The sequence below is a fragment of the Phodopus roborovskii genome, unplaced genomic scaffold (genome assembly GCF_943737965.1).
Source record: "Phodopus roborovskii unplaced genomic scaffold, PHOROB, whole genome shotgun sequence".
NCBI classification, from domain to species: Eukaryota; Metazoa; Chordata; class Mammalia; order Rodentia; family Cricetidae; genus Phodopus; species Phodopus roborovskii.
In genome coordinates, this window is record NW_026126482.1 from 20,849,115 (window position 1) to 21,137,472 (window position 288,358).

Genomic DNA, 288,358 nt, shown 5'->3' on the forward strand with positions numbered 1-288,358 from the left:
ATTGAGGAGGTATTTTGTTTTGTTTTATTGATGATCTCATGGAGCCCAGGCTGGCCTTGAAATTCCTTATGTAGCTGAGGCTTGAACTCTTAACCTTCCCACCTCCACCTCCCCAACACTGGTATTATAGTCACACATCATCATGCCCGGTGTAAGACACTGTATAGCCCAGGCTAGCTTAGAACTCTCAATCTTCTTGCCTTGATCTCCTGAGTGCCCGGATTACAGGTATGTGCCATCACCCCTGCCCAACAAGCCTTTTCCTTCAACTGCCTGCACCGCCATCAGCATGACAAGATCTGTGCTATCTACCTTGACACCATTCCTAGGGGCAAGGACACAGTCTGGTACCTAACCTGTTATCTCCAAATGAGCCCAGCACCTCCTTCTACTCCACTTCTGACTCACTGTGTTTTTGTTTTGTTTTGTAGTGACACGAGTGTCCCCTCCTCTCACTGTACACTAGTCGCTATTTGTTCATTATGTCACACTTTCGTATGCTTGGTTATACCATACCCACTTCTAATCCTCTGCTACTGTATGTGTTCTCTCTGTCTGTCTCTCATTTTTTTTTTTTTTTGTTTAGTTTTTGAGACAGGGGTTCTCTCTGTAGCCATGGCTGTCCTGGAACTTGATTTGTTGACCAGGCTGGTCTTGAACTCACAGAGATCTGCCTGAGTCTGCCTCCTCAGTTCTGGGATCAAAAGTCTGTGCCATCAAAGCCCAGCAATGTTCTCTCTTACTGAATAGTTAAAAACAGACTTAGAAACCATATGGGAGTAAAATAGACCCAAGAAATTGAGCAATATAAAGACCTAAGATGCAAGAGCATTTACTGTCACCGGCACGGGCTCAGGCACGGGCTCAGGCTCAGGCACAGGCACCTGGCAAGCACGAGGCCTCTCCCCTGCTATGCAGCCTGAGGACCAGCTTTAATGAATCAAGACTTTACAGAATGAATCTGAGGAAAACCAAAGTAACGGGCAAGCCAACCAAAGTCTGAATACATGACTGAAAAAGGTGATCAAGACTCTCCTTTCTAGATCAGCCTGGGCTACATGGTGAGTTCCAGGCAAGTCCTCACCCCTTACCAAGGAAACATCTCTTTTCAACAGATGGAGACCATTACAGAAAAGCAGAACCAATCAAAGGCAGAGGTGTGGGGCGCAGTTCCAATGGATGTGTCTCCAGAACCACCCCAGTTCCCTGAGGCTCAAGGAACACTGCAGGGGGGTGGAAATCTTATAAAAGCCAGAGGATCAGGGAATATGCTGAGATTGTGTGTCTAGTGATGTCAGAAGCTCCACCCGTAAAGTCTCACCAGCGTGACTGAAAAAGGCTCTGTAACAGGCCTGAGTATGGCAACCATGGCTCCAACAGGTTTTGCCCTTACACTTCTGTAGTTGGTTGGTTTTTATTCTTTTGACTCTTTACTCTTTTGGGCGGTCTGCCACCCAGTTCCCAAATAAATACTCAGTCTTATTCTTTCTTATGAATGCTCAGCCTTAGCTTGGCTAGTTTCTAACCAGCTTTTTAAAAACTTGTTCCATCTATCTTTTGCCTCCAAGGTTTTCTCTTTCTCTCTTTCTGCATACCTTTCCTTCCTTCTTTCTCCAGGGCTTGCTGTGCAGCTGGGTGCCTGACCCCTGATACCCTCCTCCTTTCCTTGCTCCTCCATCTCTCCTCCCAGACTTCTCCATCTATTTATCCTCTCTTCCTGCCAACCCCACCTATCTTTTCTCCTGCCTTGCTATTGGCCATTCAGCTCCTCATTAGACCAATCAGGTGTTTTAGACAGACAAGTAACACAGCCTTCCAGAATTAAACAAATGCAACATAAAAAAATGCAACAGGTCTTTGCATCACTAAAATAAATGTTCCACAGTATAAACAAATGTAACATGTCTTAAAATAATATGCCATAACACCCTCCTCTCTCACTTTCTAAACTGTTAGATTACATTCCTAAAGCTGTCCACTAACATCTATCCCCTTATTTATCCACTGACTCATTCCTGGGACTGGTTGCCAAGGTCCAACTATCAAAACATCAAGGTCCAGTAATTAAATTGACTAACCTAATTAAAATACCCAATCAGGACTTACAATACATCCTGACTCTTTCTAACACAGACTTCCCTCTTTCCCCCTCCTAAAATAGACACTTGCAAAGCTATTTGCTGCTGTTTCCACACAATTCAGATTCAGCCGCCTTTCTCTGCCTTGCTTAGTAAAGGGTCTCTTTATGTTTGGTTTGTCCCTGGAATTGGTGTTTGAGTGTGGTCTGTGCCTAATCCAGGGTCCAGAAGGGAGTACTGGAGTCCCTCCAATGACTGTTTAAATGTGAGCTGAACAAGGACAACAACAACAGACTTACCAAAGTGTACTGGGTCAGGGGTTGGGTGGGAGGATGAGGAGGGGACCACAAGGCCTCAACACTACACAGAAGAACTACAGGCAACTAAGAAGTGCTGAGCATGGGAGACGTAGTCTTCCCCAAGGAAGAAGACATCTATTGTTACCTGATACCAAATAGCCAGCCCTGAAAACACACACACGGCTAACTTTATACAGACTGAGCCAGTTATATCTAGACATATTCATGTATATACACATATGCATGTGACAGCAATTAATGAAAAAAGAGGCCATGAATTTGAAAGATCAAGAATGCTTATTTGGGGCCACCTGGAATGAGGAAAGAGAAGGGGGAAGGATATAATTATATTATAATCTCAAAAATACAAAAATAAAAAATAAAAAGAAATTGATTTTCAAGGGTCAACTTTCTCTTTGTGAACACTGCCTATTTTTCTTCAGATCGCCTCCATAATGGTAATGTCCAGCAAGCCCACACACTGTACAGTCTGGGATCTCTCCACTCTTGTTCCCGCTTCTGTCTTCAGTGTGTTCATTTTGCTGTTCCTGTCCTAGCTTATAATCAACACTTCATATACAGAAGTCAACGCCTTATTCATTAAAGCCATATGACATTCAAGCTGTGCAAATCACTTCACATAAGCTATGCAAATGACTTCATAGAAGCTATGTAAATTATTTCATAGAAGCTATGCGAATTACCTCACATAGGATTAAACACTTCCCTTTAAAGATAGACTTAGCATTCCCCTACATATGGTATTGTGGTGGGGGGTTGGGAGGGGAGGGTGTTTAGAGTGCATGGGAGAGGGTAGAGAGGGCAAAAGGGAGGGAAGGAGGGAGGGAGGGCTGGAGGGGAGGGAGGGAGGGAGAGGGAACTGGGACCGACATGTAAAATAATAAATTAAAAAAAAAAAAAAAACGCTTTGACTCCAAAATTTAAGTTGAAGAACAAGTTACTGGGGAAAAGTATTTCTATTTTTGTTTCCACAGAAAATGAAAAGATGTGGATTCCTTCCAGACTAATGTGGTTTGATCACACCAGACCGCCTGAAACAGAGTACAAGCTGATCCTACATTCCAACAGCTGGACAAAACAGCCCTACAGACTACAGCTAGGATATCTGAATCTTCTTCGAATCCCCCAAGACAGCGCCCCTTACCAGCAGGAAGTAGTTTGGAAAGAACGACGCCCAAATTCCCAAATATTGTGTATAAATGTTTGTTTTCATTTAATTGGACTTTGTTATATAAAATTAAATTTAAAAAAGATAGACTTAGCTTATCCTGCAGTATTTGATGTGTAATCGATTCATTTTAAAGTGTCTAACATTTATGTGTCAATTCCTCCTTCTATTTACATATTAATATAATGTCTAGTTCTTACCCTGTAGCCATGTAGTGTTAGTCCCTGGTGGGTGAAGTATTCCTCCTTTGTGTCAATGGAACATGTACAGGGACCTAGCACAGTTCCAGCACGCTAAGTCGTATGTATCCAAGTTTCTATGCGATGCTCTAGCTTATCAGTTTCAATATATTTCCTAACAAGATCCGAATCACCTTACTTATTGTGAAAGCCAACATCTAGAAAGTCCCTATTATAGAGGTGAATTACATAAATCATAAATACGCATATTTTCAAGGTGACAATTGTATAATAAAATGTTTTAAGAATAAATAAACACTATTAATCATTTAAATAGACTAGACTGCTCGGGCAATCCCTTTGCGGAGGCGGGGCTTACTTGGTGGGCGGGGCGTGTCGCGCTCGACCCCGCCCTCCGTGGGCGTGGTGTGAGCGGGCTAGCCTCTTGGGCTGGCGCGCCCTGGCCGTTTCCTAGGATACGAAACACACACTGCGCTGGAGCTTCACAAGGGAGCGAACGAGGTAAGCTGCCGGCGCCGGCGGGTAATCCCGAGCAGGCTGCGGGACCCAGCCCGACCCGAGCATCGAAGCCGCCCGGCATGTCGCCTCGGCGCCCTGTCCAGCCAGGGCCACTCTCCACCGGGAGGCGGGACCTGGACGCCGGTACGGGCGGGCGGGAGGGAGGAGGGTCCCAGGGCGGAGCGGTGGGCTGGGGGTCGGGAGGACTCGGGCAAGGACCTGGCTCTCCGAACTCCCTAAGCTTCCCAGCGTCCCTCAGGCTCTCCAGGACTCCCCCCACCCCACCCTCAGAGTTCTCCAGGCTCCCTAGGGCTTCCCAGGACTCGGCGCTGTCCTCCCTTAACACCTCTGCAGAGAGATCCCAAGGCTGAGCTAGTGCCTCGGGATGTTCAGGATGAGTGGAAACTACTTTTAGGAATGAGGCACTGGACTGGATCTGGGGGAAAGCGGAACTGAGTTCAGATCTCATAGAGTGTAAATGGAGGGAGGAGAAAGAAAGGGTCCAACCCCAGACTTCCTTGGTGCATTCCAGGTTGCAAGCAGGTGAGAAAGCATGCACTGCACTGAGTCCCTGAGTTGTCCTCTCCAAGCCTGGGAGACCCACCCTCCAGGGTCAGAACCCCTTCCACGATCCCCGTGACATCTGCTGCTAGAGACAGCTCCCAAGGATCAGAGTGCTCCAAAGACTGGCTCTTTACTGCAGCTGGGCCTTTTAATTCTGGCACAGCTGTAAGCACAGGAACTTAGGTCACTGCATAATGTCATTTGTTGTAATGGTAAAGGATTCTCATAGAGGTCACCTATTTTAATCAAAAAAAAAAAAAAAAAACTAATGGTGTAAAAGTAATAGTGGGAACAGAAGTTACTTTCAGCCTAGGAGCAGTGATGGACCTAGAAGACCCGGAGGACGTCTTTGGGGAAGGCCACTACCCACTCTACAGCTCTCTCCATGCTGTGGGTCCATTCATCAATTAACTTTTTAATCTGTGAATGTTAGCACAGAGCTATCTTTGTAGTTTTTACAATCTGAGGCAGAATCTTTTTCTGCCTGGTATGGTGGCTAGGTCTGTCCTAACACTTAGAAGGTGAAGGCAAGAAGACCAAGAATTCAAAGCTATCATGAGCTACTAGTCCAATTCAATGCCAACCTGGGCTACATGGGGTCCAGCTGGGGGTGGGGATCTCTTCTTTTCCTGTTACAATAATCCCTCTTTTGATTTCTGTAAATATGTCTGCCACTTGAATGGTGAGGAATCTTTTTTATTCCCCCTATTTTGTTTTTACCTGGTACAGCGATTTTTAAAACACTACAGTTTTGTTTAAATAGTTAATAATGGCCTTGGAATGTTACGATAGTGTGTTCTCCTAAGACAAATCCAAACCTTATCTGTTGGGTGATTGGCAGGCACATTTCACCCTCCATCTGCTCTCCACACTAATCCTTTTTAATCTTATTGCAATCCCTTATTAGCTTGTAGAGAGTTGACAATAACTCTCTAGTAGTTGAGCACTTTGATAAAAGGAAATAAAGGAGGATGAATATGTGTTGAAGTTCTATAGTTGGAACTCTAATGAATGTCCTTTTAAAAGTCAGCATGGAATATTTGTTTAGCGTGTAGGAGAGTCAATGAACATTGTTGCGGAACTGTTGAAAATTCTGGGTCCTTAACAGCTGTGTTACATTCGTAGATTTACAGCATTGTTGTTGAATGTGAGGCAAAGACAATGGCCAGGGGCTGTGCTTTTTCTTAAGTTAGATATACCGTAGTAACCAGTTCAGGGCCTTGCTGTGTAAAAAGGTAGTTATTGATACGCAATCAGTGAGGAGGAGCATGGGATACTGGTTTCTGCCCTCTGTGATGGATGTGCTTGAGCATGAGGTCCTGAGTTCAGTCTACAGATTTCATATGAAAAAACCAGACAGACATGTGGCACACATACTTTCGTTTCAAGGGCAAAGACAGATGAATCTTACTGGTCATCTAGCATCACTAAATTGGCAAACCCGTGACCAATAAGAGTCTCTGTTTCAGAACAACAAGGTGGGCAGCATCCAGAAGTGCACAGAGGCTGATCTCTGACCTACACACACACACACACACACACACACACACACACACACACACACACACACACACACGCTACCTTCCCATCTATGCTACCTTTTATTGCGTCATTATTCCTATATCTTCAGGGGAAGGAAGGGTCGGGAGATGCATTCCAGCCCTGAAGAGCTGTTTACTTTATAATTCACATGGCTCGGGAGATGCTTTCTAAAGCTTTTTTTTTTTTTCTTTTTTCTTTTTTTAAGGGATCATAGCACACAAGCATGCCTTACCTAAAGAGTAGGTACGGTTTGAACCTGATGGGTTCTCACAGATCAGACCTTTTAAATATCTAGTGGCATCCACATTATCTTCACTTCATTCCAAACACACCACCAGGAAATGACTACAATCCCTGTTGACTATTCTGTTACTGTCCTCAAAATACAGTTTCCATTTCCATTGTTTATTCAGAGGTCGGTTAGTCTGGCTTAAAAAATGAAGTTTCTAGAATAGCCTTGTCAAAAAACGGTTCAGCTTCCAGAGCAATGCAGAGTCTTCATTGACTGAATGGTCCATTTGCTGTGAGTGCTGGACACAGGGAGGCAGGGTGGTCCTCCACCTCTAGGCTGCGGTGATGGTGGTTGATGGTCTCAACAGCGGAAGGGTGAGGAGCAGTCAGTGCAGCTTCCAGGTTGGGAAATGGATGCAAATTGGGTTTTGCTGCTTATTTGGGTACCTTCTTACCTTCTGTTCCTACTTCCTGGATACCAGCCCTAAGCCCATGCTCTCCCTGTCTTTGTTCATCATTATTCCCTCTTCTGTTCCCTTGTAAAGCAGTGTGTTCCTTTTCAGGTCCACCCCTATGACTCTCGCCTTCCATGCTCTCAATACTTTGCACTCTGTTAGCTATTATCAGGAAAAAAACATTTGAGTTAAAGGATGTAGTTATCACACTGTTATATCTGGAGAGGGGGTGTGCAGACGCCAGAGAAGAATGCCAGGTGTCCTGCTTTATCACTTTCCACATGTGTAAGTAAAAGTTTCTGTCCCGCCAGCAAGTCCCAAATATCCCAAATACCCAGCAGCTGCTTCCCAAATTACCACACGGAGCATTTAATTATAAATGCTTTGCCAGTAGCTCAGGCTTATTACCAACTCGCTCTTACATTTAAATTAACCCATAATCCTTGGCTGTGTTTAGTCATGAGGCATTCTCATTTTGCTTCCTCTGCATCTGGCTGGCAACTCCTGACTCTACCCATCCTCCTCTTAGCATTCTTTGCTTGGTCCCTCTCCTATACTTTTTTACCTGGCTACTGGCCGATCGGGGTGTTATTAAACCAATTCAAGTAGCAAATCTTTACAACGTGCAAGAGAATTATTCCACAGCACACAGGAGACAAGGTTTCTCAACTGAATCTTGGCTAGGCTGGTAGCCAGCAGGCACCAGGGATCCTCTGGTCTCTGATCCCCAAAGCCATGTGGTCACAGGCACCTGTGACCACACCCAGGTTTTCCCGTAGGTGATGGGTATCCAAACTCAGGTGGTCAGGGTTCCACAGGGTTGTTCTTACTCACTGAGCCATTTCTCCAGTTCCCACAACAGTGTGTTCCAGAATTCTATTTTAAAACTTAAATTATTAAGGTTTACTTCTTTTATGTGTGTGAGTGATTTGCTTGCATGTATGTCTGTGTCCTGTGTGTTCTGTTAAAATTTGTGGGGTGCTGAGAATCAAACTGGGGCCCCCTGAAGGACCAGCAAGTGCCATCTCAGCTACCTCGCCAGCCTCAGAAGTACATTATTTTTATGACGATGCTTCACATAGACCTTCCAGGTCCTAGTGTCTCAAACTTTCTTTCTCTGCACTGCTTCAAAGGCCTTCTTAGTATCTCTCCAGAAATCAGAAGATTTCAGGGTAGAGAGTGGCTGGTGTCACTGACAGTCACAGGCCCCTTCCCATTGACAGCTGTATGTTGATGCCTCAAGGAGAGGAGTCTTAGGGTTGTGCTATGGTATGGAGACTGTATAGCTTTGGAACAAAGGGATGGTACCTTTATGGACTGCAGCAACTGCAAAGCCAAAGAGCGAAAGTTATAAATTGGACATCACTCAGAAAGCAAAGAGCTTCAAACCTAACCTGAGTATCAGATGAACTCCATCCTTGCGTCTCAGGTTGATCATGAACAGTTCGTTTAATTCCCTGTGGGTTTGTTTTACATTCTTACTAACAGGGGAATGCTATGATACAGCTTTCTGCCTAAATAAATTCTCTATGTTGTTATTCAACCAGAAAGGATCAGCAAACCTCTCTCTAGAGAGCTCATTTCCTGGAGACAGGCATGCACCCCTGAGCAGGGGTAGCTGGGAGACAGGGCAGCAATCGGATGTACTGTGATCAACTGCAGGGGCAACTTGAATGGAAACAAGTGTATTGTAGTCCAGGGCTGGCTAAATTAGCACAGGGCACAAAAAAGAACAAGCATCCCAAACACCTTTCCGAGTTGTGTTTGCTCATGCAGGAAAAGGAAAAATACATTCCAATTAAGAACCATCTACAGTAATTTTTCCACATTAATACCTTGATATTTTGATTGGTATCTGTGTATTTCACATAAAGACTGTTTAGGAAAACTTCCCCCCCCCCCAAACAAACCAGAAGCCATTTGCTGGGCTTCCTTAAAACATTTTACCTAGGCATATGCTGAGGAAGTTGAAGAAACCCTAAATATAAACGACATTGTCTTAGTTGGGGTTTCTATTGCTGTGAAGAGACACTATGACCACAACTCTTGTAAAGAAACTTCATTGGGGCTAGCTTACAGTTTTAGAGGTTTAGTCCATTATCATCTTGACGGCAAATGGGGCAGCAATGCAGACAGGCATGGTGCTAGAGAAGGAACTGAGAGAATTCTACATCTTGATCCACAGGCTGCAGGAGAGGCTGCAAACTAGGCCTGGCTTAAGCACACTTGAGACCTCAAAGCTGGCCTCCACCGTGACACACAGCCTCCAACAAGGTCACACCTCCTAACGATGCCACTCCCTATGGGCCAAGCATATGATTCTATGGGGGGCATTCCTATTCAAACCACCACAGGGGTCTTACAATGGCAAGGTCTCGCCATGGAGTTCCACAGCCTAACCGTTTCCATGTGTCTCTGAAGGAAATGTTTCCTATCTGAAGAAGGGGGGAAGTGCTAAATCCATACCTACTCCCGTGATCTCACAGCACTCCAAGCGCATCCCTGAAAGCAGCATGTGTGGGTTCGCTGATGCTTCATTCTCAGACAGCCTGCTTTGGGAAGCCTTGGGGCCTGGCAGCTGTGACACCGCCGCCTCGTTGGGCTGCAGTTACTGCCTGTCAGAGAGCAGCATCTCCGAGTTTTGCCTCGTGAAAGTGCTAGAGTGGGAGGGAAATAACCCTAGAGCGAAGGGCCAAACGACGACGAGAGGTATTTCTATGCTATTTGGGGACCAAGCATAGAGTCTCTAGCACAGTGAGAGATTTCTAAAAACCAAGAAGGATGGAGACATGTGTTAAGAGCAGTTCCTTTGAGGATGCAGGATGAAAGGAGAACAATGGAGGAAATTGATGAACACTCCTGCTACTCGGAGTAGTTAGGTTGTATCTCGTTTTATTCAATTACAGTAATAAAATCCAGACCTACTGGAGCCTCACGGTCCAACAGAACCATCCTAATATATTCACACTTGTGGTTTTAAAGCTCTGGAAAATGAAATTTTAAAAATATAGTTATGCAAATTCGTTTGTAGCGGTAGAAACTGAATGGCATGAGGCCCTTTCACTCCTCATCTGTTTTGCTCTTTATTCTTTCCATATATTTGCCTACAGGTGTTTGAAGATGCTACTTGAAGGTATCGGTGACATAGATGTGATTACCATGTTGCTTTTTTAAAATAAGAAAACGTCTGTATTCCATTCTCTCCCAAGAGTTTCACATAAGTATTGATGGACTTTCGTTAGGTTTATGTATGTCAGTACTGTTCTCATTTGACTGCTTAATAAATATAAATTAGCAAATAATCCAGAAATAGGAAGTCCATCATTTTGCAAAAAAAAAAAAAAAAATCAACATTTTTTGCATTATGATGTAACTCCAAAAATAGAGAATTGCACAACTTACCATCATGTGACAGGTCACATTCAAACCTCTAGCTCACCAAAACGTTATATAAATTATGTATCTGAATTTTCTAATTTATTTATTGGTTTTTTGAGACATGGTTTCTCTGTGTAGTCCTGGCTGTCTTGGAATTTGATTTGTAGACTACCCTGGTCTTGAACTCACAAAAGATCCACATGCCTCTGCCTCCCAAGTGCTGAGATCAAAGGTGTGCCCTACCACCACACGGCATGAATTTTTTTTTATTTTTAAATAATATTTATTGAATCATAGGTATGTAAACCTTTTTCTTTTTCTTTGTTTTCACATTGTTAAGTAAATTTTATTTTTATTTAAATTAGAAACAATTTTATTTTACATATCAATACCAGTTCTCTCTCCCTCCCATCCTCCCATGCCCTCCACAGACTCCCCCCCCATCATCCCACCCCTGTCTATTCCCCAGGGAGAGTGAGGCCTTTCATGGGGAGGGTCATCAACGTCTTTCATATCATTTGTGGCAAGGCCTAGATCCTCCCCTGTGTATCTAGGCTGACAGAGTATCCCTCTATAAAGAAACAGGCTCCTAAAGTCCATTCGTGCACTAGGGATAAATGCTGGTTCTATCGCCAGAGGCCCCATAGACTGTCCAGGCCTCCTAACTGACATCCATGTTCAGTGGACCTGGTTCATCCTATGCTGGTTCCCAGGGGCTGTGAGCTCCCACTTGCTCAGGTCAGCTGTTTTTGTGAGTTTCCCCAACCTGGTCTTGACCCTTTTGCTCTTTACTCCTCCCTCTCTACACCTGGATATTATTTTTTAAATAATAGCTTTAAAACAAACTTCAGTTATTCAAGTAATAATGAAAACTCAAATGCAGTCACCAGATCTGAGATTAATTACTTTGTGAACTACAGAGTATGGGACTAGGACTTGCTGAAATATGGTGCTCATCTTCAGTATGGGTATGGAGCTGTAATATATGTATGTTAACCTTAGGTCTGTGTGTGCACTCTGCGTGTGTGTTTGGAGAGAGCCCTGGGGTTGTAAGGTAGGGTTAAAAGCTCGGCACAGGTGAATCTGTGGTCTTAGCTTTCTGTGAGTGAGTTTGGTGCAGAGACTCAATCATTCAGAGTTTTGTACATTAGTGGGGGGACCTGTGGTTCTAGGGTCAGCCTTCCCTGTGATATGGGACAAGGTATTCAAGCTTGCCCTGTCTGCATTTCAGAACTGTTGGGGGATGTAGCATGAATAATAAAAATGCAGAGACAGATATTGGGGTTGAAGCTGAAGCTCAGAAAAACAAAGTGGCCAGCCACTAGAGAGTTCTCACCTCTACCAATGCTCAAATGGAAGGGGTGATCTTGTCCTCTGATTGCCTCTCCAGAATACACTACTCTCCACCAAACCTCAGACTGCCTTCACTGCCTGTGTCTCCCGATGCCTTCTATTCCTCTCTAGTGCTGGGATTAAAGGCCATCACAGGGGGGCCTGTGTGACAGTGCCCTGAAAAGCTAGCCTGTGCTGCACACTCACTGTTGTTACCAGAAAAGTCAAAATGGCTGGACTTGGCAGTACACACCTGTAATCCCAGTACTCGGAAGGCACAGGCAAGAGGATTGCCTATAAGTTGGAGGCTAGCCTGATCTACCTAGTAAGTTTCAGAGATAAAAAGCAGAAATAACTGAGCACTGGTCATGCTGGGCTTCCCTGCTTCCAGGATACTTGGCCTGACTCTGCTTCCAGAGGGTTCCACAGTCACTCTGTTGTTGATGTATGCGATCTTCTTGTGTTTAACACCAATTACGTTATTTTCCCTGGGAGGAGAGTGCTTTCATACTAGTGTATCTATTAATTACATGACCATTTTAGTCAATGGAGTGAGTAAAAGGCAGTCGTGATTCTGGATTATTTGTTGGTCACCGTTGCTCTAGTGACAAATGATGCAATACAAAGCTCTTGTTTCTCCCTCCCATCCCTGACAAGCTGTACTTGGCCTACCACTGTCCCTGCTCATCTTCTGCATCCCAAGACCCAGGCTGAACAACAGCCTGCTGGGACGCCACACATTCCTGACCACAGTGCTTCTGTTTATACTTTATTGGCCAGAACAAGTCACATGACCAAGTGGAGTCCGGAGTGTGTGTCATCTTCTGCCACGTGGGCCATGGCCAGCCAAAGGAGAGCTGTCAGATTCTGTGCAGGAAGTGTAAAACTGGGTTCTCCTACCCTGTGTTAATCCTATTTCTCGGCTAAGGTACAGGCTTTACTAGTTTCAGTGCAAATTAGCAATCATTTAGCGGAAAGCACTTGCCGCCGATGAAGGATATGGTGACTTTCGGGGGCTTCCGGGCTTTATTTCTGTGACTTTGGTACCTGGGAAGTCTCAGGTAACTGAGTTCCTTCCATTTGCAAAGGGTTTCCTGGGGTTTTTGTTGCACAGAGAAGTGAGCAGGGATTCCTGCTGACAGGTTCTACTTTGGCACATGGTGTTGGTCATTCAATAGAGCTGATCTCCCCAGGAAGTTCACTTTACCCATGACAGTTTAATGCCAGTCACATGTGCCATTAAGACACAGAGTAATTGTGATTATGAAGAAATTGTGGTAAAAAGAACAATTTATCCAATTTTTTTTGTTATTGTTTTGCCCAGCTTTCAGTTGTAAGAGAGTATGTGTCTATAAGTGACCAATGATCTCCATTTCTTCCTTTCCTTTTTTTCTTTCATTGTGTAATAATTACAAAGCTGATCTGTTAGTGGGGGAGGTTCAAAGTGTTTGAAAATACACATTAAGGGTTAAGGGTATAGATCAGTTGTAGAGTGTTTGCCTAGCACATGCAAGGCCATAATTTCAAGGTCCTGTACCACAGATAGTTTTATTACATTTACCTGTCTGTGCGTGTGTGTATATGTGTGCGCGCGCACGCACGTGTGAATTACATGTGTGCGTGCACGCACATAGGGTTCAGTTCTATGGATCCCAGAGATTGACTCTGTGTTAATGGGCTTGGTAGCAATCACCTGTACCTAATGTCATCTCACAAGTCCATAATAAATAATTTTAAATTCATAGCCTCCTGGTATTTTAGAGCTGGACTGAGTTAAACAGACTGAGTTCCTGTCCATTGAAAGTTTTTCAAACCATTATTTAGGAATTGGGATGCAGATGAAGATTCAAGCTTTAGTCCTGTTTGTTTGTTTGTTTGTTTGGAGATGGGGGCCCCCTGTGTTGCAGGCTGTCCTCAAACTCACTGTATAGTGGAGGATGCCCTTGAACTTCTGATCCTCTTGTTTCCACTTCCTGTGTGCTGGGATTCCAAGTATCAACCCCCAGCTGGTCCTGGGGATGCAGCCCAGAGCTCTGTAGTGGTAGGCAGGCGCTCTGACAACTGAGCTGCATCCCAGCCCCCATCCTCAGTCCTTTTCTCTAATTCCGACTCAATAATTCAGTGAAAGGCAGTTTTGCGCAGGTGTGTCTCATGTAAAATCAAACGTCATTTGTCTCCATCAGATCTGATGACATATATTCCCAAGTGAAGACACGTACTTGCTCGTATCTGCACATATACATGCTATTGGTGGTAGGGGTCTAGGTTGGGTGTTTCCTGGTTCTGTGCTTCTTATCCAAAGAGTGGAAAGGAAGGACTCACACAGATTTGCAAGCATAGCAAGGTCCCTTTGCTGAGAGCAAGTAGAGAGTACAGAGTAGAGAGTAGAGGGTTCCACCATCAAGGTTGACAGAGAGCCAGATGAGTGGAAGTGCTCAAGGGCTCAAATTCCTCAAATTGCTTAGCTTAGAGGAGCAGGAGCTGGTTACTAACGGGCAACATCCACATGGGTCTCGATTTTGATTGGATTGGATAATGTATTCATTTTTACTGCTGTGTCTGCCTCTCGCCATAGTGTTTCTTCTTTTAATCACATGCTGTCTTACTTAGGGTTTCTATTGCTGTGAAGAAAGCATTTAATTGGGGTGGCTTGCTTACAGTTTCAGAGGTTCAGTCCATTATCACCTTGGTGGGGAGCGTGGCGGCAGGCAGGCAGACAAGGTGCAGGAGAAGTAACTGAGAGTCCTACATCTCAGTCGATTCTTTGTCAACTGAGATACTGGAGGTACCCTGAGCATAGGAAACCTCAAAGCCCACCCCCACAGTGGCACACGTCCTCCAACAAGGCCACACCCACTCCAACAAAGCCACACTTCCTATGAGATTATGGGGGCCGATTACATTCAACTACCACATCCCATTCCCTGGCCCCCAAAAGCTTGCAACACGATCATAATGTAAAATGCATATAATCCAGCTTCAAAAGTTTCCATAGTCTATCAGAGTTTCAACAACCTCAAAGTCCAAAGTTCAGTCTCTTCTGAGAGTCGTGCAATCTCTTAATTGTAATTCCCTATAAAACAAAAATCACAGAACAGATCCAACATATTGCACAGAATATACATTAGCATTTCAAAACCCAAGGAAAGGGGCATAGGAAGGAAAACTGGACCAAAGCAAGACCAAAAGCCAGCTGGGAAACTCCAAAGTCTGCATCTCCATGTCTGGTGTCAAAAAGCTCTTCAGATCTCCAACTCCTTTCATCTTTGTTGACTGTAACAGACTTCTGTCTCTTGGGCTGGCTCCACTTCCTGTTAGCAGCTCTCCTAGACAGGCATCCCATGGCTCTGGCATCTCCAACATCTTGGGGTCTCCAAGGCAATCGAGCCTTCAGCTTCACAGCTCCACAAAATGGCCTCTCTGGGCCGCCTCCATTCAGGGGCACCCCTGGCATATCCTTGGTCTCAGCGGCTTTCCTTAGTCTTAGAGGCAAATTCCTCAGGCCCTTTCTTCTGTCCTTAACTCTAAAGCCAGAACCACTTGGCTGAAGCTGCCAAGTTCTGTTGCTTACTGGTGCCGGAACATGACCCCCTCATTCAATTATACCTTCACCAGCTTTCTGTCTTCACTGCCTAAGCTTGGCTGTCCTGAAACTGGATCTCTAGACCAGGCTGGCTTCAAACTCAGAGATCCTCCAGCCTCCTTCTGAGTGCAGTAGCCCAGGCTAGATTGTCGTCATGGCTGTAGGTGGTCATGCAGGCCACCCAGATTGCCGTGGCCCCCATGGCAGTGCAGCACTCAGTCTGGTGTGACCACACCATAGGCCCCTCCATGTCCCCCAGTGTCACAGGAGCTACAGACATCAACTCAGGCCCCCTGGGTGGCTCCAGGGATCAAGACCTAGCCATTGGTCATAGTCCAGGCCCAGACGTCATCTCCCTGGACCCGGGTGGCCAGTCTCATCTGCCAGTTCCTCACACCATCACCTCTCAGGATCCTCCTCTCTCCCAGCCCACCTCTCCCTCTTTTCCAACTCCCTACCATGTACTCTCTCACCACAGTGGTGCCCAACTGCCCAGTGCCAGGGCTGGTCACATGTGACACTCGGTTGAGTACTGTCTGCCCCAGTCATAAGGGATGGCATGAAGCTGTTGCGTTCCTCTCTCTTGTGCCTGGGCCCAAGACCACAGGCAGTTTTTGGTACGATGGTACCTAATTGCCTGGTGCCTCTGGTTGCTTGTGGCCACCGCAGACCCAAAAGTCTGCAGGGTTGCCATCTGTGTCCATCACTGATTCAGGCTCAGGTAGATGGAGTGGCTTCTGGGTGGTTGTGGGCCCCAGAGACCCAAAAGTCCAGGGGTGGGGGAGGCATCCGTGTCCATTGCAGATTCAAGCCAGCGTGGAGCTGGCAGATGGGGTGAAAGTCCTACATCTTGCAGGCAACAGGAAATTGAATAAGACCCTGGGTGGTAATCCTGAGCATAGGAAACCTCAAAGTCTATCCCCACAGTGACACACTTCCTCTAGCAAGACCATGCCCACTCTAACAAAGCCACACCTCCTAACAGTGCCAATTATGTGGGCCAATTACAGTCAAATTATCACACAGACATGCCTAATTATGCATAGGCATAAGATGGTAGATAGTGGGTTCGCCCTAAAAGTTCACTTGAGGCCACGGTTTTGCCTCACTGTCCACGCACACCACTTCAGGCGTCTAATCTTTGTACCTGATATATGTTGGGAATACAGTTAAACTGAAGCCGTTCAATTTGATCCTTACTAGGGGTGGAGAAATCTATACTGTTGTTCAGAAATGGGATACATGTAGCCTGCCTGGTACAGGTGGGAGCCCAGGGGGGCTTGAGTGTGCTAGGTTCATTATTGAGAGAGGGGTGTGTGTGCACAGAACATGCACATAAGGAACTAGGCTGCCCAGTACATTATTAAAAGAGGAGGTGGGTGTGCATAACCCAACACTAAAGCCAAATAGAGTCCCAGGCTGAGTTGTCTATGCCTGCCTGCCTCACATACATGTATGCAAAGAAGTGTGCATTTCTTTTTTCTTTCTTTCTTTTTTTTTTTTTTTTTTTTGCTTTTTGTTTTGGATTTTTGTTTGTCTGTTTGTTTTTTTGTTTTTGAGACAGGGTTTCTCTGTGCAGCCCTGACTATCCTGAAACTCACTCTGTAGAGCAGGCTGTCCTCAGACTCACAGAGATGCACCTACCTGCTCTGCCTCCAGAGTTTCAGGATTAAAGATGTGTGCCACGATCACCTGGCTCTTATTTCTTTGTGTGAATGCTTTTCTTGGTTTAATATAAAAGAAAGTGGCATTATTTAAATAGAGTAACAAGTTCCTTTACATTATTATTCTCTTCATATAAAACTCACTTGTTTCATGTGTACCTTACCTAATTTAGACAGTTGTAGTCTACTGGAAATTTTTAAGTAAATAATATAATTTAAATTGAACAAGCTAAATTAAATGATACAAAAATTGAATCAAAGGATGGATGTGGCTTCTGTTTTCCCAGCCTCCTTTGGAACAACATAGATTATAGCCAGTAAAAAGAGAGTCATGCAAGCATAAACACTCATGGATAGACAGGGGATCATCAAGCTGCCTGTGAGTCTCTTGTGTGAAGACTTCCTTCCACACAGCACAAATGGCCTCTAAGAATGGTCTTCTTATCATCTCTAATTTTTCTGTGTCTCAGGAGTCAGTAAATGTGCAGTCGGGGCTCTAATGAAAACATTTCTGGTGTGGTTTTTCACAGGGTGTCCATAAGAATGGAAACAGTGTCTCTTTGCCAGATTCCTCATCACTGTATCTCATGAGCCTGCCTGATCTCAAGGAAGAGCTGTACTTAATGATGACAAGCCTGTCACCAGTGTAGCAACAAGGAGGAAAAGGACCACAAATAAAGAAGTATTTAGATTTCTATCCCACAAGAAGATATCTCCGTGAACAACCCCTGCTGCATTACCTTTTCCCAAGATGAACCGATACACAACGATGAGGCAGTTGGGGGACGGCACATATGGGAGTGTGCTTATGGGCAAGAGTAACGAATCTGGGGAGCTGGTGGCAATCAAGAGGTGTGTGTGCAGCACTGCCGGCCTTCCGTGGAAATGTTGGTTGTTTTCCTTTGCTTGCTTGAGAGCCTGCAGCTTCAGGGAGAGAGCTTCAGTTCAAACTGCAAAGCAGTGTAGCCGATGAGGAACAATAGAGGAACAATAGTCTAGGAAACAAAATTACTAAGGAGTATACTTACATGGAGGAAAAGCCAGTGTTACTTTAACGGTCTGCTTTATTTGGGTACATTAATAAACCACATAAGTCTGAGTGTTCTAATTTTATGCCTGATACACCTGGGATAAAACTGAAAATAGGGAATGTTTCTCAAGTTTAAACACAGGAAACAAACTAAAACTTAACTACTTCTCTAAAAACAGTTGGATTCAAGATAAGGCTGGGCTTACAATGTCAAATTGAATTCTGAAATTAAAATTCTCAAATCATTTTTTTAAGAATCAGCATCTCACATGTACACTTTGGAATGAGTGCTTTTCTTATATGGCTTTATTTGAATGGACTTTTACTTTGAAGTCATCTTATATAGCTTTATTTGAATGGACTTTTATTTTAAAGCCATTATGTTAGGTTTATCTTTTGGAAAGTCACAACTTTCTAGAAACCCATCACACTGAAAAGTTCCTTTGGGTAAGACCAGAACCTCACCAAGCTACTTCGTAAGCCTCCTTATAGTCAGAATGACTCTAAGTGAAATTCTGATTCCATAAGAATACTTTTAAAATAATAGCAGTGACACCCTTGATGTCTCATGGATAACTCATAAAAACAAGAATATCCACTAGGTTTTCAATATGACTTGTAGTAGAGTAGTGTATATTTCATGGAAAGGCATTTGAGCCACAGAGAGGCCGTCCACAGCCATACATCCACAAGCAGCTGAGCAAGACTGCACCCAGGCTGTGCAGTTCCATAGCCCACATTCTGACCTCCCTCTAGCGGTCAGTTCCTTACCCCATTCATCACGTGTGCACTGTAACGTTATGAGGCCCTGCATTATAGAAATTAGCCTACTTAACTGAGTAACTCTGAGCTTCCTGGTGAGCTATAAATCACCAATAGGAGCTTGTATCATTTCCTCTTTTCTGTGATAAAATGCTAGACAAAGGCAACTAAGGGAAGAAAGGCTTATTTGTGCCTCGTGATTGGGGAAGGGATGCAATCCATCATAGCAGGGGAGGCATGGAGACAGGCTGCTCATGTTACCTCAGCTATTATGAGGTACAGGGAGATGGATTCTGGCGCTCAGCTCACCGAGTTTCCTTTTCTCATCCCAGGATCCCAGCCTGTAGGTTGGGGCCACCCACATCCAGGATGCCTTTTCCCCTCTCTAGTTAAACTCTCCTAGAAACATCCTCATATACACACACCCAGAGGTGTGTTTCCTTGGTGGTTCTAAAGGCAGTCAAATTGACAATAAAGATTAGTTATTGCAGAAGTCATAGGGCTAAGTCATAAACATAATTAGGTGGGTTTTTTTTTTTTTTTTTTTTTTTTTTTTTTTTTTTTTTTTGGTTTGGTTTGGTTTGGTTTGGTTTGGGGGAGGATTGTTTGGTTTTGAGACAAGATCTCACTATGTAGCCCTGGCTTTCCAGAACTCACTATGTAGACCAGTCTGGCCTCAAAGTCACAGAGTCTGCCTGCCTCTGTCCCCCAAGAGCTGGTGAAAACCTCCACACCTGGTACATGGTTGTTCTTGTCTCCTGTTCCTTCCAGTGACTAAAAATCCATTCACATAAAAATGTACTCTATTTGTTGTATGAGTAGTACAATTTCTTTATTGTACTAAACAGAGTTCTGCAGTGTCTAGGTAAGTAAAGGGGAGAATATGAGAAAGGCTCCAGGGTCAGTCCCCACCCACCCCAAAAGGAAAAAAAGAAAAGAAAGGACTAAGTCTAGGTTGGGCTTTGGGTTTTTCATTTGTTTGTTTTCCTTTCTTTCCTGACTTAGATTATTTCATGGCCTCTTACCCAAAGATGAAGTAGTAATGCAAAAGTTGTTATCTTAAGCCCTTCACTGAATTTGCTACCAAACTTTGCAGCTCTTGCCCTATCCCACTTCTGAAGTATAATGTTAGTGTTTATCTTTAAGTCACAGAGAAGAAATTTGTATGGGGGGGCTTCAGGGCGGCCATGCTTGTGTTGAAGCAGAATGGTGGGTCACACACCAAACCCCCGAGCCCAGAGCTGGCCCCATGAGATGTGAGCAGAAAGGGGGGGATTTCCTCCTGGGGAGGAAGAGTGGTCCCCAAATTGAAGCCATCATCGGGAACACCAGGGGCACTAGAATTTGTTTCTGGGAGCCTTCCGTCCTGAACACTAAACATCCCATCATTTATTTCAGGATGAAGAGAAAGTTCTATTCTTGGGATGAGTGTATGAACTTGCGAGAAGTTAAGGTAAACAAGTCAAGGCCCCAACAGTACACCACATCCAAAGACAGCAGCTAAGATTATTCTAGAACAGTGGCTCTCAACCTTCCTAATGCTGCGACCCTTTAATACAGTTCCTCATGTGGTGACCCCAACCCTAAGATTATTTTTGTTGCTACTTCATACCTTTAATTTTGCTACTGTTATGGATCATAATGTAAGTTATCTGATATGCAGGATCTCTGATATGTGACCCATGGGCTGAGAATCACTGTTTCCGACTCTTCCAAATGGCTCCTAAAGATAACTGCATCTACCCCCCTTCCCTTCCACTCTTAAAGTCCTTCCCATTCCTCCTTGATCCTGGGTCGTGGGGAACAGAAAATAGCCAGGCCTTCCTTAAAACGCACTCTCAAAGGAAAGTTTAAGTTATGATGCACCGTGTTCTCTTGTCTCCTGCTGTGAGTTTTTAGATACTTTGCATGGAGTCTGACATGGCTGAGTCAGAAAGAAAGAGTCGGGCCTGCTTTGGAAAAGGGAGCCAGAAAGTGGCCGGTTAACACTCCAGGCAGCTACTGTCGAGTCAGCTGCCCCTTTCACTTAATACTCGTTGCTTAAATCCCTTATTGTTTGCTTTAAATTAATGCTCCGAGATCTTTTAAAATCATGTAGGAATTAGCATGTAATTTATTACTGGGTCCAAGAGAAATGGGCAATTATCTGTGGGCACTAACCAGCACAGATGAGGTCCTGCAGACTTGTACAAATTTAAGAATGGTGCTTCTCTGCCGTTTCACAGTCCCTGAAGAAACTCAATCATGCCAATGTGATTAAACTAAAAGAAGTTATCAGAGAAAATGACCATCTTTATTTTATATTCGAATATATGAAAGAAAACCTCTATCAGCTAATGAAAGACAGGTACGTTTTTATTTTATGAAAACTATATTTTCCCTGTCATTTTTTTTCCATAAGTTCCTTGGATCCTCTCCATGGGTCATTCTTGATGATGTGCCAGTTTATAACTCTAAGAGGCAGGTTGAAATGGATTGATAGTTATTTCATCAAATGGTAGCACTTAACACTGAAGAACCAGCGATGATATCTTCACCACTTTTCCACTGTAATTCCCTAGCAGCCAATGTATGCATCCTTTTGTTTTTATTTTTATGTATTTAGTGTGTGTGTGTGTGTGTGTGTGTGTGTGTGTGTGTGTGTGTGTGTGTGTGTGTTGGGGAGTGGAGGTTGCCAGTATAGATGTCTGTATACCATGTGCATGCAATGCCCAAAGAGACCAGAAGAGGGTGTCAGATTCCCTGATACTAGAGTTCTGAGCTGCCATGTGGGCACTGGGACTTGAACCTGGGTCCTTTGGAAGAACAACCAGTGCTCTTAATCATTGAGCCATTCCAGCCACCATCGTATCCATCCTTTTGAAGGAAGGGAATCAGAAGTCTTATGTTCCAAAGTAACAAAATAGGCAAAAATGAAGACATTGTCTTCATTGTCCTTTTAATCATCTTATGAAAGAGATGTGAATAAATGAAGAATAAAGTGGCTTTCAAAAGAATGATGGGACAAGAGTTGGGGACATGGCTCGGTCAGTGAACTGCCCTCTGGACAAGCATGAGGACCCGGGTTCTGATCCTCAGGAACAGAATAGAAAAGCCAGGTGGATGGCTGTAACCCCAACATGGGAGAAGGGGGGACAGGTGCAGCCCTGCACCTCATCTGTCAGACAGTCTGGCCAATGGGTGAGTCCTGATTCGATGGGAGACCCTGTTTCAAAGGAACAGGGAGGAGAGTAATGGTTCATTGTCCATCGCTGACCTAAGCCTCTACAAGGAAATGCGTACATTCACAGTCCATCCTGCCCCCACCCTGAGGATCTGATGAACTCATTCCTTAAAGGTGCATGAGTGAGATAAAACTTAGTTACCAGCCTGAAGGAAGTTCTCACTTTAATTTTCAGTTGTTGACAATTTTAGTTGGTAGTCTGACAGAAATTAATTTTTGCACCCTTAATTTAATTCTCATTGGGAGCCTTATCATGGATATAGTCTAAATACCACATCCAAGGTAATAGCCACTTGTCTCGTGTGACTTTCAAGCCCTTAACATGATTAAATTGGACTGTGCTATAATGCAAAATAAATTACACACCAAGTTTGGAAACTTAGTATAAAACTTTACTAATTTTTATACTAGCCAGGCATGGCGGCTTCACACCTGTAATCCCATCACTTGAGAGGTGGGGGAAGGAAGACCAGAGGGTACAGAGTCATCTTCAGCTAAGTAGTATCTTCAAGGATAGCCAGGTCTCTCGATTCTAAGAATGATAGCAGTAACAACAGCTTTGTATTGTATGTTTAAATAGATGCACTTTATAACTAAGTGGAAATATAGAGGGGATGCTAAGGAGTAAAAGTTCTGGAATTTCCATGGAGTAATAATAGATGGCTGTAGGTAAAAATTACAAATTGCACAGTTCGAAAGGAAGAAGAACGAATTTTGAAGTTTTTACCATAAAGAAATGATAAGTATTTGAAACATAATATTTACCCCAATTTAAACATTATGTAGTAGATATACATGCATGAAAATATATGATATCACATTATATGCATATTTTATATTATATAAATATACATTTTTATACGTATGTATCAAAGTAAACTTAAAAATAAAATTTTAAATTAAGTTTAATATTTCCTTTTTGTTCAATTCAGCTGCTAGAAAAATTAAACAGGGCTCATATTTAGCTCTTTACTGTATTTTTATTGGATGGTACCAATATGGAACATAAAACTGAAGCATGGTGGGACATAGTAGTACAAACTTATAATCCCAACACCGGGGAGGTTGAGGCACGACAATGATAAGTTCAAGGCCAGCCTCAGCCATATAACAAGACCCTATCTCAAAACAACAACAAAGACCTAAAACATGCAGGCCCTACTTCTCAAAGACTATGTAATTGTTTTTTGATACTGATAGTTTTCCAGGGTATTTTGTTCTTACTGGAAGAGTTTAAATTTTAACCCTTGCATATTTGTATAGGACGTCAAACATCAAAATAAAAAAATTTTAAACCTACAGCATTTAGCACAATTCTATTAATTTTACCTTTAGCCAGCAGAGGCTACAAGGCAACAGGAGCATCAGCCTTCTTCATTTTTGGTCAGTTAACAGACTATTCATTTCTTCCAGAAACAAACTGTTCCCCGAATCAGTCATCAGAAATATTATGTATCAAATACTGCAGGGGCTGGCCTTTATCCACAAACATGGTAAGTTTCTTTGTAGTCACATTTCCCTGTCACTGAGGGCTATTGTCAAGACCACACATAGGAATATGTCATCTGCTAAGTTATGCCTGAACACATTGACATTGTCATCTAAACATTATAATTTTTATAGTTGTATATTGATATCTATTATCTATACCAGACTTTTAAGAAGTTCAAACATCAGTCTCCTGCCTTACATGCCTCCCCCCCTAGCAGAGAAACTTAAAAAAGAAAAGTCTCTTGTAGGGTTTGGGAAGGCTAGGGAAAGAATTCTCTTTTTAGAAGTGGAAAGTAAACAAGTTTTATTTGATGCACTGCACAGAGAACAGCAAGCATGGCCCTAACCTGTGCAGTGCTAGGCAGCAGCATGACAGTAACCTGTGCAGTGCTAGGCAGCAGGGGACCATCCTGGAGAAGCCCTGGATGGTGTGCTGGCAGTTCCTGCTGTGTAAAGAAAGCACCAGTATGATTTTGGGTTGTGGCTGATTTTTCATCATCATCCTGCTGTTCTCTTTGAACAGGATGCAGTTGTGGGTTTTTGCTTTTTGTGTGTTTTTGTTTAGTTGGCTGCCTTTGGTTTTGGTTGTTGTTGTTATTTTTCTTCTGCGTGGGGAACCTGCTTGCTCCCTCTCTGTTCCCTCAATGATGGTCTTCACTCCAAACTTATTTTGGACAAGATTGGAAGCCTTTTATCAAGAATGGCTGCCCATGGGGATTTTAAATAATGCATAGTGCCTGTGTGTGGCATTTCATAGTGGCCCTTGGCAGTCACACTTAGTTACTTCTGTTCTCTGAGTGGAATGAAAGCTGGTATTTATTTTCTATGAATCTCTTACTCATTTACTTTTACTTTATGTGATTTTGTTTGTTTGCCCGTCAAACCAAGGTAATTATTGGCTCAGAAAGCTAGCATGTTTTCTGTTAATGAGATTCTGTTTAGAATCACTGGCAAGCTGGGAGTTGGTGGTGCACATCTTTAGTCCCAGCACTCAGGAGGCAGAGGCAGGTGGATCTCTGTGAGTTCAAGGCCAGCCTGGTCCACAGAGCTAGTTCCAGGACAGGCTCCAAAGCAATACAGAGAAACCCTGTCTGGAAGAAAAAAAGGTAGAAAGAAAGAAAGAAAGGAAGGAAGGAAGGAAGAAAGAAAGAAAGAAAGAAAGAAAGAAAGAAAGAAAGAAAAAAAGGGGAGGGAGGAAGGGAGGGAGGGAGGGGGGGAGGAAGGATAACTGGCCATTAGGTAGAAGATTGTGTAGGTTTGTGTCATAGTATTACTACACTTGGAATGTAGGCAGTGGCTTAATATGTTGACGCTTAGAGAGCTAGGCCTCATACCTCCACAGAATGCCTTTGGTCCTAACCACAGTTCTCCCTAGTGGGCTCTTCAGAATCCAACACTAAGCCCACCTTAGGGAAGAATCCCCTTAAAGCTGACTTTCAAGGACAGTCCTCACAGTTCTCACAGTTTCTTTTGTCCTGCCCATTTCCTCAGGGTTGCCCATTCGCCTCTGTAACTGACCATTATTTCATAGATTGAGTTGGTAGTTTCATTACTGGGTTGGTTTTTTTTTTTTTTTTTTTTTTTTTTAAGACTTAACCACCAGGGAAAAATGAACTGTTAAATAAATGAGGAGATTAGTTAAAATGTGTGGGGCTTTCTTGTCCAATGAACTTTTCAAATATGTGATTAAACTTAGGAAATCTTGTGTTAAGCCACAGTGTAGTAGCAGGAATGAGACCAGCTGGATCAATCTGTGCCTCTTCCTTCTTGTCTGTTACACAGCAATGATAACAATACGTCCAAATTCCATGCGGTTGTGGAAATGATAGGAGATCATCCCAATGTGTCAGTATCTATCCCTCATAAACTGAAGTCACAGATTTAAAATACATGTCAAATGGGCAGTTATTTTTAATGATCATGTATGTTGTGTGCAAGATCCTACACCCTGTTTCTTCTTCCACAGAAAGCATCTTCTCTCTTCACCCTATGTTGCTGGTAGGAGGACTGGGTTCTATTAGAGAAACCCAAAGGTCATGTGATGGTAATAAACAAGATGACTTACTGCATTTTTCCTCTCTTGCTCGTACAGGCTTTTTTCACAGGGACATGAAACCTGAAAACTTGCTTTGTATGGGTCCTGAGCTGGTGAAAATTGCTGATTTTGGACTTGCAAGAGAATTAAGATCACAGCCACCATATACTGACTATGTGTCAACCAGATGGTAACATTTATGTCTACATTTTCCTATGTTGAAGAGTTAATTATCTTTCCAGGAGTTCCATATTTGGTTTTTAAAGCAAAACATAGAGATTCTGTATTCTTTATACAGAGGGAAGAATTGGCTCATGGTATTCCAATAATGAAACAAGAGAAGGAAATAAGATTTCACTCAGTCACTCAACAAAAGCACTGAACACCTACTGTGTACTAAATGTTAATGTAGGCTCTGGGAACACAAAGCCATGAACAAAACAGAAGTCTCTGCCTCGTGCAGCTTATGTGACAGCCAACACACAAATAAGCTAAGCAGTATGAGTTACCAAATCCCATCAATATAAGGCATTCTACTCAATGGAAGGCTATTCAGCAGGAGAAAGAGATAGTCTACAGTGACAATAACCCCAGAAGCCACATAGAAAAAGAGTTTCTATTGAATGCCATCATCTGTATAAAGTACAAGACTAAGGAAAGCTGTGGGTTTAAGTTAGAATAGTGTTTTTGAGGATACCAGTTGCATGCCTTTCTTGATCTGGTTGTTGAGCCCATGAGTGTGTTGTATTTGCAGAAAATTCATCAAGCTGTACTTCTGTGTTTAAGTGCATTTCCCTGTATATGTATTTGTAAAATCAAGTGTGTATGTATATCACATGGCAATACGTTGCAATAAAGTGGTATATGGAGAGGAGGTGGGAAGTTGAGTCAGTGAAGAGGGAAAGAATGTTGCTATTATAATAGAATCTGGCTGACAACATTCCTGAAGGAGATACCAGAAACAGAAGGTGATAGTAAAGGCCTTGGGGGCAGGAGTGTGTTTAAATAAGTTCTGCAGAGAGCAAAAAATTAAGAAAGGCAATTGTGGAAAGTGAGATCAGAACAGCTGAGAGGTAGCTGGTCACATGGGGCCTTTTGGAGACCTATGAGGACTGGCTTTTTAAAAATTGTTTGTTTATTCTATTGGTGTTTTGCTTGCATTTATGTTTGTATGAGAGTGTCAGATCCCCTGGAACTGGAGTTGCAGACAGTTATGAGCTGCCATAAGGGTGCTGGGAATTGAACCCAGATCCTCTAGAAGACCAGCTGGTGCTCTTAACAGCTGAGCCATCTCTCCAGCCCCTCACACACACACCCCTCCCGGGGACTGACTTTTGAACCTTCACAAAATAGGGGACCATGGAACATCTGTGTGGAGCGGTGTGCTTTCTTTGACTGGGGTTTACAGCTGTTCCTCTGGCCACAACAGGGAAAGATTTTAAGAAATCAAAGATAGGGAGACCATCAATCAGGAAGCAGATGCTATTGAGTTGGACCTTGTAGCCATGGAGGGGATGGAGAGTGTGGAATTTTGTGTTCTGAGAAATCAGATGGGGTTTGTAGGAGCTGATAGAAAGCAAAGGGTTTTGGCCCAAGGACCTAAAGCGGTGACTCACCACTGAAAACTGAAGTGATGATCTGGGAGTTTACAGCTGGGCTGGAGACATACGCTTCTGAGAGTCCTCAGTGCTGAGGAAATGGTACAGATGGACAAGAGAGACAGTCTGAGGACTGAGTCTAGATAGCTCAACTGAGTGTCTTGGTTTGTCCAGATCACTCTTAGCCAATGCCATTACCAACTGCTTCACTGAGGTAAGCTGGGGTGGATCTGGAGGACCTCTGCTCTGTGTGTGTGTGTGTGTGTGTGTGTGTGTGTGTGTGTGTGTGTGTGTGACCTCCCTGAAGACTTTACCTGGTGATGTTAGAGACACCTGTGACATGAACTGAGCCTACACCTTGACATGTGGCTAAATATGAAAGATGACTGCAATTTCCCATCTCTCCTTATCCAACATTTTCTCAAAATCATGTGACAAAATTCCTAAGACAGGCATGGTCCTCCTCCAGCTTCTCTGGTCAGGGTGTTGGCAGAAGTGCTTGATACCGCTATCCTCTGGCAGGCACATGGAATATTGATCACCATGCCAGAGCCTTTAAATTGTCAGTTGCAGATGTGTTTAAGTTAAACCAAAGTCAGACAGGAATATGTCATCTTCATCACAGCCTGGATTGGCCTTGCCCTAGACCCTTCCAAGATCATAGCATGCCACATCTGGACATCGGAATTGTCACTCCGGAGCTGTTCAGAGAATAAACCTGTGTTTTCAGTCATTTGAATTGTGGTACTTTGTGACTGTAGCCTTGCAGTGAGGAATACATGCTTTCTGAAGATATTATTTTGAAGGAATTCTCCCATCAACAACAGTTGCAAAAACACTGTTCTTTTACTGAAAAACTGGTACTTTCTGTTTATCAAGAGAAGCAAATGATGAACACACATAAACTACTCTTTGGCATTTGGTTCCTATCACAAGGGGCTATTCATTGGTGACATAATACAGGCCAGAACACATCAGTGTCCCAGATAGTGTCAGTCCACATTTGAAAATTTAGTGAATGGAGAGAGAAACTCTATATACACAGTGGAGTTGTAGGCATCTGTTAAAAAAAGAATGAAATTATGTTGGATTTAGGGAAATGGGTTGAGCTGGAGATCATCCCATTAAGTGATAGAAGCCAGACTCAGGAAGACAACCCCTCCCTAGGAGGAGATCATGAGGATTGGGGAGGATGTTGCAGGCCTCAACATTTGCCTTTGCTCTTGTAAATTAAAAACACTATTGTCTACATAAGGAAGTATAATGATAGCATGGACATTTTCAATCAGATTTTTAGAAAAGGAAAGAAATCCACTACTCAAGGACAATCCTTCCTCTTTCCTTTCCTAACCTGCATGTGGGTACATGAACACCTGATGGTTTTGGCCACTGTTCTTTCTGAATTATTCAGAGTGCTTACCTCCCAGATTATCCATATGAAGATCTACCTCAAGCCATGTGGACATTTCCTCCACATTTGTAGCCAGCCCTGCTAACTGTGGTCAGGAAGTAGGTGGCATGCCAGTCCCTGGCATGCAGAAGGCACTTTGTCCTTGGGTCTTGATGGAAGAAGCTCTGAGCAAGCAGATGACTTCGCCTGTCCATCCACCTGTGACACTATCCGGGAAACACGTTTCCCACATTGTTTTCTGTTTTCACAGGTATCGCGCTCCTGAAGTTTTACTAAGATCTTCAGTGTACAGCTCTCCCATTGATGTGTGGGCCGTGGGAAGTATAATGGCCGAGCTCTATACATTTAGACCACTTTTCCCAGGGACAAGTGAAGTGGATGAAATCTTTAAAATTTGCCAAGTCTTGGGGACTCCCAAGAAAGTAAGTATGCTAGTCTCCGAGCTGTTGTGACCTTTGAGGACCCCTCACGTGCTATCCTGCCTTTTCTTTTTCTGACTCTTTTCTCACTTTAGCAGAAGGATGTAATATTTTCCGTTTCAAATAGCTTTATACGTTAATGGCTTTCTCACAAACGTTTTTAAATGAGGAGCAGTAAGGATTGCAAGAAGTCAGAATCCCCCCAGATTTGAAGGGAGAAAACGTGTTCACTTTTCCTTAAGAAATGTAAGGAAAGAGTCTGCCTACAGCTTAAGTTTGGACTGATGTTTGTGACTCCAAGATAGCCCACTAAGACTGTCCTGTTTGTTCTATAAATGCCCACCCATTTATTAACCCCTAGGACCCTAGACCTTATTTTCTCTTAGTATTTTTCTGGTTTCAATTTCTATCTCTGCTATAATACCAGGTCTACTGAATTCTGAGTACCTCTCCATGGCTATTGCCTTTGGGGTAGACCTTACCATCTGAGATGCAATTAATAGATATAGCACATAATTATAGCCTAATGCAGCCAGCACTGGCCTCTTGGTTGATGGGTAAATGTGGATACTAAGGCATGAAGCTGATGGTCATTCGCCAGCTAAGGTGCTTGGATGTTGAGCTTGCTCTGATGTGTAGGGATCTCCACAGGATGCAGCCTCTTCATAAAGCTCTGTCCTTATTTGTCACTGAGTTGTCACTGAGGCTAAAAACCAGAAAGAGTTTGGTATTTTGAAATCAGTAGATGTGTGCTGGCATCTCAGTTCCATAAAATGTAGTCTGGCATATCATCTGCACATTTATGTATCTGACTCAGAATTGAAGTTGCTCCATGTGAATGGTTTCTATGTCACTCCTGTGTTTTTATATCAATTACAAAAAATCATTTCCTCCTTGTGTATATCCTTAAACAGAGTGATTGGCCAGAAGGATACCAGCTTGCGTCCTCCATGAATTTCCGCTTTCCCCAGTGCATTCCTATAAACCTAAAGACTCTCATTCCCAATGCCAGTAGTGAGGCTATTCAGCTTATGACGGAAATGTTGAGCTGGGATCCAAAGAAACGACCAACCGCAAGCCAGGTGAGACAATTCTCCCAGAACAGCTTTATACATTTGTGAGGGTCTTTAAAGCTTATGTGTGTCTCAGTATATGGATGCACACCACATGTGTACAGTGGCCACAGAGGCCAGAAGAGGGCATGGGGTCCCCTGGAATTGGAGATATAGATCGTTGTGAGCTACCATATAGGGATTGTAGCAGGCTTTTTCTTGAACCACCAACCAGCTCCCAAACCATGACACGGAGACATTATTAGTTCTGAATGCTCAGCCTGATCTTATGCTTGTCCCCTTAGTTCTTATCATTTATTTTAACCTATTTTTCATCATCTACATTTTGCCTCGAGGCTTTTTTTTAAACCTTTCTTCCATGCTCTATGTCCTACTTGTCCTGTTTCTTCTGTGTCTGTCTGTCTGTCTGTCTGTCTGGTGGAGGCTGGCCTGCTGCATCTCCTTTCTTTCTCCTCCATTCTCTCTCTCTCTCTCTCTCTCTCTCTCTCTCTCTCTCTCTCTCTCTCTCTCTCTTCCTGGGATTCTTCCTCCTATTTATTCTCTCTGCCTGCCAGGTCCACCTCTACCTCTACTGCCTAGCAACTGGCTCTTCAGCTTTTTGCTAGAGCAATTGGGTGCCTTAGGCAGGCAAAGTAAAACAGCAACACACCTTTACATAATTAAACAAATGCAGCATAAACAAAAGTAACATCTCCACATAAAGTAATATTCCACAACACAAACAAATGTAACACATTTTCCATAAAGAAATATTCCACAACATAAACAAATGTAACACATCTTTACATAATTAAAGTAATATCCTACTCCACAACAAACAACAGAGGCCTGGAACTAAACCCAGGGCTTCAAAACAAAACAAAAAGGCACTAAGTGCTCTTAACCTCCAACCTCTAAAATGAGTGAAGCTTTTCGATTTTACATTGCAATTACAATTGCAGTTTTACAAAGGCATCAATTCTCAATCCATGTTTTACCAAGACTAATAAGCACTGAAGCCTGAGACACCCTCTATACACAGCAAAGCAATCTGAGGGTGGGCGAGTTTGAAGAGCATCGCAGATGGAGCCAATTCCTGATGGTGTCAGGTGGTCCCAATGAGCCAGAAAGGAGGCCACCACTAAAGATAATCCCAGTGTTAACTGAAATTGGGCAGGTGCCTGTTCTGAGCAGTCACAGTGGGTGGACTTCTTTAGTTGAAGGGCTGGATTCTTGTTCATGGTTAACACCAAGAAATCGGAGAAGCATTAATGGGTTTTAGCCTCAGACTCCCACAAGAGGGCAGCATTGTGACACTTTGTGCCACAGATCTCATGGTGGTTAAAATGTCATCCCTGTATTTGCCAAAGGCTTAGTAACAACCCCCAAAAAGATGATGAATTTTATTATATCCTTTAAATTTAGTATAAATTCCGTGTGAATTTACATCTCCCCCATTTAAAAAAAAATTAACTTAGGTGTTTTCTAAAGACTAGCACCAAAAACAAAAGAGAAAGATTGGCTCAGGCATATCTGATGCCACAGATTAGAGAGAAGTGGCTGGAATGCAGTTGCCCCATGACATAGTAAAATGACCTGTGATGTAATCACCACAGCAACGGTCCTGACATGGGAAGACATCACAAGAGTTTGTGCACATCTACCTAGAAACTAAGCCATTATAACCAACAAAAAAAAAACATTTGTAAACGCTCGATAATCATGATAAGAAAAAAGGTGGCTTTGAAAGCAGAGGCGCCAGTAAGATGGGTTAGCAGGTTAGGGCACTTCTCGGTGGACCTCTAGGAGCCACATGGAGTTATTTATAACTTGGCAAAAAACAGAATCTCAGTGTTTTCAGCTTGCCTATAGTTTATTCTAAAAGATGAGACAAACTCCAAAGGATATGCATGAACCTATGGATTTATCAGTGTGCTTCAGGTATGGAAGGCAGACCTTCTCCTGGGAAGCTTGTCTTCTGGCTTCAGCGTTCTCAGAATTGCCCGATCTTGTATTTCCCACAGGGATCCTGCTCGCTTGGCTTCTCATTTAATGCAGCATTCATGGTTAGCGTGTATGAGGCCACAGGTTCAATACTCAAAACCCCCACCAAGAAAGTCAGTGTTAATTATGAGCAGTATGCCCTATATAAAGGACGCACATGAGTTAAACTTGGAAACAATCTGATCAGATAAACCTTGATGTGATGTGACATTTGGCATGATATTTTCTTGCTTCCCCAGGCATTGAAGCACCCGTATTTTCAAGTCGGTCAGGTATTGGGTCCTTCTGCACACCATCAGGATGCAAAGCAGACTTTAAACAAGCAGCAGCAGCCACTGGAACCAAAGCCATGTTTCTCTGACCGGGATCCTAAGTCTTTGCCAAACATACTTGATCAGCCTGCCGGGCAGCCCCAGCCAAAACTGGGCCACCAACCACTACAGACCATTCAGCCACCACAAAACCCAGCAACCCAGCCCCCTCCAAAGCAGCAGGGCCACCAGAAACCACCACAGACAATGTTCCCAAGTATCATCAAAACCATGCCAACGGTGAGTAGCCAGGAAGGGTGCCTGAGACGGCATGGCCTGGTGCAATCTGGGTTGAAAGTGAACAAAAACCACACACTAAATTGTTGCTGCAGTTCTAACTATGGACTATGTATGGAGCTTGTCTTGAGTGGAAGCCCCTGATTTCCTTGGTTGAGATTTAGCAAGAGATAATTTCCAAAACTAAGAGAATGACATTTGCATGTTGCTGGCTTCTTTTAAGAATTCACAGAAGGAATTGAGCACTCAAAAGCACTGATCCTAAATATTAAAAATTTCCAAAGACTTTCATACCGTTTTTCACTGGTAACATGAGCTGACTGGAAGGTTTTTAAAAAAATATTATCTTAATATATTTTTTTAATTTTTGAGTTTATCATGATTACATTCTTTTCTCTTTCCCTTCCCTCCTTCCAAACCTTGCACATGCTCTTCTTGGTCTCTTTTAAAATCATGGCTTCGAAAAGAAAATAAGTAAGATCATAGCCTCTTTTTCATTATGTGTGTGTGTGTGTGTGTGTTCCCAAATATATAAATATAATCTGTGCAGTCTATACCTGTATGTTTATCTTTTCAAACATTGTACCTAATTCCTGGTCCATCGCCAACACTCACCATCTTTGTAAAAGCCCTCCCATCTCTCACTAATACCAAACCCATCCTAACATACTGCTATTTTCTGTTTCTAGTATTGTATGGAATTTTCCCCTTCCACCAGAGTGCAAGCTCTGTGACATCAGAAATATGTCTGACTTGTTTATCAGAGGCTGGAAGGTGCCCACTATGCAGAGGATTGCTAGTAAATATTTGCTGAATAGGTAAACATCCTCCAGGGTCCAGAAGAGTCTCCATCCATCTCTGAATATTAGAGAGAGACTTCTCTGTGGCGTGTAAGAGAAGGGAGAACATGGTATAGAAGGGAGAATGTGGTTCTCTGTGGCATGTAAGAGAAGAACGTGATATAGATGGGACAACGTGGTCACTCTGTGGTCACTGCCATGACTCAGCTGACAGTGTTCAGCTCCATGTGAAAAGGCAGTCTAGCTGAGGAAGGTCCACACTCAGCTGTGTTGACTCTGTACATCCAGAGCTTTAGATCTTTTAATTCTGTTTGGTTTGGAAAGTGTTCCTCCTGGCAAAATAAATGGTGGTGCAGAGGTTGGCAGGCACCCTCACCTGCCATCACCCATCCAGATGTCACCAGCTCTGTGCACGTGTGAGCCTTTCTTTCAGCATCTTCATGCCCACGGCACGGCCAGCTTTTCTTCCATGCTCCATCCCTTATTCTGAACTGCTTTTGTGGTTTGTTTTGGTTCACATGCCACTTTATCAGCTTATAGGAAACCAGTCTACTGTCTGTCCTAAGCCACAACTTCTTCCGCCTTGCTTTTGTCTGTTAATAGGAACACTGGTCAAAGACAATTAGACTTAAATTTAAAAATTTTAAGACATGCATTTATTTCTTTGGGAAGGGCACTCGTGTGTAGTTTCCAAGGCATCTCACAGGAATCTGTCCTTTCTTTCTATCCTGCAGTCCCTGGAATGGAACTCAGGTTGTCAGAATTTTCAACAAGTGACTTTACATGTAAAGTCATTGCTGTAAGACACGGGGACATGACAGCCTCGAGGTACTCCACGAGGCTATTTCCACTTACTGAGAAGGGCAGGAAGGCTCACAGCTGAGTCTCCGTTTTCTAGACTCTTTCCATCTATGAAAGGTCAACCCAGAATCTGACTTCTGGTACTCAGTGGCAGTTAGTTTTCTGTGTCAGTGTGACACAATCTAAAGTCACCTGGGATGAGAGTCTCAGTTGAGGGACTGCCTAGATCAGGTTGGCCTGTGTGTATGTCTAGGGAGAATTATCTTCGTTGTATTCATCAATGCAGGAAAAGCCATCCTGAAACTGGGTGGCACTATTGCTTGGTTTGGGGTCCTGTACTGCATTGAAAAAGAGGAAGCAAGCCCATGGGTGTACATGTATTTCTTCTCTTTCTGTTTCTGACTGGATGCAGCTAGCTGCTTCAAGTGCCTGTTGCCTTTTTCTCTATTGGAGGTAGGGCGGGGAGTACCAGGTAGCTGGATTGGATCTGGGCCCCTGTGCATGCTACAAATGTGCCAACCTTTATCCCCATCCTCTTTACAGTACCTTGTCTACGTTTACATATGCTTAGATACACATGTAGTAACCATCCCCCTACAGTTAGCAACAGTATTCAATACTAGCACTGATGGGCTAGAGCATCTAAGTTCTTGTAAGTACATTCTACGATGTCTCATGATACCAGTTACCTGTGGATGCATTTCTCAGAACATGCCCCGTCATTAAGTAACACCTAATTGTAAAGGGAAGGATAGTTGAGGATTGAGACACTTGCTGTCTAATTGCTTGTGAAAATCTTAGATAATTTAGGACTCTGGTGGCTGATCCTTTTTCACCACAGAAGCCCGTCAGCACACTGGGCCATAAAGGAGCTCGAAGACGCTGGGGCCAGACAGTCTTCAAGTCTGGAGACAGCTGTGACAACTCTGAGGACTGTGACTTTGGAGCCTCCCATTCCAAGAAGCCAAGCATGGGTGCCTTCAAGGAAAAGAAGAAGAAGGAGTCTCCGTTTCGGTAAGATTGCACATCCAACAGGGAAATGTATTTTACCATGTGACAATTTTACTTCACCCGTTAAATACGACCACAAAGATTTGACCACAAAGATTTATTCGTACCTCCAGCAAGGTGACTTTTCACAGTAATGAATTAGCGGTGTGTGTTGTGTACATGTGTGTGTAGGGCAAAGTTCTTGCTCAGCCTTTATGTTGTGCTTGTGATTGTTTTGTTTGTTTGGTTTTTGTTGTTTTGTTTTTGAGACAGAGTCTAGCTATGTTGCCCAGTCGGGACTCAAATACGTAGACTGGAATAGTCCTCCCACCCTATCTCCTGAGTAGCTCGGACCATGGGTGCAAGCCAGCCACACCCAGCTCACGCCAGTGACATGTGAACATCTTTATTCCCACCTAAAGTTCCCATCTCTGTGTGCAGAATGCAGAGCATCGCATGCAGAGTTAATGGTTTTCTCTGACGATGTTAAGGGTTAATAGATTTCTTCCTGATAAAACATTGGAAAATCATTTTCTGGGCCTTTCCTGGAAGTTCTGTATCCAGCAGGTCCTTGTCTTCAGGAATTAGGGCGTCATCCATGCATTACTTGGCTCTGATTAGAGTAGGCTAAATTTTGATGCTGAATATCTTGGGAACATACTTTCATTTTCTTTTCTCCTTGGAACAGAAACAGTAAGGACAGCCATGTCACAAGTCAGAGAAATGCTGGTATTGCGTAGTGCAGACTTCTTCACTTTGCAGCTTGTCTACCTCTGATCTCACACACACACACACACACACACACACACACACACACACACACACACACGGTTGGGTCATTCCTCTGAAGACACACAAAAACTGTTGAGGGTGCACATGCATGGCTCCTAGTCTAGACTCCACAATTTTTTCCTGCAGCACTTGAACTTGAGGAGAGCCCCATTCAATCCCACTAGTCAGGAGCCACACTACTCTGCCACCTTGGGTTTTGTGTGGTCCTCGGATACAATTCTGAGGTGCTAAACCAAGGCAGAAGTGAGAAGCCCAGCATAGGCAGCTCCAGAGGCTCTGCTGGGAGCCGTACACACCGGTGTGTACCCTTCTTCTAAGGAGAAACCTATAGGGCATTTTGCTGACTCCTGTAGTCCCAGCTCCTCTGGAGTCTGAGGAAGAAAGATACAAAAGTTCAAGGCCAGCCTGGATTGTACAGTTGATACATGGTCTCAACAAAGAAACAAAACAACAAAAACACCCATAAAAAGCAGGCCAAAATAATAACAACAAAACCAACAAAAATAAGCATGATGACACATACCTATAACTCCAGCATTTGGGAAGTGGGACAAGGGGATCAGGGATCAGAACTTCAAGGCCACTTACCTACATCGTGAGTTCAAAAAGCCACATCTTAAAATAACAACATACAGAGGCAGGCAGAGGAGAGAGAGAGACAGAGGTAGAAGAGAGAGAGAGAGAAAGAGACAGAGGAGAAAGAGACAGAGACAGAGAGACAGAGACAGAGGTAGAGGAGAGAGAAAGAGACAGAGGAGAGAGAGACAGTGACAGAGACAGAGAGAACAAGTCTCCATGTAGCACATGCTGTAATTCCAGCTACTCCAGAGAATAAGGACCACAAGTTCAGGGCCAACCTGGGGCATCTTGCTTCCAAATGAGAAAGGATCTGTAGCTCAGTGTACAGTGTTTGCCTTGTGTGTACAAGAGCCTGAGTTCAGTCCCCTGGGAGAGGTGGGTGGAGGACAAAGCATGAGTAGAACTTCCATAAGTAGGAAAACTATAGTGGAATAAGAGGGAAAGAACCCAGAAATGGTGATCCATCCCCTATAAAAACAGTGCTACCTGTGTGTAGAGCTCCCCCAGAGTGGGCAGCCAGGGTCCTGCCAGAAGCAACCTTCTTAGACAGAAATGACTTTAGTAGCAGGCAGAGATGGCCATGGCTGCCATGTGGCCTTCCAACACTATGAATCCATGACTGCAGCAATTCCTGAAGAGGCAAACTGGATTGCAAACCTGCTATAAAGGTTCTGCCACATCTTGTCCAATGTCAGAAATGGCCCTGTGCTGGAAGAGATGGAGGGGGTTATCACTTAGCAATCCTGACAGCAAAAGGAGATGGGGGAGGACCACGGCTTCCAAGCTGTGACTGGTGTGTTGTGCTGATTCTCAAGGTTTCCAGAGTCCGGACCCCCAGGCTCCACCCACTCCAAGGGGGAAAACAGAAGTTTACATGCTGCTGTTTCCTTAAAGTCCGATACAAACTTGTCAACTGCATCCACAGCTAAGCAGTACTATTTGAAACAATCAAGATACCTTCCAGGTAAGTAGAGAAAATCTACCACATAACAACGAGTGTTGTTGGCACACACCTTTAATCCCAGCACTCGGGAGGCAGAGGCAGGTGGATCTCTTGACTTCTAGGCCAGCCTGGTCTACAAAGCTATACAGAGAAACCCTGTCTCAAAATATCATATACATAATTCCAGTACTTAGAAGGTGGAAGTAGGAGGATTAGGAGTTCCAGGCTAACCTAAACTATCTGTTACCCTGGTTCAAAACAACAAAAATGTTTAATGTTAATCAGAGTCTCGATAGGGCAAAGTGCCTTGGTGTCTCTGAAGAGAGGGCCCCAGAGAAGGAGAAAGCAGAGCCCCAGGACTCTGAGGCAGCTGTGCCTGTTGCCGTGAGCTTCCTGTGTCAGCAACTAATGAAGTAAGTCTGTTCAAGAAATACAGAGCAGGGAGCTGGGAAATAGCTCAGCGGCAGTACACTCACCTAACATGCACAGGCCCAGCTCCCATCCCCGGCACCATTAGGAAGAAAGGAATAAAGGAAGGAAGGAAGGAAGGAAGGAAGGGAGGGAGGGAGGGGGGAAGGGAGGGAGGGAGGAAGGAAGGAAGGAAGGCAGGGCTTCCCCAAAGCCTCTCCGACCAAATCTGCCCATTTATTTAGTATTTGTTCAATTTTATTAGAGCAGTTGGACACCCTCAGTCACAAATTTTTACAAAACACACACACACACACACACACACACACACACACACACAAACCCACTGTTTCCTAAACTATGTGCTGTGTGTGTTTGCAAGCTTCTTCTGGCTGCTGGGAAGAACAGGCTAGAGGCTTCCATAGATGGGGACTATGGAGATGGTTTTGCTTGTGTGCACAGCAGAGGCTGTTGTCATTTAAAAAGCTGTGCCGGAGAGAAAGAGACCATGTGACTGAGTTCATGCTGAAGGGGTTTTATTGGGGGAAAGGGAATGGGAAAAGGAGGGAGTGGAGGGGGAGAGCAGCCTCTGGGGACAGGGGCCGCAGAGAAGAAAAGAGAGGCGTGGGGCGGGCAGAGAAGCAGAGAGAGAGAGAGAGAGAGAGAGAGAGAGAGAGAGAGAGAGAGAGAGAGATGGGAGGTGGGCGGGGCCCTTTTAAAAGGGAACGTAGTGAATGTGTACAGGAGGTGCTCTTAGTGGCTGCAGCTAAGGACAGATCCTGTCAGAACCCAAAGGGCAGGCCAGTACACATACATGAATACTAACCTTCGTCCCTTTCTATTTATTATAAACAGGTAAGGAGTTAGAGTGGGGTAGCATGTGAGACAGGGATGAGGATGCTGTGTTCTCAAGGCTACTTGCTGCTGGCCTGGGGGGGGGCATTGTTTATCTTTGGGAGGGAGACACAGGAAAGCTGGGGTGCTGGCCATGTCCTGGAATGGCTGGCTGTTTCACTTCACTGCCCAGGCTCTGTGGGACCGTCAGGCACTGCCTGGACCTGGCAAAATGCAGTTCTTGGTGAATCCGAATCAACTCCCTAGGGCTTAAAGCACCTGGTCCTTTCCCATCACCACAGCATCACCTGGGCATGTTTGGCAGGCTTGTGTCTCCAGCTCTATGGCCAACAGCTGGTAGTCCTGCTACGGTAGCTGATTAAGAATGGTCAGTGGGTCTCCAAAAAACAGCCCAGTGGGAGCAAGGGGGTACAGACGATGACACAGCTCCCATGAGTGATGCAGAGAAGAAAGGCCCAAGGGTCTGCAGTTCCTATCATACGAGGGATTCAGAGAGGATCAATTTTGAGACGACACAGGCCACTCAGTGAATCGTCATGCAAAGGGTGGGGGCCAAGGGCTCTGAGCCCAAGAGAAACATAGTCACCTGGTACCAGAACTTCAAGAAAAGCCAGAAGGTGAGAAGACCATGCTGGAGAAATGAACCCTCACATCCAGGGGAATGGGCCAGAGACCCAATTGCCAATATGGAACAGAAGGCAAAGCCATTAGCAAGTGAGAAGGCAGATTTGTTGCAGGTGGAAGAGAGGATCTACTGAGGTTGGAGCAGGTGGGTAGAGTCCCAGCGTGAAGTGATTAGAAAGCGCTGGAAAGCAGAGTTTTGGTAGGCATAGTCCCCATGAGTGAGGCAGAACAAGACCCAATTGCCCTAGGAGCCTATTAGTTCTGTGCCCTTTGCAGTTCCTGTGTTAGCCCCTCTTGATCCATTTTAACACATGGTACAGAACGGGCTCCCTATTCCCCTCTCCACCACTCTGTCCTTGCTGTCTCAGAACTGGGCATCCCTTAGCTCTCTCCCTGGTTAGACGTTGGATCACCCAGGAGCACACCACCAAACCTGGGTGGGATCGTGGTTTAGCTTAAAATTGCTGTTCTCAATATTAGTGTGATTTTTAGAGTGTGTGCGCACACACACAGGTCAGGGGATGCCTTGTGGGTTCTCTCCTACCATGAGGACTAGGCTAGATCAACATTAGCTCTCCCGGCTTTACCTTCAGCAGCTTTCTTTACCCACTGAGCCAATCTTGATGGACAAAAATTGCTTTTTTTTTTTTCTAAAGGAGAGACTTTATTGCCTCAGTTATCGACCTTCTGGAGACCATATTCTTCTAAACAGTTTGGCACTACTAATTATCCAATGAATTATAAGTGTCATCCTCCATATTAGACTGTAAAAGCCAAGGAAACTGGTCTGTCATAGTCACCACGTTCACCTTGTCCACCGCTTGGCACATGGCATGTATTCAACCAACATTTGCTAACTGACTTTTTTTTAAAAGATATGTATTTTGTTTATTATATATATATATACACATATATATATACATATATATAATGTTCTGCCTGCATGTGTGCATACAGGCCAGAAGAGGGCGCCATGTCTCATTACAGATGATTGTGAGCCACCATGTGGTTGCTGGGAATTGAACTCAGAACCTCTAGAAAAGCAGCCACTGCTCTTAACCTCTGAGCCATCTCTCCAGCCCTCTTAACTGACTTCATAAAATATCACTGAGGCAAGAAATCATTATGAAATGATGTATTGTATCATTAGCATATCAAACTATATTTCTGCCTCTTCCTAGTCGATGCATAGATAACCAGGCAAGGCTCATCCACTCATAATTTACAATTCTAGCCTGTATCTATCTTAAGAACTTGAATTAAAACAGCTAACTTCATTAGTGGATGTGTTCACTTTAAGAAAAGTACCTGCCTAGGGCTACTGAAGTCAAGGAGGAGAACACAAAAATCACCACTTCCTTAAACCAGCATGATCTCTAATTACACTCTACATATTTGCCTTTATACCTACAGATAAGTGTAGCCCTCACCCCTCATCAAGGAAACCTGTTGGCAACAGACAGAGACCACTACAGAAAACCACAACCAGTCAAAATGCAGAGATGTGGAGTTCCATCCCAATGGATACACCTACAACACAACTCCCACACTACAGCTCAGGGAACACTGTGGAAATTCGGGTGGAAAGACTCTAAGAGCCAGAGAATCAGGGAGCTTGTTTTGAGATTGTCAGAAGCTATGCCCACAAAGTCTCACCAACCTGACAGCCTAACCATGTACTGAACAAGGACAATTGACTTGCCAAAAGTGGGTAGGAGGCAAGTAAAACACCACGAGGCCTCAACCAAAGAGGTACTAGAATGCTGAGAGTAGGAGAAATCGTCCTCTCCAGGGAATAGCACACCAATTGGTTACACAATACCAAATGGTCAGCCCTGAAAACACACAAGTAACATTATAGGAACTGAGCCGGTTATATTTAGGAACACACACATACATGTACATAAATGCATGTAACAATTAATGAAAAAAAGAGGCCTTGAATTTGGAAGAGTACTGAATGGAATATTAGGGAGTGGGGAAATGATGTAATTATAATACCAAAAATAAAAGGAAAAGAAAAACAAACCTGTTGGCTCTTTTTTCTGAAGCCTAGAGTAAAATTCTAGATGGTTCAAGGCATCCTACAGGCTGTAAAATGCAGTTTAGTCAGAGTGCCATTTGTTTCTTGTTTAAATTATTTTAATATTGGAATACACAAAAAATTTAAATATATAAATAGAAAGGTTTTTCTTTGTTTTGGTATTGAGTTTTGTTTTGTTTGGGGTTTGGTTTGGTTTTCAAGATAAAGTTCCTCTGTGTAACAGCCATAGCTGTCCCAGAATTCTTAGAAGACCAGGCTAGTCTGGAACTCACTGAGATCCACCAACCTCTGCCTCCCAAGTGCTGGGATTAAAGGCGTGAGCCACCATCTCGACTGGCTGAGTAAACTTTTCAATGGAAGAAATTGTATACGATTGCACTTGCCTTTTTAGTTTCAGTTTTTAAGTTAGTATAAAAACGTAATGGGTTTAGCTATGACATCGTCATACATGTCCAAAGCTGACCTCGCTCAGACTTGCTCTTTCCTACCCTTTCCTTGCTACTGACCCCTCCTGCCAGCCCTGTCCTTTCCATCAAATGCCCCTCCCCCTTTCATGTACTAACTGCATCATCTTTGTCAACTATCTGCCCATTGTCACTCCACTTGTAAATGCTCCTTCAGAAGCTGGATCCACAGGGCTTACTCCTATAAGGCAGGGAAGCTATTTACTCAACTGGTGCTTCCTCAGAGAACCAGCAATGGGATCATCCAGCTCTGTAGTTCTGGTTTCAAAAGAAACACTATTTATGTCTCATATGCATGAAGTCTTCCTAAGGAAGTCAGCATGGGATTAGGGAAGCTCAGCCTACCAGGGAACAGTTCTAACTGCATCAGTGATGGTATTGGTATTAGCTGATTACATCTCCAGCATGTAACCCACAGGCTCAGAGCATTACAGCTGCCAGCATCCCAGTTCAGCTGAGGAATCATCTCTCAAAAGCAAGCAAACTAGGACATGTTCAGACTTTTTATAAACAAGTTGCAAAGGCTCCCTTTGACCACTAGTGCAAAGCCCAAGACAGAACTGACATGTCAGACTTCAGAGAAACAGAATAAAACCATCCTCCTTGGTTGGTTGGTTGGTGATGGAGCACACCTTTAATCCTAGCACTTGGAAGGCAGAGGCAGGTGGATCTCTGTAAATTCAAGGCCAGCCTGGTCTATAGATCGAGTCCTGGGACAGCCAGTGCCAAAAAACAAAACTCCTCTTCCTCCCAAGTGCACCTTCAGCACCTCTTCAGCCCCAGGTAATGAGCTGTAGGCATCAGCTATCTCCTGTACTAAGAACTTCTTAGGTTTCACTGAGTGCCAGCCAGGTCACGTCTTTCTTCCCCGTTATGCTCACTGTTCACTGAGGGTCTGGCCCAAGTATGCATTTGAAGCAAGTGAGGGACATGGAACCATCATGGTTTTGCAGGAAAACGTTCCTCCTTGTTTTTTATGAGGTGTTTCATGGGAATGTCAAGTGTTTATTGCTATTTATATTACAGGTGGTGAAGTGTGTGTTGTCAGTATTCCAGGTCTGTGCAGAGGGCTCAGAGTCAAGATAGAGTTCACTAAAAAATGCAAACATTGGCTGTGCCTCAACCCACCTTTATCCCTGGCCTCCTGTCCCCAGGATGTCTAGGCTGTGATTAAACATACATATGCCTTCAAGTTCACATTCACCCTCTAACCTTGAAAATGACTGCTTTCTTCTTCTTAGGTGTGAATCCCAAGAACGTGTCTTTGGTAGCCGGTGGCAAGGATATAAACTCACACGCTTGGAGTAATCAACTATTTCCTAAGTCGTTGGGATCCATGGGGGCAGAACTTGCTTTCAAGAGGAATAATGCAGGTAACAGATACATGCCACCTAGCAATGTCCAGTGTTTGGTTGTAAATATACCATGGGCATCATTGTCCAGTGGAGATCTGTGTGATCCTGGAGGAGAAGCCAGTATGCAAAATTATCCAAATAATCCTTGAGCATAGATAATTTTCAGTTCACCAGCCCTCATCCAGGGTCCTTCCTAAGTGACTCTGCTTTATTACCAGACATCCTTTAGTTCTAATACTTCATAAACAGAAAAGGCCTCTCACTGACTAACTTGAATAAAATTGTCCAAGGTGCCTGTCAAAGGGACAGTTAGGTATGTTGGAAAAGGAGGTGACCCTCATGAACAGGGAGCCAATCCTTGTGAAAGTTGGTGGCTGCTGGGAAGACCCAGAGTTTGAGGTCATCCTGGGCTACACAGAGGTAGCCAGAGACTACATTACTTCATCCCCCAAAGTCAAGGGGTTTCTGGTTTTTAACATTTAGAAAATGAAAAGAGGACCACATTGAACTGTTTGCTGACAATGAATTAAAAGCCATTGTCATAGATCATTACATAGTTATGGAGTGTGGAGAATAGTAACAAAATGATTCTCAGCAAAGTAGTCACATCAACAAGGTTTCCCCAGGCTTCTGTCTGCAAGAGTGAAAATTAAGACAAGAGAAGAGAGCTACGGCTGAGCCCCCACCTGCTCCTCTAACAAACACTCACTTGCAGGAACATGACCACTTGAAAGAGCACACTTCATTCAACTGTGCTCCCAACAATACTTACCATCCTTCCAAGCCTAGTAATCAAAACGTGTAGTATTACCTTTTTAATTAGTTATATGCAATGAATCATTATAATTTAACAATATGGGGAAACAAATTTACTATGATTACAGAACTCTATACATTCTTTCTCACATACATAATTTTTGAGTGATGGGTTTATACTTTTAAGCTAAAAGTTCTATTTGGATAAATCCAGAAGCTAAAGTATGAATTAGAGATAAGGGATGAATGTGAAATTTTCACCCATGAAAACGTACTAGCTCTCCGTGTGCTTTTCCATCAGTGCTGACAAATTTTTACTCATTATGACATTTAGATTCCATTTAAAAGGGAGATAAAATTGGATTCATAATGTCCATGATGATTTAGATATCAACTGAAAAGTGTGTGGAGTACTGAGTTCTTAAAAATGTGAGTACTAGCTGGGCATTGGTGGTGCACGCCTTTAGTCCCAGCACTCAGGAGGCAGAGAGAGGCAGAGCTCTGTGAATTTGAGGCCAGCTTGGTCTACAAAGCTAGTTCCAAGAGAGTCTCTAAAGCAACACAGAGAAACCCTGTCTCAAAAAACAAACAAATGTGAGTAGTACTGGTGTCTCAGTTTGGGTTCCTATTGCTGTAAGAGACACCATGACCACAACAGCTCTTATAAAGGAAAACATGTAATTGGGTGGCTTACATCTTCAGAAGTTCAGTCTATTATTTTCATGGCAAGGAGCATGGCAGTGTGCAAGCAGACGTGGTGCTGGCTGCATCATGATATGCAGGCATCAGGAAGTGCACTGAGACACTGGGAGCAGCTTGAGCATTGGAGACCTCAAAGCCAGCCTCCACAGCCACACACTTCCAAAAAGGCCACACCTACTCCAACAAAGCCACACCTCCTAATAGTGCCTCTCTTTTGGGAGATTTTCTCTGTCCAGTCTCAGCCCCATCAGACTGGTTTCTCTCCACCCAATCAATCCCCACAGCCACTATGAAATAGCCATCCTGAGACTTAATATCTATTTATAATTGTTTGGTCATTGGTTTAGGCTCCTTACTAGCTCTTTCTTAATTGTTAACTACAACTATTAATCTGTGTATCTTCACATGGCCTGGCCACCCTACCTTCCTGGCAGCTACATGACATCTCCCTGACTTTGCCTACTACCTTTCTCTGTCCCTGTTCAGATTTCCCATCTGCCTAAATCTGGCCTGTCCATTGGCTGAAACAGCTTTATTCATCAGCCAATAAGAAAAACATATATTCACAAAATACAAAAGGGCATCCTCTGTAACCACTCGATATGAGCCAATGGGGGCCAATTACATTCAAACCACCACAGCTGGTCAGAAGAGTTTGATGGTGGTTACAGCATGTCACAGTCTTATCAACTGATGTCGTATCAACACCCCACACTTGTTTACATGAAACCCAGCTGTCAACCATGGCTGGGAAAACAAATTCAGGTTGCCCTGGGTAACATGTTCCAATTTAAAAGTGGTTACAGAAGAAATTCACAATTCAAGACATTTGCCAAATACATTGGTGGGATGTTGTGTGTGTGTGTTTGTGTTTGCAATAGGTCTCACATGTTATTGATGACAACTTAGCTTTTGGGTTGGTAGACATTCATGACGGTAAGAATGTGTTTTATGGGTTTTGTTATGTTCAAAGGATTAGGTCAGACACAGGATGGGCAATAAATGGCTTGTAAATGGACTAAAAAGAGACAAAAGATTATGTGCTCTGGATTGTAATGTTCTAACTCTCCATAATCTAGACATTCTAGCCAATCATCCTTCATTGACATGGGTGTGGTTTGGGCTTCAAGTTTGGGGGTAACTTTAGTTTACAGACTTGTCACAAGTTCTTTAGCCCCTCTAAGAACTCAGCTTGCCCATTTAACAAGGCTGGAGCACCAGACTACACCTCTGCAGTCCATGTCTCTCATCTCAGCTATTTCAAACTAATATTTCCAGAGTCTATGAGTTCTACAGATCGGTTCACATGATGATGCCATATTTGAGTGTTGTAAGTTACAGTCGGCACCCCAGGGAAGCTGTGACAGCACGCGGAAACATTTCTCATTGCAGAGTTCTTTTCTGGATCTCTCCACTAACATCTAACCAATTTTCCCTCTGCTCTCTTAACACTTTCCTTGCGGCTTTCTCTCACCCACCTTCTTTTAGAAGAAAGCATAATTAAACCGATTGAAAAACTGTCATGCACTGAAAAGTCTGCTGAGAAGCTAGAGGACCCACAAGGTAATTAATTCCTGGGCACTGTACGTAGATGAGCCGATTGCTTTCACCGGACACTTCTCTTCTCAGCCTCAGCCCCAATCCTCCCTCAGAAGGCCAGGGTGACCTGCTCCAGGGTCAGGTCAGGGCTGAAAGGAAGAACAGCTTTTGTGAGCCGTCCAGAGCGCCTTCCTTCCTTCCTTCCTTCCTTCCTTCCTTCCTTCCTTCCTTCCTTCCTTTCAAAATGCTCTATGCTTGCTTTTCTAATTATGCCATCAATTAGTTATGGCAACTTCTGAAAATCACACAAGCCACTCCATTGAAAGTAAAGAGTAGTTTGTTTTGTCATCGATATTCCAAGGATTTTGAAAACCGTTCTGACGTTTTCTTTTTTACACATTCACAATCATTGCAAAGAAAGCGGATGTTAATGGCAATGGTGGATTTGGGGGGGGGGTTGACCATAGTGATTTTCACAACAATGCCAGTGACTAGCTTCTGGCCTAAAATGTCCCAGTCTAACACACACAAAACCGTGCAGCAAACACAAAGCTCACATAAATAGGCCAAAATACTTTTAAGGATTGTTTGCCAGGTCCTTTTTATTCTTAGTAAAGTCTTCTGGCAATAAGACAGCAGTGGATTGCTGCCTAGTGCATGCTTCTAGTATCTGCCTTGTTCCCAGATAGCTACTGCTTTTATTTTCAGTTAGTTATTTAAGCCAGTCTCTCCATCTATAGGATGGAAGGGATACTGTTTACTTAGCTATCATTTCATAGCTATGCCTGGTGGTTGTGTCATCCAGTGGTTACTGCATTTGCCCTGGTGAAGAGGGGGTGAGCAAGGGATACACCCAGAAGTGACTACTGGATACGAGCATGACTTTGAACTTTTTTCCAAGTCTTTCGAGGCTTTGGGGGATATAGTTCAACTTGCCTAACATACTCGAAAGCTGCAGGTTCAAGCCCCAGTGTCTCATAAGCCAGGTGTAGTGACACACACCTGTATGTAATGCCTGCACTCAGGAGAGTAGAAGCAGGGGGATCAGAAGTTCAAGGTCATGCTCAGCGACAGAGGATCAGGGAAGCCTTTTGAAGAAACAGGATGGGTGAATGAGTCACAGTGAGTACTGGAGGTAAGAAAGCTGATCAGTACAGGATGCTGTACTTGCATAAATGCGTTAGTGTTAAAAAGTTGTACAGATGTAACAGACACAGGATGACACATCCTTTGGACATCACTCATCTCCAAGCCAACTCCCTCTTCCTGACCCGAGTACCCATCCTCCTCTACACCTCCTTCCCCGAACCCTGATTCTCCTCGATATTGCTCTCTAATGCATGCCATCCAGTCACCTAGGTAACAAACACAGAGGCTCTATCTCCCTCTCCTGCCTCCCCTTATCCCATCCTCCTAGCTCCCCCCCACACACACACACACTATAAACCCACCTGGTTCTCTTCTCCAGCCCAATATGACTGCTTGCTTCCTACCTACTCTCTCATTTCCAAAATAGCAGTGGCATCATGCCTGGGCTCTGCCTTTAGATCCCCCAATCAACCTGTCCTTCAGACTGATCTTTGCTAACAGTGATGACGGTGAGATTGAATGTGAAGTATTTACTGGCTGCCTGCTTCTATGAAAGAGCTTTCCTATATATTCAGAACCTAAAACACTATAAAATATGTTCACAAAGAAAAGGTAGTGTGGACTCCTGGGGCACACACACACACACACACACACACACACACACACACACACACACAAAGAACTGGTGTCATACAAAGCCTAGTGTGTTCAGGTTTTTTACTAAATGTAGGAGTTCAACCAAGTCATTCACTGCCAGAACCACAGGGTTATCAAAATAGTGCTCCCACGACGTTCCAGAGACTGAGTGAGAGTTTCTGTGATGGGCATAACATGGTCCCTAGAATACAGCCGCTCATAAAACAGCACTTTCAAATAAGAAGGGTAGTAGTCAAAGTCACTCTTCAGCACCTTAAAAGCCTCCTTCTGACCCAACCCCCCTGATGCATCGGCAGGAAACCTTGGAGGCTACACCACTTACAGCCAGACAGGATACATGCCTTCCTTTCTCAAGAAAGAAGTGGGGTCAGCTGGCCAGAGGATCCACTTGGCACCTCTTGGTGCGACGGCTTCGGGTAAGAGCGATCTCCTGCTACAGTCTGAGATTTCGTACTGGAAGAGGCTTGCCCTTCTGAGATTATGAGGTCCATTTTCTCGAGTGAAGACGCTTAAATTAGTCTCACATTATTAACACTTCTAAGTGGTTCCCCTCCCACGGTGGTGTCTGCCAAGTGCTTGGCCCCAGAATAGACCCCAAGGAGCATCAGCATTGAGAAAGGAAGGCACAGAGCCCTGTGAGGAGAGGTAGAGAGGGAAAGGGGGATGGGGGCTCAGCCAGTGAGGCAGAGGAGCCGGAAGTGCCCAGCGCTGCCCTGGGAATATGGCTACCTAGTGGACAGCAGCAGTACACAGCCGCAGCTGCTTCAGTGACTCGAGACAGGCTGTGACACAAATACAGTTTGTTCACATAGTGATACCAAGGCCATTCTAGAGTGAGCGGCACAGTTACCGTCTGACCCACGCTCATGCTCCCCGATGAAGGGAGAACCTCCTCCTGGGCCTGAGGGAAGACACACACTAGCTGCTCCCTTCCTAAGAGATGTGTGAGGATGCGTTCCTCAGACCTTTCTGCCTGGTGCTCGGCATAAAGTAAAATCTTAACAAGTGTGGTTTATTTGTGAGTTACCGGGCAGTTGCGGGCGGGGGGGGGGGGCTGTTTAAGAGCCAGGATTCAAGACACAGTTTCTCCCCACCCCACCCCACCTTTGTTAAAATAAGCAATATCAGATGGAAGGTAGTTGTTCCCTCCACCTCTGAGGTCATGGTTAATTGGGATCTAACAGCACAGGGCATGAAAAGCATATGCTGAAATAAAGGGTGACAAGTGGTTATTTGCCTCAAATTCTAGTACGTGGGAGTAGAGTCAGAATCCCTGGCCGTCCCCGGGCTGAATAGTAAGGCAGAAGAGAGAGATAGGACATGTTGTTCTGAGCTTCCTGGATTTGGTGATGAAAAGCATTCTCTAAATTATTTTAATTTAAAATAGACCCTCAGTGACGCTCCTAAAATAAACAGTAAGGCAAATTATCAAGAGTTTGGCTTGGGGTTCCTTGTTATTTACAAGTCCAAAATGCTCTCCCCACTGTCCCACCAGGGCCTTACACTGAGATGACTGCTTGGATGTGCCCACCTTTTACAGGACAAACATCTGAGGCAGCTGGAAAGGGAGAAAGCAGGGGCAATGGGCCGCTTTTACCTGTTCCCACAGTAGGCTGCTTAACGGTACTCATGTGCTGTATCGGTCCTAAAAAATGGTTGTGCCAATGCCTTTCTTCTAAAAAATATACACCCATGTAGGCAAGCACACTCATTGTATACAACGCGGATTCTAGGAAGCCTCGAAAGCTTTAGGCCAGTTTTACAATGAGGCCATTTACCATGACTAAACATTCCTTTTTAGGATAGAAAGCAAAACATGATGCACTTTTCTATCTGGGTACTCACTTTTGGTCTTTTTATTAAAAATAAATAAATAAAAATAAAACTAATTAAGGCTTTTCTGTATCAAACCTGTGAGATTACCATGCATATTTCTGCTTTCACTTTTAAAGACAATTGCTCTCTTAACTCTTCCTTTACTCTGCTTATCAGATTTCCCTCCAGGCGGTGATAGGAGGAGAGGCAAAAAAAAAGAAGTAAACATTGCTCCCTCCCAAGTGGTGCATGCTACCCATTAGGAAAACATTGCCTTCTGGGGCACCAGAAACACAAACAGGTCATTACCATATTTACTCGACTATTCCCTCCCCTCTCATAGTCCGCCCTCTGCCATCCTTCCTCACCCTCAAGTTTTGAAAGAAAAAAAAAAATCAAATTAATGCCTTCATAGCCTCCCATTTAACCTCTCCTTTCAAAGCCCCTAATATTTGCTCATCCCCTGCCTTGACAGTCACAAAACCAGGGGGCGTGGCCTATGTATATCGCCAACCACAGAAACCACAGGGCTGGATGATTTTCCTGAGGAATCTGTTTCATTCCTCCCAGATAGAGGGCAGCAACAGATCCAGGAAATGATTCCATCCAAGTTGAGCTTGGGGAGTTTATTGAGGGTAACCCCGACATCTGGACTGTTGAGAAGCCCCCCTCCCCCAAGCATAGGGAACAAGTCACAAAAGCTGAATCACTGGGTTTCCGGCATAACAAGCAGGCAGCTACATGACCAGTCCCACCGCCACCCCACCCCACAACTGTTTATTACTTACATGGCCTCTGGGAAGGGCCTGTGAGTCAGTTCCCCCAGTGCCCAGAGCCTTATACAATTAATGTGTTTCCTCAGCCTTTCTGAGCCTCCTCTCCCATGATCCCTTCACAGGCTCTGTACTCCACACACGGCTCCATTTGGACCCGAGACCACCATTGTGAGCTCCCTACATTGTGAGATTTCAGTTACAGCTATTTCTGGAAAGCACAGTCGCCTTCACTGACCCTTCTAGGTACATAGCCCTGACTTTTGTTTAGGCAGCTTATTCACTTTGAGCCCAGTAAAAGCAGTATGAAGAGATCTGGCAGACCACTAACAGCATGCCCCAACCTCAACCCCAACCACTGTGTATAGCAGTCAGGATGCCAGTATGACCCAGGGCTTTGCTCATGTAAGTGGAGGTCCATACCTGTAGACCACAGGCTCGTGTGACTAAGAAAGGCTGGGTAAAAAAAAAAAAAAAAAAAAAAAAAAAGGCTGAAAAACCAAATCAGCAAATACATCATAGCTGTGGAAGGTGTGGAATAGCCAGGTGCATCTCAGCATTGGTGCTGAGTTTATTCTAAGAGCATTGCAGCTGCACAGTGAAAAGATAAAGCCCGGTGCAAATACTGGTACCCTCCTCACGTAGACTGCCTGGGAAACCTGACTCTCAGTGTGGGATGAGGAGGAACTGAAGATGACATTCTAGGTCCTTGGATAATAGCTTATGCCTTGGTCACTGGAGACCTTTCAGCAATTTCCACTTGTTCAGATTAACAAATGTTTAACACATTTTAAATCTCTCTCAGATCAAGGGTGATAACCTGCTGACACTGGCCCAGCCTCTCTCACAAATCAGTACACAGTTAAATATACAAGTAAAACAAACCTTGTGGTTAAAGATTTGGGCTCCTCTAAAAGTTACTGATTGGAGCTGAAGAGATGGCTCATTGGCTAAGAGCACTGGTTGCCCTTGAATATGGCCCAAGTTCGATTCCCATCACCCCCATGGCTGTTCACAACTGCCTATAACTCAGGTTCCACGGATTCTCACGCCCTCTTCTGACCTCTTTGGGCACTGCACACACATGGTACACATACATAGATACAGGCAAAATACTCATCCACATTAAAACAACAACAACAACAACAAGTCTTTTAAAGATTTCTCTTTGAGGGTTTGTGTTATCACCCATGGTTTTACCAGTGTGTGTAGGGGGGGGGGGTGGGGAATGAAGCGCATGAACCTGGGTTATGGGTCACTGGTAGAGTTCCTGTCTATCTAGGTACATAATACCTGGCTTCTGTTTCTAGTACTTAAAATAGAGCAAAAGAAAGGAAGGGGGCACCAGAAGGAAGGAGAGAGAAGGAGGGAGGAGGAGGGAGAGGGAAAGAAAAAAAGAAAAGGATGGATGTAGCTCAGAGGTTACAAGCACTGATTCTCTTCTAGAGGTCCTGAGTTCAGTTCCCAGGAACCCGACAGATGCTCACAACCATCTATTATGAGATCTAATGCCCTCTTCTGGGATGCAGGCAGACATTCGGACAGAACACTGCATACATAATAAGTAATCATTAAAAAGGAAAGAAAGGAAAGGCAGAGCCAGATGTCATAGCAAACACCTTTGATCCCAGGACTCAGGAGGCAGAGGCAGGCAGATCTCTGGTAGCTCTAGGGCATCCTAGTCTACCTAGCAAATTCCAGGTCGGCCAGAGCTGTATAGTAGTATCTTTAAGAGAAATCTAAAATCTAAATAGCACATTTTCACTCAAACATAAAAGAGACTATAAAACTTCTTATGTACAGCTTCCACGAAGCCTGGATTCTGCACAGTTCCAAGTAATGTCTTTGGTATTGATGCTGTGTTTGTTACTTAGACTATACCCAGTGTGAAATTAGTCACCACACTGAGTCCAGCTCACTAAGGAACCATGGATGTTTCCTGGTCTTTTCACTCCCATTTAGCTAACTAAGAGTGGCAGTATCTAAATGACAAATCAGAAATGCTGGCTCTTAACACTACGGAAAATTCTGGGTAATGTTTGTGTAATACCCCACTAGAGTTTCTGCTTTAGCCAGCTTGATGGTGAACACCTGTAATCAGTACCAGGTGAGTAAAGATGAGCTGACCCTGACTGAGGCTAGCCTGGGCTACAACAGGAGTTCCAGACCAGTGTGAGCTACATAGCAAGAACTTGCCTCAAAGTGAAGAAAGACAGAAAAAGACACCGAACCTAACTAAATGCAAACCTTCACATTTGCTCTTAATAGCTTTCAAAGATAAACCCGCGCTTCCCTACAAAATGAAGACCAATTGCTTTATTTTGAACTTGATAATCAAATGAATGAAATTCTGATTTCTTTCAGAATATGCCTGGAACACAAAACCTAGCCGAGGCCAGTTTTCAGGACGAACTTACAATCCCACAGCAAAAAATCTCAACATTGTGAACCGCACACAGCCGGTCCCCTCGGTGCACGGGAGGACGGACTGGGTGGCTAAGTATGGAGGCCACCGGTAGGAGAGATGGAAACCCTGAAACATGGCTCCACAGAGGACTACCAAGCCCCCAACCCTGGGAGATGTCTACAGAGTCTATTTCTACTGAGTTCTGCAAGAAACACACCATTGTGGGTACCTCAAGGAGCAGCAGTCAGCTCCAGTTTGCTTCCTTTCCTGGAAATGCAATGTGTTGTCTTTACTCATGGCCACAGCGCTGACAAAGTACCTTGCTGAGGTTTTCGAGCGGGACTTTACAGAGTATTGAATAAACTATTTGCCAAAGTACTAAGTATTTGACCTACACATTACTAGATAAGTGCATAAGCTTTTAAAATTATGACTCTGGGCAGCAAGGGCACCATTTCCCTCTTACTTGCTGACTAATTAGCCTAAGCTATTGAGGTTCTGGTCACTGCAGAGACCTGAGCGGTTTGTCTCTGCTAACGTTTCTTACTGTGAGGCAGGCCCCTGGGCAGACTCGGCCTAGGCTCTGCTCTCACACCTTGGTAATGTCAGAAAGGTGGTAACTACCTTTTGGTTTTCGACATTTGGAAGTATGGGTTGAGTGATGGGGCACACCTTAGCAGCGTATCTTAGCAGGAAATAAACTTCTCTCTAGCCTCTAGGGATTAGCAGTGTGCCGGTCTGATTTTAGCACTGTTGTTGGTCTTTGACTAAACTGAACTCACGATGACCATCAGACTCTGTAGCTGGGTAAGTTCTACATTTATCGCACCAGGGTTCTTGTCATCTCATCATTAAGAACGTTCCGGAAACCATATCTATCTGATGCTTGTTCCTCTGACTCTCCAACTCCTGTTTCTGTGTTCCTACCAGAGACAAAGGTGCCAGCTGGTCCTGGGCAAACTCTCGCTGCTGCAGGTCACTAACTAGGTTCTGACCTCACCTTCCAGCCACCGGGCAAACATGCTCAGCTGCCATGGCAGGGTTCATGTAGTTCATTGTTCTTAGTTTTATTACTAAAGTTTTCTTCATAGATATTTTGAAGGTAGGACTACATTAAACCTGCCAGTTGCTGGGCTGGACATGATTAGTACTGTATATTCTTTTGAAAGAATAATGTTATTGCCTGTTTTTATGTATTTATGGCTTTGTAATAGATGCTCATATAACTGACATCATTTTGTGAGCGTTGCCCAGAGGCACATTATCAAATCATATATTTTTGTATAGAAGACATAGCTGTTCATATTTTACATGTTTAAAATGTTAAACTTGAAATAGTAATTTATCCTAGTCCTGATGGTTACATGTATTTGTACAATTTTATTGTCTCAAAGCTAATAAACATTCCTTGGTGTTTCTGAGAAACATGAACTCTGAATGCATATAGGGTTAACTAGTATGTTTTTCTATTATTAAACTTTATATTCTGTGGTCCATTTTGTTGTGCCTATTTTTTATGTTTTTAATTTATAAACAGCATAGAATATGCTTAGTATCATTATGATCTTTTTGAACGATGTTCCTGTGGCTCTCATTTTCCCATCTTGGCTGCCCTTCCTACCCATTCCTTGTCAGGCCCCATGTGTCCTTCTGCCAACCCTTCCTTATCACCTAACTACCTTCCTGTAGCGCCCGTACTACAATCTGTTCCACTAATCGGGCAAAGGCCTAGAGATTGAAATACGAGACAAGACAGCGCATCATCCGTGCAACAGGAATGCTGAATGCCGAATGCAGTTTATTGAGGGGGAAGGAACGAGCTTATATATTGACTCACAGCACAGTGGAAAACAATCAAGGATCAAGCGTGCAAGCTCTCAAGCTTAGTTCCTCAAATCAAGAAGAGTACCAAGAACTACTCTGGTGCAAGATGGTGGAGATGGTGGTGTGGTAGAATGCTTGCCTAACATGTATGAGCCTCTGGGTTGGATGCTCAGCCGGGCTAAACAAGATCAAAGCAGCACAATGAAATGAAGCAAACAAACAGCATAGGTGTAGAGCTAAGATCTGCCTAGTATGTGCATGGCCCTACATTTTACCTCAGCACCACAAACAATATTTAAGCTGGGAACAGTGCCATACACCTGTAATCCCAGGTACTTGGGAGGCTGAGGCAGGATTACTTGAGCTTAACTGAACACGGCCAGCTTGGGCAAGATTGCATAACCACAATCAAAACAAGTAAATTACTTAAATCTGAATCTCCAGAGAATTGACCCACACTATATACCACTCAACTGTGAATTTTTTATTATTATCTATCTATCTATTTATTATTATTATTATTATACCATGGATTTGGTACAACTATATGTGGAAGGCAAGCACTACAAGAAACTATAAAATCATTTCAGATCTAATTAAAGTCTTTGCACCACAGCAGTCGCTCTACAGTAGGACGAACCAAGTACTGGTGTCTCAGCTGTCATGCTGTCCACAATATAGTACCAAGATCAGTTGCACAAAATTCTGGCCATTATGCTAAATCCTGTAATACCAGTACTCTGAAAATGAAGAATTGTGAGTTCAAGGCCACCCTGGGGTATATATAAAGATCCTGCCTTAAAAAAAAAAAAAAAAAAAAAAAAAAAAGACATATACTGTCCAGGTGGTGGTGGCCCACACCTTTAATTCCAGCACTCAGGAGGCAAAGGCAGGTGGATCTCTGTGAGTTAGAGGCCAGCCTGGTGAACAGATCAAGTTTCAAGGCAGGCTCCAAAGCTACAGAGAAACCTGACTTGGAAAACCAAACCAAAATAATAATAATAATAATAATGAAACAAAAGACAAATTTTATCTGTTATCAACATGGTGCAGATATTAGAAACCATATTTAAGGATGAAATGGATAGGAGACACATCTGTAATCCTAGCACTTGGAAGGTAGAGGCACAGTAGTGAACAGAGGTGGGTACCTCAGGGTACAAGGGGTCTAAGCCTGCTTTCAAGACACTTAAGCACAGATGTGACATTAAGTCCTTGTTTCCAGTAGTTTTGTATGTTTTGGTTATTTGTTTTGGTTTTTTTTTTTTTTTTTTTTTTTTTTTGAGACAGGGTTTCATGTAGCACAGGTTAGCTTCAAACTTACAAAACTATGACCCTGAACTGATGACCCTGCTTCTGTATCCAAGGTACTAGGATTACAGCCACGCCCCACTACATCCAGGTAGTGGGGTTCCACACAGGGTCTCTGTGTAACAGCTCTGGCTGTCCTGGAACTCGATCTGTAGATCAGGCTGGCCTTGAACTCCCCTGACTCTGCCTCCCTAGCACTGGGATTAAAGGTGTGCAACACCACCACCACCACCACCACCACCAGCAGCAGCTCACAAATCATTTTTAAAACAAGCTTCCAGGCAATGTACAGCCAAACAATAACCTTCCTTAGTCATTCCAACGTGAAATCCCTAAGTATGATGTTTACGGGATCCCCTAACAGCGCCACACATCCTGCTATCCACATCTCAGTCTACATCCCAGACACTCCGACAAAGGAAACATCAGAGAAATGATTTTAATAGTAAACTTTATTTCCACTGGTTTTTCATTGTAACATAATTTCATAGCAGACCTATGCAAAAGATCCCATATCGCAAATGTCACCAAGAGATTTCACATACTTCTGAGCAGAATGTGTGGCTCTGGGGGCCCCAGTGTTGACAGCCTACATTTTACCCCTAGTACAGAAAGGAGAGATGTCATACCACAAGAGTGAAATCTGCTCTCGGGTTAGACACTCACCACCCCTAAACAGTTACAACAGTAAAAGCTCATTGTCACCTCATCGTGCTCAGTGTACATTTTCGAAATGTCAGAGTATGTAAATGCACTGCACTTTTTCCTTCAGACATTGTAAATGTGGAAGTTTGGAGAGTTTCAGTTCTTCATGAGCCCAAGCAGGGGTATGGTTACTACTGATGGGGAGAACTCAACACGCTAATTCCAAGCTTGGCAACCATCAGCAAACTGTTCAAAGAAAAAAAAAAAAAAAAAAAAAAAAAACAAGTGATTAGGCAAAGGCCACATCAGGTGGCTGCTTTCTTAAAAGATCAAAACCTGCAGGTCCCTCACAACTGTGTATGAAAAGAAGTGAGAAAGCAGAAGTTGGAAGACAACATCCTCCCCCAAGGAGGCCCAGAAAAACCACGCCCAGTCTTACAGTGGCACAGGGCACTCCTGGTCCAATGCCAATAATTGGAAAGGGCTGAGGAAATGAAGGCAAGAGAGACCAAGCAAGGCCTTAAAAGTTACAGAGCCAATTAATGGCAGGTTTCCTGCCTCCCAGATTAGTGGTCATGACCTTGGCCCACTATTTTGTTTCCAGAGTAAAAGGCCTCTGGGCAGTCATGGTTCCACTTTAATCCCAGCACTCGAGAGGCAGAGCCAGGTGGATCTCTGTGAGTTCAAAGCCAGCCTGATCTACAGAGCGAGTTCCAGGACAGCAAGAGTTCAACCCCCAGCCCACGAAAAAAAGACTTCAACCAATAGCATAATCAGAGTCAAAGAGAAACATGTATCTATTTTCCTGAGACAGGTTTTGTTGTTGTTGCTTTACTTTTGTTCTTTCTTTCTTTCTTTCTTTCTTTCTTTCTTTCTTTCTTTGTTTCTTCCTTTCTTTCTCTTTCTTTCCTTCCTTCCTTCCTTCCTTCCTTCCTTCCTTCCTTCCTTCCTTCCTTCTTTCTTTCTTTCTTTCTTTCTTTCTTTCTTTCTTTCTTTCTTTCTTTCTTTCTTTTTTTATTCTCCTGCTTCCAGAATGTGTTTCTTATACTTAAGATCTTGTCAATTTGCTAGGCTTAGTCCCAGCCCTGGGGAGGCAGAGGCAGGTGGATCTCTGTAGGTTCAAGACCAGCCTGGAACAAGAGCTAGTTCCAGAAAAGCCTCCAAAGCCACAGAGAAAACCCTGTCTCAGGAAAAAAAAAAAAAAAGTTTGGTTTATGTTGTTTCAAAATTAAAATTAGAAAAATGGGATTCAGTAAAAAAAATTCCCTTCTAGCAAAACTTTCAATAAAGGACACTCAAGTAACTAAGAAATAGGGAACCAACATGGACAGTCTCAGTCACACCCAAGGGTTTGGCCAGAGGCTTGTGACAGCGTAATGTAGGGGAGTCTAGGACAGTCCACAAAGCAAATTCAAGATCATGTCTATGACGAATGAATATACTTAAGTGCTAAGTATTTGATTTGTAGCCTTTCCTACCTGTGTACAACCTTTTATGGGAGCTGAAGTCTAGGATCAGACACATGGAAAGGAGCGTATTTCTGACTGTATGAAGTGTCTTGAGCACAAAACTAACCACTGTCAGGGTAAAGAGAAATGGAATGAAAGTACCTGGCACCTGCGATTAAACCTGCAGGCATAAATTTCCCAGAGTTGTAGAATCTCATCCCCATGATGCCAGCCAAGGTCCCGGATGTAGCTGAGAAAGATAGTCAAAAAGTGAGCACATCCTACATGCAAGGGAGGAGGGCAGGGAGGACCCACCCACCTTTTGAGGCCCAGACTCCATCCTACACTGGAGCTTAGAGAGTAGACAGATCACTGAAATGGGTCTTGGAAGGCTATGTCCACCCCAGGTCCCCAACCTCTCTGTTTCCTGGTCCCTCGTGGTGTAAACACACCCTTTCACAAAGGGTTGGCCCAGTCTCATCACCATGCCTTCCATCACGACAGCTCTCTGAAACCAGGAGCAACTGTCGACTGGTATTCTGGCCTCAATTCCCCTACCTTCTGTAAAACCAAGGCCTCAGCCATAAATGTTTTTACTTTCTCAAAAACACCATGCAGTTTCTTTACCCTACATGCTCTGACGGCTGGCTACCAAGTGTTTACAGAAAAACATTGACTGTATATGTACGCTGACTATACTCAATGATACTCTACGCCCTTGTAGTATTTCCAGCCTCAAGATGCAAGCTGGCTTAAAGAATCACACACACAAGTCTAATTTGTGCTACAGTGATTGCTCCACATATGACCTAGCAGTGAGCACACAGCTGATTCAGAAATATTACAAAAGGGCTAACTAGGGAAGCAAAGACAGCCAGTATCTGCAGACATAGCTTAGCAGCGGAGAGCTAGGCTCGGAAGGTGGTGGCCATGGAGATGGAGAGGAAAAGAGCGCTGCTGGGGGCTGAGTGACAGGGCTGAGGGCAAGAACAACCCAAAACTGAATGCATAGAGAAGACTGGGTGCTCAAGAAAGTGAGTGGATCCGACAGATGTGCTAAAACATCTACATGCATGAGGAGCTTCGCACAGAGGTTCTCAACCTGCATATCAGGTATTTATATTAAGATTCATAACAGTATCAAAATTACCGTTAGGAAGTAGCAAGGAAATAATTGTATGGTTGGGGACTACCACAATGTAAAGAATTGTATTAAAGGGCTGCAGCATTAAGAAGGTTGGGACGGTGGCAGACACCTTTAATCCCAGCACTCAAGAGGCAGAGGTAGACAGATCTCTGTGAGTTCAAGGTCAGCCTGGTCTACAGAGTGAGTTCTAGGACACAGAGAAACTCTGTCTGGGAAAAAAAAAAAAAAAAAAAAAAAAAAAAAAAACCAAAGGTAAGGGACCAATGATTTAACAGATAAGCTTGTGAGTCACTTGTGTACTGAAAACAAGGCACGACCTTCAATGGCACTGTCAAGGGAGAGACAAGCCAGGCCTTAATCAGAGTGCTTACTAGTCAGAAAGGAAGAGAGAAAACAAAGGGGGAAAAACAGACAGAAAATCTGGTCACCTATCTTGAGGAGAGGCCCCAGTCATATAAAATAAAGGCTGTACCTCAAACAGCAAGATCTGTACAGACACAGTGAGACTTGGGGAGGTAAGCATCCAATGGTCAAGGGAATAAAAATGAAGACTGGCATGGATCCACGATGTCTGAGAGAGGAAGAAATGAGGGAAAAAAAAAAAAAAACTTTTGGAAGGGAAGAGGAAAGCCAGTGACAAGAGGAAGTGGGCTAAGAGGTTTCTTTCCTAAAGGAATCAAAGTTGGCTGCAATATGAACTTTATGTGTAGACTCCCACAACAGAAGGGATCTTACACGGGAATACAAGTAAGTGACGGACCCTAGGCAGTTCACAGTTCGGGAGCCAAAGCCCTGATGGAAGAGGAGGGAAATGGAAATGGACAGCTGGAAGCTGAAGGCTATATGGGTGACCCTGGTTAGTGGCTGCAGGTTTTTTCAATCGAGTACTCATTCGGTCATTTGAAGAATGCAAAATGCTGGGATTAGAGGCAGAAGTGGTCTACCAGCCACTCCAAACCATGATGAGGAAACTGTTCACAAGAACTGAGAGCCCAGTGCAGCCTCTCTTCAGGCTGCCCACAGCTGGTGTGCAGAACCCATCTTTGGGAGGGATTCAAGTGTTCTTACACAGTGGTTATGAGAGGCACAGAGGTACCAAGTCCCTGACAAAAGGTGGAGACCAAGAAAAATGTGTCAAACATCACTGTAAGAAGCCATCATCTCCCACCCCATCCCCCTCCAGCCCCCACCCTGGGCTGCACCAGGACACTCATCTACCTGATTTCCCAGTGAGCTTGAATGCTCCCCAAAGGCAAGGTCTGTGTCTTACACAATTAATTGATGATAAAGGGGGGATAAGTCCAACTGGGGAAAAGGTTACGTGGACTCAGGCCTCATGTGGTGTGTGAAATTTCTCTAAGCTTCAAGCAGGCTGTCTTCAATATGGAACCTCGGGAGTTAACACACACTGCCTAGTCCAGTTTAAAACACATCTCACTGGGAAAATTAAATCCGTGCTCTATGAAAGCCTTCAGCATTCTGTATACAAAAGGAAAACAACCCAGGCTTTTCCACTATGAAAGCGACCTCTACCTTGGCAGAAGCAAGTGACTTGGAAAGAACCTGCCACACCTGCCCACCAGTCTCACAACCAAGCAGAACACAGAGCCCGGGACAAACCTACCTAGGAAAACCCACACATTCCTGGGATCCTGAGATAGCTGGTAAGCGCCAAGGCCTGCTAGGCTCCCGAAGAAGAGTCCAGCAGCCAGGGATGGCACACTACCTGTGGAGAAGCAAATGGACACACATCTGGGTTGTAATGTCAGACATTCCATATGGGATCTGCAAGACTCCCCTCCCCTGCAGAGGAAAACTCTAGAGAGTTCACGAGGCCTAGAGCTACAGCGCTCCCAGCGTGAGGGAGCCCGGGTAATCTACCAGAGAGGTTGGGGTCTTACATCCCAGCCCTGCCTCCTTTAGGAGGTGTGACTCAATATGGTGCGTGTCTGGCCACACAAGGCCTCGGCTTGAGCCTGGTGTTAAACAGATAATACAGAGTAGAGACAAGAGGTTTCCTACTTGAGGAGCTAACAGATAGCACACTGAAATGTGGCGTATGGCAATGGAGGATAACAACCATGCACTACCACCTCAGCCTATCTGCATGTAAACAGGCAAAAAAAAAAAAAAAAAAAAAAAAAAAAATGTCTGGCTCAGCTTAGCCAGATAATGTAAGGCCAGGAGCCTATGAAGGCTGCACTCAGGGACCTAAAGCAAACCTGAGTCAAGCAAAATTGGGCTTCAAGGACCCTGGGAACCCACATTTCACTGGACTAGGGTGACAATGGGCCAAGAGTACAGGAAAGGCTTACCTGCTTTTGCATAGCCAATAATCCCACCAGTAGCAACGAGGGCTGCATAGCCAAAGCCAAGATAATGTAAAGGCACCCTGGAATGGCAAAGGGGAGAAGCCAAGTTTAAAACACAACACACAAAATCCCTGGATGCAGCAAGTGTGATGCTCAGGATTGGTAAAGATGTGCCTCCCAGGAGTTTGATTACATTGCAGGGCAGAGAAAACCAACTCCGATGACAAATTTTCCTCTGACCCCTACACAAACAACATGGCCCAAAGTGCATCCACACAAATAAACAAACACAAAGGTTGTCATTTCCAGCTAATCCTGTCACTGTACAGAGAGAATAAAGAGAGGCTGGGTGACACGCCTACTCAACAGAACTAGACAGTGGCCGACCCGATTAAACCCAGGTCCCAGGCCACTAGTCCAGGGATCATGGCACACAACCTATGCTGCCCCTAGGCTGTGCCAGGCTGAATGCTCGTGTTACATGCTCTGGTTTAGAAGCTCCAGGTGATTCTATTCCTAAGCACTGGGCACTTACAGTGGGCCACTGTCCTTCTGCATTGTTCAGTCACTTTGGAGACCACACCAGGCCTGCACCTGTGGAGGAGGGAGGGGTCAGAGAAGTTAGGACACTCAGGCCTCTGGCTGTCAGAAAGAAATGAGTTCAAAGTACAGCTCTTGGTATGGGTGCAACGGGTCCTTGGAAACCCAGCCTCTGGTCACCTTAGACCTGCTACCTGGTGAAGGTAATTGGGTAACAAGTAAAGTCTTTCTTCCGTGTGTAGGGAAGTGCTGGAGAGGCACCAAGCATTTGTACTACAACCTCCGCTCCAGCAAGAGCCCACAGAAGTCAGCAGGAGTCATTGACCAGCTTTGGACAGGGACCAACCTGACTGCTTCATCAGTTAACTGAGTGACTGCAAAATCCGAAGCCAAACGGCCTATGCTTCAACTCAGCTCTTATCCTCTCCGAAGGCCAGGATGAGTGCTGCTTCCTCGCAAACGTCAATACTCAGCATACAAACTTTCAGAAACCCTTGGGTCCGACCTTCAGCTCCTGTTAGGCTGGAGCCAGGGACTAGAAAATGCCCAGGAACCCGAGTCACAATTGCACTAGACGCTACCTACACTCCTACAAAGCAACTAACTCCTGCTCCCTTATAGAACAGCCCTCCGCGGCACCGAAGCAGCGCAAGCGCGTTTGGGCTTCCACTCCCGGAAGGCGGGAGTCCCCGGGTCAGGAGAGTCAGAACCGCAGTTACAGAACGTTTTAGAGCAGCGGCGAGCGGGCCCGTGAAGCGAGCTCGGCAGAGAGTGCACCGGAGAGCCCCGGCGCCTGCGCACCGAGCGGCCGCGTGCGGAACAATTCCCGAGTGGCAAAATCCGCAAAGTAAGAACACACCCAAGACCGGAGTCGGAGGCCGGAGGCCTGCGCGGGAGGACGAAGGCGAGGACGGGCACACAGCGAGGAAGCCGGGTCAGAAGTCGGGTCTGCAGACGTCACGGCGCGCGCGGCGTCCCAGCGGGAAGGGCGGAGCCAAGGGGAGAGGCTGGGCGTCGTCTGGGGCGGGGCTTTAGGGGAGGGGCGGGGCTTGCTGTTATCCAAGGGAGGGGGCGAGGTTTGGTTCCCAGCAGGTTGAGTTTGGGGTTCCTTGTAGAGGTGGGGCTTGGGTGTAGTACCTGGCACATAAGTGCTCTTGGGAGAATGAGATGGAGAGGTGGTTAGCAAAAGGAAATATCAAGACAACACTCAAAAATCAGTGGCCATTGTCTCTTATTATCAAACCACTGAAGGAAGAAAATCCTTCACACTGTCCCCACAATTATTATCAAACCACTGAAGGAAGAAAATCCTGCACACTGTCCCCACAATTGCTGATATAAGAGGAAGGGCAATAGGAAGCAGGCAAAATCCTAGGCTTGAACATCGTAAACAACAGCTCTCTATTCCTTGGCTAGATGGTTTCAAAAGCCGTGCAGGGCTCTACATGTCCTTCACCACACAGGGATGGGGTGGGGGTGTTGTTTGCTTTGTTTTCTCTTTATTAAGGTAGCTTGCAGCTATGGGTTAGAGTGGCCTTGTCTTATCTATTATCTTTCACTTTCCTATGCTATCCAAATTCTCTTCTGGATAACCTTGGCCTTAATCAGACAGTCTTGTTTCTTTGTATAATTACACACACACACACACACACACACACACACACACACACACTTTCTTGAGTTCAAGGCTAGCCAGTTGGTCTTACTCCTCACTGCCCTCTCTGCTGGAAATACCTTTCTTATATTCTAAAATCTTAATCTCATTTCTTAGATGGGTAGAGCTGCCCCCCCAAAAAAAGATCATTACATTGAAAACCAATTTACCTCAAAGCGCTTACCTTTTGGGCAGTGATATTTTTCTTTTCAGCTCCAGAATCTGGGCAGATGGCCGACACACCTGGTAAACAATGTATGACTATTGAACGGGGGGGGGGGGGCATATAGTAGGAAACACACTAGTGCCAAGAGATGGAATTGTGTGTGAAAATCTGCTTCTATGCAAATATCCACATAGGTATTCCAACATATTACATCCCTAGCATGAAAAACAAAATCCACCCAGCTCCCTAAAACTTTTGTTCCTTATTTTGACTCACACTACTGTCTTATAGCAAACTGTGATATCCAAGGAAAGTTCCCTTAGCCACACTGGCACAGACTAAATCACAATGCTGGAAAGGTGGGGTTGAAGGGTTAGCTTGGTGGTAGGGTATAAGGCTCTGGATTAGGTCCCCAGAACAAGGGGGTAGGGATGTTGAGAACTGATTTGCCTGGTTTAAAATCCGTTTCAAACAGGGAAAATGGGATAAATAAGAACCACTGGGAGAAGGCACCAGCCTGGTAGAAGAGGCGCATTAGCCTCTCAGTGTTTATATATTGTTACCTACCTACCCCCATCTGTCATCAGCCGTGATGAGGATAGATCTTAAGTGGAGACATTTAAATAGTGAGCCAATCTATTTCAAAAATGTTTGCCCTGGGGGCACTAGGCAACATTTACTCCTCATAAGGTCTCAATACAAACCAAAGCTCACCCTGAGGAACCAATGAGTTTATTAAGGTTACTTACAGAGAATGGCTGAGGGGTTACAGGCCCCTCAGAATGACAGGAAAGCAGTCACTCTGTAAGGTCTGCACCTAGCATGAATTATGGCTGCATAGAGCCCTGTTGCAGAATATTTATTTACACTGTAAATAAAGATGTATCTCTGCCTCTAAGGTACCTTCTGATTGGCTTAATAAAGAGCTGAATGGCCAATAGCTAGGCAGGCAGGGTTTCTGGGGAGAGAGAGGAAGAGGAGGAAACTGAGCACATGAATTTCACCACCAGACACAGCTGGATCAGAAGATGGCCACCTGGATCAGATAGTATTGTACAATAGAATCACACACTCCATCAGAGATGCACTGTGCCTGTTGGCCAGTGGAGCACAGGGCTATTACTGTGGATGTATGGAGTTAAAATGGATGACCTAATTAGGGGCTTGTGATGCCTTCAGTTCTTATGTATTTTGTCTCCTGTCCAGTGTATCATACTGGATGCCTCACATAAATTTGAAAGCTATGAATACTTGGGTATCTTGAACTATTTATTCCTATTTATGCTTTACACACTTCCTATTCATTACTTCTATTATTTTTTTCCCTAGGGTGGGGCCTGCATTGTTCTGGCTGGCCTGGAACTCCTGGGCTCATTACCCCCTTGCCTCAGCCTCCTGAGTTACTGAGACTCCAAGAGTATGGCAGCTGAATTACTATTTATACCAGGTTTATAAACTCCCCCTACCTATCCATTTCTTAGTAGGCCACAACTCTTTGCCACTATGGATACAACAGTGGCTGACAGCACCAAGGTTCTCAGATGCTGGGAACAAAAGGATCACCTAACTAAAGTAGGGCCAACTGGAAGGCATAACTCGCTTCTGTAGGCACTAGGGGAACACCAAAGCTCCAAGTTGCAATCAAATCACAGAATTCCTGAAAAAGCTTGGACAAAGCTGAGATTAAACTTACAATCCTGTGATTGAATCCCATGCTTTTGTTTTTTAGCTTTTTGGTTTCTTTAGATGGGGGTCTCAAATAGTCCCAAATACCTTGAGTTCCTGGACTTCCTTCTATGTCCAAAATGCCAAGATTACAAGAATGCCCCACCATGCTCACCAAAAATGTTTGCATACACTCCTTTCAAAGCAAGACTATCTTTTATAGGAAAACCAAACTCAGGCTGGAGAGTGGCTCAGTGTTTGAGTAATGGCTGCTCTTCCAGAGGACCTGAGTTCAATTCCTAGCACCCACATGGCAACTCAAGGCTCTAACTCCCAGAGGACCCAATACCCTCACACAAATATACAGGCAAAATACCAATTCACATAAAATTAAAAAAAAAAAAAAAGAAAGAAAGAAAGAAAAGAAACCTCTATCATAGATTTTACTGTGTTGAGGGTGAGAGGGAGTTCATGTGTTACAAGTATGGAGGTCAGAAGACAACTTGTAGGAATCAGTTTTTTCCTTTCACACCTGGGCTTCAGGAGTTGAGCTCAGGTCTTTGGGCATGGTAGCATGTACCCTCATCTACCACCAAGCCATCCTGCTGGCCCATATTTTTACCTTTTTTTTTATTTCTACTTACACTATGACACTGGGTCTTCTCATCCTTTAATATCAAGACATTCAGGCATCTATTGAGCTGTTCTTTTTTATTTATGTATGTGCGTAGCTCTTGCTCTCCAGAAACTTGCTATGTAGACCAGGCTGGCCTTGAACTCAGAGATACGCCTGCTTCTGCCTCCTAAGTGCTGACTTTATATGATGAGGGTGGCAGGAACAGGTCACTGTCATTCAACACCTACAGTGTGCTAAGCTTGTTCTAAGACCTACATACACAGATACATCTTAACCTTATACCAATCCTGCAACACACAAAGGTATTATGTCTCTTATAGTCAGTCACACTGTGCCATCATGGCAACAAGAAAGTGAGCTAAGATTGGTTTAGACTAGCTTAAGTAGGTGAATATTTTTGATGCTCTGAAAGATGAAAAATTATGAGAAGTGTTTTCTTGCCCTTAAATTTGCTTGTCATTCACCACTTAGAAGCAGAATTGTCTGGAAAAAAAAAAAACTCCTTCATTCTGTGCAAGGAAGGGGGGCTGGGTACCGCCATGTTGTAAAGGCAAAGGTTGCTAACATGCAAGGCCCTGAGCTTGATCCCGAGCATCACAAAATAAATATTAAAAGCTCTATTATTTTAAATATAGTATTTTCAGATCTTTACTTATTTTGCATAGTAAAAAGTGTAATTACAATTACTATATACCACAATATATAATAAGATGCCGTTTGCCAAAAATAACTTTACTATTTAACAAAACAAAGCACCACCTAAAAGTGGTTCTCTTTTTAAGCTACACACTTTCTCCAGAGGGAGAAAATCCTTTTGTTTCTCACATGGGAAAGTTAGGTATAATGTTTGAAAAGGTCAAGAAGACATTCTCTTGGGGGAGATGTCTGGGATTTGCTATGTGAGTTTTATCTTCTTTTTTCTCCTTTTCAACACGTTTGTCACTTCCCTCTTCTTGGCTGACACTGGGCTATTTCCTTTTGTTGGCTCCTTGCCGTCACCAGTTAAACTAGAGTTCGAGTTAGGTCCTGGTGTTTCTTCTTTCTGAACCACGTCACAAGTTTCCTTTTTGATCTTTTTGGGCTGTTCTTTATTTACTGAAACACAAGAGAAGGAGTATTAAGGGTTGTTTCTCACTCTCAAGTGAAGCTTAACAACTCAGGAGGAACAGACTGCTCAGTCTTTTAAATGATGGACTCCATTTACCAGGGGAAGGCTCTGCTGCTGAAGGAAGGCTTGCTTTTTCATCCGTCGCTCTGTCTAACCACACTCCAAGACACGTCAGCCTGGCACCAGTATTCACCTCACACAGCAAAGATGGGGGGTCTCTCTGAAACAGAGAGGAAAAGCCCTTATACTTAACCCAGGGGAATTTTGGATAACAGCTTTTCCTTTTCCATAATGTAATAATCTTAAGTGAAGTTTTAGTAAACATTATATACTACAAAAGAATGTTCCAGTCAGTGCTAGGATGAGTATACCACACTATGTGTCACAGTATCCATGCACACTAAGATGTTCCACCACGGTTTGTGTGAGCGAGCTCACTGATGAAAAACCACCCAGCAATTCAGCTTTCATAACATGGCCATCTGTCAGATGATGCAAGCCTGTATTTTCCTGAGCATACGACAACCATACTTAGAGGTAGCTGACTAGTATGGTTTATAATTGATCTGACTAGGCTGCTCACAGAGCCAATTTCTTGAAATTATAGAATTCTAAGGACACAAACTATGTCTTACATAGACAAACCACACCTGCAGAGTTGAGAATAAACAATACTAACATGAGACTGTAAGGAGACTAAAGAAGGGAATTCAAGGTTTGATTATCTGGTTCAAAATTATTAGTAGTTCTGCTGGGCACTGGTGGCACACACCTTTTACTCCCAGCACTCAGGAGGCAGAGGCAGGTGGATCTCTGTAAGTCTGAGGCCAGCCTGATCTACAGAGCGAGTTCCAGGACAGCCTCCAAAGCCACAGAGAAACCCTGTCTCGAATTCACAGAGATCCGCCTGCCTCTGCCTCCCGAGTACTGGGACTAAAGGCATGCACCACCAATGCCCAGCTTCACTACAGAAAATTTAAAAGCTTAAGGATCAGTTTTATGACCCTCATTATACAAACACCATTAACTTAAGTAATACTTTAATATAGTGTGTTGACACTGAGGGAAGACACTGACCTTATCCTGCTTAAGTGTCCACATTTTGATGAAACCATCATTTGATGCTGTGACAAGAACATGGTGGTCTGGAATTTCAAAACTGAACATGTCTTTCACCCTAGGGTACAAACATTAATGCCAGAGATCAATTCTCCCAAAGGGTGTGATGTCATAAAACTACTACAAACTCCTGTTTTTTTCAATGTTTCAAGTGTTTTCAAAATGTCCAGTAAACAATAAGCTATGTAACAGATGCTGCATATTCCCCTTGAACAATTTTCAGGCCAAATTATGGGATAAAATGTCCATATTATAAAGACAGGTGCAAATGACAGGTATAAACACTCACGGTACCTTCTAAATCCTAGAGTCTAAGAGATAGGGATATGTAAGATGAAGCCTGTTAACTTAAGCAACTGCACATCCAGAAAGGAAAGATGCAGACTTCCATGAAGAGGAAGAGAAAAAATTTTCTCCCAACTCTGGGGCAACCACTACTTTTCATCTAAGAAGCTGCCTTTTTGTTTCTGGATTGTGGCTACTGCCCAATAGACCACTCACCTTCCATTGCTGCTAGATAAATGTTTCAAACAGAAGTAAAATTGTGCTATCACCAGGCCTAAAACTATAACTTACTTTAAAATAACATGGCCAGAACTGGCACCATGGCTCCATGGGTAACAACACCGGCAGGATAAGCCTAGTGGCCTAAGTTCAAGCTCTAGAACCCACAGTTGATGTGCAAGGAAAGAATCAACTCCACAGGGCTGTCTTCTGATCTTCAAGCACACACTGGGTACCACACCCTGATCACAGATGCACAGCACACAAGTCAACAATTAAAACACGAGGGAGAAGTGCCTGGGGCTAAAAATGGAGCATAGGCTCGTTCTGAGGTGATAAATGCTGAACTAGTGGTGACTCTACAAACAGGCTCCTTAACTGACCTGTAGGCCTGTCAAGCTTTCTGCAAGTAAACCAAATGGGCTGGGAAGGAAGCTCAGCTGGAGCATCTTCCCAAGTGCCCACCACCTTACGACAGTGTGAGCCACAGGAGAACATGCTGTCAGGTGTTCTGCTCATCACTGAGAAAGAACGGTGAAGTAGCATCATCAGGAATACGTTTGAAATGGCTTCCCTGAAACCAGCTTTCCTCACACTGGGAAACAGCACTGTGTACACACCAACTGCAGGACTGAATGCTTACAAAGACAGGTGTCTCACAACAACCACTCACGGAAAGCAAGATTCAAGACTCACTTGAGTCATGGAACAACATGCTGAACTACACTGGAGTAAAATGCTGCACGCTATTGCCTTTCTCAAAATTATACTAAAACAAACAAACACAGGCACATTAAGTATTAGCTGGCCTGGGTTTGGGAGCACTCCCTTACTTAAGTGTAGAATGATCTTGGGTAAGTTAATGATCTACTTGCTCTGAGACTCATTAGCTAACACTTCTACACACACAGCCAATACTTGGAGATGGAGCTCGATAATGTTATTTCATTTTTCCTATGGAGGAAAATAGCAGGAAGAAGGGAAGTGGGCAAAGCGAGTAGTAAGAAAAAGGGTAAAGTAGTCAGGGACAGGATGGGTGGTGGTGGTGGCTCACACCTTTAATCCCAGCACTCGGGAGGCAGAGGCAGGTAGATCTTTGTAAGTTCGAGGCCAGCCTTGTCTACACAGCGAGTTACAGGACAGGCATAAAGCTAAACAGAAAAACCCTGTCGTGAAACTTCCCCTTACCACCCCCCCCCCCCAAAAGAGTAGCCAGGAACAAAGCTCAATATTGTTTAGTTTTTGCTTTGCTCAAAATATGTTTGATATTCAACTCCAAGTCTAAGAGTTATATAAGACTACATACACAGAGATTGCTTTAAAAGAAAAAAAAAAAAAAAAGTACCTGTTTTCATGAGCTTTAAATTCACAGAGACATACCAGTGAATCACAGTCAAAAAACCTTACGACTTCTTCATCTCCAGCCACTGCAAGGACAGAGTCCTAGGAGAAAGAAGAACAATGCTCAGAATGTCCCCAGGAATTATGGCACCTCAAACTCCAGCCCTGCTCTGTGGTACTCACTGAAAGGAATGTAACTGACGAGATCCTCTTTCCATTAGTGATGGTGCCGCTCACGGAGGCCGTGTCTAGCTGATAGACATCCACTTTATTCAGCACAACAACTATGTACTTCTCTCCACTCGGGGACCATTCCACTATGTGGGCATCTGTAAGGCAAGACCATTTTCAGCTTCCTGGGCATGGAAGCCCATGTCTGCAAGCTCCAGCACTTGGGAGGTAGAGAAAGACCAGCCCCAGCTACATAGCAATTTTGAAATCACACTAATCTACACTAGAGCCTTTGTCAACAGCCCTACCCCATTGTATAAAGACTTTTTAAAAAAAGATAATCATTTCCCAGCACCCACATGCTGGCTCTCCATAACCTTCTCCAGATCCAGTTCCGGAGATCAGATACCCTCTTGTGGCCTCTAACAGCACCAGGGAAATAGTGTAACCACATGTATGTTTTAATTTTTTGTGTTCTTGGAGAAAAGATGGTAAATAAACATAGTACAACACTGCCAGCAGGCATGTGTGTGTGTGGTGAGGGTATAGGTATTTTTGCTTGCTTTCCAAGTTCTGTATTTCACATGTTTTTTATAAGCTCAGCTGATATGGGGGGTCAGGTAGGAAGTATTTAGACATGGAAAAGCAAATGACTGCCCACATAAAACTCCATGGCGGTGCCGGTAAAGGTGTCTGGTCGAGACAGGATCACCAAGGACCCACACAGTACAGACATACACGCAGGCAAAACAGCCATACACATAAATAATCAATATATACAAAATGTTATCTGCATACATTCATCATCTAGCTAGTTATTACAAAATGTACAAAATACTCACTTTGTTTTATATTTTTTATGAAAGCTGACCTTCCCTCTACAAGATTCCATGTTCTGCAAAAAAAGAGGTTTTATTTACAGCATGATCATCATGTCACCAAGTGAGGGGGGGGGGTATGCACGCCTCCACACAGGACAATTTCACTACATGCTATATATTTAAAGCATCTGCCATTTACTTTGTAGCTATGTCAATACATGTTTTTCTTCAAGTATGATTAAAGCTCAGCCCTTTCCAGAACTTGAAACATGTTATCCATTACATTTTCATCTATTCAAACGTTTCTCTCCAGGATCACTCTCCTCCTTGATTCGTTCTTCTGTAATTCAATCATATCCCTCCCCACCCCCCAATCCACCACCACCCCAGGGTCTCAGCCTGGAACTTGCTATGTAGACAAGGCTGGCCTCAGATTCACAGAGAGCAGTCTGCATCTGTCTCTGAAGTGCTGGTGTTAAAGGTGTGCACCACCTTGCCTGACCAATATAGATCATTTTTACAGCAGCATCATGAAATAGTTTCTACTGACTTTCTGCTTTGCTGTTATCCTTGTTACCATAATACGTTAAAATGGTTGAAAACTTTAAAACGATATGGAAACAGTATTTGTTACTGCTAAGTAAAAGACACATTAGTAAAGATGCCCCTGGGAATTTATAACTTACCTCAATGTCTTATCAGTACCAACAGACAGAGCCAACTTGCCAGACGGGTGGATAGAAAGGAAAGTCACATGTCCTCTAAAAGGAAAGGGACAGTTAGCCCTCAGCCTGACTTGCACAGTAAGAATGGCAATAGGACCAAGGGGACTTACTTGTGAGCTTTAATGGACTTCAGGCATTCCCATTTTTTTGCATCCCATACACAGATGAGTCCGTCCTCTGAGCCACTGATTAAGTGCCTGTTGCCATAGAATTTCAGGCAAGTGACAGTTCCTTTGAAAAAACAAGACAGGCAAAATTATATCTACTCTGAACACAAATTCTGTCTCTGGTTGGAAGTGCAGGAGAATGAATGCAGTCTGGAAGTAGCTCTGTCTAGCACAGACAAGATCCATGTTCGATTCCTGGCACCACGAAAGCAGAGACAGCCAGTGCTTTTGCTGAGCTGATTATAACACGGGCCATACACATGGTCCACAACAACATTGACTATTTGGTCCTTTATAGAATAAAACTGAAAATCCCTGGGTCACTATTTCCATCTATTCACCTTGTATTCATCAATAATATCCTCTCTTGTGGACAGAAGTTTCTGTCCCACCTGGTCCCACAACTGTTTAGCCCCAAATAAACACAGAGAATTATACTATTAGAAAATGTTTGGTTGAGCCGGGCATTGGTGGTGCACGCCTTTAGTCCCAGCACTGGGGAGGCAGAGGCAGGCCGATCTTTGTGAGTTCAAGACCAGCCTGGTCTACAAGCGCTAGTTCCAGGACAGCCTCCAAAGCCACAGAGAAACCCTGTCTCCAAAACAAAACAAAAAACCAGAAAATGTTTGGTATGGCTCAGACTTCTCACTGGCTAGGTCCCTCTTAATTATTAAACTATAACTACTAAACTATGTATTGCTGTGAAGCTGTGGCTTACTCATAATCTGGCATGTTACTCCGCTACATGGCGTCTCCCTCCCAGCTTCTCTCTGCATCCTTTCCCAGAATTCTCCTCCTCTGGTAACCCCGCCTATACTTCCCGTGGCTACAGGCCAATCAGGGTTCTATTCGTCAGCCAATAAGAGAAACATACATACAGAAGACATCCCCGTCACTCTCTAGCAATGCTGCTTCCTCACATCTGGCCCCTCTGTCCAGGGTTCTATCAACTCCTTAGAAAAGATCTTATCTATTACCAACTATCTGAAAAAAAAAACCAACCAACCAAATAAACAAACAAAAACAAACCCCCCCCAAAAAAAAACAAAAACAGGACTTACACAAAAAGGAGGCGAGCAGGAATCCTACCTCATTCATCTCATCTAAGCTTTAAGACCTTTTTAACTGCTGAATGTATAACATCTTGTATATGCAGATTGCTCAAAGCCCGGCTTTAGCTAAAGAGCAAGACATTGGGAGCAAGTGCCTACCATTCTAACTTAAATCTCAGACACCAATCCTCAGTGTATAACCGCTCAAACATGGAAGGCGGAAGAAAGGGCCCTATTTTAATCTACCTTTCTTTATGGAAAAAAGTCTGGCTAAGTTCTCAAGCCAAGTACATACCGATTAATTCTGAGTTCTCCTCTGCCTTTACCTTCATCTTTGTTGAAAAAAGAAAAATCATTTAGTCTGCACACTGCCATGATTCTCACCATGATAATGAACAGACCTCTGAACTCTAAGCTAGCCCCAACTGAATCTTCTTTTTTTTTTTAAGAGTTGCCTTGGTCAATGTGTCTCTTCTCAGCAACAGAACAGTGACTAAGACAAACTTACCACTGTGATGTACCAGAGCCCCATGATCGATCTTCTTTTTCATGTCATAAATGTGAATCGTTTCATCTTTGCTGCCAGTGACTACAAAGCGACTGTTCGCTGCCACCGCTGACAAGGAGGCAGTGTGGGCATGGTGAGTGAAGTCAGCCACAGGAGCCCATGCCTAAGAAAGAATGAAACAGATGGTGAGCCCCACAGTCACATCCTACAACCCAAAAAGCAACCAGGGGAGCCTGCAAATGGAGAAGAACTAGGTAATAATACGCAGGTAAAACAAAAAAGGACTAGAGACCTGAATAAGGAGTGTAAGGAGGGGAAGTTAGGCTTGGTACCTATCTCCAGATCCCAGTAATGGAGACTTATATAGAGGCTTCCATATCAGTAATTCATTCAAATGTTCAACTTCTCATGTGAATTAATTCCAGTAACATTGCCTCCTCTCTCTCATCTATATTACTGTTCTATTAAATATGCCTGACCCCACTATGGGTAGTAGAAATAACAATGAACAGAGAGGAGTCAAATGCAACTTTCACTCCAAGGAACTACAAAACGAATTAAGGTGATGCTACACAGAGTTTGTAAAGATATGATAAGCCCTATAAAGAAAAGTAAGACCGTGTGGGCTCATTAGTACTAACATGAGCCCTGAGAACTGCTAATAATGAGTCTCAGGGACCAGATGCTCATTACTATGTGGTTTTTGGTTTGCGAAACATGACTGGATGAGTACAAAGTACAGAACACATGCACACATATACAGCACTCTTCAAATTGAAAGAGCTATGTGGAAAGGTGTTATTAGCCAACGGAGAAAGAAAACAAAACAAGAAACCCCAGCAAATTTCTCTGCATCATGCCTAAGGTGAGTCACCACACATGGAGTCCTAAAGACGACAGCAGGGGTCAGTCCTCCCATCAGTCAGGGGCAACAGACCTCCTTTGATCAAGACACAATGTACCTGGGACATGTGACTTTATTTCTTCTCCTCCCCTCCCCCTGCTTCTTTTAAAATTCTCCCTATGTAGCCCAGGCTGGTCTTGAAGTCACTATGAAACCCAGGCAAATTTTATACCTTTTCCCCCTTCATTCATTCATTCATTTATTTATTTGCGACAGGGTCTCGCTGTGTAGTTATGGCTCTCCTGGAACTTAATATGCAGACCAGAGATCTGCCAGCCTCTGCCTCCAGAGTACTGGGATTAAAGGCATGCACCACCATTGCTGGCTTAAACTTTTAAATTCTTAATTCTCCTGCCTCAGCCTTTTGAGTAGACATGAGTCATCTGATTCAACCATGCTACAACTTTATGTCAAGTATTACATGTTTACTCAAATTACATAAATAATTATTACCATGGCTACTGGCTAGATTTAGAAGCAGCACTTAGAAATGTTAAAAAACGTAAGCCTGGTGGGCCCTGACATATTGTATTTGTAAACTGTGTGGCCTTGAACAGTCTCTTGGCCTGTGAGAAATCTCCCAGTTAATTGTCTGTAAAATGAGAATGGCTGTATCTATCTCAGGGTTGCTGGGCATCTGGAACAATCCTACCACAAAGAAAACACACTAAGGAAGTACCCAACAAAACAGATTTGTAGGTGATAAATGGAACTGTTCCAGAAGTAATCATTTGTAGTATTAGATCACATCTCTAGTCCTGCATATGCCCTGTTATCATTTGGCATATTAGATCAAAATTTTAGTCTGTATATAACCCTGTTTACTGTCTGACTACCTTGTTGGCAATTACCTTCTTATTTTCATACCTAATAAAAATAAATGTCACACTGTGCTACACTCTATGTATTCCTCTCTCTTGTTCACCAGCCCTTCAATCAGGACAGTTACCAGAGCAGGAACCACACCTCTGGCACCTTTTCATCCTGCCTCCCTACCACAGTAAATTCACAAGACATAGTGAATGTGTATCACTTTCTTGATCCAAAACCAGCTGCAATATTTTGTTAATCAGGATAAAAACTCAGTAAAAGATAAAGTCACTTTTACATTAGACCTTGAACAGCTTTTAATTGTCAGCTTAAATGCCCATCTCCTTTTTGTATGTGTGTTTAAAATGCCAGCTTTTTCATGCCCTGAGAATGCTTTAAGGTTTTTTTTTTCCTTTTAGTTAACATATGACTGCATGTATTTATGGGGCACAATGTGACATTTCAATACATACATAGATCTGGAAAGAAAAAAACCGACCTATCTATCCCTCAGTCAAGTGCCATGTCTTTTGAGTTGACAACATTCAAAATATTCTCTAGTAACTACTTTAAAATATCCAACTGACTGTTATGTGACTAGGTAGCAAGTATAGTTACCTTACTAGGCAAAAAAAAAAAAAAAGGTAATTCCTCCCATCCAATTGCATTTCTGCAAGCATTAGCCATCCTCTCTCCGTCACCTCCCTACCCTGGCCCCCTGCTTCCAAACCCTGACAACCATTCATCTACTTTCCATACTGCGATCAACGTTTTCGTTTCTGTCTATGGACATTTTTTTAAAACTACTATAACAAGTAGCTATTATTTCATTCTGAAAAGCCTTTCCTCTGTAAAGAGCAGTGTCTTTCTACACAAGCTTTAAGCTCGCTATCCTCCTGCTTCGGTCTCTCGAGAGCCGGGCTTACGGCACAAGCTTGTCCATCAATTATCTATGGAGACCCAGCAATAACAGCAGGCGCCGCAGTGTCGGCCCGGGTGGGAACCAGCACCCCTCCCCGCCCGTCCTCCGCAGCCCCGGGCTCGCGGCCTCTCACCTCCCGGTCGTCACTCGCCGCGGGCTTGCGGTGCACTGCGAACCCGAACAGGACCTGCTCGTAGCTACCAGCGACCAGCTCCATTCAGCAGCACACGTGCCGTGCAGGACAAGCCGGCGTGGAAACCCAATGCAAGAGGAGGCAGGCTCTTTTAGCTTCGGCGCGCAGATTTCACGTCATCACTCAGGGGCGCCTTTTAGGTGCCTGCAACAGCAAGGGAGTACGCGCTCGAAGGTCACGAGGTCCTTCTACGTGACGCTTGGGGAATGAAACTGCAAAGAGAAAAATGTTGTGGCAAACAGAAAAATGTTGTGGCAAACAGGCAAATCCTGCGAAGCTGTGAGCAGGGCGGGGCCTTGGGCAGTGGGCCGGAAGTACTCCGCGCAAGCCCCAACTTCCGGTGCATCTATGGAAGGGGCGTGCCCACTTCCGGGTCTGTGCGCGTTAGTAGTTGAGGCTCCAGCTTGCTGCGGGCATTTCGGGTTTGGGAGTTAGGATCCTGCGTTTGCGGTTTTCTCGTTGTTTGGACGCAGGCTCTCGCCACGTCGCCCAGGCCGGCCGCCTCCTTGCCTCTGCTTTCTTCCTGCGGCTCCCCGTCGCTCGGACTACAAAGCGAAGGGGTTCGCTCCTGTGCAGAAAGCAATGGAGGGGCCTTTCTGTCGGGCCGGCAGGGTGGCGGGCCGGGCTCCGAGCCGGAGCTGGCGGTGTCCGCTCGCAGGCCTGAGTGCCCGGTCCGCAGGCCAGACCATGGCGTGCTCAGTGCAGTACTCGGATCTAAACGCTAGTGGGGCTGCGGGCCATGCTGGTACGAGAAGAGATTGTCTTAAGGGAGGACGGTAACGTTCGAACCTCCAACAGTGTTCAGGCAAGGAGCAGGGTTTTTTTTTTTTTTTAAGACATTAAGGTTTCCATAAGTTTTAGGCAGGGTCAGGGATGTTTTACAAATGAGTCTTTTGAGAACCTCAAAGGTTTAGTGCTTATGTCATTGCGTGCATTGCAGCGGATGGGTTAGTTGGTGCGTGTGTCTACTAATGAAGTTCTTAAGTGCCTAGACTTTATTTCTTTGAGACACTTGTTCTCTAAGGCTATCAGTTGTCTACATAGCTAACAGTAACGTTTTGCTTTAGTATGGGGAAATGATCTTTCAGTGGAGGAAAGAAGCTCTGTGTGTTCTTCCAGTTTGGACTACTCTACTGACAAATGCACACACAGTCCAGTCGAAACCCTTGTGTTAACTTATTTATGTATCTTCAGTTACTGCTAATTTTCCTGGTGTTTGTTTTGTTCTTTTTGAAACCGAGTCTCAGTGTAGCTCCTGGCTGCCCTGGAAACATCCCTGTAAACAAGGCTGGCCTCGAACTCAGAGATCCACCTGCCTCTGCCTCCCAAATGCTGGGATTAAAAGGTGTGGGCCACCACCACCTGTCTTGCTTTTCTAGTTTTAACTCTGTCATGGATTTTTCACTTTTTGTGGTGTGTAAATGCATAAAAATGTATTTTAAAATGTAAAATCCATTTCTTCCACCTTTTTGTTTGTTTTTTCCTTCATTTCTTTAAGGGATTTTCTCACATCTTCTTTGAGGGCCTCTATCATTTTTATGACGATAATTTTTAAGTCGTTCCTTTCTGCTTCATCTGCTTTGTTGTTTTCCGGTCTAGTTGGTGTACCTCAGACAGTGGAACCGGGATATTCCTGGTGCACAAAAGGACCTTGCAGACACATCCCCCATGGAGGGATAACTGCTTTAACCTAGAGATAGGAGAGAAGTCCTAGTCCCTACTTCAAATGACTTGACAGATCTACATGACCCCACCTGGATGGCATTGCTCTACATGTGGAATTGGGGTGGGGGAATGGGAGGAGGCAGAGAGGGAAAGAGGGAGGGAAGGAGGGAGGGAGGAACTGAGATCCACATGTAAAATAATAAAGTGTAAAATCCAGTATGAAATTCCTCTTGAGATGTATAGACCTGGTTAATTTGACTTACTATTTTGTAACTTCTTTATATTAAAGTTTTAATAAAAAAATAAGCTATTATTGGCATTAGTGCAGTGAAGCAGAGTTTATGTGAATAAAGCAAAACATGACTTATCACCCAGTACAAAGGAGGCATGCGTGGGAAGGACACAGTTCAAGGCAAGCCCAGGCTCCAGGAGATCCTGTCTCAGCCTTCACTCCCTTTGGGAAAAAAACAAAAACACCTGAGATCTCAGCTTTTGGGAGGTGGAGACAGGAGAATCAGGAGTTCAAAGCCAACTTGGAGATGAGAATGTCTCTGCTCCCAACACACACACAACAACAATAACTTTAAAAAATGAAACTATGACTTGCAAATTGAGCTGCTTCCAAAAACAAAGCAGGTTCTGGGAACTCCAGAATACTGTAATGGAAGAATGATGTAATTACCTACAGCTTAGTCCTTTAAATAATCTGTTGTCGTTTAATTGGCTACAAGGCATCTAGTAAGCACCAGAGGCTGGGTTACTGTGAATAAGTCTACAATGCTTTGATCTGATGGGCTCAGTGTGGGCTAGTCCAGATGCATGGCTCCTACAATGTAGCCCTGTATGGAGTCTGTTAGTACCAGAGCATCACACACTTTCACCTGCATACATTTGGTAGGTTTTAGAGGAGAGTCATCTGCTCCAGAACCATAGAATGTGGTTAGTTCTAAGGTGAAAATCCTTAAGTGTAGGTGTCATAGTGATTTTACAAAAGAAAACAAAAAAAAAAAAAAAAAAAAAAACCACTGTAGAAAGTAGTCCAGCCAATCATAAAGCTTAGAAGACGTAGGATGTCAGCCAAAACTTAATAGGGTGGATGAGGCACATTGATAAATATCGTGGCTAATTCATTCCTCAAAAGTATATGGGGGTTCTAGAGAGATGGCTCAGTGGTTAAGAGCACTGGCTGATCTTCCAGAGGACCTAGGTTCAGTTCCCAGCACCCACATAGTAGCTCACAACTGTCTGTAACTCCAGTTCCAGGGATCCTATACCCTTATGCAAGCAAAACACCAATGAGCATAAGTGGTTTTTTTTGTTTTTTGTTTTTTTAAAGTATATGAAAACCTGTGGATCTAAATTTTTGGAGAAAGTTGATAAAAAATTTACCTTTATGACGGGATTATTGCTCCAATGAAGTAAAATTGGATTTATTTTACACTTTTAGATATATTTTTATGTATTTACATGTCATCAAAAAAAATGAAAAATTCACAATAGAGATACAACTAGAAAAAAACAATGAAGCCCAGAGTAAAATATCCTAATTTGGTCTTAGATTATAAATGCTGAAACACACTCAGGAAAGTGACATTCCAAGGCCACACAGCTAAGTGGCAGCCAATTACTACTCCTGTGTTTTATACACTCTTGACTTTGAACTTTCTGGTTCATGGAGAACAAAACTGCAGCTTTTCATTTCACACAGATTCACAGCGTCTTAACTAGCTCAGGTTGTAGGACTCATTGAAGCCAACCACTGCAGAATTATACCTGTTCTAGATTCAAACAGGGCATACTTCTGAGGTCTCCTGTTCTCTCAAAACAGGCTGTAAAAGGCCACTTAATCTCAGTATGAAACGTAAGTCGGCAAGGAGCAAACCGACGGTTGAGAGATCAATAGCACACTAACAGGATTATTATTGTGCCTTAGAATGATTGATTGCAAAGCTCTTTGCACTTGAGCCATGCCTTCATTCATTCATCCAGTTTAAAAAAAAAAAAAAAACAAACCTGCAGTACCGTAGTTGACTATATTCCTTTTTGAATAGCAGTGGTAAGAGTGGAAGAAAATTAGCCTCATTCAGAAAAATTCCAAGAGTGTAATATTACCACTCATTCACTTTGCTTCTTCATGTGAAAAGGAGCACCTCTGTTAGATTTTAGGACTGTGGGGGTGTGTATAGCTGTATTGACAGAGGTGTTTGTTAACTTTGCATTTCTGAGCTAAAGCCAGCCAAGATTTCGGTCAGCTTCCCAGGCACTAGCATGCATAGACAGCTTGCTTTGTGTGCTCAATCCAGCTGAACTAGGTTTGTCACGCATTTGGGAAAATCACAAAGCATATTTTTGAGCCCTCCCTTGTCATTTTCACCTACAAGTCCTCAGAAGGCCCAGCTTCACCCAGAGTCGTTGCTTAAATCATTAAAGGGGCTGGAGAGATGGCTCAGTGGTGGATAGCATTTGCTGTTCTTGCAGAGGACCTAGGTTTGGTTTCTCAGCCCCAACATGGCGGCTCACCACCACCGCCTATGACTCCAGTTCCAGAGTCCATTGCCCTCTTCTTGACTTCACTGAATTCCGGATGCACATGGAGTATAAAAACACATAGGCTGTTGTAATTTTAAAAAGTGGCATGCAAACAAAAGACGCCATGTGACAGAGCTTAGGTGGAGGAGTTTTTAATTGGCAAAAAGTGAATGGGAAAGGGGGGGAGGGAAGGAGGAAAACCAACCTCTGCGGACAGGAGCAGCAGAAGACAAGAAAGAGGCGGAAAGTGGATGGGGGGGGCAGAGGGAGGGAGGGAGGGGGGAGGGAAGAAAGGAGAGAGAGAGGAGGGAGGGAGGGAAGGGGGAGGAAAGTGGGCAGTCACCTTTTAAAAGGGAATGAAGTGAATGTGCACAGATGGTGCTCTTAGTGGCTGCAGCTGAGGGCATATCCTGTCAGAACCCCAAGGGCAGGACAGTACAGATGCCTGAATACTAACACAGGTTCACTCATATACCGTAAAGGAAATAGATTTTTAAAAAAACCACTAAGGAAACATAAGAGAATTTCTTTGCAAAAAGCTTGCATACTGTTTGTTTTATTATGCTTTTCGTTCTAAAGTAAAAATATTGATACAGGCTGGGTGGTGGTGGCGCATGCCTTTAATCCCAGCACTCGGGAGGCAGAGGCAAGCCGATCTCTGTAAATTCAAGGCTAGCCTGGTCTACAGAGCTAGTTCCAGGACAGTCTCTGTTGGGGATGACTGTCACTCCTTGTTCTCTTCCATGTGTCATTAGGGAGCAGTTGAGGTCCCATTACAACCTAGGTTGCCACTGTGATAACAGTGATTAACAGATGCACAGCTTTACCCATCTTTCCTGCCACCTCAATGGCTTCACGTTGAATGGAAATGGGCCCAGCCCTCTGGCTGTGTATGAGAACCCTGAACCCCTAACTGGACCTTGGGCCATTCCAGAGGTAACCCCTGTTGAAATAAATCTTAGTCATCTATGTGCGTAGTAATGTAACCATCATTTCCTTGCCTTCCTCCCTCTCCCTCTCCCTCTCCCTCCCTCCCTCCCTCTCTCTCTCTCTCTCTCTCTCTCTCTCTCTCTCTCTCTCTCTCTCTCTCTCCTTCCTTCCCTCCATCCCTCCCTCTCTCCTTTCTCTTTTTTTTCTGACAGGGAAATTATTTCAATTCTTCCTGACTCCTCTAGAAAGTAAAGCAATAAACTGATTAAATCGTGACCTAAAATTTCTTGCTACTAAATTTTAGATGATCATTGGATATAGATTTTGCTGACTCTGAAACTAGGATTGGAAAGAACTTTTAATTAGACAATGGAGACATGAAAACCATTTAGAAAGATATTTTAACACCAATTAGTGATGTGTTTCTAAGTCCCCCGAAGATGTACCTGCATCTCTCTTCTCATTCCTTCTCCGCTTGGAGGAAAGTATCCCTGGAATGAATTTGTCTTCTACATCCTTCCTCCAAATGCCTGCTAGCTGAGGTGGTTGAGCTTTCTTTCTGCTGTGGATAGGGATGGGGCTTCATTGTTTTGAATTGCTTGTACTTCCCACTTCTTTAAAGGGAGCCTTCTTTTAAAACCTCCCTCCTCTAGGGTCTGGGGGTTAGCTCAGTGATAGAGCTGATACAAAGCATCCAAAAGCCTAGTACCCAAGCCAAACTAATCAAGCAAGCAAAGCCAATATTCTTTAAGCCTTGTAAGGCAGAGGCAGTAGAATCTGATTTGAAGGCCAGCTAGAGCTCCCAAGTGAGACCCTGTCTCAAATAGCTCAATCAACCCTATTTAGAAGATTGTGATTTTTATTCCATCCTCGCTTTACAAACTTCTTTTTATCTATCTTCAGGTGTTTGCGTGGGTGTTTTTCGTGGTGTATTTTTCTTTGTTGTGTTTTTTGAGACAGGGTTTCTCTATGTAGCAGCCTTGACTATCCTGGAACTAGTTCTGTTGACCAGGCTGGCCTCCTTCCTGCCTCTGCCTCCTGAGTGCTGGGATTAAAAGCATTTGCCACTACCGACCAGTTGGTTGCTTTTGTTTTGTTTTGTTTTTGAGACTATGTTTCTGGAAGTGGAGGGGCTGGATTAAAATGTTAAGCAACATTTAGAATGTAGTTAGGGAGTATGCTGGTTTAGTAAAGTGGCAGTTGAAGGTTCTTTTCCAAGATCATGACTTCACTAGTCCTGGGTAGTTGGCTAGGTTTCCAGTACCAGGCGTGACTTCTGTCTTGTTGAGTGAGTCTTAAGTCCAATTAGAGAGATGTTGGTTCCCACAAAGGTGTTTGTACTGCTATTGCCCCCTTAGGGCTATTGTGCCATGCCGTCATAGTTGTGGTTCATAGGCATCAGAGCTGGGTAGGACTGGTGGTTGCCTCCCTCCTTTGGAAGCCTGCATGTCACCTTCTGGTACCCTGAAAGCCTGTGCTCAGAGAGAAGGCATTCAGGCCTGTTCCAGCTCGGGCCTCTGGGTCCTCTGTCTGAAGTACATGATTCTTCAGCAATAGGATGCTCTGTGTGTGTGTGTGTGTGTGTGTGTGTACACATTACATACATACACACACGTTTGTAACGACAATTAATGAAAAGGGAAGGGAGAAATTATATAATTATATCATAGCGTCAAAAATACAAAAGAAAATGTAATGCTAAGCAACAGAGTCTTCACTAAAACCCTTGTTCGCTCTTCATTACTGCCTGTGTCGGGAGCACTAGCTTTTTTGGGTTCTTGCCTGTGTGAGTAACCATCAAATAGGCATGGATCTATTAATTATCAAGTGTAAACAACTTCTAAAAAATTCATTGAGAACCAGGAGTGATAGTCCTAGGTATGTGTGGGGGGCTGGGGGTGCACAAGGGGAGTCTAGACTTCTAGAGAGAGAGAGAGAAAAAAAAAGATCAGTGTTAAGGTAGAGAATAGACCACCTGATACAGGAATCAGAAATCTGTTCAGCATGGTGGCAAACACTAGGGAGGATTTGAAGCAGGAAGATTAAGAGTTCAAGGCTAGCCTGAGCTACACAATGAAATCCTGTGTTGGACAACACAACATAGACTCTGATGCCAAGAGTCTCTGCTGTGTGGTTCCTGGGTCCTAGGAGTCCAACAGTACCCAGGAGCTCAAAGAGGCCAGAAGCCTTTGTCCATCTCATGCTCCTTCCTGATATTTCTTCTGTAATCCAGCTCACCCACCTCTTCATTCAGGGAGGTTTAGTGGTTTTGATATTTTCGGAGCAAGATTTTCTATTCCAAGAAAGCACATATGATGTTAAATCTTAGCATCTTTTCTCTTAAGATACTCATTTTCTTTGTAGGAAACCACAGCCCCAGCTGGAAACCAAGATGAAGAACTTCTAGAAGGTAAATATGAACCTTAAGAAAAACAAAAAGAACAATTTCCAGGTATCTCATTCTCTCAAGTCGCTAGAACTGAGAAATCTGACTGGAAAATTCCATTGTAGGTTGCTTAAAAATTCTCTTTGGAAATTTGTCCTATCTGGGGTCTAATAGGTTTTCTGTGCCCCCACTCAAATACCTAATAAATAATAAGTTTCTCTGCTGCCAGCATAAGCCAGATCAAGCCGAATAGGAAAAGTGTAACAGAGAAAGTGTAACAGTATATTGAGCAAAGCAACTGCTGGGTGGGTTCTCTGGCCCATGAGATCTAGGCCAGAGAAGTTGAGGGCCCAGGCCAGGGCAGGTAGGTTTTATAGATTGTAAGTAAGGGGTGGTAACCTGTCTGCCACAAGCTGGGTTTGTACCCAAAATATGGTTGAAAGCTGAGAGTGCTTAGGCAGTGACTTGGGCAGCTGGAGCAATTGGAAGAAGTTGTAATAGTCACCAAGAATGTAGAACCCAGGCTTTAGCTCCTTTCCTTTGTTTAGAGACTCTCTGAGCATCAGGTTTGAAGAGAGGGAGAAAAGAACAGAGGGAGAGAGACAGAGACAGAGAGGAGGAATGGGCCATGCAGGGATGAGCTGGAGGCTCCAACCAAACAGGGTCAACGTCAGCAGATGCACCTCTCTGGGCCTTTCCAAAGCTTGGGAAATGGGAGCTTCCCAAATGGAAGAAGCTGTGATGCTGTTTTCAGGACTTGTTTCCTCCATAAGCTTAGACTTTGAGATTTGCTACAGCCTGAGTGTGACCCCTGAAATTCAAGTGTTGGAAAGTTAACCTCCAGCGCCAGTGTTGAGAGGCCGGACCTTTAAGAGAGGAGGAGATCCTCAAGGACAGATTAGTGCAGTCGTTGTGCAAGTGGACTCCTGCTACAGGGCTGGAGCTAGCCTTGTATCCCTTCCCACTTCTTCCTCTCTGTCCCCTTGTATTCCCGCACTTTTTCCATCTATAAGGGGTCAAAACACCTCTGAATCTGGGCTTCTAGGACTTAAGTCAAATACATTTTACCCATTATATGAATGTCAGTGCTGATGGATTAAGGATTAATCATGTTTCAATTTGTGTGTGAGAGCTGAGATGGAACACCCATATTTTATTTTTTAAAGAGAAAGAGCAGGAGGTAGTTTCTGTAGCTATGGCTTCCTGCTCTTATCTAGGCCATTGATTGATTGCTGGGGAACCAACAGGTGTCTCTGGAGTGCTAAGTTGGAGATGTTTTCTAAGGTTTTCATTTGTTCTGAAAAGAACAAAGTTGGGCCCCCAGATCGTTTTTGAATGTGTTATATTTGAGGAAGTGGAGAAAATACTTTATCACAGACAAGAGAAAAGGAGATACCAAGAAATGGGCACCCTGTCCCTGTGAGCCCTGGCTGGGCAGACTCACCCTTGCCTTTGCTATCCTAATGAAGAGAGCAGGTGGTTGTGTTTTGGGGGCCCTTGTGGCCATCAAGGAATTTTCATAAAATATTTGTATTAGTTTTTCTAGATGTTCGTCTTTCAATTTACATAGGAACAAAAGTCGCTATTTCTGCTCTCGAGATTTCTTTGTTGTTGTCGTTGTATTTTGGTGGGTTTTTTGTTTTGTTTTGTTATTTTTGAGACAGGGTTTCTCTGTATTACATTGGGGCCTATCCAGGAACTTGCTCTGTAGACCAGACTGGCCTTGAACTCACAGAAATCCTCCTGCCTCTGTCTCCCGAGTGCTGGGACTAAAGGCATGCACCACCAACACCCGGCATTCAGGATTGCTTTTGGGTTAAACTGTGAACCTGCCCTTCCTGACTTCATGAGCTACACAACACACAATGAGGACATGCAGCAAGCTAGGTGTGGTGGTGGGAAAATCAATCCCAACACTTGTAAGATGGAAAAATTATGTGTTTGAGGCCAGCCTGGGGTACCTAAAAACACTGTCTCCAAATAATCTGCTTTCCCAACACAGTCTGTCAGAGTTCAAATCCTACCTACTAGCTCTACTATCCTGGACAGATTAATGTCTAGTTGGTTTCCTATCTGTAAAGTGGATTGTCATAGCTAGCTCAGAGGATATGGGAGTGTGACATCTAAAGAGCTCTTGTGTGTCCTAACAGCAGCTGACACACAGTAACCACACGAGAGGATAGCTCGGTCATAGAGCTAGAGAAGCATAGCTAACTAGAAATCAGCACAGAACACAAAACACCAGCTGCCCAAGAAGATGAGTTTAAATTTCTAGTAGGCAATCTGAAGGGAAAGCCGAAGAGACTGGGCACTTGGGTATTCATTGTCTCCCATGTGACATTCCGAGTGTGCACAGATAAACAGCTGTCTACCTTGGCTCCTGTGAATCTCCCTGCTTTGCATTTAATAGGCTTACTCATCACAGTCCTGACCACAGGTTACAGGAGAGAGAGGGCATGCTCACACCTAAGTGTGTCATGTCATTCCAATGCCTCTTCCACAACCATATGTAAAGAAAATGAAACAATCTCACCCCCCCACACACACACACACTCACAACTGTGCTTAACTTACTAGGAAAGATACCAGAAACTGAATTTAAGAGGAAACCTTTCAGAAAGTTCAGGAGAAAAGATAGAAAGAGGTAGTCATAGACAAGGGTCTTTTTACATAGTTCTGTTTGGCCTGGAATTCACTATGTAGACCTGACTAACTTCAGACTTACAGATTCCCTCTGCCTCTACCTCCTGAATTCTGTCTGGGATTAAAGGCATTTGCTACCTCACCCAGACTGGAGTTTCCCAGCCCTGGCCATACAGCTCTAGTGGGTGGAAGTCCCAGGCTCAGGTTTCTCAATATATATAAATATATATATATTTGGCTCAAAAGACTAAGACTCAGTCAACACACCACCAGATCACCACTAATGGCTGATGCATTTGATTTCTAAGTAACTAGTACAAAAGGAGACTTCATTAGTCTACTAGGAGCTGCAGTAACAAAGTGCCACAGGCTGGGCAGTTTAAAACAACTGATGATCCTCCCACCAATTTCCCAGCCCTGGCCACACAGCTCTATAGGCTACAAGTTCCAAGCTCAGGTTCCAGAAAGAGGTTTCTGGCATGTAGATGGTGTTCCTCGGCATGCCCTCATACATCCTCTTCTTGGTGTTGATATGAAATTGAGGAAGGAAGCTCTGCTGCCTTCTCACTTAAGAGCACTAACCTTCTCACACCAGGATCCTACCCCATGACCCTCTCCAACACCCTTTATCCACCCCCAGCCCCAGCTCCAAAGACTACCAAAGCAAGTGCTAAGACTTCAGTATATGAAACACAGCATTTGGTCCCTGACAGCCTTGCCAAGGAATATGAACCTACCAGAGGCAAATTATGGTCCTGGATGATGCATTTAGACTTGCAAAAATTACAAAGTAGCTTGAAGAGCTTATTCAATTACATTCGGTGCAAGGAGGAAGAAAATGGATGTTTGAAAAAAAGAAAAAGTGACCTTGGAACTTCTGGAGCCTCAGAAAGCCTGACCACTTGAATGGAAAACCCGGCTATAATTACGTACAGCCACGGTATCACCTCTTAATCACAGGCTCCAGGCTTTAGAAGTACTTGATCCATGAAGCTCCTTCACTTGTCTATATCTGCTTGGTAAGCGGACAGGGCAATATGCTGCTGTTTTGGAGCTGTGTCTCTGGAGCCCCAGCCTGGCTCACTGTTTATAAAACATCCTCCTGGGTTCTCAGGCCCGCAGCCCCTCTCTCATCCTGGACTTTTCCTTGTTCCTAAATGGAACCCCCACCCCCACATCTTTGCATTTCTGCTTCCCTCCATCTCCTCCAACTCCTGCTCAGCCCGATGATACCACCTTTACAGTTGGAACTGCTAGTTTCAAGTTTTGGTGGGAGGAAACAGAATTAATTTCCCCCCAAATAGCTTTTATTCTATGTATATCCATTGTGCATGGTACTGTGCTATGTAAGGAGTATTATTATACAGCACACTGAGCATGTTTCCCCAAAATTAGAATTTTTACCTTTAATGTCTATAATACATACCACGGATGCTTTTTTTTTTTAAACAAAGTCTCCAGTTTTCAGCCATTAATTAGCAGTATGAATTATGTGAAACTGTTTTCTCATATCTGTGATTGGATTCTGCAGATCCCAATCTTCATTTGGATATTAAAGAATCAAACAAGGGGTTCATGGCAGAAAGTAAAGAACTATACGATTCCCTCATGAGCTGTCACTGGCATCCTCTGGATACCACCCTGTTCAATATCCCCGATGAGCCCCACCCCACCCCCCCAATGTGAACAAGTATTCATTATGCCCTCCAACTGACCTATTAACTGTATCTTGCTTTGGGTTTGGAGAAAAAAAAATCCAGGAATGTATTAGATTCTGAATATATTACTTACTTTTTTTTTTTCTTTTTTTCTGGTACTGGGATTGAGTCCAGGGTCTTGTGTGTGTTAGGAAAGCATTCCACCAGGCCTCAAACACTTTATGTAAATATGAACTTCTGGGATTTCAGAGAGACTGACATGATGGAATATGGTGTAAATAAAGTTTACCAGCACAGCCATTCCAGGAAGTGTGCTATCTTAAATCTGTTCCGGAAGGATTCTCATGACTGACAAGGCAGAAGTTACAAGATGACATTGGATGATAGATTTTATAGAGATGGGTTTGAGCTCAAGGGTTGGTGGCCTTCGATGCTGTGTTTTGCTGACTTCCTGTAGCAGTACACTCAGGGGAGAAATCAGATGCACAGGGCATATAAAATTTCTCTTGGCATCCTGTCTGGAAAATGTCAGTTAGAATTAGATTCTCAATCTTCACTGGCCCTCAGGCTCTGTTTAAGGAAGTTGATTCCACAGTAGAAGGCAGTGGAGAATCACTCAACTGAACAGAAAGATTCCTAAGCATGGACAAAGTTCACCTCATCCACACAGCCAGATGGTTTTTCTAAGATCACTGCATTGGGACTTTTTTCAAGGCAGTTGTGAAGCTTCTGTGTGCATTGTGACTGCGTTCATGAAGTGGGAGTGGGGTAGGTGGAGAGATGGTTCAGTGCTTAAGAGCACTAGTTGCTCTTCCAGAGGCCCTGGGTTCAATTCCCAGCACGCTCATGACAACTCACATCCATCTGTAACTCCAGTTCCAGGGGATCTGGATGCCCTCCTCTGCCCTCTATAGGAACAGGCATATATATGGTGCATAAGAAAAGCACATACTCACAAAATAAGTTATAAAATCTTAAATAGGTTTTATTGCTCTCTGGTTTATTGCTTTGCCTCAAATAGACACTCAAGGGAGATCACCAGGCTGAGGTCATGGACTTGAAAGCTAAAAGCACATGTTTAAGAAGGTAGCTCAGGCCACACAAAGGGATGGGGCTTCACCTCTCCAAAGGTACTTAGTTCATGCTAAAACACACTGCACAGGCCTTCCAAAGATCCACAGAAGCCTGATGCAGTAGCTGCTGCAAACTAAGGGGGGGGGGGCAGGCTTCCAAGCCCCACCCTGTCACCATTTGCCATTTGAGCCCAGACTTTCTTTCCTGTAAGGCTTACCTTGAGCATTTTTCCTGACCTCTGCCACATGATGCCCATGGTACTCCTGCACTGTAATTTGACTAAAGTGTCCCAACACATAGCCAAATGCCCCCAAGGGTGAAACTGTGGCCTCACCTAGAAGAGAATGGTGGTCACCGGGCTTCAGGAAGGCGTGTTTAGACTGAATCAGAAAGATCACCCTAGGATTTGACAGTGAAATGAAAAAGACAGACACAAATCAGCAGGGCAAAAATTTAAATTTAGTCAAGCAGTTCTTTGTTAGAGAAATGACCACAAATCCATACTGTTTGCATGTTTGTTTTAAAGGAACAACCAATTTAACCTCATTTACATCCATCTCATATATAAATAAAATGGAGGGCTAAGGATGGGACTCTGCAAAGCGCTTGAGCAGCAGGCATGACACGGACTTGATCCCTGGCTCTCCGTAACCTGGGAATGATGGTGTATTCTTACATCCCAGCGCTAGAGGTGAAGGGGAAAACCAAGCAGACAGGCTCTTTTGGCTGCTGCTGTTTTGGTCGGGTTGAGTTTTTGAGACATGGGCTCACTATACAGTCCTGGGCTCCAGCTTTTTGCCTTTGCCTCCTAAGTGCTTGGAAAACAGAATTTTTAAAAATGTGGCTAAATGAAGCTAGAACAAGAGATGCTTTTGTTCTCTCTTGGCCTTTTGAGTTTGGCATTATACGTAGCTCAAGCTGGCCCAGAGCTAGAATCCATCCTTATCTCTCAACCTCCCCAGCGCTGGGATCATGGGTGTGAAGCCCTACACCTGAGTCCAGATAAGGACCGTTTACTATGTAAGCCTTCCTGTCTTTCTAGCAGGGATTCAGCTTTAAGCTTGAAAAACAAGTATTTAAGGAGACCAAGAGACAACCAAGGCATGCTGTGTCTTAGTAAAACTTACTTACACAAGCAGGTCAGATTTAGCTCCCAAAACACAAAGCCCCAAGTGGGTAGAAAGGCTCCCTCAGAAGGCAGGGGCCACATGGTAGCAACAGACTGTGAGAAGGGACCATTAAAGCCAATGGAGACAGACATGGTTCTAGGAGGGGAAAAAAAAAAAAAAAAGATTAACCAGGTGCTATGTGCTGTTTATATTGTGAATGCCTCTGGTGTGGAGAGAGAGGGAGGATTCTTGAGATCTGACTGACTACATTTTGAGTCACTGACTGTCAGGTCTACCAAGTCCTTGGGCCTGCAGGGAGTCCTCCTGTAGCAAGCTAACAGGCACCTACTTAATTGGTGCTGACAAACTCCTCCTACCTTGGAAGCAGGGTAGGTCATAGGTTACCAGCTGTGGATGCCATTGCTCTGCCTGTGACATCCAGGGCAGGCAGTGCTTCTGTGTGAGTGGAGAGGGAAAGCAGAGCTGTCTTACCCAACAACACTGATGACCGAGACCTGGAAAACTGCTCTTTACTGGTGCTGATACATTTTTGCTTTACTGAGAGAGAGGAAATCATTAAAACAGTAGGCTAGGATGGAATCCCGATTATCTGATGAGGCAAAGTTAGGAAGGTATGGACCAGCAGCCAATAGGTCCTTGCTCCCTGTGGGGAACTGGAGTCGATGTTTATGTGGCTGTGACCGAAATGCCTGAGAAAACAACCTTAGGACAGATGGCTTGTCTTGGCTCACAGTTTCAGAGGGTTCAGGCAGACCACACTTAGTTAGCTCCACACGCTTGAGCACGGTGGTCAAACCGAGTGACAGAGGGAATTCATCACCTCAAGCCAGACAGACAGAAATCGGAGAATGAGGAAGGAACTGAGGACCACAGATGACCTTTAAAGTCATGTCCCCAGTGGCATACTTCCTCCACTTCTGGCTTCTTAAAGTTCCCAGAACCATGTCAAACAGTACTGCTCTCTGGGAACCAAGCCACACACACACACACACACACACACACACACACACACACGCACGCACGCACGCACACACGCACAAATAAGTAAATGCATGAAAAAAGTTATTTTGTCTTTTGAGTTACTGTGTTCCAGGTTGGCCTTAAACTCTTAATATTTCTGCCTCAACCTCCTTTGAGCGGGGATTACAGGATTATGTGTCGCTATGCCTAGCAAAAGTTTTGTGGCAATAAAATATACATAAGGTAAAATTTACTGCATTAACTATTTTGATACATTTCAATAGTTTTTGTTTGTTTGGTTGGTTGGTTGGTTTTTGGTTTTTCAAGACAGGGTTTCTCTGTGTCACAGCTCTGGCTGTCTTGGAACTAACTCAATAGACCAGGCTGGTCTTGAACTCACCTGCCTCTGCTGGGATTATGCACCACCACTGCCCAGCTCAATAGTTTTAATACACATTTTATTGTATAATTATCACTACCATATATATCCTGACTTCTTTTTCCCATGATGAAACTCTATATCCATTAGACAATAGTTCCTTATGCTCTCTTTGTCTCTCCCCCACACCCCAGCCAGAATTTTCTTTCTGTAGTAATATACTTGCTTATTTTGGACTTTTCATGCAAATAGTATCATACAAACTGCTATTTGTGAGCTTTTGTGTTTGATGCAGTTTCAATTGGCATATTTTCAAAGTTCATCTATATTACAGCATATGGGGATTTATTTTTTCAGGCTGGGTAGTATTCTATTGAATAGACTTACCATATTGTATTCATTTATCCATGAGTGGGTATTTGGATTGTTTCTAACCGTTGGAATGATTATTATGATAATTATGAAATGGTAATTATGAATAATGTTGCTATAAATGCTTAGACATGATGTTCAAGCCAGGCTTCTTAAAGTCTGAGATGTGTGGGTGAGCAATATACACACATTCCAGAGTGACCCACTCTTTTGGGGGGGTTGAGACAGGGTTTCCCTGTGTACCTTTGGAGCCTGTTCTGGAACTAGCTCTTGTAGACCAGGCTGCTCTCAAACTCACAGAGATCTGCCTGCCTCTGCCTCCCGAGTGCTGGGATTAAAGGTGTGCACCACCACTGACCGGCCCAGTGTGGCCCACTCTTGATGTCTGATAGAAACAATATGGAGGAAGAAGACATGAACTGTTTCCAGGGACCAGGCAGATGTGTTTTAGGCCATGATTTCCCAAACCATGGTATATGGAACATGTGAGTTCTATAAAGAGATGGACTGCTTAAAACAGAGGCAGGATGCTACATTTAAATTCATCCGAGAAAGGTTGTGTTTTTTCTCTGCTTGTTTTCAGGTGAAAGGCTCTGACAATGTGCCATTTCTAAGCATTTCCCCAATGGACCAGGTAAGCTCCTTTACCTGACACACCTAGTTGGTACTGGAGTCTACTAAATTCATGTACTGAAGGTGTGCTCTGCAGATGGGATGGGCTGTTGACTATGACGACACTTGACCTTAAGTTGAATGTAGACATGAGGCCATAAGTAGAAAGTTCTCTGGCAATGTGGCAGGACCACAGAGTCCAAGCAGCATTGCACTTTCTAATAATTTACTTCCTTCTGTTTTAAAACAGCACAATTCCAAAACTGTATTAAATAAAATACCAATTCTCCATCCTCTCTATTCAGAGAGGAAAGTAGCCTAGAGGCATGTGCAGACATTTGAATTTCATGAGTTGGAAACCATAAAAGAAGACAACCATTAATATATAGCAGCCAACTGCTTTCCCCTTTAATTAAGACTTGCACTCTGTTCCTTCCATTTTACATTTAAATATGACATTTTTTAAAGGTTATTTTTAGAAACAGGGTTTCTCTGTGTAGCCCTAGCTGTCCTGGAACTCACTCTGTAGACCAGGCTAGCCTCAAACTCAGAGATCGGCCTGTCTCTGCCTCTTGGGTGCTGAGATTAAAGGCATGTGCCCTCACTGCCTGGCTAAATATGGCATCTTAATATTTTGAAAAAGGGGCTTGACAAGAGTGTACCTCAGTGGTAGTGTCATCAAGGCCCTGTGTCCAATCCCCAGTACCATGTAAATAGCATTTAAAAGGGAATGTATGCAGTCAGCAAGATGCCTCAACAGGTAAATGTGCTTGCCACCAAGCCTGACAACCTGAGTTGATCCTTAGACCCTATAGGGTAGAGGTAGAGAATCAACTCCCCGAAGTTACACAATCTCCAGAACCAAGGCTGAAGGGAAGAAAGACTTAATTTCTTAACAACCTAAGTCCTTTATAATGTTTTATGCCTCATTCTGCCAAGGGTCTGTATTGTGCTAGGAATATTCATTGTCCCCCACCAGCTCATGTGTTTGAATATTTGGTCCCCAGTTCAGTTGGTGGCACTCTTTTGGAAAGTTCTAGAACCTTTAGGAAATCAGTACTGGCTAGAAGCATGGTCACTAGGGGTGGGTTTGAGATTTAATTGCTTGTCCCCACATCCTGTCCACTCTCTGCTTCCTGACTGAAGAGCCAGTGTGACCAACTGTCTTGTGATCCTGCTGCTCTGCCTTCCCCGCCATGACAGACTGCGTCATCAAACAATAAGACAAAATAAACCCATCCTCCTTGAGATGACCTGTAATCTAGTATTTAGTCACAGAAGCAAGAAAAGTCACTGATATAGGCCATAAGAATGTCACTTTCGAGTGGCCCTTCTCACCTACAAGCCTATGTATTTTTTTAAAACACACTGTAAACCTTTAGAGGTTTTTCTTAATATGAATCTGTCTTTACTGTAAATCTTTATCTGGCCACGAGTCTTTTATCTGGTAAACAACAACATTGCTGAAATGAAAGTCATAGTTGTTTCTGCTGCAGATTACCAAAGATGGCGGCAGGTACTTTTACCACCAGCACTGAAAGCTATGCCCACTGCCTTGGTCTGTGCTGCCATCTAGCAAGCATGCTGCTGGCTTGGAGATGTGATCAATGCCATTGCCAGCTCTCCTACACAATAAATTGTTAGCAGTGCTTTTTTAAAGCCATGCGGTTTTTTGCTGCTTATGCTGAGTCGGGAAATTTTCCTTAAAGGAGCCGCGGAAATTTTTGCTTGTCTCACACAAAAAAGAATCCGACCGAGAAAAATGCTGCTACCAAGAAACCTTGCTTGTCTCTGTTCTTTTGTTTCTAAAACCCTTTTTAAAGCTTTTGTTAAATTTTAAGTGTAAGTTCTTATTAGCCACGTTGGGCGCCATTTGTAGGGAGTATGTTTTTTTCTGCCCGCCTCCTGGTCTTGTCCCGCCGCCGCACCAGCCCCAAATAATGCACAGAGACTCTGTATTTGATACTATGCTATTGGCCAGGTACTAGTTCCTTATCGGCTAGCTCTGTCTTAATTATTAGCCCATTTCTATGTATTTCCACGTGGTCTTACCAGGGAGAGCGGCGGCTGGCGGTTTCTACCTTCTCCAGACTCTCCATCCTGGCTCTCCTTACTACTTCCTCTTTCCTCCTTGTCTCCTAGTCCCTCCTATCTTCCTTTCCTATTGGCCAACAGTGCTTTATTCATTAACCAGTATGAGAAACAAATATACATAATGACATCTCCCATCAGATACAGGCCATAAGAATGTCACTTTCGAGTGGCCCTTCTCACCTACCAGGCTGTGGAAAGAACTGACAGCAAAGGATGTGTTCTTGGCTGCTGAAAAGATGGAAGAACGAAGGGAAGGTTTCTCCCCACACTGTTCTCTGAAAGTCCCAGAACCAAGGCGAGAGCAACGTGTTCATGTGAGTCACAAATGGGATGTTTAGACCACCTGAACACTAAGACGAAACAGTTGTGGCATTTACCTATATAGTCTATTCACCGGGGAGACAGGGCCTTGCTCTATAGCCCAGGCTAGCCTCTAACTTGGGAGCGTACTGCCTCTACCCACAAGTACTGTTATCTGTACACTTGAAGTCACATATACTGTCTAAAGCCAAGCAAATGCTTTGTAAATAGTCGCCTCCCCCCTCCTTCCCCCCCCCCCCCCCGGTCTGGTTTGGGAACAATGACCAGAAGTCTGCATGTGTTCAGTACAGACAAAATGTTTTTTTCTTGAACGTTTCCTGTCTGTAGCTGGCGGGCTCTGTAGTGTGGAAGCTGCATATCTGAAATATTGTCAGGCTGGCTGGCATTTGTGACATTTCCTTTTTTGAGTCCTAGAGATTGTACTGATATCAGGCCTTGTGTACAATGGGGAAACACTCTAGAGATGGATCCCCAGCCCTTTAAAAAAAAATATTCTTTAAAGAGTTTGAGACAGGATCTCATTAGATTGATCAGTCTGGTCTTGAACTCTGTTGGGTAGCCAGGACAGGCCTTGAACTTGCAATCCTTTTGTCTGAGCCTCCAAAATAGCTGTGATTATAAGACTGTGCCACTAGGCCCAGCTCATTCCATATTTATAGTAAGGTTTCAAACAAACTTGTCTAAATTCCTAAAAATTAGTTAATAACTAAACTAAAACATGATTTCCTTCTGTTAATGGGGATTACTAAAGGTGAGGGGACATCAGGGTCACCTCCGCTCTTCCCCACCTCTCCATCCCTCATGTTGGACACCACGGGAACGGCCAAGGAACAAGAAATGAGCGTCGTGTTTGTAGAGGTTGACAGGTAAAGTGAGAGAGAGAGAGAGAGGGAGGGACCTGTTTCTCCCTGGGCACTGGGCAGGGTTAGCATTGCTAAGATGAAACCACTGTTTAAAATCTCTTTAAATCCCTACTCTCATTACAATAACTTAGATTCTTGCGGTGTAAATACCCCCCGTGATGCTCATTTTTATAAGTGATGGAGGGATAAGGAGGGGAGCTATGACTTCCTAATTTTATCTTGCTCCCCTGGCTGCCTTCAGGAAAAGAACTTTCAGTTAAAGAGTCAGCTTGACTACTCTTGGGCCAATACCAGATGTTCTGAACACTCCATGGACACTTTGAAACACTATTGCTTGCTCTGGTCCCCGAAGGAAGAGCAGTCGTGGGAAACACAGTTCCAGCTATTTTAAACAGCACCAAGAAGTTTTGCTGTGGCAACCACGCCTTAGTGACCTCTGAAATAACACTGTAACCTGTGTCTACTGGGGGGGGGGACGGGGAGAGGGACGGGGGGCGGGGCTTCCCTTACTGCTGCAATTGCTACTAAAAGGATAATGTAGCGAATGTAAACCTACATTTGCATGGGAGGTTCGCTGTGATTGGTGCAGCATCCTCCTCTGCCTTTCTAGTTATGTAAGAACTTCTGTTCATTTGGTGAGCTGGAGAAGCCCAGCCATTTGACAGCTGCAGAGAAGGCAGCAGAGCCATCTGAGGAAAATGACCAGGTGGCAGCAAAGGGGACAGTGGAGGCAGAGGGAGGATGAAGAGCGAGACTGAAAAGAGCCAGGTGTGGTGGCACACGCCTTTAATCTCAGCCCTAGGGAGCTCTGCAGGGGCAGGTGGATCTCTATCAGTTAGAGGCAGGCCTGGTCTATCAAGAAATCTGGGCCAGCCAAGACTACACACTGAGACCCTATCTCAAGTGCACAAACAAAGCTAGAGAAGAGAAACTGCAGACTGTGGTCTCTCAGAGAGTTCTAGGGAGCTGTCAAACCTCCGGGGCCAAGGGTCTTGGTTACTTCAGGCCTGAAAGCTACACCGGGCTCTGTCAGGGGTTGAGCGATTGCAACTTTAGAGGTCCTCACAAGTGCCTTTAGAGCCCAGTCCTCTTGCCTGCGACCTGTGTGAGAACTGCAACCCTAGAGGGCGCCACCTGCTGCTGTGCCAGCCTACTGGCTGCCAACACTTCACTGCTTTCCAAGGGATACAAACTTGCCATATACCAAGACTTGAACCTTTCCTGTTTGCTGACCCATGGGTAGAGCTTCACACTGATCCCAGCCAGAGGATTGACAACAGTCCCAACAAGAACCTTCCATCCCTCCAATCACAGAGGCCCTAAGGACTTCCACTTTATCATCTCTTCCTTCCCAAGGGGTCCCCGGGCAGCAACTGTGTGATAGTGAATGTCCATCCTTTATGTTACTGATATGCACATTTTGATAGAGGGATCTTTCTCCATTCTGTTTCTTAATAATTATTGTAAGACAGATAGGAAATTTCTCATGGCTTACTTTTATGTGATGAACTTCATAAACACTCTGGTAATTTCTAACAGGATTAAGTTAGCCCAGTTAGATGTATTCATGTCTAGCCTTTTAGGAAGTCATATAAGAAGGAAAAGAAACAATTTCTTGAGCCCCAGATATGTTAGAGTGTCCAGTTGTCTCAGCTTTGAGAGAAGTCAGTCTCTGCTTTGAAAAGGGAAAGAGTATTCAGTGAACTCTGTAGAAAAGAAATACGTTAAGGAATGTACTGAGTCTTTTTGTGTCACATCAGCCATCTCCCAAATAATGATATAGAAACTTATTATTAATTATGAAAACTCCACTTTTGCTTAGGCTTCTTCCTAACTAGCTCTTATAACTTAAACTAACTTATTTCTAATTAGCCTATGTTTTACTCTGTGGTCTTTTACATTTCTTTCATTCTGTATGTCCGACTCTCTCCATGTCTTGTCACCCTCTCCTTTCGTCTTCCCAGAGCTCTGCCCTGAAGTCCTGCCTATACCTCCTGCCTGGCTATTGGCCATTCAGCTTTTTATTACACCAATCACAAGCGACACACCTTTACACAGTGTACAAATATCCACAACAAAAGAAGGGGCCATTTCTAACACTCTGGCTAGGGATGTAATAGGTTGGTAGAGCTTGTGCTTAGCACGTACAGGCCATGTGTTCTACTTCAGACGCTAGCATCGTAAAAGGGAATTCTGGTGTATGTACATGTTTACCAGCGCTGAAGACTCAAAGGAAGACCATACCAGACCTTTCTGTGTTTAGTCACTGAACCCCAAAGCCTTCTCCATATAGTCAGGCTCAGAACTGGCGAAGACTTCCTTCAGTCTGAGTGCAAACGTTGACAGTGTGTGCAAGTGCCAGTGTCTACCACGGATTGATCAGTATGCACGGAAACTAGCGAATGCAGCTTCCTCCTCCAAGAGGTTTACAGCTGACACTGCTGGCTCTCAGACTCCCGCCCAGCCCAGTCTAGTTGACACCTCCTCCTGTGCTGTACATAATAAACACACTGAGACCCTGGGTTATGGAGTAAGAGATGCACACCATCTGAACAAGCCTAGCCACCTGATCCCAGGTTTACTGCAACATGTGTCTGCTTTTCTTCTTTATTCCATTGATGCCCTCAGTCGGGTTTTCAGGACCGAGATATTCAGGATACAGTACAAGGGAGCAGAGGTCCTCCAGTTAGGAATGCAGCCAAGCTTTAGCTCTGTGAGTCCAGGCGCGATGCTGTGCTGTTGGACTGTGAGATGGTGATGCATCCGTGTTGTGAGTAGTTCGTTAAAAACAAGCAAACAAACAAAAATGATATGGAACTAATACAGACCCTGACATAACAGGATATTTTCAGTATGTTTTTCTTTTATCATTTGAGCTTTGGGGGCTGAGGAGGGAGCATCTGGTATCACAGACAGAGGTATAGATAACCACTTCTGAACCCTTGCATTCTGATGAGTAAGACATACTGATTTCAAATGGACCCAAAGAGCTGTAGGAACTGTGGCGTCAGATGTGATGCTATAGGTGTTACCAACAAAGCTGCATCTGGATGCTCAAGGCAGTGTGCAGAGATGTCTCTGCTCAGAGCCTCTGAGACCCAGACCCAGGCAGGGACAAACTATATGAGGGCCAAGAAGTTCAAAGGAAGAGACATACAGACTAAGAAATGCACATGTATTTAGAGAAAGTGAACTCTGGCCCTGCCACCATAGCTTGAGGACTTCCATTCCCAGAAGTAAAGACCCCAAGCTCAATATGAATGACAAGAACTTTCAAAGGATTAGAGAAAATCACTTTCAAGGATTGAGGGCAAATTGAATCTCCTTGTTGGAAGTGCACATTGAGGATCAAGCATACTAATTGTTTAAAAATCCATACATTGTATATTTCCTAATGAAATGCCATGCTTTCGAAGACAATGAAGAAACTAAAAAAGATCTTAAAGAGAGAGAATAGGATGCATTCCTTGGAAAAGAGAAAAATCTCATTGGTGCCAAACTCCTCATTAGGGCCACTGCAGAGTTGCAATGGAAATTACTTTAAATTCATATTTATCTATAATTTAAGAATGAAAATGAAAACCATAAGCAGTTTTCCACACTTTCAAAACATGTATTAAATGATTACTCAGAGATGAACTCTAACCATATAAAATATTAATCCAAGGAAAATATAAATGGAATATAAGAAAAATTACAGCAAATAAATAATGTAAACTCATAGATGATCTTAAGTAGTGCTAACAGTATTGCTTCTGGTAATAATGAAAATGTCCCTAAAAGTCCAGCCACAAAAATATGGCAGACCTTCCCTTCTTACTTAAATCCTACATATGAGGGAGGGGCTGGGGAGATGACCCAGCAGCTAAGAGCCCTGGATGATCTTCCAGGAGACCCAGATTTGATTCCCAGCACTCACACTGTGACTCACACACACCTGTAACTTCCATTTCCTTGTGGCCTCTGTGGACACCAAGCGTACATGCAGGGAAACCCCTGTGAATGTAAAATTTAAAATAAACTTTAAAAAACACATAGAGAAAAGTTCCTTTTTTCTAATTTTATAAAGATGTGTTTTTATTATGTACCTGTGCGCCTGTTTGTGTGTATACATGTGTGTGCTTGTGCACAAACACCTGAGCCTGTGCACAGAGACTAGAAGAAAGCACCGGGTGCCTCCCTCTCTCTCTTTCCACTTGGATCTGCGGTTACATCCCTGCACAGGATGCCCAGCTTGTGGTGTGGGTGCCGGCTATCTGAACTCCTGTCCTCATGAAAGCAGAGCAAATACACTTAATCATGGGCAAATAGCATCCAGTAGCCCCTCTCATACACTCAGAGGACACTGGCAAATTTGGACCAAGTCCACACACTCACTATGGCTTTTCAGCCCATCACCATCTCCTCCACCACCTCGCCACCCCCGCCCCTAGATCCTTCTAACCTCAACCAGGACTTCAGCAGATTCCAACTTCCAGTGGCTATTACACTCAAATGGACATCAGCGATGGGAAGCTTCAGGCCAAACTTGCAGCTTCTCCCGTTTTTTAAACAAAACAGCTCTTCAAAATATGATCCTGATTCTCAGGGTGTGGCAAGAGATGAAATATATTAATATTTGACCTTGGAGTTGCTTAAATGAAACCTCCTAATACCAAGATGTTGTCAATGAGATATTGTCATTTCCAGGATCACAAACATTTGAAATGTTTCTTGGTAGATTTTTCATAATGTGAGATGGTCCCCAATATTTGTGATTTCCCCCTCCTTCCCCAATCTTTTCTTAATTATTTTGTTCCAGACTGTTCGACACTTAGGGAACCTGTAGTGCCTTTCCATTCCTGTGTGGAACAGGATACTCACATACTGTCTAATGGATACATTTTCATGTTATGTTTTTTTTAGATTAAACATATATATATGTGTGTGTGTGTGTATATATATATAGATATACATATATATATCAAGACCACACATATATATGTATACATATAATATATATATATAAATACAGGAATAAACATACATAGATATATACATACACACACACATACACACACACACACACACACACACATCACCAATTCGGCTGGAGAAAGAGGAGAGACAGTCAGAAGCAAGGGGAGGAGGAGGCTGCAGATCCCATCAAGGCTTCAGGCTTTAATCTGAGTTGGTAACTTTTAGATAAAAAGACAATTGTATCTGAGGCCTGAAACATCAGATTTGTAGTTTTCTAGCATCACACCGATTACAGAATGGATAGCAGGACAAAAGGAGGTCTTAGGAGCTCATTTAGGAAATGGTTGCAGAGTGGTGGGGTTAGAGTAGTGACAGGAGAGATACAAGGAACAGACTCAGTGTGACCTGGTGTGTGCGGGGAGGGAGGGGTCCAGGTTACCTCGGGATATGTTGACTTTAAGGTCCCATGAGACATCCGAGAGGAGATGTTTGTTTGTTCATTGAGACAAAGTCTCACTGTGTAGTCCTGTAGGTCAGGCTGGCCTTGAACTCACGAAGACCCACTTGCATCTATCTGCTGGGCCTCCATGCCCAGTTCTCCCAAGGACAGATGCTGACCAAGTTCAACACACATGTTGGAAGGGGAATTAAAGGTTGGCAGATTTAAATTCGGGGTTCACTGTGTTGATATGGTTCAGTAGGTAATGGCACTTGCTGTCAAGCCTGACCAGCTGAACCCCATCCCTGAGCCCACATGACAGCCTGAGTTTGATTCCTGGAGCCTGTATGCTGGAAGAAGAGAACTGATTCTCACAAACTGTCCTCTGACCTCCAAACCATGGCATACACGTGCGCATACATATTCATGCAGTAAATAGTTAAAAAACATCTTTTAATGTAGGAAGTTTCCATGATGAGTTGCAGCTGTGAAGAAGTCACCTATATCTGGCAGAAACTCTAGCCTAGGGGCTGGCAATGTTCTCTCTACAGCCTACAAGCCAGCTCTGGCCTGTGTCAGCTCATTTCTCCCCGTTGAATGGAATGCCTTTGGCCAAATCTCTTACGAGAGCAGCCGATTGGGTTGGGCATGTAATTAAGGCCAGGTTTGATCATGAAAAAGACAAACACAAGCAAAGGAAGGACCAAGCGTTCAAACATATGAGCCTATGAGGCCATTCTCTTTCACACCAACACACAATACACTTTATATGCTTGGATGGTGGAGGAAACACTCAGAAGCGGGGGTGTGCATGTGTGTGTGTGTGTGTGTGTGTGTGTTGGGCAAGCTCTTATGTAACTCAGGCTGGCCTTCACTTGCTGTGTAGGAAGTTGAACTTCTGATCTTCCTGCCTCCACCTCTGGATGCATACTGATATTTCAGCCTCAGCTTCTGAGTGCTGGGATCACAGTGTGTACTTCTCTGTCCAATGGCCTATAGTTTGCTAGTGTTTATTTTTTTTAATTAGTATACAAAGAAATACATTTCACTATGGCATTTTCTTCATTTTTTTAAACATTTATTTGTTGGGTATGGGGAAGTTAGGCATACATGCCATACTGTACATGTGGAAGTCAGAGGACAACTTAGGAGTGTCATGTCTCTCCTACTATGTGAGTTCCAGGGATCGAACTCAGGGCTTCACATTTGCGCCATCTCACTGGCCCCAATACATCATTTTTCATGCTTTGATTTTGTTGATTCTCCTTTTCTCCTTGTGCTGGTCAGTTCTCTTCAACTTGACATAAACTGGAGTCATTTGAGAAGAGGGAATCTCAGTTGAGGGACTGTCTCTGTCCAATTGGCCTGTGGGTGTGTCTGTGTGGGTATTTCCTTGATTGATGATTAATAAAGGAGGGCCTGACTCCTGGGCAAATCATCCTGGGTTATATACGAAAGCAAGCTGGACAAGTTATGAAAAGAAACCAGTGCCTGCCGGGTAATGGTGGTGCACATGCTTAATCCCAGCACTCAGGAGGCAGAGGCAGGCAGATGTCTGTGAGTTTGAGGCCAGCCTGGTACATAGCTAGTTCCAGGACGAGTTACACAGAAAAACCCTGTCAAGATGAGAGCTTGGGGGGGGGGGGTGAGGAGCAGCAGCCACTGTTCCTCTGTGGTCTCTATTTCAGTTTCTACCTCCAGGCTCCTGCCTTGAGCGCCTGCCCTAACTCCTAGATGATGGAATGTAGGCTGAAAGAAACCCTTTCTGACCCCGGGATTACTTTTGGCCATGGTGTTTGCCATAGCAACTGAAAAAAAAAAAAAAAACTAGGGCACCCACCCCTCTTCCCCACTGCCCTTACCCCTGCCTTGTGCCCTTCCATCCCAAGCAGCCCCTTTTCAGATTTCTTTTTTCCTTTTTAATTTTTATTTTATGTGCATTGGTATAATCTGCCATGTGGGTGTAGGGAATTGAACCTGTGTCCTCTGGGAGAGCAGTCTGTGAACTTAACTGCTGAGCCATCTCTCCAGCACCCCTTTTCAGGTTTCATGTTAGAGGTATTCTATTCTGCTCCATCCCCTGACTCAAACCCTCTCTTTTTCCCCATCTGTGGTCCCCTTCCTGGTTACGTGACATCTGCCCAGGCTCACACTCACACACATACATTTTTATAAACATAAATTAGAAGCTAAGATCCACATAGGAGAGATACCATATGGTATTTATCTTTCTGTATCACTTAATATACGAGTGTCCAGAACCACTTGTTTTTCTGCAAATTTCCTTTTTTTTTAATAACAAAATAAATTCCATTTTGTACTTATACCACATTTTCCTTAGCCATTCATCCATCAATGACCAAGTAGTCTGGTCCCATTTCCTTGCAACTGTGAATAAAGTAAAAATAAACATGGTATGTAGTAGGGCAGGGAATCCTTTAGGTATCTGTACAGTGGTGTTTCAGAACTCCCTCTCCTCTTGCTTTTTCTGGCCCAGCCTCCCATTTGCCATTCTGCTAGTCTTTGGGTCATTTCTATTCCCTACCCAACTTTATCGAAACCAAGCATGAGTGAAGGAATTAGAGAACAGATAGAAATATATCCGTGTGCCACTTATCATACTGGGATGTGTTGTGAAATGTGTCATCAAGATGCTTCATCTTTGTGCAAACACCACAGAGTGACCTATGTAACCTAGATGGCCTGGGTCAATCACTACCCTTGGTCTTGGTGCCATCAAGACATGGTAAACATGAGTTATTAAAGGCTGATGCCCATATTATGAGATCTGTTCCTTTTTTTTTTTTAAGATAGAAGATTTACACTTTAAAGAAACAAAAGATAGACTAGTAAATGCACAAACAAGTAGCAGGTTGTTGTGTATGTTCGTCTTTGTATGTGCTGTATGTAGTTCTCTACAAGGAAGGAGATGTGTTTGTGCCTCATTGCCACACATAAGTGAATGCTTTGGGCTGATGTAACAGACTTGGCAAAAATGAAGGTATTCTCAAGAGTAAAATCTATCAGATGAGTGAAACATTAGACTCTAAAGAAATGAATATTTCCCCACCCCTCTTCCAAATCTGACTCTGGGAGAAGGAGAGGGTCCCAGCCAGAGGGGAGCTTGTCTCCCAGAAAGAGGTTTCACAGAGCTCTACCAGCTTGATAACTTACAGAGGGAGACGGAAGCCCAGACAGTGATGGGACATACCTCATTGGGGTATATCCTTGCTCCTCTATTTAAACTTTAATCTTACTCAGGACCCCAAAGATGGAATTGGGAGGGTTCACCAGCTCACTTTGTCCTTTCCAATGTGGCCACTCTGAATAAATCTCCTTTTTCTATTTTTACTATTATTGGATTCTTTAATTGGGTGGCTGAACCTGGGTTGGGGCACAAGCTATGACCCCTAAATCTGAGCTGCTAGGATGACTGTTGATGTCAATAAGCAGTAATAACTTTTTATCTTCATTATAACTTTCTAGAGTCACTATGTCCAGCCAACTGTTGTATTATTTTGAGATAAAGTCCCACTCTGTAGCCCAGGCTAGCCTTGAATCTTTAGCAATTATCTTACCTGGGCCTCTTGGGTGCTGGGATTGTGGTGTAAGTTATCACGTGCAACTCTGTGCAGTCCCTTGTTACTCATGATATCATTCATTACACAAAATGTGGCAGCATTTTAACATGGGAAGTTATCTCTGTGATAGGATAGAAAGTGGCCTATGAAGTAATATAGCAGGAATGGTACAGTTGTATCATATGGTACTGTTTTTTAACTGTAAACTTATGGGACAAAATACACATGTAATTGCAGGCAAGAAACTAAAGATATTCCCATCTGCTTTGGAAGGAAGGTCATCTTCAACGTGAGGTTAACGGAGGAGGCTGGCAGTTGGGAGAAGAGAAAATCTGAAGTAGTCATCATAGGCAGTGGAAATGTTCAGACAATGAAGTGTCCTTATTCGAGCCTGGGTGGTATTGAGGCCAAGTGAGGGCAGCAGGCAGTGACAGTGGCCAGCCTTATACAACAGTACTTAAGGCAGGAATGGAGATGCTGGATGCCTGGATCCATTCTGAGACTTCTCATGTCCAGATCCATGTAACCAGTAGGCAAAGGGGGGGGGGGGACTTGAGAAGACTGGTCCAAGGGAGGTTTTTATGAGAGTGAAATTGAACCATTTTCCCCCAAAAAACTGTGCATCATGGGGTGGGAGGCAGTGTTAAGAAGTGGGTGTCTCTGCTGGGAGGCGGTGGCACACACCTTTAATCCCAGCACTTGGTGCGACAGAGGAGTGGCAGGGGCAGAGGCAGAATTTGAGGCCAGTCTGGTCTATAAAGCTAGTTCCAGGATAGCCAGGGCTATTACACAGAGAAACCCTGTCATGAAAAACCAAAAAGAAAAAAGAAAAAGAAGAGGAAGAGGAAGGAGGAGGAGGAGGAGAAGAAGAAGAAATGTTACAAGTAGTTTTCCCACCAGCCTGGTCCCACAGCCGTGCCAGCCCCAAATAACACTCAGAGACACTGTATTAGATATAAAGTCCTTGGCCTGTTACTAGCGTTTCTTATTGGCTAACTCTGTCTCAAATATTAACCCATTTCTATTAATTTAAGTGTTTCCACGTGATCTTATCTTACCGGAGAGAAGGACCTGCGTTCTGCTCTCTTGGTCTTACATTTTGAATCTCCTCCCTATTACTTCCTGAATCCTCCTAATCTCCTAGTCCCACCTATCTTGCTCTCCTAGTGGCCAACAGGGCTTTATTCATTAACCAATAAGAGAAACATATTTACAGAATGACATCTCCCATCAAAGAAAGAAAAGAAGCAAGTGTGTCTTGCCCTCTGTTTTCATGATGGCCAAACAAAAAAGCAAAGGGTCTTTTCCTCTCCCTTCTTCAATTCCTGCCTGAGATGAGATGTGTCTTTGCTGGCTGTCAGGCTGGTCTGTTAGCAGCTTGGAAATTGTGCTGACAGAAATCTCTGGAAGCAGCTTCCTTCCCAGGGCTCTCAGGTGGCAAATCTTAAGTTGCTTGTTCCTTTGTCTTCTCACCATGCTAGGATTTACTGGCCTGTGTTATAATAGTATTTAGAGAGTGATTTTCTTGGAGGTCCCTTTTCTTATATAAGATGGACACCATGTAATGACTTGCTGCTGGTTTTTGTTTTTGTTTTTGTTTTGTTTTTTTTTTTTCCTCCCTTGGTTAATCTGTTTTATTAACAAGAACCTGTGCCTACCATAAACTCTCAAGGGTTGAAAAACAAAATTGTATTTCTCCTTTTTCACACACAAAGTGAGGAAAGTGAATTAGGAAGAGACAGGGGGAAAGAGAAATAAGTGGGTAAAAATATGTAAATTGGGGTGATAGACAAAGGAAAGCTGCAGGGAGATGATCAAACAGGTGGACTTGACATGATTTCTTGGGGGTGACAGGTAGATTGGAGGAGGGTATGATTATGAATATTTCCTTTATCATAACATCTCTATTCTAGAAAATGTCAAACTGTCTTCCATCTAGAGAATTCTATTATGAGCTCATGCAATGAGGCCAGAAGAAATGACTACATGTCAAATAGTCTGGTTTGAGTGTTCTATTTATAACTCGTTGGCTGCATGACAATGTCTGCCCCTACAGACGGAAAATCATAACAGGGCTTGTACCATGGGTCTCTTGTGATAAACTGAGACGATCCACCAAAAACTCTTAATGCAGTGTTTCTCAGCCTTCCTAATGCTGCAACCTTTTTAACACACCATTCTCATGTTGTCACAACCCCCAGCCATAAAATTATTTTGTGTCTACTTCATAAGTGTAATTTTGCTGCTGTTAAGAATCATAGTGTGGGGTTAGGCATTGGTGGCACATGCCTTTAACCTTAGCACTCAAGAGACAAATGCAAGCAGATCACTATGAGTCTGAGGCCAGCCTAGTCTACAGAGTGAGTACCAGGACAACCAGGGCTTGTCTCAAAACACAAGAAGAAACAAAAACACCCCAAACCAACCAACATCAACACAAAAAACATCATAAAGTAAGTACCTGGCATACAAGATATTTGATATGTGATCCTTGTGAAAGGTTTGTTTGATCTCCCAAAGGGATCATGACCCCACAAGTTGAAAACCACTGTCTTAGTACTTCACCCAGCGCATACACAAATGGTAGGGTAGTAATAAATGTTGTCTCATGAGTTCACACAGTTTCCTTTAATTTAAAAGTGTGTGATGACTAACCTTGGTTCCACTAGACTACATTGGGAACAACTAAAACCCAAGCCATTGGGCACACATGCATAGGATTTCCTTGATTGGATCATTTGAGGTGAGAAGACTCACACTGAATCTGGGCCACACCTTCTAGTGACAGCCCACATAAAAGGACACAAAAACAGAAAGTTTTTGCTTCTTGCCTGCTTGCCCTCACTGTGATGGACAATTTCATCTATCTTGCTGCTGAGACATCCCTCTGCTGGTATTAGAACCTACTTCAGGAGGAACATATGGTAAAGACAAGCTGAGACACCCAGCCCCTTGGACTGAACAACTATTGGGTTCTTGGCCTTTCTATAAGGAAATAGCCATTGTTGGATTAGCAGGACCACAGCCTATAAGCCACTCCAAAATACCACACACACACACACACACACACACACACACACACACGTATATATGTATATATATATATATATGTATGTATATAATCACATACACAATTATATATACACATACACACACAGTATCATTTCTGTTCTTCTAGAGAACCCTAACATACAGTGATTTGGGGCACCACAAGTAACTCTTTTGTACATATGCAGCTGATCCCCAGTATCTCTAATTTATTTATGGATATCAGCACAAATTCTATGGTAGTCACATGGGTCTTGTTGTTAATGGCTATTGTAAACATGCCCCACACCCCCCAAAGACTCATAAGGATATCAGTCTACTCTGAAACAAAAGATTACATTTTTTCCTTTAAAAAAAAGATTATTTATTTTTATTTATGTGTATGAGTGTTTTGTCTCTCTGTGTGTAAGTATGTGTACCATGTTCATGCCTGGTGTCCAAAAAGGCCAGAAGAGGTCACCCATCATATCTCCTGGAACTTGAGTTATAGATGATTGTGAGCTGTCATATGGGTGTTGGAAATTGAACCCAGGTCCTTTGCAAGAGCATCCAGTGATCTTAACTGATGAGCTATCATCTCTCCCGTCCTTGTAAATTTATCTTATAGCTATATAAAATCACCAGCACAAAACTAAATTACTATCTTAAACATTTAAGTACAAATGAAGTACAAATAATAAAGGCATGATGAGAAAGATAATACCTTTTATTAGCTTTATCCAAATGTTTATTATTATTACCTGTAAGGAGGTATCTTTATTCAACAATAAACATCTTCTTCCTTCCTTCCTTACATTCTTCCTTATTTGCTTTGTTTCTTCCTTCCTTCCTTTTCCTTCCTTCCTTCCTTTTTATTTATTTATTTATTTATTTGAGACAGGGCTTCTCTATGTCCCAGACCTGCATGACCTCCATTTGTAGGCAATGCTGGCCTTGAACTCTCAGAAATCTCCCTGGCTCTGACTCTTGAGTGCTGGGATTGAAGGCATGCACTACCACTGCTCAGCTTGTATGGAAATTATTCAGTAAGGAACTGAATAAGACTTTATGTCTTCTAGAAGGTGGTCAATTTGGATATAACGAGAACCATGCATTAACTGTAATGTGAGAAACCCAAATTTTAGAGGGATAACAAAAGTGAGTGGGAGGGAGAAGAAGGGTTGGTTATTGGGCCTGGAAAAAAAAAAATCAAAGAAGTGAACAACATGTCCTTCAGTGGTCCTGTTTATTTTAAGCTTATTCAAAGGTCTTCTGGGCTTAAAGAATAGAGAAGAATTAATGACAAAAGAGGATTCTGGAACGTGGGAGCCAACCCAGAAGAAGTATGTAGGCTGTTTCAGAAGAGTCTGCCTAAAAGGAAGACGGATGGATGTAGAAAGAGCGCTGTACGAGGGAGTGGGTAGATTCTCCCAGGGGTACAGCCGTGGGTGTTTGCAAGAAGTGCATGCTGGAAATCACTCGATGGTTATAGCCTACACTAAAACGGGGCAACTAGCAACTATATACATGGACTCAGAATGCATGTAGAGTACTCAACCCGACCCAGAGAGTCACCTTCCCTCCCTGCCAATCAAACCTTAATACAACCATGATTTGCCATCCAATTCTCGGTCTGCAGGAAATGACAATGTAACAAGTCAGAAAAATAAAATAAGAATATAACCAGTCAGTTCTTGAGTGTGGGATAGTCTACAGTGAACGAGCTAAAGAAAATGAGTTTCAAAGAGACTATGAACAAATTCAGAGGAAAACTTTTTCAGGTTCTTGTTTCCTTGAGTCAACTCTACACATTTTTAATGACTTCTTTATTCTTTATTTTATATGCACTGATTGGTGTGTTTTTGCTGCCCTGCATGTGCGTGTGAGGTGTGGGATCCCCTGTGAACTACTGCGTGACTGCTAGGAATTGAACCCTGGGTCCTCTGGAAGAGCAGCCAATGTTCTTAATTGCTGAGCAATTTCTCCAGCCACAACACTACATATCTTTAATATTTAAAGAATCTTGAAGTGGGAATTCAATTAATTAAAGGAATTGATCTTATCCAGGTGATGATAGCTGTATGTTGGGTGATAAATGTCCTAGTTTTTTCTTTCTGTAAGATGCACAATGAAGTATTTTGAGGTAATATCACATGAAGTCCCAGATATAATTTTAAGTATTCCATTTTTGTTTTTAGATGGAAGGGGATAAATATAGCATCATACAGACAGTTATGAAGTTGATTGATAGGGTTGTGAGAGGTCATTGTATTCTATTTAAAAGGATGCTGGGAAGCTTCAAGTTAAAACATTAAAAGTAGGCTACATCCGAACAAATACATATCAACAGGAGGCATGGCTAATGATGGAAATGCAGATTTTGGAGGTAAGAAGCTTTGTGTGCTTCCTATTTGCACATGATAACGATTTCTAATCTCTTTCTCACTATCACTTCCTATATCAGTTATGGGATGTTAACTTTAGATTTATACTGTAAGGTAACAGAACATTCCATTGGGTTGTGATTATTGCATGCTTTCCTGAGGAGAAAAGAGCTAGCGTGTATTCGTCCCAGATAGGTCATACTTCTAGTTTCGTGACAGTACATTCTGGTTATTTACTGGAGCATGGCAGGGGGTGGGAAGGTGGGGATGGAGGTTAGGGGTTAGGAAGGTACCTAATGGCAGTTGCAACATTGAGGATCTGTTAAGACTAAAAAAGGCTGCATCCCTGCCTGGAGCTGCCTATTCAACTTGCAGACAGCTCCACAGAAGAGTGTCTTTTCCCACAGCAACTGCTTGCTGTCCATATGAACATGGAGAGGGGCCTGAGTCTTGTAACGTTCTGTACAGAGCTTGCTGATTTTCTATAGCCTCCTGAGGCCTGTGAGCATCCCTCCTCCCCCAAGGATGTTTCAGCATGAAGGGAAATTACTGCCCAACAAAGGCTTAATCCTCTGCTGACTACAGGACAACCTGCCTTCCAGTTTGGGAGAAGTGTCTTTGTTGAGGGATATTTGTACACTGCGTGAAGATATATGGCTGTGATTGGCTGTAATAAAAATCGGGATGGCCAATAGCTAGGCAGGAGGTATAGGCAGGGCTTCTGGGCAACGAGAGTGTAACTGGGAGGAATCTACACTCATCATCTCACCAGCAGACTAGGAGCAAGTGGGATGTGCCTAACCAAGAAGAGGTAACCGAGCCATGTGACAAAACATAGAGTAAAAATGTGGGTTAATAGCAGGAAGTAGTTTGGAAAGAACAACGCCCAAATTCCCAAATATTGCCTATAAATGTTTGTTTTCATTTAAATGGACTTTGTTATATAAAATAAATTTAAAAAAATAGCAAAAAAAAAAAAAAGTGGGTTAATTAAGTTAGGAGCTAGCTAGGGAAAAGCCTAAGCTAAGACCAAGCTTTCATAATTAATAATAAGTCTCCAGTTCATTATTTGTGGGCTGGTGGTCCAAAGATAGTCTGACAAAAAAAGCTTGCCACCTGGATACACTTAAGGGATCCTGTGGATGGAAAGAGCACCGTAATGTTGGGGGGGGGGGGACTGACAAGCAATGCAAACACAAGAGCATGGGGGTGGCCACTGCTGCGCACACGCAGTTCCTTCCCTTTCAGCTCTCAGGTGTGTTTCCTCCCATACGGAGCTGGGCCCTTCAAACACTTCTCCTTTGGTGGCTCATGTAGTATTTTATCAGCAAAGGCAGAAAGAGGGCTTCGGCAAAAGGAAGTGACCCCGTTCCTAGTCACTGTAGGCATTTGCCTTGGGTCCTGTAGCTCAGAGCTGAATCAGCAGGGGGGAGGGCAGATTCCCAGGGAGTTTCAGTAATGCCCTGCAGGTGGCTTGTGGGTAAGTGGTACCTGGACACTCCAATGAGGCTGAAAGGCACCCAGTGCTGTTCACCTCTGGCGAATTGTGTGGGCATCCCAGAAAGGAGCTTCTGAGAGAATGTTAGCAGCACCCTAGTTTTCTTCACAGAAGGGTTCATGCCATCCTGCTGAACGGTTCCCCATCATTTTACCCGGGTAGCCTTGTGGATGCTTGCCTGGCAAACTTTGCAGAGACTCGGCTACACCCTCTTGCTGAATTGAGCCCCGGACTACATCAGGGTCTTACTCTATAGCCTAGATAGTCCTCAAATTCACAGCCTTCTTGGTGTCTGTTTTCTGGGATTTGAGTGTACCTCTACATGTCTGGCTGACGTGTATAATTCATTGATTCTGCATGTGTAGCCAAAGTGCTCAGTAAATAGCCCGTGGACTGGCGAGCTGTTGCAGCGCATACTTAGCCTCCCAACAGCTTCAGTTCAAGAGATAGAAATACTAACGCTTCCCCTGTCCTGCAGTCTTGGTCGCTAGATGTGTTGTTTTAAAGCTCCCATCTTTTTCCTATGGGAGATTTCCCAGCACAGCTCAAGCAGACTCCATTAGGGCTCTTCCCCTGCCTGCTTTTCCCAGCTCTCCTTGCGTACTTGGGTAAAGCACACACAGGTTTATTCATGCCTTAGAGACGTAACCAAAGTATAGACGCCAGCCTTCCTTCTGTGTGATTGTTTCCTGCTCTCTCCTCCTGGTTGGGGATTGTGGGTGAGCGGAGCACTCAGGCATTCCCACCGAGACATAATTCACACCTGAGAGGATGCACTTGCACCCTCTTTGGGCTTGACACATATTAGAGAAGGATTGTGTAGAGCAGATCAGTTTCCAGCCACAGTAGAGGGGCAGCTTTATCAGCACACGGCCTATGTTTATACATCATCTATGGGTCCAACAGCAGAAGTGAATAATTGCAATAGAAACCCTGTGACTCACAAAGCCCAAAACATTTCCTGTCTAGTCCATCACAGGATCGGTTTGCTTGGCCCTGGGTGAAAGAAGGAACCATGACTTACTTGTTGGTTGATTGTTGGAACCAAGAGCAGGAACTCACTTCAAGTCAATAGCCTCTTAGACATTTTATTAACATGCATATTTTATACATGCATTTGTATGTGTTTGCACTTGTGTGCTATATGTGTATTATTCATGCTTGGTTTTTTATTTTAGTTACTGGGTCACACTATAATTCTGATGCAGTAGGAGAGTTCAAGGCAAGTCTTGAACCTGTGACACGTTTGCCACCCTTTTAGAATTCCTGTTCCAGGCTCATCTCAGGTCTTCTCTGCCTCAGCTCTGGAACCAGGTATGTTCCAGGGGGTCTGTGACTGCTGACTGGGATTTTCCCAAGACTAGGCAAAAAAAAAAAAAAAAAAAAAAAAAAAAGCAACTCCTAGTGTAGTGTTCAGCTAGTGTTTGTGTTCACCTGCAGATGGCAAAATTGCAATGCAAATATCCCATCAGGCATGTTTTTCAGAAGACCCCATCTTACTGAAGTCACCTCCTCTCTCCCCCCATCTGTGCTCCTGTGCCACCACACAGTTCTGGTGGCTTTGTAGCACTCTCAGTTAAAACTTCATTGGTGCTGGCAGTTGGTGGCCCATGCCTTTTTAGTCCTAACCCTCGGGAGGCAGAGGCAGGAGGATCTCTGTGAGTTCAAGGCCAGCCTGGACTACAGAGCTAGTTCCAGGACAGACTCAAAAGCCACACAGAGAAACCCTGTCTAGAAAAAGCAACAACAATAAAAAACAAAAACAAAAAAACAAACAAAAAAACTTCATTGGTATATTTCATAATTTTGCTTTCTCTCTCCATCTAGAATAGAAAGGACCTGCTTTTATTTTTTTTTAATGGTGACTAGGAGAGATAACATCTGACTTGTTTTATGTGACAAATATCAAAGGTAGATCAATTGATATCAATTGTTGCAAGGCAACCTGATGCAAACTGTTCCTGAAAAATCACTAACTTACTTGTGAAAAGTTCTGTGACGAAGGATTTTGTCCATCGTCTCCAATAATCAGCTCAGTGCCTACCAGGCAGGAAGCAATTGTCTTTGCAGGTAACCCAACAGATGCACAACTTTTTGTGTAGGAGGTGAGGACTCTTTGGAGGAAGTGGATTGCTGGGAGTGTGTCTTTGGAACCTCTACCTTGTTCTGGCTCCCTCCCGAATCCCTCTTCTGTTTCCCAGATGCTCTACCATATCCCGCCCCCCCATGCCACCCATGCTAGACTGACTCTTGCCAATACTGTGAACCTAAACAAATCCTGTGTTTAAACTGTTTTTGATCATAGTGAATGACAGAAAGCCTGACCAACACAAAAGGCAATTTTAGGATGACTTTTGCCTGGTAAAATTCTTGCTCAGTAAACATGAACACCTGAGTTTGGATCCCCGGCATTCGTGTATAAGCTGGAGAAAGGAAGGGGGCATGCCTATAACTCCAATGCTAGGGAGCAGTGGAGATGGGTGGATTCTAGGGGCTCATTAGCCAGCCAGTCCAGCCCAGATGGCAAGCTCAAAGTTCTATGAAAGACAGTTTACATACACAAACACATAAATAAAACCAATTTTCTATTTCATTCTATTACCCTCGATTGCTCTCCCCTCACCCCACAAAGGGAAATGTCAATTTATTTTTTTAGTGGATCCATTATTTTAGACAACTACACATACATAAATGTATTTCTTTTGTCCTTTATAAAGGTGGGGGAACTGTACCACTGAACAAACATGTTAAGCAGGTATCAAATAAATACATACACTATCCCTGGAGGTGGAAAACAATATATTAATTTATTTCCAAGAAAACAAACAAAGGAAACATCAAAACCAAAATGGATACCATAGAGGAGGATACCTTCACAGCTAGCTCACTAGCTCAAAAGCTACTCTCTTCCAATATTAAAATATTTGTGATAAAGAGGTGACCAGCAACGGGCATGTAAACTTCTATTCAAAAAAAAAAAAAAAAAAAAAAAAACCCTCTCATTTCCCATGAGAGATCCAGTGTAAAACATTTCTTTTCAGGTGCTCTCATCTAAGTAACAAATAAAAAAAGAGACCCGTCTTAGACTTCACCTCTATCAAGAGCATCCCTGCCTTTCAACCCTTTAGTACTCGATACAGTCCCATTTTATTTTTCAGTAGAAGGAAAAAGAAAGTTTTACATGAAAACGATTCCCTTTAAAGATGGTTAACATTCAGCAGGTACAATTACAGAATGAAGTGATGGCTACTAGTGTCATTTAAAGCAAGTGTTTTGTTTCATTAGAACAAATAAATATTGATGAATGCAAGAGAGCTAAAAAGACGATCACATTCCTAAAGTTACATCTATTCATTTCTGTTTTGGGGAGTGACTATGTGCAAAGACACGTGTGCTGAGGTCGGAGAGTAACTTGTGGGAGTGAACTCTCTCCCTCCCTCGTGTGAGTCCAGGAATTGAACTCAGGTCATTAGAGTTGGTGGCAAGGACCCCCACCTGCTGAGTCCTGACCGCACACTTTTCTGAATGACAGAACTTTTTCTCAAAGTTAACACTGAGTTCGTTCTTAAACTCTGACTTCTTAGGAGATATTAGGTATGGCTTTATTTTGCCTTCTCTCAACAGCCTTAGGAAAATGAGCTAAGAGGATCAGAAAGACGGCCTAAATTCTTAGAATTTGCTTCCTAAAGATCATTAGGCATCCCAAGGCTTGTTGCATCATCTGCAAGACACAGGTACTCAAGTCACCCTTGAAGAGGTGAGTTTTGAACAAAATGAGACCAACAGGCTTTAACTTTTGTTTCCTCCTTTCTCGAAGTCTCCGGATTAATCTGACTATAATTACGGATCCCTATGGCCTGCTGTAACACATAGCCAGGCCGGGGCACATGTGCAGTGTAGCCATTTTGTAAGACTCAGAGCAGGGGTTCAAAAGCTGATGCCACTCCTCAGTTTTATAGCGGAGAAAACATCTGTCTTGTTTCCCTCTTGTGTCAACCTGTGCCCAGAGGATCACAGATGTTCAAGAGGCATTTAGTGAAGCAGGCTGAACCAATGGATACATGACTGAAAAATGACACAGAAGCCCACCCACAATCAAAAGCTCTTAAGTATCCAGGATCTCCTGTCAGCACCAATCATTGCAAGCTACCTGGAGGCTGTCCTGGTGTGGTTAATGCTGTGTACAACAGAGCCAGGTCCCCATCTCTCATACAGAAATGGAACCCCACACGTAAATTATCCACAGGTTCCAGACCCACGTAATAGCACCTTTCCTGTGGGAAAGAAATAATTCCTTCATTCCTGTGAGGATGTTTCAGTGTTCTTAGTGGAAAAGAGAACATTCTGGAACAGAACACGGAAATGCCCAGCATCCCTGAGGTACTCTTCCTGCAACCACAGAGTGGCTCCTGTCTTAAGCGTATGTTCTGTCACATTAATGGCTTTATACTGCACACACAACTTCAGGCACAAGTAATTGAAAACCGCAGGGTCCACAGGCCTGTTTGTGATGCTGGAGATGGAGCCCAGGTCTGCACATGCCAGTCAAATGCTCAGACACTGAACAATACAGTTCCTCAGCTCTTAATGATCAGTTCCTTTTGTTTGGTTGGTTTTTGTTTTTCTAGACAGTGATTCTCTGTGTACCCTTGGCTGTCCTGGATAGAATTCGCTGTATAGACCAGAACTCAGAGATCTGGCTGCCTCTGCCTCCAGAACGCTGGGTTAAAGGTGTGCAGCACCACCTCTGATCAGTTCTTGATTAAATGAAATTGGTGAGTTACTAGAAAGCTATTTCCATGCCTATGTGTGGCTGAGTACATAGTTGCTACAAAGATGGTATAAAAGCTCCCTCCTCAAATAAACCAGGTTTTGATTTTTTTAAAGACAGTATTACACACCATTCTCCTTTCGAACAGCATATGCTAACGTGAGTATCTGGCACAGAGGACCGATGCATTTATTAAATTTAGCACTGACCACAGCAGCAGACTAAGATGCAGATGAGCACCAAGTGACTGCCAGACATCAGAGCCAGGTGTGGTTGTCACCTGTAATGGCAGCACTTGGGTGAAGGGAGGTGAGAGAATGGATGAGAGTTCAAGGCCATCCTGGGCTACCCAGCAAGAATCAGGCTAGTCAGAACATAAAGCAAGAGCCTGTCTTTTAAAAAAGAAGAAAAATGCTGGGGGGGGGGGGGAGTGCAGGCGGATCTTTGTGAATCCAAGGCCGGCTTTGTCTACAGAATGAGTTCCAGGACAGAGAAACCTGTCTCGAAAAACCAAAAATAAAATAAAGTAAGAAGAGGAGGAAGAGGATGAAAAAAAAAAACACTAAAAAGAAATGGCAAGACTAGCTAAAAATGGCAGTACAGCTGCACCCAGCCATCCTGTCAATGTATCACAGTATCCAGTGGATATTTTAAGCCTAGTCACGAAGCCAGGTCCTGATATTTTCCTGAAAGCAGTTTTTGAAGCCTTCAGTACAGCAGGACAAGAGTCTCTTGGAGAGAAAGGCTCCTCTTTATGCCTTTGGTTTCCCTTCAGGCCAGAGCTGCTGAGGATCAAAAATACCAGCTGGGATGTATGGCTGTTTCACTCTGATTGAGAGTTCTCTCTCGGAGTCGCAGTTCCAGGCATTCCACAGTGAGAGGGTACGTGTTGAGCTCAAATTTGTTAGCAAATAGGCTTTGTGAATTTACTAGCCACTTTAAGTCTCCGTTTCCATAGATGCAGATGTCATGTACATAGTGACCTGGGGGGGGGGGGCAGAAAAACAGTTAGACATCCTGTCTTTAGAAGTCACAAGTGGCGAACTTGAGAAAGTGGACCCCTAATCAAGTATGATGAGATGCCAACGAAACATGACGGGGCTGTCCTAGGCCACCAGGAGCTTAAACGGCTTAGGACAAATGGTACAAATACACACTTGAGTGAGATGACCATTGAACATAATGAAAACCGTGTCCTAAAGCACCTCATGCCTGAGCACACGAGAGCTACAGGTAAATTCTAGAAGCATGGGAATGACAGAGGGCCTTTGTGTTGTCTCTTCTCTGGCTGTCCTGAACTCACAATGACCACTTGCCTCTCTCTGCCTCTCAAGTGCTGGGACTAAAGGCATGTGCCACTATGCCCATTTCTGACTGGGATTCTGTGAGAGAACATTAGGATAGAGTGAAAAGACACAAGAGGACACAGGGAGAAGAGGTCATTTCAGAGCCACAGGAGAAAGGACAAGACAGGAGCCATCTCTATGATGTGTGATCTTACATTTCCAGTCTTGAGAAAAATGAGGCAATGTCTGATATATAAGTCATCCAACCCGTGCTGCGTTAGACCGTGGCAAAAGCAGGTAAATGCACCCACTCACCAGGTGGTAGGTGGAGCTGGGAGTGGATGATGCCCATGTCTGATGAAATCCCTTCATCATAAGGGTCTATAGAAATGACAATGACTAGAGGAGAATGAGCCATATTTCCGAAATCCCAGCACTCAGGAGATAGAGGCAGGAGAATCCAAAATTCTACATAAAAAGTTGTGGGTTAATCTGGGCTACACGAGATCCTGTCTCATTCCAGTCCCGGCAAAAGGCAATGACTTAGAGTCTCTAGTTTTTGTTTATTTTGGATAGAATCCTTTCTCCTTGATGTCACCTGCTATGTCCCAGGGTGAACACAAACACCTGCAGCTCTCCAGGTCACTCCTGGCCTGTGTGTGCAGGGAAGAGAGAGATGTGGGGGCGAGGCATGAGTATGCTCTGTCTCAAGGATGTGACATCACTGCCCCAGCCCCTGCACTCCCAAAAGGAACAGTAAGCAAGGGGCACGAGAAAGCAGAAATTAGCAAGAACAAAGTCCACTTTCACTTAAAAGTACTCGCTCTCCTTGGCAGTTCTGAGGTTAAGAATGTCTGAGAAACCAGGCGGTGGTGGTGCACACCTTTAATCCCAGCACTTGCAAGGCAGAGGCAGGTGGATCTCTATGAGTTTGAGGCCAGCCTGGTCTACAGAGTGAGTTCCAGGACATCCAGAGCTGTAACACAAAAACCCTTTCTTTAAAAAAAACAAAACAAAACAAAACAAACAAAAAAAAAAACAAAGCAAAACAACAGGAACAACAACAAAAAAAGAATGTCTGAGAAATGGAAACATCTTCAGGAGACAACATAATGAGGCATCAGGCTTCTCTAACAACCACAGATCAGTCTGTGTACTCCAGCTTTCTCTGTGCAAGAATCCCCACCATTAAGTTTACAATTACCCTTGTGCCAACAGCAACAGGCAGTATGGCCTCAGAGCGAGTGATCTTACCATGGCAGCCTCCATGCTTATCTTCCATATCCATCCACTTTATCGCTCTGAGGTTGCCTGTCCAGGATGCATTTGGCATGGCGCCAGGGACTCCTGCAAAAAATAAAATAGCAATAAGAATCAGGAGCTCACCAGGCATTGGTGGCGCACACCTTTAATCACAGCACTCGGGAGGCAGAGGCAGGCCATCTCTGGGAGTTCGAGACCAGTTTGGTCTACAGAGCTAGTTCCAGGACAGGCTCCAAAGCCACAGAGAAACCCTGTCTCGAAAAACCAAAAACCAAACCAAACCAAACAAACAAACAACAAAACAAGAACCGGGAGCTCAACCCACAACTCAGTCTCCACAGTTCTTCTTCATCCGTGGGGCTGTTGTGTGATGGGAGATGTCATTCTGTAAATATGTTTCTCATACTGGTTAATGAATAAAGCACTGTTGGCCAATAGGAAAGCAAGAGAGGAGGGACTAGGAGACAAGGAGGAAAGAGGAAGTAGGAAGGAGGAGTCAAGATGGAGAGTCTGGAGAGAGCAGGATGCCAGCAGGCTCTCCAGTGGTAAGATGAGACCACGTGGAAATACATAGATTAACAGAAATGGGTTAATACTTAAGACAGAGCTAGCCGATAAGAAACAAGTAACTGGCCAACAGCATTATATCAAATACAGAGTCACGGTGTGTTAATTGGGGCTGGCACAGCGGTGGGACCAGACCAGCAGGGGTGGAGGGGGTGGAAAAACTATACTCCTTACAGTTGTGTGCTGCACAACAGTCATTCCCCTGGGGTTCTACACAGGAGACAGCAATTGCACTCTCTTCCCAAATGTAGCAACCAAAAATGTCTGCAAACATTGCCTCATGTCCTGCGGGGAAGCAACATTGTCTCATTTGAGCAACACAGTGGCAAGCTATCTCAGTAGCCCCCACTCATCTCAATAAACTGTGGATAAGTCATGACAGGGCCCACTTAGCCATACAGGGCAGTTAGTAATAGCCTCAAATAATAAAAAAGTCATGACTGGGAATAGTGGAAAGTTTAAGAATCCACTCCTCCAAGGCGTTTGAGATTATATATAAGAATCAATACAAGTCAGCTTTGTGAGAACGTTAGCATTTTTTTTACCATGATGAATACAATTTATAATTTAATTTATACAGAATGTTATTTAGAGGTAATGATGATTTGCAAGTCTCTGTACCCAAAAATGCAACAGTGCTCTCACAGGCAAGTTTAAGATGATAAAACATACTCTGGTAGGGAGGATCATGGCCCTTTTACACACACACACACACACACACACACACGCGCGCGCGCTTCCACGTTCTAAACACTGGAACCTGTGGATATGCCATATTACATGACAAAGAGGAATGGCAATAGCTCTTCAGCTGGGCTTCAAATAGGTTATCCTGAATTATCTGGATGGGTACAATTTCATCACAGCAACATTACCAGCTTTAGGGCAAAGGCCCTAGCCCTGGGAGGCACGATACACTGGACTGAACCTTTCACTCCAGTGTACCAATAGAAGATAAGATCCCTCGTCAAAGGCAGAGAACAAAGACTTCACGTACACTGGGAAGTACAAAGGGGGGGGCAATAACCCCATGTCCATCTTCATCTTTGGGGTACTGACGAGAGCTTTAAGTTTAAACACAGGGAGACCTGTTTAAAGGGTGGGATGGAGGCAAGAGGCAGGCAGATTATGTTAGTCTTGCCAAAGCCTGATCAGGTTGATCATTATCTCCCCTTTGGTTGTGCAAGGTCGCTGGAAGATGTTCAGATTGCTTGGTGGGCAGAATCAGTTCCAGGAGGTGACTGGCCCAGCTTGGGTGTGATCTCATCACGGGATAAGCAGACCTATGAGGCTCTGTTGCTCCTTGGACTCAGCACAGGTGCAGGTTCAGGGCACGGGTGGGGCTCCAGAGCAGAATGCTGTAAAAGCTGATAGGGAGGTGCCTGTCCCACTTATCTTTACGCCTTTTGGCCTCTGGTGAGATGATAAAGTTTTAGAAGCCTCAGATTTCAGACAGATACCCTTGAAGTCCAGAAGTAAGCAAAATTCACAAGGCAGGTGCAAAAAGAAGGCAGACAAAAAAGCCAGCCTTACACCCACTCTTAGTTACCCTGTGATGAGGATTCAGGGCTTCCCAGGATTCTGTTTTTAGCAGCAGTGGAAGGGGAAGGCTGAAGGGGTGCTAGTTTGAAGGTCGGGGAAGGAGCCCCAGAGGAGAATTCAGGTGCAAAAGACAAGGAAATGGAGGTACCCAGAGCAGATGGGGACGCGGGTCAGCCAGCAACTCTCCTTTAGTGTATCTTCCAAGCTCAAAAGAGCAAGACAACCTCTGTGTTGTATAAACTCTCAATTTTGTGGTCCTCTTACTGGACTTTTTAGGGAAGGGTTTGGGTTCTGGTACTCCCACATTCCAGGACTGTCTACCTGTCTGCCCCAGCATGCCAGCCAACGGCTGGACAAAAGCAACAGTGGGAAGCAGAGAAAGTTTATTCCATGAGGCCACAATGGAAGGAAGAAATCATGTGGTCCTGACTCAACCCCCCAAGTCAGTCTTTAGTGTCCTGCTGTAAGGTTCAGGTTTAAATAGAGGGCAGGGAATATGCATGATTCAGAAACCTTGGCTATGGTGTGGTCTCACCTACCATCAACTTTCTGCCCTGTTTTGTAAGGTGGTCAGAACTGTGAGAAATCCCTGCCTGGTAGGTGAGGTGCCCCTTCCATGGTACCAGACCCTCAGCTTTCCCCTTCTCCCATCAAGGATTTCCTGGGGAATTTTAACTCTCTGGAATTCACTGCCTTAAAGTCTGATGGCTGAAGGGAGGGGTTCCTGCATCTTTAGACTATCTTTTCCCTTCCAGGACAGCTAGATTGTAATTTATTATAGTCTCAAATGGAAAACTGGCAATAGCAAAAGATGGCATTTTCCAGTAAGGGTAGGGGGTAAAACTTAAGACCCAAATGCTGAAAGAGATTTAATAGGGTTTAAAACTAATCCATCTCAGCCAGGGAGTAGTGGTCAAGTTTGATTTTAATCCCAGGGAGGCAGAGGCAGGGTCTCTGTGAATCTTGGTCTAGAAGAGTTCCAAGACAGCCAAGGCTACATACTGAAACCCTATCTTGAAAAACCAAAACCAAAAAAACTAACCTACCTCATTAAAAAAAATTAATAAAAATGCATATTTCAGAAGAAAAGAGTCCTGTTCTGTAGACCTGTGGACACAGGATAATTATGTGCCAGTCTCCCAACTAAAATGAAGTGTTGTCCCATTCTTCCCTGTAAATAGTGTGGATCTTTAGCCCTTGGGGCACCCTACCAGGTCGCCTTTTCTTCCTTTTCCTTTTTGGTTTTGTCTCCCAAACTTGAAATCATTCAACAGAAACGCTAGAGAGGCACCACTTCCTGCTGCTGTGTTTAAACACCTTAAAGGTTATTATAGTGCTTGCCTAGCCAAAAGAAGCTTTCACATTCTGCTCTTGATACATACTCTTAAATAACCTAGATTAAAAGAAAAAGAATTCGTTTTAACACTTGCCTGGGGAGCATGGAAAGCCAGGAGGGAATTCAATTTATTTCACTCTGTCAAGCTAACCTGTGTGTGATGTTTATGAGTCTATTTACATTGAATACGCACACCAGGCAACTAAATTAAAACATCTGCCTTACAGCTCTTATCTTTAGGCTATTACTCTTTAATCAAGCACATTTCTGAGAAGACATCTTTCTTGCTCATTGATTGCACAAACTGAGAAATGCATTCCATTATCCCGGCGATAGGATCAGCACCTTTACAAGGACGACTCCCTACCTTTTGAATAGATACATAACACTCATTAATCTCTAGCTAATAAAATTCCAAATTTCTGGGCTAGAGAGATAGCTCAGTGGTTAGGAGCACTGACTTCTCTTCCAAAGGACCTAGGTTCAAGTCCCAGCACCCACATGGCAGCTAACAACTGTCTGTAACTCCAAGATCTGACAACCTTGTGCACAAACACACATTCGGGCAAAACACTGATTCAAATTTTAAATAAATAACATAACTCTTAAAAACAAATTCCAAACCCCTATGCTTTCTGTCTGATGCTCAAACATATTTGTGCATGAAATGCTATTTATTAACAGAGCAATTCCACTTTGTCTCTCCCCACCCCCCAACTCCCATAGTCTCCTGGGGCATAGAGATGTCTGGGAGAAATGGGTGTAGCTACTGACCTGTATCGATCTGATCCAATATGCTTCTTGAACTGTAACACTGGCATCACCTGGAAACTCACTAGAAATGTAGAATCTTGGGCCCCACCCAGACTTCCTGAAACAGGACTAGCACCTCCCCCCATCTCCCAGGACTTCAGAATCCCCTGTAGGACCAAGTGTGAGAAACGATGAGAGGCACCTTTAAGAGGCCCCCATAGGGACTGGAGAGATGGCTCAGGAGTTAAGATCACTGGCTATTCTTCTAGAGGTCCTGAGTTCATTTCCCAGCAGCCACATGGTGTCTTATAACCATTTGTAATGAGATCTGGTGCCCTCTTCTGGCTTGCAGGCATACATGCAGGCAGAACACTATATATGTAATAAGTAAATAGATACTTTTAAAAAAGAGGCCATAACAGCATCTTCCCTTCCTCTGAGACTCTTCCTTTATCTAGCTTCAAGCTTAATCCTATCTTTCTATCCTATCTCACTCAATTCTGCTCCAATGGTCAAATTGCTACTCTATAGCCTTTCTTCACTTGAATTAATTTGTCTCCATTGTTAGGACATATGTATTTGTTTCTTATTTTATTGTTATTCGTATGTATATATGTCTGGTAGCCTAGAAGCCAGAAGAGAGCATTGGAACCCCAGGGACTCTAGTGTTGTGAGCTGCTGCATGGATGCAAGGAACTGCACCCTGATCCTCAGCATTATGGAGCTTTTTTTGTTTTGGTTTTTTTTTTTTGTTTGTTTGTTTGTTTTGTTTTGTTTTGTTTTCCTGTCTGAGAGTTTCTGTACCTATGAAGTAAGGAAACCAGTGGCTTTTTTGTTTCAACTGTATGCAACCCATGGGGAGGGAAATTACATCATTTCACTCTTTCTCTCACATTCATATAATACAAACCAATGTTTCATAAAACAGTACTCAGACATCTTACACACACAAGACATTAGTCTACACTGCTATCTAGCTTCCTTTAAAAAAAATTCTGGTCAAAAAGTTAAGTCAGGTTGGAGGTATAGCCTACGTGGTAGAATGCTTACCTACACACACACAGCCCTGGGTTTGATCCTCGGCACTGAATAAAAACTGGGTGTGGTGGCAAAAACCTGGATGCTGGTAAATCATACCACTCGAGGTAGTGGCAGGAGAAATACAAGTTCGAGACCATCTTCTACTATATAGAAGTCGGGGGTCAAGCTGGGGTGTATGAGATGCTGTCTCAAAAAATAAAAAAAAAAAAAAATTACTGAAGTGTCTTCCAAATACATGATGGGAAATAACTGCTATAAAAGACTTCAATTCTGTTGTTGGTGGCCCCATTATTGTTATTGTTCTTAATGGTCAGGGGCCTGGGAGGATCCTGGCAGGGCATCTGGGTAACAAAGAGTTTACCTTTGACTCACAAGAAACCCAACAAAGGCTCATTTTTCTCATTATTTCCAGGGCAGGGCAAAAAGAAGATTGTCAATGTTATCAGAGAAAACATTTTCACAAAAAAAAAAAAAAAAAAAAAAAAAAACCAATTCTCTCATTTGTTCTTCATAGGCTTCTGTAAATAGAACATTTGTGGTGAGGCTTGCTGAGTGACCTGGAATGTTTTTCTTGGGTCTTGGCCTTTACTGGTCAAATAACTGTGTTTGTTAAATAAATGAATAAGATTCTTTGAAATGCGAGCTTCATTTTTCTTCCCAGAGCTTCCTCCTCATTTGGGGAAACACGTGCATGACAACAAGTTGCAGCAACTGTTTGATTCAAGCTCAGATGTGTCCTCTGACACTCACTTGTTAGACATGAAAGGAATTTAAATATCAACTATTGAAAGAGATGTCTCACAATTTATTGTTGGTGATAGACAATGAAACAACTCTAGAATGAACTCAACTAACAAGTAGGAAAAGCTACCTTGATTGCACCCTGCTTTTGTCCATTCCAACCAATTCCTTCAGAATAAGATAAGAAAATCACTTTGGAAGACAGAGCTACATGAAGCTGTTGGCTGTGGTATCATTCATTGCCCATACTGACACACAATTCTGAAGTCGCGACTTCAAGTCTATCTGCAGTTATTCATTTTTTACTTTAAACAACGAATCACTCTCTCGAAGGCAAGCTGTAACAAACCCTGACAGGATATTGTCAGCACAGTCTTCTCTAGCTGTCCTTGAGGTATTGGATCCAGTGTCATCGTAGTCCCCCCCCCACCTGCTTCTTTGGGTACCAAAATCTGAGGATGGTCAAGTCCCTCATAGAAAATGGTAGAGGATCTGCCCATATAATTGGCCTGGCAAGAAGGAGGATAGTCTGTTTTTGTTGTTGTTAATGTTTTGTTTTGTTTCCCAGACAGGGTCTCTCTATATAGTCTTGGCCATCCTGAACACTCTGTGTTGACCAGGCTGTCCTCGAACTCACAGAAATCTGCTTGGTCTCCCAAGTGCTGGAATTAGAGGCAAGTGCCACGATGGCCAGCCTAAGAAGAATATTCTAGAGACACTGTGTCCCTCCCACTGGCTATCTAACTACTGAAACAGCGGTCCCCCAAATTGGGATTTCCCCAGGAATTTCATGTTGGCAGAACCTAGTGCCAGCCAGAGGGAGAACCTGTCTTCTAGGAACAGATTCTGGCAACCTTACAGACTACCTTGCAGGAGTACTCAGGAAAGAGACAATGATGAACCAAACCACACCTTGTCCAGGGTCCGATTAGCTTCCTGTGCCTCGACCCCTCTACTTCAACCTAAACCTCATGCCAGAAGGGGAAGCTGGGCTTCCTTTGTCCTTCCGGACGTGGCCAACATTGACTAAATCTCCTTTGGCTGCTTTTCCCTGTCAGCTGTTTCCCGGGCTGAAACAGAGTGGGTGGCCACACCAGGCTTATTAAGGGTGTCAGAACTCTGGCTCTAGTAACTCCAGCAGCATCGGGAAACAATTTGTCTTTGGATCACTTAGGACCAACAGACTGTAATGCTATGTCCACAGTTCTCATCCTTTGTTGTTTAGGGAATCATCACCTGTCCATGCTCCACAGAGATTTGGTTATTTTGTTCTTAGCACTTTTGGTCTGTTGTTGGTTGAATTTGCAGATGGGGAATGAAGGTAGAGAGGCAACTTGTGAAAGAGATACAACACATATACTGTGTTTAGCAATTAATCACTTCCTAAAAGTTTGAAAACATGATCCTTCTATTAAAGTCTCAGGAACTATATATATATATATATATATACATATATATATATATTTATATATATTTATATATATTTATATATATAGTTATATATATATAGAGAGAGAGCTATATATATATTTATATTCCATTGTCATGAAGAAATTCAGCAGAGAAAAACATCACTTTGGCATACAGTTCCAAAAAGATGGAATCCATCACACTGCAACCACACTCAGGAAGCAGTCAGGGAACAGCAAATGGGACGGGCTATAAAACCCCAAAGAACACCTCCAGTGATGTACTTCCAATATCAAGTCTCCATTCCCTGAAGTTCTGCAATCTTTAAACATCGAAACCAGCTGGGACCACGTATTTTAACCCATGAGCCCCCAGAAGACATTTTACATTCCAACCACAACAGCTTACATATGATTCTCTATTGTGGGATGTCCTGTACACTGCAGGAAATTTACCAACAACCCTGACCACTGCCCAGTAGTAATCCTCCAATCCCAGTGTGTCAACTGAACATCTCTCTCTACACGTACTTCAGAAATCTCCCATGAGGCTCAGGATTGCCCTTCATTACACAGCGTGGGAAAAGGACAAACAAAGTAACACATACACTCAGAATATCAACTTGTATGATGTTAATAAACCAGGCACAAATGCTTGCATGTAAAATGTAAGTCAAGCAGAGCTAGAGATGGGTCAGCGTTTAAGAACACTGGCTGCTCTTCCAGAGGACTCAGGTTCAATTTCCAGCACACACACACACACACACACACACACACACACACACACACACACACACAGAGAGAGAGAGAGAGAGAGAGAGAGAGAGAGAGAGAGAGAGAGAGAGAGAGAGAGAGAGAGAGCGCAGCTCACAACTGTCTGTAACTCCAGGTCCAGGGCTTCTAACACCCTCCCACAGACACAATGCAGTCAAAACACCAATGCACATAAAGTAAAAATAAATACATCTTTAAAAGAATGTGAGTCAGGCCGGGCAGGGGTGGCACACAGCACTCCAGAGGCAGAGGCAAGCGAGGGGGTTCAAGGACAGCCAGGGCAACACAGAGAAACCCTGTCTTGAAAACACACACACACACACACACACACACAACCCCAAAAAACAAACAAACAAAAAATAAAAACAAACAAAAAACCCCAAAACAAATAACAACAAAAAAGTGAGTCAAGGAAATAGCATTTTACTTTATTTTGGAAAATGTCAGTGTGATGTTTGTTTGTTTTGAGAGTGTTCCTCTGTGTAACACTCCTAGCTGTCCTAGAACTTGCTTTGTAGTGGCCTCAAACTTGCTGAGATCCATCTGCCTCCCTCTGCCTCCCAAGTGCTGGGATTAAGATATGCACCACTACTGCTGGGCAGACGTTAAGACTTGTAAATAACAAAGCTCTTATGTATATGAATCATTGTTTTAGTTATTGGACCTGTGACTATGCTAATAACTCAACCAAAGAAAAATACAGACAATGTCACTGCTCACTGTCTTTAATAATAAATGGAATGTTAACAACGGGAATATGGTGTCAAGAAAACCCAGACTCCTTCCTGATTATAAATATGGTCAGGTAGGAAATATACAGACCTTTTATTTTGTTTACTGTGGGTGTTTTCTACAGCTTTTCAGTCCTTAAACAGTCACCTAGCATCCACTTAGAGCATCTTTGCATTTATCTGATATCTATTTATAAATGGACTCTTCTCTAGCGGTAAAAGGGGAAGAGCACACCAGAGAAAGGACCCCCCCCCCCCCCCGGCAGCCACAGAGTTTTAGAACCTAAGTGATTTTCTAAATGTTCTAATATCTCCTACCTTGTTGCCAATCTCTATAAACTGGAACCCAGAAAACAGATGTGGCTCAGCAGTGTGGAGGGGGTGCGACAATATGGCTTGGGGTGGGGGTGGGAATTTGCTATGGTTTTATTCATGCTAAACAGCCATTCTACTGCCGAGCTGAGCTCAGCCCAACTCGTTGATTTTAAGACAGACTTATCTTAAAATAAAATCTATTTAAATTCTTTCTTGCATACTTCCTACATCCTAGAGTAGATTCTGGTACACAGAGAGAGAGACAGACAGACAGACAGACAGACAGACAGACAGACAGACACACACACACACACACACACACACACAAACACACACACACCCCTAGTATTTTAACTGAAATAGGAAGTGAATCCAGTGCTGAACTAGGAGTCAAGTACCTTAGTACTGGGGGGAGGGGGGTGGCAAACTCAGGCTCTATCTACCTTGTTTTTTGAGCCAGGGTTTCAAAGTCTTGTCTCAAAAACAAACAAAAATGACATGAATTCACAAGTTGTTGATAATGGCTCTCCCTTCAGACTATCAAAAGAAGCACCTTGGATTTTCTTAAATGTGAATTCTGACGATCAAATTTAGGTCTTCCAGCTTGCAAGGCAAGCACTCTGTCTACCTAACTGTCCCTGACCCACCCCCTCCCTTTCCTAAAGGCCAAACGGAACTGACTTTGATGTTTTCTTCTGAGGTACTGGGAAATCAACTCAGATCTTACACAGGCTGGTCAGAGCCCCAAGCTACATCCCCTGGGTCAGTGTTTTTGATTGTTTGCCTGATTTTGAAAAGGGACATGTTTAGATGGGGTCTACCTCTGTACTCTAGGCTGATTCCAGTCTCTCTATGTAATCCAAACTGGTCTCAAAAGCAGGACTCTCCTGCTCCAGCTTCCTGACTGCTGGGATTACAGGCATTTGCCACCACATCTGCCTGACACCTGGTTCTTCATGGACCGCCTTCCCTGACTCCATAGGACAGGCACCCTGCTGTCTCATCTATACAACCCTTCCACAACACTAAGCATCAGTGAGAAGAGACGATTTGTGTTGGTGTTGCTGTTTTTTAATCAAATCTTTGAAGTTTTATTTTCAACTTTCAGGAATTTAAAGGGTAAAGTTTGAAGAAGCAGCTGTTTATTTTTCAGTTTACCTAAATTACTACTCCTAGCTTCTCATTTGCTTTAAGTATCTATGTTTTCCCTCTCAAGTGATTATTTGACAGCTTGTGGGAGGAAAAAAAGTAATACGGGTGGATTTAAATAATGCATAAAAGTGAAAACAGGACAAAGTGAAAATACACAGATAACTACAAAACCTAATGTCTACAAATAATAAACTGATAAATGTAACTCACCATATCATATAAACGATTCAGGAGATGCAGAAAAGGACCAGAAAGAACTGCTAGAGATATCACTGTCCTCACCTTCAAGGTGTACTACAAAACTATAGTAATAAAAACAACACGGTATTGCCACAAAACATACACTCACTAACGGAATCAAACTGAAGACCCAGATATAAATCCATAGACCTATGCATTGCTGATTTTTGGTACAGAGGCCACAAATACACACAGGAAAAGGACACTATCTTCAACACATGGTGCTGGTCAAACTGGATGTCTACACGTAGAATCCAAAAAGATCCAAATCTATCGCCCTGCACAAAACTCAAGTCCACGTGGATCAAAGACTTCAACGTAAACCCAGACACACTATAGAAGAGAAAGTGGGGAATAGCCTTGAACACTTTGATTCAGGAGACCATTTCCTGAGCAGAACACTGGTAGGGCAGGCACTAGGGTCAACAATTAATAAATGGGACGTCATGAAACTCAGACTGCATGGCAAAGGACACTGTCATTCAGACAAAGCAGCAGCCTACAGAATGGAAAAATGTTTTGACCAACTCCACATCTGATAGAGCGCTAATACCCATAATATATAAAGAACTCAAGAAAGTAGACATCAAGGAAAACAAATAACCCAGTTAAAAAGTGAGGTATAGGTCTAAACAGAATTCTCAAAAGGGGAAACTCAAATGACTGAGAAACACTTAAAGAAATGTTCAACATCTTCAGCCATTAGGGAAATGCAAATCAAAACTACTCTGAGATTCCTTCTTACACCTGTAAGAATGGCTAAGATTAACAAAACAATGACACGTGGCATAAGGGGAGCACTCACAGATTGCTGGCGGATGTGCCACTATAGAAATCAGCTTGGCAACTCCCCAGAGAGGTGGAAATTCATCTACTTCAAAAGCAGCTATACCAACCACCCTTGTGCGTGTGACCAAAGGATGCTTCATCCTACCACAGAGATACCTGCTCAAACTTGTGCATTGCTGCTCTATTTATAATAGCCAGAAATTGGAAACAACCTAGGATGTCCCACAACAGAAAAACTGATAAAGAAAATGTGGTACACTTTACACAATGGAGTGTTACTTAGCTATTAAAAAAGGAAAAAAAGCTGTCGGCAAATGGATGCTATCTCAGACCCAGAAAGACAAATAAAGTTATGTATTCACTTCTATGCGGATATTAACTATTGGGTCAATGATAAGCAAGCTACAATCCCTAGAACCACAGAGAGTAGAGTAAGGGACTAGAGCGAACATATAGATCGCATTAGGCTAGGGAAGTAGGGGAGATGGATATGGATGGAAGGGGCTGGGATGGGAGGGTCAAATGGGGGAGAGGGAAAGGAGAAGGGGTACAGGAGGGAATGATGAGAAGAGCCCTGAAATTAAGGGCATTCGAGAGGCAGTATGGATACCTAATACAGTAGAAACTTCCTAAAACATATCCGTAAATGACAGAGCAAGTGCATACAGGAGAACAGTATTTCATAAAGTATTTTTGCACAAATAAATACTCATATGTCACTTTTAGCTCGGAACCTAAGATTTTCTTTTTAATACATAAATTGGGTATTGAACCTTACATACACTTGGCACAGCGCTTACCACTGACCTACACTTCCAACCCCAATGACTATTAACTAGCTAACTAGTCTAGGCTGAACATAGGTGGCAAATAACCTTTTGAAAGTCACCTTTAATGAACAGGCTTGAGACAGGGTCTCTCTATTTTGTATCCATGTCTGGCCTGGAACTTACTATGCAAGCAAAATGGCCTCGAACTCACAGAAATCCGCCTACCCCTGCCTCCCGAGTGCTGGGATTAATGGCCTGTGCCACCACCACCACCCAGCTGGTTTTTTTGTTTGTTTGCTTGTTTGTTTTTGAGACAGGGTTTCTCTGTGTAGCTTTGGAGTCTGTTCTAGAACTCGATCTTATAGCGGGCTGGTCTTGAACTCAGAGATCTGCCTGCCTCTGCTTCCCGGGTGCTGGGATCAACGGCATTAAAGGAATGAGCCACCACCACCACCACCAGACCGTGTTAGGTTTCTTTAACTCAGAGTTCAGGCGTCTCATATACATTTGGGGTTTTGCTGGGCTTGAGAGAGAGAAAGAGAGAGAGACACAGAGAGAGAGACAGACAGAGAGAGAGAGAGAGAGACCTATTTCTTGAGAACAAATCTGACTGGGTTCAGGAAACCTGGGAGGCTCAAATTTTTCCTGCAGCCTCTGTCTTTAGACAAAGCTCAAATGCTCATATACAGCTTGGGTGGAGTGTTTTCAATTCATGTGGCACTGACTAGGTTTTATGTGACTGTCAATTTAAAAAGTGCAGTGCTGATTCACCTCCTGCAGCAGGGTCCTCCTTTCCTAAAGTCATCAGCTCGGCCTGGCTGGTGCTGTTTGCTTTACTGCCTAGAGTAAAGCCTTTCCTGACTGTTAGCACGCTGTCATTTTTACACAGCGCCTTCTTCACCTTCAAAACAAGGCAACAGGCTACACTGGGTTGGCTACAACTCAAGAATTCATCTACAACTTCTAACAACCCCCACTGCCCCCCCCACAGTATCCATATACAGTCAAATAAAAACTCACACACACAGGGTGGCTGTCTAATTTTAACCCTGACTCATAGCCTGACCCTGGTCAAAAGTTGTTGAAGGTCAGTGGCAAACTCCATTTGTTGTTGTACAGATTGAGATATATATATAGGTTGTTAGTTCTGGGAACTGTCTATCCTAGCCTTTTCTGCAGTACAATTCTATTTGTAATGTTCTGTCAGTGAACTTAAAAAGAGATGAATCATGAGAGGAAGGTCTTGCCCTGGGCCTGGGATACACGGATGCCCTTGCTCATGTCCAGTCCTCAGGAAGCACTTGGCGGTGAAGCCTTTCCCCGAAAACATCCATTTAGTCCGAAACTTTGGATGCAAAGCACCAGGCATGGGGGCTGGAGAGAGGCTCAGCAGCTGAGAGTCCTGGATTCAGTTCCCAGCATTCACATGGTAGCTTACAATCACCTGTAACTCCAGTTCTGGAGGATTCCATGGCCTTTAGCCTCTGAGGACACTCCATAAATGTGGTGCAGAAGGGTACATACATGCCACACAAAATAAAAATAGGCAGTTTTTAAAAGGAGTTATACAACAAGAGGCCAGACGTCTAATGTGTGGGGTCAGAACAGTCACTCCGGAGGGAAGGGGCTGGAAGGGAATCGGCAATGTTGCACGAAGTACTGAAAATGCATTTTCTCCTGTGGGCTAAACAGATAAGACACAGTGAAACTTCAGTCAGTGATCTTAACTGCTGAGCCATCTCTCCAGCCCCAATATCTATCTTTGCTCCCACATCTAGAATATTCCAGAAAACACTGAGAGAAACACTGGGTATACAATGACTACTGAGGCTGGAGAAATGACTTAGTGCAGAATGCTTATTATCTTGCAAATGACACGGGTCTGGCTTCTAGCACCCACACACTGGGTAGTGCATAACCACCTATAACTCCAGTTCTAAGGGGATCTGACAGCTGCGGCTTCCATGTGCACCCCGCACTCACATGTGTATGTATACACGCCCCCCCACATACATGTAATTTAAGAAATGAAACCAAAATTAAAAAGAACATTGCATTACAACTTAGAAGGTCTGTGGTGATATTTTGTTTATGATCTAACAAAATAAAGCTTGCCTGAAGATCAGAGTGCAAAGCTAGCCACACTAGTTAGCCATAGAGGCAGTGGTGGGTTACACCTTTAATCCCAGCACTTGGGAGACAGAGGCAGATGGATCTCTGTTAGTTCAAGGCCACCCTGAGCTACACAAAATTTATCCATTCTAAAAGAGAAACGCAGCTCACACAAAGGTGATCCCAGCACTTGGGACCCCACACCTTATATCCCAGCACTAGAGAGGAATATAAGGTGGGAGGAGACAGGAAGGAGCTCAGTGCAGTCTGAGGAGCAGTACAGCCTGGAGATGCAGTCTGAGGACAGGATCACCCCTGCAGTCTGAGCATTGGTAGAGGTGAGAACTCTCCAGTGGCTGGCTGCTTTGCTTTTCTGATCTTCATCTTGAACGCCAATATCTGTCTCTGGGTTTTTATTATTAATACCAACTAGAATTTATGCTACAAAGGTCTACTTTTTGTGGCTAGAGAGATGGTTCAGCAGCGCTAGGAGCACTCGCTGCTCCTCCAAAGGACCTTGGTTTGGTTCCCAGCACCCACATCGGGAGCTCATAACTGTTTGTAACTCCAGCTCCAAGGGATTCAGGCTCTGCAAACACACACAACTACACATAATTAAAAATACTAAAAATACATCTTTTTAAGCCCCATTTTCTTTTTTTTTTTTTTTTTTTTTTTTTTTTTTTTTACCTCAGTTCAGCTACTAAATGGTATCATACAAACTGACCATTTTCTCTTCCTAAACTGGGTCTCCTCCTTCATCTTTACTAATGAGACTACTTCTTGAAGTCACTCAATCTACTCTGCGAGGTCATTTTGCTGTCCTTGGGTTAGGTGGTTCCCTTACTTCGCATCTTCTTGAATAAAAACCATCAACTACCGTCACATTCAGTACCTTTTGCCACCCAAGCACTAACTAGGGCTGACTGTGACAAGCCCCTGGGGATCAGACACTTGGGGTGGTGTGCAGGCCCAGAGGGGTTTTCTATGTGCCAAACTGGTGCTCTTTGCTTTAGAGTTCTATTACATGCCACTACAGAGCTAGCATCCGTTTCTCACATTATATACAGTTTCTCTCCAGTCCCCAGCTGTTGATGGGGAGGGTCCACTTCTCCCCCCTACCCTAGTTCTCAACTTCACATTGCTCCAGAGACAAACAAGGCCAAATCTAATTTACTTGACATACTCCTCCCTACTCTTTCCCCTGAGGGGACATGGGACAGAGTGGACAAGATATTCCTCATAGGCATCTCTTTGAAGCTGGTTCTGGTGTCCTTTGATTTGTACAGAAACAGTATTTCTGGTTTGTTTTGTTTGGACTCAGGTTGTCTGGAAATTGCAAGTATCCTTTTCCACAGAGATGAGACATCCACACTGTCAGAGTTGTTGGCCTCTGTGTTCAGTAACACTGTAACACCTGATGCTCTACAAACAGCCCATACAATATGATGGGTCCCACTAACCAGCACATACTCTTAGTTGCTCTGTTCCTCTAGCGTCCCAGAGTCGGAAGAGCCCTAGTGAGATGAAAAACTGAGCGAAGGAGGCATTCAAGATGATCATGTCTGTGTTCTAGAAAACTCTATTCTAGATTGTTGCATTAGCCTCAGAACCATCAGGAATCTGGAGTTTTGTATTTTTCTACTTCTTGTTCCTCATAAAATGCCTTTAATAAAGGAAACAGAATGGGGAAAACAAAACAAAACTAATGCCAGACACCAGACACCTAGACACTTTACTATGCCTTAACCCGCCATGCACTCAGGTGACCACTATCATTTCAAATTTACAAGTATAGAAACACAGTCAGAGGTTACATGCTTTGCCTTTTAGGTGAGAGGTCTGAAGCCAAATGGTTAAGAACAGGGGGATGTCTCCTCTGTTTTCATATACTAATCACTGTCTGGGCCCGAGTTTATGGGCACACCACAATGCCTCTCTAGAAACTAGGGGGAAACATTCCATTTTAAAAGAGCCACCGAGGAGGAGCTGTTACACCCATGCTCAGAATCCAGTGTCCTCAGTGGATCCATACACCTCCCTTGGGCACTGGCCTGAGTCTGTAGTCCTGCCAATGGTGGTGATTGACACCTACATATGGACATAGTCACTTAGACAAGGAGAGAGATTGATTGTGCAGAAGCCGTTGTTCATCAACCCTGCAAGTCACAGTGTCACATAAATAGGATTCATTGCATTTATTACATAGAAAGAAACATCCCGGAAGGTCTGAGGAGGTAAAAAGTGTTCAGGATTGAGCTGGGAGATCAAGGGCCACCTAGGATGGGTTAATTACTAGGTGTCAACCTCTTTTGAGATTCCCCTAGTCCAATCTGTTCTTGTACAAAGCAGGACAAAGCCCAGGACGAGCAGTTAGTAAGGACAGAGGTCAGGACTTGGATAGTAATTTTACAGCATGAGTAACCAGGTTGCTGCCCTGCCTCTCCTCTTGTATGGTGCTGGAGACAAAGCACACCTGAAATCCCAGCACCCAGGAGACAGAGGCAGGTGGATCTCTATGAGTTCAGGGCCTGCCTGGTCTACAGAGTGAGTTACAAGACAGGCTCCAAATCTACATAACAAAACAAACAAAAAATTTGGCGGTACAAACAGTTCTCTAATTGGACTTAACACCTGTTTAACAAGAGTGAAACCATGCCTAGTACCAGAAGGCTGGCCAACTACTCGGTACTAGGGAAGTCATGGCTATTGGAGAATTTGCAACCACTTATCTATTAAACCAGAATAATCCCTAAACATCTGTCCTTATACCCACAGAGAATTGTAGTCTTCACACCGTATCAAGGAGACTTCTCTTTGCAACAAACAGAAAAACCACAGGGGAGGAAATACACTGCTGAAAACCATAACTAATCAGAATTGGGAGCCCGGGCCTAATGTATATATTTACAAAACACTTCAAAGGCTCGGAAAACCCTGGGAACGAGGGAGCAGGAAGCGTGTCAGAGCCAGAGGACCAGGGAGTTTGCTATGAGATTGTGTCTCCTCGGAACTTCACCACGAAGTCTCACCAGCATAACTATCCAAACAAGGACATTAGCGGACATGCAAAACTGTTTGGGAAAAAGCCTATGAGGCCTCCACCATGCACAAGGAATTACAGGTAACTGAATAAAAGCTGGGAGCAGGAGATGTGGTCCTCTTCAGGAAAGAACACAACCTGATGTGTTCTTTGTCCGGTGTCAAAGCTCAGCCCTGAAAACACACATACAGTAACATTACGCAGACTGAGCAGGTTATATTTAAGACTTTGTATGTACACACATACACACACGCCCAATAACAATTAGTGAAAAGAGATCATGAATTTGAAGGAGAACAGGGAGGGGTACAGGTACATGGAAGAGTTTAGAGAAAGGGAAGGGAGAAATATAATTACATTATAATCTCAAAAATTAAAGTAAATAAAAACAAAGTGAGCTGAGCAGAAGCATTTCTGACTGTGGGTGCAATGCCACCAGCTACTGTGGCCTCCCAACTGTGAGCCCCATGCCTCTAAGACCTGGCTGTGTAAATTTCCTCTTCCAAGCAATTGTTACACTCAACACAAACAAGTTCTTTCTGAAACTAAAGAAAATAAAGCTATCAGTTAGCTCCAGTTCCTGTTCCTTTCCTGACCTACGATTTCAGAAGGAAACCCCAGATGCGGCTGCTGTGGACAGGCTGTTCTGGTGGTTAACACACTGCTGTGCAGTGCCCACTCCGGGGGAGACGGGTGGGGGGGTGGGGGGGTGGGGAGGTAGGGGTTGGGTTAGGAGTCTTAGAAATCACACCAGTGACACTGAAGGAAGTCAAAACAAAGTGTTGCCCTGAATCTCCGGTTTGTTTTGGGGGGCAGATATCTAAACCTAGTTTTACAAGGTGGATAAGTCATGGCGCCTGCATCTTTTGGCAGTGAAAAAGACTAAAATTAATGTCTCCTAAAAAAAAATCTTTAAGGTCTCTGCAATATAGGAACTTAGACCATTTTCAGGCATTCTTTATCTTTACATTAATAGATCTGTCATGTTCACCGTTATTTCTTTAAAATAGTTTTTAAACATTCATTTATTTATTCTGTGTGTGGATGGCTGTTCTGGAGCTACTGAGAGCATAGGAGGGTAAGTAAGGTTTTATTAAGAAGTAGCAATGTAGAAAACTAACCCCTGAAAATTGTCCTATAGCAAGGAAGGGGTCCCCAAAATGGGTTGTCCTCAATTTATGTTTGAGAACAGATATAGATACAGACAGGATATAGCAACTCCTCCTGAGTGCTAAGATTAAAGATGTACTGAACCATGCCTTCTGCCCTCCCTTAGGCCCCTTCCTTCATGATGTCCTATATACATTTAGACATATATGTGCACATATAAATTTAAGTATAGGCTCTGCATATGGAAAAAAACAGGTATCATGTGTGTAATACCACATGAACACAAGGAGGAGTGGAAAGAAATGCTGAGGTATTCAATTCATAGGAATAGAGTATAGCTACTTCTGTTACGGCGATAATTAAGAGATATCAAGTATATATCTACCATTATATACACCAATACACATGATACACTTATATCAACTAGATGTGGCTTTGGTATACAAGTAAAATCGAATCACTGAATTGTAATTACATTTTTGTTGTTGTTAAAAAAAAAAAAAAAAAAAAAAAGCCCCTTCAGCTTCCAGAAAAGGTCTGTGTTGTACAATGGTCAGAGAATAATGGATGGGTTGGATGGGTGACAAGAGATGAAATTAAGCAATGTTGCCAGTTCTAAAGTAGCAACTGTAGCAGCCTTTTCTACTGGGATTGAGTTCATGTTAAATTCAGTTTAGCAGATGCTTGCCAATTATAGCTGCATTTGTACATAATTGGACATTCACATATACTTTAATCCATTTTGTAGACAAGGTCTCACTATGAAACCCAGGCTGGTCTTCAACTCGTGATTTCCGCACCCGCCTCCTCCTTCTCCTCCGGAGTGCTGAGATTATAGGTGCACAGAATTATGCCCGATTTCCAGATTTTCTTATCTTGTAAAATGGCCTAGAGATTTGGAATTAAATGCTAATTAAGAGAAGTGCTTCTTAATTATCTCCTTCAGGGTTAGAGCAAAGATGCTTGGGCACAGATTCCCCAGTAAAGGAGTAGCACTCCCGATTTGTTTTATCGGAGCCCAAAGCTGGAAAGATTACAGTGACTCTACAAACAGCCACAGTGTGGACAGAATTTACCATCCAAAGGGGCTGTGATCTTCTCTACCAAGCACTCTGCATTTTAATGGTGTTAGACTCATGAGTCTAGGTTCCAGAACACCTGGGAACATATACAAAACATGCCTCCATGTGCCTCGTGATTCTCTAGATTTGTGGCCAGAGAAGAGCCTGCAGTCTCTTTCCAGAGAAGAAGAACAAGCCAAACAGGTCACCCATCACCAAGGCAGTATTTTGAAATCATGTTCTTTTTTGATTACATGAATTTGATACGATCTAGCTATGTTAAAAAAATGGTATTTTGAAACTATTCAGTAGACAGAAACTCATGGAAGCACATTTTGTGAAATTCCTCCTTTAACTATATTGACTTTGTTTCCACACTGACAAAACTATCCTCTTCTACACACAAAAACAGGCCTGAGTGTTTGCAGTTGCTGACTAGAGTCAGACTCTACTGGCCCATGGGTGTTATCGGTCTCAGCTATGAGGACAGTGAACACAAATGACTGCATCGTATGTTATTCTAGAAATGCACAGAGAACACAATACGTGCTCTGAAAAGGACTGGGACCAGTCCAGCCACGCCCTGTTTAAGGCCCCAGTAACCTTCCTGTGAAGAACAAATTCAGTGTCTACATTTGTTGACTGCTACACCTGTCCCTTTATGTTGGGCATGGTCGTTTCTTAACCTTTCATATTCTTGCTCTATTTCCTAAGCCAGCATTATGGAGCGCCTTCACAAGAGCAGACACCGTATGAACCTTGGAATAGCCCAGAATGGTACTGACAGTGGGGGCGGGGCAGTGCCAGGTGTATGTCATGCAGAAACTCGGTGGAGGTGGCTGAACGCGTTGCCTGCTGCTGCCCTGTCTTGGCCAACTGCATCACTGTCCTAGGGTGGCTACTTAGAACCATATTTTCTTTTTTTAATGAGTTATTATTTTCACTTCCTGTCTTTTAAATAGCTTATTGTTTCCACTTTCTATTTTAAAATGACTTATTATTTCCACTTTCTATTTTTTAATGACTTAATTTCACTTTCTATTTTACTTTGTGTGCACTGGTGTTTTACCTGCATGTACGTCTATGTGAGGGTGTCAGATGCCTTGGAGGTAGAATTAAAGGCAACAGTGAGCTGCTATGTGGGTGCCGGGAATTGAACCCAAGTCCTCTGGGAGAACAGTAGGTGCTCTGAACTACTGAGCTCTCTCTCCAGGCCCCAAGAACCATATTTTTAAACAAAGTTCTCAATCCTATTAGCGTTCCATCTGGAACTTTGGAGCTTACTGAGTGTACCTCCCCACCTCTCTTTCCCCTCCCTCACTGATAGAAACCATTTGTGTGCCTCACTGAAACGTATTACCTAGCATTCTCTTTATTTCTTCATTATCGAAATTTATCCCCACCTCAGGTACAGGACACTTTTTTGGAAGCCATTCCTATATTTAACTGTTCAGCTCTTCTCTGACCTTCCTCAAGCTCTATAGCTATCCAGCATTCTGTGTATTTTCTGTGAGCACGGAGACTAGTGGCAATGTGTGCTGTGCAGCCCTGACAGGGAACACAAAGATGGATGTCACGTGTCTTGCTCTTAGAGGCTCAAATGCTGAAGAGGTGGGGCGAGGAGATGCTTACTACTGGGTGACTGTTACTCGGTCCTGGAAGAAGCAGCCTTGGCTATAGAAGAGCACCAGCTGTCCGGTAGGAGGGTACCAGAAAGGCCAGAGACGACGTGTCATTTACTGCGGTCACACAGCATGAAGGGAGGTTGGATTTGAATGGTCGAAAGAAAATCCTTAATGACAGGGTGTCATAAAACAACACTAAATAGAAAGGTGTATGTTGCAGAAGTGCTAGGGTCAAGTAGTAGTTGAAGTATGAAGTGTGGGTCATTTCATGAAAAGAGATGAGGGTAGGGCAATGGGTGAGGAGGTCATGCCACTGTCAAGGCCATGGCCCTGAAGATAATGGGGAGCCATGGCAAAGCTTTAAGCAGGAATGGAATGTGTTCACAAGCCTGCCTGACCACAGTGGACACTTGCCACCATCTCACACTGGGACAAAAATTCCCCAGTCACCAAGCCTCGCAGAACTCTTGAGACCTAGATTTTAAAATGCTTCAGAATAAGTAATTGGCTTTTGAATTAAAAATAGCTCCCCACATGTCTATCTACCACCTGTTTAAATAACAAATGCAGAATTTTGTTCCTAAAGGCAGCATGGGGACTAAAAGAAAGACCTTTTTTTTTTTTTTTTTTTTTTCCCTGGTGAGCTTATAAAACACTTACGTGTAATATTTCCTACTTGGTGTTTTGTTAGGAGTATTATTCAAAAACATAATACAATACCTAAGGGAGGAAATGCAAAGAAACAATAAGTTCTTGCATTGTGTGGCTGGCAGAACATAATCTTCTGCCTTTGAATATTTTTTCAAATCTGTTTTTGCACTGAGAATTGAACCCAGGGCATTGTGTATGCTGAACATGTATTCTGGTCCCTGAACTACACAGTTGGTTCCCTCCTATTTTTCCAAGCCATTTATTTTATGTATATGGATTTTTGTCTACAAGCACAACTATTTTCACACAGAAAAGGTCATCTGATCCCATGAGACTGAGATACAATTATAGACGGTTGTGAGCCACCATTCAGGGCTGGGAATTGAATCCCTAAAAAATCAGCCAGTGCTTTTAACTGTGAACCACCTCTCCAACTCAATATTTTAAAAATAGAAACAGATATTCAAAGAAAATAAAAACAAACAAAATCCAAACCAACAACAAAACCACAGTGCCCCCCCCCCATAAAAATTGCAAAGCAAAGCAACTTGAGGGGTTAATTAAGGTGGGGGGAAATTAGCTCCAAATCAAAACAAACACAAATACTTCCTGCTCATCCGTTCAACTCAGCAAACTTCAACTCCGGAGTTGTGTCTGCTTCTGGCTGCGCCCTCAGCACATAGAACAGTTACTGTGCAGAACTAAAGAAACTGTTGATGTCTGAAAACATGGAGTCAATCCAACACACTGATGACATGTTTGAGCCAGTCCAGCACACTAACGGCATGTTTGAGCCAATCCAACACACTGATGGCATGTGCACACGTTACAATGAAAAGATAAAGGAGAACAGCTCATTACTTGGAAATATTTCTTTTCCACCCTGTGTGAAAGGGAAGTCCTTGAGACACTTCATTTTCTTTCTCCTTTACAAAGATCTCCTGGGGCTGGGGATGTAGTCCAGTTGGTCAGAGTGTCTGCCTCACATACACCAGGTCCAATCCCCAGCACCTCATAAAGTGGGAATAGTATCAGCAGCCTGCAATGCCAGCCTCTGAGGTGGAAGAAGGAGAATCAAAAGTTCATGGTCACATCGGGCCACCAAACACACTTAAAGCCAGTCTGCACCACATAAAACTGTCTCAAAAATAAGCAAATCAAAATAGGAAGGGAGGGAGGGAGGGAGGACGGGGCGTCCCATGTTTATTACTGAAGGCAACCCACAAATGTAGAACATAGAGACAAAGGAAAGAACCCTTCACCGGAGTGGTGACACTGCCGGCTGGATATGGTGAAATGACAACGACCTTTCAGAGCTTAAATCTGAGTGTCAGTCACCTCAATAGAAACTCCTCATAGACCCACGTCCTGGCTTCCGATATCTCCTGTCAGATTCATAACTGGTTTGATTACGGTTTCATCTGAAGCCACTGTGGGGGCTGGGCTATAGATAAGGGGGGAATCATGAGGGACATTGACCCTGAGAATAAGAATCCAGTAAGGATTTGGCCAACCTTGTTCTTGTTTCTTGATCCGGAAAGTCTATTAAGAGGACACAGTGACACATGAAGTCAAGTGCAGACACCAAGTGACAGGGAGAAAGCGAGAGGGCGTGGCAAAAGGGTAAGCATCATTTCTCTTATTGCCACAGTTGCTATGGACACCGTCTTGGCCCAGTTGCTGGACCCACTCCCAGCCCCTGAGAACATTCATGATGGACACTCCCCATGTCCACTGCCTGGCTTAGAGAAGAGGAGCCGGACCAAAGCCTGCTTCAGGGGACACAAGGAAACTGGTACCAAAGGCCGGAGGGGGTGGTGATAACTAATTCCAAAAAGGATACCTTTACTTAGAGATGACTCTAACACAGGGGACCAAAAGGCCTCACAGGCTGCTTGCTGCCTTCCAACACACACACACACACACACACACACACACACACACACACACACACACACGTCCTTGCTAACCTAATTCCCAGGTCAGTCAGATTACTTCCCAAGTCCTTCTCATTTTCCCCAATCCTTTATCCTTTCTGTAGAATGCTTCTTTCTGATATGGAGGGAAATACAAATGTTTATCCCTTCTTTTCCTGATGCAACTGAAATAGTTGAAACTTCGGGCTCCTTGAATCTAGGGCCAGCTTGACCTGGGACCGACTGTGTGACCTACATGTGTACTAGCACTATTCTAATCTAAGGCTCTGCTCACCTACACCTGAAGATAACAGAGGTGAACCTAACATCTGGTACAAAGTACACCAACAACAATAACAGGTGTCCTGTGCAGAATGCCTAAGTGTCTTAAACAGAAATGGGTCAGTTGGGCAAGATAGTTCAGCAGGTATAGGTGCATAATGGTTCAGTCTTCCGACCTCTCTACACATGGGCCCACATACATATGCCATAGACATTAACACAATAGTAACAAAATAAAAGATTAAAGAACAAAAAGAACCTGGTAGACTAGAGTTATTAAGGCACCATGATGATGGGCTCACTTCCCCTCCTGTGAATAATCCTTGTGACCTGAAAACTTGGCATCTCTGAAATAAACTCTCATGGGACAGCCTATATGTCTCTCCCTAGACACCAGGCTTGTCCACTTTCTGCCTCTAAGGAAAATTCTGTCACTACCCTTCTAGCTCAGCTTTTAGGAATGTTGAATTATCGGGGATCTAAATATGTCCAACTTTGACTCCAGTATGAAGGTAGCTTCCAACAGCTCTTAAAAGTGTGTCAGAGATAAGGCTGCCACTCAGAGAGCCAGGAACTATTCCAAGAATGGCGGCATAGGGCCATCCTTACCTAGAATTGACACCCACAAGCCGCCTGGTAGAATACTGGAAACCAGTGTACTGGGACGTTCCCCTGCAGCTCTCACAACGTACACGAAACAGTTTTGAAAAGCAGCCCAGGTTTGACTCAAAGGAGGAGTTTGTTACTGTCACCTGCTTATGGCCCCCACCCCATGGTATACCTTGGCTCTGTTTCCAAATCACCATAAACCATGAAAAAGACTTCCCTTATGTGAAAATGCAAGGCTGTAAACAGGAATTGCTAATAAGAAATTACTGCCCACTCCAGCCACAAGCAAGTAAACTTCCTGTGTGTAGGTCTCCAATCCACTACTCACCCCTCTAGGCAACAAAATGTCAGGTTAGGTTTGTTCAAGAGAGACTAGTTGAGACCTGGGCACCGGAGTGAATCAAGAGTGACTGTTTGTAAACATCTCAAGAGGTTTCCAATGTGCTAGAAACAGCCCCACCCACAATGTTGCATGGAGTTTACTCAGTTACTTCCCTCAGATGGAAACAGCCTGTTTCACCTCATGTGTTCTAGAGTGCTTACTTAAAAACCTATCTCCCAGCACTTAAGACTTGAGTCCTTGGCCAGGCAGTGGTGGCAGAAGCAGGTGGATCTCTGTGAGTTTCAGGCCGGGTCTGGTCTACAGAGAAAGTTCCTAAGTATAGCCAGGGCAACACAGAGAAACTCTGTCTCAAAAAAACAAAAGCAAGCAAACAAACAACAACAACAAAAGACTTCAGTACTTATCTGGGACTATGACCCGGGTTTATTCCAAAGGCAGGGTGAAACCCCAAAACAGTAGGAGGCACAAACACAGTTTCGCCAATTCCTGAGGTATCCCTTAGGTCACTCACTGCCTCTCAGACAGTTATAAGGCCACAGAGCCAGCATAAAACTGTCAGTAAAGGCAACCAAAGTCATCATTTTCAAGAACTTAAGCATTTTTTTTTCAAGTATCTTAAATGAAGGAGTTCTTAGAACTCACTAAGAAGTATCCATGGAGCCTTTGAGATGGATGGATGGGCAAGAAAGGGCACTTGCCACCCAGCCTGATGCCTGAGTTCAATCCCTGGGACCTGTGTCATGGACCAACAGAATGTCTCCCACACAGACACACATTTGCAATCTGAAAATAAAGCGTAAAGATGCAACTTAAAGAAACATTGTCAATGACAATTCAGCACTGACCTGGAATCCTATTGAGTGTCACCCAAAAATGTTCATCGGGACTATAGGTATCTTTAGACCACTCTAAGAGATCAAGGGCCCTTTTGTCAGTCATGACAAAGCTGACAAAGTCTCTGGTGAGGGCCACGTAGGCCGTGCCAAAGTAGATGGTCAGCTGGTGTGGGGGTGGAGTTTTCAAAGAATTTGTTTTTTTCATATAGATACCGCCTTTGCCTCTTTGTTCTTGGTAGACATATTTAGTCCGAACAACGGCGTGCTCTGGAGGCAGCACCCCTGGGGTGATGTTTTTCCCCTTAAATCTTTTCAGATGGTGAACTATTTCCTTGTTGGTTTTCAGGGGGAAGTCCTGCCCGCAGGTATTGAGGACATATTTCCAGGGGACTTTGGAGGCCAACAGATCTTTCATGCAGTTCAGGTCAGCCTGGAGGCGGGAAAAGCCACCATAGACCACCTTCTTAGCCTCAGAAACCAGGAACGCGTTCGGGAAACAATGCAGTAACTGCCACACCGCCCTTTTAAACTTCCCGGGGGCTTTTTCATCCACGTGCACGCAGTAGACATTCTGGGGCATGTAAATGGCCCTGAAGAGCCTTTCGAACGTGTTGAAGTCTTTGTGGATCACCATAATGTAGGCCAGGGGGAAGGCAGCCTCTTCTTTGGACAGGGGTCTGGTGATATAATGACTGTGGGTCTGGTACAGTTGGCAAGAGATTCTTCCCAAAGGATGTGGCAATGTGTTCCCCCCCATGAAGAACGTAAGATTTTGCAAGCCGTAATCACAGGCGATGACAGACTTCTTTTGGCTGGAGCTGTTGAGAGGCTGGTAGAAGTTGGACGGGCTTAGCTGGTTTTGATAAAAGACCACAAAAATCACCACACTGAGCGCAGTGAAAGCGAAAACGCAACTCATCCATAGGTTCATTATTTTCAGTTCCAGGCGGGAAGAATTACCTCGGGAGAGGGAGAAGCAATGCGGTTCTGAAAGCCCAGGAGCGAGAGGCGGACCTGGTTCCCCCAGATTCGCCAGTTTCTCCCGCAGAGTTGCCGGCTCGTGCTCCCCAGTCCTCACGGCACAGGTCTCCAGTCTTCTATGTCTGGTCCATCCTCGGGAATAGGCTGGAGATGAGCAACTTTCCAGCTGCGCGCTGGCATCTGAAGCCGCCAGAGGCCAAATCCCGCCAGTAGGAGCCCAGCCCCGCCCAGCCTCTGGGAAGCCCAGCCTCTGGGAAGCCTCTTGGTTTGCACATGAAAAGCAAGAGCAAGCAAACTGTGTGATGGGACCTGGAACCGACTTTCTCAAGCATCAACCCCACCCACATCCCCTCCTTCCCTCTAAACTGCCCTCTTCTCTGAGTACACTCCTGACCTTTCAGAAGAGGCGGCTGTGTTTTCTGGCCAGACTTAGGGCAACAGCTACTCGGTGTTTATTTCTCTTCTTTCTGGTTCATTTTTTTTTTTTTAAATTCACTTCAGTGTTATCTCTGCCTCCGGGCAGAGATAAGGAAAATGGGCATTGTAACAAGCCTAAATAGATAATCAGCAGGAAAAAAAATGTCTGTGGTGAGCTGAGACGGACTAAATCATTTCAGTGTGTTGTGCCTACCCAGACTATGAGAAGAGGGAACTAAGAATCAATCCGTGGGACACTGTTTGAAGGTGATTTCTCATACCAGAGGGTCTGAGCTGACATACTATGGCGAAATGTGATAGCCATTGGTTTCCGTTTCACCTAGAGCTTCAGATGTCTTGAACTGTCAACACAGTATTATTTGCAATATTCAAGCACCTAGCCACAGGATGCCATGGTATTTGTGGTCACTTTATAACTCTTGGTATTCTCTAGTCTCTTTCCCACCCACCCTACTCTCGCACTTCCTGAACTCTGAAGAAAGAACAAATGCTTCTGGGCCTTTGTAAAAATTCCTGGAAGTATCGTCATTGTGACTCAGGGAAACCAGGAAGAGCAGGTCTGTTACAAGGCTTGGAATTCTCTTAATTTACCTGTGCACCTGTGGCCTGCCAGCTCACAGAGAATGTGGTTGCTCTGGGGACCAAGGCTGGTCCTGTGGCTCTTTCTAGGCAGGATCGACTGCAGACCCACAAGCATCTGTTAATTCAGTACACACTGGCGACAGACAGATGGCATACAACATTGGAGGACTTTGGCAGATGCTTGTCGCTGTAAGCACCAGGTCCTCCCTCTGGGAAATGGCAAATGAATGCCTAGCTGGAGCTCCAGTTTGATTAACTGAGATTCCTCCTGTTCACACTGAGCAGGAAGCAGGCCTAGTCTAAGTCTGGATTCCGAAAGTGTTGCCTTTGGTTACTCTTTTTTGTTGTTGTTGTTGTTTTGTTTTTGGTTTTGGTTTTGGTTTTTCGAGACAGGGTTTTCTATGTGTAGCTTTGGAGCTGTCCTGGCACTCACTCTGTAGACCAGGCTGGCTTCGAACTCACGGAGATCTGCCTCCCTCTGTCTCCCAAGTGCTGGGACTAAAGGTATGCCCCACCACCAACCTGTTGTTACTCTTTTTTCCTTTTTTGAAAAACAGCCTATACCCCTGATCCTGCTGATGAACTCATATTTTGATTTCTGTTCTTAATAACTTAAAAGAAAAACTTTACTTAAGGCTTTTAAGTGGGTTGCTTAATCCCCAAACTCACACCTTACCCTGAACCAGGTGTGGCAATGGATGCCTGTAACCTGGGCACTTGGGAGGCTGAGACTGGAGTGGAGAGTGCAAATCCCAAACTCTAGGCTAATTTGGGCTATGAATGAGAGCCTGTCTCAGGAAACCAATCAAGGTGGGCATGCTGGAACAATCCTTTAATCCCAGCACTCAGGAGGCAGAGAGGAGCAGCTCTCTGTGAGTTTGAGGCTATCCTAATTTATATAGAAAGTTCCAGGACAGCTGGGATTACATAGAGAAAGCCTCCTCAAGCAAATACTCACAAAAAACCCAACTACTTAAAACATTTTTTCTTCTTTATCATTTACCTCCCTAGTTGGGCCCAGAAAAAAAAAATCACACACACACACACACACACACACACACACACACACACACTCACACACTCACACACACACTCACACACTCACACACACACAGAGAGAGACACAGAGAGAGAGAGACACACAGAGAGAGAATGTTATATAAAGGGAATGCCTGAATTCTGATTACTTTATTCATTCATGCAAAATATATCCTTGGCTGTGCAGTGGCTAATGGTAGAGGGGAAATTAGAGGGGAAATTAGAGATTCTAATTTTGCCCCTTCCCCTTGTCCCAAACTGATCTTTGAAAGGGAGTGCCAGTGGGTGCCAAATAAAGTGAACTCAAGAATTCATTACCAAGCAGATTGTTCTAGAGGGGCAGAGGGGGTGGAGGTAGGGTGGGAGGCTGGGGCATTGCCACACGATTTATGATTTAATGCAGTGGTATAGAAACACCATCACCACCATACCTCACAAAGCCCTTCTGTTATTTGTGCTAGCATGTCTGCCCTGGCTCTGCTGAATGGACCGAGAGGAATCTGTGATGTCTTTTAGTGACTAGCCTAAGCAGTAGGTTTGTTTTGCCTGTTCTATGTGGTAATCAAGCACACATTCTTCTTCTAGCAAATGACTGGGAGAGCTGAGCACTTAACTGGCATTGTATCTGCCCTGTCCACTCTACCTGGCTACAACTACTAAAAACTCCTCAAGTGAATATTTTGTATCCCGCCTCTTTGTGGTTCAGGATAACCTTTATGGTCACAAAAGAGACAGAAGAAGACTAACAGCACACGTGGATGGGCCCACACACTAACAGAAACTAAGCAATCAGGAGGCAGACATAGGACCATCCACCCTGCAAGGACTGACTTCTCATTAACTTTTTAGAGGCTTTACGTCCAGTTAACAAAAGCAGAAGAGGGTTGGGAATCTGGGTGTCATTCTTGGCTATAAACCAAAGTAACACTTATTTATTTATCCACTGACATAATATTTAGATATGCAGGGCACAATATTTCCATTCAGCATATTCCCATATCATATAGGGCCACATCAGAGTATTTCACATTTTCATTGCTCAATTGCCATTATTTCTCTGTTAGGAGCCCTCTATCTCCTTGTGCTGGTTACTTTGAAAGGCAGAATTAATTTTTGATCATGGCAGCTCTCCCATGACATACAACACAAAGACTCTTCCCAGCCTCTACTCCGGCACAGGTTGAATCCTGCATGATCCTGCTTGTTCCTAGAAGCTCCAAAAGAATTGGCTTGATTGAGTCATCCAGGCTCCAGCCAGATCTCTCCATCCTGTCCTGTATGGAAGGCTTCAGTTGTGTATGTGCAGCAACTTCTAACTTCTCAACCAAAAAGGAGGTCAGAAAGTAAACAGAAAATCCTTCCGCAGCCAACACAGTGATCAGAAGTTGAGGGTAGGCCTTGTGCGCTCCCATGCACAGGGAAATGAGAGAGTGTTGCAGACAGAGACAGGAAAGCGAGGCCCACAGTGAGCTCACAGACACAGCTTCCACCTGGCCGAGGTGTGCGGGCATCCAATGAAGGAGGGTCGGTGTGGAGAGAATGAGAACCTGCACCCCTACCCTCTCAAAGCGAGCATCCCCCTTGCCATGCTAGGGACTAGCACCACACTGAACCAGAGCCAGCTCTTCTGATGTTCCAAAACACGAGAAAAATCTGACTTTTATCAGAACAGTTCACTGCTTTTAAATTACCATGAGACAATTAGCAGATTTTAAAGTCAAAGTACACACACACACACACACACACACACACACACACACACACACACACACCTATACCTGATCTCAGGATAATTCTTTTACCACTTTCCATCTACACATCAAAACTCAGGCAGTATTAGTCCCTTTGGAAGCTGGCCTTTGTTTGCATAACATCATAGCAATTTTTTTCTGAGCCAAGCAGGGATATACGGACCAGCAGGCAGAGGTACTCTTTTGTGAGGACCAGGTGATGGTCCAAGAATGAAACAGGTTCAAGTTCAAAATCACATGAGGTAATTTAGATTCCAAATAGCCAACTTTTTATTTAGACTTTGTTTATGTAGCCGACAGTGGCTTTGAATTCACTTAGGTAACCCAGGCTGTCCTCAAACTCTCAGCAATCCTCCTGTCTCAGCCTCCTGAGGCCTGAGATTACAACTGTGTGCCACCTCCATGTCTCCTTTCAATGCCTATCTTGTTACTGTGTAAGACCAGCACCTCAAGTCTTTACAAAGTCGGGTAAAGTATTAGCTGTGAAGGGACGCGAAAGCCATGCCAGCAAGTCTAGATCAATGCCAGATGCTCCTCTGATCTGAAAATAAGCAGAGTACAAAGGCTAAAACAGAAATACAGACAAACTAACAAACATATAGTCTGCAAATTCCTTTTGAAAAAGCGGCATCTTTTTTTCCCTGAGAAAACAGCAAATGGCAGATGCTCCAGGGACCTACACTTGAAATGTCACAGATGTTTCAGCAGTAGCCTCAGGAGACCATGATGGCTTCCCAGGACTGTGGTGGAAGCCTGGGGTCAGACCACAAGGATCGTGAAGGCAGAGATGAAGACCAGGAATAGCCTCCCATCACCAAGTTGGGATGGATGCTGAGTCAAGGGTATAAAGGGCAAGTCCCTGAGAAAGATCAGTCTTTTCCCTCTGACCGTCAAGGAGTCCAAGATTATTGGCTTTTTCCTGTGGATATCCCTCAAGGGTGAGGCTTTGAAGATCAGGCTGGTGTAGAAGTAGACTATTCGCCATCAGACTAGGTTCAAGATTTTGTCACCATTTAGAAACTAAAATGGTCACGATGGCTTTGGCGTTAACTACTCCACCTTGGTCATGATCTCCACCGATCCAGGCAGACTGCTAAGATGACAAGGTCATGAAATACCATACCACCTCACGACAGGCGACAGACCTCTGTACTGCTTCCCTTCCTCCTCTTCTGTGTCCAAGAAGCTGATGCTGGATTTAGTGATCACTCCAGATCAACAGAGGCTGTGCTGACACCTGGGTGACCTCACTGAGACCACTTTTGATGCTGTCTCTAAGACATATAGTTACCTGACCCCTTACCTCTGGAAAGTACATACCATGTTCACCATCTTTCCCCATCAGCAATGCATAGACCATCTTCTGGAAACTCATGCCAGAGTCTCCCTTCACAGGATATGGGGCCCACATACATTTTTGTTGCTGCTGTTGTTTTTGTTTTCAAGACAGAAGTGTCCTGTATCCCAGGCTGGCCTTGAACTCACTATGTGGCCAGGGTAGAGTTTCCGTTTCTGGTCCTTTTGCTTATATCTTTTAAGGGCTGGGATTACAGTCATGAGCCAAACTTGCCTGTCAACTGAACTGTACCCCCAGTAACCTTATAGAGTTTCATACAATAAAAATCAAGTGAGTTAACTTTGTTTTTAAAACAACAAAAATGCCACAGTTTTGAAACATGTCTAAAAACTTTTTGTGTAGGCTGAGCATTGAACCACAGCACACCAGGGAAACATTCTACTGCTGAGATGCTCATCAGCCCTGCAGTATGTTTTAAGTAATCATTTGTGCTGAAAAGAGTAGGCTTGTGTTATCTAGGAAACTCACAATCGTCATCCAACCTTTTCTTCAAAAATCCCAGGCAAATATGCTTATCATACTGTATTTATTGGTAATACCTTTTCTGAAAGGGCCAGGCCGCAAATATTTTAAGCTTGTGGATAGCTCATTCATTCATTGTTTTGCTACCAGAGCACAAATGTTACTAAATCATACTGTGACTATTCACAATCACACTGAAATCTGAAAGCAACACACATTGAGAAGCAGTGTGTTCTTTTGATGCTGTTCTCAACTGGTCAAAAATCAACCAGGCAGGTGGTGGTGACGCACGCCTTTAATCCCAGCACTTGGGAGGCAGAGGCAGGCAGATCTCTGAGTTCCAGGCCAACCTGGTCTACAGAAAAGCAAACCAGGACTAGAGAGCTGACTGGCTCAGCGGTTAAGGGCAAGGAGTATCTTTGCAGAAAGAAGGTCTGGGTTCTAGTCCCAGCACCCACATGGCAGGTCACAACACTCTGTAACCCCTGTTCCAGGGAATCGAATGCCCTCTTCTGGTGCCCATAGACACCACAAACACACAGGCAAACATGAAAGCAAAACACTCATACACATAAAATAAAATTTTAAAGAAAAAAAAAAAAAACAAACTGAAGCCAGGCATGCTGGCACACGCCTTTAGTCCCAGCACTCAGGAGGCAGAGGCAGGCGGTTTTCTAAGAGTGTAAGGTCAGTCTGGTCTTCATAGTGAGCTCCGAGATAGCCAGGGTAGGTTTACAGAGAAACCTTGTCTTGAAATCAAGCAAACCAAAACAAAGGAGAAGGTGGAGAAGGAGGAGGAAATAGACAATACCAAAACAGGCCAGAGTAAGGCCACAAGCTGTCTCAGGCTGATCTCTGCCCTTGAATTTTTATTCTAGCCCTCAATCTGAATACTGCCCCTTAACCGGTGCTGAAACCCACTGTACCACCTTCTTTCCAAAGGAGGAAGCGTGGAGCGGTGGAAACCTTGATCATCCTTATATAACCAGAGAAGCCCCTTTCCCTACACTGTTTGACAGGGCACAGTGCTGGACTTAGGAAGAGTTTTGACAAGTAACTGACACTTTTAACCTCAAGTTCCTCATCTGTAGGATATAGATAGCAGAAGCTACAGCGCAGCGGAGATTAAATGGGCTAGTGTGCACAAAAGCACTTGTATAAATAAACCCTGCTGCCACCCATCCCTGGGTGTCACCAAGAGGGTGACAGAGGAGTCAAGAGTGGACAAATATATATGGCTAGCCCAAGACATACCAGAGCAGAGTCTAATGTTGTCGTTATGGTGGTTGTTCCCGCATGCCTCAGTTTCCTTTCTTCTTATATCAAATGCAGATATTAAAAACACAGCTAAATCAGGATGGAGAGCTGGGTCAGTGGTTAAGAGAAGTTACTGCTCTTCTGGAGGACCCAGGTTTTATTCCCAGTGCACAGATTGCAATCCCCAACTACTGGTAATGTCAGACCCAAAGGATCTAGCTCCCTCTTCTAGCACATATGCAAGCAACACACACACACACACACACACACACACACACACACACACACACACACACAAAGAAAAAAAGAACAAAAAGCTCACAATTAGCTTCACTGGCTTATTATAAGACTGAAATACACAAGCACAGCACAGTGTGGTGGCTCAGTTGTGTGCCCTGAGAACATTTGTTCTCAATGTGACTTAGTTTATTAAGTTAAATTTGGGGGGGTGTTATTTTTTTGAGATAGGCTCTCGTGTAGCCTAGGCTGGCCTTGAACTCCTGATCCTCTTGACTGTCTCCCCAAAACAAGTGCTGGGTTTACAAGTGGTATGTGCCTTCATGCTCAGCTAAATCTTCCAATTAAAAAAGAAAAAATCTAGGAGAACAGTAATGGTATCTTTTTAATAAGCCATCTGTGTCTGCCCCTAAAATCCCTCCTGCCTGGTATGCTCTCTTCTGCTTCCTTAGCCAGCCTCACTGGGTAGCAGTGTTTGCTCCTGTCGCCAGCTGTAACTCTACCTAAGCAACAACCAAACCCAGCAGAGAACAGGACATTTCAACCCTACACGTTATATGCTCCTATTTGGGTTCCGTTTCAAAGAACAGCATAAGTTGCAAATTCATGAGACAAGTGTCTCCCCACTCCAGGCTCATCTGCATGTCCTTGGGGTCTCATCCTACACCCACTACTTCCAACTCACTCTCAGACCCACAGGGGTTTGTTTAATTGGGTCTGTTGTTTGTTTTACAGTACTGGTGCTGGGAACAGAATCTCCAGCTCCCACAAGCTAAGCATGAAGTCTTCACTAAGCTCCAATCAGACTGGGAGACTAGACATTTTACAACATCGCTGCCGCCAGGAGTCTGTATGTTCAAGATCCCATTGTCTGGGCCTTTTCAGATAAATGGAAACAAAACAAGGCAGCTGTTTGCTCCAACTTCTAGTTTCAATAACCCTATAAAATTTTTTGTTTTTAGTTTTAACCACAATCCCTTTTCTTTCTTTTTTGAGTAAAAATGAGCCCTTACTCCAGCTTCAAAGTTGCTGTGATTGAACTCACTAATATTTGAAATAAACTTAACTAATCTATAATCTTGCTTTTCCCAAGACAGTGAAACTGTGTATTCCACCCTTTGTCATCCTGTCAGAATGTGTTCTTAAAGTGTCTGGACACTTGCCTATCTGTACTGACGAAGTTGCTGAGCTGCCGGAGGAAGCCTTCCTGGACAACCAGTTGGGTGCTAAGCAGTTATCACAAGAGGCATCAGTGCAGGGAACAGAGAGATTTTGGGTGCCAACTCTGGCCTGAAACTATATAGCTGAGGATGACCTTGAACTTCTGGTCCTCCACTGTCCACTTGCTGAGACCCGGGGTTACAGGTGTCTGCCATTATACCAGTTTATACAGAGCTGGGGATCAAACCCAGGGTGTTGTGCGTCTTAGACAAGCATTCTAGCAACTGGACTATATCTTCAGTCCCTAATTCCTGATTTTGATATTTTGCTATGCTTTGGGGGAAAGAAGGGTGAGGGGGAATGGGTCCAGGAGTCTCAGCGTGACCAGATATCCCTGTTTGTCCAGGACTGAGGTAGTTCCCAGAACATGTTGTGCTCAGTGCTAAAACCTGGTAAGTCCCAGGCAAACCAGGGTACCTTTGGCTCCATCTACCCCCCCCCCCAGACTGAGAGTCATTACTGACTGGAGAATAGCCCCTAATTGATCAGAATGAAAGGGAAATAGAAGCCCAAATCATTGGCAAGGCGGGGGAAAGAACCAAACAGGCACTATGTCAACAGCACACAGAAAGTCTACGTGACCCTTCTTCACATTTCTCCAAACTGGTGAGGCGTGGGGGCAGAGATTAGTATTCACAGGATGGGTTCTCAGTGAACCCAGAAGAATGCACCTAAACCAAGCCAACCACAAATTCCCCACTCCCTCTCATGGGGGAAGTCACAAACAATGGGGGAAACCTAAAAAAGACGATAATTATCATAAATGATATCATATCTACTCCCCTTTGCCCCAATGCATGTGAACTGGAGGTCTTGTTATGTATGCTGTATGGCATCAATTAAAAGCAGGGGGACGAGTTTATGAATGAGAATGTTTATTCTAAGATGACCAGGAAGAGGCAAGAGGCTTGAAAATCCTTTTAAAGGGCAAGCCAATCAACCAGTCATTCTGTCTCTCTGGCTCATAATTTCCAAATGTGTGCATCAGGTTTGGAATGGAATGCGCTCTATGGCTCCCTTTGGCTTGAGATGCCATCATTAGTCCTGCTTCCAGCACAAAGTGGGGGAGGACTGTTTTTATAGGGAAGTTGCAATGGAGGCTTGGTTTTCACTGAGGAGGAAGCCAGGGGAAGCCCAAATGTTGTAAGATACCAGAACAGAGATAAACCAAAGTAGGACAGAGGGCAGTTAGCTCAGGCACCAACTGTGTGGGAGAGGGAAAGGCAAACGGAGCGGTCAATCCTTCCCTGGAACTGCTGGGTCTGGAGAAAGCAGTTTCTACGTGGGAAACCAGAGAGGAGTTGGAGTTGGAGGCAGGGGTTTTCTTTCTATAGAACCCCAAGATCCGAGATGAATGGGGCCTTGTATGGACTCCCCCAGGCACCTTGAGCAAGCCTAAAACTATTGGCTGGAACTTCTTGTCCCAGAGCTGCTATTGGTACTCTTCCTGCCCCCTGGAGTTGTCATTGGTAATCTTCCTGTTTTGCTAACACACACCTGGTGGGGAGGAGCTAAGTCTGAAAATCCTGTTATTTTCCACTGTGCTGTAAGTCAGTATGTAAGCCCACTCCATCCCCCTCAATAAACGACATTCCGACGTTGCCCTTGAACAAATGACCCGCTGTATTGTCTCTTAGTCCAATCTCTAGGCCTTCGCCTGATTCATGGGACAGATCGTAGCGTAGGCACTATGGAGATGGAACTCGGACTTGACTAGAGCACAGCTCACTGAAGGAGGAGTTATGCAAGGACTGGGGTGCAGAAAGGAGATGGTGCAGAGAAGGTCACACTGGAAATGTCCAGAGAGGGGACAGGCTGACCCTGGTACAAAGCTAAATCTATTAAGTCGACCTGAGCATCCACTCCCTTGAGAAAGAACCACATGAGGTATGGAGACTGTGGAAGTACAAGGTACAGGGTGGCAGGCTTTGATCTCCCAAACTCCACCCTACTGTTTGCTAGAATCGGAACACAGAAGGGACATACAAGGTAAACAGGCTTGAGAACAACTCTCTGACACTCATGGCTTTGTCCAGAAACAGCTTAAGAAAGAATCACATAGTGGGTCAGAGGGTGAGAGAGGTCTCTGAATAGTTCTGACATGGAGAATCACATTAAATATAGTTCAGATGGTTAGGAGATGGTTGGCATATCCCCACAAGCCTGATGAGTGAGTTTGACCTAAGTTCTAACCCCGGACCGCATGCGTAAGTGTAAAGCAGATATGGTGGTGTGCCCTTGTAATCCCCGTGCTCCTAGAGTGGAGAAGGGAGGCAGACAACAATCATGGTCCAGTGTAGGGAGTGGAGGAAGCCCTGAGTGAGCACATATTTTGACAGGACCATGGCCGGGGGATGACTCCAAGACCAACTGGCCTATGGTAAATTGGCAAAACCATATGGGTCAGGCTCAAAGGGGATGGCAAAGCCTTCCTTGCCAGTCTGGGCAAGATGGATCAGTGTGTTTACAAAGAGAAAGCAGCTTCCTCCTCTAGGATGTTTATAGCCCAAGATTGCTCCCCTGCAGAGATCTCCTGTGGCTACTAACCAAGCCTCAACCTCACCCCACCCCCCACTCCTCCATCCCCTTACTCAAGTACTTACTGAACAAGCTAGAGATTCGATTCCAGGGTTGCAGGAGTTAGAGAAGCCCCTTGCCTGATCCCAGCTTCGTATACAGGTCCTTTCTTTATTTCCTCACTGCCCCCGTTCCAGAGTCCCAGGGCCCAAGCAGCATGGTAGGCAGCAGGCCAGATGAAGCTATCAAGTATGCAGGACAGGAGAAGAAACAAGAGAGACCCTGCCTCAATAGGTGGAAGGTGAGTACTGCCTCCCAAAAGTTGTTCCCTGAGCCATAGCACAGATATACCTGTGCCTGCAAGCATACAAGCAACACACATATCCCCCCCACCCCACAATCTATTTCAATTCTTGTTCAAGGTGGGCATGACAGTGTATACTTAGGCTCCCAGAATTCCAGCATGCACCACCATGCCCACCTTGAACGCACTGTGATGCATATACTCCCAGAACTCCGGAGGCGGAGGCAGGTGATTTTTTTGTGAGCTCAAGGTCAGGAAAAGCAATGAATGCAAATTTGCTTCAGTTACACACAGCTTTCTATGGTTAAAAATTGTCTGCTGCAAGACTTGGGGTTAAAGGCAGGGGTGCACCAAACGATAGCAAATATTGGGCATTCTAAGAACTGCCAAAATTCCTTTGTCCACATTCCAGAACCAGGTTCCTTGTGAAAAATTTCTGCACCCCAATAAGCCTCTCTGCCAATGCAACAATCCAAATCAGACCAAGTCAAACCAAATTTTTAAAAAGTCCACGTTTAATGGATACAGTGCTCCTGGATGGCATTCCAAAACCACCCACCCCCATCCCCAGAGAGAGACCGGGACAGTTTAAATACCCTGTGGGAGTGAGTGGTCTTGAGCATCTCTGGGGGAGGGGTCATCATTTGTTGGGTTTTCTGAGATGCAGCAGGATTTGGAGAGATAGAGGAAGGAGCTTGCAGTGGAACTTCCACCAGAATATTCCAGATTCTGGTGCCAGGGGTTGAGGTAAAGCTTTCGCCAAAACTCCTTGGAGTTTCCCCATCCTCCACTCTACCTTCAAGATTCAGCACCAATGGCCCAGCAATCACCAACAGCCAATACACCATAGATGTACTCCATACATCCTACAATGCCTGCCATCACAGCCTGTGCTGTCCTTATCTCCATCCCTGCCCAGAGGCAGCCATTTTACATACCCATCCCCCAACCCCAATACATCTCTTGCATGAGGTCTGCTTTTTGCAGTGTGATTGTGTGTGTGTGTGTGTGTGTGTGTGTGTGTGTGTGTAAGAGAGAGAGAGAGAGAGAGAGAGAGAGAGAGAGATTTTGGGCCCTTCTAGCCAAGATACTCTTTCCCTGTAAACCCCTTTCATTGATCCCATTAGTTCACCTTCTGGCTCACCAATTTCTCCGCCCTCCATCCATCACTGTCAATGGATAAATGATCCCTCAGTGTAAACACACCGTGAGTCCAAGGACGTGACCATTGAGTGTCCGGCACCCCTAGCCGGACACTCTTGAAGGCAGAGGTACCCCTAGCCATGGTCTTCAAGGCCATGGTTGGCCCTCTTCACCAACCCCAGTTTCTGCCCTTTCCTTTGGGTGAAACTTCATTCTTGAGCTTGGTTATTCGCCTTTTGGCTTCACTTGGAAGCCCTGGTACCACGCACCGAATCTCCTCGAGCTATCTCCTTGAGCTATTTGCCCTGACCCTTGCTGAGTGTAGTGACAACCCACTGTACAGCTTGTGCCTTCCTCCAGTCCACCCTGAGTCCTGGGAACACCCCTGACTATAGACTGCACTGGCATTTTTCCTCCCCACCTTCTCTCTCATCCATGAGAACAGTACATTCCATACCCTCTCATCTCCTTTGGGATGCCTCTTAGAAAGCCTCCAGCATCTCCATCTGGTACCCAACCTAAAGAGCCCCAAAATTATTCACTTCTGCAATAAAATTTAGTTCAAATATCCTTTAGATAACCAATCCAAATGGCTACCTAATAGCACCTTAAATCTCAATATTATTCAGGACCTTTAGAAATATTGCTCCCCCGGCCCCTACCCCATTGCTGAGATACTCTTTTGCTGAAAAACCCTTTCAACAAGGTCATCTCCTAACCTCATGATAGGTTAACTCCATGAAAAAGAGGGGCTTTATAACAACCCAGATGAGTTCTTTGAAGCATTGACCTTTGGTTTGCCATCAACTAATCATGTTTGCTTCTTCAAAGCAGGTAAGCACATCACTTAGTAAGTTAGCACACGGAATCTGCCACTTCTCACCCTGACCAAGGAAACTTGTAGAAGGAAGTGTTTATTTGCAGCTTACAATTCCAGAGGGAATCCTTCTCCACCAGGTTGGGAGTAAATAAAGTCCTGAGTGAATGTGTATTGATTGACATAGACACAGTCACGTCAGGGACCAAGGCCTCAGCCCCACAGGAGTGGCAACGCCTTCCCTGGATGAGGCTCAGGGATGTCAAAGCCTCCCAAAGATCTGAGTGCAGATGTTAATAATACAGGAAACATCCACCTTTCTCTCCTCAGATGTTTATGGCCTGAAGACTGCTTCCTTATAGAGACTGCTCCAGCCAAGATTACCTAAACCTGCCTCCTAAGTTCAACTGTATATAATAACCTTACCTCCTCATTTATCTCAATTAATAACCCTGTCTGTTTGTTCAGCTGTGTACAATAACCACACACTCCTGAATAATAAACAGACTGAGCTTCCCTGGATACTAAGGCTTTTCTACCTTACGTCTACCCACGTAACTCAATAAGTCACAACAACTTAAAGAAACTTTTAGAATCAATGAATGTTTTTGTCAAGAGTTATGCCTTGATGAAAGTATGTCCAGAGAGTTAGACTGTTTTACAGCAGCAGCACACAGGCCAGGGACCATCTGGATGGGTCAGAAGGCAGTCAGCATATAAGAACTGCAGGGCCTGAGGTAAGAGTGGTAATTATAAGAACCCAGAGCTCACTAAGTAACTTTACAGGCAGATGCACAGAACATGCTGGTTGGATGGAAGGAAGGGCACAGGGAGTCCTGGCTAGAGAGAAGTTGGCTACCAGGAATAATGTTAGTGACTAAAGATATGAGTTTGGTGGGAGGAGGAGGCAGATGGAAGGGAGGATCTGCCAAGTAAGTATGAGTAGGAGATTGGAAACAGGCACCCCAAAAGCAAAGGGAAATGTAGGGGAGTGGAGGTAAACTATGCATGGTTTTAGTGATGTGCTACCAATGTCAAGATTGCCAAGATACAAAGAACAGTGAGAGCCAAAAGGGAAATCAAGAACAGATTTAAGGAATGTGTTCACCAAAAACCTCAAATTCCTTCATTCCAATTTCCCCGAGAACAGTTGGGCTATACTCAGCTGGTATCCCAGAACCATTTCAAAAATTGGTAACCAAGAATACACAAAGGACAAGATTATCCATCTCCGTGGAAGTTTCCAAATGAGGGATTAGCTAACCATGAACTCTGACCCATTTGGCAGTGTGACAGCCCTGTCACGATCTTCAAGTTGGAGCTCAGTTTCATGACAAATTCTTACTTCAAAGACAGCTAGCTTCTGTCTTTCTCTGTGATAGATTTATTGCTCCTTACTTATTTTTTAAATTTTTATTTTATGTGTATGGGTGTTTTGCCTGCAGATAATGCCTGCCCTATCTACACGCCTGGTGCCAAGGAGGCCAAAAGAGGACATTGGATCCCCTGGAGTTACAGACAGTGGTAAGCCTCTGTTCTCTGGAGAACCTTAGTCTCTGAAGAGCAGCCAGTGCTCTTAGCTGCTGAACCATCTCTTGATGCAGGATGTCCTTCTGTATATATGTTTCTCTTACTGGTTGATGAATAAAACACTGATTGGCCAGACAGGAAGTATAGGCAGGGGTAGGAGATGAGGAGAATTCTGGTAAAGGTAGGCAGTCAGAGTCCTCATGTAGAGCCTGGGAAGAGGGGACACTCAAGGTGTTCTCAGACCACACAGAAATATGTAGTGAGACATTCACCTTGTCCGCACCTATGGCATAGACCACGCCCATTGGTGTGGAGACAGGGCTGGACGTGACCTGGGGGAAGTAAGCCTAAGGAGGGGGCTTGGAGAGCTCTCTGGCTTGCAGTACAGGGACAGGAGTATATCAGGAGGCATCCTTGGTGCCAGGAACCTGCTGGTGTTCATCTGTCTATGTTGTGAGTTATTTCTCCCTGAATAAACATCTATTGGGCCTATTTGTTTCTCCTGATCCTTATTAAACATCAATAGAAATACATAGATTAATAGAAATGGATTAATAATTAAGACAGAGCTAGCCAGTAAGGAGACCAAGCCACCGGCTGACAGTTTTACAATTAATAAGTGTCTGTATGTTTATTTGGGGCTCAAGGACCACAGGACTACCGGGCCAGAAACATTCACGTTACAATCTCTCCCTGTCATTTTTACCCCATCTGCCTTCTTAATATGAGATAGCTTCTAGAAAACAAGCAGTAACAACAATGTCATACAACTCTAGAAGAATGACTCTGTGTATTGCATTGTGGACAATGGACAGCACATTGAATTGCACGGAAAAGAGATAATGCATTTTCCATGGCTTTGGCAATTGCTAGCTGCTCTACACATTCAATGAATCAAATCATTCAGGCAGTTTTGTATATCCTTACAGGGCTCAGGCAGCAAAGTCTGTGTATTACTGGAAAACTGTGATGTTGACACTCATAATCCCTTTGGGAAAAATCTCTTGGGAATGTGTCATACTGAGACGACATGCAGCCTTTCTGTCATTCCAACACAGACCATTTCCCCTTTAATCTTGCTCCGGATGGCTGTTTCTCTTAATAAGCAACAGATGAAGAAGCTGGCTAGCCCTGATGTACACTGCGCTTTAACATTAACGGGACCGCACCACAGCATGGTGGTAAGCAGCGTCCTTGCCTCCCTATGGACCCCAGACTCATGGGGTGGAAGGGAGGCCAAGCTGGGATGATTCCCGCCACTTTATTTATTTATTTGTTTATTTATTTGTCTATTTATTTATTTATTTATTTATTTATTTTTGAGACTGTTTCTCTGTGTAACAGTCCTACCTGTCCTAGAACTCGCTTTGTTTTAGACCAGGCTGGCCTCGAACTCACAGAGATTTACCTGCCTCTGTCTTTCAAGAGCTGGGATTAAAGGTGTGTGCCATCATCACCTGGTCCCACCACTTAAATTTATGTAAAAATATGGGCATACACGTTAATTAGCACTTGGAAGGGTGAGGAAAGTGGACCATGAGTTTGAGGCTAGCTTGGATTACAAAGTGATGACTCAAATGGATGAAGTAAGGAAACAAATCTACATTAGAGTATATGTATACTATGGTGTTTCCTCAGGATTGAAACTTCTGTCCCGGAGAGTGGAGGAAGGTTTGGAACTTATGACACCCACAAGAAACTTACAGCTCTCTCTCTCTTTTTCTTTTTCCCCCCAGGGTTTCTCTGTTTAGCTCTGGCTGTCCTGGAACTTGGTCTGTAGATCAGGCTAGCCTTGAACTCAGAGATCCACCTGCCTCTGCCTCCTGAGTGCTAAGATTAAAAATGAGTGCCAACACTGCTAGGCAAAATTTACAGAACTCAGCCCCACAGTGGTGGTGCACGCCTTTAATCCCAGCACTTGGGAGGCAGAGGCAGATGGATCTTTGAGTGTTCGAGGCCAGTCTGGTCTACAGAGTGAGTGCTAGGACAGGCTCCAAAGCTAAACAGAAAAACCCCATCTTGAAAAAGCAAAAGAAAAAAGAAAACAAAAACAAAAAACAAGCTTACAGAACTCTAGAACTCTAAAGACCCCGCTAGGATGTTATAGAAACAGTAAATGGCTGCTACGGGACAAGAGTCTTTGGATGTCCAGTCTCTGTCATTGTACAGGAAACCCAGGGACACGGTTTTTTAGCAGTCACTGAGTTATCCTAGAACACAGCTCCTATGTTCCTGTAAGAAATCTCCTCTAGTAGCCCCTTACCCACACATCCTTTTCCTCAACTGGAAACATGTCTCGGGTGTGCTATGATCCTATCGGGAGTGAATAGGCATTCCCGTGCCAATTCCCAGACAAAGTCCAGAGCCAGCATCCAGTTGAGTGTGTGTACATGACATGAATGTGAGGCTCCTTCGCACTAAGCATCACCAGTGTGTGTATCCACGGTTGTGCTCTGTCTGTAGGAAAGCTGGGCATGAATGTTCCTAGTTCCTAACGAGGGTCACTCAAAACAATGGTGCAAGACCGGCAGCCAAAGTGTGGGAGCCCAGATCGAGAATGAGATAGGCTTTCTAGAGAATCTGATTCTAGGCTGCATTTTGAAAGAAAAACATCTGCCAGTCAGGGGTGGATGAGACTAGAAGAACGTTCCAGAACATCCTATCCTGGCAGAGGGGATGGCAGGGATTGTGACAGGAAAGCAGGATATGGCACAGCTGGGCCCCACAAGGTATCTGGTAGAGCTAAAATGTAAAACAGAATGGGGCTGGCAAGTCCATGATCCAGGTGGCAGTGAGCATCATGGGCCCAAAGAGGCTAAGATGTCACACTGTAGGGGGTGGATGCGTGTTTCCAAGGAAAGAAGTGACCATATGACCAGAGACACTTCTATAAAGGTCATTCTGTCACTGGAGGGTAGGTCAAAGCCCCCTGCAGAGGTGAGATGGCTTAGTAGATAAAGGCACTTGTCCTACTAGACTGATGACCTGAGAGCTTGAGGCCTGGACCCCACAGTGGGAAGCTAGAATTGACTGGAAGTTGTCCTCTGACCTCTACACTTAGGTTGTGGGATACGTACACCCACCTGTAATCAGAGTGAAAAACGCATCACTTTCGAGGGGTCTGGGATGGAGTCAGGTTTAGAAGACACTAAGAGAGAGGAGCACAGGATGCTTGATGGCAAAAACAGGGAGGCAGCTGGTGGCCGGGGTGCTGGTGGCCAGGGTGCTGGTGGCTAGAGGTAGTTTACTTAATGCCCATACCTGTGCTCAGCCTGGCACTTCCCTTGTCTCTGGCCTCGCTGCTACGCCCTGGGAAGGGCGCGGTCGGTATTTATTGTCCTACAGTATTCACACAAGAGCCTATAGAGTTCATGCTCTGCCCACTCCACCCCAGCTCTTGCCCTCAACCCCTCTGCCATAGCTGCTTTGTGGCTCTCACCACAGGATCTCTGGGACCTGTCTGTGACTTCCTTCCCAAGAGTGTGTGCATGGCTCTCTCTCATTTGGAGATGCAGACGGTACATTCTTGCCAAGTAGATTTTGTAATCTACCTGATCTAAAGGACATCCTTGAGCCAGGCAGTGGAGGTGCATGCCTTTGATCCCAGCACTCAGGTGACATAGGTAGGCGGATCTTGGTGAGTTCAAGGCCAGCCTGGACACCCAGCGCTACACAGAGAAACCTTGTCTCAAAAAATAAACAAACAACAAATAAGAATGTCCTTTCTTGTGTCATAGTGTTTACCACACTCTCCAATCCTCTGACTTTGCTTCAAACATTCTCTTCCTTTTGCTTCTAGAAGATTCACTCTATAAGGTAGGGGCCTTGTTTGTCAAATTCATGACTGGTCAGCATCCAGGTCCATATGTATCTATTGACTGAATTACCACTTGACAGATGGAGCCATGCTTTCCATTAAGCATCTCTAATGCAAGCATTTATAAAGTCTGAAGCACTCTAAATAGTGGCAGCACAAGTGAAGAATTCCACCGCAGAAGTCTGTGTGCCCTATTATTAAAAATACCACGTGAAAGTGCCTTATGGCCATGTATGTATAGAAAACATTGGTGAACTGTATGTTTGGACTTGAGTCCCATCTTTAAGATATTGCATTGTATTTCTTCAAGGACTTAAGCATTTCTTAACTCTGGAACATTTCTGGGTCCAGACATTTCAGATGTGGGATACAGAACCTGAACTCCAGTTACCACAAACAGTAACACATCAACGCTTATTGAAAGCACTGGTCTAATTGACTAAAGCCTCACCATGTATTTGGCAGACAGAGACACTGGGATACAAAAGTTAGGTAACCCTTCCAAGGTCATACAGCTTATCCATAGCAGAAACCAGATTCAAACTTTGGGCTACAGGGTGTATGCTTTTAGCACATAGACTAAATCTGTTTTCTAAGCAAACTTTATGGCTGGGGCTGGAAGAGCCAGGACTCTGACTCGGTACTCTCTGACTCGGAAGTCTGCATCCCAGACAAAGGCAGATCTCCATCAATGAGGGTGAGAGGTGATGGCAGACATCCTAGTCTGCAGGGGTAGAATTTGGGGACCTGCAGAGAGAATCGAACGAGTTCATCTATGAGCGCAGATAGTGGCGCATCAGATATGTGTGCTTCCAGGGTTTGCAGCAGAGTGTGCGTTACTCATCCGCCCAGAGTACATTTTCCCATTTGCAACATTAATTTAAGTACCCACCAACAGGATTCCTGTGAAGACTCAACAGAGATGATGTACACCTATAGGCAGATGTCCAGTAAATGTGAATCCCTTTCCCCTTTCTGGGATCTCTCACATGAAAAAGCCAAGATTTCTCAGAAAATGAACCATTAGGAGGAACGGGAAAAATTCTTGTGGGTCCAATTATACAACCATTCCACAGTCTAATAGAATGAGAATCTGTGCTTTCATTATCTGGACTCTTGGAGTTATAATAATTAAATGAAGGGTTAATAAAACCAGGCTTATTGTAAAATTAGAACGTAATGTGTCACTTTGCTTCCCCTGTTTAGTCTATGGTTCTGTTTGCCCTCCCTTCTTATACTTCATATTTGTATTTGGACAAGTTATTTACTTCTTTTTTTTTCTTTTTTAAATTGTCAGCATAGAAAGAAATATCACCGTGACAGTTCATACACATGTGTCATTGTGTGTGTGCATGTGTGTGTTTCCAGGTGTCAGACCCAGGGTCTTGAGCATCCTAAGCAAGCCCTCTACCATGGTGCCACTAGTCCCAGGCCAGAATACTCGATGCTTTCTCACTCCTCTCCCGTCATACGCTGACAGGTCAAATGTCCTCATCTGTACATTGGGGACAGCAAGCCTCCTTTCATAGGGCTGCCAGAAGCATCGAAAGAGATCCAGCGTTAGGAACCCTCTTGCAAACTAAGTACACTCACACACAATGTAGTCACATTGTGATGCCAAGACTTCTGGGTGAAACATTATGGCCTGTGCCGGCTAACTCCAATCAAACTCTTGTGTATGTGTATGTATATGTGTGTTTGTGAATATGTACAGATATGTATGCTTTATATTTATGGATATGCATACATACTGCATCTATTTAGGAAGCTTATAAAGTAGGTTTCCATATGACTCAAATGTTCTTAGTGTTAGTTATACCTCCATCTCTGCCCTAACTTTCCCATCCCCCTCCCTGCTTAAGTTCCCCTCCCCATTTAGGTTCCCAAATAAGAGGCCCAATGTATGGGACACATCCCTCCAGTTATTGCCAGGGGTATTCTGGAGATTAACTGTCATTGATCTTGGTTGTCTACAGAGCTTAATGCACAGTATGTGAAGAGACCATGTTGATAATGACCAGGAAGCTTCCTTCCCTCCTTCTAGCTAGCTTTCATAGTATTAGAAGATGCCGTATAGGCTGCTGATGGGAGGGGGGATTCATCCACAGTCCTATCCAGCTGTGACCCCTGTGAACTATAAAAATGACTGGCATGGCAACATATACCCACGGGTATAATATTGGCATAAATGCGATGGAGGTAAACAACCATCTTCCGATTGGGTTTAAGACCCATTCCACAGGAGGGTCTTAGTCATGCCTGGGACTAAATCTGGTTAGGAATCCATGGTTGGGGAGCTCACAGGCCCAAGGGATGAACCCACTGTTATTACTTTGCTAAACTGACATGGTATCAAACCAGTCTCTAAATATGCATTTCTCTTATAGATGAGAATAGCTTCCAGACCTCGTCAGAGAAGTTTCTTCATGAAGTAGAATGTGGTTAATGCCGAAACTTACAACTGGTTGGTTAAGTTATATAAGTGCAGAGAATAAGTACCAGTGGGGTGCTTTGCCACAGTGAGACATCTGTATCATCCACCCACCCACCAAAGCTCGGGAAGGAAGAGTGGAAAAATTTAAGAGTCAGGTTGGGGGTAGAGGGATTTCAAAGAAACAGTGTCTCTAGGAGACGTCAGCTGCACTCAAGAACTCACAGCAGCCATGCTTGACCGAACGAGATCAGAGCAAGATCAAGCTAGTCAGCCTTCCAGCATGGATCAGGGAGGATTCACCAGGCTCCACCCCTCGCAGAGGAGCTATTGCTAGGTGATAGCTTCCGGGAGAGAGTCAATTTTCTTTAAGGATATGGCTTCTGGTAGGTTGACCATGTTCTAATGGATTGTCCCCAATCAGAAGCATTTGGGGAGCACACATTGGACTCAGGCTATTAAAAAAAAAAATGTAATTGGAAGCATGTAGGAAGGTAAGGAGTGTCTCTAGGAGGAGTTAAGGGGAGGAGTGGGAGTAATTATGATCAAAATACATTGTTGTGTAGATGTATGAAATTATCCAAGAAATACTCTAAATAATATATATTAAAAATAAGAATTTTCTGCAGGAAGAAGATATGGTGAAGAGGTCATGCCTTTCCCACAAAGATACATTTCCAAGTTATAATTTCTCAGGTGGCTAAAGCTACATACGTGGTTCCCCTCTAATACCAAGGTGAGGACAATATGAACAGCTTTCTCTTGTCGGACAAGGAGATACCCTACCACAGGCATGTGCTTCTGCACCCTGCCTTTAGTTTTGGGGCAAGAAAACTGCCCCAGAGAGATATGTCAAGACTTTTCATCCCCTGGCTTCATTACTGATGGTTCTGGTCCTGTGCAGTACCAGTGAAGTCGTCCCTTCTTAATCAGTTCCTGGAACTGCCAAGAAAAGGTCTTCCCTTCCTCCCAGGAAAGCCAGCCACAAAAGTAAAGCTGGAGCCATTTTTGGCCTGTCCAAAACTGTGTAGAGAAAATCTGCCCAAGAGAAGCTAAGCTAGAGCAAGGCAGAGAAAAGGAGATCAACTAGTCCATGTCGTCCAAGGGAATGTCTGGCTCTAGCCACTAAAGTCCTTGCTTCACCAGCCCCTTGGGTTTGGAAAAATAGGGATGCTGGTCCCCTATGGGTAGAGGACTTTGTAAGAAAGATACTGCACATTTTGTCCCCCTTGAGCCTACTGGATTTGGAGGCCAGATCCCTGGGATATGGCTTCTGAGTAAGCCCTGGGATTTGTTTAGGTTTCTTTGAGTCAAGTTCCTGACACTTGCCACCTAAAATGCTAACACACTCTCTGAAGAGTGTGTCACAGTTAAAATGACAACATAAATCAAAGTAGGAAATACGCTATTTTTAGAATCTAAATATGAGGAAGAAATGGGATCATGTGGTCTCTCCTAAGGTGGAGATCATTTTGTTTGACAAGCCTTGAAAATATATATATACAGATGGAAATAAGAAAATGGAAAAGAAGCAAATGAAAGCCCTGTTAAGGACTGAAACAATCATGGCAGAGAAAGGTCAGATTGCTCATGAGCAAAGTCTTCCAGGAACAAACAAGGCTGCTGGGTGGGGATGGAGGCGGGGGGGGGGGGGGGAGTGAGAGAGGCAGAAGTCAAATTAACTTCGCCTTTTCCAGAGAATCTGACCTGCCCTGAAGGGAGAAAAGACAACTTAGCTATCCTAGCAGGCTGTGAAAAAACTAGACCAGCCAACACTTCCATAGATGGGGATCCATTTCACAAGACTTGAACCAGAATCTTCAGGAGGGCTTGGGGCCCCGGGGTGGAGGTGGGGGGTTAGGCGAGCTCAACGGGAGAGATCTCTTGTGGCATCCCCTGAGGCTTGCCTGACTGCTTCCAGCTCCTTCCCCAATTACAACAAAACACAATGCAACATTATATGTTCATACAGAACTACATGGCCATACGTGGCTTCTAGAGCTCTGTCTTGGGCAGGCAAACCAAAATACAACAGAACGAGAAGAGCTAGAAAAAACAAAAAACAAAAACGGAGCCTATCTTCAAGGTGGCCTGTGACAATGAGTACACAGAAGGGCTGGATGTCAAGGCAGTTGATGCTAATGCTGCCTCCTGCCAGAGCAACCTGGGATCCCACTGGACCTCCTCTGAGAATGCTGCCGGAGGGGAAGGGTTGGATGCCCAGTGTGCACAAGAACCACCTCAGAATGACAGGCAGGCTCCCTGGCTTTCTGAGGGCCTGGACATCTTTGTGGTCTTCCCAGGCATCTTTGTCTCTCTTTCTCCCCATAATCTTTTCCTCCTCCCTCCTCTTTCTCCTTCTCCTTGACCCACTCCTTTCCTCCCCCTTTCAGATCCCCTTTTCCTCTTCCGCCCCTCCTTACCATCACTCTCCCTCTCCTCTCCCACCTCCTGCCCCTTCCCCTCCTCCTCTGTCCCTCTCTCCATCTCTTCCCTCCTGTCCCCCGGCCCTCTTTATCTCATGGCCTTGCCTGCCAGGCAAGGGTCCTACCACCAAGCTGAACTACCAGCTCTCTTACCTTAAGTAGCATTTCAGTTTCATCCCCATTCTTTAGTTCTCTTTCTGACTCATGCCATTCTTTCCTACCGTAGACCATTTCCTTAATGTCTTTTAGAGTACTAGAAAGAGCATATCACCATGCTGGAATGTTCTCATTGTCTTTAGAGATTATTCTGATACTTGTGGGGGTTTTCCCCCCTCATAGTTGTCTTTGTACAGAAATTAACTTACATATTTTTCCATTGGTTCATTTTTATATGAACCGATTTAAAAAAAAAAAAAAAAAAAAAAAAAAAAAGAGGACGAGTTCACAGAGTATGGCTAAATTTTCAGTCATACTCTTTGCTTTGTGTTGTCTTGACCTTTTTTTTTTTTTTTTTCCTGTGCTAGAGATGGAACCCAGGGCATTGCACATGCTAGACAAGTGACATACCACTAGGCTACATCTCCACCCAGTCACCATTTCTACTGCAGTGATTAAAAACGAAGAAATAAGGCAACCTCTCCATCGAAAGACAACTCATGGAGAAATAAAGCCAGAGCGGTGTGCTGTCATGTGACATGCGGCTGCCTCTCCGAGGAGCCTTTCTTCTCAGCCTCTTAAATGATTCATACTTTGCTTTCTGACACATATCAGATGCAACTCAACCTCTCAGTCGTATTTCTCTTGGGGATGTTTTGAGGAAGTGATACACTTGAGCAGCATCTTCCTAACACTAACACTGAAGTCTTCAGGAGACAAGCAGGTGAGGACTTTGAAGGAAGAAATGACACTGTTTGCGCATGCACAGAAAGGGTTGGCATTGGAGAGCCTCCCCCTTTAAAAGGTGACAGTGCTGAACAAGGAGGTAATGTAATCAAAAGCTATCCGGGAGTAGAAAATCAGACAGACACCCCAAATTTTAAATCACAGACATGGCCCCACCGTCAAATGCCAGAGTTAGCTGAGCACGATTAGATTTTTTTTTTTTTTTTTACATTAATGTGAAGATTGGAGAGTGCTTTTAAAGGTTTGTGCTCCAATTCACTTGTCTTCACTTGTCATTTGAGAAGGCTCCACCTAACAAACAGGATTTCCTTTCCCTCTAAACCAGGATGCTCCCAACTGTCCAAGAAAAGGAAGAAGGCAGAACTCTAGGAAGTGTCTCATGCATGGGCTGTGTCACTGGCATGGACTGCCAGTTGCCTCCTCCACAGGGAACTGCTCAGCCGAGACAATGTCTCCCTCAGCTCATGTAGAGAACAGGGCACTGTCCATGAAGCTAACAGGCAGTGTGACCCCCAGGCTCCAAGCACCGCCACCCATATGAGTACAGGTGCTGTGTGGGGAATGTGGTGATGTTCTGGGACTGTGTCTTCTGCAAAGAATGGCACATGTTGGAAGAAGTGGACTCTTCTGCCCAAACCTCTCATTTGTAGCTGGAGAAGGCAGAAGCTAGCATACCACACTACAAGACCTGCAGCCCAAGAGGTTTTATCTCCTGGATTAAATTAGTTATTCTGCTTTAAAGATGGGGGTCTTGTTATGATACCCAGAATAGCCTGAACTTTCTGGGCTCAAGGGAGCCTCCTCCTCCAGCATCCACACACTAGTACAGCAGGTAGATGTCACCTTCCTGGTGACAACAGTCATTCTTTACCTCTCATCTTGCCTATTGACTGGCAGGAAAGAGGGAGGAGGTTGAGGGAGAAAGGAGATTCTTCTGTCCTTGCTTTTTATTTTTATTTTATTTTATGTGCAGTGGTGTTTTGCCTGCATGTCACATCTTCTGGAACTGGAGTTATAGACAATTGTGAGCTGCCACGTGGGTGCTGGGAATTGAACCCTGGACATCTGGAAGAGCTACCAGTGCTCCTAACAGCTGAGCCATCTCTCCAGCCCCCTTTGTCCTTGATTTGTTTGTTTGTTTTTGTACCGATGTGGCATGGATCAAACTGGACACCCCTTGCTGAAATAATCGGGATATTTAACAAACACAAAAACCCAACTTCCTATCTGCCTCCCTTCCTCCTTCTTTCCCTCCCTTGCTTCTGAGACAGTGCCCTGATGTCTAAGCTGGCTCTGTCTTTGAACTCACATTCTGCTGGTCTTCTGCTGAGTGTTGTGAGTATAGGCACGTACCACCACACCTGTTCATCTCTTTCTCCATTTAAAAAAAAAAAAAAAAGTGACAGGCCATTCTTTGGTGGAGTTACATAATGATCTTATCTCACTTAGTGCCATACCCAAGGGGCACATGGCTAGACTCCAACTCTCATGAATTTTAAGAGAATACTGGAAATAGAAAGGGAATAAATATTTAATTATGGAAATCAGCTTCTAAGTGCTTAATGTCCCCAAATTACGAGTGCCAGTAATAGAAACAACAGATCAGGGGTGAGAAGATGACAGGGAGAGCTGGCCGATCCCCACCCCATCCCTCACCCCCCACCCCGGTATTTTCCAGAACATGGCTATGTTTATTACCCAGCAAACCCTGCCCTGCTGCCCCAGAGCACTTACCAGCATTCCCAACTTGGCATTCCCCCAATGACAGAACAATGATTGCTTTTCTCTCACTGTAATAGTGCTGTCTAGCTCATTAGCAATCTATTTGTCTTTTTCACTGAGTCCAAAGCATGCTGTTGCCTTCCAAAGCAATGCTATCACATTTTGCATAGGTTTTGAAGAACATGATTGAGGGCTATCAGGATGGCTCAGCAGATGAAGGTACCTGCTGCCAAAATTGACTAAAGTTCAGTCCCCATAAGCCACATGGTGGAAAGGAGGAAACCAACTCCCAAAAGCTGTCCTCAGGGTCACAGTATGTACCCTAAGAAGTTAAAGAGATCTAGTGATACCCTGCATCCTCTCTTCCCACTATGGCCTCAGAGAGGAAGTCTCTTTTTGCTTTTTACTGTTAATGTGGCTGTGCTAGTTGGCTTATTGAGGGTATGTGACCAAACTTGGTTTCTTCAGATATAGAATATGACACTGCTGTGACATACTCTGCCTCCCCACAAAATAAAATTGTAATAAAAATAACTGGTCCAGTCAATTATTAAAGGTAAAAATATTTTGATGAGAAAGAAGAGGCTTTGTCTTGGAATCTCATTTTTTGTATTAAGTAAAATGTAAGGTTCAGCTTCCCCCCCCACACACACACAATTTATTTCTTAAATTACCTTTATGTGAGTATGTCTGTTGTGCAAGTGTTTGCATGTGAGTGCAGGTGGCTATGGAGGCCAGAGTCAGATTTCTGGTGCTGGAGTAGCAGATGGTTGTTGAGACCAAACATGGGTTCCAGGAATTACCTGAACTCTGGTCCTCTGGAAGAGCAGTATGTGCTCTTAACTGCATTTCTGCAGCCCGTGTGTGTGTGTGTGTGTGTGTGTGTGTGTGTGTGTGTGTGTGTGTACAGTAAAACCCCATGTTTTGCATTTGTTCACTCATCACTTGCTCACACCCTTTTATCTAACACAAACTTACTGAGCATTTACTATGTGATCTACTCATTGAGGATCTGGCAGTCACTGAGACAGAAAATGACCTCAACTTCATGGACACTCCCATAGAAAAGACCAGCAACAAATCCATTCGGATGGAATCAGAATAAATGATCATTATGCATATTGACTCTTTGCAGGGAAAACTGGGCAGTGTGCTGGCAGATGGCTGTGGGTGGAGAAGGAGCAGGCAGTTGGCCAGAGCAGCCCTCCTCTGAGAGCTGTGGTCTAGCAGGTGAGAAGGAAAATTTGTGGTTCTAGGGGTAGGCAGGAGGGTGGCTAAGGTAAAGATCTTGGGCTAAGATGAAGTCCAATAATTCTGTGAAGGAAACCTTCTAGTATGAACTCAACACCGTATAAGAGATGACTGCCACAGATGTAAGCTACCAGTGGCATGAGGGAAGGCATTGCTTGTGAGTGACCCCACAAAGAGCATCATGGGCTCTCATAAAGAACTAAGATGAGGGTTCTACACTGCAGTCTCCATCTCTAATTCCTTCCCTGCCGCCCAGGCAGATTCTTCAAAAGTTTTATAAACAAAGCCACTCCTCAGCATCCCTGGGGAATTGGTTTCAGGGCCCCTTTGGGTGATGAAAGCCTGTGGATTTAAGTCCTTTATATCAAATGGTGCAACATTTTCATGTGACCTCTACACACACATCCCTCCTGTATAGTGATATGCTTTCTGCATGACTTGTAACCCCTAACTCAGTGGAAATGCCATGTGATAATTGTTAAGTTGCAATGTTTTAGGAGTCGTAACAAGAAAGTTTATGTATACTCAACACAGATACATTGTTTTTTCATTAATATTTCCCATCCAAGATGGGTTGAACCGGCACCTGTGCATAAGGAGACCGGCTGGTATTCCTTTGCATGGAACATGGACTCTAACATACCTGGAATCCTATTGAGCGTCACCCAGAAGTGCTCATCAGGACTGAACGTGTCTTTGGACCAATGGAGCAAATCAACCGCCCGGGGGTCATGGAGAACAAAGTTGACAAACTCTCTTGATAGAGCCACGTAGGCAGAGCCAAAGTAAATGGTGAGGTTGTGGGGAGGGGGAGGCTTCAGGGCAGCAGTTCTGATCACATAGGAAACCTCTTTGCTCAGGTGTTCCCGGTGGACATACTTGGTCCTTCCAATTGCATGAGCTGGAGGCAGGACTCCTGGAGTGAGATTCTTCCCCTTAAGTCCTTTCAGGTATTGAACTATTTCCTTGTTGGTTTTCAGGGGGAAGTCCTGCCCGCAGGTGTTGATGGCATATTTCCAGGGGACCTCGGAGGTGGACAGATCCTTGATGCAGTTCAGGTCAGCCTGGAGCCGTGAGATCCCACCGTAGACCACGGGCTCCATCTTAGAAGCCATAAAGGCATTGGGGAAACAGCTCACTAACTGCTCCACAGCGCCTTTGAATTCAGCTGTTGCCTTTTCGTCCACATGGACACAGTAGATATTTTGAGGCATGAAGATAGCCCTGAAGAGCCTTGCAAAGGTGTCAAAATTGTGATGGATGACCATGACATATGCCAAAGGAAATTCTACCTCTTCCTGAGATAAAGGGGCTGTGATATAGTGGCTTTGGGTCACATATTCTGCGCAAGAAGGCTTCTCGTGGATCATTAGTTTGTTTCTCCACAGGAAAGGGCTTTTCCCGTTGACAAAGGATGCACACACCTGAGTCAGCATCACGGAGTCTGAGATGTTCAGCTTCTGGTAGCTCTGATCTCCTCCAAAACTTAACACGTAGAGCACAATAAAAACGATGACAGTAGTCACCGAGACTATGAAGAGGTAACGCATGGACAGAGGCATGCCTTAAAGAGGGGCGAGATGTCAGAACCGGTTAAGCTCTGCAGATCCCTTCCCAGACTTACTTTTTCCTGGGAGCTCTCGCTGGGGTACATGCTCCAGCTAATGTGAATTCCGGCCGTTTCATCTTCCTGAGCCCAGCTGCCGGCTCTCTCCTTAAGCTGATATTAGAATCTGATCCCGCCTCTCTCAAACCTCCTTTGTCTAAATCCCAGCAGCAGGTTGCCGAAGCCCAGCCTTTTCCTCCTCTTCCTTGGGCCTCCCGGTTTGCATCTGAGAGATGTTTCACTCGCCCACTGCTATCTCCTTTTCAGTTGAGTTTCTCGCCTCTCCTTTCGTTCTTTTCCCTCGGGGGTTTCTCCTAGCTCTTCCTCCTCCTGTTACAATCACCACAGCAAAAGCTAAAGTTGAAGGGATGAGCCGGGCTGAGCGTGCGGCTTCCTGCCCTTCTCTACTGCTTCTCTCGCCTGCTCTGTTGCCTACTCTTGGGGTGTGCCAGCTTAACAACCCAGGGGATCTAACACAGCCTCCGTTCTGTCAGCTGCAGTTTCGGGAGACTCGTGCTCAAATGACACAATCTGAAATAAAAGCACACCTCCTCCATCCCAGTTCCATTGTAATGTTTTCTGGCCACACCCCACCAGTTTCCAAAACAAGCGCTCCCAGTGGGAGGAGTTCCGGTCCTAGGGGATCCGACAAGACAGAGGTAGTGGGGGAGTGACTTTGACATGAACCCCTCTCCTCTTACTCAGGCATCTGCTCTAGTCTAGTGTTACAGAATGTTGGGGTCTAATGAGCAGGTAGTGAGCTACACCCTCTAATTTGGATGAGACCTAATGGCTTCTCAAAAAGGAGCTTGAATTCTGCCCACAAACGGTTCGGATCTGCATCTAAACAGTGTTAAGGGTTTAACCATCTCCATTCTTCCACTTTTCCATGACTTTATATTCAAAACAAAACAAAACAAAACAGGGTATCAAGCAATCCAGACTGGCCTGGAACTCACTATGTAGCAGAGCCTAGGTTTGAACTTCTGATCCTCCTGATTCTACCTTTGAAGTGCTGGCTTTCACCCACATGCAACTTCCCATGCAGTTTTAGGCATCCCCTCAGCCAGCTGATTGCCTTTCCATTTCCAGCTCACTATTTGTCAGCACTTCACAAGTTAAGAGTCTCTGCCCTGTGTATTGACTCCCAGTGGAAAGGAGCTTTTGTTCCAGTCCGTGCAGAAAGCATACCCTTCGTTACCCATGCTCCCTCTGCAAACTCTCTGCTGACAGCTGATAGACTACAACAGCCTGCCAATCCCTTCCTGCAAGTAGGAACATGAGACTCAAAGCACACAGACTGCAGCCCAATGGCCCGCCCGTCCTGAGCTGGAGTGTCACCTCCTCAGCTCTTATTTACATGTTTTGTTTTTCTGCTTACGTATCATTTTTCTTTCCTCCTTACTCTTTCTGCACCTGCCTCAAACAAATGTCCTGAGGAGCCCTCCCCTGGGTCTTTCTTTAGGTCAGCAGCAAAGGAGAGTGGGGCCGGCTCATTAAGCCGCTCCAGTGTCTTCTTTAATGTTGTGAGTGTAAAGAAAGGACAGTTCAGTCTCTGGCTTCGTCCTTTTTCCAAAAACAACCCTGTTAAATATTAGGTTATTATGTCTGCTGTGTCTAAACAACAGAGGGTAATTTTGGCATTGGTAACTTCATTTTGGCAAAGCCTTGTGGCTTTGAATGAATACTGAAATAGTTGCAGCCTGACAAAGCATTCAGTATACAGATACATAATTTAATTAGGGTGACTGACTGTGTTTACAATACCCTTTTCAAATGGCCAATAACATGGAGGTTCAGATTTACACAGACTGAGGGGATAAACATTAATGACATTACTATATTAAGAAGTACAGATACTGACCAAAATAAGAATTCTCGTAATGCCTTTGAATTTAAGCCAGTACTACTCCAATGGTGCTGTTTACATAGACAAAAATACAGCTATCTCTCCTCTTCTGCATGCTCTTGAACCAAGCACCCCACCCCCCATTCTCCAGTCCTGGATTAAAAGTCCTTATAGGAGAATGTTTTACAAAACTGGTTGTCCTATTAGAGGATGCCAGTTGCCTGTTACTTCTCCTGAACAGGCTGCTTATCCAGAATGGATGATGTAGACTCTGCTATGGAGACTGGATGCCTCAGCCTTCCCTACCTGCCCTTTCCTACAGTCAAGAATAAAGTTGATACTTGCAGGCTTAGCAACCATGCCCTTGGTCCTTACTTTGGAAGCAATTACTACTGAACTAGCCAATTAATTAGGCTAGACATGTCTCTCCCCCCAGGCCATCTTAAAGGCATTCTCTTTACAGCAGGAGGAAGATCCCTTTATGAGGTGAACACTATTCAAGACTTCTTTTTGAGGGCTGAGTATGTATGGAGCTTAGTGGTAAAGCAACTGTTTAGTGCTCATAAGGCCCTGAGTTCAATACCTAGTACAACAAGGAACACACACACACACACACACACACACACAGAGAGAGAGAGAGAGAGAGAGAGAGAGAGAGAGAGAGAGAGAGAGTCAGAGAGACAGAGAGAGTTATTAAGCTGTATAGAACACCATCTCCAAAATATAGAGAGTATTATTTATCTGAAACAACAGAAGACTTGGAACCTGCTACAGTCCTGTTATCCCAGCACTTTGGAGACTAAAGCAGGGAGGGTGGCAAGTCGAAGGCCAGCCTGGTCAACTTAATAAGATCCTATTTCAAAATAGACAGTAAAAAATAGATATTTTTAAAAAGAAAGAGGAAAATGAGAACATAACAAAATGCAGTGTAAAAAATGTTCAACTGCGGCTGGAGATACAGCTCAGTGGTTTCAGTTTAATACACACACGATGCACGAGGCCCTTGGTTTAAATCCCAGCATTGCAAAAAAAGATAGGAAAGAAATGAAGAGCAATCAAAGGTGCTTGGGAAGGCCTGTCCTTGGGGCACTCAGCACCTCCAACCTTCCCTTATAGGAGGGACAATTTCCTTAAAGGTGGGACAAGATGGGGTTCACCTGAGCCTGCAAAACCCAGAGAAAAGCAATGTGGAGGCATAGCACTGGGAAAGTTGCTGCTTGCCCTGCCCAATCAACTGTAAGGGAAGACAACCCCGGGTATTATGCAAAAGCAAAACAGTTTGGGCTTAATCCCATTGCCCAGAAGTACACAAAGGATCAAGTGCAGGAACACCTCCAGGCAAGCCAGGGCAACTAGTGGAAGATTTCTGGCTTCCTCATGAATCTTCCCTCGCTGAGCTGCAGTACTGACGCACTCTTCATTGTGCTTTCATAATTGTTCTGGGACTTGTTTTTCATCCCCAATTAATCATTATTCTTTACTCAGGGACGATCTTGGGAAGGCACAGGTTCATACAGAAACACCTGATTAGTAAAGTTAAACAATATCAAAAGGGCACAGGAAGCTTGGCTGGGAGAGGACTGACTGAAATTAATGTAGTTGCATTGAGGGTTCAAGTTATGGAGGAAGTTATGGAGGGGGGGAAATGAAGTGAGCTTGAGTCAGTTCTTGACCTTCTCTCTGGAAGGATATTTTTATGTAGTTTGCTTTGAGGTTTGGTTTCATTTTGTGCCCAGGTCAGCCTCGAGCCCTTGATGCTCCTGCGTTAGCCTCCTGAGTGTGGGGATGACAGGCATGCACCACCATGCTTGGCGCTGCAGTTGGCTTTGTTAGGGAAGCAAGTCAAATGACTCAGGGATTCCTTCTGACTTTAAGATGTAGGGGTTTTCACTTTGAAGTAAGCTGAGAAAGGAGAGGACCCTGACATCCCCCATTTACTGGGTCTAACCAATCCCAGGTTGACTAATGGGTGAGGAATGATGATCTTGGTTTATGTTTCAGTAGCAATGTGGTGGTCATGGCACTAAAGGGAAGAGAGTGTGCATTTGCAAAGCCCATCCTTAACCAGAACAATTCTTCCACAACTCAGACATCTTCCAATGCTGTCCTCTGGGGGAAACCTTCCTCTTGGGGCCAATTATTTTTCTTTCTACTCCTTTTATCTAATTAACAACAGAACAAGTCGTTATCTGATCTGCAGAACCCAAAGCATTATTTTAGATTCTTGTCTCAGTGTGGAAGGGGGCACAGCTAACACACAGACCTTTAAAGGCCCCAATGGTCTCCAGTCCATGGCATCACATGTGAGCTGGAGGGAGCTGTACCTAATGTTGCTGAGGCAAAGGTTGATCACAAAGACTTCCTGGCTGCAGGATGGTTTGAAGCAAATTCTTGCAAACCACAGTTTACAGTGCATCCAGATAAACTCATGTTAAGACACATGCAGTGACTGCATTTAGCAATCAGAAACAGTAAGAGTTTGGCTTTGGGGCCTTGGAGAACAACAGGGTCTCCGTCTATTGTCCAGGTTGGCTGACCTGGAGCTCACTATGAACTCCAGGCTGGTCTTGAATTAGTTCTCCTGCTTCAGTACTATGCTTGGTAACACTGCCTGACTCTGAATCATAGTTCCGAGATGTAACTTACATTCATTTGTAGAGATTAACTGTTTAACCTTGGGAGGGTAACAACTCCTTAATTATGTTACCAATACAGGTGTTCTGCCAACTTGGGTGTGTCAATAATGGAAAAAGATTTAATATTTGCATATACCCTATGTATATCCTCATGTAATCACCTCAAGATGTCTTCAAATACCTAGTGTAATGTAATCATCGTATAAAGAGTTGTCATGCTTTGCTATGTAGAGAATAATGACAAGAAAAAAAAAAGTCTGTACGAATGTAGTACAGATGCAATTGTTTTTAAGACAAGGTCTCATGTAGCCCCCAGGCTGGCCTTGAACTCACTGTATAGCTGAAGTTGACCTTGAACCCCTGGTCTTTCTGCCTCCACCTCCCAAGTACTTGGGTTATGGGTGCATACCACCACACCCAACTGCCAGATGCACTATTCTTTTGAGAGAACACTTTCTATCTGAGGTTTGTTGAATCCATGGATTCAGAGCCATGATGTGATGGGCCAACTGTACAAAGAAGAAAGTGAAAAGCTGAGCATACAGGCATACAGTGGCTGTGGCTGAAGAAAGAGGAACCCCAGTTACAAGCCGCTCATCCCCCGATGCCTCTCTGATTACTGTGCACAGTGGCTACCCTTGTGTGTGGTCCATCCATCACAAGCCACTGGGAAGGAGAGCTTAACCAGCACTGCTGTGTGGAACATCTAGTCTTTCTGAATTAGGGTGGAGGGGTGCGCAGAGTGCACAGGAAGTCCTGGCTTTGATATCCAGCTCCCCATAAACCAAGCACTGGGAATTCATGAGACACTGGAGGCAGGAGGATCTGAAGTTCAAGGTTATCCTATAGGCTAGCCTGAGAGCCCATGGATGAGACTTAGTGGAGAAAGCACTTACCACACAAGTGTGAGAACCGGAGTTCAGCTCCCTAGCACAGGCATACAAAAGCCTGGTGGGCATGGCAGCCTGTCTTTGATGCCAGAGCAGGGAACCACAGGGGTGAGACTGACTGCATCTTAGAGCCACAGGTTCAGAGAGACCCTGCCTCAGCAAATAAAGTGGAAAGTGATGGATGGAGACATTTAATGTCAACTGCTCACCTGCACGTGTACCCACACACATGAACACCACACACACATATACATCACATATATGGGGGTTGGGGAGAGAGAGAGAGATGCCGATATCAATGAAGATATGAAACAATGAGAACCTGCTAGGGAAGTATAGTTAGTACCTGTTAGAAAAACTGACAGTAATCCAGCTGTCATTTTATCACTGCCGGTCCTGTCCTGGTCCCCCCACCCGCTACAACTCACTCAGGAGAAAGATACTTACCAAAGGACATATAATTCAGTCATTTTTACAAACCTATGACTCATACTTGACCTAAAGTAAAACAATCAAACCTGTTAACAGTGATTTCACAGTGCATTGCTCAACCCTAGCGCTGTTGACACCCAGGGCCAAAATGCCTCCTAAGGGCCTGTGTGTGCAATGTAGGATGTCTGGGGGCCATTCTGTCCTCCATGCTCCAGATTCCAGTGGTATCCTCTGCTTCACCCTCCAGCTGTGACTACCACAACTGTCTCCTGTTCCTTCTCTGCATTTGGTAACAAGAAATCTTGAACAACACTCAATTGCCTGTCATAAGAAAAAGTAAATCTGAACACAATGTTCAGCCTAAATGTGGTTGCCATTATGTATATTTCTATAAGGACACAAATACCCCTTTCAAATCATTAATAGCTATGGATACCCACTGTACCACATCTGAGATCATCCTCCACAATGGGCTTCCTAAAACAGGGATCATTCAGGGTTTTTCTACCCTAGTTCTTTTGACACCAACCACCTAGATATTACATAGCTGTCACCTCCCTCCCAGAGCACAATGTGAAGCAGAAAAACTATTAAGAAATTCAGGTTAACACTTAATTCCAGAGGACACTCTGGGAACAGAACAAGACACTGGCCCTTTAAGACAGCTGGACTCTAGATCATATAAGGAGGGGGAGGGAATTCACGGACTGCCTGGTTAATAGTAGAACAGGAGCCAGGAAATATGAGTGATGGGGGCTGATCACTGGCCTTAGGAGCAACTATAGCCCCCACTTTCCTGACGAGAAAACTGGAATTCAGAGTGTTAGGTCACTAGTGGCATGTTAGCAAGCTTGAGAGTCATGGAGGATGGACCTGTAGCTCGTAATCAGGGGCTTGTACGACTGTGGAGCTCTGCTCAGAGTTACTCCACTATGAGAAAAGGTGTGGCTTGCAGGCTGTGCATCACTTTATCTGTCTCCATTTGGAGCACAAGCACAGAGGCAAGATGACTGTATCTCATTGTACACACAGACACCACACCTGCCCAGCACCATCCATAAGCACAGACCAACAAATGTTGTTCCTAAATGTACTCTTATATAGTCAGCAAAATAGAAGAACATAGGGATGCATAGAAACCAACCAACCAACCAACCAGGCAGGCCTTTGAACCTCCCCAAAACACTAGCTTGAAGACAGTTTGCTTGAAGACAGTTGCAACATCCCCACCAAGACCCCAACAGGATAAAAACACCTAATACTAGATGACAACAGCTCCCACTGATCTGTCATCTTGCCACTGGTAGCAGGGACAGAGGCACAGCTCCACTCCATCCTCTACACAAGCCTGAAGCCATCCCCTAGAAACCCCAGCTAAGCAAAACCAAGATTCCCGGTTTCACCACAGAGATGGATGGATTTCAGAATGCGTACTATAAAACATAGTTAGAGTTTATTAAAAGGTATTTTCACATATATCTTAAGCACAAAGGTGAATAAAAATACCTTTCTGTGGTGTGGGCGTCACAAGGGGGAATCTGAATTAGGTTTCTTTATAATAGGATGTGGATGGCTGTCAAGTTACATGTCTGAAAGTGGCTAAATGAACGCGTAAACACATACATACTTTAAAAATTGCCCTGAGATGTAGTTTACAGTAGTGGTAAAAGTTCAGGCATTTTCTTTGTAAACAAAGTTGTCAAGTGGATTTATGAGGGGTAGGTTTAGGTTGAAGAATGAGAGGGAGTAGCAGAAGCTTGAGATGCTCTACCACCTTGGCATAACGGAAGCCCGGTTTAGCTACTGTCCTTGACAAGATGTCTTTTTTGTGGGTACTTTTTGGCCTGAAGCTTTCTGACTCTGTCAGCGGGTCAGGCACACCTTCTTTCTCATGCTTTCTTTCCCAGGTTCCCACAACTGTCCCTGTCTCTCTGTCCTTCCGAATCTGACCACCTGGAATGTGTTCAAGTGTCCCCAGAGAACTCCCAACAGTCCTTGTGGCTTCAGGTTAGTCTGGACTCCAGCACTGCTACAGCTAACTACAGTTGTCACCTGTTCATCCATCTGTTTTTCTATCTGGACCTGGTCCCTGAGCCTTGCCAATATGACCTGCATGGTCCTGGACCTCACCTCTGTAGCTCAACTCAGCCCTGAGGCACAGCTGGGCTTGCAAGGTCAGTTCTGCTCACCTATAGGGGCCCTCCAAACTGGGCTCATTAGCAATTGTCTAACCAGGTGCAGTAGTTCCCCGTGAGTGTGAATTAGCTAGCTGCCTCTGCTTCCAGGAAGGCTGCCATTGCTGTGAAATAGTCCTTTTGTACACTGTGAAGATTTGTCACTCAGATTGGTTTAATAAAAAGTTGACTGGCCGGTAGCCCAGCAGGAATTCCAGATGGAACAACCAAACTAGGAGAATGATGGGAAGAAGGGGGGCAGAGTCAGAGGAGCTGCCAGCCAGCACAGAGAAAGCAGGACATGTGGAAAATGAGGTAACAAACCATGAACCACTTGGCAAAGCATAGATAAGAAATATGGGTTAACCTAAGAGTTAGGCAGTAACAAGCCTGAGCTATGGGCCAAGCTTTTACAATTAATATTAAGTCTCAGTCTGTTCTTTGGGAAACCGTTGCTGGTTATTTGGGAGCAGGACATGAAAATTCCACCCACACCATATGCAGTGAGTTTCCTGAATCTAAATTAGCTTCCTCTACCTCTAGGAAGGTTCTTACAACTCCTTAAACTTGTCTGCACGCCTCTTTAACCCTCTTCATTGTGTAATCTACATATATCCGCATCTACACATATAATCACTGAGTGATATATAATATGTAATCAGTAATTAAGAACCTGTGTCTGCTAGTGGCCAGCCATCAACTGAAATTCGGACTACCTTGCACATTATAGCCAAAGAAACTGATGGAGCTTGTCATTGATACATTTTGACATTGTGAAAGGACACAGATGTTTCTTTCTCGATTTCTGGCATAGCATGCCAACATCTAAACAAGAACCAATAAATGAAATTGTAGCACTCTAATTGTTACCTTCCCCTCCCCCAAAACCAAGTCAGTTGGGGAAATAGCTCAGTCAGTAAAATGCTTGTTGTGCAAGCATGAGGACCTGTGTTCAGTCCCCATAATCCATGTGGAAAAAAAGCCAAGTATGGTGCGACAATTGTAATCTCAGGTTAGGAAAGCAGAGACCAGTGGATCCCTGGGCTGGGAACCCCCAGCCCAACAGAACTGGTGAAGCTTCCAGCCAGTGAGAGCTGCTCCCACTGGATGATTGAGACCATAGATTAACTTCTCTCTCTCTCTCACACACACACACACACACACAGACACACACACACACACACACACACACGAAGCACATACATATACACACCATACACACACATAAACACATTCACCACACACACACACACACACACACACATAAACACATTCACCACACACACACACACACACACACACACACACACGCGCGCGCACTAGAAATCAGAGGAAGAGATACTTTTAGTTAAGTCTCAAAAACACAGTCCCTTTTTTTCAAAAGGGGAACTCTCTGGGGCTTATGGGGCAATGAGTGGAAGTTTCCCATGCTCGACAGAATTCCCTGTCCATGGACAGACTTGCCCTCTGACCTCTGTGTCCAACAGATCTGCAGACTGCTGGCTCACCCCACCTCCTCTGTCCCTATAACTACACTGGTTTTAAAATATTTATTAATTTATTACCTTGTGGGTGCACATGGCATGGGTGTGAAGGTCAGAGGAAATTGTATTGATATACTATAATAAAAGTACATCAGAATCAGTTGCCATTTTAACAAAAGTTACGTCATTTCACCAAGTAGCTTCCACATGGCCCTTTCAGTCCCTACCCTGCTTCTAGCCACCCTCCAAGAGGGCTGCTCTATATAAAGTGTGGCAGTGCTCTGGCTCTAGATGGGTATGCCAGTGAGGAGGCAAAAGGAAGTTAAGCCCGCTCAGTTTCCACATCAGAGAAGAAGGAGATCTTGGGTGCCCCCAGTGCTAGAGAGCAGCTTGGTCACTCATACTTGATTCCCTGTTGTCACATCTATTCTACTTATCGGTATAGCCCAGCTCAATCCTCCCTTCCTTTCTTCCTCCTTCCCTCCCTCCCTTCCTCCCTCCCTCCCTCCCTCCCTTCCTCCCTCCCTCCCTTCCATCTCTTTCCTCCCTCCTTTCCTCCTTCCCTCCCTCCCTTCCTCCCTCCCTCCCTCCTTTCCTCCCTCCCTCCCTTCCTCCCTCCCTCCCTTCCTCCCTCCCTCCCTCCCTCCCTCCTTTCCTCCTTCCTCCCTCCCTCCCTCCCTTCCTTCCTCCCTCCCTCCCTCCCTCCTTTCCTCCCTCCCTCCCTTCCTCCCTCCCTCCCTTCCTCCCTCCCTCCCTCCCTCCCTCCTTTCCTCCTTCCTTCCTCCCTCCCTCCCTTCCTCCCTCCCTCCCTCCCTCCCTTCCTCCTTCCCTCCCTCCCTTCCATCTCTTTCCTCCCTTCCTCCCTCCCTCCCTCCCTCCTTTCCTCCCTCCCTCCCTTCCTCCCTCCCTCCCTCCCTCCTTTCCTCCCTCCCTCCCTCCCTCCTTTCCTCCCTCCCTCCCTCCCTCCCTTCCTCCCTCCCTCCCTCCCTCCCTCCTTTCCTCCTTCCCTCCCTCCCTCCCTCCGTCCCTTCCTCCTTCCCTCTGTCCCTTCCATCTCTTTCCTCCCTCTTTCCTCACTGACTCTCTTCTCCCCTCCCTCCCTCTCCTTACTTTTCTGTCATCATCTCTTCTTTTCTTTTAGAGGTTTCTTTTCCATTTGAGTCAGCCGGTCTCTAGTAGCACAGACTGGCTTGGACCTCTCATGGATCTACTTGCCTCAACCTCTTTAGTGCTAGGTGATTTTAGCCTTGCCCTTGCTAGTCACATTAGCAAAGTCCCTATTCTCGAAGAGTTCTATCCATCTATCCATGATGCATTTTCTCTTTCTCTTTCTTTTTATTTTGTACTTTTTAAAAAACTCTCAGGCAGCTCCAACTGGACTTAAACATATTATGTAGCCAAGAGTGAAGTGCAACTTCAGAACCTTCTGCCTCTATTTCACCAGGGTTTGGGATTACATGTTGTCATCTTATCTGGTTTATATGGAAGTGTTTGAACCCAATGCCTTGTACATGCCAGGCAAACACTTTCCCAACTAAGCCACATCCAGCACCATTGTACATTTTTCTAACCATTCTTACCTCAAGACCAGGAGTAAACTTAGCTGGGTGGTGGGGGTGCACATCTTAATCCCAGCACTCAGAAGGCAGAGGCAGGCAGATCTCTGTGAGTGTGAGGCCAGCCTGCTCTACAGTTCCAGGATGCCAGCTTGCTCTTGAGTTCCAGGATACCAGGGCCTCACAGAAAAGTCCTGTCTGGGGGAGTGTGTATTTTGTTATACTTTCCTAGGCTGAATAGGGGTTGTGCACACCTTTAATCCCAGCACTCAGAAGGAAGAGGCAGGTGGATCACTGAGTTGGAGGCAAGCCTGGATAATTCCAGGAGAGCCAGGGCTATACAGAGAAACCTTGTCTTGAGGGGGAAAAAAAAAAAAGGAAGGAAGAGACAAAAAAGAACGAGTAAAATTCCATTATTGATTATGCATATTACAATACTCCTTGTGATTTCTTTCTGCCCTGGCTACATATGAATTCTGCCTTCCCTATGTGGTGCTGGGACAGAAAGAGCAACAGGGATTTGCTGAAGACACACCAGCCAGCTGAAGGTCCCCACCACCTAAGTCTGGAACAATTTGAGCAGCAAGGTAAGAAGAAATAGTAATGCATTGTAACCAACTGACTGAACGAGGAATCCAAATCCCTAAGGATACAAATAAATACATGGGATACAGTATGGCTCTACCTTATAGCCAGATGTCAGCTAACAGAGAATGAAAAGTTGAAGGAAAAACAGGATTTAGCAACTGTTAAGGCAATGATTGAGTATTTCAAAACCCATCTGTAAGAGAATGAAATAGGGCTGAACATTTGTCAAACAGGGTGCTAAAAAGTCTAGAATTATCTGTCTATAAAATGTTAACTATCTCATAACAAATGCAAAATACTATAAGTTTACTTTACAGAGAAAAAACTTGGCAGGCACTGTCTTAACCAAATGATAAAAAGTAACCTCATCACCATAGAGACAAATAAACATGACAGGCCTTCATAACATTATTTCTTTAGGACTGCTGCCCAAAAGATAAACTGAATCTAGTTAGGGTTTTTCCAACCTGCATTCCTCAAAGATGATAAGGTCACCAAAGAGAGACAAAAATTGTTCTAGGTGACAGTCAAGTCCATAGCTCAAGACTTGCTCAGATTACAGATTTGTGTAGGCCAGGGTGTGTGCATTAAATAAAATGACTGTCTACTGATTATGTAGGAGAGCCTTTGCTAGGACACACTTGGAAATGTTCGTGTAACTGGAGAATGACAGAGGGAGGGAGAGAGGAAGGGGCAGAGAGAGAGGGCTGTGATGGGACAATGTGGCTAACTGCGTGGCACATAGGAGAAATCTGTAAAATTCTTTTAAGTGTAATAATTTTGAATAGTGGAAGTTGAAACATTAAAATCTTTAGATATTTTCTGGCCATTCTAATATTAGTACCTTCACTGCACACTTTGCTTGAGCTACAGGAACTTCTGAATGGCCTTGCACTGGGGGACTTGTTAGGTTAAGCAATGCCACCCTGGCGTTGGACTCAGCTTCCTTGTCTTTGAACAGAAGATAACAATAGCCACCTCTTACCGGTTAGTTTTCTTGTTATTGTGACCAAGTGTCTGAGAAGAAGCACTGAAAGTTACTGGAAAGGTGACTCAGAAGTCAAGAGCACTTGCTGTCTAGAGAATTATGTTCTATTGCTGTGTAGAGACACCATGACTCGGGCAACTTCTAAAAGAAAGCATTTAACTGGGGGCTTGCTTACAGTTTCAGAGGGCTAGCCTGTGAACATCACAGCAAGGAGCCTGGCAGCAGGCAGGCAAGTAAGGTGGGGGGGGGGGTGGAGCACAGGGAGGGGAGCAGCTGAGAGCTCACATCTGATCTGCAAGTTGCAGGCAGACCAAGAGACTGGGCTCATTCTCAGTGACAACCTCCTCCAACAAGGCCACACCTCCTAATCCTTCCCAAACAGTTCCACCAACTGGGGACCAAGCATTTGAACATGTGAACCTACAGGAGCCATTCTCATTCAAACCAGCAAAGTGCTCTTACAGAGGACCTTTTAGTTCTGTTTCCTGCACCCACATGATAGCTTGAAACCATCTGAAACTCCAATTCCAAAAGATCCAAAGCCTGCTTCTGACCTCTGCTGTCACTACATCCATGCAGGGGAAGCACTCATATATATAAATTAAATAACCTTTAAAAACAAAAACAAAACAGCCAGGTGGTGGCGGCAGCGGCGAAACATGCCTTTAATCCCAGCCCACTGGAGGCAGGGGCAGGAGTTCAAGGCCAGCCTGGTCTGTAAAGTGAGTTTCAGAACAGCCAGGACTGTTACACAGAGAAACCCTGTCTCAAAAAAAAAAAAAAAAAAAAAAAAAAAAAAAAAAAAAAAAAGAGAGAGAGAGAGAGCGAGAGAGACAGAGAGATTTATTTTGTTATTTATGTACATGTGTGTATGCTGTCTGTATGTGTACATGACCACGGAGACCTGAAGGGGGCCTCAGATCTTCTGGAGCTAGAGATACAGCTGTTGTGAGGTACCAGATGTGGGTACTAGGAAGTGAACCTGGGTCCTCTGCAAGAGCAGCAAATGCTGTTAACAGCTGAGCTGTCTCTCCAGCTTCTCCTCCTCTACCTTAACCCCTTTCATTGCTCTGGAAACCAGAGGAGACTCACACCCCCATCCCTGGATTTTTAGAGTAGAGACACTAGAGTCTCACTGAGCAGGACTGAGCCCCTGTCAATCCACAGAAACACACACACACACACACACACACACACACACACACACACACACCAAACAAACACAAACAAAAAACCCAGAGTATTGCCTGGCTGTGTATTTGAATGGAAATTTATACAAAGGTATTTGACTTAATTGTCATTTCTTCACCAAGGATGAAAGGAGATTAGAAATATATTTTTCCTCTCTGTATAGCCTTGACTGTCCAGGAACTCGCTCTGTAGACTAGACTGACCTCGAACTCAGAGATCTGCCTGCCTCTGCCTCCTGAGTCTGGGATTAAAGGATGTGCCACCACCACCACCACTAGTGGCCCTGGAAGGAGGTGAGAAGTATAAGAAGTTGATTTCTGTACTAATGAGGAAACAAGGAAGAAACACATTTGGGAATACCCAAAGGAAAGCAAATGTATGTGGAATGCTGTCAGACATTCTCCCAAATTTGACAGCTCAGTAACATCTGCTCCAACAAATGATAAGCTCAAAACCAGGTCTGAGTGAAAATTGTTCCCATACAAAGAGCCCCAGTCGTATGCTTCTACTCATACAACTTCCAGAAAATGTGATCCTAAATTAGGACTGGTGTGAGAAGTGGCTGTCAGGGGTAGGGGTTGGGGGTGGGGGATATGATTACAGGTAAGAACCATCATACCTGGCTAGGTTTCCTTTGGAAGGGGGCATTCATTTGTTTCCAGGGAGGGTCACACTATGCAACCCTGGCTGTTGTGAAACTCACTGGGCAGTCAAGGCTAGCCTGGAATTCATGGTGATTCTCTTAGGACATAAGGGAACTCACAAAGATGGAAAATCCCTGTATCTAACAGAGTCCTATAGAGTGAAGGGGGAGGGGGCAGAGGGCACAAGGTGGTGCTACCTCAGTGCAGGAGGTCGCAGAGGTGGCACACCTGAGCAGCTCACATGGGCTCAGTCCCAAGCACAAAATAATTAACAATACTTCTAGTGATCAGTGATAGTAACTGGCTTTTTTCTAAGCAAAGGAGGACTAAGGGTAAGGCTGGCATTGAGGTCTATCTGGGACTAGCAGTTACTCAGGGTTTCAAGTCAGAGCCAAACAGCCCACTTTGACTACATTTTCTGGATATTTTTAAACCGAAGCCTCACAGGGCCACAATCACCCAAGCAAATTCCGTGAATGCTTTTTACTCCCCCCCCCCATCCCCCTTTCCTAGACAGGAACAAAAAAAAAAAAAAAAAAAAAAAACACACTTCACTCTTCAGATTCATGAAGAGGGCTGTTTATACTGAGCAGTCTGATGACTGAGAACCAAACCCACCCACCCACCCCACCCACCCCCCGCAGATGGCTCACACTCCCTAGAATGTTTTCTGAACAGTGTCACAGAGGTGGCAAAGGTATGCCCTTTGAAGAACCCATGGGGGGGAGGGGGAGGCCATGGTAGGATAGGACTCCTCCCTATGGGCTGCCAGAACTGCAAAATCATAAGATAAATTTACTGCAAGAAAAGAGAACCTGTGTTTGTAGATATTTTCTGAGACAAGTGTCACGGTACGACTGTCTCTGGGTCCCTGTGGAGCTCTAGTTCTGGACCCCTCTGTGACCATCAAGTTCTGCAGATGTTCTGGACCCTTCTAGACCGTGGGGGTAGTGCCTTTACAGAACCTAAACATTCTTTGTAGACTTTAAACTAGCTAGATGACTTTAAATACCTAACACAATGTAAAAAGTGTAGTGAGTGCGTATATGATTATACCCTATTGTCTAGGACCTAGACTCTAGGGAAAAATGAGAAAGAAAATGCTGGGGGAGGGGTTTGTTTGTTTGCTTGCTTGCTTTGTTTATTTGTTTTTTTCTGTTATCCGCCTGAGATTAGTTGAATTAGGATGGAAAGCAAGCCTGTCCAGAAGAATGATGAAATCTTTTCTGCCCTAATCATGTTCCTCATTCCACAGGCTTTTAGTGCCTCTCTACCTGAGGAGTTTAGGTGAAATATAGCTTGTGGTTACAGTCATTCAATCCACTTCCTCACTTCTGGGATTGGCAGAGGACACAGGAACATGTTCTAGGGGGAACTGAGACCCATTCGATGCGATGGAGGTGTCATTAGGGAAGTATGTGGGGGCTGGGCTGGTTCTGGGAATGGAGAGCTGACATTTCAGCTGAATCTCAAGGGCGGCTGATTGGAATGAGCAAGGTAAAGAACATTCCAGAACAAAGGGAGAGCCGCTACAAGGGTGTGCAGGACATTTGTCTTGGGAGCAACTACCTAAAGTGACCTAAGCTCTTAGGAGAGACTTTTAACCAGCACCAGAGTGCTTCTTTCTGGAGAAAAGAGAGATCACACAGGGAAGGAAACAATATGCCTGGGAAATCCCTGTGGCCACAGTCTCCATTCTAATCACGAATTTTACCTGATGCCTTCAAAAGCAAACATGCATGGGCTTTGTTTTGTTTTTCTTAACCTTCCACAGACATTTTAGATAGTAATATGAAACCCTCAAGAGTCAACAGTAAGAAATGCTTGTTTGCCTGGGGGTGGGTGGGGTGGGTGGGTGCACCTCTCTCTTTTAGCATCAAATGAGTGCCTACAATGTGCCAGGTTCAGTTTGTGTACTCTTTAACCCTTCTACCGGACTTACGAAGAGATAGTTCATCCTCAGGATCTAAAAGAGAAATTAGGCTCTGAGAATTAGGTATCTTGCCTGAAGACTGTTAGTAGAGTGAGGTGCTAAGCCAAGATTATTGGCTGCTAGCTTCCATTATTGTAGGTTGGTGCTGTAGCTCAATGGCAGAGCAGTTGACCACCCTGAATGGGGATCAGGTGCCACCCTCAGCACCACAACAATAGTGACGATGGTGGTGGTGGTGATGGTGATGATGCTATCCCACCAACGAGTACCATCTGGCTGTGTAGAGTAGTGTAGATTGTCTGTGAAACCCACTTAATAGTCCTCATAAATCTAAAATGCATTCCAAGTGATGTCAGCAGTTCTGGTCCCATTGTCCCCAACTCTCAGTTTCTTCAGTCTATTTTTTAAACTTAAAAAAAAGTATTTAAATTCTTTCATTTGGTATGCGTATATGTGTGGGTCCTGGGAGTTGAACTCAGGTCATCAGGGCTTGGTGCCCTTACCCACTGAGTTGTTATCGTTGGGTCTGTCAATCTACTTTTAACTTCCTCGTGATAAAATTAAGATATGTCACCACAGGAAGAAATGCTTGGCAGACAAAGGAAGAGAGACAACACAGTATAAAAATTGGCTTGTTGTCTCTGTTTGATCCTTTGAGGTCCTAAAAGACAATAAAGGGGCAACATAATCAACTTAAAAACATTTTTATTATTATTTATTTGCATGTACATGTGTGATGCCTGAATATGTGCATGTATCTGAGGTAGGGCCATTCCCTGGAGTTGGAGTTATAAGCAGCCTGATGTGGATGCTGACAATTGAACTCGGGTCCCTTGCAAGGACAATGTATGTTCTTAACCACTGAGCCATCTTTCCAGTCTTGGGACAACATAATCTCTATAATTAAACCTATTTTCTTTTCTGTTTATAAGGGTGAGAGTACACAGAGGTGTGTGTGTGTGTGTGTGTGTGTAAGCACTTGGGCTCAACGAGTATACCAGTCTCAACTGATTACAACAGAGACAGTACTAAAAATGAAAATGCAATGTTCCTGCCATGTCCTGGGTGCAGGACAGATGCCTGCTGCAGGATGTGAGAAGGCTGGTTCAGAATGTAGCTCTGGATCATGGAAACAACAGGTAGGGACATGGAAACAGGTAGAGTCTGTTTTCCAGGCTCACCGTCTCCAATTTTTTTCTTTTCTCTAGTCCTTCCCCTTCAGGCACTGTGCAAGATTGGAACTCAAACAACTTTTCAAAAGCTGCTGTGTTTCAGGTTTTTCCCCTAAGGCAGTGGTGTTCACAGGAGGGGCTTTTGGGAAGAGATCAGGTCATGAGGGCTCTGACCTCAACAAAGGTTTCCCAGCTTAATAGGAGATTGGAAGATGGTAGAAATGTCAGGAGGTGGAATCTGTTGGGAAAAGGTCACCCAGAGGGTATGTTTTGCCCTGGAGCCATTCTCTCCTATGCTTTGCTTCCCAGTAACCTCGAGTCAAATAGCTCTGCTCCACTCTGTGCCTCTGGCCACAGTGCTCTCTGCCTTATCCCAGACCAAAAAGCAACAGAGCCAAGCAGCCTGGGGCCGAAACCTAGAAACTGCAAGCCAAATTAAATCTTGACTACTTTATATAGCCCCCCCCCAGGGAAATGCAAATCAAAACTACATGGCTATTTCACCTCACCCTAGTCATAATGACTGCCATCAAGAAACCAGATGTTGGTAAAGATGCTGGGAAGAATGCATGCACCCTGCTGGAGAGGATTCGAGATGGTTCAGCCTCTCTGAAAATCAGTGTGGAGGTTCCTCAAAGAACTGAAAACAATATCGTGATTCGGTTATATCATTTTTTTTGTTTGTGGTGATATATTGCTTATGACTTATTAAAGCTTGCCTGAGGATTCAGAAAGCAAAGTCAGCCACAAAAGATAGAAGCCAGGCACACGCCTTCCATCCCAGTGCCAGAGGGGTGTAAAAGATAGAAACAGGGCCTTCAGTATTGAGTAGGAGGCATCCGTTCCCTAGCCACACTGAAGATAGGAAGGCTCAGTGTCAGGTGAGAACAGGAACACCCCAGCCCTTTTAGAGGTAAGAGCTTGGCTACTTTGCTTCCCTGATCTTTAGGTTGAACCCCAATATCTGTCTCTGGGTCATTTAGTTATCATGTTACAACTTTTGAAAATATAGGAAAGGAATCTAAGTCTGAATAAAACAGAGATATACACACATCTGTTTATTGCTGTGTAATTCACAAAACCAGCCTAGCTGTCTACCAACAGATGAATGGATGATAATGTGTTATTTTACACACATGGAGTTTTAATTAACTTTAAATAAAATTGTGTTATTTATAGAAAAATGGATGCAACTGGAGCTCATTATGCCAAGTGATGTCACAATCTGAAAGAAAAGTATTACACATTTTCTCTCACGTGGGGAACACACACACACGCGCACACACACACACACACACACACACACGTATATGTATCCCAAATATGTAAGGCTTGAAGGTATACGGGGACTCTTCAGGGAGGGAGGGGGTAGATGGTTGCTGTGTTAGTGCTTGTCAACTGGACACAAACTCAGGGAACATCAGCTGAGAAAATGTCTCTATCAGACTGGCCCAAAGACAAGTCTATGTAGTATTTTCTTGACTGATGATTAATGATTGATGTGGGAGGGTCCAGCCCAGTATGACAATGCCGCCCCGGTCAGGTGGTGAGGGATTAAATAAGAAAGCTGTCTGACAAGCGTGGAGAACAGGCTGGTGCACAGTGTTCCTCTTTGTTCTCTTCTTTGATTCCTGCCTTCAGTTTCCTGCCTTGGTTCCCTTGGCCTTAGGCTGTAGTTTGTAAGCCAAATAAACCCATTTCCTTCTCCAGGGTGGTTTTGGTCACAAGGTAAACAAGGACCAATGGAAAGCAGAGGATAAGACAAGAATGGGTAATTGGGCAAATGAGCAAAGTCCAAGAAGTGTGTGTGTGTGTGTGTGTGTGTGTGTGTGTGTGTGTGTGTGTGCGCGCGCGCGCGCGCTTGATGGCAACATCGGAAGAATTATTCTATACAATCATTGTTTTAAAAAATTGGCTGTGCTTCTTAAAAAATTGGTGATGCATGCTTCTGATTCCAGCACGTGGGAGGCTAGGGCAGGTGAATAGCTGTGAGTTCAGGCCAGCCTGGTATATAAAGCTCTAGATCTGCTAGGGTTTTATAGTGAGGCCCTGTCCCAAAAGCAAACAACAAAACAATAAAAATAAACACCTGTTTTTGTCACATCAACAGAGACCTGACTAACGCGGGGACTTTGGCACCCTTTTCTTTTTCTCTAACAAAGACTAGTCTCCAAAGGCTCTTCTCTGACTCATTCATAGTTCAGCATGAATTGGAAATAAGTTCTGACTCAAAATACTACTTTGTAGCAACTGAAGTAGAAAGCATCGGTTAGCTTTGAAGACCTCAATGCTAAGGGAAACATGATCAGTGAAACTAAGCCACCATGATTTCCTAACCAGGGGTGGAGCCATTCAACTCAGTAGCCCGGAGGGAAAACAGCAGGTGAAAAATCACTCCACAATCCAGTACCAAGATGGACTGAAAGTTAAACATTGCCTTGTGGACTAGATTAGAGAGGACTGGATGGGAGTAAGAAGGCAAGAAAGAAAAGAGAGTGACCTGTTAGACCTGAAAAAAACAAAAAACAAAAAACAATTCCACAGCTGGCTGACTCTCCCACCAGTCAGGGTTTCAGAGAGGAGCCCCTCGCTGACTTTGGAGGTCCCTTTTATAGAGAATTCGCACCTGGACAGCGGAGTGGGGGACTCAGGGCTCCAGGTTGCCCGTGGGATAGATAAATGCAAGAATACTCATGTGGAAGGGTGTCATCAAGGCATTGGAAAGACTCATTTTAGTAAGACAAAGGGGCAATCATCTCACAGGTTCAGGAGTTTAGCCCGACAAAGTGGTAGGTATACATTGTGGGGTTACAAGTTCAGTGTAGGTTGAAAAATATGGTTTGCAGGCTACGTTAGCCTTAGGAAACAGACACTTGTAGGGCGATTTAATGGCAATGTGGCTCCAGTTTTGTTTTCAGGGACTTCTGCTTCACAGTGGTGACCAAAGTTTACTGGGTAATGCCCTGAAGCCTGGTGTGAACTCCCTGTGAGCTAGCCTGGTCTTCCAGTCTACCCGAGTACACACAAGGAAAGAACTTCTCAAAGGTTATACGTGCAGGTAGCCTTGTTTTTGAGGCCTCCTTTGAAACCACAGGACGGCACCACGTGGTTCTAGTAGATGTCCCAATTGGAACACATGTTCAGGCAGCAGTGTGCAAGGAGGTTAAGGTTCATTTCTGCTACAGGATCTAAAGCAGGTCCCCCGAGAATGTGCAAATGACATTTAGAGACGCTCGAGTGCGGAATCAGACATACACAAGAGGAAAGTGGAGAATGTCTGAGTCACAGGTTAGTGCATCCCACTGAAAGCGGGAACTCCGGAAAACAGGCACAGCCAAACAAGCTGAGATAGACAAGCTGACCATTGCTTCCTGGCAGCCAGGACTATGTGGAAAACAAGATCCATCTGTAAGACCTCACCCACTGGTCACACGGAGAAGTGACATTTGTGGTTAACACACTTATTCAGGTTACTAACATACTTATGATGTTATTTATATCAGCTTCACCGGTTTCCTTTTGTTTGTTTCCGTGTGGCTCCTATGAACTATAAAAGTAGACACATGGGGCTGGAGAGATGACTCAGCAGTTAAGAGCATTGACTGCCTGCGTTTAATTCCCAGCACCCACGCACGGCAGCTTACAGTGCCCGTAACTCTAAGATGTGACACCTTCACACAACTACACATGCAGAAAAAACACCAATGCACATAAAAAGAAATACATTTTTCAAAAAAAATTTAAAAAAGACATGTGGTCAACATTTAATTTTCTTGGGCAATGTTGGTCTGGTTCTCCATGAAAGTAAGGTTCTAGAATCTGTTATCCTAGATTCTTCTTCCAAAATTGGGGCTGGTTCCATTTTTCTTTCATTAGAGAATCTTAATGTATTCTAATCTGAATAAAAAATTGTGTGTTTCTATGCATGCATGCTTGTGGTGTGCACACTTGTGTGCACGCGCAGACGGAGGCCAGAAATCAATGTTGTCTTCTTCAATTGCTAGTTGAACCTAATTATTTTGAGACAGGGTCTCTCTCTGAACCTTGAGTTCCTGGTTCAGCTGGGCTGGCTCTCTCTGAGAAATCATCTCTTTTCTGTCTCTGTGTGTCTCTTTTTCTCTCCTCTCTTTCCTTCTCTCATTTTTTTTTTAACCTCCCTGCCACCCATAAAAATTCTTCAAGTCTTTTTCAATTTGAATATTCTTTGTGTCTACCCTGGCCCAAGAATGTTCACTCTTTTGACATCGTGACATGATTCTGTTATCTACAAACGTGTTGCACCACACTCACAGATGTCCCAGGACACTGCAGTTTGAAGTCACTGACTTTGCTTGATAATAACTGGTAAAGTAATTACGTGACAGCCTCCATCACCCAGTAGTTTCAGTTCAATAAACTGGCAACAATTGTGGACACTTGGATTGGGGTGGGAGAGACGCTGGGCCATATACGTGTCTAGCATAGGGCTTCCTCCACAGTATTCTCCAGCCTCTGCCTCGCTGGCTTTGCTTAGTGTCACATGGCTGCCCACTGTGTTCCCAGTGCCTCAGCTTCTGCAGTCTACTGTCTACTGACCCCAGACTGGCCTTTCCACACTGAAGCATTCGATCTTTAGTGACAAGGTTTGTGCCACTTCAGGTCTTTTCCAGATCGAGTGTCTTGGTCCTCCTCACCCCCACCCCCACCCTGAGACAGGGTTTCTCTGTGTAGAGTTTGAGCCTGTCCTGGAACTTGCTCTGTGTACTAGGCTGGCCTCGAACTCACAGAGATCAGCCTGCCTCTGCATCCCAAGTGCTGGGATTAAAGGCATGAACCACCACTGGTCAGCTTCTACTTTGTTTTTTAAGTTTTGGTTATTGGAGACAGGGACTTGTGTAGACTAGGATGGCCCTGAACTCTTGGTGTCGACCATAATGACCTTGAATTCCTGATCCCTCCATCTCCCAAATGCTGGGATTATAGACACAGGCCATTTAAAGGGGTAGGAATTTAGCCATGGGAGCAAAAATATTCAAGTCACCACTCAAACAGTATTTATATTATTTAATCTTATTTTTATTCTGTTTTCCAATAAATATGTTTGTTTTTACTTGAATTATATGTATGTGTGTGTGTGTGTGTTATCTGTATGTGGGTTAAGGTGTCCTTGGGTACCAGAAGAGGGCATCAGATTACCTGGAGCTGCAGTTACAGGAAACTGAGCTGCCTGATATGTGTGCTGGGATCTGAACTTAGGTCTTTTGTAAGAGTAGTAAGTACAAGCTCTTAATTGTTGATCCATCTCTCCAACACTATAAAGTCTACCTGCCTTCCTTCCTTTCTCTTTCTCCTCCCTCTCTCTCTCCCTCCCTCCCTCCCTCCTTCCTTCCTTCCTTCCTTTCTCCTTCCTCCCTCCCTTCTTTCTTTCTTTCTTTTCTTTCTTTTGTTTCTTCCTAGAACCTCAAGGTAGTCCTGGATGGCCAGGTACTCATTATGTAAATCAGGCCATCCTTGAATTTGTAGAGCTCAGCCTGCCTTTGTTCCCCAAATACTGGGATTAATGATGTGTGTCACCTCTCCCTGACTCATAATAGTGATACTTTAAAATAGGAATTAATTTCAATTGTTTTTCCTTTTGAGTAGTTAGTGTTTGCTCAGTCTCCTGACTTGTGTCAAGAGAAAACACACATCTAGGATGGGTCTATGTCCCAGAGCTCGGGAGATGAGCAAAACCAAGCCAGTTTTCTCCTTGACTCTGCTGATCCATCTTTCATCTATAAAACAGGCTTGAGTCATATCTCCCAGACTGTGAGAAATGTAAAGATTTTTTGTTTCTATTGACAGTAATGTGATATGTATGTGTGTGTTCGTATATACACACACATACACACACACACACACACACACATATATATACGTATATATATATCCCAGTCATTTAAAAGTCCTTTAAAAGGGGGAATCTAGTCATTTGTAACTACATGCATAAATTAGGAAAATAAGATGCAAACTGAACAAAGCCATACACTGAAAGATAAAATACCATATGAACTCACAGATCTATGAACACTAAAAATATAAAAATAAAAAAAATTGATAGAGTAGAATGGTGTCTGTAGGGAGGGAATAGCGTTGCTGATTAAAGGGTACAAAAATCCCAGACAGACAGAGGCAAGAGTTGGAGAAGACAGCATAGCAGGATGACTGACAACTGCACACAAGCTAAGACAGCAATTTTCAAGAGTCTAGCCCCAGAAATGATAGGCGAGCAACATATGCTCAGTAGCTTGTCATTCATCCCATACTGTTTGTTCATATCAAAACACATTGTACTCATCAATGTATAACATCACAATAAACTAGTAATAAAACTAGTAATTAAAAACAACAACAACAAATAAACATTCCACATTCAAAATCTAACATTTGAAACTGCCAAGAAGTTTGCCATTTTAAATTATTTTTTTGCAGCCGGGGGTGGGGTTGCTTGTTTTTGATCCCAGCACTAAGGGACCAGAGGCAGGTGTATCTCTGAGTTCAAGGCCAGACAGCCGGTTCTACAGAGTGAGTTCCAGGACAGCTAAAGCTGCACAGAGAAACCCTGTCTCAAAACTCCACCCCCCCCCATTAAAAAAATTGCTTTTTTGTTGTTTGCTTTTACCACCTTTTGAGAAGCTTATTCAGCATTGATCATGTCATATATACTAATGAAAAATGGAGACAGGTACAATGACTCATAACTGTAATCATACAGATAGGATTCAGGAAGTCATGACAGAACAGGAGTTTCAGAGTTCCAGGCCAGCTTGGACTGGACACACGGACACACGAAAACCAAGTCTCTTTAAAATAATAATAATAATAATAATAAATAATGCCATTGAGATGAAGATGAGAGTGGGAAAAAAGAATATACATACCAGGAATCCTATTGAGTGTCACCCAGAAATGTTCGTCGGGACTGTAGGTATCTTTGGACCAGGAGATTAAGTCCAGTGAACGCTGGTCTTTGAGGACAAAGTTAGCAAATTCACGGGTGAGGGCCACATAGGCAGTGCCAAAATAAATGGTCATATTGTGAGGAGGAGGAGCTTTTAATTTTGCTGTGTTGTGCACATAGGGATTTTTTTGGTTTAAGAGTTCCCGGTGGACGTACTTGGTCCTTCCGATTGCATGAGCAGGCGGCAGCACCCCTGGGGTGAGATTCTTCCCAATGAACCCTTTCAGGTACTGAACTATTTCCTTGTTGGTTTTCAGGGGGAAGTCCTGCCCGCAGGTGTTGAGGACATACTTCCAGGGGACCTTGGAGGCCACCAGATCTTTCATGCAGTTCAGGTCAGCTTGGAGGCGGGAGAAGCCACCATAGACCACAGGCTCCATCTTAGAGGCCAGGAAGGCATTGGGGAAACAGCTTAGTAACTGCTGGACGGCATCTTTGAAGGTATCTGTCGCCTTCCTATCCACATGCACACAGTAGATGTTCTGGGGCATGTAAATCGCCCTGAAGAGTCTTTCAAATGTATCAAAATCTTTGTGGATAGTCAGTGTAAATGCCAAAGGGAAGTCGGCTTCTTCTTGGGAGAGAGTTTCTGTTATGTAGTGATTTTGAACCCTGTACTCAGAACAGTTCTCCAGGGCAGTTTTCTTTGGGCTGTCTGCTATATAAAGTCTCTCCCCACTAAACATCTGCAAACAGACTTCTGCTAAGACTGAAGCATTGGCAATCGCTCTTGGGAAATAGTTGTTTTCCCACAATTTGCTGTTGTAAATAAATACAAATGTCAAGGCAGTGATAAGAGACAGACTAAAAAGACAGTAGTTCCAGGAGCCCATCTTCCAAAACCAGGAACGGAGCAAAACGTCTTTAGAGATGGTATTAGAACGGAACTTCCTTTAACTTACATTTTTGTCCAAGTTCAGGCATCATCCTACCTGGATATGATTCTGATGAGCACGCTCAGCTTCTTGGTCCTTTCTCCTCTCTCCTTTTCCTCGATTGTTTATATTTTCATTTTTCAATGACAGACTTCCGTAGCAGCTCCATTGTCCAGCCTCTTTGCAACTTACAACCAATTACTACACAAAACTGCCCCACCCCAGGGAGGATCCTAGAGCCAGTGTCCTACCTGTCCCCACAGGAAAATCACTATCAGTGACCTTCGTGCAGTGCATCGCTCTGGAACTCAGAGCCAAGCCTCTTCGTCCAGTGGAAGGCTGGTAACAGTGCCTGCTCCCCCGGCTTCCTGTTAATCATTGCATTCAAAGGGCTGGGTTTGTTTGCTTAACCAGCTCTGCCCAGCTAAAAGCTTCAGTTTGGAGCATGTGAACTCCGCCTGGAGAGAGACTCTGTCAATTAAATAAAGAAAAGTGTCACGCTTGACAATAAATCACTAAAACCACCCATACTCCCCACTCCTTTCCTCGCTGGTTTGGCTTAGTTCCCACTCTGTCACCAGTAGTGTGTGTCACTGTGTCCAATTCAGATTCATAAGCAGTTTAAAAGCTGTGTCTTCTTTATGTATAGGGAATAAGAATGGTTTTTATCACCATAGGTCAACCACAAGAATAAACTTCAGATAATGTATAAAAGAATTCTTTACCAAATGAAGTTGAGACAGGAGAGGCAGCATGGTATCAGAACAAACAGGAAACACACACACACACACACACACACACACACACACACACACACACACACGGTAGCGGGAGATCCCCCTAGCACCCATACTTTCAGAAAATGGCATTTGAAATCTTACTCCTCCCGTACCCCTCATCCTTGAGCTCCAGCCAAATGTTACATGTCAGAATCCACTGATGAGTTCTGCATCATTTGGTAGCCGATGGCATGTGGTGTGAAAGGGCATCTCTAAAGCCTTGCACTCATGTGCCTCCCTCTGTCTGGTGCTCCCCACATCGTTTGTACACAGCAATCAGACGGACCCTGAATGCTTCATTTCTCTGCTCACTTTAGTGAGAGATTCCAGACAATAATTATTTATAAGGGATAGATATTTGTACCCATAAATGAGTCACATTAAACATCCATTTTTTCCAATGTACCTTAATCATAGAACCATTTTTTTGTTTTTGTATTTTGTACTTTCATCTGACCCCCTACTCACAGACATACACATTTTGATTAAAAACAGAGAATCCCCAGTGTAGCTCAAGCCACGGGTTCAATTCCCAACATACACACACACACACACACACACACACACACACAGAGAGAGAGAGAGAGAGAGAGAGAGAGAGAGAGAGAACACACTCGTAAGATGGTTCAGTGGGTAAAGATGCTTGCTGCCAAACCCAATGACTGGAATTCAATCCCGGAACCCATATGGTAGCAGGAGAGAGATGACTTCAGAAGTTGCCCTCTCACCTGTGTGAACGTGTGTGCATACACAGACACATGCTTACACAATAAAAAAAAATACATGTAGTAAAGGGAACTAAACTAAAAGATAAGGAAATGCCAAGACAAACAGGAAAGTGCAAGGTATTTCCTGTTGTCTAAATCAGAGATGTTAGGGCAGCGCTCTCCATAGCGGTTCTTCTCGCTCTCCATAGCGGTTCTTCTCACTGACGCCATAATCACTCTTCTAGAAGACGAGGCCAGGGTCACTGATGGCCTGATTTCCCACAGCAGCTGAAACAATGTGATCATAATTGTTCTCAGCTCTGTGTCATGTGTCTCAGGGATCTAGGGAATGATAACCAGTGGGCAAATCCAAATGCTAACCAGAGACCCGTGGCAGTCTCTAGTTGCTCCAGGAACTGGTGATGCCTGTGTGTGTGATTCAGCTGTAGATAGCCTTGTCTGCATGACTCCAACACAAATACCTCTTTTCCTAAGGACTGTCCATCCAGAATGCTTTGGAACACATCACTTCTTCCATACAGAAAAACAACCTTTCCAAATTGCAAAACAGTTACTCTGATTTGTACTTCGTGTTTCGTATCCCTCTAGGTAGACACTGTCCACATCCAACGAACTTGATTATGGGGAAGAGGAGAGGAAGACACCAATGTCTAATTATGCTTGTTAGAACCCAGGCAACCATTCTCACAGTCTTGCCTCCTAATTTATCATGATGACATCAGCTTTGTTCTGGCTCTCGCCTCAATCCTACCCCTTCAGACACTGCAGGCACAAAAGCATCCGGAATCACCTGGCTGCTGTTCCTTGACTTTGCGGCTCTCGGGGTTTGACTGTGAAGCCATAGATGTAGTAGTTGGATTTTGGTTGCAGTCGCATCTTGTGCCTCATCTGAAATGCTGCAAGGGTCCTTCTAGAAATGTCTGTGTTTGTTTACAGCATTATTTGGATAATACTAGTCATTTCAAGAAGAATGGGAATGGACCAGTGAGATGGCTCATTGGGAAAGGAACTTGCCAACAAGCCTGACACCCTGAGCGATCCCTGGGACCCACGTGATGGAAGGAGAGAAGATTCCCATAGGTTGTCCTTTGACCTCCATATGTACATAGAGGTACATACACATGCATGCATACACCCCATAAGTAATAAAAAAATGAAGATGATTATATTTTCTTTCTTGTTTTTTTAGATTTATTTTTACTACATATATTTTTGTGCATATATATAAACATTATATATATATTTCACTCACATTTGTGTATGTGTAGCATGTGTGTGTCTGGGACTGGAGAAAACCAGAAGAGGTTGTTGGATTCCCTGAAACTGGAGTTACAGACAGTTGTGCATGGCCCCATGGGCGCTGCCAACCAAACCCAAGGCCTCTGTGAGCACTGCAAGTGCTCTTAGCTTGCGGAATCATCCCAGCAGCCCCATTCTACCTGGAGCCACTGCATTGCCCCAGAGGTGGCCATTCTTCTGTATCATGAGTTCTATGCTCTCCTAACAGGGCAGGGCAATAAGTAATCCCAGAGGAACAGAGCTGGCTTGATCCAGCTTGAACATTAGATCCAAGTCAACACCTCACATTCCAAGTTCAGGAGGTGACTAAGCAGAATAAAGAAATCCAGAGCCAGTGTAGACCGGTTAACGATTCAATAAATCTCAGGGTGTATGCGTGTTTCAGAGGCCAGCGGAACGTATTGCTATATCCTTGGGGCGCGCATACTCATAAACTCTCACTGAAGGACATTAACCAATTTTTATTACATCAAGACAACTATGCTGAAAGCTGAATTTATGCCAGCGCCCATGGGAGGGGATTTCATCAGGTCTCACCTATGCCACCCAAGGTAGTTTTCCCACAATTCATTTCATCACGACATCACCTCTGAACCCAAGTCTGAAGCCAGATAAGCTGTTTGCAACATTTGAATCTAGGGAAGCCTGGTTGAGGTTTCAGAGAAAGAACCTGGACTAAATCCATTTTTTTAAATATGAATTTCATGGACATCTTGTTGGGTTCATTTCCTGCTCTCCTCCCCCCTCCCTTTCTCCCTCCCTCCTGCCTCTTTAGTTATTTATGGTTTTTTTTTTTTTTTTTCTACAGTTGAATCCGGAGCCCTATCTTATTCTGCCGAGTGTTTGCAGCCACAGGAAATAGCCCAAAGCGCCAGGGTTTAAAATAGCCAGGAAGCCTGGTTAAAAAGTTCCCTGGATTGGGTGAAGAGAGGTGGCTCTCCACAGGCTGGGAGCCTCTAATAGCCATGTGTTCTCAAGCTCCCAAGTTCCATCTGCGAGGAACTTGAGAAGACAAGCTCCTTCCCTAATCCTCTAGCTCAGGCTGGAGAGCTAACAGGTAGAAAGTGATCAGGTTCTATGATTTAACTTTAAATGGCTGGAAACAGGGTAATAAAGTTGGTCTTGCTAAGTTCTGTCAAGAAATGTAACTGAGGTGAAACAAGGCTTGAACTGAAAGACTCAAGGCACTTGGATACTCCTGAGAGTCCTGCCTTCTGCATGCAGAGAAGTCCCTGGCTGCTCAGGCTTCAAGTGCCAGTGCTAAGAAAGGGGGTGAGCCCTAAACCACAGGACCTTTGACAGCCCCATTTCGTGGAAGAAAATCATCGGGTTGACCTATGAGTTCTAATAAAGAGTCTTAATAATAAAAACCCAGAGTCAGATATCAGGGTAAATGCTGAAAGGTCAGAGAAGTAAAGGAGCCAGTCACAACAGAGGCCTCCTACCACTACTGAATCCTCACATCAAAAGGAGCTCTCCTGTCCCTATGAATCCTCAGACTGAAATGCCCTCAGTTCCTGTCTCCTCCCGCCTTACATTCCTCTCTCTGCCCAGCTCTAGTCTTTCCTGTCTCCCCTTCCCTAGTGCTGGGATTAAAAGTGCGTGACTCCCAAATACTAGGATTAAAGGTGTGAGCCACCACTGTTTCTTTTAGATTGGTTCCATCATGCAGCCCAGGGTGGCCTTGAAGTCACAGAGATTTGTCTGCCTCTGCCTCCCAAGTGCTGGGATTAAGGGAGTGTGCTACCACTGCCTGGTCTCTGTGGCTAACTAGTGTGTCTAGCTCCACACTCTGATCTTCAGGCAAGCTTTATTTGTTAGTGCACAAAATATCACCACAAACATTTACATTTTTAGATTGGATGTTCTAGTTTTCTGTTGCTGTTTATAAACACCATGATCAAAAGCAACTTGACGAGGAAAGGGTTTATTTCATTTTACAGTTTTGTGAAATGGAAACAGAAGCCACATTGTTGTTAAGGAGTCACATTGTTATACATTGTTATTAAGCCTCCATACCTTAGAAGACTAAGTTCCTGATTCCTAAGCCTAATGTATCCTGCAAACCCTGTTTTTCAACCTATACCCACCTTGTGACCCTATGAGGTATACCTGCCCCTTTTGCCTTGCTAAACTCCTGACCCTTCCACACAACATATCCTTGCACTTACCTACCCCACAGGCATCCCTGAGCCCTGAGTCAACCACTCTTCTGCCCAGGTATTACTAGCCAATTAATCTCAACCCTCACCCTTCTCCATAAAAGGGGCCTCAAAAGCCAGTGACAGACTGCTCTCTGAAACCCCGACTTAGGGGACGTGGGTCTGGCCAGTCCCTTGTACACTTCTAAATATAGCTTGCTTGAATCAGACAGTGGTAGAAATGTTTTTTCCCTCAGATCTACCATAATACATCACAAAGGAAAGACAAGGCAGGAACTCAAGTGAGAACCCGGAGACAGGAAGTGAAGCACAGACTATGGAGGAATGCTCATTAGTGCCGTGCTCCTAGGCTCATGGTCGTGACCTTTCATGTATAGCCCAGGCCCACCTGCCTAAGAATAATACTGCCCACAGTAGTTTGGGCCCTCCTATATCATTAGCAATAGAGAAAATGCCCCCCAAACACCAGCCAGTCTAATGGAAGCAACTCTTCAACTGAGGTTTCTAAGCTGATAACCAAGGTTGGCTATCGCTGGTGCTTTATATCTTATGCATTGAGTATGACTTATACACTGGCACTGTACTGTGGGGATATTTCTTATACACTGGCATTATATTGTAGGGGGGAAGGTCTTATTAAGTTCACAATCTGATTTTGACGTTAGAGAAGCAGAAGGCTGCTGTGTGTTGAGTTCTACACAAGGCTGAGAATGAACTAGGAAGAGTACCAGGAGGGAACATCACTCCCTTCCTCCAGATTCAGTGTTCTACTCATTAGTTAGAGTAGTGGTCAAAGGAATAGACCTCCATGCTGCAGACTGGGGGAACCCCAGTCTTCCTGTGTCTTAAAGAGAAGTCTGCAACGAACCAGTGCTTTACTCTGTTTGGCCAACGTGTGACCAGCTGAGTAACGAGGCTACACTAAGTTTCAACAAAGGCCGGCCAGAGGTGGGAATGGACACCTGTCATCTCAGCCCTTGGGGACAGACACAAGAGGATCAGGAGTTCGAGGCTAGCATGAGCTACATAGTGAGAGTTTTCCTCAAAAGTAGATAAAATTCAAAAAGAAAGAAAAGTCTGTTAATTTCTTAGTTGATTTTTAATATCAGAAGAAAGGTTTTCATACACTTGCAACTCTACAGGGGGCAGGGTTTCTTTCCTCCTTCTATCGTGTGGATCCTGGAGGATTGTACTCTGGTCCTCAGGCTTGGCAGTAGGCCCTTTCACCCACTGGACCATGTCAACAGTCCCTCTTTTCCATTGTAGGCTGTTACCGAGTGAAGTTCAATCTTCACTGGAAATTTTCTGGGAGAGAAGGGTTAACGTACATGTTCAAATCCAAGTGCCAATTATGTATTAAATTCTTTGACCTTTCTCCTTGTCTGAGGGTGAGAAATAGACTGTTAACAGCCCATTCATTTTCAACCTGAGATCCTCTTAAAGTTCATGAGAGTTAAAAGGAGCATTAGGGCCCTCCCTCTCCTAGCTGGTCCTGACAAAGGTTAGCCAAAAAGATCAGAATTGGGGAGGGTAACCTCAAGCCCCAAATTCTTCAGTAGATGAGGTTCTGTGTCCTTGGCCAATGAGTTGGAGTTTGGGAGTGCAAGTTTGAACCAATAGGAGAAGAGAATAGAAATGTCTCTGAGTCCAAGGATTTTAAAAACCCTTGTTTTGCCAGACATTAATCCCAGCTCTTGGGAGGCAGAGACCGGGCGATTCTCTGAGTTCCAGGACAGCCATGTTGTGGAATATTATTTTAAGATGTGTTATATTTGTTTATGTTGGGGAACATTTGTTTTTATGATGTAACGATGTGTTGCATTCTTTTACGTTGCGTTTGTTTAACTCTGTGAAGCTGTGTTACTTTGCCTGTTTAAAACACCTGATTAGTCTAATAAAAAGCTGAATAGTCAATAGCAAGGCAGGAGAAAGGATAGGAGGGGCTGGCAGGCAGAGGAGCAGGAGAGATTAAGCAGCAAGAAAAGAAGGGGCCAGCCACACAGCCACACAGCCACACAGCCACACAGCCAGCCACAGACTAAGAGTGAAAGTAAGATTACAGAAGTAAGAAAAGAAAAAAAGCCCAGAGGCAAAAGATCAGAAAAGTTGGCTAGAAATAAGCCCAGCTAAACCTGGTATTTATAAATATGTGGTGTGTAGTTTATTTGGAAGCTGGTGACAGCCCTCTAGAAGAGCAAAGAACAAAGAGTAAGAATACAACCAACTACACAGCTACAGCAGATATAGAGAAACCCTGTCTTGGGGAAAACAAAACAAAACAAACAAACAAACAAACAAAAACTGACTGTCTTAAGCCATATCCAGGGCATTAGCTATTTTTGCCTTTGTTTTTGCCAGTGTCCCTTTCTACAGAATTTTATATTAAGGTCTGCTTTACTTTTTAACAGTAAATTTTCTTGAATTTTTAAAATCTTATTTTCAATAAAAGAAACCATTAGCCTTCATACAATGTCATATGTCTTGCTGCGGCTATTCATGGATACTAATGGTGTAGCAAGACAGATATTAAGTACTGCCCCTCTCAGATGGACTGAGGGCAGGGGGTTGGAAACAGAAGGGATTAGGTAGGGGGGAGGGGAGGGGGAGAGGGAAAGAGTACTGGGAGAGACAACTGGAATTGGGGGACATTTCCAGGGCAAGGTAGAAACCTAATGCAATGGAAACTCCCAGGAATGCACAAGGGTGACTCTAGCAAAGACGCCTAGTAATAGGAGATATACACCCTGAACCTGCCTTCTCCTGTAACCAGACAAGGCCTCCATTGAAAGGGTTGGGACACCAACCCAGCCATAAAAACCTTTGGCTTACAATTTATCCTGCCTTCAAAATGTGCTGGAAGTGAAGGGGATGTAGAACTTGTGATGCTGAAATTGTGGGAGTGGCCAATCAGTGACTGGTCCAAATTGAGACCCTTGCTGAGAGAGGGAACCCATGCCTGGCATTGCCTGGAAGGCCAGGAAGCAGAGACTGGATAGATAGCCCAGAGACCAAGAAGGAAGCAAACAGGCCAGGCAGGCAAAAAACAAACAAACAAACAAAAACAAATGAAATGATTCCTAATGATAATCTGCTAAACTCGTAGACCAGAGTCTAGCAAAATCATCAGAGAGGCTTCATCCTGATGCAGAGACCCACAGCCAAAGATTATGCAGAGCTCAGGGAATCCTGAAGAAGAGGGTGAGGAAGGATTGTAGGAGCCAGAGGGGTCAAGGACACCATAAGAACATGGTCCACAGAATTGTGTGACCAGGGCTCACAGGGGCTCACAGAGACTGATTGGACTGACCTACATTCTCTGCATAGGTGTTACAGTTGTATAGCTTGGTGTTCCTGTGGGACTACTAACAGTGGTCATGGGGTCTGTCTCTGACTCCTTAGTATGAAGGGATATGCCTAGTTTTATTATAACTTGATAAGCCATGTTTGATTTATAGCCCTGGGAGCCCTGCCCTTTTCTGAAGAGAATGGAGGAGGAGTAGATATCTGGGGGGGGGGTGGGGGGTAGGAACTGGGAGGAGAGGAGGGAGGAGAAATTACAGTCAGGATGTAATACATGAGAGAAGAATGAATAAATAAATAAAAAGAACGAATGCCTTGCCTCCATATGCTAGAATAAAAACCACACATACATGTGTTGGGGTTTTTGTTTTTGTTTTGTTTTTTTTTATGAATACCAACCCAATATTTTTTCCTCATCCCATATTATCATTTGCTTTAACTTTTCTTTGCATTCCCCCATATTTGTGTAAATATAGTTGCTGAAAAATACTTTATCATATACTAAATGGGAATTCACTGAGTAAAAGTGGAAAATTATAGTAAGAAACAAATTATTATTAGAACATTGTTATTTTTGTTTCATCATTCATATATGTATACAGTATGCTTTGATTATATGCACCCCCTTTCCCTTCCAACTACTCCAGGACCTCCCTTCCTGCAATAAGCTACTCATTAAAAATGTCTTTAGAGACAGAAAACTGGACTTCTCCAGAGGACCCAGGTTCAATTCCCAGCACCCACATGTCAGCTCACAACTGTTTGTAACTCCAGTTCCATGGCAAAACACCAATGTACAAAAAAAAAAAAAAAAAAAAAAAAAAATCCCAAAAACATAAATCTTTAAAAAATAAAGAAAAGAAACAGAAATCTTAGGTATCAAAGTCCAGTGTGACCCCTGCCCCCCACCAGCATCAATCACTGTACTTGGCTCTGGAATAAAGGATGTAAGTGTAGCCCAAATGAGTACTAGTCTCCTGGGTCTTTACTGCCATGGCAGAACGAAACAGAGGTAATGGTGGGAAACCAGATCCTTTCAAATCCACCTTCAGGTATATTTCCAGCCACTTCTCTGCAGAGCTGGTTCCCAGAGGGGATAAAATTGCCTGAAAGCATTCCATAGAGGCTTTCCTTGGGAATCCTTTTAGCCTCTTGGATGCAAAGGCAGATCGCTGTGTTGTTTGTAAGCGGAGTAGTAAAAACTGGAATGTGCAAATGGAAAGATCTGTTTGCCTCTAGTCACACCCCAGAGGCCTGAAAATAGTGGCCACAGGAAGCAGCCACCTGAGGTCCTGATTCCCCAAGTTATGGGTGCACAGTTATGACCTTCCCTCCAGGGCTCTCCTGAATGTGGAGGAGCTCCAGGAAGAAGGGATTGGGAAGTTACTAAAGTCTAACTGCACCTCTCACCGAAAGTACAGGGCTCAGGATAGTCACCCCAGGGGAGCCTTCCCCCTTTGCCACTCAGAGCTTGAATCTTCCAGAGAGAACATTCCGGATTTGTTGTTCAAACTTCATACTTCAGGTTCTGCCTTTACACTTAGTTCTCAGGAAGATATCCCATATGGTTTCAGACTGTATGGAGAAAGAAATAAAAGAGGAGGACATGACTGCTCCCAAAGTATGGAGAAGGTTTTTATGAGAAAGAGCATAGCTAGAAGCAGAGACACCTGGGAGAGTCCAGAGTGATCAGACCATGGGGGTCGGGGAGACGGGAGAACCAGGAGACCTGAAGTGTAAAGCGTAGACAACAAGGGCCCAGAAACCAAATGGCTGGATTATATAGGCATGGGCAGCTGGGCTCGGGAAGTTTAGGGTAGAGGTGGAATATGCCAGCCACACCCTGTAGCAGGTAAGGACTGAGGGATGCTGGCAAAACCTGGTGGCCAGGTCCACTTTAATATATGTTAAATAGGCACCTAAGTTAGCCAGTTGTCCTAACACAGGCCTGAATGGCCTCAAACTTTGATGGGTGTCCCACTCAAATATGTCCCCTTGGGGGCCCCGAAATCCTAGATTACTAGCTAGATTTGGTACAAATCCTGGGTTAGGAGTCTAAAGGTGGGTTATAAACCTTGAGGCTGCCACTTTCTCTTGATAATAGGTTCTTCCAAGGTAGAGCAAGCAGGCTTTTTACCCTCTGTCAGGAATGAAATGCACCCTGTCACAGGATTAGGAGCAACTGCGAATTTTTATCAACGTCACTGTCTTCTCGAGAGTAGTTGGAAGTTTTGGCAGGTTTTAGAAACAAGACAAAATGAAGAAATGCTAAGCCTCCCCCCCCTTTTTTTTTTTCTATATGTATGAGTGCTTTGCCCGCCTGTATGAATGTGTACCATTTGCTTGCCTGTTGTCCACAGAGGTCAGAAAAGGGCATCTGAAGCTATGGAACTGGTCACTGACAGCCGTGAGCCTATGTATGCTGGGAATTGAACCCAGTTTCTCTGGTCGTTTCACCGCTGAGCCATCTCTCCAGCCCAAAGCACACAGGTTTTAACCTTGAAAAGACTGACAGATACTACTTGTAAGTAGCAGTTGTCTTTTCAGGGCTGACATGGCGAGATCTTACTTTCTTTTATATATGCTTTCTTCTTTCTCTGTTTCCCTCCTAAAATAGTCAGAGATTATTTTTCTAATTAGAAAACATTTCCTTTTCTGTGTGGGTTTGACTCATTATCTACCCTTTCCCTCACATTAGCCTGCACATGTGCTCGGCCCAGATAGAAAATCCAACTTCCTCATTAGCATGTGACTTACAGCTACTCTATGGCCTTGAATTTTGTGACATTGAGGAACATGTAAGATGTCGTGGCCCTAGCAAGGAGGGATTTTACAAGAGGTGAATGAAAGGTTCCATCAGCAGCTGCATCCTTTACCAACAAGAGAATAAAACCAGCGCTGTCTGTGTACATCAGTGTTTTACAAACCCAGTCTGGGGTTGGAATCAGGAGAAGAGGGACAGCTATTCTGAAGGAGCAGGACCAAGTCTGTGCATTGCCAAGGAGTCAGTAAGTCTGAAGCACCTGCTGCCCCAGGGTTCCTGGGGCAGTTACGACTGCTTCTTGATTTCAACTGTATATACTCAGATGATCTCAGTGTGTGTGTGTGTGTGTGTGTGCGTGCATGTGTGTGTGTGCATGTGTGTGTGCATGTGTGTGCATGTGTGTGTGCATGTGTGTGTGTGCATGTGTGTGTGCATGTGTGTGTGCATATGTGCATGTGTATGTGTGTGAGTGTGTGTATGTGTCTGTGTGCATATGTGTGTGTGTCTGATCTCAGTTTCTATAATTTCCTCCAGGACCCACATTTTTCTTTCAACACCCTCATCTTTTCTTCTACCTTACAGAAAGCTGGCAACTAAAAAAAAAAGAAAAAACAGCTAAATAACATTTCAAAGGTATTTAATCTCCATGTTCTATAAATGAAAAGGGGAACTGTAGTTTTCCCTCTCTTTAATTCAAACAGCTTTTAAGAATAAATATACCAGAATTCCCATTGTTAGCAGACATGCAATAAGAGAAGCCAGCTTGTATGCTGATGGGCTGATGGGGACTTACATCATATTTTAGAGCAATTTGGTCACACGGGTCAAGAACTTCACATATTCCTATCATTTAACCTAGTGACTTTTGGGAGGATGTGGGGGTTGAGACAAGGGTTCTCTGTGTAGCCCTGGCTATCCTGTCCTGGAATTTAGTCTGTAGACCAGGCTGGCCCCAAATTCAGAGATCTACCTGCCTCTGTCTCCCAAGTGTTGGGATTAAAGGTATGGACCACTGTAGACTGGCCTATTAATTTATTTCAAAAGACATAAGATGCCCAGTGGTGGAGTGACACACCTTTATTAGCAGCACTTAGGAGGCAGAAAGACAGGCAGATCTGAATGAGTTCAAAACCACTCTATAGAGTGAGTTTTATTATGGCGAGGGCTACATAGATAAATCCTGTCTTGAAAAAGAAACAAAGACAACACTAAGTGTGGTGAGATTAATACATGCAAGAAGATGTTCCTCATACCTTGTGTTATTTGGCACTGACAATAGCATTTTCCAGGGCAAAAAGATAGGAAGGAGGCTCTTGGAAAGGGAAGGAGGCCTAGAGGGATGGGAGCAAAGCGGAAGGTAATGACTGGAGAAAGACATATAAGGCATGGCTTCTGTCTGTCGTATGCATAGCCCTGGGAGGCAGGTGAAGAAGAAAGGTTGCTCTTAGGGAGGGAAGGGGCCAGCAGGAGGAAGGGGAAGAGGGAGGCAATTCGGGACAAACATATGCAATGCAGAATGGTCTATGTGAATGCAAATGTCATAATGGAATTCATTACCCTGCACGCTAATTTTAAATACTGCAAAGCAAAGCAGGAGGATGGTCAGGTGTGATCTGCTCATGCTGTGAAAGCAAAAACAGTCAATGCCTGCTTCCAGGAGCTTGGGAAAAGTCATGTGACAGTTGGCTAAGTGAAAGCAGAGAGATACAAGATAATATCATCACTATGACCAAACTACATTCAGCAATGCAGAAACTGAAGGAAAGCTGGGGATATGGCTCAGAGGGAAGAGTTCACAGGCCCAGTACAACCTCCAGTACAAAACAAACAAATGAGGCCAGTGTATATTTTTGGCTCTCTTGTTCGTTTTTCTGCACTCCCCAGATTCTCTACAAAAATGAAATTTTTATGAAAAAAAAAATACTGAGAACTTTTCTGCCCATGTATCCGTAGTACAAAATTTTGGATTTTTATGTAAAGGGGAGGCCTTAAGTATTTCCATAAAGATGGCTCACAGAGGGCTTCTGTTCACTTGGCAGACAGTCCTACCAGGCTCACAGTGAATAAACAACCAGCACCTAAGACATGGGGTTTCTAAACAACATGCCATCACTGCTTTAAAAGAAAAAGAAAAACAAAACAAACAAGAAAAAGAAAACAAACAACAAAAAAATACAACCTGTAACCAAACTATTCTTGGGACTTAGAGCAAAGATTTGGGACATATAATGTCAGTTAAATTTAGCTAGTATGTTCTATAAGCAAACACATTGAGTGGGCTGTAAGGTATGCAAGTTACTTTGTGTGATTGGATTGAATCAATAAGCCTTGCAGAATAATCTATAGGGCGTGTAGAAAGTTTGGAAATCTAGCCAACACATAAAATATATTAACACACACATGCAGACACACAAACACACATACACACACACACACACACACACACACACACACAGAGAGAGAGAGAGAGAGAGAGAGAGAGAGATGAGTTTATACAGAACTAAAATCAAGTCCTATGTACCTGGAATCCTGTTTAGCATCACCCAGAAGCGTTTTTTCAGGACGGTAGGTATTCTCTGACCACTCAGGTGAGTCAATGGCCCTCTCCTCCTCAAGAACAAAATTAACACATTTTTCCTTGTCAGAGACACATAGGCAGAGCCAAAGCAAATGGCGAGGTTATAAGGAGGTGGGAATTTCTGTATGCATGTCCCCAGCATGAAGGAAAACAGCCAATGTCTCTGTTCCAAGTATGTCTACTGAGTCCTTCTGACAGTATAAGGAGGGGGAAGATTGCCTGGGTGATGTTTCCTCCTTAAACCCATTCAGGTACTGTAGCGTGAAAAATAAAAGACCCAGAGACAGATATTGGGGTTCAAGCTGAAGATCAGAGAAAGATCAAGAGAAACAAAGCAGCCAAGCCAGTAGATCTCACCTCTACCAAACTGAAATAGCAATCCTGTCTCCACCAATCATCAGAGGCAAAAATTCTCATTTCCTGTCTGCTCCTCCTTTTACTCCTTTCTCCGACCAGCCATATCACTCCTGTCTCCACCTCCCTAGTGCTGGGATTAAAGGCGTGAGCTCTGTTACTCTTTTAGATCGATTCAATGTCACATAGCCCTTGGTGACCTTGAACTCCTAAAGATCCATCTGCCTTTGTCTCCTGAGTCCTGGGATTAAAGATGTGTATCACCACTGCTTGACCTCTATGCTTGTGACTTGTTTTGCTTTCTGAATCCTCAGGCAAGCTTTAATAAATCATAAATAATATAGTACCACAAGGTACTGAATTATTTTGGTTTTAAGGGAACTTGGAACTCACAGGGTCTTCCATGCAGTTCAGGTCAGCCTGAGGTTGGGAGAAGCCTGCATAGACCATGGGCTCCCTCTTCAAGGCCAGGAGAATTTTTGAGAGGCAACTGAGAAGCTCTCTCACCAAATCTGTAAAATCAGATGTGACCTTCTCATCCACGTGAACTCTATAGACATTTTGGGAGCCCTGGGGAGCCTTTTACATGTACCAAAGTCTTTCTGAACAGTTATCACATAAGCCAAAGAGATTGCGGCCTCTTCTATGGACAGGACTCATTATGTAATGCTTTTGATGCAAATATTCTTGGCAAGTTCTGTTCCTCAATGGCACCATGGGTATATTGCTACCGACACACACACACACACACACACACACACACACACACACACACACACACACCCGTCACAATCATGACACAGACTTCTGCAAGGACTGAAGCATTTGAGATGTTGGGCTAAACTGTTGAGAGAGAGATAGTAATAAAAGAGCCGTGGATGCAGTAGTCAGCACAGTGACAAACCTGGACATCCTCAGCTTCCTTTTCCCTCTGATGTTGTGTCTAGGTGATTTCATTTCTCCAATGGCAGCCAGTCTCAACCCACACACAGATGCAGGGGCGGGGCAGATCTCGATTCGTCAAGGAGGGGAAGCGAAACAAGAAATGGTCTTCTGGGAAGTGCTTCAACCTCAAGTCTGCGGCTCTTACCTGACAGGAAAGGACTTGAGGGGCTCTGAGAATGAGATTCTGGGAACAACTCAGCAAGTGACGGAGCAGCCGAGAGCAGTGGAACACCTCCCTCTAGGTCAGTGCCCTGTGAAGACCCTGCAAACTGCTACCCCTGGGCAGGTTTCCTGGCAAAAATTCTGGAACTATAGATTTTGTGGCAGAGGTCTCTAAAGAGACTGGTGTGAGATGGGGGACTGGGTGTAGCTCAGTGAGAGACTGCCTGTTTATTGTATAAGGTCCCAATTTTCATTACTGTCAGAGACAGATGAGGCCAGGGAAACTGTGTAGGTTTGGATTCTGTCTGTGCCTGTGTGACCTTGAACAAGTTACTGTTGTGACAAGGCAGGGCAATGTAGGAGTTCCTTCATCTTGTATTCTTGCTGAGTCCTCTCTGATAGAAAATCCCCCTGGAAACTTGTTTAACTCTATATAAGAAACCTGAGGTCAAGATGCATCTGCTAACTTTTGGTTTCTGTTAAACAGCCTGCTTGTAAAAACCTCCCACCCCAACTTATTTATGCAAAACTCCCTCCTGCTATCACCAAACCTCAATAGAAATCCATCCACACTGAGCCTCATAGAAGAGAAAATGGGATATACATTTGAACTCATCGGCACAGGAGACCACTTCCTAAATTAGAACACTAGTAGCACAGACTCTGAGAGCAATGATTAATAAATGGGACCTCCTGAAACTGAGAAGCTTCTATAAAGCAAAGTACATGATCAACAGGACAAAATGACTTCCTACAGAATCATAAAAGATCTTCACCAACCCTACATCTGACAGAGGGCTGATCTCCAAAAAATACAAAGAACTTAAACTACCAAATAATCCAATCAAAATATGGTGTATAGATCTAAACAGAGAATTCTCAATAGAACAATCTCAAATGTCAGAAAGACACTTAAGGAAATGTTCAGCATCTTTAGTCATCAGGAAAATGCAAACCAAAACAACTCTGAGATTCCATCTTAACTGATCGGAATGGCTAAAATCAAAAACACCAATGAGAACTTATGCTGGAGAAGATGTGGAGAAAGGGGAACACTCCTCCATTGCTGGTGGGAGTGCAAACTTATTCAGCCAATGTGGAAATCAGTATGGTGATTTCTTAGAAAATTAGGGATCAACCTACCTCAAAACCCTGCAATACCACTGCTGGGCATATATATATACCCAAAGGAGACACATTCACACCACAAGGACATTTGCTCAACTATGATCATAGCAATATTATTTGTAATAGGTAGATCTTGGAAACAGCCTAGAGGGCCCTCAACTGAAGAATGGATAAAGGAAATGTGGTATAGTTACACAATGGAGTACTACTCAGCAGTAAGAAACAATGACATCTTAAAATTCACAGGCAAATGGACAGAACTAGAAAAAGCCATCCTAAGTGAGGTAACCCAAAACTAGACAGACAAATATAGTATGTACTGACTAATAGTGGATATCAGACATAAAGTAAAAGATACCCAGCCTACAATCCATAACCCCAGAGAAGCTTGAACTCTCTTCCAGGAACAGATATAAACAGATACAGAAATCCACAACTAATGGGCCAAGCTCCTGGAGTACAATTGAAGTGAGGGAGGAATGATAACATGAATAAAGGAGTCAAGACCATGATGGGGAAACCTACAGAATCAGCTGACCCAAGCTACTGAGAAATCACTGACTCAGGTCTGACAAATGGGAAACCTGCATAAGATCAAACTAGAGTCCCTTAATATAGGTGACAATGGTGTGACTGGGACAATATATGAGGCCAATGGCAGTGGGTCCAAGATCTAATGCACAAACTGACTTAGTGGAGCCCATTCTATATGGAGAGATACCTTGCTCAACCTAGACACAGGGGTGTGGGGTAAAGAAGTGCCTTGGCCCTGCCTAGTCTACAGTCTGAGTTCCAGGACAGCCAGAGACACACAGAGAAACCCCTTCTCAAAAAACATAAGCAAGCAAGCAACCAACCAACCAACCAAAAAACCCAGAAGGCAAAATTCTACAGACATGCCTAGCTCTAACTAGCATGCAGCTGATGACACATTCAACAATGCATGAGATTCAAAACTCAACTAAAGGACACTTTAAACAGTGCATGTGATTATCTCGGGATCACAAGATTTGCTCTTACATGTACTCTATTCCCAAACACCAACTTTAGCCAAAAGGTAATATTTGTGCTTTTCAGAGGCCGGTAAAATATTTGTACTTTGAAACACAAAGTTGATAACACTCATCTATGAACCAGCCTTATCAGGATTTGGTAAATAGGTTCAAAGGAATACAAGCTGATTCTGGAGTCTGGGTGAACAGGTAGATTTAGACATCCTTCGGAGGACAGCTGATTACATAATAAGTCATATTACAGAATAAGTCCTCTATGCCCTTTGTAATCTCAGGCAAACAGATTCTTTCTTACAAACTCCAGAGTTAGCTCAGGACACCAGCTTATCCCTAAGCACTGACTTGGTGTCTTGGGTCTCCCCCTGACATTGCATAGTTAACCTGTATTTGTACTTCTGTCAAGTTATTTGGAATTCAACACCAGCTTTTAATCAGGTATAATCAAAGGAAAAATCAGGCCCCGTGTCCCTTTCTAATCCCTGATATGGACATTCAGTACCTCAGACCTCCTTATTCCACCCTGAATCACAGATGTCAAAGGGTTTTGTTTTTTGTTTGAGACAGGGTGTTTTTTATTCCAGGATGGCTTTAACTTCACAATGTAGTTGAGGATAACCTTGAACTCCTCATCCTCCTGCCTCCACGTCCTGAGTGCTGGAATTACAGTAAGAGCTGCCATGCCTGGCTTATATGGTACTCAAGACCGAAGTCAGGGCTTTGTGCATTGCAAGCAAGCATGCTTCCAGCTGACTGATATCCTGAACCCCAAGACTTGCATTAAAAAGTTGTGAAAATAAGTCAAGTGTGGTGACACATGCCTTTAATCCCAGTACTCTGTGAGTTCAAGACCAGCCTGGTTTACCAAGTGAGTTCCAGGTCAGCAAGGGCTACATTGTAATACCATGTCAAAAATAAAAGTAAGAACCTATAACAAAAGTTACCATTGTAACTGTCCCTGTATGGTAGTATCATGTATGTCATATATCTGAATTCTAGAACTTTGTCATCACCTCCAAACATATTTATGTACTAAACACTGACATCCTAAGAAAGTCTCCTTTCTCAATAATGGTAAAGACTGAGAAATTCCTCAATAAAAATAGGTACTAATAATAAATATGGAAAATAAATACATAATGCTAATAAACATAGACTCTTTCCATTTTCATGAGGAGAACTTGATTCAGCTTAGTGAAATTAAAGAAGTAAATGAAGAGGACATTGAAGCAATACCTGCCTGTTGGTCCTCTGAGGGTGAGGAAAAGTTGGTGAAGGACAGAAACCGTGGTTAGTGTCCTGGCACACTCTCTGCCCTCCTCCTGCTTTCCGACTTCTTGACCACTGAGGCAGAGGCCTTCTCATCCAATTCAGTATTTTTGTTTTGTTTTTGTTGAGACAGAATTTTTCTGTGTAGCCCAGTCTGTCCTGGAACTCACTTTGTAGACCAAGCTGGTCTCAAACTCACAGAGATCCGCCTGCCTTTGCCTCCTGAATTCTGGGATTAAAGGCAGGCACGCCAACACTGCTCCAATTCAATATTTTTCTAGGACCAAATGCTTACACAGGGACCATGGCTTGACCAATTAAAAGAGGTCCTAAGAGTCAATTACTTTTCTTTTGTTTTGTTTACTTCTTGGGAGGATGGTTCTACAGAGGTATACCAACCTTGGAATAAGGCTGTTTTTGCCTCAGGGAATGCCAGCTGCCTCTGGGCAGAACCATAAGAAATTCACATCAACAAACCCTGATTGCAACCTGTATTAGGGAATTCTGACACCACTGTAGAGAATGCCACCCTTAAAGTAGGAAGCTAAGACCCCTAGGAGTTGTACAACTAGTGGTCATGAGTGGCCCGTGCCTGCCTTTGCACAGATAGCCAGCCTGCACCGGAAAAAGTTATTCCTCACCAAAATAATGCGGTGGTTGAATAAGAATGGGCCCTGTAGGCTCATGTATTTGAATACTTAGGGAATGGTGCTGTTTGAAAGGATTAGCAGGCGTGGCCCTGTTGGAGGAAGTGTGTCACTGGGGGCAGGCTTTGAGGGTTCAGAAACCCAGAGTCTTTCTCTCTTTCCTGATGCCTGTGGATCCAGATACAGAACTCTCAGCAACTCCAGCGCCATGTCTATGTGCATGCTTCCCACCATGCTGATAATGACTAAACCTCTGAACCTGTAGGCAAGTCCCACTTAAATGCTTTCTTTTGTAAGAGTTGCCGTGGTCATGGTGCCTCTTCACAGCAGTGGCACAGGACACCTCCTACCCCTCCCAACTGGAGCCCTGCACAGGTGTCCCATCTGGAAAGACTAAAGACGACCTTTTAACGACTGTGAAAACAGCCTTGCCTCTATCTCAGTGGCACAGCCCCTCCTCTGGGAATCAGCCTGCTGTAGCTTTTGCATCATCTCTGATTAAATACCTCATTTTCTATTAGTATGGCCTTTTGTAAATTAATTCCCAGCCCACATGTCACCTACCTGTGGCTGATTTTTTTCCCAGAATGGCACTATCTACTAGCTTAAATGGCTGTTAGTTATTTCAACTTTTATTTCAGATCTGAAGGGTTGGGGAAGGGTGGCGAGATAGCCTGTGAAAATCTAACCTACACTGTTGTTTGGCTTAGAATTTAATTTCTTTTTAGGTGTGTATATAAATAGCACAGTGTAGATAGACATTGGAGTTCTTTCTAATTCTCAGAGGTGGCTGTGAACATCAGGGCCCAAGGATCTGCCAGAGTCCCCAACTGCAATCATGTTTTAACAGAATGCCACATGGCAGTCATTAGGGATGTACTGGCCCACTGTTCCAGAGACTGGAATGTATCGAAAGTCCTACAATGGTAAGAGCTTTTTTGTTGCATTAACCCAAGGTGGGAAGAGAACAGAACAGAACAGAAAGAGGGAGGCAGGCATCAACACCACCCAAGACGGTAGAGTCCTTACCATCTTTCAGGAGCCTCCCTTGTTATTATCTGATGGGGGATGTCCTCTGCATGCTTCAACTAGTGTTTCTTTTATTGGTTGATGAATTAAGCTGTTTTGGCCAATGGGCAGGCAGAATTAATTTAGCCAGGTCGGAATTCCAAACAAAGAGGCAAGGAGAAGGAAGACAGATGCCGTGTAGCTGCTGAGGAGGCAGAACACCAGGACATAACCTAGTTAAACCAAGGCCACAAACTAATAGAAATGGGTTAATAAATAAGAGAGAGCCAGCCAGTAAGACGCCTAAGTCAATGGCCAAACAATAAATGTATATTAAGTCTCTGAGTGGTTACTTTATATCCTGTGGTGATATATTATTTATGATTTGTTAACGCTTGCCTGAGGGTACGAAAGCAAAGTCGGCCACAAGCTATAGAGGTCAGGCAATGGTGATACACACCTTTAGTTCCAGCAGCCATTCTAGTTAGCTATAGATGAGCAGTGGTGGTACACACCTTTAATCCCAGAACTCAGGATTAAGAGGTAGATAGATCTCAGTTAGTTCAAGGCCACATTGACTACATGAAATGGAGCCAGTCTTAAAAGAAACAGCTCACACAAAGGTGATCTCAGCAACTGGGATCTCACACCTTTAAACCCAGCACTAGGGAGGTATAAAAGATAGGAGCAGGGTCTTCAGTATTTAGTTTCAGTGAGTCTGAGGAGCAGTGAGTCTGAGGATCATCCCTTTGGTCTGAGCTGAGGGGCTTTGCTATTCTTATCTTCAGCTTGAAGTTTGAACCCCAATATCAGTCTCTAGGTCTTTTATATTTTTATCCTACATACCCTTATACCCTTATACCCATCCCAGCATTTTGGAGGCAGAGGCAGGCAGATCTCTAACTTCAAGGTCAGCCTGGTCTACAGAGCAAGTTCTAGGACAGCTAGGGCTGCACAGAAACTCTGTCTTGGAAGGCAGAAAAGGAAGGAAGGAAGGAAGGAAGAGAGAAAGGAAAAGAAAAATTCTGCTTGAGAAACTGAAGACACCTGGTAAACAAGTCCTCTAGGTCCATGTGCTTTGTAAACCTGGACATATACTAGAATTATCCAGAGATGTTTAAAAAATGTCAGTGCTAAGCTCATACCCCAAGGGATGAACTGGTTGGTGTACAGCCTGGGCATTGGAAAAGCTCCTTTTGTGGTCCCGAAGCATCTTCAGAGCCTAGGACCCCATGGTTCCAGGATGGAGTTAAGCCTGTGAAGAGGATGCTCACAGCTACAGAATATCAAACACAACAGGGAATCATCCTTGCCTCGAGAGAACATTCCTTCACTTGAAATTCAGTATCCACCCCAAAGGCAAAGGTGGTTCTTAGCACTATAGTTGAAGGCAGAGACACCTCCATGGCTCAAAAGGAGGACTCAGTGCTAAAGGAGTAATGTAATGTAAGTCCTCTCCCCCAATAAACCCAGGCGACAATGTAAGAACACAAGGAATGAAACCCTGGCAGAGGCTCAAATGAGCCCAGGGACTGAAAGAGAAAAATTCTAGAAGGAATACCATTGAATAATACGAGTGGTATGTGTCTTAGTAAGTGTTTCTATTGCTGTGAAGAGACACCATAACCACAACAACTCTCTCTCTCTCTTTTTTTTAACTTTTATTTTACATCCACTGGTGTCTTGCCATGGGTGTCAGGTCCCCTAGAACTAAAATTACAGACAGTTGTAAACTGCCATGTAGAGCTGGGAATTGAACCCAGGTCATCTGAAAGAGCAGTCAGAGCTCTCTCCAGCCTCTGTAGCAACTCATGTAGGAAAACATTAATTGGGACTGGCTTACAGTTCAGAGGTTTAATCCATTATCATCACGGCAGGAAACAAGGTGGCATACAGGCAGGCATGGTGCTGGAGAGGTAGCTGAGAGCTCTATATCTGGACCTGCAGGCAGCCAGAATAGAGGGGGACACTGGGCTAGCTTGAACATCTGAAATTCAAAGTGCTCCCCTGCAGTAACATACTTCCTCCAACAAGGCCACGCCCACTCCAAGAAGTCCTCTCCTCTTAATAGCGCCACTCCCAACCGGCCTATAGGGGCCATTTTCATCAAACCACCACAGTGTGCTTCTGCAAGTCATCTCCCTTATGGGTGGAGACTTTAACATCTCTCTTAAAATTCTCAATGACCTTTTCCTTCAAATTCATAATCTGTCCATCAATATCACATTTCCTCTCTGTGTCTAGATAAGAAGCAGCCAGACAACATTCAGTGTGGACCCCTTATTTAAAAAGGGATAGCAATAGGGCTGCTGATGCCTCCACCCACCTTCTTCTTATTCAGGCCAAGGCCCTAGCCTGTGGGGTGGGACCACGTCTATTAAGAGGATCTTCCCTCCTCACTTAAGCCTCTCTGGAGCTGCTCTCCCAGACACGGGGGGGGGGGGGGGGGGGGTGTATCTCCTTGGTGATTTTCGATGCTCTCAAGTGGGCAACCAAAATTAACCACTACAGTGTGAGACTGCACAGACTTTGGGTATTAATGGCACAGCTTCTCCCACTTCAGATGCTACCACATACGGAATTTCAGAGTCCCCACACTTCCAACTTGGCTGCAGTTGGAGGAGTCTCAAACATTCTTCCCTCGCTGCAGAATCCATAACTTTGCAGAATGCTTTACAATATCCCAGAAGACAGTACTTGCTCCTATCAGTTTGCCTTAAAAATTGCACATGAAGCATCCAACCAAGAGGTACAGAGGGCTACACCTGAAAGGGTTCGGTGGGACTGGTACACAATCCTTCCTGGCACAGGTTTGTGCTTGCCATCCGGAAGCTCTCCAGTCTTATCATTTCAGGCATTTAAATGGAGGTTCTATTGCATAGCCCCAAGTTATTAAAGCATTAGCCATTGGTAATTGAACTCAATCTCCAGCATGCTTTCTTGGGTAGAGGTCTGGGCTGGGGCTGAAGTTCCAGCCTTCTAATTACATGACTGGCTTCTGTAGCAACCAGCTCCCTTCAGATGTAGTTGTAAGAGGCTTGTGATGAATAACAAGATATGCTCCTGTCATTCAGGGAGTTAGATGTCAGGAAACAGGGACAAAGATCCATTCATGCTTTTCATTCTTTCAGAATGGAATAAAGTGCTTCCTGTTCTCTAACCACGATTTCCTTACAGCTAGCAACAGTGTCTGCCAGCACATCTACATCATTATCAAATAGACACGGCTAAACATGGCCAAACAATCATGCCAATCTTTGGCAAAGCCAGAGTAGGTGAGAGACAGATTTAAAAGAAACAACAGATTTACCCCTTAAGGGTATCTCTAAACTATGTTTGTCAGTGTTCTATTGCTATAAAGAAACACCTTAACTACAGCAACTCTTAAGAAAGAAAGCATTAAATGGGGATTGCTTACCGTTTCAGAGGTTTAGTCTCTTATCATCAGGTCAGAAATCATGGTGGCATGCAGCCAGGCCTGGTGCTAGAGAGGTAGCTGAGTTCTACATTCAGATTCACAGGCAGCAGGAAGACAGAGACAGTGGCCTTGATTGGGCTTTGGCAATCCTCAAAGCCCATCTGTAGTGACACACCACAAGTATGACACTCTATCAAGGCTGTATTCCCCAATCCTTTCAAATAGTGCCATTCCCTAGTGACCAAGCATTAAATGTGTGAGCCTATGGGGGGCATTCTCATTCAAACCACCACATTTTACTTCCTGGACCCCACAAACTTGTAACCATATCGTAATGCAAAATGTATTTACTCCAACTTCAAAAGTCCTCATAGTCTATTACAGTTTCAATATCATTTAATAGTCCCAAATCCAAGGTCTCTTCTGACACTCAAGGCAATCTTTGTTTGTTTTTGTTTTGTTTTTTTGAGACAGTGTTTCTTTGTATTGCTTTGGAGCCTGTCGCTGTGTAGACCAGGTTGGACTTGAACTCACAGAGATCCGCCTTTCTCTGCCGCCCTAGTGCTGGGATTAAAGGCGTGCATCAAACTCTAAATTCTGCATTCCCATGTCTGATATTAAAACGTTCTTCAGATCTCAACTCTGTTTAGCTTTGTTGACTGCAACACACTTCTCTCTCTTGGGCTGCTTCCACTCTCTGTTAGCAGCCCTCCTCAGCAGGTATCCTGTGACTCTGGCATCTCCAACATGTTGGGGCTTCCTTCACAGCTTCACACAACAGCTTCTCTTGCCTTCCATTCAGGGACACCCCTGACACATGCCTGGCCTCATCAGCCTTCCTTAGTCACGGAGGAAGATTCTATAATTCTTTTCTTATATGCTTGACTCTAAAGCCAGAAACATGAGGCCAAAGCTGCTCAGTTCTGCTGCTTTCTATAGTGGTTGCAACTTAGCCCCCTCCTTCAATTACATTTTCACCAGCCTTCTGTTTTCAATGTTTTCCTTCATTGCTTAAACTTTTTTTAGTTCCTTTTCATGAGTTTGAAGTTTATCTAGGTGGAGACTTGTCCTCTGAGATCAATACTCCCTGTATTCCATTTAGCATCGGACTTAAAAAAAACAAAAAACAAAACAAAACAAACAAAAACAAAAAAAAACTCATCTCCTTGCGAACAGGACTTAGCTTACTTGTACTTCCTGGTGCTCCTTTTCTCCTCAAACTGTACATTTTGCATTTTTCCTTGCTCAGCTTTCTCCTTTTCATTATAGATCTGTGTAAGAGTAGCCACTGATAACCAAGCGACACAGTCAATACTAGGCTATCTTGACATCTCCTCTGCTATTGCCACTAATCTTAAACTCTTCAGTTTGGCCTCAGTCAGATTTTTTAATAAGGGCAAAACACAGCCCAGTTCTTTGTCAAAATATCACAAGAACGGTCTCTAGGCCACTTACTAATATTCTTCCTTTCTGAAATTACTTGAGCTGGGCCTCTACAGTTCAAATCACCCTCAGCACTGTCTTCTATGTTCCTAGTAGTATATTCCATTAAGTCCCACTTAAAGTGTCCAACTGTTTTCTTAATCCAAAGTCCCAATGTCCTGGAACTAGCTATGTAGATCAGAGTGGCCTTGAACTAAAGAGATCCACCTGCCTTTGCCTCCCAAGTGCTGGGGGGACTTCAGACATTGGACATGGCTCTGAGGTCCCACTGGTTCGTTCAACCTTTGATGGTATTGCACAAATCCTTCATTTCAATACTATCAGTGTCTGTCACACTCCTTTCCCTGAGACAGAGTTTCTTTATGTAGGTAGGTCTGGCTGTCTTGGAATTCACTCTGTAGACCAGACTGGCCTCCAATTCAGAGATCTGCATGCCTCTGCTTCCCAAGTGCTGGAATTAAAGGTGTGCACCACCATGCTCAGCTGTCCCAATTCTTACTAACTAGCTGGAGTTCACTAATCAGCATTTAGTCTCCTGACTCTCCTCTTCTCATTTTTTTTTTTTAATCAATGGCTCTAATGCCATGGGGAGAAGCCAAGGCAGCTTCTCTGACTGTTCACTTCTGCACGGGGAAGTTAATAAGGCCACTCACATGAAGGGGACACTGAAGCCAGAAGCTTATGGTGATCTATGTGGTAGATATGTTCATTGGGGCACACCGAAATCATCATAAGGCCAGTGCCATATGGCCTACAGGTGATGAATCTCAGCTGTTGCCTCTGGGCTGGACCCTTGGATACTCACTGTTCATGGAGAATTAAACAGTAGTCCATCTCCACTAAACACTCCATGTAGTTAGTAGCCCTGGTCCCCAGCCCACAGGCTGGCTACTTCCTTAGGAATAAGCTCCTCTTTGGAGGTTCCTGCAGATAACCATCTGTGACAAACATGCTCTCCTACCCTGCAGCATTAAAAGTGGAAGATATCTGTCTTAGTCCCTTTGGAAATGCTACAACAAACACCTGAGACTGGGTGATTTATAGGCAATGGTTTTGCTATAAGGGCACCAGACTGATGTTTAGGTGTGTATACATACATATATGCACAACAGCATACACACATAAATATATATGTATGTATATAATATGCATATATATATGTATATACACATACTTGCTGTTACATCATTTATATTGCAAGAAAATAAAACAGAACCAGGTACACTGGAATATGTTTATAGTCCCAGCCTTCTGGGAGTTAGGAGGGTTGTTTAAGCACAAGAGTGGAGACAGCCTATAGAACATAGTTCTTATCTCTAGGAAGGAAGGAAGGAAGGAAGGAAGGAAGGAAGGAAGGAAGGAGGAAGGATGGAGGAAGGATGGAGGATGGAGGATGGAAGGAACAATGGAAGATAGTTGCAGCAGCACTTGCAGCACAAGCCTTGAAATTTGAGTTCAGTCTCTCGAACTCATGCTTGTGTATTATTGCTGTTTTGTTTTTAAGCCAGATGTGGTGGCATGAATTGGAATCACAGCACTCCCGTGGGAAGATGAGAATCAGAGATGGAAGAATCATCTGGAAGCTCCCTGATGCCCAGCCAGGCATATACAACAAAGCACAATGAGAAAAACAGCAGCGAAGACCTTGCCTCAAGCAAGACAGGAGGAGGGAACTCCTGAAAATTGCCCTCTAACTGTAATACACACTGTGGTGTGCACACACCCACACCCACGCACATCATATACATATACTTCATTTGCATGTATACACACACTGAGAGTAAATGAATTTAATTTACAAGAGAAAGAGAAAAACAGCAACAATGATTGGCTTTGTAGAAAAATGGGTGAATCCACTACTCTGCAAACATCTGTGGGTAGTGCCACCCCTGGTCTTGAGTTGTGTAAGAAATGGAGCTGAGCCAGTTGTGGACCTGTCTCTGAGGTCTCTGCTTCAGCCCCTGCCTCCAGGTCTGGTTCCTGCTTGAGCTCCTCCCCCTGGCCTTTCTCTTTGATGGATTACAATCTGTAGAATGTAGTAAACCCCTTCCTCCCTAAATTGTTTCTGGTCAGCGTTTTAGTGTAGGAACAGAAAGCAAGCTGGAACTCCAGGCCCCTGGTCCCTGGGGTAAACAGAGTCTGTAGGCAAACAAGACCTGCGCAGTTTCAAGGCCACAGTCAGGGCTTCAGGGTGATGGTAGGAAGAGTAATACCCCAGGGCTCTGAGGTAGGGCAGGGGAAAGGAAGCGCTGGTCTGACTTCCCAGCATGACTTAGTGAAGGTTGTGCTACAACAGTTAGAAAATTTGCAGAACCATCAAAAGATTGAATGTGAGAAACAGGCTGGCGTTCTGTGCGAACCCTGGTCACTGCTCAACCTTTGTCCCCGTGTGAGCAGGTGTTGGTTTTCCACCTAAGCCCAAGCCCGTTTGTGGCTTGGCATATGCCCAGCCTTTGGAGCTACTGGGTACAACTTCAATCTGATGCTGCCACCTGTGCCGGATAGAGGGCTGGCCCAGGCCCAGCGTTTCCCATGATCCCCACCATCCCCAGAGGGACCACACTACAAACCATAGGAGTCTTCCCGAGTCCTTTGGGAAAGAAGAGGGCGGCTGTGTGCTTTGGCGCCGAGATTTGAGGAATCTCTGCTTGCGGAGATTTGACATGAGGCAGTTTCTGGAGTAGCTCATGTCTGGTTATCTGGGAAAGCTTAAAGACACACTAAGTCATTGTTTTGAATTAAAAGAGGAAAACAAGAGATGCCACTTTGAAAATCCCATGCTATGCCAGAAACAGACAAACACATTTGTGTCTTTCCCATTTATTGACTAACAAGAACTCCACAAGCTTCAGCAGATCCAAGGGCAGGAATTTGTCAGATACTCCTACTAAATCTGGTGATCTGGTCAAGACAATTGTAGGTTTTTAAAAATTCCAATTTAATTACTAATATTAACTCTCATATCACAGTACACATTAAATCTCTCTGTCTCTGTCTCTCTCACACACACAGAGTGTGTGTAGATACATGAGTTACAGAATGAATACAAGTTAAAGAGGCTAACGCAGAGTTCAGTGAGTCTTAGACATGGCTGATTGAAAGGTAGTAGAGAATGTATTGATAACAAACTCAATCAAGCCAGAGAAGAAACAGCTGTGAAGGCCCCACAAGTCATGGTTGAGGGTGAAGAGTTGAGTCCAGCTGTGAGGCAAATTACAGCACTGGGTTGGAGCAGGAGCAGCAGATTCAGGTTCAGATCGGGGATATAGGCCATGTCAACTCTGGGGTGATTGAGTTGAACCGCAGGGACACCTGGAAGTTCTCTGCCTATAGATCCTTGATAAATACACTGGGTATAAGACAGGAGGTTGGTGTAGGGTACTGTCATGACAGTGCCAGATGTCCATCACTTCCAGAGGTAAAGGAGTTACACACTTCCCTGGTTTGCTATCTCTGATAAATTCATGGTTTTAACACTCCTGGATGCCCTGATAGTCTCAGCTCACCCTGACAAATATGTAGGTGGCACCTTTGTCATTTATTAGTCTGTGCTCCATGGGTAGTGCTGAACAGACGGTGTCCAGGGTTGTAGTCATTCCCTCTTACTCAACATGGAGTCTCTCAGGACAGGGAAGTCTGAAAAAGCTACTGTTCTGTGCAACATAAAGTAGCTTAGAACAGGAAATAGCCTGATAATAACACATACTAAATGCTTGGGAAATTACCCAGATGGCTTAATTCTTCCTTGTTCTGTCAACAACATGGACACTCTTGTTCAGTTTCTCAAGGACAGAGAGGCCTGTCAGGGAACCACCTCCCAGTAAGAAATTAAGACTGTGGTGGTGTGTGTCTTTAATCCCAGCACTTGGAAGGCAGGAGGACCTCTGTGAGCTCCAGGCCAGCCTGGTCCACAGAGTGAGTAGTTCCAGGACAGCCAGGGCTACACAGAGAAACCCTGTCTCGAAAAACCAAAAACCAAAACAAACCAAACAAAGACTAGATATGAATGGCAGTCTCCAAGGCGGCTTCCACTGCGGAAACTGGATGGTAAACCGGTAACAGAGAAATTAAATATACCAAGAAATAACAGATGTTTAGATGTAAAGCCTTTGAAAGACCTTAAACTGCATTGTTTTGCATGACATATGAAGCAAAGTGTCAGCCATGTCCATGGAACTTAGCATTTTTTAACACATGAACCAAGGCGGTCTTAGGATTCCTGTTGCTATGGTAAACCATCATGGCCAAAAGTGACTTGAGAAGGAAAGTGTTTATTTCAGCTTATAGCTCTCAGGTAATATCCCATCTCCCATGGAAGTGGGAGCGGGACCTGAAGCAGAAGCCACGAAGGGATGCTGCATATTTGGCTTGCTCCCCATGACTTGCTCAGCCCTGCTTTCTTGTATACCCCAGGACCACCTGCCCAGGGAGATATTCCATAGCTATCATTAATCAAGAAAACACCCCTTATACATGCCTAACAGCCAATCTGATGGAGATATGTCCTCAGTTAAGATTCCCTCTTTCCAGAAAGGTCTAGGTTTGTGTTGAGTTGATAAAACCCAGCTGACACAAAGGCCCCCCAATCCAGGGGCTATCATGTCCATGTGAGAGGGTCCCAAGGCATCAAATGGTTCTAGAAGTTCCTTGTCTTGTACTTATTTCTCCATTTCTTTCTGCCTTCAAAGAGCCCATTATACCTAAGAAACCACAACCCTCCAGTTGGTTCCCAGCACTAGTTTTCTCCCTTCCAAGAAATCTTCTCAGGTCTGACTTCCCCTTTAGGAAGCAGAAGTAGTATCTGGGGGGGAGGGAAGAGGAGAGAGAAACAAACAAACAAAAAAAACCAAAACCAAAAACAACAACAAAAAAACAATCCCACAGCCTCCAGTTGTGGGGCTTTTTGATCTGGGGCCACCACACTGGGGGCTTTTTCTAGGACTTTTGTTTGTGTGCTAAGGGTGGTTTCATATGGGAAATGCACCAAATGGTCTGATGTTCCCAGCCTTTTCTTTTGTGTATCTTATATAGTTGTAGTTTTGAGAATGGACAGCAGAAAACACATAGCAGGGATCCAGACCACACCAAACCAAACACCTTGAGGGGAAGTGATGGCAGGAGGTGGGCATTTGATATTTTACTGTTAATATTGTTGAGTGAGAGTTTCATTCTGTAACCCAGGTTTATCTTGGTGATCCTCCTGCCTCAGCCTTCCCATGTTAGGATTATAGGTGTGAGCAATCATGCCTGGTACCTTCTCCCCCCCTCCCCCCACTCCATTAGAGTTTGATTTGCTTTCCGATAACTTTTCAAATATTTACTCACATCTTTAAGAAGATAGATTCAAGGGGCTGGAGAGATGCTTAGCGGTTAAGAACACTGGTCTTCCAGAGGTCCTGAGTTCAATTCCCAGAAACTACATGGTGGCTCACAATCATCTGTAATGAGATCTGGTGCCCTTCTGGCCTGCAGGCACACATGCTGGTAGAACACTGTATACATAATAAATGAATAAATCTTTTGTTTTCAAAAGAAGAAGGATTCAAAAGAGAACAGACCACTTGTGACTGGAATGACATTGCTGTGATCTGTCACATGACACAGGCCACTCAAAATAATAGGATAAAATCAAAATGGTGATAGCCCTCAACTAAGCTAGGGTAAGTTACTGCCAAAAAGCTAACTTTCTCTTCATCAAAAAAGAAGACTCAAAAATCATAGGAAGAGTTAGTGGGGCATGGTGGCACATGACTTTAATCTCAGCACTTGGGAGGCAGAGGCAGGCGAATCTTTGTGAGTTCAAGGCCAGCCTCTGAAAGTTAAAAGCAAATTTAAAGCATGGTAGGAAAAAAAAAGTGTGTATAAAGCATTGTTTTTCATCTGTGATTCAATATTATACAATTCCTGCCACTGTTACCATTTAAAATTATGGCATTATCAATGTGTTCAATTCAGGAGCACTGCAAGTGTCAAAAAAGTATTTATTGAGTTGCGTGTAGTGGCTCACACCTGTGATTCCAGCATAACAGAAGTTGAAACAGGATGGTTAGGAGTTGCAGATTGGCCTGAACTACGTGGCAAGTTCAAAGCCAATCTAAGTTACATAGTGAGACAACTAAAACGGGCAGTTCCTTCACACTGCATTTTATCTCCCTTTGGGGGCTGGGTAACCACAGTCCCTATCTTTATTTGTCTCAGGAGAAGAGAGACTTGTCTAGCTGGTAAATTCAGGAAAATAAAAAGCAAAGAAAAAAGCCTTTAATTGGCTCAGCTGCTGTTTTTCCCAGGGAGGCTAGTTCGCCCTGGAGGATATGGGTTCTCTACTCTAAGTCTTAGGTCTCCCCTTGTCCTGAATGCTGTGTGTCTATCTGGTTTAGGAATTCAGTCAGCTGGTCCATTTTATCCACACGTTAAGCCACATCTTGTGAGTGGATTAGTTTTGTACAAGGTAAAAGTCAATGGACCCAAGTTCAGATCCCAGTCATCCAGGATAAAAAACTAGATGAGGAGATGTACACCTGTAATCCTGGGGCAGAAAACATAGGGAGGAGGGGGAGATTGGAGGGAGCCTGGGGCTCTCGCTGAGTCAGTGAGCTCCAAGTTCAGTGAGAGACCCTGTCTCAAAAAATAGATGTTTGCACATACAAACACATACTACATATAACATGCAAGGAGTTCAGGGTGTTAGTTAATTCACTAATGAGGAAACCAGTGAACTGTTACAAACAATTTAAAGGAGAGTGAGGCATCTAGATTAGGACAAAATGTGACTGTTTATTAACTGACCAGATTACAAAAATACCATAGGCAACAGCTTAGTTCATCCGTCTAATAAGCCTGTTTATTTGGTCTTCTGTTTGCAGCATCTCCGACATCCACAAAATGAGTTGTCTTTTTCTTCATTCCACCCCGTGGAGAAGATAATTTGAAGGGCCACAGGAAGTTAGTCACTTCCTAGAAGCGTTTTCCAACTGTATAGATCTCATGAAATAGATCCTCCATGCAGATGATGCCATATTTACCAAAAAAATCAAGCAATCAAGGAATTATCTGTCAGGGAAATTCTCTTCTTATTGATTTTGCCAAAGCCGCACTTGTAGATGAGCTCGTTTACTGACTTCAGGTTGGGGTACCCCCCTGCAATGTATGGTTCCACAATCCTCAGCATGTTAATTGAAGCCTTGTTGAGCTTAACAAAGGTACCATTGAAGATTTGATGAAGACGGAGCAGCTGCAATACCTTGCGGACCTTTGGGCTTACAGCATTGATACCTCGGATTCGGATGACAAATGCCAGCTTGGGTTCTGCAGGCACATAGAAGTTTACAGCTTTCCCTGCCATCCCAGTCCAGTACATGTGCCTGTATTCTTTGTGATAGTGCTTTGCCTTTTCATAGATGAGCTTCCTGCGTGCCTTCCTGCGTGCCTTCAGTGCAAACTTTTCCTGAAAGCTTCGCCTTCAACTCCCGCAAAATTCCTTCGCTTTTTCTTAAGGGTTTCCAGCACAGCAGGAACCTTCTTTTTCCTCTCCAGCACAGTCTCCATAGTTCCAGTCGGGGGGGGGGGGGGGGAAGAGAGCAAAGGAATCCATTGCTGAGTTGGTTCTTGCTTTGTAGCTCTCAGGCTGGCCTGGACTCACTGTATAGAGCAGGCTGGCCTCAGGCTAACAGCAGTCCTGATTCTGCCTCCCCAGAACTGGTGTTCTAGGCTCGCCCTCCACACCCCCCACACATACCTGGTGGTTTTTTTTTTTTTTTAATCATAGCAGGTAGTGGAACTTTATCTGTACATAGACACATCCAGCAGTTTAACTAGAGTCTTGTCTAACTAGTCTATTGGTTCATAATTTTCATAGGAAACGAGATTTATTTAGTGGATCTCCTCAAAACTCCAAGGTTCACTTGTTTTTCTTCTTGCTCTACCTTCAGTATTAATAGTCTCTAAGCCTTGCTGTGTGATTATTATTATTATTATTAGTGATGGTCCATGGTGCATGTTTGGCAGTCAGAGAACATCTTCGTGGAGTCAGTTTTCTCTTTCTACATTTGTGGAGGTTCCAGGAATTGAACTCAGGATGCTAGATTTGGTAACCATTTTGTCAGCTTGATTTAAACTAAGGTTGTCAGGAAGAGGAAAGATCAACTGAGCAGTGGCCTGCAGGCATCTCTTTGGGGGTATTTTCTGCATTAATGACTAATGTGGGAGGACCCAGCCCACTGTGAGTATTGCCATCCCTGGGCAGGTGGTGCGGGTTTGTATAAGAAAGCAGGCTGGGCAAGCCAGCAGGTAGCACTCCTTCGTGGCCTCTGCTTTAGCTTCATCCTCCAGGTTCCTGCAGTGACTTACTTCAGTGAGACAGTGTGACCTAAGAACTGTGAACTGAAAATCCTGTTGGATTGCTTTAAGCCACGGTGTTTATCACAGCCACACAGACATAACCAAGGTGAGCAGCAAGCACCTTTGGCAGTATCACTTGCTTGCTTTAAAGTTTTGGTTTTTAAATTGACTCTTTGTCAATTTACCATTGGCTTTTAAATATACAGCCGAGTGGCATTTAAGACGTCCATACTGTCGTGACCATCATCATCACCCATCTCCCAAACCCAACTCTGCACCCATAAAACCCTAACTCTCATCACCAGGGTCCTTCCCACCTCTGTGATTCTGAAGCCTCTGCTTGTTTTGTTTTGGGACCAGAGCCCCATGACCCAGGCTGCTGCAACCTCACTTTGTAACCTAGGCTATGTTTGGACAGATCTTCCGGCCTCTGTATCCCGAGAGCTTGGATTACAGGCGTGTGCTGCTCTGCCCAGGTAGAGCCTGTGCTTTTAACGCCTCTCACCCATCCCTTCCCAGAGGTCCCTGCGCAGAGCACACATCTGCTATGTGGAACTCAGTCGTCCCTGTCCTGCTGGTTCACCCCGCCTCGAGCACTCTCGCCTCCTGCTTTAAGCAGGCAAAGAAAATTCACAACAGCCGATGAGAAAAAGAGGGCTTCGTTCAGAACATTCTGTGCGATGAAAGGTACCGCGGCGAATCTTAGGAAACGGGTGGCAAATATTTGTAACATAAAAACCAAACATGATAAATATGTACTGTGGGGATAGATGCAGCCCTGAGCAAATATATAATACTGAGAATACTCGGTCATGAGGGAATTATCAAAGGCTCCCCCAGGTCAGGTTCAGGGAATTGGCAAAGCCTTCCTCTGGTTTAAGTGTGGATGTTGACCACAGCATCACCTACAGCTTCCTCCTCCCAGATGTTTACAGCCTGTGATTGTTCCTGCATTGAGTCTTCCTATGGAGTGTAGCCAGTCCCTCCGCCATGCTGTATATAGTAAACAGTGTGAGGTTCTCAATGGTGTAGTAGGTGCCCCCATCAGTGTGAGGGTGACCCTCTGGATCTCAGTGTGTGTGTGTGTGTGTGTGTGTGTGTGTGTGTGTGTGTGTCTCCCCTTTCTTCATTCCATTGTTGCCCCAGTCAGGTTTCTGGGACCAAGCTGTGCTGGATAAAGCAATGAAAAAGATAAAAGATCTCACATGACTCTATAAGCAGGAGCTAATCCAATGGACAAATAAGAACAAGATAGGGCGACTGACATAAGAAACGAGACTTATAAATGAATGTGGATACATCACTAGTAAGGATAAAAAAACGGCACGGTGACTATTTAAAGTTAAGATTCGAAGGTTTGTTGTACTTGTCTTGCCTGAGATTAGATTAGACTAGTGCTCACGTGCTGTGGGAATTGTTGGAGTAGAAACTATTTGGGGCAGTGTGGCAGTGACTGTCCCTGTACTTCATGCTTTCTGTATTTGTCCAGTCAATCTACTTGTAAGGACTTTTTTTTCTGTGAAAGTATCTTCACGGGGATGGAGAGATGGTTCAGTAGTTAAGAACACTGGTTGCTCTTCCCGAGGGCAGGGGTTCAATTGCTTGAACCTACATGACAGCTCACCACCATTTGTACTCTAGTTCAAGGACAGTGGTTCTCAACCTGTGGGTTGTGACCCCCCCTTGTGGTGGTGGTGGGGTGTCAAATGACCCTTTCGCAGGAGTCACATACCATATATCCTGCATATCAGTTATTTACATTACAGTTCATAACAGTAGCACAATCAGTTATGGAGTAGTAATGTAAACAATTGTATGGTTGGCGGGGGACCACGACCCAAGGAACACAGCATTAGGAAGGTTGAGAATCATGATGGCCTCTGCTGACCTCTGCTGGCCTCTGCAGGCACTGCATACAGATGGTACACAGACATGTAGGCAAAACACCCATAGACATAAAATAAAGTCTAAAAACATTTTTTTTAAATTCCCGCTTGAAGATAGTTTTTAAATCTTCATAAAGCAAAGAATATTCAGAAGCACAATGCACAATGATAGCTAGCTCCATTTTATGAATCTCCTACCAATCTATGCCGATACCATCCCCTCAAATGTATTGCATTCTTTTTATCGTGTGGTGGATATAAGACCATAGATTTATGATTTTTCAAACATATGTGAGCTGTTTACAAGAAGGCGGGAAACAACTTTGGGAGGCTCTCCGGAAATCTCGAGGGCAAGCCGCTTCACTCTTAGTTTCTAACACACTGCTTGGGGTCCACAGAGGAAGGGACCTTTGTATTCTAAACCAAACAAACTTGCAGTGTGCATTTTAAGAAGGTAGATGGGATGATAGTGCCAGCATGGTCAAAGATATACCTGCAAAGACGCAAATATTTTAGAAGCGGAGGAAAACAGAGAGAATCAGACACACACTTAAAGAGGGAGGAGGTAGGCTGGAGGGATGGCTCTGAGGTTAAGAATGCTGGCTGCTCTTCCAGAAGTCCGAAGTTTTATTCCCAGCACCACATGGCTGCTCACCACCATCTGTAACTCCAGTCTGTAGTGAGATAGTCCGTCTGTGGCACTGACCACGCCCATTGGGGGTGGAGCCATGGGCAGAGTGACCTGGGGAAGGAGGTCGGAGGGGAGCCAGGAGAGGCTCTCTTGCTGGCATGACTTGGACAGGAGAGGATCGGGTTGAATTTCCTGGTGCTCATCTGTCTAGGTTGTAAGTTATTTCTCCCTGAATAAACATCTATTCTGCCTATTTGTTTATCCTGATTCTTATTTAACCGTGATATCTGGTGTCAGAAGTGGGATTCGAACCCACGCCTCCAAGGGAGTCTGTGCCTATCATAAAAACTCATACTGCTCTGGATGACGGAAGTTGAATCAAACATGACAGAAGGAAATAAAAAACTTGTATTTTGGCAAACCACTATAAATAGTCATAGGCCTAGATTGATAGTTAAGATGAATAATAGACTGTTTGACGATCTCCTGGACACCAGGGCTGATGTAACTATCATACCTAATAAATCTTGGCCTCGAAGATGGCCCCTGCATGAGGTAAATGTTCAGTTCTTAGGGATAGGAACCCTGTGTCAGGTAAAACAAAGCACGAGAATGATTGAATGTATAGGACCAGAAGGACAGAGAGGGAGGTTGAGACCATATGTGGCTGATGTAGTGATAAATTTATGGGGTCGTGATCTATTACAGCAATGGAATACACAGATTAACATTCCTCCAGTATTAGATAGGAACCATAGACGACCTCATGATTGTGGAAAAAATACTGTTAAGTACTATACAAGACAGATACCAAATATCCAGGCAGTACAAAAACAGAATACAAGTGCTGAACAAACAGAGTAACCAAAAGCCCTACCTTTAAAATGGCTAACAGAGGAACCTGTCTGGGTAGGACAATGGCCTATGACCTCTGAGAAGTTAGAAGCTTTAGAAAGCCTGGTTCAGGAACAGCTAAATGCTGGACATATTGAGGAATCAACCAGCCCTTGGAATTCTCCTGTATTTGTGATCAAAAAGAAATCTGGTAAATGGAGAATGCTTACCGACCTGAGAGCCATCAATAAAGTTATCCAGCCAATGGGCTCTCTACAGCCTGGAATGCCCTTGCCTTCTTTGATACCCAAAGAATAGCCTATTATAGTTATTGATTTAAAGGATTGCTTCTTCACTATACCTTTACAAGAACAAGATAAAGAGAAATTTGCCTTCACGGTACCTAATTACAATAATTCTCAACCGGTGAAGAGATATCAATGGAAGGTTTTGCCACAGGGAATGCTAAATAGCCCCACCCTGTGCCAATATTTCGTACAAAAACCGTTAGAAATAATTTGTAAACAGTTTCCACAATCCATAATCTATCATTACATGGATGATATATTGTTAGCTGACTCTAAAGGAGAAATATTAGAAAAAATGTTTGAGAAAGTAAAGGAAGTTTTACCTCGCTGGGGATTACAAATTGCACCTGAAAAAATACAAAAAGGAGAGTCTATCAACTACTTAGGATATAAAATAGGTCTACAGAAAATTAGACCACAAAAAGTAGAGATCAGAAGAGATCGCTACCAGACTCTTAATGATCTTCAAAAATTACTAGGAGAGATTTCTCAACTGCAAACCATTATTGGAGTAGAAGGGCATGATTTGAAAAACCTGAAAATGGCCCTAAAAGGAGATAAGGACTTGAATAGTCCACGAATATATCAGCTGAAGCTGAGAAGGAATTAGAATGGGTAGAAAAGAGGATACTGGAAGCACATGTGGACCGTGTGGATCCAAACCTAGACTGTATTCTGGTTATATTACCATCTAGAGAATATCCTTCAGGGATTTTGATGCAGAGAGAAGATATCATATTAGAATGGATATTCCTACCACATAAACAGAATAAAAAACTAAAAACATATATAGAAAAGATTTCTGACTTGATTATAAAAGGTAAATTAAGACTTCGTCAACTAATAGGAAGGGACCCAGAAGAAATTATAGTACCTTTAACTAATGAGGAAATTTCTTCCTTATGGAAAGATAACGAATATTGGCAGAGAGCTTGCAGTAACTTTTTGGGAACAATTAGCAACAACTATCCCAAAACTGAGAGAATCAAATTCATAAAGAAAACTATTTGGATTCTTCCACGCATTGTAAGAAAAACACCTATTTCTGGAGTTCATACATTCTACACTGATGCAAACAAATCAGGTAAGGCAGGATATAAATCAGGAAAAATTAGCAAAGTGGTTCAAAGCCCTTACAATTCTGTACAAAAGGCAGAATTGTATGCCATTCTCATGGTACTTATGGATTTTAAAGAACCCCTCAATATAGTTACTGACTCTCAATACGCAGAGTTGTTTTACACATTGAGACTGCAGAATTTATTCCTGACAATACAGAATTAACTTCATTGTTTATACAGTTACAAGATACTATTAGAAAGAGGACTCATCCTATATATATAACACACATCAGATCCCATACGGGTCTGCCAGGTCCTCTAGCACAAGGCAATGATGAAATTGCTAGAAGCCTCAGAGTTTCATAAGAAACACGTGAACAGCAAAGGTTTAAAAAAGGATTTTTCTATCACTTGGGAACAAGCCAAGGAAATAGTAAGGAAATGTCCTACTTGCTCATTCTATAACCAAACTTCTTTACCACCAGGCAGTAACCCTAAAGGTATAAATAGGAACGAAATATGGCAAATGGATGTGTTTTATTTTGCAGAATTTGGAAAACTAAAATATGTACATCACACTATAAATACATTTTCAGGGTTTCAATGGGCTACTGCTCTGAGCTCTGAAAAGGCTGATTCTGTTATAACACACCTATTAGAGGTGATGGCCATTATGGGCATACCTGCACAAATAAAAACTGACAATGCTCCAGCATATGTCTCCAGCAAATTGAAACAGTTTTTTGAGTATTACAAGATAAAGCACATAACTGGTATACCACACAATCCTACAGGACAAGCAGTGGTTGAGAGATCCAATCGTACTTTAAAAGAAATGCTCCATAAACAGGCAGGAGGAACCAAAACACCCAAACACAGATTACATAATGCTTTATTAACATTAAACTTTCTTAATGCTGATGAAAAAGGAAAAACAGCTGTAGAAAGACACTGGACAATAGAAAAAACTTCTGAACTAAATCAGCCAGTGTACTTCAAGGATGTACTGACCTCAGAATGGAAAGCAGGATATGTGTTACGTTGGGGTAGGGATTTTGCATTTGTATCTACAGGAGAAGAAAAACTATGGATACCATCTAATATATGGTAAAAAAAATATTTAATTGTAGTAAACTATTTCTATATAGAAATCTATTTCTCTCTACTATCTAGTATTCCTGAAGTCCCAATTTATGTAAACCAATGCTGGCTTTGGAGTTGGATTTGGCTTTCCTTCTCTAAATTCAAGCATGTTGTTAAGATTAAATTCATGGTTTCTGCCTTAAATCAAGAAGCCAATTGGTGTAAGGCAGAAGAACACAAAATCTGGGGACTCATTTCTTATATGCAATTTTCTCTCTGAAATCCTAATTTTCTCACATACTTTTAATGCTTATTGTTGTCTTTCCCTAATGCATACCTTAAAACTTGAAAATTTTACTTTAATATTGATGTGTAACTTTTCCACAAGGAATAATAATGATTCCTAACAGCAGTCTTTGAACTCTCCGGAAAGAAGATGGGGCCCCACATCATCGTTTCCACTTGACTCAACCTCATGCATCTGAACTACAAATATCACCCTAAAACCGGTTTGAGACTGTTTTGCTCGAGACAACTCATGACTAGCTAGCTGTAATGGTGCACCTTTTTTATTACACCCTGGCCAGAGTTTCAAAAAGAACTACAGTCAAGAATTTTCTGCCACACAGTGACTAGCTACATATGTCACAGCCAGTTCTGTTGAGAAATTTGGTTGCTAAAAATTTTCTTCCTACAGGATCCATTGGAGCAATCATCGTCCCATTTCAGCAGGAAGTAACCTTAAGATAACGACGCCCCCTTTCCCTACCCTTGGAATTTTGGGATAATGGTCATCGTCTTTGGGTTGGTTTTAGTTATTTGGGATTGGGTGATGCTTACACTCGAGTTTATCTATTAGACAGGAATAGGGAATGGTTGGGAAAGGTATGGTTTAGATGGGATATAGGTAGATTAGCCTATTTTCTTGAGAATTTGAGTAAGAATGAGATAGTATTTTACAGCTTACATTGTTATGTATTCTTATGTGGTAAGCTATGTAAAATTAAGTTTATATTTTGTTATATTGTGTTAAATCTTTCCACTTACAATGTTTTATGCACATTATTTTTTACCATATTCTATGTATGTATACTTTTCTTGTATTCAAGACATTTTGTATATTGATACAATTTGGGATATTTATCTTGCTGCCCTTTATAGTTCTACCTCTTGTCTTGACACTTATACTCTACCTCTATTTTAGGGATTTACATGTATGTATATGTAAATAGTTATATTGTTTAAGTATTTGTTCCTGCTTTACTCAGGGAAGTTTTAATCAGTCTTTTTAGCTAAGTTCCTGAGTATTACAGATTATCTTCACTCATATTTCCTGTACCTATGAGATTAGTCAGATATAGATGCTTAATCTTCAATCACTTCATAGACATGCAGAACATGGCATTTAAATGTTTTAATATTAGTACTCCATTGACATGAGACCCTGTTGCTCCTGACAGCACCGTGCACTTTCCCGAAAATATGTTGGACACTGTTGTTGCTCCTGCTGGAGTTCAATCTCGCCTCAGCTAATGGCCTGTTGGGCAAAGAATTGCCCCCACCTTGATCACTGATTTGGACATGCAGTCCTATGTGCTTGCAGGAGACAAATATAGAAGACTGCTTGACCTTGCCAAGTCAGGGTAAGACAGCCATTCTACCTCCCTGCTGTTGTTGTCGTCTGTCAAGTTCTCTTGGCCTTAGCCAAATCTGGGTGTACCAACGTTGCTGTGAGACCTAGGGTGACTGTTCAGGTGGCTTGCTGTTTCTGTCCTTGCTGCACCTTTTGGAAGTTGTCCATCCACATTTCCTGTCTACTCTAGTATTGTTAATTTCCTTCTCAGGTCTTGATGAGGTTGAAGATTAAACTATCACAAATATTATTCTCTCTTCCTAGTTAGATATATTAGGTACTAGACTTATGTTTTCCAGCTTAGGACAACTCTATTGTAAACTCCATTATGCCCTCACCCTAGGACTAGATATGTAGGTCATTTTGTTCTCGATTTTCCTTTTCTTAGAGCACACTTGTTATTCACTGTTTTGTATATAGTTTTGTATTAAGCCTAAATCTTTTCTTTAGACTAAAAGGGGAATTGTAGTGAGATAGTCCATCTGTGGCACTGACCACGCCCATTGGGGGTGGAGCCACGGGCGGAGTGACCTGGGGAAGGAGGTCGGAGGGGAGCCAGGAGAGGCTCTCTTGCTGGCATGACTCGGACAGGAGAGGATCGGGTTGAATTTCCTGGTGCTCATCTGTCTAGGTTGTAAGTTATTTCTCCCTGAATAAACATCTATTCAGCCTATTTGTTTATCCTGATTCTTATTTAACCGTGATACCAGTCCCAAGGGATCTGACTCCCTCTTCTCGCCCTCTGCCAGCACTGTATGCACACGGGGCTCAGACGTACATGTAGGCAAAATGCCCATGCACATAAAATAAAAATGAACGAGGGGGCGGGGTGTCACAGTATTTGTGCTGTTGGGATACCTGGTTTGTAAAATATATCCTACAAATGTACGCAGGTGCTTTGGAGACCAGGATACAGCGTCTCTTCCTCACTGATTCTAGGTAATTGGCCGCCAAATATATATATATATATATATATATATATATATATATATATATATATTTGCAGGACTCTATTGAAAGTAGGGCTCCCCACTCTCCGTGTTCTTACACATTACCTTGCAAAGGAAAAACTATTACTGAATATTTGTTGAAGACAGACATGTACCCCAGGTATGTAGGAATGCCACCAACACAAAACTTAAAACATTATGAGATCCGTCTCCCACCTTGTAACTCCATTGCATGGTTCTTGAGTATAAACATTGTAGATGACAGCTGAGTGAAGGCAGTGCATGAATTTAGTCCCAGCACTTGGGAGGTTGAGGCAGGTGGATCTCTGTGAGTTCAAGACTAACCTGGTCAATGGCATGAGTTCCAGGACAGCCAGGGCTACACAGAGAAACCCTGCCTCAGAAAAACAAAAAGAAACAAGCCTCAACAATTGTAGATGAAAGTGTCATGTCCCAGGATGAAAATATGGAACATGCTTGGGCTGTCTACTGTCGGGATGTTCTCAAATGCTTCTGATATTTTTCCCATTGCAGGAGAAATAACAACTGGGTAACTTAGTCTAAGTGGAAAAGCACACTTTCGGCCTTGACTAAATGATTTTGTTTTGGAGAAATAACTCACCCTGTCCCCCATGCTATCTGTGAAAAGTTGTCTCCTAACGTCACAGAAATCAATGAAAGCATAGTTAGCAAAATGGTTATGGTAACATTCGAGGGGCGGGGGAGAAGGAGAGAGGAAAGGGGAGAAAGGGAAAGGGGAGAGGGGGAAAAGGGAAAGATGGAAGAAAGGAAAAGAGGAAAGGGGAGAGAAGGGGGGGGTGTCGAGAAAGGCAGAAAGAACAGTAGTATGTCGCCATCTGCAGGTTACTAATGAATTGCAATTATTTGCGTCACTGGGTTGGACTTGTTTGGAGTCATTTCAGAACCCTGTCAAGAACTAGAGTTTAGAAACATCCGAGGAAGACCCTAGCTGCTTGTTTCAGAAGGAAGGCCCAATCACACTCTCTTTTAGCAGGACAATGCCTGATTCCTGTGGGTGAGCCTCCGCTAGAGACCTATTGCCCCCGGACTCCATTCCAACTGCCTATCATGACAGTAGCTTTTTGGTCGATGCCCCAGACGCCCCGGACATGGATTGAAGAGGCATGTTTTTCTTTTTCTTTGCATGCGGCAGATCGGTAAGTCCTTTAGGTAGAGTCCCTGCCTCAGCTCCTTCACAGTGACTCCATCTGGGCGCAGAGCACTGGAACATTGGGTTCCATGCCAGTAAACCAAGGCACCCAGAGTCGCCTAGGGGAAGCTCTTTTTGGTGACCCAGGAAAGGCTACTGTTGCGGTGGACAGTGGGAGTGATGATCTGAGAGACACCACCACTCAGATCTCTGCGACTAGCTGGGTTTGGTGGTCCACCCCTTCCATCCCAGCGCTGGGCAGGCAGAGGCAGGAGGGTGGGAACTGGAGACTAAACAGTGGCATCCTAGACAAAATCGTCCCAGAATGCATCAGTGGCAGTCTCGGGAGAGTGAACATAGGTTGGGACAGCTGTGCATTTGTGACATATGAAAAGTATGTGAGTGTGTGTGTGTGTTGACAAAAATACACACAACATAAAAGTTATCATCATAGTTATTTTTAAGTGCAAATGTCTGTGATATTAAGTTCACTCACATGGTTGTGTGGCCACCACAGACCTCTTCATGTAGCAAAGCTGAAATTTTGTGCTCATTGACCTTCCCTTTCACACTCTCACAGCCCCTGGCAATTAGTATTCTATTCAATTTCAATTATAGCTCCGATACAGCTGGGTATAGTGGCACATGCCTTTAATCATAGCACTTAGGAGGCAGAGGCAGGTGGCTATCTGTAAGTTCAAGGCCAGCCAAGTCAACTTGGTGAGTTCTAGGACAGCCAGAGTTACATAGTGAGACCCTGTCTCAAAAAAAAAATCTATTATTTATTTGTTTGTTTATTTGCATGTGTATGTTTTAAAAGCATGTGAGGGTGTGTGTGTGTGTGTGTGTGTGTGTGTGAGAGAGAGAGAGAGAGAGAGAGAGAGAGAGAGAGAGAGAGAGAGAAGAGGCTATGATGTGTCCAGTGTCATTTTCTATGATTCCAGCTGGGTTTTCCACCGTGGGAGATGGTTTGGATGGACTGTCTCCCACAGTTCCCAGTATATGAATACTTGGTCCCAGTGGCTGGCACTGTTTGGGAAGGCTTGGGAGATACGGTCTTGCTGGAGGACGTATATCACTGGGCATGGGCCTTGAGATTTCAAAGCTTTGTGCCATTCCCAGTTTGCTCCCTCTGTTTTCTGCTCACAGTAGAAAATTCCGTCCCTGAAGCTGAAGCTCACTGTTAAAATGAGGTTGATCTGCCAGAAAGTCTTACAGGCCACCTATCTCTGCCTTATTTTCTGCTTTAATTGTTTTTTATGGAAGTCACCCTACTGTGTGTGTGTGGGGTGTTACCTTAAATCCATAGGCCATAGGTAGACACTGGCACGTTAAATAACAAAACCGGGTCCTTCTGGTGTGTGAAACGGCATGCTATTTGAGAAAGACAGTGGCGTCTTTCTTCAAAGGAGACACTTTGCTCACTGAGCCATCTCCCACTCTTGCTTGTGTCTTTCATTTAGCTGCATTTTACACCTTTCGGTGCACAAGCCTGTGCCTTCTTGGTTTCATGCAGAGAGATTTGAAAATGACTTGCTCTCTTCACTTCTGGCTTTCCCTCTCATGCTCTGGAGACATCGTCGTATAAATCGCAACATCCATGTTCTGGGCTTTTATTACTTTTGTAATAATGTCATTTTTTTTAATTTTTAAATTAAACAAGTAGTCATGTTTAGTGACCTTGCAGATAATGTGTCCAAATAAATAGAGGAATAAATGAATGTGCAAAGGCTTTCTGTGTCTCTGTCAAGTTTGTCTCAGGTGTGTACTGAGCTGGTATCTCACGGTGGGAAGAAAAGCTAGCTCCCGTTAATTGTCACCTGCTTTGGTTTTAGGAGAGTGGTGCAGGCAGTGGCTTTGGCACTGAGCTTGACTTCAAAGCCACCTGCCATTCTGCAAGGCTGTTCTGTCACAGAGGGAGGTATCTAAGGAGATCCACAGGATGTGACAGCATGGGGGTGAGCATCCATGTGAGGAGAACGACTAATCCACCTGCTCCTGCTTCAAAGGTCAAAGCTTATAGACATGACGGCAGTGCAGTCCGCTGCTATGGCACCAACCCTCCAGGAGAGCCGGATTACGGACTAGAGGAAAGGGACTGTCGATGCTTTTGGTCTTGTGGGGTTAGAAGCAAGTCAGCTACATGCTAATCTGCAACAGAGCCAGCTGACAGGACTTGGGGTCCCTCTTTCTCATGTGGGGGTAACCACAGTAAGCTAGCACAAGTGTGATTGGGGGGCGGCTTAGAGCATTGGTTCTCAACCTTCCCACTGCTGAGACCTTTCAATACATTTCCTCGTGTTGTGGTGACCCCAACCATAAAACTATTTTGTTGCTATTTCATAATTGTAATTTTGCTACTGTTAGGAATTTAATGTAAATATCTGATGTTGAAAACCACTGGTTTAGAGGAAACCATATGCTTAGGAGTCTTTCTCAAGGTGTCCCAGCCCCTCCTTGCCAGAGCTGGTTGAGACACATCATGAGAAACACAGTTCAACTCTAGTCTAGTTTTGTGATCACCAAGCCTAGTGTTTCCTGTAACATTAGACTAAGTCGTATTTATGTTTTTTATTTATTTTTCGTTTTCACACAGATATACAATGCATCTTGAGCATAACCACTGTGAAGTCCCCTCTGTGACTCCTCTGAGGCTCCCCAATGTCACCTCCCTCCCAGCTTCATGTTCCTTCTCTTGCTTTGTTTAAATATGCATATGTGGCTCATATGCACCGCTGGAGGCAAAACACAGTCACTCTCCCTCAGGTTGAGAAATATTTTAAAAAGTGATCATATTTGATTGCCATGGTTTGGCAAATACAATGTCTCCGAGCCAAGCCTGGTGGGGTGTGAGCCTGTGTCTTAGGTATGCAAGAAGCTGAGGCGTGAGGATCACAATTCAGTACTGCCTCAGCTACAGGATATGTTAAAGACTAGCCTGGGAAACTCAGTGAGACTCTACCTGACAATAAAAAGTGGAAAAGAGACCCGGGGGGTGGGTAGCTCAGGGGTAGAATACTTTCCTAGCGTGTACAAGACCCTCACAATCTGTATTGCGGGGGAGGCAGGTGTAGTAGCAGGAGCTTTAATCCCAGCGCTGGAGAGGTACAGGCATGAGACGGCGTCCTGCTCACTGCCCAGCTGGCCTAGCCTACTTGGTGAGTCCTGGGCTAGTGAGAGACCCTGTATGTACTGTGCCTGAGGAACAAGACTCAGGGTTGTCCTCTGGCCTCCACACACACAGGCACGCCCGTCACACACTCACAGACACGCATGCAACCCCCCCCCACTCCTACATACAAAGGTGCATAAACACAAGCAGACTTAGCAACTGACAGCCTGTACAGTCCGTCAGAGAACAGAGAGGAGACAGTGGCGTAGCGATTGGGAGCGTGCGTGGTTAAACTTGCTGTCCACCGCAGTGTTCTTCCCTTCCGGGCCTTCCTCTGCACTACTTCACAAAAGCTTGGCATCTTAATATTATTGAATAGTTTGCCATCGAATCCCGCTTTACCTGATTAACCAGTCAAATTGTTCAAGCCACTTCCGGAAGCTTCAGCCAACTTGCTGTCTTACTTTGTTTTCCTGCTGCTGCGGTAAAGGACCCTGATGAAAACCTAAGGGAGAAAGTTTGTTCAGCTCACAGTTCCAGCTTATAGTCCATCACTGCAGGGAAGCCAAGGCAGCAGGTCTCATTACATCTCCCTACAGTCGAGGGCAAAGAGCAATGGATACGGGCATACATGCCTCGGTTCTCAGTTCACTTTCTCTGCTTGTATATAGTCCAGAAGCCCCTGCCTAGGGAGAGGTGCCACTCACAATGGGCATGTCTTCCTGGCTCCATTAATATGATCAAACAATTTCCTACAGATATGCTCAGAAGCCTGAATCCCTGGAGATTTTATGGTGTCAAGGTGACAATTAAAACTCACCAACCCACTTGCTCAATATAGAATCCTAGTTGGTGCCCCGCATTAATAGATTAACCTGGTGCTCTGTGACAGCCCTCTCTGTTTCTCTGTTTCTCTCTCTCTGTAGAGCTAGGGATGGAGCCTCTTATCTTTTACATACTAGTCAAGCACTCTACATCAACTTACCCCTACCCAATTCTTGTTAAATCTGTTTCCACCTGTTTTTCCCAGGGTTATATTCACACGTTAGCAAAACCGTGCTTTCTTGTGTGTATGGCTAAGAAAACTGGGGCGCAAATGTTCTGTACCTCTTCCCCTGAAACTCACTTTGCTCTGAATTATTTAGAAATAAGGAAAGAAGGCATGGAAAGGAGTAGACGCTGGGAGAGCAGGCGTGCTCTTGTAGGTCGACATGATGGAAAGGTCTGTAAGCCAGGCTGGCACATGACAAGTGCTGCTTCTGTGGGCAAGAAAGAAGAGACAAGGATACTCCCACTGCTGGCCAGAGTTCCCCCAGTCAGTACTGCCACAAGAGAGGCCCGAGAAGTCTACAAAGTCTCCATACCTGCAAGTCTGTAGGAGTCAGGTGTGGCTCTGAGGTAGGGTGCTTGCTTGCTGTGTCCAAGACTCTGGATTCCAGCAGTGAGAAGAAGGAAGAGCTGGGAGGAGCGGGAGGGAAGGGGAGGAGCAAGTCCAGTCAAGTGAGGACAAAACACAATGATGAATCCGTGTGCAGAGCTCTTACCAGACACTGAACACTCTGCTGCTTAGGCCATGGACTTTCCAGACTTCAGTACTGTGGGTAATGCATTTCTGCAGTTCAGAACCGACATGTCTGAGGTGTTTAGTTAGATCAGCCTCAAGGGACTGAGGTGGCAGCCAGGGCTCCAGTTTTAGAGCCCTTCTCTTTTAGATCCACACTTGATCTGTGTTCTCCCAAATTAAGTTGCCATTATGCTGGAATATGGCGTTTATTTTCTTTTTAAGTTTATTTGAGTGTGTGTGTGTGTGTGTGTGTGTGTGTGTGTGTGTGTGTGTGTGTATACAAATAGTGGGTTCACTTGCCATTGTGCTTGTGTGAAGGTCAAAGGACAACTTTGAAGTAACTTTGTGGGGCTTCAGTCGGATCCAGCCTATTTGACTGGTTTGTACCTGAGGCTGGGGGGAGGTGTAAATTGAGAAATGGCAGGTAAAGATGCTAAGGAAAATATACAGGATAGAATCAGAAGGGCAACCCAGTGAATACTGAATGCACCAAGTTTATTAGTCAACATTCTTGTATATCTAATCCAAAAAGGGGGAAATGGCAAAAGACTTCTTTATCGTGATACAAGAAAGAAACAGACTTCCTTCCTTAATTCTCCAAACGGGCCTTATTGGTTTGTGTTTTGAGGCAGATTGTATCTTAGCCCAGGCTGGAACTCTTGATTCCTGCCTCACCATCTCAGTAAATAAAAGCCTGTGCTCAGCAAGCATGAGGACTGGAGTTTGAATCCCCAGCACCCACATAAATATCTGAATGTAGCTTCCCCACAGCACTGGGTACCAGAGACGGGCAGATCTAGAGTCTGTGACCAAGCCATGCTAGCTGAACTGTGACTGCCTGATTCAGGGAGAGGCCTGTGCTGAGAGAGGAATGTGGGAGAGCTATAGAGAAAGACACCTTAGTAAAGAATAAGCGCTCTGATAGTCATCTCAAAGAGCAAAGTCACAGAGACAGAAAACACGGGTGAGTGTGACTATAAGTCACTATCATGGCTTACAGAGAAGACCCAGTGTCCCTGCCTGTTTCTGATTCATTATAAAAAATAGAGAAAAGCCTGAGACTGATTGCATCTATGATTTCATTTCCCCTTTAGTGTTGGGGAAATGAACCCAGGGCCTGTGTACTAAGCAAATACCCCACTGCTGAGCTATATTCCCAGCCCTTCATTCTACCTTCTAGGCCCATCCGTGAAATATTCCCCTACTCACCATTGGTAAAGAGTTAATAGGTTCTAATTTATGTTTTAGAGCAGTGGTTCTTAACCTTCCTAATGCTGTGACCCTTTAATAAGTTACAGCATGTTGTGGTGATTGTTGAGGACTATTTATTTACACTGTAAGGATGTGTCTCTGCCTAAGAAGCCTTCTGACTGGTTTAGTGAAGAGCTACATGGCCAATAGCTATGCAGGAGAGAATAGGAGGGGCTTCCAGACAAAGAGAGGAACTGAGAGGGAGATGAATTCTAAGCATGCATGAGTTCCCAGAAAGACACGGAGAGGAAACAAGAGGTGCAAGATGGAAGAGAGGTAATGTTATGTGGTGAATGGAGGTTAATATAAATGAGTTAATTTAAATGATAAGACCTAGTTGAGACAAGCCTAAATTGAAGGCCAGTATTTCATAATTAGTAATAAGTTTTTGTGTTGTTATTGTGGACTGGCGGTCCAAAGAAAGTCTGACAAGAAAGCTTGTTACAGGTGATCTCTAACCATACAATCATTTTCATTGCTATCTCATAACTGTAATTTTGCTACTGTTGTGAATCACACTATAAATATCTGATGTGCAGGATAGCTGACATATGGCCCCTGTGAAAGGGACACTTTACTAAGCCCCAAAGGAGTCATGACCCACAGGTTGAGAACCACTACTTTAGTGATCCTTGCAACATACCTTACTGATTATAAAACATGATTATAATAATATCTATTATTAACTGAATATTTTATTTCATTGGGTTTTGGTAATGGTAAAAATTACCTTTATTTACATTTGTGCCCATAGGTTTGTGTTCCTCTCAGCCATGGCCAGAGAAGCCTCTCTCCGAAGTGGGCATCAGTTAATGCAGAAACTCATAACTGCTCCAAGTGCTGAGAATATATGACTTTTGAGTGATCAACCCTAAATGGGCATCTGTATTGACCACTACTTCAAGGCTCAGGGAACACTGTAGAAAGCAGAGGAAAGGGCCGGAGCTTGTCTTTGATTATAGAGCAAACTGGCTTCAACCTTTGTTTTAGCTAAGTTTCATGCTTATTGGAATATAACTGGCAATAACTGTACATATTCAAGGTGTATCTGTGCCGTTTTAACATCTGTGCATATTGTGAAATGATGACCACAACCAAGCTAACTAACGTGCCCATCATGCCACCTAGTTTGATTTTCTTTTCAGGGTCATGAGAACACTTAAGGGGTCTTTACTCCAAGCTCAAGTCTGTAACATTATCATCTCTACACTAATCTCTACAGGTCTGTGGTGGTTTGAAAGAAAATGGCTCCAAAGGAGTGGCACTATTAGGTGGTGTGGCCTTGTTGGAGGAAGTGTGTCACTGTGGAGGTGGGCTTTGAGGTCTCATGTGCTTAAACCATGCTCAATGAAACAGACTAACTTCCTGTTGCCTGCAAATCAAGACGTAGGACTCTCAACTCCAGCACCATGCCTGCCTGTATGCCACTATGAGGGTAATGGACCAAACCTCTGAAAATGCAAGCCATCCAATTAAATGATTTTTCTTTATAAGAGTTGCTGTGGTTATGGTGTCTCTTCACAGCAGTAGAAACCCTAACTAAGACAAGGTCACTCATTGTAGACCTTTAGTACTTTGTTGGCGAATAGTGCCTTTCTAGTTTCACTGTTTAAACCCATCAGTCCAAGATCTTGTTAGCATGAAGATTCTGAGTGTACAGTGGGTCCAATTCCAGCCACAAGTGCTTCCAACATGGCTGATCTAGAAGACACACTTCCTACAGCATGACGGCTGTGCATTTTCGGTCTTTCCTTTTTAAAAATTAAAATATAAAACCATCACTTCCCCTTCCTTTTCTTTCTCAAAAGAAGTCAGCACCAAGCAGAACTTTCTTTCTTTTTTGGAGGTGGGGTGGGGTGGGAAGGAGTAAGAAGGGTTGAGACAGGTCTCACTATGTAGCCCTGCTGACCTCAAACACACAGACATCTGCCTGCCTATGCCTCCCAAGTGCAGGGATTAAAGACCTGTGCCACCAGGTCAGGTCCAATGTTCTTCCTTCAGAATCAAAGACCTCAGAATTCCTTCTGGTCCTCATTGTGGGATAGAATCGTAAATGCATGGGGGATTCACACTCCCAGAAATCAGAAGGGTGCTTCATGGAAAACTGACCAAGTGACATCAAAACACACAAGTTTGGCCTGGGTCTCTCTGTCTTTTAGTTCCAGCAAATGCACGCAAAGTGGTTCTCAAGCAAACATATTGACTCCAACAAAAAGTCACAGACAGAGAAGCAGGAACAGGATTGCAGTGAACACACATTGCATTAGAGTTTTATGCTCTTTGCCCAAATAGATGCTGGGAAATAACACATCTCTTTGGTTGCAATTCACTGAACTTACGGCCACACTCCGGCTGTTGTTGAATATGGATGAGTCTCGAGAGTGCCTGGTCGCAGGAAGCCATTTGGATTCCTCCTGCATAACAGTCAGGTTATGATATTTTTAACCTCACTGCCACACTATCTTTGCTCTTGTTTTTGAATGCATATTATTTTAAATGTTCCATGTCACTTCTTGATATATAAATAAAGCAGTGTTTGTCCCTTGCTCTGTAGGCCAAGCTGGCCTCGAACTGCTGGGATTAAAGGCATGTGCCAAGGTGATATTTATTTATGATTTAATGAAGATTGCCTGAAGATCATTGAAGCAAAGCAGCCAAGCCAGTAGATCTTTGTTGTGAGTACTTTCCTACCAGCCTGGTCCCAGAACCTCATCAGTCCCAAAATAACATACAGAGACACTGTATTAATTATGAAGTTGTTGGCCTGTTACTAGCACTTCTTATTGGCTAGCACTGTCTTAAATATTAACCCATAATCATTAATATATGTATTTCTACATGATCTTATCTTACCAAGAATGCCAGACTCTCCTCCTCTCTTTTTGAGATCACCTCGATACTCCATTACATTTCCCAGAATCCTCCACCTCCTAGTTCCACCTATCTTGTTTTCCTATTGGCCAATAGGACTTTATTCGTTAACCAATAAGAGAAACATATTTACAGAATGACATCTCCCATCAGATCTTATCTCTACCAAGCTGAAATGGCAATCCTCAGAGGCAAAAGCTCTCAGTTCCTGCCTTCTCCTCTTTGTATTCCTTTCTCTGTCCAGCCATATCCTCCTGTTTCCACCTCCCAAGTGCTGGGATCAAAGTCATGAGGTCCCAAGTTCTGGAATTAAAGATATGAGCTCTGTTACTCTTCACTCTTGTGTAGGTCAGGGTGGCCTTGAACTCAGAGAGATCCATTGCCTGTCTTTTGAGTCCTGGGATTAAAGGTGTGTGCCATCATTGCATGGCTAGTATGGAGTATGGCTGCTGGGATTAAAGGTGTGTATCACCACTGCCTGACCTCTATAGCTTGTGGCTGGCTTTGCTTTCTGAATCCCCAGGCAATCTTTATTAATAATCATAAATAATATACCATCACAATTCCCTTTTTGTCTAATACAAAAAGAAGAAGGCTATAACTAACATTTAAAAAAACTCTACACAATAAGTACACTATGTATATACAATACATACAGGTAATAAGTACATCAACAAATAGCCAATCCTCTGGGAAAGAAATGTCATGGAACGCTCCTCAGCCTGGCCATCTTCCTTCCTCTTATATCTTGACTCTAAGCCCAGCAGTTTTCATTACAAGAGTGTCTGCTTGTTGTGGAATATTTGATCACACTGAAGATCTTTCAATGCCAAGGAACCTTGTGATTGGTTTAGTAAAGAGCTGAATGGCCAATTAGATAGGCAGGAGAGGATAGGTGGGACTTCTGGGAAGAGATAGGAAGTCTGGGAAGAAGAGAGGTGGAATTTGTCAACAAGGTGAGGGAGTCGGAAGCATCATACTGGAGAGGTAATGAGCCATATGGAAGAATGTAGATTAATAAAGATGGGTTACTTTAAGTTTTAAAAGTTAGTTGGGAACAAGCCTAAGCTAAGACCAAGCTTTCATGCTTAGCAAGAAGTCTCCATGTCATTATTTGGGAGCTGGGAGTCCAAAGAAAGTCCGACTACATCTGCTTCTCTATGTCAACATTCTAGAGTGCACCTTCATTCTGCACACCTCTTTCCCTCTCTGTGGTGGCAGCGGGCTGTTAATCTGCCCTGTGCCATCAGCTGACGTACTGGGGCAGATCAGTTCAGTCCTATTTCCCAGGCAAGCCTTACCTGAGACTTCCTGGTTTCCTCTGAATTGCCTAGTGGGAGGTATATGGAATGCTAAAAGGGATTGCAGATATCAGTGAGTAGGTGTGTGGGTAATAGGATCATCGGGTCATCAAGGCACAGCTCCCATGTGATCAAAACTCACATGATCCACCCCACAGCCACTAAGCAGATACACCAGCTTCATGATGCCACAGCTCTCTTCTTTAATGGCAGGAAGGCTAACCTTCAGAGCTGTTCCCCAAATCCTTCGTGTCTACTACCGATGTCCCAATGAGGTTTGTTGTTGTTGTTTGTTTTTTCCAACTAGGAAATGTAATGGGCCAAGTAGTGAAGAGTGCAAGCAAATGTTAAAAAAAAAAGTTACTGACTTGGAAGAACAAATGCTTCATTTCCCAGCCTACTGAGTTTATATTTTCCTCCTGATTCTCACAACTCCTCAAATCTCGGCTTTGTTCATCAGCTTTCTGTGATAGTAACAGATAATTGATATAATCAAATTATAAGAACAAAAGGATTGAAGTCAGGCATGGTGGTGCATGCCTTCAATCCCAGTGCTCTGGAAGCAGAGGCAAGCAGAACTCTGAGTTTGAGGCCAACCTGGCCTACACAGTGAGTTCCAGACCAGCCAAGGCTACAGGGAGAAAACCCGCCTCCAAACAAACAAACAAACAAAAAGAAAAATCACAGCACCAAACAAACAAACAACACCACCAAACAAACAATAAAAACAACAAAAGGACCAAGAAGAAGTCCTGGTACAGTTTACAGTTTGGGCTCCAGCAAAAGCTAGTTGGATCTGCTGCTTTTGGGGCCGTGCTAAGGTGGCATTTCTTAGTGGGATCACTTGTCAGGACAAAATCCTTCACTTTGTGGTGGGAAAGAGAAACAGGATGAGCACCCTCTGTCCCCTTACAAAACAAAACAAACAAAAAACAAAACAAAACAAAAAACAAAAACAAAACGAAGAAAACCAGCTCCAATCACCTGAAACCCTACCACTTGGCCCAACTCAAGACTCTGGAATTCCTAAGGGCGTCTCTCTGAGGATCAAACCTTACTACCTGGTTCTTTGGGTAGAGTCATCTCAGCTGAGAAATACATTGTAGCTGCAGAGAAAAGTGAAGAGTGTAGAGCCAACTTGAAACATTTCTCTTCAGTGGTCACAGTAAATCTGCAACTCTTGGGACTAAGATGTTGCTCAGTGGTTTGACTGTTAGCCTGGTTTAGTCCCCAGCACTGAAACAACGACAAAACATTAATTAATCCCACCACTCACATTTCCCTGTTTCTTTGCTCCCAACAAAGGGATTTTACTTCTTTTTTCTATTCCCTCCAGAAACTTTGATCTCCAGAGAGTAGATCTTAACCATTTCCACCACACATGCATACACAAAAACTGGCCGCAGCATGAGGAAAGGGTTGTGTTAATTAGGTTGATGTGGTCATTGTTTCTCAACAGTAGGCACGGACTATGAAAACCCTACGTCAAAGCATCATAGGTGGGAGTGATGTACACACCAGTAAATCCCAGGTCTGGGAAGGCTGAGGTGGGAGGATCAAATCTGAGATTGGCCTGAGCAATGCAGAGAGTTTGAGACCATCCTGGGTTACATCACGAGAATCTGTCTCAACGCCACCCCTGAAACCCAAGCATAAGGAAACGAAGCATTAGTTTTGTATTTACCACTTAGACCTGCATAAAGCAAGGGTGTTGGTTTTAGTTAGCTTCCAATACCCCAAATAAAATGCTAGTGTTTACATTACAGGTTTTATGCTATAGAAAACACCAGGTTGTAATATAACATTCAAAGACCGTACAGGTCACTTCCTAAATCTGCCTTTGTTTCTTCTCTCTCCAACAGACAAACTTCCTTTCCAAAGATACAGACTGTCCCTGGGCACTTCAGCCTTGCTAGCCAAGATTTCCCAACATATGCATGCTGCTTATTCTCTCATCACATAGCTATGAGTATACCATGGCAGGGACTACAAGTTGTCTGCCCTGACATTGTTTATGTTACTCATTCTAAGTCAGAATTCTGTTTGGTGCTATTGTCCTTTGCTGTCCAGCTCAAAGAAAACCCTGCGTTTTCTGCCTTTCTCTCACCTGAGAAGGCAGTTGTGAACGTAACATAGGGCCTAGAATCCAAGTCTAGGCTGTGCTTTTTAAAAGCTTCGACCCTTTGAGATCTGGGATGTGGGTTTGCTGGCTACAGTATAAGCAACCTCCTTGGATCATGAAGCAGCCAGTCAAGATGGGTGAGCAACAAGATAAAAATAAGATGGATCCTGAGTGTAATGGGATCGTTTTATGAGCCAAGGCCAAGGAGTATTAGGTAAGTGTGTGTGTGTGTGTGTGTGTGTGTGTGTGTGTGTGTGTGTGTGTATGCATGTGAGGGAGGGCTGGGAAGAGGGAGGGAGGGAAGAGGAGAAATAATAAAAATCCTTGTGATGAGGCTGCTATTATATTGCTTTCAGGAAACATAATTCTCTTTAGTATGCTATTTATTAGAACATGGGAAACTTACCAGTGGCTACACTACTGAAGAAAATAACACCCCTCATCCAGCACCTACCTGATAATTACCCAGAACCCTTTAGCTGGGTGAGGAGTACTTTTCCCTTGCACAGTGAAACGGTGGTGGACTCAGTGAGTTCAGTGTCATCTCACGTCCAGAAAGCACCCTGTCACAGCACTCCTCCCCAGCTTTTGGTTTTTACATTCTCTCCCATCTTCTAGATGTCCCTGAGCCCTGGAAGGGGTGGTAGAGATGTTCTGTTTAGGGCTAAGCACCTCACAGCCACTTGTCTGTATGTTGACCGGCCATGAATCTCTGCGATGACCAATGTCCCCTGCAGTAACTTCTCTGACGAAGGCCGGAAATAGCACTAACCTGTGCTTGTGTCTTGGAGTCTTCTCCATACTGATTCCTCTGACAGTTTGTGTTTCATGTCCCATGTTGAGGTCCTTGATCCATTTGGAAGTGGGTTTTTGTTCCGGACAAGAGACAAGAATCCAGTTTCACTCTTCACATGTAGAGATCTGGTTTCCCCAGTTTGTTGAGGATATTGTCTTTTCTCTAATGAGTATGTTTAGCATCTTTGTGAAAAAAAAACATGCAGCTGCAATTGTGTGGACTTACATGTGGATCTTTGGTTCTATTCCATTTATTGATGTATCTGTTTGGGGCAGTACCATGCTGATTTTATTCCTATGACTCTGTAGTATTATTTGAAATCAAAGATATATTTTTATTTTTTAAAGATGTATTTATATTTTTACTTTATATGAATTAGTGCTTTGTCTGTATGCTTGTGTGTGCATGCCTGCTGTCCATGGAGACTAGAAGAAGGCATTGGATCTCCTGGAACTGGAGTTACAGTTGGTTGTGAGTCACTCTGTGGTACTGGAAATTGGATTTGGGTCCTCTGGAAAAGCAGCCAGTGCTCTTAACCAGTGAGCCATCTCTCCATAGTTTTATATAACTTCCAGCAGCATCTTTTTGCTCAGGATTGCTTTTGCTATTTGAGGCTTTTTGCTTCCATATGAATCTTAAGGTTATTTTTCCTGACTCTGTTGTGAATGATTTCAATTGTATTGAGTCTGTAGATTTCTTTCAGTAGGACAGTCATTTTCACAGCAACGATCCTATTGATCAATGAGCTCAGGAGGCCTTCCTTCAATCTTTAAGTGTCTTCTTCAATGTCTCTCTTCTATATTTTAAAGGTTTGCTGCTTTGCTTTTGAAGGCAATATGAACAGGACTGGTACCCCGATTTCTTTCTCAGTATCATCATTGGGGTATAAGAAGATTAGTGATTTTTTTATTATTATGACATTGTTGAGCACTTTCTTAAGTGTCTTTCAGCCTTTTTGATTTCCTCTATTGAGAATTCTTTCTTCAGTTATGTACTCCATTTTTAAATAGGGTTATTTGGTGTTTTAGTGACTAGTTTCTTGAGTTCTTTGTATATTTTGGAGATCAGCTCTCTGTCAGATGTAGGATTGGTGAAGATCTTTTCCCAGTCTGTGGGCTGCCGTTTGGTCTTATCTACTGTGTTTCTTTTTTAAAAAGATGTATTTATTTACTATTTGTACAATATTCTGTCTGCATGTATGCCTGTAGGCCAGAAGAGGGCACCAGATCTCATTACAGATGGTTGTGAGCCACCATGTGGTAGCTAGGAATTGAATTCAGGATCTCTGGAAGAGCAGCCAGTGCTCTTAATTGCAGAGCCATCTCTCCAGTCCCTAACTTGTTTTCATTAATTATGCTAAATAGTTTGTAATAATAACTTTTAAGGACTAGAAATTTACATTAAAATTTTAAATTAGCTGCATAGGTACAGTACCATAATGGGAGTAGGAACATACTATACAGCATAATAAAAATAAACTTAAATTTGTGTTAATATACAAAAATCCATACCAATGTAAAATGTTTAAGACTAGTGGGTGCTTTTATCCTATCAGTCCTATACACCCTCCATTTTCTTCTCAGAAAGAGACCCCTGAATCTAACCCCCTTGCTTATTTTTTTTTCTTCCTGGTCATGACCAGTAACAACTTACAACCAATGCCTCTAAAAAAAATGACATCTATAAACCACCAAATGACCAAAACCCACCCACTCCATCTCTTGGGAATGTGAGCATTGTGTTCTTAAAGTCACTTCCTGTTGTCTGGGGGCTCTGGCATCTTTAGGGGACCCTGAAGAAATTGAGATGATGGTCAAGTCTTGGGAATGCTAGCTGTATCGTTTGTTGTCCAGTGTGGTGGGAAAATGCAGGGTTTATCTGAAGTCCTGGCTGGAATAGTCAGTGAAACTGGACCATCTCAGCTAGCAGCTTTGAAGTTGTTTTGGATGCAGATTTTTGAGGAAACTGTAATAGAGGCAATCTGTGAGGCTGGATCACCAGAGCTACTTGTCTTCATTGATGTCTGGTCTTTTTGTTCTGAAAACATAGCAACTTTTGATGGAGTTTCTGTTCTGTGTGGTCCCGCAGCCATTTAGTCCCAAATAAACACACAGAGGCTTATATTAATTATAAACTATTTGGCCAATGGCTCAGGGTTTTTTTTTTTTTTCCACCCATGCTCCTCTCTCTCCCCAGAAGACCCACCTAACCTCTCCTGCCTAGCTATGGCCATTCATCTCTTTATTAAACCAATCACAGTGACACACCTTTACACAGCGAAATCAAACATCTCTCAACATTTAGGCTTTATTGTGACATTGCCATATATGCATGTACATTGATTACAATAAGCTGGCACCCATGGGGAATAGGTAAGTCCTGGGTGATTGTGTGTTATTGACATGAGCATGGCCATGTCAAGGACCGCACTGCCGCAGACCTGTGGGGAGGGTAAGGCCTTCCCAGGTTAGTATCAGAGGAGTGGCAGAGCCTTCCTCTGGTCTAGGAACAGATGTGAGGGATGGTTGACTTTTTACTGCAACCAGTGTGTGCAGAAACTATTAATCACATTTCCTTCCTCCCAGATGACCACAATCTGAGAATGGTCCCCCCACAGAGGTCTGCTAGTGAGATTAGCCAACCTGCTGCTGCCTCCTCCTCCATGCTGGACAGAGCAAACACCCAAGTGAGTTTCTGGGTTGCTGTTGGTGGTCTCCATCGGAGTGCATGGCTCGATCCCTGTACATCTGTGTGTCTGTCCTCTCTTTAGTCCTTCATCACCTCAGTCATGTTTCCAGGACCCAGTCATACAGATCATGACGGCCCCAATGTCCCTTATCCCTCATACCCTTCCTATTCCCTATTAATCTCCCTCTACTTGTGTGTATGTTTTCCTTCTTGATTCTTCACATGAAAGAAAATGTGACATTTCTCCTATGTCTGGCTTATTTCACATAACCGGATAACTTCTAGTTTGACCTACTTTTCTGCAAATGACACCTTATCCCTCTTCACAACTGAAAACAAAACCAAAACCATAACCAGCTGTGCCTGGAGCTATGGCTCAGTGGATAAAAGCACTTGCCACCAAGCCTGATGACCAGAGTCTAACCCCCAGGCTCTATGTGGTGGAAGGGGAGAATCAGCTCCTGCTAATTGCCTTCTGACTTACGCAAGTGTGCTGTGGCAGGCTCACACTCGCTCACACTCTCTCACACTCGCTCACACACCAACATAATTATGAACAAATATATAATTAAGCCGAACCTCTTGGAAAAGAAAAGATGTTGAACCTGAGTGGTAGTTGTTAGTATTCAGGCATCTGTACTGGCCTGCCCTTGGGGTTCTGACAGGATACGCCCTCAGCTGCAGCCATGGAAAGCTCCACCTGTGCACATTAACTACACTCCCTTTTAAAGGTATCCTGTCCACCTGCTGTCTCTCTCTCTCTCTGTCTCTCTCTGCCTATTTTTTTCTCTTCTGCTACCCCTGTCTCCAGAGGCCAGTGTCCCCACGTCTCACCCCCTTTTCCATTCCCTTTCCCTAATTAAAAAAAAAACCTCCTCCACATGAGCTCTCACATGGCATCCTCTCTTGTGCCACTTTTTAAAAATTACAACAGTAGTGGCTCATGCCTTTAGTCCCAACACTCTGGAGGCAGAGGGGGATGGATATCTGAGTTCAAGGCCAACCTGGTCTACAAAATGAATACCAGGACAGCCAGGGATACACAGAGAAACCCTGTCTCAAAAAATAAGGAAAGAAAGGAAGGAAGGAAGGAAGGAAGGAAGAAAAGGAGAGAGAAAGAAAGAAAGAAAGAAAGAAAGAAAGAAAGAAAGAAAGAAGAAATATTGAATTGTAGTTGGAATTTTCTTTGGGCCATCAACTAGTTCCCAAGCTCCCAAATAAAGACATAGAGACTTGTTTTTAATTATGAATGCTCAGCCTTAACTTAGGCTTGTTCCACTAGCTGTTTTAACTTAATTTAACCTGTTTCTATCCATCCATGTTTGGCCTCAGGGCTTTTTAACCTTTCTTTTGTTCTGTATTTCCTGTTTTACTGCTTCCTCTGTGTCTGTTTGACTGGCCTTTGCATCTCTTTTTCTTTCTTCCCTGAGCCTAAATACCTCCTCCTCCTTACTCTCTCTACCCAGAAGTTCTGTCTATACCTCCTCCCTTGCTATTGGCTGTTCAGCTTTTTATTAGACCAATCATTAACCTTAGGCAAGCAAGGTAAAACAGCAACACATAGTTTCATAGTTAAACAAATATCCTGCAACATAAACAAATGCAACACCTTTGCATAGTTAAACAAATATTCTGAAATGTTGAATGTTTTTTAAATCTCAGTTATATATCTACACATATTCCATAACATTTCTTGATGGGCATCTAGGCTGGTTCCATATCTTGGTTATTATGAGTAGCACTGCAATGAGCATGAATGTGTAAGCATCTCTGAGGAGCAATGGCTGGGAGTAAGTTGGGTACATTGCCAGGAGTGGTGTGACTGGGTTTTAAGGTAGCCATTTCCACTTTCTCAGGAAACACTGATTCCCATAGTGCTTCGAGCCTTTGAAACCAACTCTGTAGGTCTGGGTTATAAATTTGAATTTCCTACCACCAGGCTTCTGAGGGAGCACTCTCTATGTGATTGGGTGAGTCAAGAGAACAAATATTTTATGATAGACAAACAAAATCATCCTAATTATGAAGAGAGCATAGGCTGTTTCTGGAACTAAAGAGTACCCTCTTTACACACTTTACTGATGGGAGATGTCATTCTGTAAATATATTTCTCATACTGGTTAATGAATAAAGCACTGTTGGCCAATAGGAAAGCAAGAGAGGAGGGGACTAGGAGACAAGGAGGAGAGAGGAAGTAGTAAGGAGGAGTCAAGATGGAGAGACCTGGGAGAGCACAACGCCAACCCATTCCCCGGTAAGATGAAACCACGTGGAAATTCTTAGATTAACAAAAATGGGTTAATACTTAAGACAGAGCTAGCCAATAAGAAACTAGTACCTGGCCAACAGAATTATATCTAATATAGCATCTCTCTGTGTATTTTTTTGGGGCTGGCGCAGCGGCGGGACAAAACCAGTGGCGGGCAGAAAAACCTACTCCTTACACTTTACAGGTACATACTTTGTAGGTACACACTTTACAGGTATGCACTTTACAGGGACACACTTTACAGGTACACACTTTACAGGTGTAGATTTGAACTGGATCCTGGAAACAGGAAAAGACCATGCCTGTGATGTTAGCATCCTTGTATGTTTCTTAGAATACTGATTAGATTAAAAATGAAAGCCAGGGCATCCTTTATTCCAATTAGAAAAGGGGTGGTGGTGGAAACAATAGCATCTGATAAGTTACAGTATTAACAAAAGATAAAAATCCAACAAACACGCTTTGAACAAAATTCCAGTAGATGGCGGTGTTGATCAACTTTTGTTAAACAGTGACTTCCTAAAGATGCTGATTTAGAGTTCATTAGTTAAGTGTTTTCTAAATTTTCTGAATGACAGTTCATACAGCTGTTTTGATTGTGTGTTGTGCTAAATATTATAAAAAATAAAAACCACAAAGGAACAACAAAACCCTTGCAATAACAGTGTCACTAAGGGATGGGTAGATGGTGGTTTTGAGCTTTAGTGGCTTTGTTGTTGATGTAGTAGTATTTCTTCACACACTCAAAGGCCCAAGCAGGAACAAAATATAGTTGTGTTTGGAAACAGGAATTTAAGAAGGTAAAACTGCATGAGTTCTGGGGGGGTGGGGTCCTAATCAGCCAGTGTTAGTATTCTTACAAGAGGAGGAAGGGTTGGCGGTATAGCTCAGAGATAGAGCAGGTCTTTAGCTTGGCAAGAGCCTGGGATCTGGTCATTACCAAAAGAAGAAAGAGAGGAGAAAAGAAGAGAGAGAGAGAGAGAGGAAGAGAGGAAGAGAGGAAAAAGGGGGGAAGGAAGGAATGAGAGGAAGAAACTCCAATCTGACTCACACATATGAGGGGGGTGGAGTAGACTGTCTCAAGAGGACACTACAAAAGAGTCACTGTCTACTGCACATATCATATGTACCTGTGATCCCAGATCACAGGAATCTGAGCCAAGAAGACCCTGCGTTTAAGGCCATTGTGAGTGACATATGAAATATAATGTAAAAAATGTAGAAAGAACATAGTTTCCTTCAAGCCAGAAAGGATGACCGCCACCAGGAACAAGCCCTGGAGGCATCTAGAGCTTAGATTTGCAGCCTCTAGAATTGAGACAGAACTAATGGCCCAGCTTCAAGCTGCTGGGTCTGTGCTAGAGCTCCCTAGCAGTATTGACTCTGGGAGTTCCTGGGCAGGAATTAGTGCTCCTGTCTTACCAGTGAGTGCAGGAGGGTCTTGTGGGCAATGAGTGGCTTTCAGGGCTGAAGAGTTTGAGGTGAGTTTAATTAAGACTGGGGAATGCTCTGATTACAAGGCCCCTTTGGCTTTTTCCTTCCCCATCCACTGACTTCCTGCCCAGGACCTACTTCCTGTCTTCCTGCCCAGGACCTATTTCCTGTCTTCATGCCCTGCTCAGTGATTTTCTTCTTCCCTCTTGGCTCCTCACTTTGTGCGGGTACTTGACAGGTGTCCTCCATCTCCCTGACTGTAAGAACCCAAGGCTCTGTCCTGGGTCTCTTTCCTGTTCATCTGTGACCACTCCCCAGGCATCCTCAACCAGAGAATTAGTTACTGTTTTGGTTCCTGTGACCAAAATGCCTGACCGAGCCAGCTTAGGGGGAAAAAGGCTTATGGTTTCTCAGCAGTATGGTCCATTGTAGGCAATCCCTGGAGCAGAGCAGCCCTGGGAACAGTTTGCAAGGTCACATCCCAGGAAGCAGAGAGGGAAAAAGGAAGGGGTGGGTATAGTCCTCAAGGCCCTCCCTTAGTGACTTCCACCAGCTAGACATCACAACCTACCTGATGAACAAGTGTTCAAAACAGGAGCCTATGGAGTATGTTTCAGAGTCAAACCACATTGATGAGGCACACCTTTAGGGGTGTCTGGGAGAGTTTTTCCAAAGCAGACTGAGTTCCGGAGGAAAACTCACCCTGAACATTGGTGGCTTCATCCCATGTGTTCGGGTACCAGACTGGATAAAAAGGAGGAGTACGTCAGACGGTGAGCCACATTCCCCCTTCTTCTGTTTCCTGACCTGAGGTGTATGAGGGAGCAGCCCCTCACAGCCTCCCTCCTACCCCTGTGGAGTCTCCTGGTGGAATTCTCCAAAACAGAAAGCTTTAAGTTGCCTCTGGCAGGTGTTTGGTCACAGCCATGAGAAAAGCAACTGTCACAGAAGTCCGGAAAAAATACTCGGAAGAGCAACAGCCAGCCCACAGCAGGTACTGGAAAGCAAGTCAATGTTTAAGATCTCTGTGAAGGCAAGGTGGACAGTTCTCGTGGTTTTCCAGGTTTAGATGCTTATGGCCAAAATAAATGTATTTGTATATGACTTTTGTACTTTCTTTGGGGGGAGGGAGTTGTTGTTCAAGACAGTGTTTTTCTGTGTAGCTCTGGCTGTTCTGGAACTTGTTCTGTAGACCTGGCTGGCCTCATACTCTTGCTTGCCTCTTCCCCCTGAGTGCTGCTGGATTAAAGGCACCACCTGCCAACTTCTGTTCATTTAAATATACAACTGCAACGTGATTGTTTGCATAGCTGTTAAATAGCACTGTAAGACTAATTGTGGTTTTTCAAATAACACAACTTTTAAACTAAAAAGTAATGCAAACAATTATACAGATTATTATACAGAATTCATCCAGGGCTTATACAATTCAATCACCTAATTTTTGCATTTGACATTACTGGATATTCATGGCCTGTTTTCATATAGTCCTCTTTGCACAAGATAATGAGTTAGCCTTTACCTTATTTCTGTACCAGAGAGAAGTCCCCTGAATTTTATAGAGTGAGATATGAACCAGTGAAAATGCTTTGTCTCACATGCAAATAATGGCAAATATAAATGGGACTGATGTTCCTATGTTCTGGCTTGTTGCATGGGAAAGTGACCAAAGACAGTCTGTGGTGTCTTTCAGTCTCCCTCTGTGGCTTCTCCATTGTGAGTTTCAACTGTACCATCTAGTCTGAGTTTCCAGGGGACCTGAGGAACTTGTACATCTGGAGAAGGCTCAGAAATCACTAGGACTGACAACTTTGCATTCCAGGTTGGGAAATGAAACTGTGGGACAAGAAGAAACTTGCCCGGGACAGGCAGTCAGTTTGTGGGTAGCTGACATTATAATGAGGCTCCTCTGACTACAGTCGCCTGGTTTGGAATTTAGGAATCATGGCCAGAGTGGCAGAATTGTGGGAATGAAGAATGGCACCCAAACAGCTCTAGCACCTTGCTTTCCCAGTAGATTGATCTACGACACCCAGGAAGACGCTGTGATGGTCATTCCATACATCCTTGATACTACCTACCTCAAATTACTGTCAATAACATTGTTCACCAAATGGGGAAAGAAGTCAAATACTATGTCTGTTATTTAGTGAGAACAGATGGACATTTTTACTCTGTAAACCTGCTTTCCATTTAGCTAACTAAATGTTAAGCCACCTAGTAATGGAGAAACTGAAAATGTAGCCGAGTTAACCTGAAATATTTTGTTTCCTGCCTTTGGGGCTGGGATTTTTTAACTCTTAATGTTTGGAATGCTGATCAGTAATAGCCCTCTCAGAGCTTATCAGTAAGATATGGATCTTACAATGCAAATCAAATGTGTATACACCCAGAGCTTGAATCTTTGCAGGTGGCTCTGGCCTTAGTAAATTTTTTTCTATTTAGAAATTTATTTTATTATTTTAATTATGTAAATAGGGAGCTCTGTGTGCACCCGAGTGCTGGTGCTTGCTGAATCCCCTGGAGCCGGAGGTGCAAGCAGTTGAGTGACACCTGATGTGAGGGCTGGCATTCAGACTCACATCCTCTGGAAGAGCAATGTGCACTCTTGACCAATGAACCCTCTCTCCAGCTCCTGATCTAAGTCTGTTGATGGAATTCCCAAACAAATCCAAATCTCTCTAGACAGGGATATGAACCAGTAAGTATGTGAATCTTTTTTTTTTTTTTTTTGTGGGGGGGAGGCACAGGAGTGATGTCTCAGTAGGTAAAGATGCTGCTGTGCCCGGTGGCCTGAGCTCAGTCGCTGGAACTCACCTGGTGGAAAGAGAACGCATTTCTCAAAGTTGTCCACAGAGTGTGGAGTTCCAAGGACAGCTTGCCAGGTGTCTTCTCTTCTACCATGTGGCTCCCAGGGATTGAACTCCCATTGCTGGGTTTGGCTGCAAGTGCCTTTATCCAAAGAACCATCTTGCTTGCCCAAATATGTGACTCTTAAGTCAAGATTCATCCCTTTGGGAAATGAATCCTCTATTTAGACACGTGGTTGCCTGATAACAAAATAAACCATGGGAGGAACGGGGGAGAGACAACACCTTCTTGACTCCCCCTGTAACCACAGAGGGCCGATTTCGTTCTGAAGTCACAGTGGGACAGTGCACAGTAGTTAGCCATTACAGAAATGAATTCTTGTCAGAGCTACTCAGACTCTGAAGCAGGTTTGCCAAGATGACAGAGAGCCGAGGTCATGGATTCCAATGATGAAACAGGAAATGCATTCACAAGCTTTTGGCACCCTGACCTCTAGTTGATGGCTTGGCTAGAAATGGGTAACTGAATTTTCAGAAGTCTCTCTCTCTCTCTCTCTCTCTCTCTCTCTCTCTCTCTCTCTCTCTCTCAATTAACCTCTAGGAGGATGACTGAAGGTTAGAGCTAGATGAGACCTCAGAGAAGATGGGCCTTATCTTCCCACCAGTTGCTACTGGTTTCAAGTTTGAAGAGCTTGGGACACAGGGATTGAGCAATGACAGAATTATCCCACAAGTCTGTGGCAAAAGTCATACCCCCTCCCTCCATTTCCATATCCTTTCTCTGGTCTATGACTCCTTACAAGTTTATTCTGACCATGCTTCCGAGGATCTAAACCATGGGCTGGTTCCCAGCAGAGTCCGGCATGAACAGGGTTTAGCTTTAGTGGTCATTTTCTAAGGGGACACACGAGGGCAGCAAAGGTTTAGGGAAAACGTCTTATTCATTGGCCAACACCATTGCAGAATGTTTTGTCTTGGGCTTGCCCTAAGATTGTTTGCTGTTTGTATGCTTCAACAAGGGGATGGGGCCTTCACCACAGTTCAGTCTGTTTCTAAATGTACTTCTACTAATGAACATCGGAAAGCACTCCTTAGAAATAGGAGTGTGGTTTGGTAAAAGGGATTAGCAGGAGAGGGTGATTGCCGCCAAGCCTGATGACCTGAGTTCAGACCTTGGGACCCACGTTGTAGAAAGAGAAAACAGACTTCTGCACATGCACACAATAAGTAAGTAATAAATAAATGTTTAAAAATGAAGCCAGAAGTCTGTCCCCTTTTGAATGCTAATTTTGAATCACATTCTCACAGAAATTGTCAGGTTTAGTGTGATGTGGAGATTAAGAATCAAGAAACTTTGCTGTAGTGGTGGTGAATGCCTTTGATTCCAGCGATGGGGGGTAGGGACAGAGGCAAGCAGATCTCTGTGAGTCCGAGGCCAGCCTGGCCTACACAGAGAGAGTTCCAAAACAGCTAGAGCTACACAGAAAAACCTTGTCAGTTACTCCTCTCCACCTCCCAAAGCAAATCTGGGAACTTGGTGAAGGTTTCTTTTTGCTGCTATTCTGACTTTGTATGGATTGGGGGGGGGGTAATGGATTTTTTATTGTATGGATTTTCACCCTTTTGGTAGATTTTTTTTAAAGTTCTTGCTCATTTAATGATTTCATTTTTATTTTTTCATCTATCACAATCAAATCATTAACTACTGAATTTTCTACGGCTTTTTGACTATGCCCTGTTGATTCCAGAAGGCAGAGCAACTACCTGACACAGTGCATGTGCCTGTAGGTAGCTCGAATTACTCAGAAGCCTAAGATAGAAGGACTGCTTGCAGGAAAGGAAGGGAGGGTGGGGGATGAGCCTGGACAGGACACACTGAAAATACTGAGATGAAACGCTTGTTCTGGGATTTTATTATTGCTAAATATTCTTTTTTTTTTTTAAGAACTCATCTTTTAAAAATATTTACTTACCTATTTATGTATATGTATATGGGTCTTTTGCCTGCATGTATGCCAGTATCTGCATGCATGTCCATACAACCGTGTGCCTGGTGCCCTTGGAAGGCACCTAGTACTCTTGGAGGCCAGCTGGGTCATCAGATTTCCTGAAGCTGGAGTCATGTGTGGTTGTGAGCTGCCATTTGAGTGATGAGAACTGAATCTGGTTCTCTGCTAGAGTGTTAAGTGTTGTTAGTTTTTTTCAAGGCGGGGTTTCTCTGTGTAGCTCTGGCTATCATACAACTCCATCTATAGACCAGGCTGGCCCGGAACTCAGAAATCCACCTGCCTCTGCCTCCTGAATGCTGGGATTAAAGGTGTGCTCCTGGATGCATCAACTTTCTTAACCCCTAAAATACCGTTTCAGCCCCATAGTGTCCAGATTCTTTGGGGCACATTAAAAACACAGGCATGCATAGGCACAGGTCTGCATAAGCAGATGACATTCACATTCCCTGGTTTTCTTTTTAAAGGAGGTTGGGCTCATTGCTGGAAAGTATTCACACACACACACACACACACACACACACACACTCAACATTGAAATGAAGAATGTTTTCTCAACTTTGTCCAGAATCAAAGCTTGGGATCTGCCTGTCCATTCTGTGCACTTCCTGCCCACACCGAGTAATGGATATATAACATCATTGTTCATTTCACCCCCCACCCCAAGTTTACAAACATTCATTAGTCAAAAAGATATTCTAATCAGGTCTTAAATCCCAGACACACATTGGTGCGTTAACTCATTAAGAAATGTGTGTGGAGAGAGAAGGCTACCAGCCTGGATGTTCAGATCTGGCAGCCTCTGCCACAAGAATCTAAGTTTCTCTGGGATCATTATACAAGGGTGAGCTGGGATCAGTAGATAAATTTGTTCAGTAAATACATTCTTAAAATGTTACAAGGGGCATCATAATGAAAGCTCTAATGATCTCTCTAAATCTAATTCAGGTGGCTTCTCCCTCGGAATAAAAAGATGGAAAATGTACTGAATTCTGTCTCTGTGAGCCAAGCCACTGTTTAACCTCAAACACCACAAGTCAATTTTTCCCTATTGCATGCTGGCATCTCAACACACTGGAACTTGCCAAAGCCGTGGAATGCCTATTTGTTAGCCTCTCTTTCTAGTAGCAAAAGTAAAAGGCACATATACATGTAAAAATAATGCTGACATCCTAGGATTTTTCTTTATTAAATATTTGAATGAATTGGAATACTTAAGCTGGGTATGTGTCTTTATACACTTGTACTTACCCTGCATATTCCATAATAGTTGCTTGAATATTCTAATAATAATAACAGGAGACAGTTTTAAGTATATATCCTTTATTTAGTGCACATACGAATTTCATTCAAATTTAATTTTTCAAAAAATTAAAATAGAAACTAAAAACAACCAAATGCCGCTGTAAAATCCTTGCTCAACTAAGTGTCACACACAATCCTGCCTTTAGAAGTTCCCGAGGCAAATGAAAACCAGTTTTTCATAATTAGAAATAAACTATTTAGGCTGAAGACCACAATTATCCTAGTATCCTATAATTTGTGTATTTTACATAGCAATTCTCAGAGTCAGAAAGTGTGTATAAATTGTCAGGTTTGTGTATTTGTTTTCAGTCACTCAGGGGGGTGGAGAGGGGTGCAGTCCTTTTCCTTCTTCTGAGCACCATTCAAAGGAAAATGGTGAAATTCTCACATTCCCCGACCAACCGGTGGAGGAAATGATCTAATTAAAAAGGTTACACAATTTACATTGTGAACCCAGGTACCAGAGGGTTTCTGTTAGGCAGCAGATGATGTCAGAGGGTCTGTCAAAAATCCCCTGGCCTCCTCCAGCTCCAGTGGCATTTTTGATCTGGCTTTATTAAATTGCCAAATTAAAATACGAATAAAACTTACCAGGTGAAAATAAAGATAGAGGGGGATCCAATGCTGTGTGAAGATCAGTGCCAGAGCAGTGTTAAACATTTGTTTTATTGGAGGTGAGTTTTATTGGAATGACTTTAAAAAACATACACTACAACTCCCTAGACTCTGAAAACCCAGCTATATCTGAAACCCAGAAGGATTTATCTGTCCATAAAGAGTCTTATAAAGCCCAGCATACCTCCAGGTACACTTTCAAAAATAAACATGGCTCTGATGTTAAGAAATTACCCAGATGCTTGGTAGTGGTGGCACACACCTTTGAACCCAGCACTCAGGAGGCAGAGGCAGGCAGATCTCTGTGAGTCTGAGACCAGCCTGGTCGATAAGAGCTAGTTCCAGGACAGACTCCAGAACCACAGAGAAACCCTGTCTTGAAAAACAAACAAACAAACAAGAAAAATCACCCAGCAAGGTTTTGGGGCCTAGCTCTTAATCATAGCACTTGGGAAGCAGAGGCAGGCTGATCTCTGTGAGCCTCCATGGCAGTGAGTTCCATCTAGTACAACCAGGGAGAGACCCTGACTCCCAAAACAAAACAAAACAACAAAAAGATGGAAGGGAGGGAGAGAGGGAGGTAGGGGAGAGAGAGGGAGGGAGGAAAGGGAAAGAAATTAGCTAGGTGGTAGTGATGCACACCTTCAATCCCAGCACTTGAAAGGCAGAGGCAGTGGGCTCTCTGAATTCGAGGACAGCCTCATCTACATAACGGAGTTCAGGATAGCCAGGGCTATACAGAGAAACTGTCTCGAAAACACAAGCATCGAACAACAATGAAAATTGCTAGCGCTACGACTAATGGCCCTCATCTGTAATCCCAGTATGGGAGAGCAGAGCTGAGACAGGAGAACTGCATTGAGTTGAGGCCAACTTGGCTATATAGTGAGACCCAGTCTAGAAAAGAAAGGAGAAAGATAAGACGGGGCAGGGTGGGGTGGTGGGGGAAGGACGACACCACAGAATTTTGCTTTTGATGGCACCCAATGTTTGTGGTGGGAGCACTGGGGGGGGGGGGACACCCTGACCTAGCACCATCAGCATCAGATAGACCCTTTAAAGACAAGAGGCAAAGCAAGTGTCTCCACTTTTTAAAATAAAGTCCTGCCAGGCATTTCCAGATTAGAGTAACAACTTGAAAAGTCTCAGGCCACACCTCGCAGCCCAGTCTGCCATTAGTCAACTAAGATGAATTGAAAGCAAATGCAATGTTATCCATGCTTGTGCGGGACTAGGCGGATCCCCCCAAGTCCCGGGCCTCTGCGGGGAAAGTAAGTGGAAGGACCTGGAATAAAGGAACTCAGGACAGAGAGCTGGCGACAGCCGGGATTTTGCATGGCAGAAAGTTTTGAGGCTTCCTTCCCAGACTTCCAGGAGACTTGCTTCAATTTAGGAGACTTTCTGTCTCCACCACCCTCTAAATTCTGAATGGGAAGGAGCCACATCGGCTCCCCGCCTCCTGGCCCGGCAGGATTTGGCGCCTCAGTGCGCAGCGGGGACCGTCCATCCCGAGGGGGCGCCCTGTGCTCGGCGCCGCCCCCAGGCTGGACTCTAGCCTCCGGCCCTAGCTCCCCCCGGGAGCTGGGAGGAGCAGAGTACGGAAACACGTACGTTCAGACGCCCAGAAGTCCCTGGTGTCCCCTTCGTGATGCCAGCGGCGACGCCCACCTGTTTGCTCATCTATGGAACAATCCAGGCAAAGACACCCCAACTGGAGGTCAGACTCCACCAGAGTGGCAGGGCCACAGAGACACACATTCTCCAGCAGATTAGGTTGCGGGAGAGCCAAGAGCCTTAGGCCAAGAACTGTGTGCAGAGCCCCTAGTCTTGCAGCTGTTGTCTTAGGGTTGTTGCATAAAACTGCGCCTGTCACCAAACCCGGCAGGCTGCTGCAGGAAAAGTAACCGGAGGTGCTGCGTCTAAGAGACCACCTTTGCACACACACACACACACACACAGAGAGAGAGAGAGAGAGAGAGAGAGAGAGAGAGAGAGAGAGAGAGAGAGAGAGAGAGAGAGAGAAATTGTCCTAGGAGAGGAAGTGTGCGGGAGAAGGCGCTTCGAGGAAGCCCCTGCGAGTAAGCCCGATAGGGGTCAGCCAGAAAAGTTAGGGGACAGGATGGAACGAAGAAATTTCCCTCTCCATAGTTTAGGAACAGAAAAATGAAGAGTGCCTGCAGATTTTAAAAGTCAACCTCTGTGGGCACAGTGGTTAGGAACACTTGTTGCTCTTCCAAAGGACCCCAGATCAGAGGTGGGGACCTTCATTGGGCTGCTCACAATATCCCTGTAACTCTAGCCCTAAGGAATCCTAAGCCCTTCTCCTGACTTCTGCAGTCACCTTCACACAACATATACTTTAAAAAAATAATTTAAGAAGTTATTTTTGTTTTTAAATTGCTTCATGTGTGTAGTAGCAGCCTAAGGGATGAGAGGCAAGGAAAGCAGCTGGCTAAAGTATCGATTGCCAGGCCACATTCCCACAATTTTTAGCAGAGTTATGTAAAGTGGCATGAGAAGACTTGTAGAATCTGCGTCCGACAAGTCCCCAGTTGGTACGAACTTTTCCCTGAAAAGCTTGCAGGCTGGCAGTACCTGTTGCATTGTTTTTCTTCTTCAGTGCTAGGTAATCAAACCAAGGCCTCATGTGCTAGGCCAGTGTCATGGAGTTAAATCCTCTTAAACTATTTCTGCTCCATTCCTGCTCAGAGACATTCTTATGTAACTGCTGCCAGGAAGCTACTTGGGCATCAAAACTGGATAACTCCGCAGGTGACCTCGATGCAAAGCAAAGCCTGAAAGCCAAGGCTTTTTAGTCATCCATTGCACCCCAGAAAGCTTTTTAACTGGGGGGGGGGGGCGGCTTGGTGAGCTCACATTGGGCTGTTGAAGATCTTCCAGCCTAAATTCCACAGCCCCTGGAAACCACACTGTCACATCTGATACAGGTCTTGCACCAGGACTCAAGCATAGCACTGATGCTGCTTTCACGGGCTATATGGGAGATGTAAAGGGTGGCACACTTCCCCCACCTCCCACCCCCTGGCTTTCAACAAGTACAAATGGGAAATACTTCCTGCCAGATCTGGGGCAAACTTAAAACTCCTTCTCACCCTGGACTCAGGCTCATCATTTATGTATGTATGTATTTATTTATTTATCTATCTATCTATCTATATTGGTTTTTTGAGACAAGGTTTCTCTGTGGCTTTGGAGGCTGTCTTGGAACTAGCTCTTTGTAGACCAGGCTGGTCTTGAACTCACAGAGCTTCTGCTGGGATCAAAGGCATGCACCACCACCGCCTGGCTTCAGGCTCATCTTTTAGAAGCCAACATGATCTCCCCTCCTGCCACGATCTCTGGGAGGCTTTCCAGGCTGGGGTGATAGAAGCTAAAGCTCTCAAATCCAGGGTGGCTTAATACACAGCACCCCCCCATGTGATGCACATACTTCAAGGATGCTGGCCCTTCTAGAGATCTCTATGACAGACAGGATGGGCAGGCATGAGGGTGGTGAGCTAGGGCACTGTTTTAAATGTTCAGATACTAGCTCAAACGCTGGTTATAGTAAGGTGTGAAAAGTGACACCAAGATCAACAAAGAGACAATCTAAAGGGAAGAGCCCCCCCCATGGAAAGTCAGACAGAGGTACCTCCTGGCCACCTGGGTGGAAGGAACCTCCAGTCACCCCAGGGTGTTAGCTTGGCTATACACACAGTTCTTCTCACCCTGCTTTAGACCTGGAAAGGCTTCCAAGAAGACTCCAAGGCTCCTGGGTGAAAGCAAGGATCTCTTGGGGATTTTCAGGACATCAGGCTTTCCAGTTTTGCCTTGACATTTAGTGGGTACCATCAGGCTTTACTTTAATCTTTTCCCCTCCAGAACAAATTCAGGAGAATGACCTCAGGTGCAGGAGGAAAAAAAATCTACTGGTACCAGACATGAGTTTCATGAATACCCCTGCAGCCAGGGACACCTAAAGGGACCCATAGTTTCCAATAATTCACCGCCTCCCCATCTATTTTGAAGGACCTTAAGGACATCTGAAGACTTTAGGAAAGTTAACATCAGAGCAGCAGGTGGGCTCATTCCAAAGAGCCAGGAAAAGGAACTCCGCATTTGCCAGGCCCAGTCCTAGGCTCCCGCTAAGCTCCCCCCATTTAAGCTCTAAAGCGCGGGCACCATGGTTCTTTCTCGGCCTGACAGGATAGGACACGATGGTGCTTGCTGTGACCAAACGATTTACTCTTCATGAGGTTAGGACAGTCCCCTTTTCTTCTGTCCCCTCTCACCCCACCCATAACACCACGCGGTTCTGCAGTTTCGCTCCCGGGCAGATCACTTTATGACAGGGTGTGATAAGTGGTGATTTTGTTCCTCTTTTGATGGCAGGATTGCTTTGTAAACAGAAGCACAAACTCGTTCCGATAGTGGTTCCGCACCAGTGCACCAGAAGCCCTGGCACAGCGGGCGGCCGAAGCAACCGCTGCACCTGTCGCCCAGGGCAGAGAGGGCCCCGAGGCCGGGCGTGAAAGGTCTACATCGAGAGGCGGCGCGCTCTTCCAGCCTTCAGGGCACATTCCCTTCCTTCCCTCTGGTGCACACCGAGGGCCTTTTGCACACGATGGCTCTCTCTACTGACATGAGAGCGGTCACAGTAAGGCAGTACGGATGCACTCCGAGGTCCCAACCAAGTCTTGGTTTCAGCATCTTCTGCAGAGGCACCTTTGCAAAGCAGTGTAGCTTCCTTCTCCTGTGGTTTGCTAGTAATCCTGTTCTTTTGCCTTAATCCTATTGGAGAGTTCAGAGGGCTTTGGTGCCCTGGAGATGTCGCTTCCAATGGAGGCCTCAGGTACAGTGGGAAAAAAAAGTCACTCAGCACCCTCCACCCCATTTTCTTTTCAATTTCCCTTCCTGTCTTGGACCCTAAGTTTACTTTGCAAAGTTGATTTGAACTTTCTCTGGCCCAAAGGCAGCCAGGAAGACAAGCCCCTGCTCGGAAAGAGGGCTGCCCCAAGGACTTGCTCATTGACTCCAGGACCCCAAAGGGAGAAGCGAACCATACGCAGGTCATCACACTAGCGACTCCAGAGTTAGCAGACTCCTTAGTCATGGATCCAGGTTTCGTAAGAACTTTTAAGGAACCCCAGGGGCCAGCTCTAGAAGTTCTGCGCCAAACACAAAAGAAGAGTCTTGGTGGCCCTGGGGTGAATGAAAATGAGGTGCAAAGAGTAATCTTAGCAGCGGATTCCTTTTGTGGTTTTGGGCTGGTAGCGCTAAAGCAGAGAAAAGTGGATTCTTGTGTATCTGATACTCCGGGCCTGGCAGAGCCCCAACTCAGTTCTACCTGCAGCTGGAGTTGCGTGCCATCCGTCACTTGGTCTTCTCCGCCTTTCCCAGAGAGCGCGTTCTGTAAGCGCATGAAAAGTTTGCAATCTGGTGCTAAGTCATAAGGCCCTGTTAGTTACCCTGTTAGTTACGGAAGCTAGTGTGTCTGTCTAGGAGGGTTGCCCTAAGTCTAGGTTAGGAATGCGGCTCAGGTCCGCCTTCAGTCCTGTCCTGAGCACTGCAGATGTTTGAGTCCCTCTGCGAGGCGAAGACAGATGAGGAGGTACAATGCAGAGAGGCCGGGAGGCTGGGAGCTGGTGTCTGGGGAACAGGAGTCAGCAAGAGTCTGGATGGATCGGACTTTGCAGGAGGGACCCTGGAAAGTGTCTAGACAAACCTTCCAGCCTTGGTGGCTCTGCAGTGAGAAAAATGGAACTGACCTGTTCTTGAATTGAACTGGTTTTGAGTGCTAAGACTCCAAGGCGTGTTTGGAACCATAGGATTGGACCGCCTTGTAGGAGCTAGGCAGCCTCTCCAGTGCTTATGGAAGGATGTGTGACTTGCTAAAGAGATTTTCTCACCAATCACCCACACTGAAATAAGGAAACCCAGTTTCAGGTAAGTTCAGACTCCTGCCAAACCTTACTCAATCAGCAAGTGAGAAGGGCAAAACTGAACACCACTCTGAAGTTTTACTGGAAAGTTAAATTCCCGATCTTTTCTCTTCTTGTATCTTCTTTCTCCACTCCCCAGCTTCTGATGAGGGATCCCCAAGACTCTCCCTCCCAAGGTTCAGGCTCTTTGATTTCCACTTTCCCTGCCTGCTCTTACCAGCGATTGGCTTTGTACCACCACAGATGGAGGGCCTTGCTTTCCTCTTCCTTCAGGCTTCGCTTTGCTCGCCAAAAAAAAAAAAAAAAAAAAAAAAACACCCAGGGTGGAGGTTGAGCTCCTCGTGCTCCACCCCGGCCCTGGCACAATCCTGTTTGGTGTTTCAGGGCTCGGCCGGGCCCACGGGGGGAGGGGCACGGTGGTCCATTTGTGTTAAGGCTGACGGAATCTGTAGCCATTGCTCATTTGTAAAGGAGCACAGCGCCCCCGAAAGGTAGCACAAGGAGCTGCAAACACTGCCTCCACGTGCTTCTTGAACTAAAGAAATTAGGTTTCATGACTCTTCAACAGTTTGCAAAAATAAAAAAAGAAAGAAACAAAAACAAAAACAAAATAACAGGGAGGGTTCAGTGTAGGTATTCATGAGTTTAAAACACCATTTGACTATTACTTGTCTTTACAAACAAAATAAAGGGAGAACAACCCAAAAAAACTCCACCTACAAACAAACTCCAAACTTGTAGAGCAAGGTTTTAAGACGTGTCCAAGAAAGTTTCCAATCAAGTAGAAAATCGGCACTGAGATGAAAGGCCAGCCGATTAAGGGACGATTAAAATGCTGAAGGGACTCCAAGGAGAGACACCAGCGCTCCTCCCTTGACACTCAAGTGGGGTGCACCATCTAGACCGGCCCCCGCAGGGTAGGAGGGAGGAGTTTTGGGGTGGAGACGTCTTCTCCACTCTGCAGTTCGCAGCTGACCTTTTACATATATTTGCTGACACGTCTGAGAAATGGTTTCAGACCAGTTCTTTGTTCCTCCCCAAGAGTCTGCGAAGCTAGCTAGCCACAGGAGAATGACCGAGTCTGCTGCCCCAGGTGCTCCAGGCTCAGTACAACCTGAGATCTCATGGGTTCCTGGGGAAATGGGCTGCGGCCGCTCACTGTGGGAGCAGAGCACCCACCCCCGGGCCAATCTCCTTGCCTCGTTCCTGGCCAGGTGTGATTGCTGACCGAGATGAGCAAGATGGGAGCCCCAAATCCTGTGGCTTCTTTTAAACTCCCCTCTAATTAGAAGCAGTAGTGAAGTCACTTGAGCGATTTTATCTGTCATGGGAAAGCAAACCCCAACCCTAAACCTCAGCTGCCCAGCCCAGAGCCATCAACGCTCCACTCTCGCTTTTAAAAGTTTTTTTTTTTTTAATGAAAAAGATAAAGAGCCTGGAAGCCATATGGGGCGTGGGGATGGGACCCGGACGTGGGCTGGTGGGCTATATAGTTAAGTGTTAAATGTTCCAACCTGAAAGAGCATGTGGCTTGTGGTTCTCTCCCCCAACCCCTCTGCCCATGGGAGGAGACTAAATCTCCGAGACAGAAATGAGGCAGAATTGCGAATATCTTCTTCACCTATTGAGCAACATTTGATCTGGAATCCACCGCCGAGGCCGCCCTGGGGGTGGCAGTCAGATCCGCTAAGGCAGGCTGTGCCTTGAAGCTCGTGGGCGGGTGAGGAGGAGGGGGCGGGGACCCTGTCCCATTGCTAGCGCCCAGGTGTGCCGGGACTCTGGATCTGGGCCCTTCCCCAGGTCTGGCTCACCCCCCCAGCCCATCCCCCACCTCTAACCCAAAAGTTCCGGGGGGCAAAGGAAAGGTGGAATGAGCTTGCAGATATCCCCAATACACGACTGCTCAAACACACGCTCACACCCGCGAGGGACTCAGCAACCTTCAGCAGCCAGTCCCTGGCTTCGGTTCACTGGCCAGGGACTGACCGGGAAAGCGGGTTAGGGCTGTTGGGAAAAGCTGGAGCTGATGGTGAGATTGCCGTGGCTATAAATCCATCACTTCCCAGGTCAGCTCAGAGAGGTGCTGGGACTGGGGCTGGCGGAGTGAATTCCTAGGCCAGCGCGCATGCGTCGGCAGGTAGCAACTCAGCTCTTTATGACCAGGTGAGATGTTAGTGAGCAGGTAAAAAAAAAAAAAAAAAAAAAAAAAAAAAGGAGGATTTGCCTAAGCGATTCCAGGGAGCGGGCCCGACAGAGCCCTCCAGCCCATGCCCGGCGGGGACCCATCGCCAGGAGCGCCGAGACGCGATGTCCATACTTGCCAAAATGGGGGACTGGCAGGTACGGGGGTTTGCCTTGGCTGGGGTTGAGGTGGGCGGGGGTGGAGCGGAGGAGGGGGCCGGGAGTGGGGAGGCGGAGAAGGAGCGCCGTGGCCCAGGGCAGGGGAGTCCTAGGCGAGGCACGCCTGGCAGCGCCCAGGAGTGCTCCCAGGAGAGAGAAGAGTGGATAAACCAGAGCTGGCGACAGCTTCGGCGCTGGGGGGCCAAGCGTGCCGCCCTCCGGGCCAGAGTCCGGAAAAAGCCCAGCGCACGTTCCACAGGTGGCCAGGTGGCCTCTGGGGTCACTTGTGGTTTGATCTCCAGCCATTTTCCCACTTCCACCCAACAGAAACTTAGGTGGATGACTAATTAAGAAGTGGGGAGGGACGCGGGGCTGGACGTGTGGATTCCCCGATGGCTGTGCCTGCCTAGCTCTTAGATCCCGGGGCTGTGTGTCCGGGTGGGGTTCTGGTGCACCTGTCCGGTTGGCTATTCCTGCATTTGGGGGACCTTTTGGGGGATGGATGAAGAGGGGTCCGGATGACTGGACGTAGCCAGGAGCACGTTTTCTTGAGAGACACTTTTTAAAAGTTTGTCCAAAGTTTAGCTATTCGCTTAGTCGGCTTCCTAGGATGCGTTTTTCGGTTCTTGGCCTACAGAATTGTGTGGTGATGAGTAAAGTAACAATTTTCGGCACTAGAGCTTGCCAAAGGTGACCCTGCTAGGCTGCGGACACCCCGGAGCTGACAGGCGCTGGATACGGCCTTTCCTGAGCCACAGACCCCAGCCCCGGCCCCCTCCCCGGGAACGTGCTTTCATACACTCTCCTCACAGGGAAACAAGGGTGGCCCTAGCCAGGTGGAAGTAGCATGCCTCCTGCCTCTCCCCGGTCGGTCGAGCATTTCATAATAGGAACCGCGGGGCCCTGTTTTTGCCCCAGCCAACCGAGGCCTGGTTAGAGCGAGATTCTGTGAGCCGTAAGCCTAAGGGACAGTTTGAACCAAAGGCTTCAGCCTTCCCAAAGAAAAAAACCAGAGCTGAAAGCTTTGTTCCTCCCAAGGCAAGGCCCTGGAGTTTGGCTTCTTCTTTCCCTTTTTCAGCCTGAGAATTCAGTCTTAAATTCAGTCTGAGGTGTTGTCTTCATTATATTTCCAGAAGCTGGAAAAAAGAATGCGTTTTGAGTTGTTCTCCTCTTATATTTATTACTTTTTGTTGAATGGATATTTTTACACTCCCTCTCTAGTTACAACTACTAAGTAATATTCTTCCTCAAACTTAGACTGACTTTGCTTAAGGATGAAGCCCCACCCCAAGCAAGAGCCCACTCCCTTCTCTCACCACACCATGTTGGCTTAGCTCTCTTCCTGGATGCTGAAGCTTGGGGCAGCTATCACTAAATTCTGAAGAGCTCTGCAGGGCATGAGAAAGATGCCCACCCAGGGTCGGCTGAGGCTGGGGCTAGACCTCCAGCGAGGCAGAATATTGTTTGAAAGCCACCCATAGCTACGGAATGGTGGAGCCCAGCCCAGGGTCTGCAGCTGAGAGCCTTATAGTTTGGCAAGTGGCTGGAGCCAGAATCTGGGGCGTGTGTGTGTGTGTGTGTGTGTGTGTTAGTGGCTTTGAGTCCCACGGGACCAAGTCCACCAGGCTTTGTCACTTGTCAGTGGGTGCTGATGATCAGACAGAAGATCATCCTGGCCCCTGTGTTTCTTTGTTTCTCCTGGTGTCACTGTCTCCACGTAGTTCATTCTCTCAGGTCAGGCCTACAGCCCCTGCCCTAACTCCAGGCTCAGTGCTGCTGTCCCAGGGAACCAGGGACTCTGACCAGATGGTAGTGAAGCTCTGGCACACGTTAGTTTCTTTAGCTTCATTCACCTGGCTCAGGGGCTACCCGATTGCTTCCCCCCAGCCTTTTCATCAGAGCCCACACTGCGGGGCGGCGGCGGCACAGAGCTGGCAGGCTCCAATCTGCACGCCAATGGTGCCCCTGGAGGGAATACAACAACAGTTTAGTAGCCCTTAGTTGGTTTAGAGCCAGAGAGCTATGGGACACTGAACAGCTAGGAAAGAGGAGGGGATGAGGGTCCGGTAGGCGAGGACATAAACCCTTAAGCACCTTTTCCCAGGTCACAACTGAAGGAAAAGAAAGCGAAACTTAAGAGTTCCCCCAAGCACCCTGGCAAGTCGGAGTCCGCAGGATGTAAAAAGCCATGCTCGAAGGCCTAAGGAGCGGGCCTACAGGTCACAGGGCACCAGGCTGCGGCTGCCTCTGGGAAAGTGGAGGTACTGGCCCCTCCCAGAGGTTGAGCTCTGGGTTTCAAGCCACGCTGCTGCTCCGCAGGCCTTGGGGAAAACCTGGAGGGGGTCTTGCTTGGAATGGTGAGCATTTTCTGGACAGAGTGGGGTGCCAAGCTTCTAGACCCATCAGCCAAATGACTGCTTAAATGTGAGAAGTCATCTCTAGAGAGTCCCCAGGGCCTTGAGTCTTTGAATTGCCTTGCCACCTCTGGCCTTGTCTCTGGGTTTTGGGGGAAGGAGGCTTTAGCTTCGCTAGGTAGGGTCTTGAGAAGGAAGATTGGCCCCTCTTGGGCTTTGAGTGGAGAGTGGGGCTTTTCCTTCTCTCGCTTTTTTTCCACCTGTTACTGAACGCTTGGATTTGATGAAGGAAGTCTTCACTCCCACGATGGATTCACTCTGCAAATGGGGGAAGGGGTAGAGATTTTTTTGGGGGGGAGGGGAGAGACAAAGAAAAAAGAAACACACACACACAAAACCAAAAACAAAAACAAAAACAAAAACAAAAAAAAAAAAAAACCAGATGAACCAGAGGCCTCGGAGGCTGCTGAGAAGTTCCCCATAACTAACAGACTAACAGGAGAAAGACAGACGAAAATATTTTTAGAGTGTTAGTGGAGAAAGTCAGCCAGAGAAGTCCCTGTATATCAAACTATCAAATTAAAGTCTTTGAATTTTTTTTCTTACTTTAAAATAATTGGTGAAAGGGAGGAAGGGTCCCCTGGTGAAGTGAGTAAGCCCTTGAGTGGAGCTGGAGAGTCCTGGAGTGGTCAGCTTGGGCAAAGGGGGTGTTTCCTTCGGGTTCTTCACCAGCTGGCCATTGCGCCGCCAACGTGCCGGCGTTGCTAACATCAAATCATGAAGGATCGTGTCCTTCTTTAATTAAAAAGGAGAATCTTGGGAAAACCAGAGCCGATTAGCACAGGCAGAGTCGGTTCCCAATGATTTATTGTGATGCACGTATGACATGGCATGGAGCGAGTCTCAGGCGCTCATGGGTCTGCTTTTCGGTTAACTCCAGTAGCGGCTAAGCATCTCCATCCGAATTCCGTGTTCTTGTCCACATTGCACCTGGGAAACCTTATAACCCAAACACCCCGACGAACTGTCAGTCCGCTCCAGCTTCACACAAACTGGAGGAAAATCATTTAACCCCCGGAGCTGTCGAGTAACCTCTTCAGGGTACAACTTTTATTTTACACGTAGCAATTAAGAGATCGCAAACCCCAACCGAGCCACCAGAGCCGGTTGGGAGAATCTCCAACCTAGGGGGAAAAGAGCAAAGCTAATAAAACTCCCTGGGCGCTGCAGCCCGAGGGGGTAACAGCCCTGAGCGGAGGCGATCTCCAGTTGGGCAAAAATCCTGGAGTGACTTTGCTGGTCCTGGTTTGATGGTTACGATTCATTGCGAAAGGGATAATGATTTCTAATAAAATCGGATGGGGACGAAGGCAGATCGGATAGTGGCGGCTGTAGTAGCAGGGGTGGGGTGTACTAAAAGTTGGTCCCCTGGCGCCGCCGCCAGTACCCTGTACCGAGGTTTATCCAAGGCATCTTTGGCTGGCAGGATCCGTAGACAGGCGAAGGGGAAAAGGATGAAATTGGGCCGGGGTAGGGACCGCTGGAGCAAGGGAGGGTAGAGGAGCTCGGGGAAAACTGTGGGGCTAGCAGGCAGGCGTGCAGGCGTGTGCTCTGGGAGCAAGTTCGCGGCTTGAAGAGGCCTTTATACCTGGGTCGGAGCGGCCGGCGGCGGATTGCAGTACTGGCGAGCAATTGGACTATTGTTGATATGCTAATGAGGCGATTAGGCTGTTGGTGAAGAGCAGGAAAAGGGAAAAGTTTCTACCATTAGAGGGAGATCTCCGAGCGCACACGGGAGCTCTCTAACCCTTCTCTCCTCCTCCCTCCTCGCCCTTCTCCTCCTGGCCCTCCTCCTCCTCTCCCTCCTCCTCCCTCCTACCCTTCTCCTCCTCCTCGCCCTCCTCTCCTCCTCCTCTTGTGCTCACCGCCCGCAGCCCGCACTTTGCGCTAACCTAGAGAGTAGCTCCGCTGGGGTGCGAGGCGCAGAGGGGCAAATCCGATCACGCCGATCCATGAAAATGCTTTGGAAACTGACGGATAATATCAAGTACGAAGACTGTGAGGTAAGCGCGGCGCCGGCTCAGTCATCCTTGCGACCGCAGGCTTGGAGATCGACCCTCCCTCTCCTCCTCCTCTCCACGCAGCTAGCTGCGAATTGCTGCTGGAACAAACTTTCACCAGCGCTGCGCCCGCCCCTCCAGTTCGCCCGAAGAGCACCCGGGAGAAGCCGGAGAGGGTGGACATGGATCTTGCTTGCTTCACTTTTGTCCTTTGAAGCCCATGTCCCACTCCCTTCCCCCTTTTTTTCCTGCATACTTGTGGCTTTGCCTGAGAGTGGAGCGAAGAGATAAGCATTTTTTTTAAAAAAAAAAAAAACAATTGTTGGCAACTGGGCACGTGCCAGTGCACTCTGGTGTCTCTTGAGCAAGAACCTGGGGGTATCTACAATAGCAGGAAGAAAAAAAGAAAATGTTCCCCCTTTTGCCTTCTTTCTGAGATAAATATTCCTTTTTCTTTCATTCATTCCTTTCTTTCTAAAGAGGTCCCCTTCTTGCATTTGGAGAAGGGCCCACACACTTCGCCCAGACCTGGGCCGACCCTCCTTGAAAGCGGGTTAGGCTTGGGAGCCCTCACGTCAGCCTCCGGGCTCACTCCTTAGCTCCTATATTCCTTGAAGTTCTAAGCAGTTTGTCCCGCCGAGCTCCGGGATGGACACACCCATGGTGGTGGCTGGGTGCAGACACGCTGCCGTGCTCTGAGTCGGGGAGGGAGGGGGATCGCCCTGTGCCTGCCGGAGCCTAGCCGCGGGACCCTGAGGATCCTGGCGTGACTGCCGATCACCCCCAGTTTTTCGAGGGTCCGCTGGGACCACAGAGCGCTCTCTCTCTTTGGGAACACATTTTAAAACCCAGGGCCCCAGAGAATGACTTTTGGGACAGCCAGGGAGGCATGGAAAAGGAACCAACTGCTTGCGGGAGACGGCCTCAACCTTGCCTTTCCAAACCCAGTTGAAAGGAGCTGATGAGTGCGTGGGGCGATGGAGGGGTCGGAGGCTCCTGATTATCCAAATAAATATTTAGCAGCCTTGACATTTGCTGTTCTTCTCTTTCTTTCTTCTCTCCCCCCCCCTTTTTTTTTTCTTTCCCTTTTGGTATTTGGAGCTGGGGATTCCGGCAGAAGCTGTGCGAGGTGCAGAGGCAAGGATTCTTTCTGTCTTCACTTGAAATCAGAAACTGGGTTTGTGTGGAGGGAGGAAGTGTCACTCCCTCCCTCCCCTTCTCCCTTTGAATACTATTTCTTCCTTCCGACTCCCCCTTTGCCCCTCCCCACCCCCAATCTGGTAGATGGGACACCAGGTGGCATCTCCTCAGTACCTGCCCTTCTCTGGGAGCTCCTGTGGAGCGCCAGGAAGGGCGCGGGAAGTCCACGTAGGACCCGACACTTTGTTTTCGAGGCTAAGGGGGCCTTTCGCCGATAGGCCTACGCACCCCTGAACCCCTCTTAGAGCCCTTCCTTTCCGAGGGGTCTGTCCCCCCCCCAGCCTGGTGATTTTTCTCTTTCTCAGAACCTAAAGCTCGTTTCTGGGTGCCGGCACCCTGAGTGGGAGGGTTGATAACCTTGGCGTGACTCCACCGAAGGGATCTCGAGGGGTCGGGCGCGAGATAAACTTGAACCCCCCAGAGAGGCTCTGGAGGTGCGTGAGAGCGGAGGGAGCGGTGGGGGGGGGGAGAATGTTGAGAATGGAGTGGGAGAGGAGGAAAAGAAGAGTCTGGGTAATTTCAACAACTTTGGCGGCGAGCTAGCCAGCGCTGGGGCAGGGATTTCGAGTTTCCGAGCGGGCTTGGAGTTGTCTGATTTGGCCAAGGCTTTGTAGGGACACGCAAGAGGCGAGGTGCCTCTTGTTCCGACAACCGGGCAGGCAGACTGGCAGTGGCGACGCGCGGGGAGAGCTAGCCCTGTCATCTAGGGGGTGTCGGCGGGAGTGGCCCAGCCAGTCCGACGGGTTTGTGCCGGGAGCCGGGAGCCCTTGCCAGAGGCGCCTAGGCTGGGCCGCTTCGCGTCTGTGCGCGCCCGGGGCCGCGTCCGGGCTCCTGCTCCCGGAACCCGGTCCAGGGACCAGCCGAGAATAGAACAGCCGCAGCCGAGGAGCGAGCGCACCGCCCGGAGGTCCTAGGGAGGGCAGCTCGTGAGCAGGCGGAGGACAAGGGCTGGCGAAGCGGGCGGGCTGGTCCCAGGCGGGACGCCTGGTCATGGAGGAGCAGCGCGGCAGCGGGCAGCCGAGTCCCGAGTGCCAGGCCCCGCCGCGCAGCAGAGAATCCCGCGGCCGGAGAGCGGCGGGAAGCACCTCCCAGGCGCAGAACCCGGTGGGCAGCCGCGCGCGGGGCCCGGGAGCTCCAGCCCGCGGCGCGCGACCCCCGCTCCATTCCGAGGTCTGCCCCAGCCTTTTAGGTCCGATTGTCCTCCTTCGCTTCCTCTCCCCCCCCTCTCCCTCCCCCTCCCCCGCGGGCTCCCCCTGCGCAGCTCCGGCTCGGCCCCCTCCTCCTCCTCCCTCCCTCCCGCCCTCCCTTCCTCCTCCCCGGCGCTCCCTCCTTCCTCCCCCCCCCCCACTCCTCTCTCCTCTGGTCGCCCACACTTTCTTTCTCGCACACGCACGCAGACACATCCTCCCTCTTCGCGCTCTCGCCCCTCGGCCTCCCTCTCTCGCCTTCTTTCTCTTTCACTTTTGCAGGCCCTGCAACCTTTTAAAATGTTGCCCCTTCGCTGTGATTCGCCAGACGCCGCGCCGCGGCCCCCCGCACGCTCGCCCGCTCCCTCCGTCGCCCGCTTTTTGTCTCTCGCGCTCCCTCTCCCCACCTCCGATTTGCTACACTGAGACTCCCGTCAATGACTGCATTGAGAGCCGGCTCCGGCGCGAGTTGCCTCTCCGCTTCACGCTCGATTTCCAGGCATTCTTCCCTTATTAAGTATTCGTGTAATATTAATAGTCATGAATATCTGCTATTAGGAGGCTCCAGGAACGCTGCCCAGCGCGGTTATTAGAAGCTGAAGTGAAGCCGCCGCTAAGAAAAGAGGGGAGACACGGATTAAGGAACATTCACACACACACTCATACACACACTTCACACACATACTTTTTTCCTCTTTTTTTTTTTTTTTTTTTTTGGTATTTTTTTTTTTTTTTTAGTTTGGTTGGCTTTTTTGTTTTTGTTTTTCTTAAAGAACTTTGAATCCTAACCGATCGCGGCAGGATAGAGATCGTGGGTTCGACCAACTGAAGGCTCCGCGCGACTCGGTGGTACAAGTTCGGATGGATCCGAGCCGGGCTCCGACGCTCGCTGGAGCGTCCGCGCGGTGACTGGAGTCCTGGGTGGCGCGGGGCTCTCGGAGCCTTTTGTGTGGGGCTCTCTCGGGCCGCAGGGCAGCCGGGTGCTCGTGGCGTGGTGGTTTTTGTTTTTTGGGTTTGTTTTTGTTTTTTTCCACCCTGACTGGTTACCCCAGACTCTTCGCAGATGTTAGTTCACAGTTTTTCAGCTATGGTGAGTCCCACCCCACCCCCACCCATCCCTGTTTCCTTAGGAATTCTGATCCCGAAACCCGCAGCCGAGAAACTGCCCGAGGTCCAGGGCTTCTCGGCCCGGGTTCCTTGAGGACATCTCCTTCCACTTGCATTCCTATCCCCTTTCCTCTTTTCTCTGGCTCTTTTCCATCCTCAAATCCAACGCGTCGCCACTACCCTGTCCCTGCTGGACCTCTTCGCGCACGCAGACCTACCCCGCAGCTCTTCCCCTGGGCCAGTTTCTCGCCCGGTTCGTCTTTATTTCCTTGCGTCTTCTTCACTTAACTTGTTCCAGAGCCGCTCTCCACGTCTGATGCTTAATCGGTCTGTGGGGGGTGAAAGGAGCACCCCGTTGTGTCCCCTAGCCCGGGGCCTTGAGGCTGAACCTTGGAGGGTTCCGATTCTCTGGGACCCACCCTTGACTTGCTTTGCAAGCCGATTGCAATAGAGAAATGTAAAGTGAGGGGTTTCTTTTGCCCTTTGGGGCTGGAGGTGGAAGGGGCGGGGGACCCCGCCCCGGGGTGCCCCTCTTTCTTTTAAAAGAACCGGGTAAGGCAGAATCTTTCTATTTTAAACCCTGTCCCTTACTCCCCATTCATATCATAAAACGACCCTGCCGTGTAAAAAGCCTCCTAACAGAGGAAGCGGAAAAGACAGACACCCCCACCTCAACCATGCAGTTAAAACCTTTAAGCTGGTAATTTAAACGTGTGCTTTCTTACGGCCCCTGTGCGAAACATGTTTCTATTTAAATAGTCATGAAATGGTAATAGTCTTTGAAGGTTTATGATTTTTCCCCTCCAGATTAATGGAAGAGTAAACAATAACGCAGTGGCAGACAGGTTCAAGTCCGGGAAAAGCAAAGGCTGCTTCTGATGTTTAATATTTAGTGGCTGTTTGAATTTTGCTTAAGGGAGGTTTGGTACTGCGGGTGTTGAGCTGTATTACAGGATACCCTTTTATATATAGCTCCTGGCCCCCTTTGAGAGGAATAGCTGGGAGAGTCTGTTGTGCTCCTAGATGTACATATTCTGATTTCTTTACGTTTTTTGGAAAGGACTGCTTCACTTCTGGGGTATTTTGTATTTTCTAATGTGAGCAATGTAGACTTGATACCCCCACCCCGGCGTCCAGCAGAGGGGAACGGGTGATTTCCCCACATTGGCTTGCGGAATGAATTTAGTGGGGGTAGCTAAAACTCTGCGCCTCATTTCTTATTCTTTCCCTTCCGTCTTGCTTTCTTCCAGGACCGTCACGACGGCACCAGCAACGGAACGGCAAGGTTGCCCCAGCTGGGCACTGTAGGTCAATCTCCCTACACCAGCGCCCCGCCGCTGTCCCATACCCCCAATGCCGACTTCCAGCCTCCCTACTTCCCCCCGCCCTACCAGCCTATCTACCCTCAGTCGCAAGATCCTTACTCCCACGTCAACGACCCCTACAGCCTGAACCCCCTGCACGCCCAGCCACAACCGCAGCACCCGGGCTGGCCTGGCCAGAGGCAGAGCCAGGAGTCTGGGCTCTTGCACACGCACCGGGGGTTACCCCACCAGCTGTCGGGCCTGGACCCTCGCAGGGATTACCGGCGGCACGAGGACCTCCTACACGGCCCACACGGGCTCGGCTCGGGGCTCGGGGACCTCCCGATCCACTCCTTACCTCACGCCATCGAGGACGTCCCGGTAAGAGGCGGTGCGGGCCGCGGGGAGGGAATGCAGCCCTAGGCTCACCTGCCCTCCCGGAAGCTTCACGGAGTCCAGGCCCGCAGGGCTTTGATTTTCCTCAATAATAGTTGGGAGTGGAAGTGACACTCGCTCCAACAACTGAATTTAAAAATGAAAAACTAATTGTGAACAATGCTTCATGGAGCTCGCTCATCAATGACTGGGTCACCACTTCCAACCAACACAGAAATAAATCAGGTGATGGTCACCCTTCTCTGTAGCTTCTCCTCTCCGTGACAATTAATTGTGTAGTGTGTGTGGGGGGGGGGCATGTAATTCCACTGCTGAGTGTGTCGTGGGGATTTCTCGCTGTTCTAGGAAAGAGGTTAAATTTAGCTCAGAGAGCTCCTTAAACGCGCTCACAAAGTAAAAGAAAGTGCGAGAGACTTAGGGAAAAGGTCCTTGAACCGGGTTTTATAAGCATTAGTGAAACCCAGAAATTATGCCTCCCTATCCTGATCAAAGGAAAGCAAGTAGCAAATCCAAACACAGGGACGTTAAAATGCAGCTTTCTTCTCTTCCTGGGGGTGCTAAGTGGTGACCTCATAAATCATTAGCTAGGTTCCCAACGCCTATCAGAAGCTGCTACACTGCATATTCAATTAAATGTTTGGATACTATTGGGCACTGTGATGAGTTCTAATTCAGTTATCAATAAATGCAGTTTTAAATGATTTCTAAATAAGGACGACTTCAGCACATGTACTATTCACAATGTAACTCAGGTTGTTGATAATTTGAAAATACTTTTTTAAAATTAAATTGAACCAGCACCTCAACTTCAGCTCTATAAATTTATGGTTTTCTCACAATCTTCCTGAAATGGATTAGAGTAAGCCTTTTTTTTTTTTTTTTTTTTTTTTTTTTTTTTTTTTAACGCTGGAAAGGCTTCTTTAGAAAGGAAATGTATCTGGATGTGATTTTTGCTTAAATGCTATTTCAAATTACTGCATCAAATATAGCAGTGGTATGTCTGTTGACA

General features: G+C 44.5%; 6 protein-coding genes and 1 long non-coding RNA gene across 18 annotated transcripts in view; 4 read left to right on the plus strand and 3 right to left on the minus strand.

The window, feature by feature from the left end:
- Window positions 1–4,166: 4,166 nt before the first annotated feature.
- On the plus strand, window positions 4,167–53,357 carry Mak (male germ cell associated kinase). Of its 5 annotated transcripts, none has more exons than XM_051194385.1 (15): window positions 4,167–4,267; window positions 17,544–17,865; window positions 20,204–20,258; window positions 21,031–21,152; window positions 23,442–23,521; window positions 25,612–25,744; window positions 28,814–28,985; window positions 29,897–30,064; window positions 32,278–32,589; window positions 35,029–35,201; window positions 37,364–37,512; window positions 43,128–43,259; window positions 46,188–46,262; window positions 48,281–48,400; window positions 52,937–53,357. In XM_051194385.1, the coding sequence occupies exons 2-15, from the start codon at window positions 17,765–17,767 to the stop codon at window positions 53,089–53,091; spliced, it is 1,947 nt and encodes a 648-aa protein (XP_051050342.1). In that variant the 5' UTR covers window positions 4,167–4,267; window positions 17,544–17,764; the 3' UTR covers window positions 53,092–53,357. The 5 variants fall into 5 exon arrangements, with proteins under 5 accessions (XP_051050342.1, XP_051050341.1, XP_051050344.1 ...); XM_051194384.1 differs by having other exon boundaries at window positions 4,212–4,408; XM_051194386.1 differs by lacking the exon at window positions 46,188–46,262 and having other exon boundaries at window positions 4,213–4,408.
- A 3,191-nt stretch (window positions 53,358–56,548) lies between these two features.
- Window positions 56,549–63,165, minus strand: Tmem14c (transmembrane protein 14C). Its single transcript, XM_051194409.1, has 6 exons — window positions 63,066–63,165; window positions 62,202–62,260; window positions 61,670–61,746; window positions 60,979–61,080; window positions 58,370–58,457; window positions 56,549–57,005 (listed from the first exon to the last, which is right to left on the minus strand). Exons 2-6 carry the CDS (start codon window positions 62,222–62,224, stop codon window positions 56,951–56,953), a joined length of 345 nt encoding a protein of 114 aa, XP_051050366.1. The 5' UTR covers window positions 62,225–62,260; window positions 63,066–63,165; the 3' UTR covers window positions 56,549–56,950.
- A 3,783-nt stretch (window positions 63,166–66,948) lies between these two features.
- Pak1ip1 (PAK1 interacting protein 1) lies at window positions 66,949–76,790 on the minus strand. Its single transcript, XM_051194400.1, has 10 exons — window positions 76,614–76,790; window positions 73,845–74,007; window positions 72,228–72,348; window positions 72,079–72,153; window positions 71,414–71,466; window positions 70,584–70,729; window positions 70,405–70,502; window positions 68,514–68,613; window positions 67,533–67,656; window positions 66,949–67,423 (listed from the first exon to the last, which is right to left on the minus strand). The coding sequence occupies exons 1-10, from the start codon at window positions 76,695–76,697 to the stop codon at window positions 67,224–67,226; spliced, it is 1,164 nt and encodes a 387-aa protein (XP_051050357.1). The 5' UTR covers window positions 76,698–76,790; the 3' UTR covers window positions 66,949–67,223.
- A 4,794-nt stretch (window positions 76,791–81,584) lies between these two features.
- Window positions 81,585–88,512, plus strand: CUNH6orf52 (chromosome unknown C6orf52 homolog). The gene is given in 3 exon segments (XM_051194103.1): window positions 81,585–81,803; window positions 84,162–84,207; window positions 88,358–88,512. Coding segments are annotated over 3 exon segments (420 nt in total).
- Window positions 88,513–117,398: 28,886 nt separating this feature from the next.
- Window positions 117,399–200,558, minus strand: Gcnt2 (glucosaminyl (N-acetyl) transferase 2 (I blood group)). Of its 4 annotated transcripts, XM_051194398.1 has the most exons (4): window positions 174,525–175,610; window positions 145,255–145,705; window positions 119,489–119,581; window positions 117,403–117,931 (listed from the first exon to the last, which is right to left on the minus strand). In XM_051194398.1, the coding sequence occupies exons 1-4, from the start codon at window positions 174,990–174,992 to the stop codon at window positions 117,741–117,743; spliced, it is 1,203 nt and encodes a 400-aa protein (XP_051050355.1). In that variant the 5' UTR covers window positions 174,993–175,610; the 3' UTR covers window positions 117,403–117,740. The 4 variants fall into 4 exon arrangements, with proteins under 4 accessions (XP_051050356.1, XP_051050355.1, XP_051050354.1 ...); XM_051194399.1 differs by lacking the exons at window positions 145,255–145,705; window positions 174,525–175,610 and adding an exon at window positions 199,473–200,558 and having other exon boundaries at window positions 117,399–117,931; XM_051194397.1 differs by lacking the exon at window positions 145,255–145,705 and having other exon boundaries at window positions 117,667–117,931; window positions 174,074–175,610.
- LOC127229321 (uncharacterized) lies at window positions 199,882–200,951 on the plus strand. Its single transcript, XR_007835126.1, has 2 exons — window positions 199,882–199,993; window positions 200,691–200,951. It is a non-coding gene; the product is annotated as an uncharacterized LOC127229321 (long non-coding RNA).
- A 76,654-nt stretch (window positions 200,952–277,605) lies between these two features.
- Tfap2a (transcription factor AP-2 alpha) overlaps window positions 277,606–288,358 on the plus strand; it is a 21,152-nt gene continuing 10,399 nt past the window's right edge. Inside the window, exons 1-3 of one of the 5 annotated variants that reach the window (XM_051194394.1) lie at window positions 286,312–286,349; window positions 286,900–286,953; window positions 287,097–287,334. In XM_051194394.1, coding sequence (XP_051050351.1) covers window positions 286,327–286,349; window positions 286,900–286,953; window positions 287,097–287,334 — 315 coding nt within the window. In that variant the 5' untranslated portion in view covers window positions 286,312–286,326. Of the gene's footprint in view, window positions 277,742–281,951; window positions 282,159–284,269; window positions 284,526–285,291; window positions 285,633–286,311; window positions 286,350–286,899; window positions 287,335–288,358 lie in introns of those variants that run through there. The other 4 variants (XM_051194392.1, XM_051194391.1, XM_051194390.1 and 1 more) reach the window with 4 other exon arrangements.

Bases quoted from the DNA above. Each gene is read 5' to 3' on its own strand.
- Mak (XM_051194385.1), top strand. From the start codon at position 17,765: ATGAACCGATACACAACGATGAGGCAGTTGGGGGACGGCACATATGGG. The intron at 37,513-43,127 runs GTAAGTAGAGAA...TCTTCTTCTTAG, and splicing joins ACAATCAAGATACCTTCCAG to GTGTGAATCCCAAGAACGTG. The intron at 46,263-48,280 runs GTAATTAATTCC...ATGCATCGGCAG, and splicing joins GAAGCTAGAGGACCCACAAG to GAAACCTTGGAGGCTACACC.
- Pak1ip1 (XM_051194400.1), bottom strand. From the start codon at position 76,697: ATGGAGCTGGTCGCTGGTAGCTACGAGCAGGTCCTGTTCGGGTTCGCA. The intron at 72,154-72,227 runs GTAAGTCCCCTT...CTTTCCTTTTAG, and splicing joins AAGTCCATTAAAGCTCACAA to AGGACATGTGACTTTCCTTT. The intron at 68,614-70,404 runs GTACTTTTTTTT...TTTGTACCCTAG, and splicing joins TTTAAAGCTCATGAAAACAG to GGTGAAAGACATGTTCAGTT.
- Tmem14c (XM_051194409.1), bottom strand. From the start codon at position 62,224: ATGCAGAAGGACAGTGGCCCACT. The intron at 61,747-62,201 runs GTAAGTGCCCAG...TTGCCATTCCAG, and splicing joins CAGAAGGACAGTGGCCCACT to GGTGCCTTTACATTATCTTG. The intron at 57,006-58,369 runs GTACTTTCATTC...TTCTTTGAACAG, and splicing joins GGTTTAATCGCAGGTGCCAG to TTTGCTGATGGTTGCCAAGC.
- Gcnt2 (XM_051194396.1), bottom strand. From the start codon at position 146,176: ATGAACCTATGGATGAGTTGCGTTTTCGCTTTCACTGCGCTCAGTGTG. The intron at 119,582-145,254 runs GTCAGTGCTGAA...TATTTTTTGCAG, and splicing joins GACACTCAATAGGATTCCAG to GAGTCCCTGGCGCCATGCCA. The intron at 117,932-119,488 runs GTAAGATCACTC...CCCCCCCCCCAG, and splicing joins TAAGCATGGAGGCTGCCATG to GTCACTATGTACATGACATC.